We start from the raw sequence: 283,581 nt of genomic DNA on the forward strand, positions 1-283,581 counted from the left end.
GCTGAGCACTTAAGTTTTTCTTTCTAGAGAACGTGTGAGCTGAACAAGCATCTTCAGCAACACTCTTTATAAGTCTGCAGGTGAATTTTGTCTCCTCCCTGAAATGCTGCTGCTCTGCATGTAGAAATTAGGCTTCTTTATGCCTTCCACATTCCCATGACATATTGTTGTTGAAGGTGCCAAGCTTTGGATGAGTAATATTCCCCAACTGTGCATCAGTTTTATCAACACCTGGTTAGCCAACCAGCAGAATCAGTGTGTGAGGAGGATGAATAGGGCTCCTAGACACATGCCTAATTGCTAAGACTTAGTTTTCATCCTCAAGTCTGCTGCGTCTGGCTTGGTGCATGGTGGCAAACTGGGGACAAGGCTGCCTTGGTTCAGCTCACTTTTAATGAGCCACTCACTGAGTCCCCAGATTGGAGAAAGGATTTGGGGATAACAAGATGCAAGTAGATGCTTGATAGAAGCACAAATGGCTGTTGGAGGAATAAACAGATTTAATCAAGCTGTGTTTGCTCAGCAAGGTGTGCCATGACTGATCCCTCCCTCCTGGGCATGGAGTGCAGCTCATGGCAAACTCCAGGAGACCTTCTCCATCAGCACCATCTTCATGGCACCGCTCTCCTTGCAAAGGGGAGTGCAGTACAGCTGGGTGGCCTCCATCCTGCGCCACAATTCCCTGGGCCCCAAATCCCTTCCCTGAGCAGGGACCAGACAAGACCTTCAGAGAGTCCTGTGCAATGATTATGTTTCAGAAACATATGTTTTTAAAGGTAGTAGATGTTAGAGAATGCCGTTTGCCAATTCTCTTTGGTTTAACCACTGCTCTGGGAGCTTTTCCCTTATTTACTACCTTCGAAAGCAGGAGCGTGATATCAGCCTTCATGGAGATGCAGTCTACTGATCCCCCTTTTTCATACTTCCCTCGCACTACACGACTTTCTCCCCTTCCCAACCCCATGGCATCACCATGGGCACTTGGATCTGGGCAGTGAGGGCAGGGCTGGATCCTTCTCTTCCCACTTTCACCCTCTTGCACACGCAGCTCTGTGTATCTTTTCCTTACCATTTGTTTTTCCTAGATATACACAAGTTTATCCACAACCATTTCTACAGTTAGAGATGTTAATTTGGCATCATACATGGAAAGTTTTAGACATCTGATCAGAATCAGCACAAGCTTCTGGGAGTTGCTTGCCAGCTGAAGGAAAAAGAAAGGGCCGATATTAAAAAGAAGCCTTTCCTTAATAAACATATGTACTGCAAATATAAACACTTAAAAATGCTATTAACTGTATCAGAAAGTTCTGATGAATCAATAAAGTGTGGAGGTGAAAGAGTCAAGCAGAGGCAATGAAATACAAACTTCGTGTTTTCTCCTTTGAGTGCCCTGACAGATCCAGGCTTTAAAAAGCTGCCTCTCAATCTGCATGTCTGATTTTCTACGTCCAACTTACTGTGTTTGCTTTGGGCCTGATCCAAAGTCCTTTAAAGTCATTGTCATGGACTGGGGTGGTGCTTCCCCCCCAGCATTTGTTGCTGCAGACGCTGCACGAGCTGCAGGTTGCTGAGCCATCGCTGTAGAAGATGCCTCCAGGAGGGTTCAAGCACCCAGTGTTGCTCTATGAAGTGCCACCAGCTGTTCAACAATTCCTGTCATACAGGAGTCCAGAACAGAGGAGATGAAAGCCTCCGAGCTGACCCTTCCTGCACACCTTCATTAGGTTTATCCTAGACCAGGCACCTAAAAAGTGGGGCCATAAGGGGAGTTGCACATCTGATCCCACTCCAACCTTGCTCCCACTGATTTTAGAAGCAGTGGAAGCAGAAACCCTGGATTCAGGTGGTTCACTCTCCTCCTAAAGAGAGCTTGGTGACCCTGTGAGCTCTTTGGTTTTTTCTTCCCTCATTTTTTTTCCTAAGGCACTCAGGGTTTGGCATGTCTGGAACTGCAGGTGCAAAGCTTTGAGGAAGGCTTGCCAGCAAAAGACCATGATCTTTGCAGAGGGGATTTGAGTGTCTTACCCATCAGCAGGAGGACTTTCCGGATCACAGCAGCTGAACGTGCAAAAAGCACAGTGCTCTCCAAATCACAAGCAAATGCTCCAGGGACAGCCAGAGCTTGATGCTCTCCTGCATCGGCTGCTGCAATCCTGGAGCGAAGCCCACCCGTCCCTGGCTCCCACCCACTCGTACCCCCCCAGCGCCTGAGCCCTCCCTCCAGGGCATGTGTCAAAAAGCCACCTTCATTTTCCTGACATGCTTTTCCTGCTCCCAGGGCTGAATTAACACTAAATGAGACCCAGATTCCTCTGTAATTAAGGGCCTCTGTTCCACATCAGCCTGTTACTGAAGATCCTCCTCTATCACAAGGGAACTTGCCTGTTGCTTCTCCTTCTCCTCCTCCAACCCCAACGCCCCCAGCTCCCTCCTGCTCTTTACATCTCCTTGTCCTGTTCCCCTGGGATCCAGCTTCATCTCCTCCCCTCCACTGTCAACAAGGGATGTGAGCACGGAGGGCTGATGGGTTTCTCCCACCGCTTCCCCTGTTCTTTGAACTGAGGACAGAGCACATGTTTTTCATGAATGAGAAAGTAATTTGAAGCCATGTAAATAAAAATAGCAACAACAACCAAATCTAACAGAACAACCCAGAAAAAGATGCTTGGGAATGGTCAGAAATGCTTGTTTTCTCTTTTCCCATGCAAGTTTTCTTTCTTTCCAGCCTTTCCATCTTCCACACTTTCCAGCTACCAAAGCTTGAGAAATCTCTAGAAAGGGTTGGCCCATGGTGGCCCAAAAAGAAGTGAAAAACCTCTCCAGAAAGCTTCTTTGCAAGACCATGCTTCTATATGCCTGCATTTTTGCAGTTTGTGGTAGGACTAGGGTTTGTCTCCTCTGCTTTAGCTCCAGCATACGTGTTCCTGGCTCCCATGGAGGCATCACTGGACAGCCCATGCCAAACAGTGTGCCAGAAACTTGACCTTCTCATGAACTTCAGGGCTATTTTCTAGTCTGCACCCAGCTCCTTGCAGGCAGGACTGTCTGGCCAGTGGATTCTGGCCCTTTTGCATGGAAAATGAGATGTGTCGGCCTGCACGGTCAGGTGGCTTGCCAGCTGTGTCCCTAACAGCACTTCACAGCCTCCTCGTGCTCCTCCCTTCCTTGTTCAATGAGTTTGCCTTTGCTCATATTCTCTTCGCACATGGGTCTGCAATGAGGGGACCTCTGAGATCGTCCTTGGTGGCCTTGGGCCAGCTGGCTGACCCCCAGCTTTCCCACTGCAGCAACCAGCATGCTCCTCGACACAACAGAACTTAATGTACGACTTTTTTTTTTTCTTCTTCTTCCTCTTTCCAGAACTGCTCAACACTTTACTTACATCTTTCCCCATTTCCCCAATTTTCAGTGCAGGGTACACAGTGATCCTTACCCTTCCCTCGCAGCAGCTGGTTCTTGCTTAGCTGGCTAAGGTCCAATTTGTACTGAAGCTAAACCCAGCAATGCCTCTGACTCAAATCAATATTATCTACCCCAGCCTAAGGCAGTTTATGCTGATATTAATAACAACGCATCAAGTTCCAGCACTAAGGATTTGCATTAAGCTCACCGCTCAGGACTGTAATTGAATTTCTTAGCAACTTCTGCTTCGTTCCCTGGGTCGCCAACATTTGCAGAGGCTCCCAAACCTCATCTGGCAAACCCCACCATGCAGTCCCTTCTTCCCTCGGTACCTGTAAGGTCAGGGACAACCTCGGTACTCCCAGACCACTTCCCTGTTTTTTCTGCACTTACTGCATCAAAGGGAGATCTCTGGTTAAGTGGTTCTTCCAGTTACCCTATTAATGAGCCTTTTAATTAGTATCCTTTTTTGCTAAGTAATTGCTACAGCGTGAGGTCCACTTGGGAGATGCAAATGAACTGGAAGCAGGATGTTGCAAGGTAGTGGAGGAGCTGAACGCTGCTATTAATGCCTTCTGACAGGCTGCGTCAGGAGGAGCAGTACCGGCCCTGGACAGGCACGTACCTGCCGGGGATCGTGCCGTTTCCCTTTGCCACCACGCACCTGCCGAGCAGCCCGTCTGCCTGCGATGCCGATGGCTCGCAGGCAGCTGCCTGGTGCTTGCCTTGCCAGTGGCCACTGGCTGGTGCTGAATTCACTTCACTGACCTGGAAAGACATTGCACATGAGTGGAGTCGTTTGAGTTGCAAAAAAGGATGCATTTTACCTGCGTGAACCATTGCTTTAGGCAGAGGCCAGGTTAAGCCACAGAAATGAGAAATATCTGCAGAGCGGATGCTTTTCTCAGCAGAATTAGGTTGAAGATTCGTACTCACGCAGCTCTTTCAGGCTCCACTTTAACTTCCCCTTACCTCAGGACAGCATGAATATGGATATTACAGATGTCACTGGTCTTCAGCGCACACTTGTGGAGGAAAATTTGGGCAAGCAAGTGAGCAGGCATGCCCCAGGCAGCATGCTAAATCCCAGTCCTCACCAGGATCTCATCTCATTTACTGACAGTCTGCTTCTTTGCAGGTCTAACCATACCAGCCTTATAACAGCCACACTGCTCACGTGCTGAGCTGCCTCTTGCCCTTGAGCCAAGCAACTTCTGCTTGCAAGGAGCTGCTCAGCACCGCCAGCTTAGGGCTCGGTAGGTCCAAAGTATGATTCCTCCCATCACAGTAGTTGTTCTGCCAAACTAGGAAAGCAGCAGCCTGTCGCTTCTGGGAAATGGCTGAACAAAACTCGGCCAAAGCTGCTTTTTGCCTGAGGGAGGAGGATATGCCCAAAGGGGCTGCTCCTTTGTGGAGGCTCAGTGGAGGTTTTGCACAGTGGCCACATCCTTCAACGTCCACAAAACAAAATGCACCTCCACCAAAAGGTACAGCAAGAAAAGCCTGACGGACTTAATTCTGCCCAGGCTGGCTCCCTTCCCAGGTTTGTCTGGGTATTTCATGTGCACCACTGGATCATTGCAATTTTGCTATTGCTTCTGAGGGCCCAGCCCTGCTCCCATGTGTGTGCTCCTGGGCTGGCGAAAGGCCATGTCCGAGGTCCAGCATGGAGGTGCAGCTATCCCTGCCTCAGGGAGGCCGGGGTCTGGGACAGGAGGGGTTCCCAGGCAGCAGCTGGGCTCACCAGGGCTGAGCACCCTGGCAGGCCCCAGACTGCCACAGCAGCCTGCTAAAATTTGCAAGGAAAAGCAGAAAGAAGGGTCTGAAACCCCACTGGGGAGCTAGGGCTGGCAGCGCAGCTGCAGGTAAAGATCTATTTGGGCAATTTCCAGCTTAGCGGAATTCTGCTGATGCACAATAAATGGGGACCTTTGTAGCAGCACTGTTCAAAGCTCTCAGCTTTAAGGGCACGTTTCCCCAGCACCATGACCGATATTTCCTTTGCCAATACAGCGGGTTCCCCACGAATCCCCATCTTGCCCCTCTCCCGGAAGGGGCATCCACGCAGCCATCAGCTCCGCTGCTGTTGCTGCCTTTTATCCTCTGCATCCCTGAGCAGAGCTCACAAGTGATGCTTTGTACTGGAGCTAGAAAAAAATAAAAGAAATGTGCTCTAACACACGAAAGAAAAAAACCTCATCTCACCCCTTGTGTTTTTCCTGGAAATGTCACTGCCCTTAATGCATCAAATAATTAGAATCACTTCTCCCCTTTTGTTTGCCTTGGCCCTGGCAGCTCACGTTGAACAGGCCAACATAAACCTGCGTGCACTGCAGGAATTTTGGGCACAGCCTATTCTGCAGCGCTGGGCTCAGAGGGAGAATGACTCCAAAAAGCCATCGCCCTTGCTCTGCTTTGTGGGTCCAAGCAGCTACAGGCACAGTCGGTTGCTGCTCTGCAGAGGAGCCAGGAGCCCGCTGGCCAGTGTCCTCCTCCATCAGAAGACTTGATTGCAGATGGATTATTCACTCCCAGGGACCCACCTCTAAAAAAACCCTTGACTCTGGCATCAGGGAGGAGAAAATTGGGAAAGGAGTTTATATGCATGGGAGATTTCAGCTGGGAACAGTCAGGGCTGAGGAACACGTGCTCAGCTCGGAGCTGGCAGAGATATGTGGGAGAGCGGTGGGATGTACCCAGCAACCAGCCTGCAGCAAAGAGCAGCTCCTGTTCCCCTTCGCCTTGCACAGATGCTGCTGCTTTGTTTATTTTGACTGTCTTCTCCCCCACGCGCAGGTCAGAACAGAGTTTGGGATACGTGGGGTCAGGCACCTCCTCAGGGTGGCACTTGGGGGAGAAGGGCCCACGGGAGGACCCTGATGCTGAATGCCAGGGAGGAGAAGGAGCAGCTGATGCCCATTTTGGTGCAGAATTGTGTCCACCGCAAGTGGAAGGTCTGAGCGCGATGCTCATGGTTCAGGTGGGTAGATATCTCCCTGAATTCCTGATGGGACGTTGAACAAGTTGCTTTGACGTTGTAACTGGGAGTGTGGAGGAAGGTCCCTTCTCCTCTGGGCACCGTGGAGGTGACGTGATGAGGTGGCAGAACAGGTCCCTCACAAGTGCTGGAAAACCGCCTGTCCTGGGTGAGGTGGGTGTTGCACCACAAATCCACATGCAGAGGAGTTGTTCAGCACTCCCTTGGAGCCGATATGTCACCCATACTGATCTGGACAGACAGACGGACAGCAGAGCCAGCATTAGACCCAGGGAGGAGCAGGCAAAGGCAGCAGCACGGACCCCACACACTTGGCTCCTGCCTGCCGTTGCCTGCCTGCTCCCAACACTGGCTCTGATGGCAGGTTAAATATATGTCAATAGATTGTTAAATAAATACACTGAGGATTAGCTGTGCTGTAGGTATAGGCCCCTTTCAGATTTGCTAAGTTTCAACAAGTATGTTTTCAATAATTGGCTAATATTTTAAAGAAATGAATAAAACCTATGCCACTAAATCTAGTCCTCCTCTTATTAGAAGACATTTATTTCATGCTCAAAAGCATATGTCTTTAATATGTGAAGTAAAACAAAGTAATATATAAGGGATCTCTTCTTAAACTTGAATACGTGTAGTCATAATCACAATTATTAGCTACCATCAAACATACACTAATGAAACAAAGAAACACTATCGTTAGTAACTTTACAACTGGATGTGCTTAAGAAATAAAGACAAATAAGGGAATTTCCCTGTTAACAATTTGAGATTTCACAAGACAGAAGGATCAAATATGTTGAGATGCTTCTGCATCTTTGAGGAGATTTATAGACAAAGCAAACTGACAGATTTCTTAGGGAATTGTACAAATGGTTTTGGAAGCTAGTCTTGCTCCTGATTCCTGGTGATTATATTCTCTTGAAAAACTAAAATTGGACAACTACCTTGCTGCTGCTGTCATCGCAGAGGTACACTGATCTGTTGTTGCAGAATTCCATTCACTTGCTCATTTATTTGTACAGAGGTACCAACACTGCCTTTTCTCCAGTGGAGAAATAATTGTCCAAATTCTTGGTGAGAAGAGCCACGTGGTTTTCAAAAGATTTTTGTCTAAGAACGCAATCAGCTGAGGTCAGTCCTGCTCTCAGAGACCAGAGCAGAGCTCTTAAATATTACTCAGGGAGTTATTTTTGTATAAGAGGAAAGAAACTGGCCCTAGCTGTGTATACCTTCCTAATGATCTTCACAGCACTGTCCATCTTAGCTCTTCCTCCTCACTGCACCACCCTGAAACACATACAGAAAATAAAAGCTGAAAATAGGCCATCCTTTTCTTACAGGGAGTATAATTAAGCCTTGGAACAGATTCCCCAGGGATGTAATGCATCTCCAATTGCTTGGAGAATTTAAATCAAGGCTGGGGTGGAGATGCTGCCTTGCTCAGAGAAAGCTGCATGCTACGGGTGAATCCCCTGGGACCCACCGTCGGGCTTTGGGGTCTCCAGATCGGCTCTCACTGGGATTTTGGCAGCTCTTTGGACACCACCAGACTCAATTGCTCTCAGTTCAGCTTCCAATGTGACGACTTTTGTTAGAGGGCCAAATCAGTGAGACTCCGCGGATGCCGGTTACCAAACCCACTTGCTGTTTTGCCTGGCGTGGTTAACAGCATCTGTGTGGGACTGGGAATAAACTGGAGGCAGCCCAGGCTGCTCCGTGGGTCTCTCGCACCGCAGCTGGGTCCTCTGTGCTGTGCCTGCTCATTTTGGCCTGGAGCTCTGCTTGCAGCAGAGCGGGGCCAATTGCACCAGCGTTTTCTCTTCAATCGAGCAACACCAAGCTGCCTGGGATTTGGCCCAAATAGAAAGATAGCCCTGGCCCAACTGCAGAAATGAGTTTAGAAAACAGCTGTGCCCCCCAAATCAGGTATAAACCTCCATGCTGAGAAAATTTATTGAGATGAAGGACAAAAGCAGCCCCCTGGGGAAGCTACCCGCTGCCCTGGCTGCCGCAGGCTTCTCTCCAGCACCCCCATCGGCACAGGGGCTGCAGCGGGTGCCGCTCCGGCTCTCACGGCTGCGGATTTTTTTAAGACTTTGATGTCAGCATATGCATTTCAAATCCCCACCTTATAACAGAGAGAGAAAATACCCGATGATATTCTCTGCTTCCAATTTCAAGGACATCAGCCCTCAGACTTTCTGAGCCGAATGTGCTGCCCACGGATGCCGTACAGCTCCACAGGTTTCAATATTGCTGTCACCAGCTGAGACTCTGTCTACATCAATTCTGCTTTCTTATTTTGTTTCTAAGCTGGTGCTTGAGCTCTTTGGCTCACAGACAGATTTTCCCTTCCAAGATTTCAGTGTTGGAAGACTGTTTCCCTAATTCCCAATAGTTTAAGATTATCTCTAGCCAACTATTAATCAAAATCAGAATCTAGCACTGCTTGCTTGTGCTGTTGCACTTGAGCACATAAAAAAATCTTTTTCCTCTGAAGAAACACAGTTGCTATTTTTTTAATTTGACTCTGGTTCCTTTAGCACCAGCTCCTCAGACTCAGAACAGCCACATTTCTCATTCAATACTCAACATCATACCAGGATGCCACATGGACCAAGGGATGCTTTAAAAACACCGGTAAAACAAGCAAACACCAACTCAGGAAAGGCTTAAAACAAGCTAGAAAACAACAAAGAAACTCTCTTATTTTCCTTTTCCACAGTATGCTCCTTCAAGTGCGGAAGAATGAACTGCCTTATAAAAATGTGACATATTGATAGGCAATTAGCTCGTGCGGTGACATGGGTTATAGAGCAGAAGATGGATTTTTACAGTGCCTTCCATATGCCATGTCTCCAAAAGCCTTCGCAGAGAAGTGCGGTAGATGCCACTGACTTTTTAGCATCAGTAGCTGGAATGGCCCCTTCTGCTTCAACAGCGAGTCATGCAAAGCCTCCTGTTTCAAGCCCAGTTGCAAAGAGGAGTCCCACAGGTCCCGGGGCACAAGTCACAGGAATCTCCTTACAGGAGAGTCTGGCTCCTCCACCGACCTGGTAGCAAATTCCAGCTTAGCCACACACAGGGTTTGTGCCTGGGGTAGGGATTTTTCCTGTTTCCCATCTCCTGTTTTGTAGTTAAATCAATTCTTAATGCCAGCATGCCCTCATGGCAGAGTAGCACCCAGGGACTTGGCACTTGGGTAGTTGCCCTAAATAATTTGTTTGAGTGCATGAAATGCTAAGAGGTGCTCTCTGAACACTGCACATTTGAGAAACGTTTAAAATGGAACCGAAATTGCTAAAGGAAACAAGCATCCTTCCTCCCACACCAGCATCTCATTGGGACCGCTTGGCACTGAGCACAGTGGAACTGGCCGGTGACTCCACTTCAGATTCCCATCAATCCCCAATCCTCGGTCAGGAATTCCTGCTCTGGGTGACCCTGGATGAGGTCCAGCTGGATCCAACTTTTTCAGATCCACTGCAGACCCTGTGACAGGGGATTTTTTTTTTCCAATCACACTGTCTTCTGGTGGGGCTTACATCAGCTCAAGCTGGCTCTCTATTTTAGCATCTCTCCAGGCTAAAAAGAAATCACATTTCCACAGCAACAAAAACCAGGGAAGCCGGTGCTGCTTTGTCATATCTAATTTCAGGCAGCTCTTTTCCTTAAGCTGGTCATGAACAAGCGAGGATAATGTAACGCGTAACTTGTTTCGAAAATTATTCTCCCATGCTGAGTCCTGATCTACTGCTGTCTGAGGCACTTTGCTCAATAGATTACAGCACGATGCCAGCTCCGGCTGGCAGACTACACAGGAGTTGCAGCCACAAAACTGGATGTGATTTGCATTTGTCCTACTCACTCCGAGAGCTGTCGCAGGGGATGGATACTGCTCTCTAGCTGGCACTCGATATCTGCTGAGGAATCCCATGTTATCACTGCTGTCATCTTCCAAGCTGCATGTTATACAGAGAAGGAAAGCTGCCAGGTTGCTCTGCAAGCCAGTAGGTATTCTTGGAGACAAAAACCTGAGCCTGGTCCCAAAGCCATTGTTTAAGCTTTACTTGGTTTTTATTTCCTTGAGAATTGGACGCTCCTCTCCCTCTGTCAGTTCACAAAGCTGCAGCCTGGATTGGGCCAGCTGCGTCCTCTGTTTCAAACCGAGGACCAGATCCAGAGCTCAACAAAGCCAGAGGACTGGTGCCTGTGTCACCAGCGTCTTCTGGATCAGGCCTGGAGCAGAAGACGCTGTGTTCAGGCTCGGCAGCTCCTGTCCTCTGCTTGCTCGTGCCTGTGGAGCTCATAACAGGAGAGCCGGTGCCCAGAGCCCATGGGCAGCCCCAGCGCCAGCCCTCAGCTCAGCCTTGCTTTGAAGGCAAGGTGTGCTTGGGCCTTCTGCTGGGGAAGTTTTACCAAGGTTTTATAAGAAACCCTGCTGAGAATGGAAAGTTCACATAAAATCGTCATATAATAACCACGAGGGGCTCAATTTATAAATGCACTGTCTGCTGCAATAGTTCTGCCTCCTCTATTTACCAGCCAGCAATTATCCTCACTTGAGCTACTTTGTATTTAGCTGCTCCCCAACTGAAATGAACAGGAATGGCATTTGCTTGCTGAAGTATAAAATGGAAATCTCGTCTTTGCTGAGGAAGCACCAGACAAGCACCAGCTCTGGCTGCATCCTCCGCTTCTGAGCAGCGATGTAAGCTGGGCACGGGCTCGGAGACGGGGCGAGTTTGTAGGGCACGTGGTTATCTTTTGGTCACACCAGAGACACAAAAATCCTGCTTACAAACCTAGGTTTCCTAAAGCTGAGGGGCAATTTTGAGCGGAAAAGAAGTCTGTAAAACTCTCCTGCCATCGTGCTTCATTGTGCAGATCTGGGTATGTAAACTGTGATTTTTCGTGATGGGGGACACAGACAGATCACTCCAAATCTAACATCAGGCCGGCCGCTTGCAGGCCATTGTACACAACCTGGAATGGCAACATAAGAGCCTTCAAGAAAGATGGGTACATCATATTTTATCTCCACAGTGGTTTGTTCACCAGAACCTGCCGCAATTTGGGAAGTAGAGAAGCAGCAGCTTAATAAGGCAGTAGTTGGAGAAAAAAAATGTTATCAGTAAATCAGTAAAATGTTATCAGTAATCAGTAAAACTCTGATTAAAACCAATAGTACCCCAAGGTCCCCTTCAAATGCTGAAGCCAGTCTAAGACACAGTGCTCTTAAAGATTATTATATCAAAGCTAAAATAAAAAAAAGATGGTTTTGTGGCAAATGGAAAACACGGCTCAGCAGAGAGACAGGGAAGCTGTGGATTTTAACTGCGATGGAGCGGGGCCACGCACTTGCCGTGCACCGCAAGGCTACGGCCCTGGGCGGGTTTGGAAGATCAGCTGCTTGATACATGGGGCCAAGCAATGACGCAGGATTGGGAACAGTTCATATATGGATCAGCAGCTGGAGGCGTCAGGGGCCAGGAGCCCACTCTAGGTCCCTTGTGATCCACCAGCCCACCTTAAACCTCTCTTGAATTATCCCATGCCGCAGAGTGCACCACCCTGTGCAAATCTGTATACGTATGTATATGGATGTATGTTTGGCCAGGATATACAAATGCTGCAATAGTCTTTGGAGATAACTGCGTGTGATCTGTGCTGATAGACTGCTGGAAAAGGATCTCAATTAAAAAAAATAAAATGTTCCCCTGTCTGCCCCTATTACCATCCCCTTTCCCACCATCTGTTCCCGGGGGGTACGTTCATATCCCCCCGCTCCCTTCAGCCAGCAGCCACAGCAGTCGGGTTTGAGACGGGCACTGACTGCGATGCTCCACTGCAAGCCCTGTCCAGTTCCCCAGCTGTAACTCCTCTGCTCTGTTCTGCTGGGCTAAACAAGCTGAGCTGCTTTAGCAAGGGAAGGTCTTCATCTGCAGGTGATTCCTCTCTTCTTCTCCTTTATTAAGGGAAACTGGAAGATTCCTTGTGGACCCACAGTGCTACACATGCAGTCAGAGAGAGCTGCCGGACCAAAATTAGATGCGAGTTAGACAAGCGAGATAAGGAGTGGTAGAAAAGAACCATTCGCTCATTTGCAGCCAAACAGCCCAGGCACGGAGCAATTAAACAGCTTGACAAAGGTCATGCAAAGAACATGTGGCAGAGCTGAGAATGAAATCCAGATCTAAGCCTTTAACCACAAGGCTGCTCTCTTGCGTGTGCTGCTACAGCACAAATCGTAATTGCTCCTGAGCTTTGTCTTGTTTCCAAATAAAAGTATAAAAGCTGATGGGCGACCTTCATGCCCCAGTCCTGGAGAGGACACGTGTGTGCCCTTGCAACAGCAAACAGCAGGGCTGCAGCCTTCACGCTGGTCTCCCTCTTCCAGGGTGACTGTTTGGGGCTCTCCAGGCTGGAGGGCTGAGCTCCAGCAGGGAAGAGCCAGACGTCTGTCCGATGGGAGCTGCTGGGGGAGGCGGGGGCTGGAGGGGCACGGGGGACGGCGACCATCACGGCACTTGCTGTGGCTGCAGCAGAGCGGGAGGTGCAGCCCAAGGTGCCAGGGAGGCTCTGAACCCTTCTCCGAGGACGTGCTCCACCTTCACATCTCACCTACGTCAGAATTACCTCATGTTCATAACTCCAGCAATTTCCAGCTGGTGCAGCCAAGCCTTTAGCTGCTAAATTAAAGTTTCTACCTCTCCCTGGAGAGTTATTTTCCCTCCATTCTTTGTATTAATAAATTAATAATAAAGTATTGTGCTGGAGAGACACAGTGGGTTCGGCTCCAAGCGTGGCAGAGCGAAACAAGTATAAACATCAGCTTGTTTATAAGCATGTCTGTCTGCAGGGTTTGGGTACCAGAATTCAAATCCTCCACTCAGCACTTGCCAGAGGAACTGAGAGGTGTGATGGATGTTTTTACAGGAAAGAAGCCTCCTTCTTGCTGCCCACACCATGGCATAGCTTATCCAGCCAGGCAGCCAAGCCCTGCTCCGTGGTGGGGTCGGATCCCTGGCACCCTCTCCCTGTGAGTGCTGACGAGCGCTCCCTTCATCTCTTAAAGCAGGGATTTCTTCAGTGCAGACCCACAAAATACTTAAAGCCTGATGCACCCAGGGCAGCAAGGCTCTTGGGTTCCTCACCACTCCACAGTGAGGTTTGCTTTGTGACGGAGCCCTGCTTTGTCCCTCTGCAGTACGTCGTAAGTCATGTCTCCAAAAGTAAACACAGTCCATCCCCCCACGATAGGCAAAGCTGGTAAGAAGCACGGGAAGGCTTGAGGGCAGTGGCCAGCTATTTTCCTAAGGGAAAAAACTCCACAAAAAACTTTTTGGAAACCAAGATCTCATCCCTTCTTCTGTACGGGAGGGGACATGAAGAGGTACTTCTTAGAGATGTGGTTTTTTAGTCACCAATGATCAAATTCTGACTTAAACAATCGTATTCACTGCTAGCTCAACATCTAGTCCCTCATCTCATTTATAGCCCTGGAGGGAGCAGCAGGCAGCTGAAATGTGATTGTGGTAGGAAATTTCAGATGCAGCCACTGACCAGCGGGTCAGGGCTTTGATCAGGCACTGATTGTGGCACCTGACGAGTACAAATGAGTTGGAGATTAAGAGAATGACTGAACATATGGAGCCTGGCCTGTAAACTGGAGCCAGCCCCCAAGTGGGATTTTTGCAGCTGGTTCCCATGCCTGTTTTCCGTGTTCCCACACGCAGTTGGTGCTGCATGAGGGTCCTGCTTCCCACCTGGAGGGATGGGGACCACCTGCCCCAAACACACCAAGTGCTGAGGTGTGTGTGCTTAGGCACAGGATTATATATCAGGTAGGGAGAAGGCAAAATAAGGGAGAGCAAGTGGACTCTGCGTCAAGGCTCATGCTTTCCGTGCTTTCATGGCACTCTACGACGAGGCATTGCTGCTGGTTTCCTAGCACTAACCTAGAAAAACCAGCTGGGGCTCAAGGCAAGGAGAAACCTCTGCCTCACTCCAATAACCCCGGCCTCAACAGGCAGCTTTGTGCCAAGGGCTGCTTCTGCGATGGAGCGAGGTGGGCTCGGGGTGGTTAATAAATCCCTGTAGTCACTGCGTCGGTGAGTTAAACACACCGACACACAATAAACAGGGCTGGCCCACGAACACTGCAGATCCATGCAGATGTTATCATCCTACATGTGGGCAAATGTCCATTAGGACAGAACATAAATAAATCGTCCTGCTCTAACCATATCTCTGGTTTCTGTTGTGATCCAAGCTCCGATGCCAAGGGACATCACACAGTTGTAAATACAAATGGAAAACTGCGCAGTCTGCAATCTGTTGGTTCATTACAGTGTATATATCGTTTTATCCATTAACCTGGGACCTGGTTTTGTAATCACCACACAAATCTCGAACTGGATGTTGATTTATGATGGTGCCTTTCCGTGCTTTACAAGAACTACAAGCTGACTACATAAAGGGATTTTTTTTTGGCATTGTAACATGCAGCCATCTTTGGGCTGCAGTGTAGCGGGGGTTTAATGATGTACAGCAAAATGGCTGAACGCTGAAACATGGCAGTTGGGAAGGGAAGAGAAATGCAAAGGAACAGACACTTCTTGAACCTGTAAAGCTGTGACACAGTAGCAGCTACAGAGTTGATATGCCCCGAAATGTCACTGTATGATGAATTATACATATGATGTTAGAGAGGAAAAGTTGCCATGAGTTGGTTGGAAATAAAACACAATTCTGCGTTCATTTACACCGCCGTGGGAATTCGTGTCTGCAGAAGGCGCATCCCTGATGCAGAAATTAGCCAGGAAAGCGGCGGCTGACACCTCTGCTCTCCCTCGCAGCACAGAAGTGCCTTGGTGGGAGCAGCCCTTTTTATTTCCCATCAAGAGAACTGCAGCAGAGCATCTGCCTGCCCGGTCCAGGGCAATCGGGACAAATCCTACGGCATGTTATCCTGTCCTGCTGGCAGAGGTCAGGGCTCCGCACGGGGCTGCTGTGCAAGCCCTGCTCTAGCAGGGCAGCCACTGCTGGGGGAGAAAGGTTGTAGGACAAGAGAGAAAGATTTACAGAAAACACCTTGGAATAGCCAAGCTTAGGAAAAAAGCAGCAGGAGGTTGAAGTTTCACATTATTAACAGCTGAGCTCACAGCTGATCCCAGTTCTGGGTGATTGAGCAAAGCAGGAGAGGGCTTTATTAGGAGCCCACAGGTAACCTCTTCCCTTCTGCCTCCCTGGGGTGGTACAGGGGTAGGCAGGGCTGAGCTGGAGGATGGACGCACGCACCAGGGAACAGCTTCTTCTGGGTCCTGCTCCTGCGAGGCTGCTGGAAGACATCAGTCTTTTCTCGTGCATGCTGTCCTTGGGAAGTACCTTCAAGATGCTGGTCCTCAGCAAGAGCTGAAGGTGGGAAATGCTCTCTGGGAACTCCCGTGCAAAGTGCTCCCCTCTGCCCGGTGGGGTCTGGGGGACCCAGGGACCAGCCCCTGGTATGGGGGATGCTGGAGGCAGTTGGGTAGCTGTGCCTGGGGAGGGCTCCTCACCTAGGAAGGAAGGCAAAAGGAGTATTTTTTCTAGTGATTCCATGTATTCCTTGTGCATTGATCTAAAAAAAGCCTGTATGCTTTTGATGTGGCCCAGGTTAAATATTGTGGGTAATAACAGGCTAAAATTCCTGAGGGGTCCTGTAGAACCAGCTGCTTGAATATCATAGCTTGAATCAGACCAAGGCTGCTAGTGGGTTATCTAGAAATTATAGACATACCCCTGCATACAGCTACAGAGAGAGGGATGTTAATGGGGGGGGAAAGTGCTATTTCTGTGTGTACACTTAATATGAAAAAAGAACATTCATTTCTGTACATTTATGTGGAAGCGATGTATTTGTATTATAGCAGCACCCCAGCAATAGACTGGTATGTTATTTTGCACAGAATGTAAAATATAAAGGTAAAAGGCACTCCTTTGTCCTCTGGCCTTGTAACCCAAAGGGCTGAGGGTGCTCCCCAGGCCACACTGGCTTTTGGAGAGGTGCATTTCTGACCTTGCTCAGAGAGCACAGGCTGCCATTAGCTGGAAAACTAACTTCTGCTGAGGTGGGATTTAATTAGAGGACAAGAACTATTCCTGTGAATGAGTAAAAGCTCTACAAATACAGTAATGAACTTTCCAATGACTGGGTTTTTTTTGCTTTGCTTAATACTGATAGGAAAGAAAGCAAAAAATCTTGGTTTGTGATATTTATTGCTCACAGCTTAGTTTGATTCACTTGAACCTGAATTTCAAAGCCACATTAAAGTCAAGGGGTGTGAATCCACTTAAATTGAAACCAAATGACAGCTGGCTGGGATCCCTGGGAAGGGAAACCATGGAGCTATGCATGCTTCCCACTGAAGCTGATGGGAAAATGATTATACCTTTGTCAATGGGAAAAATCCCATTAGCTGCTGGTGGCAAAATCAGGTTTCTAGTCAGCATATACATACAGTGCTTGTAAGCTTGTGTGTAAGTGAGGAGCTAAAATAATGAAAACTCATGTGTAGCCTCAGCCTGAAAGTTGGTACAGGTTGCTTAGGTCCAGCTTGAGGAGCAGTGGGTGATACTCATGAGGGGAGGAGACAGTTTTCAGCCTAAACAATTAAAAAATAATTTGTGACATAACTATGGAATAGCATTGCAGGGACTGGAGGCACCATGCCTTCTTCCTCTTTAATTAAAGATAATCCAAAATTACTGTTTCTAATTATTTGCAGAGAAGAGTTTAGCAGCTGTAACATGATGCAGTGATTGGAGTTGAAAAGCCTCCTGAAGCCCCAGGAAAATGTGAACTGGCATCCCCTTGCACTGTCACTAAAAGCAAATATCTTTTTGGGCAATTAAGATGTGTAGCTCTGAATTAATGAGAAGGAGGATTGGGGTGCCCTCAACACTGGGATGGTGTTCTGTAGCTCTGCTGGTGCTGAGATGCACTTGGAGGATTGCTTTGCTTTCTTCTCAAGTGTCTCTTGTGTTCCCAATCAATGGTGAATTAGTTCCAGCTATTGGCAATAATTGCCAGCTTCTCCTTGAAGATGAGCTGAGTTTTGTAGACTGCAAAGCTGGTAGTTGCAGGTTTCTCTCCAAATGCTCGTTAGGTGTCTTCATGTGCTTCCATTTATGTGCAGGTGAGAAACTTGCTAGTTTGTGCTGCTTGTAAATGCACCTTGAGGTGCACTGATGCAGTGTTCACACTGTGGGTGCACCAATGCAGGAATGTTTGTGCTTGACATATGAGAATTTTCTTCTCTTCACCCAAATCAAAGCCAAAGCTCATCTCTTCTACTTTGTGGTTCTTGCCCCTTTGCAGACTGCAAGTCAAAGCTGGCTTTGAGGAAAAAAGATGGTATAGTGGGTTTCTGACCTCTGGGAATTCTTCCCAATCCCCGAGACAGCGCAGGGAGGTGGCTGGGTGCCTGCTAGAGAACCAGGGAGCTGGGGGTGGTGGGATCAGCACTGCTCTGCATGAAGGATGTCAGTAAAAATACAAGTGAAAGGAAATAGGGTGACATTACTTGCAGTCTGTCTGACATAGTTTGCCAAACAGGCCCTTGAAAATGGTGCTAAAAGCTTGGGGAAATTAATTCAGAAGTTAAGAGGGGAAATGTGAAGCTAGTGGAAAGTATGCAGTTTAAAAGCACTTTCTGCAGTACTGCTAAATAGGTGGAAATTGAGCTCTTGTATCAGGTACAGCTGCTGCTTGTCAGGAGGCCCTGTGGGTGTGTGGCTGCTGTGCAATTGCCTGGGCTTGCAGCAGGGTTTTCCTGTGCTTATGGAAGTCAAAACCCCTGGGGCTCTGCTGGACCCATTGCCCTGGTCAAGTCCCAACAGCGAGAGCCTGCCCTGCTGGGGTCTGGCCCCCTCCATCCAGCTCACCGAAGCTGGAGGTCTGGCAGTTATTTGGCTTTTTTGTGTGCGGGGCCGGGCTTTGTGCCCAGAGCAGGGTGGCCTGTTGTGTGCACATAGCACATGGAAGAAATGCTAAAGAAGTGGGGGTGATGCTTGAAACGGGGGTTGTCACTGGTGCGGGACAGCAGGGCTCCCCTGGGCTGCGGAGAGGAAGCTTTTTGCCCTGCCTAGGAGCAGGGAGGGAAGGTGAAAGGAAGGGCTGCTTTTGATCCAAAATCCTATTCAGGGTACAGTCTTGCCCTTTAAGCTGCTGTCTTTCTCTACTTCTAATCCCCTATAAAATGGGAATTGCAGATTTTCCCTTTTTTCACTGGGCTAATTTTTTTTTTTCCAAACAAGGACTTTGGGATCAGGTCTTGACTTGCGAAGTGCATCTGGAGTCACACCATGCAGCTCATGTCAGGCACAGCTCCCCTTGCCCAGCTAGGCTCATCTGCTCCCCTGTGACATTCCCTTCCCTCTTGGCTTTATAGGTTGCTTATAGCCTCATGGCTCTTGAGCTCATACTTTCCTATTAAGCAGCTTCACTGTCAATCTTCATTAACCATTACCAGTCTTGCATAGCTTCTTACTCTGATTTCATGCTGAAATAATTCTTTAATTTTTCCAGAATTGTATGAGCTTTCTATAACTTGTTTGGCATCTCCATACCACAATTTAAGAAAGGGGAGGGGGGAGACACAAAGGATGGTTTAGAGAAACTCAACTTTCATCTCAATGCAGCAAGCTGTCTCCTAAGTGCACATTTGCTGCACAGGAGACCAGACTGATGCATTAATTTTGGAGCCAAGATGTGGGGATGCTTATTGTGCCGCTGAATTCAGCGGAGCAGAGAAGGCTTGAGGTTCCCCCAAATCATCTGCTGCTGAGGACAAACCATGTGCCATTACCATGCTGTAAGGCAGGAGGCACATATACCTCCTGATTTAAAAAAAAAGGGAAGAAGTACAAGCAGGGTTTTGAAAACCCATTTATAGTTCCCATCATAGCTTGCGTAAGTGTCACCTTGTAGTGTCTAGCCAAGAGAGACAACGGTGTCTGTAGCTGAAAGCAAAAAAAGCCACTGGGGCAGCTCCTCAGTTCACGTTGGTGGTTACCAGCCCCATGTGTTTGACATCTCTGAAGCTGCCAAGAACACGGACCTGGACCTCTGTTCTCCCAGTGTCAGCTCTTTCCACCATGTGTGGGGGGGCTTTGGGGTGTGCGTCCTCTCTCCCTAGCAAGAGAAACAAGTGAAAGTGGCAACAACAGTCACTCTTTAGACCCTGCCAGCTAAATGGAAGAACTAATCAATCTGTCTTGCTCTGCTTGTTTAATATTCCTCTTCTGCAGAGAAGTGAGACAGTTACTTATACTTTCCAATATGTTGGGACAGTCTTTTGGCCTCAAAATGCTCCAGAATAATGAAAAAGTCTGTTTACAGTAGCAAAAGCTCAGTCTGTTACCTCCTGGGATTAATTTATTACACTGGGATTTCTGAGAAGACTGTTTTCTGTCTCAAAAATAGGAGTGTCTTGGCAGCCCCTTACTAATGCCAGGTATTAAGTTTTTGCGAAGGTACCATGTGATTTTTTTTTTTTCTTAAAGATTTGTGGGACCTTTTTTGAGGAAGAAGGGGAAACACCTCAGTTCTCCTGTGGTGGCAAGAATGGCAGAGCTGCTCTTGGACTGCAGATGCACCTGAAGGAGCTGACCCCCTTGCGAGAGCCCTGCGGCCAGGGCTGGAAGCATTTGCAGAAGGGTCAGGCTGTGACAGAGCTGCCCAAATCCTCCTTGCCCAAGGGCCACTGGTGTCACCAGCCTAATGGTGAAGGTCTTGACCCAGTTGCATGCAGCAAATATCGGCAAATGCAGCCCCAGCCCTGGGCCTGAAGCCAGCATAGCCACAGCCATCTCCTTGCTTGGCTTGATGGCTGGCCAAACTTTCTGGGAGCCAGGTTTGGCCCAGCAGCTCCTGGGCCACTCTCCTTGGTTTGAATCACCATTTCACTTTACAGCTTTGGAAGTTGCTTGGTTTTCAGACTGCCCCTCAGAGCTGGGAACATGATATTTTGCAGGGCTGGTTGCTCCTGCAAAATGTTTTGCTCCTTGCAGTCCTGGGCATCTGGGTGTGCAGCAGTGCAGCTGCCACTACCATTGCCAGGGAAGCTGATTTAGGAGCAGCAGGACCCTGCAAGGTGTGCTTGTGCTGTGGGGGGTGTTGGAAACACCCCAGGAGGTGGTGGAGCTGTTCTGGGTTGAGGTGGTTGGATACTGTGCAATACCAGGGGTACCAGGGATAGGTTTTGCACAATGCTGTCTTGTGTTTTGGTGGATAAGCGAAGAGGACAGCACCGCGAGCACCAGACACATTGTGTTATCTGGGACTGGCTAAATCTGTCCTGTTTGGAAGCTGCTGTGTTTATTACAGTTATTGTTTTGCTTTGCTGTTATTTTGCTTTAGAGGAATACTAGGGGAGGTTCTGGCACTTGGTACATGTACATGCTCAGTGTAGCACTGAACCATGATCTTTGCTGCCCTGATCTGTGGGATATATTTATTTCTTCTGCAAACTGGTGTCTGGAACAGTGCCGTAAGGGAGGGCTGTTCTCTGCTGGCGGTGGCGAGGGAGCGCTACCCCCTGCTCATCCCATGCTCACTCGCTGCTGTGGTACAGCGCAAGCGTGGCCAGTGGGGACTTTTCCTACTGTAGGTCTGTTCCCACCACAGAATATTGCAGGTTGTTTGTTTGCCCATGTGAAAAATGAGCAAACCCAACCAACTGCTGAACTGAAAGGAATACAAAAGAAATGTGTGTTTTATTCTCTTCCTGCATTCCTCTGCCTGGATGCAGACTCTGGCCTTTCCCATCCTTGGCTCCCCGGCTTCTTCCCTCCCTGCTTGCTGGTGCCTCCCCACGTGTGCAATTTTGCTAGTGGATTTACATTCTTTGAGTCAAAATTGGACTTGGAGATCCTGCTGCAGCTTTGATTCACAAAACTCCAGGCTCATGTCACTGGAGGCAGTTAAGCAAACAAAAGCACAGAAGAAATGAAACAGCCAGCTGTGTAGTGTAGTAGAAGCGCTGGGAGTTTGCTATTCCCGGTCACGACTGGGATTTCACTTCTGTATCGTGATGCCAGTTGTGGTACATTAGTCCCTGGGCTACCTAAAGGGGTTATGGGTTTCTTCATTGCAGCCTATAGATCCTAGAGGAAGACAGCTGATTTTCCATTACTGAGAAACCCTCTGGATCCCAGAGGGTCCCTGAACTTAATTATTCCTAAGGCTGACCAGCTCATAAATTTCACATTTCATTAAATTGGTTGCTCTTGTTTAAAAACAACATCCCAGCTGTTGCCTGTGTCCATCTCGAGTCTAACAAGGGGAAAAAGCAAGGTTTGTCCAACAGTCTCGAGGACTGTAGCTTTTTCCAGATGCTATCTTCTCATGTGTTGTGAAGGACTGGTAGCCTCATTATGTCTTCTTGCTGCAAGATGTGTTTGGCAAGAAGAAATCCCTTTTTCTCTTCTTGCGTCAGAAGAAAGCCATGGTATGTATGAGAAATGCAAATAGCTTGGCTAATTTTGGAAGTCAGCAGCTAAGATTACGGCCTGTATCCCACAGAGTGGGACTGAGCTTTGGCCCGGGTTCTTCGTGCCGTGTGTATCGTCAGCTGTAGCTGCACTGTTGTCAAACCTCTGGACAGAATAAGTGATGAACATAGTAAAGCCAGAAGTAATTCAGCTCTTAGGAGGCGGCTGATATACTGTACTGTTCTTTTTCTTGCAAGAGATTTATTTTCAGTTAACCTTACTAAATATCCTGAAAATGTTCATGTTTAACCCTTCCTTGGATATAAAAAAGAAATACTTGTTCACACACGTGTGCACATCCATGCATGCTACCTGTTCACTAGAAGCAATGTAACTTGAATTTCCAAATTTGCATGCAGGATTTGAGCAGGCTCAGGAGAAAAATATTTGTGATAGCACTTTCTTCTTCTTTCCACCTTTCCCTGAAGTGTAGCAGTAGTCTTGTCTCTCACCTCCAAATACCAAGATTTTCTATGCTAGCTCCAGTTGATGCAGGTAAATACACTGAGCTGGACAGAGGAGATTGCAGCATAATGAGGCAAAACCATGACATGGTGGCAAGAAAGTTTTATGTATTTCAAGATCTGTGGCAGTAACAGTTGGCATGGGTTTTTTTCACCACTGGAACAGATGTGTTTATGAACTGGTGAATCCTCCAAAGTAAATGCTGGGAATATTCCCTCTAAGGCCCCCAGAAGCTGTTGCAGTCACCATGGCAGCTGGACCTCGGAAAGAGGGGGGGAGCAGTGGAGCAATGTCTCTTGCTCTCTGGAAGAAACAAATGGTGAATGCCCCAGAGGGACACTGTGTCTAGAAAGGGCCATTTGACAGCCTCTGAGCGGTGTTTTGGCAGGGATGCTCACAGAATTATCAAAAGCCATAGAACACTGGAGTTTTGCAGCTTCTCCTTTTTCTAACAAAGCTCATAGATTCTCCTCTTCATATTACTGTGCTTTAAAAGAGATGGGAGTGATGGCTATGGAGAGCAGCTCTTTTCCTCATCCCCAGGGCTATTGATGCCAACGCAGCATTTGGGAAACAAGGGAGCTCCTGTTTAAACTAATGATATTAATTCCATGTCATAACATAGCCAGCAAGGGGATGAATAACGCTGTACAGTTAATTGCCATTCGGCTTAAGCACAATGTTGAAAACTTGCTGTTTATATTGTGTGACCTTTACTGTGCAGGAGAAATGATAGTGATGCTTGGTCCTGGGGCAGGGTGTTGAAAGCTGGAGCCTTGCAAGGGAAGGGGAGAGGTCCTTGCTGGGAGGAGAGCCACAAGGAGAGGGTTGCAATGGTTCAAGTGCTCTTGTTTGCACACCCTGCTTCCAACTGGCCTGCCTGTTGGTGATAAATCAATGAGAGAAAAGGAGAGGCTCTTCTGGGCTGCTGCTGTGCTGCGTGGATGTGGAGTGCTTCCACCTCCGTGTAGCTCTCCTGGAGTCAATGTTTGCAGGGTGCCCGGGTTCATCACTCGGCGAGCTGTCCTCTTCTCTTTAGCAGTTTCTCTTAATGCCAGTGCTCTCATTGCACACCACTCTTCCAGAGTTGCTGGGATAAATTCTGCAAATAATCTGCCCCGGGGTTTTGTGCAAATGGCCCAAACTTCACCCCAAACTCGCTCTTGATTCTTGCAATGCTGCTGCTGTCATGGAAAATGCTGATTCTGCTCTGTTGTATGCATAATTCTTGGCAGAGTTCAGTTTTGTGCACGAACAGTCATCTTTGTCTTGCTTTGGGCAGATCTGCATGTGAATTAACTTCAGTTACACTGAATTGACATTTTTAGCAGCAAATGTTGATCTCAATCCTGCTATTAAGTGATACTTGTGCTGCCACATGCTAAACATCTGTAGTGAACTGATGCTCAGTGTCCCTGAAGGCCACACTGTATATTGCAAGATATGATTCCTCTGTGTTCGTGGGACTTCGATAAATGAAAAGCCAGAGCAGGAGGATAAGGAAGACATAGATACAGCTTATCGGACTTCACATATCAGATGCTGCAGCACTCAGAAGTTGCAGCTGGCAGTAAATAAAACGGCCACCAGCCAGATTTTTGGCATGTCCCATGGGGATAATGTTGCATGGGAGAGAATCAACCACAGGAAGCAAAGGCAGCAAAGTGAGTCACTGTTGGGGCTGGGGGTTGCTCTTGGGCTTTCAGCTGGTACCCTTGGGGGGCTGGCATCTCCTGTAACTGCCTGAGAGAATTTGGACTGTAGCAAGGAGAATACAGAGCAGCAACTGGGCTTCTCTGGTTTTACTTACACCATGAGGATTTGTGTGTGGGATAATGATTTTACAGTGGGCTCTAGACTGATATTTTTGTAAATGTGTTTCCAACCTGAGGAATTTGCTCAATCCATGCTTAAACTACAGGCTTGAGGAATACAGATATTCAGAAGTATTTAGTTATTCATTTGGGGATGCAAAAATGCAGGTGCTGAGGAGGTCAGCATATAGCTTTATTGGGAAATGGTTGAACCAGCACATCTGTGATGTTCCTAGCATTAGGACACAGTTCAGCTACTATACAATATGCCAAAACCCTTAAACTTTATATGATGTGATTGAACAGCTTTCAGTACCACAGTACATGTGCACCCATGACCAATGTTCCTATACTTCAGAATTAGTGCTGAACTAAACCACAGCTCTTTGTATCTGAAAAGAGCCACTTCTGATTTTTTTTTTCTTCATCCTGCCTTGGAGTAGATCAAGTGAAAAGTCACAGGTGAAAGATTTACAGGATATTTTTCAGAGTTGTCTGAGAATGATTTTGATATGCTTGCTTCTTTTGCAGTTGGCAAGCTCTGCTTCTCTGGGACTAAACCTTGTGGAAACTTATCATTTATCTTCCACAGCTGGGAAGGAGGAGGCCAGGTTTAAATCTGTGCTCCAAATTGGGTAGACAGTACTACATCTCAAAATATCTAACATTCAGTGTTTTTCTCAAAAAAAAGTTTTGCGGCCAGTGCTGGGACTGCTGTTGAACTTCAGTGACTGATTCACTAAAGAGTCAGTAGAGGAGCTGGGAAATACGTTAGGTTTCTTCCCCATGCCAGTGACTCAGTCAAAAGGCTCTTTCCTTTGGCTCTCGTGGTGAGCTACCACTTCAGGCAGGAGCTATGCACATCGTGCTGCTGGAAGTCCTCAGCCTGGTCCCTGCTGATGTCTCTTGGTATCTGTAAGGCTAGACTGCTTCCTGCTGTGTTAAGACAAATCAGCAGAGGCTGTGGGAGAAAACTGGTGGGTTGGTGTCCCTGCTGCTGCTGCGGAGGCATTTTATTAGGAGCATGCAACTTGCTTTAGCAGGACAGGTGCTGTTCCCGCAGGCTGCTCTGTGCTTTCTTTCCTTGTCTTCTGCAAACCCGATTTCTTCCACCTGCACATCTGCTTTCCACATTTGCTGCCTCCTGCTCCAGCAAGGGTCTGACAGAGCTGCTGGGTGAGATCCCAGCTCCCCTCCACCCTCCATGGGGGCCCACCCAGCTGAAATCCTCCAGAGCTGATGGTGGGAAATGGACTGCATTGCTGCTGCTAACAGCCTGAAATGTGCAGGGAAGGATGGCGAAGCCAGTGTGCGGGAGCGCAGTTCTGGCTTTCCATGAATGACTGTCCTTATTCAGATCCCAGGCCCTGGCACCTGGCCCTTTTTGCATGAAAAAACTCAATGAAGTAAAAGAAGTTCATAGGGCAAAAGGATTGCTTTGGCTGTAAGTAGTTCTGCTGATGTACTTGGGTGTAACTAAGCAGAGGTCAGGCCCAGGGTCTTTAAGAGGAGATTTGATTTTTTTGACCTTTTGAGACTTTTAGTGTTGGACTAAGTCTTTGCTTTGTAATCACTTTTTTCACTGGGTGCCTCTGGTGTATCGGATTGTAGATGGTCTTGGAGAGTTCAGAGGGAAAGAAGCAGCTTGCAAATTCACTATGGAGCTATTCTGTGAACCTTGCAATTTCCAGTGGCATATAAAAAAATCAGCTTAGAAAAGCAGCAAGTGTTTTGGGTGCTTAGCCAAACAGCAAACATCCTGCAAGTCACCTATTGCTAATCAGAAGCAGGCAAAACTGTTGCGATGAAAAGTGAAGTTATTTGGAAGTTGGAGTGCCCTTCCAATTGAATACAACTTAGAAAATGGTTTGGTTTAATAATTTTTCTTCAGGAATTGACTACCTCTTTTTTTCTAATTATAAAAAGCCTGTTTACATGTAACAGGCATTTGGAGTAAAAGCTATTTTACTTCAGTGATGCAGCATGGATGTAATGAATGCAAGGATGGGTGTAGCCCTAAGGGCTCCCCTTAGTTATTGGCGTTGGAAGCATTGACAGGGAGAAAGAAATGTGATATCTGAGACCCTGCATCTTGAGGATCCCAGCTTGTGATACCTGCTTGCTAAAAGTTGGCATGACCTGCAGTAACTGTGTGCGGCCATTTATTCTAAGGGACTGGACTTGTGCAAGGCTGCCCCAAAAATCAGTGGGGCACAGGATGGTCTTAAGGACAGGTTAGCATTCATATATGTGGGCTTTCCAACATGGTGAAGCCTAAACTAGTATTAGTTTCCTCCCAATAACTTCAAATGCCAAAGGAAATAACCTTCTGCTGAGTCTCTGTTCCTTTTTGAGGGAAAATGCAATCCCAGAGGTGTAAGAAATGCAAAAAAAAAAAAAAAATTAAAGGGATGAACACTTTCATGACATAATGTCAGTGATGTGACTTGCCAGTCCAAACTTGGCTGGCGTATTGATGCAGTAAGCTGTCTCCAGTGGGTAAGCAAATGGTGTCACCCTCTTCCCAGATCCCGAACAACCTCCTCAATGTGTAGGCAGCAGCCGCTGATCCTCATGGAACAAATGTCCCCTTCCAACATGAGAGACAACACAAGGTTCTTTGATTCCTCCTAATTGCATTTCAGTGTTTGTGGCCCAATTGTACAGTTTCTGCAGAAGTTCAGCAATTTTGGTTGCTGGCTGCCTCTCCTTGCTGACCTACAAATACCAGTTTTCAGGGAAAGATTTATGGGCAGTGTGAAATTACCATCTTATAAAAGCACAAATCACAGCTATAAATAGGGGTCTGGAATACGCACAGAAACCCCAAGGGAAGAGGGACTCTTGCTTTGTCTGTGCAGGACAGCCCTGCTAACCCAGGTTGAGGAGGAGCCCGGTGCTTTGACTCTTGTAAACTGGCAGAGCGCCAGCCAGCCTTCCCCTAATCCATAGCCTCGCAAGGATGGAAATAACATCTGGCCAGACTGACAGTAGTCAGGCTTTATAGTAACTGAGAGCTCTGAAAACTGAACCTTCTCAAGCCTTGTATGCATTTATCTTCCTTTCCAGAACATTAGTAGGCAGAGTTTGTTTTCAGTGAGTTATTTAGCAGAAAGAGGGATTAGACCTTGGGCTAGCATTGATTAACCCCTGCATGTTGAGTTGTTTAACAGCATAATGGATTAGTCATGTTTGCTGGTGACCTTTGTCAATTGAATCCTTCATCTGAAGACTCTTCTGTCTTTTTAAATACACAGAGCCTTAAAAGTGGAATCTATGCAAAAATGTCCCTGAAGTGAATAGCTGGTTTAGCAGAGCACAGGACTGGGGCAAATAGTCCCAGAATTTCTGATCTTAGGTTTGATGTTGCATGAGTTAAGTTATGGGAGCACCACCCATTGCTGGCTACTTAGCACTGCCCATAGAATGGCTCATGAGCGTTCGAAGTCCTCCATGAGAGCTGTGTGTGAGCTGGAAATAAATTGTTGTCTGAATGGAAAAGCGTTTCTGGAAAAGGACTGAATTTTCTGTGGGTCTTGGGGAAGACTGTAGAATGAGAGTCCAGTTAGCAATAAGATTTAATGTCACCCTGGAAATTAAATCACAGGCATGTTTTGTGATTATGTAGTTGACTTTCATTTGAAGGAAGGCATGGGGGCAGAGATGCTGCAAGCATAAATGTGTGAAGCCTCATTGCCTTTGATGGAGCTATGTCAATTTAAATCAGCTGAGCATCTGATCTGGATAACATACACATTTCTGCTGTTGAAGCCAGGGACCAAGGGGGAGAAAAGCTGCTCAGTGCGGCCAAATGTGACACCAAGAAAAGCATCTCTAACTGCAAGAAGGCACTGATGGCAATTTAAGGGCTGCCAGAAGGGTATAAAGAGTCCTTACATAAATCGGCCTTGGACCCAGCAGAATATGTCTGAGATGAGGGTGTCTCCTCAGATCTTCCATTCTCTCAGCAGCGCCACGAGGAAGCTGTTATACTTTGCAAGCAAAATACCTTCCTGCTGCAGCCAGGAGTTCTTTCTGGGCTCATTTTGCTGCAGTACAAGTCAGGTCAAGAAGTTTGTTTGGCTTGCTAAAAAAGATACTCTAGTTCAAACAAAACTTAATTCATTGAAGCCCCATGGCCTCTGTGAAACATGAACCCCTCTGGCCTCATGATTTATGAATACAAAACCATGGGGAAGTCTTGCCAGAGGAAAACAAGCTGTATGATAGGTAAATAAAAGGCACTGGGGCAGGAAAGGGCTAAAGGCACCCATAAATGTGAAAGCCACACAGCTGGGAGGTGTAATGAGCTGTCAAGTGCTCTGCCCTCTCAGAGGGGCTTTGCTTCTGTGGAGAGGGAGCTGCTGAGGACAGTTTGGAGTTGGTGCTCTTGCTTTAGCAGAGGATTTGGGACAGGTCTGCTGTAGCCCTGTGCTTTTGGTTTGTCTGTATGAATCTGAATAGACTTGAGAAGAAATCTATAGCAGTGTTGTGAGGCTGTTTTGTGGTGTTCAGAGGTGGAAGGGACTGAACCAGGTGAGGAGCCATCAGGGCTGGGTCCTAGGGAAGGGACAGGACCCAGCTGAGCCTTCCAGCCTCTTCCCCAGTCCTCCTGTCTGAGATGCATTGCCAAATTCCTACTGTGGTGATCACCAGCAGCAAAAAAGCCTAACACATCTGTTCCTAATCAGGACCCCATGAATCTCTATGCCAACTTAACCTCCCCCAAATGTTAATTACGCAGATATCTAATTCTTAATGTTTAGGAGTTGTCTGTATGCATTAGATGTTTGGGGGTTTCTCTGTATACATCTGCAGAACCCCTAACAAGCACAGTGCTGCTTCTCAGGGCTGATAAAACTGCAAGGAGTGACGAAGCTGTGGCTGTGATTGCGCTCTGAAGTGGGGTACGGTGATGCAGCAAACCCTCTTAACCCAAGATGACAATTATAATCTACAGGGCAAGTATAAGTGCTACTAGACATCTCCCCACCCTCTGGGGAGGGGGCTGCAAGCAAAAAAAAGCAAGCCGATGGTATAGTACATATAGCTAGGTAGCTTATATTTTCTGAAAGGTATGGTTTAGTTGCAATTCAAAGATAGGAAGCACAGCAGACTGTAGTCTGTCTGCTACCTGTTCTGTGACACAGTTGCTTTTTAATGCCTCTGGAAAGAATAATTAGGGCTGTTTCTTTTCTGGATCAGATCCCCGAAGGGATGTGAAATGCTGGTGGAGTGTTTTGTGCTGCTGATATTTAAGATATAATGTGTAGCCAAAACTCCTTGGACTTCCTCAAAGGTGCCTGAGAAATGTAAAACTAACTAAAAAAAAAAGTAAACAGGAGGCTTTAGGATGCTGCTCTGGTCTGGAACTGAACTGGGGAAAAAAATGAGGTCTGTAATTAAAAAATAATTAAGCAAGACACCATGTAGGAGGTGACCAACCAATCTGCAGTTTCAGATAGCTGTAAAACCTGGTAACAATTTCGGAAGACTGTAGATGCCACAGAAAGACACCAGCACTAAAGGTATCGTCCCCCAAGCAGTAGTTGAGCATCTATTGTAGAAAATACAGTGGATATGTGGGTGCTGCGTGCTGGAAACCCAGCTGAAAGAAGAGGCTGGAGCATGAACCAGGGCTAGCAGGCAGTGGGGTGACCTAGGGTGGTATATTGGTGCTTGATCTGGATGTATGAGCACTGTGTCTCTAGTTAAAAATGTTAATGATCTGGCCAAGGTCTGTACCTTTGGCTGTGCTGTCTGGCTCCCCCCAGAGCTCCCCAAACTGGAAAACTCATCAGTGGGGAGAGAGGGGAGTAAGTTACTGTGGGGCCTTCTGGAAAGGTGCTGAGGTATCTGAGAAGGTGACTTACTGGAAACACTGAACAGACAGAAGTAAAAATTAGTCATGTTAGAGACCACTTGGTAGCTGGATTGGATTCCTTGAGTGATTCATCCACAAAAATGACCACTTTGCCTGACATTTTATTTCCCCTCTCTATTTAGAAAGTAGCTTAGACTTACTAAGACTGTTACCCGTTGTCTGAATTGCTTTTTGATAGCTGGGTGGTGCGCATAGCATCCTTGTATTCTCATAATTTCTAAACCACTACTTCAACAAGGGGGGAAAAAAGACAACAAAATGAAGGGGTTTGTCACTCCAGAAGCTCTTGGTGGAATGAACCTGTAATCTTGTGAAATCAAAGGGGAATCTATGGAATGTGCCATTTTTGGTATAGTTAACGCAACAAAATTATAAATGGAAATAGCTGCCTGGAAATTGTGTTACATGGTTAATTGACAGCTATTAAAGAAGGGAAAATGTGGATGAAAATTGCTTGGTAAAAGAAAATCTCTAGGCTTTAAGTTGCTCTATTTCTGTTTTCTGAGGAAGGACTAGAAGATGAAAGGACCATCAGCTGATGCAACCAAAATGTACTGGGATGCTTTAATCAGTTACTAGGCCTGGGTTGAATAATTCAAAAATGATGCTAATTTTGGGTGTGCTTGGACATATGTAGAACATGCAAATTTTTCTATTGTTATTGCTCATAGGGATGAAAACTCACTTGTGATTTTTTTTTTGCCAGCTTGTGTGTGTGGAAAACCTAGCAAATGACATTCCTTGTCCTAAAGAGTGCATGTGTTCAACAGGCAAAACAGGCAGGCGGCCTGCTGGGATGTCCCCTGCCAGCAAAGGCAGGAGAAGGCTGTAACCCACTTGCTCAATGGTGGGAGCAGGAGCCACAGGGCTTGTCTTGGTGCTGTGACTATGCTTTCTTGTGAAAGTCACCCAAATTTTTTCAGGATTACTGAGCTGCAGAAACCATCAGTGGAAAAGATCTCTCTGGTCATCCAACCCACTGTCATGCCAGGGCAGGATTGTTCCCAACAGTGTATAGGTCTGTCCAGACTGATTATATGACTCGGGCAATGGGATTTTTTCACCACTTCCTTTGGGAAGTCTAACAGATCTTCAATGGCTGAGGAGATATTAATGTAAGGATTTTTTCCTTCACCTATTAGTCTGAATTTTGTGCTGCTTAATTTCCATCCAGTAATCCCATGCATGCCCTAAACTCTACCTGTTTGGTGTTGTACCCTCGCATATGCACAGGTAGCACATGCTTGGGTTGCATGGGCTGTGTTTGAGAGTAGAGAGTGCTGAAACTGTTGTAATACCCCCCAGAAATGCACAGACGTCTTTAGAGATGGCTCTTTCTGAGAAAGCTCTGCAGGGAAGAAGTTGGGTTGCCATGCTTCCAAAAGCTATTCTATATCCTATAGATAAAGATTTACAACTTCTGCTGGTTTCTTATTCAATCTGATATCCTGGGGTTTCCAGCAATTTATAGTTTGGATTCAGGGCTTTCCTGGGTAGGATTCTAGCACATCTCTCACTAGGGAAGAGCTCTGATCAAAGAAGCTAGGTGTAGCTAAATGTGGTAGGGGAAAATCAATTGGTGGCTTTTCCTTGGTGCAACACCAAATCTTGCTTATGTTTAGAAGCTACTGAGGGTGGCCTTTACTAATATCAAATAACTGTGCATGGAATATTTGGCAAAAATGGCATGGTGATTGCTTGAAGAGGTAGATAATGAGGGCAGGTTGCTGGGGATGAACACATTGGTGTCTGGGCTGGTCTTTATTTCAGGAAATGTAAGGCAGCAGGGAGGAGAGCAACAGTTCTTGAAACTGGGCTCTACTAGTGAAACTGCTCATCTGCGTTCTTGGAATAACAGTGAGAGGAGAAAAATCCTACAACCAATTGCTGAAAAAAATGTATTGTGGTCCTGGCAGATGGAATGTTAAGTAAACTTGTGATCACCATTAACATCCAAAAAGTGGAGGTGCACGAGAAGTTGTCATCTGTTCGTTTGACTCCTGCCCATCCTCATTCATCCCCAGGGAAAATATTAAAAGCCTTCCTTGTGGATAGGCTTGAAAATGAACACTGCAATGGTCTAGAAGAAAATATTCCTAACAGGCACCCAAGCTCAACCCCTGAAGCCAGGTGTTGCTGGGTGATTTTGGACCTGTACATGAGCTTTGTGGTTTGGGCTCACCTTTAATCTTCAGACATGATTATGATGGACAGGCTGGAGCTAGAAAATGAACTCTGTGGTCTGTATTCAATGAAACCTTCATTTGGGGTCAGTGAGAGTTTAGTCCAAGGCACTTGGGAACCTCTTCATTTTTTGACCCTTGTGAAGATGATAGGGTAAGTCACAGGTCCTTGTTAATGTGCAGCCTGGTGGTTTAACATAACACTTTCTGTAGCACCAAGGATTATCTCCCTGAAGTCTAGACAGATTATATAGGGTTTAGCCTGGGCCATTGACCGCAGATGATAGGGCATGAGGAAATAAAACACAGGGATGTGAAGAGGGAATGGCAACTCCTACCAGTCTTCCAGGCTGGCACTGGGCATGCAGAGGAACCAGATTAAAGGGGAAGAAGGTGAACTGAGTTCATCCTTCTCAATAGACACCATGGTGCATTTTGTCCTTTTGCATTTAATAGATCAGCATGGTTTAAACACATACAAGGCTTGGAGTCATTAACATGAAACTGAAGAGAAGGCAACAACACTGGAAAAAGAGGAGGAGTGGAAAGTGTTCTCTTTATAATGCTATTTCCTCTACTAAACAAACCTCTTTGACTATGAAACATTTAAACATACAAAAAAACAAGCCCCACCTTGTGTTGGCTGCTTTTTCCACTGATGGGGCTTGTCCTGGTGCCACCTCATGGCAAAAATCAGATTTGAATTTCCACCAGAGCAGCTGGGATCTGGGAGAGTTGGCTGTCCGGCTCCCAGCCTCACAGCACTGTAGCTGTTTTGTAAAGAAACTGGCCTGCAAAGCCAAAACAGGTGCCTCACCACAGGAGTGGTGTTATTTTTATTTCTGTTTTGCGATTTGTCTTTCGGGGAGAAAAAAAAATTTAACTCCGTCTGGAGAGGTACATTTTTCACATTTGGGAGGTACCTGTTGAATCTATTCATGTCCCCAGCCAGCCTGGAGCTGAACTAGAACATAACAGTACTTGCTCTAGGTCTTTGGTATCACCTGACAGCTATTGCAGGTATTGCAATATCGGTGTTGATGTGCTACCATGTTCTATAAATCAGTGTGTTCTATAAATGCAGATTTGTGATGGCCTTTGTTCAAAAAAATGTTTTTGGAAAGGTTTTGGGGCATTGGGGAAGTTAACAGCGTGGGAATGGACATGAAGGGTCCTGGATAGTACAGCAAGCACTACTCGGATTAAAGACTGTACAGAGCACTGAGGATAAATGGATAGCTTTATTTTTCAAGTCTCAAATGAAAATGTCTCGGTGGCACTAAATTCTCAATTTTTTTTTCTTAGGCTGAATTTGAGAGCAACCATTTCCATGGCAACAGGTGTGAGATCATAAAGTCAGGATTGTGACTTCAGCACAAGACAAATCATAAAATTTGAGTTGGGGTGGGGATGCAACTGTGTTTCTATCTTTGCAAAGAATAAAGGCAGGTTATAAAATTGCAGAGGAAAGTTGTCTTTTTTAGATACGTGTGCTCTTCATAAATAGTATTTGAAGTCATTCCTGAGAGCAGTTGCCTTTCCTGATTATCTATGCAATAGCTCAGGCAATTCCAAAAGTCTCTTTCAATCCATTCTCATCAGATGGTCATAAGGTGTAACTGCTTATCAGTCATACCTAGGGCTATTCTTTCTGATTATCCCAATGCTTACTTTCAAACTACAGAATAATGCCCTTTTGGTTTTTTTTGGCTGAATGCCCACGTCTGGTTTCATAGCATATAAATGATTTAAATTTTTTTTACCTGTATCCTAAGCTTTTTTTGGAAAGCTCAGAAGTGTGTCCTCCATCCTATAAACAACAGCTAGCTGGGCTCAGATGCATTTAGTCATGAAAATACTTCTATAAACTGCTGTTCCTTAAAGATATTTGGCCATCTGCCACTGCTGCAATGTATTCCTTTGGCTATTCAGATGTTACGCCGACTGGCTGCTGGAGGGATTTGGAGTTGGCGTCAACCAACCCACCTCATGTAAACCTACTTGGAGCTTGTGCCACCAGATCATCTGGCCCGCTCCGACTCGGAGGCTGGCTCTTTAAACTTGGCATGCGGATGCTGGAATTTTCCAGGTTGCCATTACAAGCTTATTTCTGTATTTCTCTGTTATTGTCAAGGAGGGGCAAACAGGTCTGTGCAAGCTTCTAAATCACCTGGAAAGCGACTGGAAACTCAGACTTGCTGCTCAGCAAAAGCTCCCTGGGCCAGGTTCTCAACTGGTGTAAAGCAAAGTTGCTTTGCATCTGATGTGGGTCCAGGTTTGGGTAATCTGGCTTGCTTCTGGAGCTGAGAGCCCTTGGAAAATGGGTGGTGTGTAAGGGAGCATGTTGCTCTGAGCTACTTTTATTTCCTTGTCTGCAGTGCTTTTGATGCTTTAGGTATCCCCCTTCCTATAGCTGTATGCCCCTGGAAGGGCAGGGAAGGTCAACACTTTGCTTACAGTGTTCAGGTGTTAGTGGGATTTTCACTTGCAGCTGGAGAAGACAGAACAGGGTCTCATTCCAAAACAACGAGTTGTTTGTGTGATCAGAAATGCCAATCTGGGATGAGAAGACCCAGGATCCTGGTATTTGTGTGATGGGGGCCGAAATCAGACACCACCTCTGTCGGCAAGGCTGGCGGTGCCTCTCAAGGGTGATAGACATCCATAGAAATACTGTGGATCAAGTTATTACCTTCTTATCATAATAAAAGGGTTACTGGGAAGGGGAGGGTATTAGCAACCCATGGGGTCTGCTGGTGCTTTTAGCTGTCCTAGTCCCATATCCATAAGCCTGAGACGCTTTGCTGTCCGTACAAATGGAGGGGAGAGAAAGCATCTCTCATGTGGTGTTTGTGAGCTGTGGAATAGCTTCTCTGCTCCCTACCAGGGCAGCTGTGAGCCTGTGGGAAGGACTCTTGCTGTGAGCAGTGGGATATTTTAAAGCGGGAGGGAGGTGCAGTGGTGATGGATGCTGTCATTGCTGGGCTGCATCCAGTGGGTGTTCTGCAGTGGTGCTTGCAGGGTTGCACAGGTGTTACTTGTACTGAAAGAGCTTGCCTCCAGGCTCCTCCTGCATATGGAGCATCACTTAATTTGTCTCACCAGCTGGGAAGGGGCTTTCATCTGAGAGATTTGCCTGGGAGTGCCACTGGCACCGTACCCACCCTACATGTGGCTGCAGCCAGCACGTGCATGCTGCGTGCCTCCTCCCAGCTCCCGGCTCAGGGGCTTGCAGCCAATCTGCCTTTTGCCTCTCTGGTGAAAGGCTCTTTCAGCAGAGAATCTCTTCTTGCGTGTGGCTCATGCTCCAGCCTTTCCAGTTTCCCAGGGAGACTGGTAGGAGGGGAGAAGGCATCTCAACAGGTTCAGAGGTAAAGAGGGGGATTTCCTACAGCTCTTCTCTACTGAACCATTAGATACCTTCTCTATTAAGCTACAAGCTGAGCGGACTGGGAGCACTCCTTTCCTCCTGCTTCCTTCTGCAGATCTGGTGGGATTTGGCCTCCTGTGCTTGTAGATTTTGATGTATTAGTTTGATATCAATTACCTGACCAAGAAACTTTCATTCCAGCAGCTCAAAAATTCATGCTGAGTGAATAGCTAAAGCTCAACATAAGCCTCTGTTGTGCTGTGATCCTCCATCAGACAGCCCAAAGAAGAAGCAGGATGAGTGACCCCTAACTTGTCCATTGCCCCTCTTATATATGATAAACAAAATGGCCAGTGACTGCCCAGGTTCTCCTGGTGCTGAATGACCGAACCCACAGACAAAGACTGGAGTCCAGGGTAGGCAGCGTGGCAGTTCAGGTGATGGCAATGGTTATTTTCCCTGTGGATGATGAAGGCCTTAAGGATGCTGCTGTGCAAGGACTGGGGAGGGCTGGGATGCTTTGGTGTGGTCCAGGGTATGAGTCTACAGGCAAAATCACTGCTCCGTGAAAATCAGTGCAACTAAAGTCATGGGAGCTGGGACTGTCACCTGGATGCGTGCTAGCAATGATGTTCAGTTCTTTAATGGTACTGACAAAGCAAGTATTGATACCAGCAAGTGTCTTCAAAGCACTTTAGTTAAGGGAGAGGGCTGCATTGGGTGGTTCTTCCTTCTCTGGTCTCTAGATGACCACATCTGAGGGGTCTGCAGCATTGTGTGCCACCTAGTCCTACAGCGTGAGCTCTGTCCTCCTCTCCTGGGACCAGAGGGAGGACATTGCTGGAGGAAAGGATGTGATGTAGGGAAGTTCCATCAGTTCTTGTTTGGGTTTTTTTAGTACCATACTAATATTGCTGCTATACAGTGCCAAACAAGTAAAATAACTTGAAGCTGATGTTTACGGGTGTGATACATCAGCCACCACTGGTGTGCAAAGGTGGCCAATGCTCAGTGGTGTGGTGAGAGGAAGGGCCCCAGGAGCCCAGCAGTGCTGGGGCTGGCCCCCAGGACAGGCTGGCCCTGCAGCTGGAGGGCCAGCACCGCTTTCATCCCTTTCTGCCCTCCTTGCTTGGTGCCAGAGCAGGGCTTTGCCACCCCAGCGCCCAGCTAGCCTGGCAGGGGATGCCGCCTTCCCTTTCCACTCTATCTTGCTTACACGTTTTGCAGCCGCAGCCTCACTTTTTTTTTTTGCTAAATCCTTGCATTTTTCTATGCTTCCACAAGCCCCGGGCCCTATCTCCCTCGGGAGCCGGGAAGAGCAGTGGGCTGGGAGGGGAAGGGAGAGAAAACTCCAGTTTGTGCTAATTCCTGGAGGGGGGGACGGGGGGGGGGGGGGGGGCGGGGGGGGCAAAAAAGAGGGGGGGCGGGAAACAACAACAAAAAAACCCCAACAAAACCCCAACCCGAGCTTGTTCTGGGGGCCGGGGCAGCCCGGCTGCTGCAGCCCCGCAGCGTTCAAACTTGCCGCGGGGCCGGGCCGGGAGCGGGGCGGGCGGCGGGGGGACGGGGCCGGCCCGGGGGGCCGCACCGCCCGGCCCTGATTTGCTGCGCGGCTCCGAGATTGACAAACTCTTGCCTTGGGTTTAAAAGAAGGAAAAAAAAGGGGGGTGGGGGGAAAAGAAAGAAAAGTTTTTTCGCTGCAGGAGCAGGCAGGGGCCGGGAGTGAGCGCGGCGGAGCCCCCGACAGCCCTCCGCCCGCCCCATGGCTTTATAAAGCGGCTGCTCCCTGGGGGGGGCTGGCGGGGGGGTCTGAGCAACTTTTCTTCGCTTGTATATATATATTTTTTTCCCCAACTCCTTCCCCTCGAGTTGTCCCGAGCTGGTGCCTCATTTTTTGTGGACCATGGATACGCACACGCGGTGGAAAAGGCGCAGTTGGATACGGAGCTGGTTGGTACCCGCTGCCCTGGTGCTGCTGGGTGCCCTGTCCCTCGGCCGGGCAGGTAAGGGACCCCCCGAGCCCCCCCCTCCCTGCCCGGGACAGCGGGAGGGAGGCGGGCGGCAGCGGCGTGCGGGGCCGGGGGCAGCCGTGCGGTGGGGAGGGCTGCGGGGCTTTTGTGCGGGGCAAAACACGGGTCTCTCCTCGACTCAAAGCATTCCAGAAAAAAAAAAAAAATCAACCCACCCAACCTCCTTTAGCTGCCCGAGTCTCCGAATGCCATTTGTCAGGAGGCCCGTAAAAGGGGGAAAAAACTTAAAACAATACTTTATTCGCCTTTTCGAGCAGAGCTGCCTGTTGCTGGACTCGTTTTTCTGGAGCAAAAGTCAGGATATGTTTCTGGCGGCTGTAGTTCTTTATATATCTGCGTGTATATATGTGGGAATATATATTTAGTCAACTGGAAACCTCTCGTCTTGCGTAGTTCCTCCTCCTTGAGGAGAAGAAACTTTTTGTCCAGAAGTAATCTGCTTCCCCCCGCACATCAAAGCGGCAGATCCGCACACAAAAGCTTTGCGGCCGCTCCTGCTCGGGACCCCAAGGCTCTCGCTGCCCTCTCTGCCTCGCCACCCCCAATTTGCAGGGCTTCTCCCTAAAATTGTGGCTGTTGAGAGTGGCGAGAGGAAGCTGTGTGAAGGACCAGATGTGCAACAGCACTAGACAAGCAGCCAGAAAACCCCTGGAATGTCATTTTTTTTTTTTTACAATCATGCAGGAGTGGGACTAAGCACTTTATTTCACAAAGTGGATGCTTTGGGCTTGCTGAGTGTGTTTCAAGAGCTCTGCTTTCCAAATGTCTGCCTTCCCCGGGTGGGCTGTGAAATGCCAGAGCAGGGCAGATGGGGACTTGTGGGTCTGCTGGAAAAGTTTTCTGTGTGTTTTCAGAGCACTTTCTGAGTTTGTAGCGGACACTTGGAGGCATCGGTGCTCCGAGGTCCTCTTATATTGTATCTCAAGGGAGAGGCTAAGCAGTAGTTTGTTGGCAAAGCTGATTTTGAAATCTGAAAAGTTAATGTAGATGGAGTTCTGCAGGGTAACTTGAGAAACAGCGAGGAGTGCCCTGAAGAGCTGAGCTGTCTGGGATTCAGCTTTCATGCTTGGTTTTTGTGTGCTCTGGGTATTTTTTCCTGGGAAGCCCAGGCAGCGGTTTTTGCAGGGTTGTTTGTGTGTTACCAGGACAAATGTGTGTGGGATTCTGTATATAGCAGCATGATTGTAAATGATTGTAGTTTCTAGGTTCTTAAAATGACCTTAAGGAAGAAAAGGTGGGCGTACGAGGAATGCTCTCATTAATGGTTTGCCTGCAAAGTCTGAGCAAGATGGAAAATAAGTTATGAGTCAATAAAATGCCTCTAGAACATCACTGCAGGAGAAGTTAACAGCAGTCGGAGCTGGGACAAGGGTTTGTGTTGTACTGCGAAAGCATGGGACTGTTGGAGCAGCTCTCTGACTGGAGGCATACTGGAGCAATGCGAGCTCATTCGAGCTCCCTGTTTGCAGCCAGCTCCTCCGGCTCCTCTGTTACTTTGTATTAGTTGAAAACTGAATTATTACCAGTCTCAACTCTTCCAAAGGAAAGATGACAGTTTCCCTTTTTCTTTTGTCTATGCTAATGTTTTAACGGTTTCGGAGCATCCTTAGGTGCTTTGCCTGTCGGTGTATACCCTTCAGACAGCTTCAGCAGAAGACCTCGCTCCTTTTTAAAGTTACCTGGTAACTTTTCTGAAACTTTTGGGTCCAGCTGTGGGCTGCAGCTGGAGGAAGCGGAGGGCTGGCTGGAGCTAATGCTGCTGTGGGTGGCTGGAGAGGTTTTGTAGGGCCCGTGTGCTGCTCAGGGTAATGACTCTTGTGGTGAAAGGCTTTGAGTTGTCCTAATGAGCCTCCTAATAGGACATCAAATGATTTGGATGAGGGAGGAGTTGGGTTGGGACTGCTGATGGCATTGACTAATGCTCTTTATAGCTCTTTTTTAATCTTTCCAAGTTCTCTTTGGTTTTATTTCAGCCTGGGTTGTTTCAGTTTCATTTTAGTTGGCTTCTCTGCATGGAGAGAGGTGAATCTTCTTTGTAATCTTCGGAAGCAGATCCATCAGGTGGCTCCAAAGAAAGGGGGAAGGCACCTTGCAGAGAGGGTTTCCAGAAAAAGAAAGAAATAGCAATGTCAAAGGCGACATGAACTGAACTGCCACTGAACGCTGCCCTTCCAGCTCAGATTTTCCCATATTTTAACAGATGATGTCACCCAAAAATCTAAGCCACAGACAAAGTTGGAATCTGTCTCTGCTTTTACAAATCCCTATAAAATTGAATCAGGTTTCTGGGTGAAAATTTTTGGAAGCAGCAGTTTCCTTTAGTGGCAAAGAAAAGTGCAATAAGAATACATGGCATGCCCTTTAAAAGAAATAAAAATGCTGGAAATTATGAAGTATACTGTTACCATCTGTTGCTTCTCTCCTTGGCTCTTCCCCAGTCATCTAGAATGAGCTAAAAAAAAAATAACCTTTATTCAGCCAGTTAGAAGTGTTTTGTTTTAATATTTTGCCAATCAAAAGTGTTGATATTGTTTTACAAGAAATATGACTGTATAAGTCTGGAATTGATGGCAGATCTGATTTCCAGTGCAAAACCTGGATTATGCTGTCAATGTATTGCCAGATTGGAACAGGATTTTGTAGCTTAAAAGCACCCAGCTGTCAGACATCCCCTGTCCAGGGGACGCAGTAGAGGCATTCAGCTGAGGTAATGGATTATTCTTCCATGTAAGCTGAGGTCAAGATGAAAACTCTTTGCTGCCCATTCCCTTCGAGGTGGTTTGCGAAGGCTGCTCCTGCGCTCACCTCTCCGCGGTGCCGTAGCCGTGCTGGGTGCGGGACCTGGTTTCAGACTCGCGGTCGAGGAGCCAGTTCTGCTGGCTCCCACCAAAGCTAACGGGAATTTTGGCTTTTCAGTCCAAAGCATTGCAGTGTTGCCTGGGCAATAATTTTTGGGGGATTGGAGAAATCCCATTTCATCTCTGGTCTTTAGGGGTAGCTCTAAGGCAAAACGTGCTGAAGAGTTGCTAATTGTCAGTGTACAAAGAGGGACAACAGTGTGGACTTGCCTGCTGGCATTGCTAGCTCAGATCGCTAACGCTGGATCCTCACGTATGAAACCTCTTTTTAACAAGCAAGGGCAATCCAATAAACAAACTCTCTTGGCGTTACTCCTACTGCTTGCAGATGTAAAGTCTGCCCTAGAACAAATAGGGAAGGACTGTAAAGGGGATGTGCATCTTTATTTTAAATGGGTGCTGTCCCTGCTCCTTACATTTTGTTGTTAGAGATGGACTTTCCAGGTTCATTCCTTTTTGAAATGTAGAGCAAATCTAGCTAGTAGCTTTCTGGCTTGTGATAACTTGCAGTCACACCGTAGTGTTGTAGGGGTCATACTGATGTCTACCAGGAGCCTTTGGGGTGTGACTCAGGACAGTGGCTCCTGCTCTGATCTCCCACCTCTGTGCTGTGGGAGGGTGATGCGGGTGTGGAGGTGGGAGCCATATTTAACTGGGCATACCCTGGTGGTGGTTCCCAAGAGAAGTTAATTTGGGTGCTGTTTCTCTGTATGTGTGGTACCAGCAGCTGCGCTGTATGTGATGTTCAGCATTAACAGCTTTAATTCTGAAGTAGATTTTCTCAGAGCTCCAACATTAAAATCTTTGCTACTGTCCCAGAGGCCCAGACCCTTAATGCCATGTAGATGTCCTATCACCCTTGGTAGGATGTGCCCAGTTGCTTTTCTTTAATGCTGAAGATGCGGGCTGGTCCTGGTGCTGTCTGTCCATCTCTGCTTTGGTGACTCGAAGTTTCCCTGTCTGTCCTGCAGCCTGGTTTCAGGGCATAGGCTTAGAGTATGCATTCTCACAACTGCTTTGAATTACAGATAGAATCTTTAAGATGAGACAAAGTGTGGCAACAGATGCTGAGAAGCAGAAGGTGCTGCTGTGGCATATGCCACTAATGCAGAGGTATTTGTGTGAAGTACCAGTTATAGATGCGTTTAGGTAATCTGAGTTTTGTCTGGACTTCAGAAATAAATCTGTGGGAGTACTTTCCAGGAAACTGTTCTTCAGTCTGAGGTTTTTTTTCTTCTGTAGAGGTAAGGCAAATAGGCAATTAATTCTTTTAACAATTACTTTTTCTACTTTCTGTCTTATGCCCTGATTCTTTGACCTGTGCTCTCCCTCTCCCTGTGCTATTGGGATGCTGGGGCTGCATGGTGGTGCTGCCCTTCCTGAAGCAGGTGGGGAGGATGGATGCCAATCACTGTGTAAACATGAAAGCCTCATGCTTGGAAAAACTGTGTGGTGTGAAAGCTTCCACACAAGCAGATTGAGGATTAGGGGCTTTGTGGCCCAGCAAACCTTCAAGGGGTAATGAAGGGAAGGAGGGTCAGGCCAGCTGGCCCCTGCAGAGACCATGTATGTAAAAAGTGCTCAAATGAAGTATCACCATGGTGATTCACGGTTTTGCTATTTATGTGTTTGTGTGGTTGCCTGTGGATACATCTGGAGAATGGTGGGACCTGGGAAGAGTGTGGAGCTGAGCCCCTGGGGTTGTTGGATGGCAGCAGGCACTGCAGGTGCAGAGATGGGTCTAGGACCTTGTCCAAGCAATTGATGCAGGCAGGGGCTGCTTGCCCTTAAAGGACTTCCAAAGGGTCAAGTTAGGAGCCTCTCTGTTCTGCTGGTTGGTACTGGCATTAGACAGTAAGGACTGGTCTGTGTACGCCATGGTTCGGAGTGGAGGTGCCCAGGTCTGGAGTGATTTGGGAACAGCGATTCCATTTGGAGCTCATGTTCTGCTGTTGTGTGAATTGTCTTTGAAGTGTAGGAGCCCCTAAGACGGGGGAAATCCCTGCTGCGTTACAAGTACAAATTTGGCACTTCATCACGTATGTATGCACTTGCCCACGTATGCTCTCGCCTGGTTTGTTTAGCAGGAGTCTTATCCTCAGGATGCAGCTATTCTATGAAATTAATTATTTTGCAGAGAAAGGTTTAAAACAGTATTTGGGTTCTGTTGAAAACATGATTATAACTTTCAATACCTAGATTTTGGTAAATGGAAACTGCTGTTTAAAAATGAGAAGAATTGTCTGGGAAATAAACTGGGAATGAACCACAAAATGCACCTCTTCTTGGGCTTTTTTCATGTGGAGGAAAACTTCTTCCACTCTGTTCTGTGCTTTTATCCAGTGTAGACTTCTATTCATCACATATTTAGGAAAGTCCTGACTCTGCTGCAGGTCTCTGATACTGCTGCTGTTGAGGATATTTTGGGAATGCTGAGGCCTTCAACAGTCATCTGCTGGAATTGGGTCAAATTTAAGATCCGCAGGATTTGTCCCACAGTAAAAGTCAGTGTCACCACGGAGGCATGTGCACACAGGAGTTATGCTGCTTCTGGAGTTCAGCTTGATCATCTCCACTGGTTTCCCTGCACTATCTGTGTAGGTCTTTGACTTTTAGCTTCTTTTTAGAATGGAGTGCAACCATCTGTCTTGGATATATGGCAAGTCTGTCTGATATAAGCAGTAGGAGCTGGTACTGGCATGGTGCTGGGAGACCTTGTCCCCATGAAGGAGGTTCCCCCTTGGATCAGCTGATGCGGTGGGGAGCCCCAAGGGAGGGCTGATGCAACCAAAGGCACTGCTCCTGTGCTTCCTTCCAAGTTCTTCTGATGAGATGTGGAGTCTCCTCTGTGCCTGGTTATGTTCTTCTGGATTCAGGACTGCTTAGTGCCTTTTTTTGGCTCTTATTTTTATTTGGGTTTCTCTCTGGTTACGACCCTTTGGAGTGTAGCTATTGTACAGAGCTATTGGGAATAGCAGTCTGAAGGTGTTGGTAGATTTTTATTCCCTGCTCATGGCATATGGTGGCTTTCTGGGGAAGTTTTAGGAGATCTTTTGGAGAGGAAACCCCTCCAGGTGGACACTGTCTTGTGCTCTCTGGAGAAGGCAGAGTGCCTCACATGTGTATTGGCAACAGTTTCGTTGCTGGAGTTTGGCTCTCCCCCTTTGGCTGAGCATCAGCAAAGCATAGCAGTGTCCTGAGCTAGCAGTGTCGTCGTTTGGCTGTGGGTGCAAATCTTTGACCAAGGCAAGCAGAATGCAATCTTCAGACCCTTAAGATTTTTTCCTGCTTCCTGGTGTTGCCTGTTCCCTACTTACATCTTCAGATGTTGTTAATCTAGGCAGTGCATTCCCTCTTCTTTGCCCTCCTGGCTTGCTTGAGAGCTTCCTGGGACTGTCTTCTCCACTTGCAGCCTTGCTGTATATCAAAGATTTTATTTTTACTAGCTAGATTTGAGCTTATGTGATAGGTACTGAGTTTGCAAGCTGGCAGTTTTTCTTAAAAATAAAAGAAGCCTTTATGTGAAACAAAGAAAAACCCAGTATGGGAAGAAAGAGCAAAACCAGAAAAAAGTTGAGACATGAAAGAATGGAAAAATTTTGTTAAAATCTAATGTTATGTGGAAAAAACTTGGGTTGGCAACATGGTATAATTAGCCACTGGGTTGCTGTTGGCAAGTTTCAATGCTCTTGAAATGAAGCCTAGCACTGAGCGAACCATCCAAATGATGCCGTGGTTTCTCTGTGGATGTGTCTGGAAAATCTTTAGAACTAAAATAAATAAATGAAGGAGCTACACAAAAGGTATTTTTGAGGTTGGTTGCTCAGAGTCTGGCTCTTTTTCTCTCCAGAAGCCAACAGGATTCTTAGCATCATCTGGAAGCTTTCACAATGTTGAGATGTCATTTTTTGAGATTAGGAAAATGGTATTAATGTATTTACAGTGCTGGAGTTTTCTCTCAAGATTGTGTAATCTGGAGAGAAAAAGGATAGTTTGGGGATTGAATGAGTAGAATGAGCTACCTCAGTGCTCATTCCTAACCTCTGCTGCAGACTTTCTCCCAGCTCTTAGGCAAGTCCCTGGGTTTCCCATGCCCTGAGGCCTGATCCTGTCTCCCTGTATGGAACCTGGCATTCAGGTGTTGCTTTAACACAAATTTAATGCTGATATGCCAACAAGATGTGTTTTTAAGCACTGAAGTGCTCTAAGAGTCTCTTTTCATCTCTCTGCCTCAGGTTATGTTAGTGGTTGTGGTCTAGGAGTTTTCTACTTCAAAAATACTTTTCCTCTTTGGGATGGTGTTTTCCTGTCTAGCAACACTAGTGCCTCACACTGCAAATCCAGAAGGTTATTTGGATTTTGTCTTTAGATTTGGACAGATTTCTTGCAGATTATGTGATGGGGTACTATACAGATGACCGTGCTGTTATACTGATTACTGTCAGAACACTTTAAAGCATTAGATCTGTAAATGAAATCCAAAGCAGGCAGAGGATCTCTTAGGCAGCCACACATGTGCTTCAGTTTACTGGGGAAGAAAAAACAAACCCTTTGGAGGGTGGAAGGATGCAGATGGAAGCAGGGTGCTGGATCCTGAAGCTGGATATCCCCATGGGGTTTTACATGCTAAGCCTGTGCTGCGGGTGGATACAGGAGGTAAGCTGGTGTCAGTCTCTTTTAGCTGGCTTTGGGGTGGTGCATTCAGCTGCTTTGCTAATGTAAGAAAGTAATTCCAGTGTATTTTGTTGCTGAGTGCTCTGCCACAGGCTGTGGGCTAAATGCGTTCTTCCCTATGGGTTTGGTTTGATTTCTTGAAGTCTCCCATGCCTGATGCTATAGTATTCCTCATGGTGCTCAGCCCTGCTGCTCTAGATTCACTGGAGAAAGATTTGAAGGCCAAACCTTAGTCCTGCTGTGCCTCAGGGACAGCTTTCCATTGGTCTGAATGGTGTCTGGATGTTACCTGAAGGAGCTGGGCACCCTCTTTTCCTAATGAGGGATGGGGGTGCATGTGCAGCTTGCTGAAGACCTGAATGATCTGCCTAGTTTAAACGCAGCTAAATCTTACTGTTAGCTTGGGATGACCCTGTATGCCATCCCTGCCTGGATCGAGCTGTGCATCTGCAGCCAGGGAGATGCTAATTCTTTCAGAGTAAATAAAGCAATAAGTTTTTTCCTGGCTCAGGAAAACAGTTCAAAACAAACAGCTTTTGAACAAACTGTTTAAAGGCCTTTTCTCTCCTTGCCTTTCTGCACTTCACTGCTATAACTTGCAATGGAGAGGGGAGTTTGCAGCTCTGCTGGAAATGCTGTAAGAAGTTGATGGGGGGAAACTCCTAGAGAGAAGAGAGGTCACTAAGGGCTCTGCTGGAGTCCCTGCTCGAAGGGACTGTCGGGCAGTTTTAGTGGCCAGATTTAGTTTCATTTGCATGTCAGATGGAGTTTCTATTTTTTGAGTGTGGATATATACAGGAAAGAGCTGTGCTTTGGCTGAGCTCACGTATCCTCATGGAGAGCCTTGCTGGCCTCTTTTCCTCTGCTGTTCTTCCCTCCACCCCCTTTTTTGTTTCCAAGACAATACTTAAGTAAGAATTCATTGCAGCTGAATTCCTGGAGATGACACTGCCAGTTTCCCAGGATCTCTTGTACTCCTGCAGCATTTTACACAGTGATTTTTTTGGTGCAGCTCGTTCAGCTGCACCCCTCAAATATGAATTAAGCAGTGGGTTTGTGTGGTCTTTGAGAGGGGGCTCATCCTAGATGTGCTGGAATGAGGTACCTACTCTGTGTGCTCTTGTCTGCTGCAGGGTAGAGATTTGGTCTGAGGGCTGCAGTTCACCAGCTGAATAATGAATGCATTGTTTGTATGCCCTTATTTCCAGCTTGCACCATTAAAAGTGAATAGAAAGGTCAAGGAGATGAGTCACTGTGAATGCAAGTGTCATTCTGCTCAGAAGAAATGGAAAAAAAGGAGCTTCCAAGTGAGGTGTTTCAGCTGGTGCCAAACAGCTCTGTTCCACTGTACTTTCAGGGAGTTACAAGAGCAAATCTCGGCTGAGATCTGCTGAAGTGTTCAAGCACCGAAAAGTTAGCAAGGGGCTGGAGCTGGGGTTTGCCAGTTGTAGTTGCCAGGGGCTCCAGAGGCAGCTGCTGGTGCAGGCTGTGTACAGAAAACCAGGGTGATGCTCTGGAAGCATCAGGCTCATTCCTGCTGGTTTTTTGCAAAACAAACAGCTGGAGCTTGTAGGGTTAGGAGCTCTTGTTCTCAGCTTCCTTATATACCCAGCAGTACCCAGAAAAGGCCTTTTCCAAATCAATGTGGAGACTCCTAACACTCAGTCAGGCCACTTTCCTCCAACACTTAGAGCAAGAGAAGTAGTGTTGTGAAGGTGCTGTGCTGGGACAGTATTATCTCTTGACATGCTGGTGAGAAAACGTGTGCCCCTAGAGCACTGGGCATCAGCAGGGTCCCAGCTTGGTTCCTGGACCATCCTGGGAGAAGGAGTTGCAGTGTCAGAGCAGGGTGGTGGGATTTGTGAGTCTGCAGGGTGCCTGGGGGGAAGCGTGGGCCCAACCCTGCCCTGGCCCTAGTAAATGCCCAGTTGTAAATTAAGCTTTTTTAATTTCCTGCCCAAAAGCTTCATTCGACAAGCCCCGGGCAGCTGGTTAACCATGCTGGCAGAGCGCTGGAAGTAGAAATGTGGCTCGTGGGTTGCACGTGTGGAAGGGGGAGCGGTGAGCTGTGGATGGGTTAATGCCAAGTGGGTGGGATAGGATGGGGAGCTGGCCAGAATTCTCCTTTAATTGATACTGCTGGGGCAATTTCAATAAAACAGCAGTGGTGGCCAGGAGGCCAGAAAACAGAAGCCAGTTCAGAAGTTGTTAATGCTCTTTTTAATGGGGTAGAGTTTCTTTAAGTCATGAGCTCCTGTACCTATGGGTTTCCTTTTTCACATGGCTGAAACACCCTCCTTTGGGGTTATCAGCATTTTGGCTAATTGCTTTTCACTGTCCTGGAAAGGAAACATCCACAGTGCATTTGAGATGATGGTGTGCTGTGGCAGACACCCTTGCATATTGTCTAGTGCTGCTTTGGTATTTTGGCAGAATATGAATCCTGAGAGACAGCACACAAATATTTACATTTTTGATTTCTAGCCATTGGATTCTTCTATTCTGAAGTCATTCCTCCAGTGTAAAATAGATATTCCTCCAAAAAATAACTAAAGGTTTAGGATCTTGATTTATCCTCCTTTATTGAAATACATCTTCAGTAGTAAATTAAGCCAACTATTTTTCTTGCCCACCTAATGCAAGATCACTTCCATAAATAACTTTCAAATAACTTTGCCAGTATAGCTCTGACCCAAGGTGGCTGAAAAGTCAATACACATTCCATTTGACATCAAATGACTGGGAACTGGGACTCATTTGCTAATGATGCAGTAGCGTGATGCTGACTGAGGGCTGTAGTAAGGCAGGAGTTGATGGCTTGTAGCTAATGTGCATGGGAGGACTGTGCCTGCTTTGTGCGGTGAAGCATTGGGTCTATAGCCCTTGTGTTGGCACTCCATGGAAGTTAGATTTCTGGCGAGAGATGAGGTGGGTGGTAGGTGTGTTTGGCTGCTGGCAGGCAGGACACTGCTTCTGGCAGCTTAAGATGTGTGGGACCAGCAAAGCTGCTCTGTGCTTGCTGGCGTGTGTGACTCCACGGGAGCCACCACGCAGGAGAAGCCTGCAGCAGGGCAGGAGCCATGCTGGACATGCCCCTTGGAGGGTTTTCCCTAGAAAGATAAGAGTCTGTCCATCCCCCAAGTACAGCATCTGTTCCCTGACCATGGGCTGCTCAGTGTCTCATCTTGGAAAGCTGTCGATTCCTTGAAGGATAAGGACTGCTTGCCTGGAGCCCTGTGGCTGCAGATGCTTTTCTCGATGAGGCCGATGTTTTTCTCTTGATCCCCTTGGGTATTCTGCTTTTTGTAACAGGGAGGGCAGGATCACTAAGAATCCTCTCATCCTTTCTGTGCTCCAAAAGCGATGCGAGGGTGGGAGGAGAAAACGACTTTCATCCTCGTCACTGCCTTTGGTGCACGCTGGCGAGTACTCACGTAGGAAAACTGCTAGGAATGTTCTCTCGCAAGGGTTTGCAGGGATTGGGAGAGGCATATTATCACGTCTTGTACACTTTGGGAGAAAGTCCCTTGCTCTGCCTCTCTCAAATGTTTAAATTAAAACAATCTGTCTTTCTGCAACTGCTGGATGCTTTCCCTGCTGACCTTGGGAGCTGCGACTGGGAGGAGGAGCAAACAGACCCCAGTGCTTATAATTGGCTCTGGCTTTTTTTTTTAATCTTCAGTCCTGATTCCCTGCAGGATGCAAAACAGAAAAACAATAAGGGCCATATCTGCTCTGGAAACATCAATTTTCCCAGTGCTCTGTAATTAAAGAGCTATATCAGGAAGCAGTGAAGCCTTTATGTGCTGGAGGCTATTGTCTTACAAGACTATAGAAAAGGCAGGAAGCATGCTTAACCCTTCTGCCAGAGCCAGCACAGAGGGTTAAATCCTCTGCAGTGTCTTACCATCTTTTTCTTTTCCAACCACAGACGCATTCCCACAGCAGGGTCTGACTGAGATGCTCCCTGTGAGCAGAGCTGAGAACTAAGCTCTGGGCAGGCTCAGCCCTTTACCCCTTAAATGGGAAAGCACAGCTGAGAAGCTTTGCAGCCTTTGGCAGGCAGCAATGCCCAAGGATGCTGGATGCGGTGCTTTGTACTCACCCTCCGAATGCAGCCATGGTCCCTGCTTAGGGAATTCCTGTGCACCAAGGGGAAAGTCATCCCTGTTCATGGGCCAGGATTTTTGGTCCGACCCTTCAGCACTTACACACTGAGTTTTGTCTTGGTCCAGGGCCCTGTGGTTGGGCAGAGACAGGATTTTTTCCTTCTTGGCTGCAAGTCTGGCTCTTGCAGCACTGCACTGTTGCAGCAGTCTGTCTGTGTGCAGCTGCGGGCAGCTGCAGGGCTGGGACCTGACTCCTGTTGACCTTTGGAATTTAGGTAGTGATGTAGCATAGCATCATCAGGCCTAAATCACAAAACCACCCTTCATCTCTTCTCTACCACTGCTTTTGACTTGCTGCTTTCACTGCCTGCAGGCCTGCGCTTTTTTGGCAGTTTATGGAGCATTTACAGTGCTGGTTGGGATTCAGCCTGGGAAAATGCAATGTGATTCCTTGTGGCAATGGGGAATAGGCTTGGATAACACCAAGCTGGTTAAGATTTTTCCTATGAAATATGAACCAGAACCAAAACTGGAGCTTGTTTTGGGTGTGGAAATGTCTATAAAGAACTTTGGGTTTCTCATTTGAAGGTACTTAAAAATTCACACCAATAAACTTAGAGATGCTCTGAAACTTTCAGAGTCAGAACATCAGTTAAAGATGTTCTGCACATTTAGAGTGACTGAGTAACCCAGTGTGCTTCCCTCCCTGCAGCTCCCTTCTCCAAAGCCTTGGCCAGACAAGCCGGGGCCCTCCTTGCCCTGGGGACGCTCATCCCAAATAACGAACAGCCGCGCTGCTAAAATGAGCATGATTCCTGCAAGCCTGGAAATAACCGAGTCTCTGCTGCTTGAGCAGAGCTAGCCAATTTGTGGCCTGGGACTAAGCTTTTTATGGATGAAGCTGAAACATCTGCTTTTGGGGGAGTGATATCTGCTGCATCTTTGCTTTAGCTCATGTGGCCTCTAAGGAACCTGGGTGGGATTTGGAACCCCATATACTTGCCCCTGTAACATATATTCCCTATCCCCCCTGACTTGTGGGATCAAGTTGATTATTCTTCTGATGGTGGCAAAATGCCCAGGCTCAGAATATCTTATAGGAAATGTAAGTCAATGGAAAGGCTGAAAATAAATGTGGGAGACGAGGGGGAGCTTCTATAGAACTGAAATGGATTCTCTTATGTTGAGGAATGAAAGCTGTAAACGTGCCCCAAGAAATGTATTTGAGGGGGGAACAGATCTGTTTCAACACTTTTATTTCCATTTTAGCAAGCAATGAATGCTAGCAGAGGGGGTGTTAATGCAGGCAGGTATGTCATGCCTGTGTAATGTCAGTCAACACAGGATTAAATAAGGCATGTGGAAAATACTTCTAGGAAGTAAAGTCTAGTGAGAAATAATCATCAGAGGTCTTGGGAGGTGAAATAACCTGCTCTAGACAAGCCACAGTCCTCATCTATGCCCCTGGAGATCTGCCAAGCGATGGATCAGCAGTTTGGAAGGAAGTGGCATACTTGGCTTGGGTGAGGCTTACGGCTCGGAGCATCCTGCAGTGCTGAGCAGCGCTGCGTTACTGCACTGGGAAGTGTCTTGTCGTGTATAAAGCCTCCCAGAGTGAGCGGAGGAAGGGATGGATGTGGGGCAGGAGCTGCTCTGTAAGGCAAGATGTCAGTCCCTCTCGTGCACACTGTGGCTCTAGCCTTGGTGGAAGTCTTCATATAGGCTGGTTGGTCCTGGTTAAACTCCTGTTTTTATGCCACCAACCTTAGCAATGCTTAAACTGGGTTTATAGCTGCTTTGAATTGACACGGTGGTGAATTTGACCAATAATGGCCTGGTTTTAATATGAAATCACTTTATCATAGAATTGGTTAGGTTGGAAAAGACCTTTAAGATCATTGTGTCCAACTGTTAATCTAGCACTGCTGACCACCATTAAACCATGACCTTAAGCAGCACATCTCCCTGTCTTTTAAATACCTCCAGGGATGGGAACTCAACCACTTCCCTGGGCAGCCTGTTCCAGTGCCTGACAACCTTTTTGGTGAAGATATTTTTCCTAACATCCAATCTAAACCTCCCCTGGTGCAACTTGAGGCCGTTTCCTTTTGTCCTGTCACTTGCTACTTGGCAGAAGAGACTGACCCCCACCTTGCTACAACCTCCTTTCAGGTAGTTGTAGAGAGCGATGAGGGCTCCCCTCAGCCTCCTCTTCTCCAGGCTGCACAACCCCAGTTCCCTCAGCTGCTCCTCATAAGGCTTGTGCTCCAGACCTGTGCATGTAGTGATGGACTTGCAGCTGGAACTTCTCTGCATGCATGTCCTGATGGTTTTTGACAGGAATGGGCAGGAGGAGCCAGGATGACACTGGAGAAGGGCAGAGTCCTTTCCAAAGTCCCATGGGTTTGAGTCTTGTATGCAGCTGATGTTATATTTTCTAGGATGTTTGCCTTAATGTCAAAGGGAATGTCTCCTCCCTTTTCTGTGCTCTGGAAAAGATATCTCAGCATGTTAATGAAGGGAAGAGGAACATACTGTAAGTGACCTTTTTGCACTTTTGTAAGGACAAAATTTGTTTTCCTGTAGCTATGAAAGGTCTGTCTTCCCTTTGAGTAATAAATGAGGGCATATAAAATGTACCCAGATTACTTTTAAGCTATTGTGTATTCCCTAGTACAAAGCACTTCATATAGTGCTTATTTTAGTGATGGAGAGAATATCAAGCATGCTCTGTGTATAAATCGGTCTTCTCAAAACATACTGATAACTCCTGGCATTTGCCTTGTCTCCAGTTTCCCCAATATTTTCTTACCTCATTTGGCTGCTTCCACTACTCAACATGCCTTTGCTCATCTGTATGATGAGTGGTGCTGGGCTGCTGTACTCGTCTGCATGGATTGATGCCTTGATGTGTCATTTACCTTCTCTCTCTATATGTAAAAAATACCACACATTACTTATACACATTCACGAGTGGATGCACAAATGATTGGAAGTGTCAGCATGCACTTTTCCAGATGGTGGAAGCATGTTCCTTACTTCGTTTATTTCAAATGTCAAACTCAATGAAATTAATTACTACCAGACTTGAACTGAAGTGATGGAGTGATTTTTGTCTTGGTTTCACCAGTGCAGGGTGAAGCTGCACGCTCCATAGCAGGAACAGCCTTCAGGAGCTGAAATGCAATCGCTAAACTATGACTTCAACAATGTGAAATCTGTATTTGCAGCAGGATGACCAGTCTTTATTTGGTTTCATGGGGAAAGCTGGGTTTGGTCTTGATAGGGAGGGATGCCTCCTGGGGGAAGGATGGCTTGGTAAGTGAAAGACTGACTTTGTCCTGGGTTTCTTCTCTGCTGTGCGTGGCACAAATGCAGCAGCTTACCTGGGAATTGCCTTGCTGTTGCCCTGCTTCTGACTGCAGTGCTGGTACCCTGGTGCTTGCTCCGGCATCTCCCATTGCATTCCAGTAAGCTCTAGATCTACCCCAATCTTTTGCCCTTCTATTTATTTGCAAGAGAATGCTGTTGAGTTTTTGTGCTATGTCTTGATAAGTTCTCAGGCTCTTTGGGGATAGGAATTGAAGTACTCAAGTTGGGCAGGGTTGTAGAGAAGTTGCTCTGGTCAGATGTTGGCAAAGCTCCAGGGCTGGATGCTGGATTTGGGTGCCCAAGTTAAGGTGATGAAGGACTGATTTTCAGCTTAACAGCTCTCTGAATGGAAGCTCTGAGCGTTTTTAGAAACAGAGGTTGGTGAGTCTCAAGACAGCCCCACTGAAATCAAAGCAGTAAGAAAAAAATGTAGTTCTTGGTAGCTGTTGTGCTTTATTCCCGCTGTTTGCATCGTGGCTGTCCTGGTTCTGGGAACTGTGCAGAGCTCCAGGGAGTTGCTGGGTATTTCATGCAGCCCCTGGGTCAGAGGCAGAGCTGAGAGGCTTCATCCAGAGCCTTAGAAACAATAACTGTGCATGCATTTTAAAGTGTTTGGTTTCCACCCTGCGTTTTGCTTCATATAAAAAGAGCATGTTCTTGTAAGGGCTTTTCTAGATAATTCCTCCTAATAATCCTTTGTTTCTCAAACACCTTCTTTTCAGAAGACACCTTGCAGCAATTCTGTTAAGCGGATCACCAGTTTGCCATTGACCTTAGGGAAATAGCTGTTATCAGAGGATTTCTAACTATGCCTAATTTAGGATTCCCCCATTTCTAACCTCATGGTCCCTGTGCCTCTCGGGCTGTTATCTGGGCCTGATACTCTCTTCCTTAGTGGCCACTTCTTCCAGTGTCTCTCCCTTGCTCTCTTTGTGAGCCCTCCCTTGCCTACCATACCCAGAAAAATAAACAGCCTGCTCTCCTTTTGCCCTCTATTGTTTCTCTTTTGTGCCAAGTACAGTAATGCCTCTGAGCTACCCCAGGGCTCCTGCGTTCCCATGCTTCCCCATCCCTCTCACAAAGGACCTCTTTTCTCCCTGCCTTCTGGGTGTCGGGGCTCTGCAAATACATGCCAGTGACCCTTTGCTCTGTATGAAAATAGCCCCTGCCTTTTTGTAGCTGTCACTTATTTTTGGTCCTTTAATTAGACTTGATCCTGCTTGTATTTTTTCCTTTGACCCTTCTTTTTACTGCAGCTGAGTAAGTTTTTGAAAAGTTCAGCTCCCTTTCTACCTGTGCATACCCAGCTGTGCTGGCTCACTCAAGTCTCTTCCCTTTGGATTAAATTGGAAGGAAATTTAATTGCAAGACTCCAAACTTTCCCAAGTATTTCCTACTTGTGTGTTGTAAGGCTCCCCTGGGATGGGACCGCACACTTGTAGTTCAGATTATCCTTCCATCTGCTTTTGCCTAAAGCTGGCAAGCTATTTGCGTGACTCCCTCAAATACTTGCCTCTGTGGGTATTTTAATACTGCTGTCATCATTGAATTTGAAATATTCTTACTCAGTGGCATCTTCATTCATCCTGGCTGGCTGCTTTTCAAGGATCATATCCAAACTAAGGACTTTATCTTCTCATGTGCTGACTGTCATATGCTGAGACTGTGGTTTCTCTACGTGTAGGAGAAGGATCTTTCCCTGCAGTGAATTGCCTGCTTCTGTTAGGATTTCAGTGCAGTGATGCTGATTTACACCGCATGAAGGTCTGCTCTGTGGTATCCTGGTTATGTACAGCTAAGCTGTTTTCCCACCTCATCAATATCTCATTAATCAAAATCCTTCTTGTGCTGATCAAAGCCCTGGCCTTCGCACAGGCACAGACTTCTCTGGGAAAACATTTCCAGCTTTGTTTTCAGTGACCACCCTGGAGCACAGGCTGGAGCAGCATCCATCAGCCACCTCACCACCTTTACTGTCCCCAGCCATTACTGCCACTCGTCCTGTCAGCCAGCTGCTTTAGAACATCCCTGCAGATCCAGCTTCATCCCCTGCCAAAGCTACTGACTCTTCCTCCTCTGCCTTCAACTCTTCAGACAGCCATGCTGCTGCCCTGAGTTGGTGCCCATGATGGATGCTGCCAGATGATACGGATGCGATGTAGACTGGCAATATTTCCAAACGCATCTCTGGGTGTCAGCTGTCCTTCCAGAGCACCCTTGTACATCCCTTTGCCTTGTGGAGGGTTTTTTCATTCTGGTGCTTTTGCCTGGGTGGTGTTTTTTCTTGTTTCTGAATGCAAAGGTGTGCTTGGCAGAGGAGATCAGTGTTATACGCTGTTCTAACCACAGTGCTTTCTAAAGTAAAAACAGAAAACCAACTTTGAGATGCTGTACAACTCTTCCAGGAGAAAGAACCAGAAAGTGAATTTGCCCCAGACAGCTCTCTGCTGCCGTGCAGATCCAAGGGCCTGAAAGGGGATCTCTTTCCCCTGCCCTTTGCAGGAATGTGAGGAGGAACAAGGGAGATGAGAGCAGTTTAACTGTGGGGACAGAAGTGCTGGTTCTGCTCACAGCTCTGCTGGAATGGGACAAACTCATCCCGGGGACAGAGGATGGAGCTGGGAAGGAAGGGTGAGCAGTGCAATGGTGAGAAGTGGTTTCCAGTGTGCTTTGCTCTGAAAAGCAGGTGTGGTTATTGACAAACCTTGATTGATGAAATGGAAAGAAGCAAACAAATAAAAATTCCCCACCCCGGTCTGCATGTGTGGGAGTTGCTGGGGTGGCTGGGGCTGCCCAGCTGGGCTGTGAGCGGGTGGAGGTGGCCAACAGCTGCTTTTTGTAGATGGTGCATGTGAGCAGATTCCTGCCCTGTCAGCTTGTCTGCTCGAAACAGCCTGGGGTCTTGTTAAAATCTGTTAAAGGGCAATAGGGCATGGTAGTTTTCATCCTCACAGGATGACTGATGCATTATGCAGGGTCTACTGAATGGCTTGGGAGTTGAGGCCGGTTCTCATGCATGTGCTTGAGGGGAAGGTTATGATGCATGTGGGACTGAATAGCAGTGGCAGGAAAAAATTCCAGTTTAAGGCTTATAAAGTATGTGCTTAGTTAACATTTATTGTCTAACATAAGTGATTAAGGGTGGAGTTTATTGGTTGGTCAAGTCAGTATGGTCTAACATTCAGAGCTGCAGATGAACTGTCTCTTCATTTCTCACTGACTCCTGTGACCTTGCTCAAGGCCACTTGTTTATTATCCTGCTTATGATAAAGGAAGAAAATAAGAAATGTTGTGAGCCTTTAAAACAAATAAAGGAGATAATGTCAAGGTAAATGTCTTATGCTACAGTGAACAGTTTAAAAAGTGGTTAATATGTCAGGGTATTGATTTCTATGCTGCTTTATACTCATCTGTATTTTACCTGCTGCATTTTTGCACCCTTTGGAAGGGTGAGAATCACGTGGGCTCTGCTTGTACTGTAGTTGAGATATTGGTATTGATGTGTACTCTGCCCATCTGCAGTTACTCTAGCTATGCTGGATTGATCATTTGAAGCCAATGGCTTTTGGGGGCTGCATAGCTTAGTGCAGGAGCTGAACGTCTCACCCTTGGAGCTTGGGGCGCCGACTTTGCTGCTGGAGGTGCTGTGTTAGATCTTGCTTGGGTGTCTCTGCTGTGATTGCATTCCTCAACATCATGTAAATGAATGCTTGTTGTGCTGTGTTCTCTTATACAAATTTATTTTTTGATTACCCATCTCTTAAGGACAGACTCTGCCAGCCTTATCACCTTGCCCTATTAAGTAAATTGCCGCTGAACATATTGGGATTGTTTGAAAACAAAGTGATATACTATTCCTCAGTGGGAATAGGGCCTGGAAGAGTTATGTGAGGAGCATATGGCTGTGCTAGGCTGCTGCAGAAAACCTCAGCTCTGCTAAACTGTTTTATTTACAAAGCTGCAATTTAGTTGTTTCCCTTTAGAGAATCCAATTGTCTGATGGAAAACTGGTTCTTCAGTGTTAGCAAAAATCAAACCAACCCAAGAAAGCCCAGCCCTTAGTGGCCAGTATATCAAGGTGTTGCTCTTCTGCATTTTACTGCCTTGAAATGGAGTATATCTGCGTAGTTGTCTGACTTGTGTCCTGGAAACTCAGAGCAACTTGAGCAGTATTTGTTCCTTGATAAAATTCTGAATTCCTTTCCAAATTTGGCACCATTTCAGGTTGGGGGACATCAGGAGAGTGGCCCTGCAGTGAAATTAATCTTTCGGCATCTCTTTAATCTATTTTCTGATTTTGGTCTGAATGTGAGGAAGAGTCTGTATTTGGGATTAAAACTGCGTTTCACTACTGCTGGCAGTGAGTCAGTTTTCTTCATCTTTGATCTTTTCCTAAAGCAGCACCAAGACTTTGTTTCGTATTTGCTGTTGTATCTGACCCCTGGTAGAGCTCTGAAATAGCTCAGATCTGGATGAATCATCATTCTTTACATCCAGAGTCCCTATGGGTCTTCCTTCTTTATTGTTTATACTGCTAATTCCCCCAAATCCATGCTCTTGGGTTTATGCACTAATGAACTACAATCTGAGGAACAAGTTCACTGGCAACCTGGGAGGGGGAAACCTGCATTAAGGGGGACAATATCTTGCTGGGCTTCTCTCTTGCCCACTGACCATGTCTGAAAAGGCAGAAAAAAAAAATGATGCGAACTGCTGCTTAATGTGCAAAGGGTGGGCCAAGATGCTCTGCAGAAGTATGAAAGACAGACGTTAATCCCACTGGTTCCCTTTGCCAAGAGCGTGCACGTGCCACCCTTTATGTTGCCCTGTTTGGTGTTTTATTTATTTTTCCTGCCTGGGAATGAGAATTTGCCCAGCTGCCTGTCAGGAGCAGGCAGTGGGGGTCTGAAGGGCTCAGTGTCCTGCTGCTGCCAGGGGCTGGCTGTCTTTGCCCGCGGCGGTGCTCGCCCTGCGGCAGTGCCAAGCACCTCATCTGTCTGCCAAGATCCTCTTTCTATGTCACCTAAACTAGTTGCTTGCAGTTAAGAAGCCAGAAGTATCATTTCTTGAAAGCACTTGGAGTATATACGTATAAGGATACAAAAAGCATCACTATAGCCTCTAAATATTACAGGCCTGACTGATCAAAGTTGTGATTGTGCATTTTAAACCTCCAAGTATGATGAAGAGGTCATGCCATGAACCAGTTCCAGGCAAGTGAAAACAAGCTTGAGACTGGAGCTGACCTCTCCCAGATGCTGAGGCAAAGCAAAGCTGGTTTTGTTTTTTGTTTTGTGGTGTTTTTTTTTTTTCTTACAGCCTGAGAAAAGATGTCCCGGAGATAGAAAGCCCTTTTCTCACCTACAGAAAGAATTGCAGCATGGGTCACCATGCTACCCGAATACTGCATAAGGAAATCTTCAGTTGCTTCCATTCATTAGCTGGAAAGTAATCAGAGGAAAATATATTTTCATATATTTTTATTGGTGCTTCGGGACTGGTTCATAGGAAGGCTACCTAATATTTATTATCTACCTTTTTACTAGGACGGAGCACTAATTGCTTTCTTGCTTGAGTTAAATGGGCTTGCAGCAAGTCAAGTTCTTGCAAATGCAAATACAGAGGGTCACCTTTCTATCAGGGTCTCCAAGAACATCTTGCACAGACTTGCGTTTGACTGAGCAAGTGATAACAAGGCACTGGGTCTCAGCGCTGCCTCCTTATTGTGAAGGTAGCAGCTTCCAAAGACAGTGTCTGCTGGCTTTGAGGTCTTTCCTCTCTTCATATTTGTCCTGGGGCTGGAAAGATCAATAGGAGGGCTGAGAAATTTTTCTTACTGTTCTAGCTTAGCTTTATAGCTCTGGATAGCTTAATTTCTATTCTTAGCCATGCTCTGATGGATTGTCTTGCTTTAACTTGAATCCCGGCTCAAAAGGCCTCAGGAGCACAATAAAACTGAGAAAAGAGAAGGAAAAAGATATTCAGCAAGTGATTATGTACTTCAGCCATCCATTGCTAGATATTGGCTGGTGGCATGATGTGGTGTTGGGTGGGAGTGAGATGGGCAGTCAAACCTCTGAGCTACATGTGCAAAACGAGGGTCGTGCCCAGGAGCAAGCATGGCTGCTGGTCCCTCCCTGCATGCTGTAAGCAAGTCTCTGATGGGAATATTGCGTCTTTTCATTTCCTTTCTTCGAGAATTTGGCAAAGTTGGAAGGGATTTAGGAAACAGCAGCTGGAGCAGGGGTAGGGCCTGGAGGCTGGACATGCAGGGACTCATTGAAACAAGTCAGTAGGGGAAAGTCCTTTCCAGAGGCTCAGGAGCATGAAGGGATTTAGGTGCTGAACTTCACTATTTGCCTAGATTGTTGAATTTGAGAGCTGAGTGCCTGAGCCAGGCCATAGGGAAAAGGCCATGTAGAGAAGCCCTGAAAGACCTGGTTTGGGGACCTTTACGGCTATTGCATGAAGCACAGCTGGAAAAACGTCCCGAAGGAAGAGTGCACTGGCAGGAGTGGGCTGTAGACCAGCAGATCCATTGCTCTTGCAGCTTGTGCTCTGCTGTCACCGGCTCTCCTGCCTCTGTTATGCTCCCTGGTGAAGCAATGTCCCTGCAGGCACCTGAGGAGCTGGAGGTGGTGTCACCATTTTGGTTCCTTTCCAGCTGTGGAAAGAGGCAATTTTAATGGTAAGATTGATAAGAGGAGCCTGCATGTTGCAGGGAGCCCCAGGGATCTCCAGTGATGCGATCTGGAAGCAGGCACAAAAGTGTCTCCAAATAATTCTCTTGGTTGTTTGTTACTGCAAGCCAGGAGTGGTTTTTCATATCTCCCACTTCATCAGCACGCTTGCAAACCTTACCTTAAAACTGGGTTGTGCACATTTTTATTCTCAGTAAAGACCACCGTAAGTACCTTGGCACACATTTATCTTGATCTTTCTATGCTAAGTGGATTACTTTTAGCCACATTTTTTGTATGCTACAGTAGGACTTCAGAATTGAGCTCCACTTTGCTGGGTAGCCTGCATGCATTCAGGGAAAGGCTAGTCCCAAGAGCTAATATGGAAAGAGATGCATAAAAGTGACTAGTCCAGCGTCATGGCACAGTGCTGGCGTTAGGGCTGAGAAAGAACCAGGCACGAGTGGGTATTTCTGCTGGGAGACCTCTTACCCTTTGCCCATCAATCTTCCATTTCCCCAGCCTGCGGTCAGCCAGAGGCAGAAGCCATCTCTCCTCCATCCCCTTGTCTCTGCTGGGAGATGGTACCTTTCCTGATGGTCCCCTCTCCTGGTTGTTCCAGGAGGGCAGCGACAGCTCTGGTGCTGCCCATCACTCAGGTAGCAGTTCTTGTCAGTGCTGCTGGGAGAACTTGCAGTGCTTTTTATTTTTTTATAACTGTCATTGGCCTCTAATTAGATGGTTGATGCCAAAGTAATAATAATAAAAGGCTCTTTATTTAAAACAAACCCTTGTGAATAATTATGTAAATATTTGTCTGGGCTAGTGTTAGTTTGAGTCCTGGGAAAGCTTTTTGGAAGGGTATCTTGGATATTTCTTGTTAGCTTTTATAGTAGCATATTTTGATTTAGATGCTATCTTTGGGTTTGAATTCTCCTTCATGTGTAATGGAAGACCTGAAATGACATTTCAGCTATTAATTGCAGCAGATATTTCCAAGAACAGTCAATGTACAAATCACACTGTAACAGGCTTAATAGAAAATATTTGAAGGGGGGGATGATCATGCAGCTGTGACCCAAACTTTCTAAAATCAGTTCTTGTCCCTGTATGACTTGGTTGCTGCTGCAAGACACCATAGTGGCAGCTGTGGGTTTTGAGCAGATGAAGCCATGATCTTATAGGAATATTGGTACATGATGAGCAAAAATTCATCATCTTCTTTAAATCAGCTCCTGAAACAGTAGTGAGAGATGGTTTCTGATGGTGGCTCTGCTGTCTCTGGGAGGGTTTGTCTCCCACCACAGGTGGGATGGTGCAGGGAGGAGGGGGCTGGTGCTGGGTCATTAGCTCCTGTTTGGCTCCTGATAGCTATTTGTAATGGAGATAGTGCTCTGAGTGTAGGGGGGGTTAATGGGTTGGCTTTCTCCCCTAATAACCAAGGGTCAGAGATCACAAAGGTCGGTCAAGGCTGAACAGGAGTTTCTTGATATTACGCTAATGCCACTTGATGGGCTCAGTTAATGGTAATAAACCCCCTTCCACCACTTGGTGCTGCCTGACTGGGGGCGGTGGGTGGGTGGGAATCCTGTGCTTTTAATGCAAAACCTCAAATGTGCCATTTCTTAATTTGGGCAGTAGGGAAATGCTTGTACTTATGTTTTATTTATAATGGGACTGGAAATCGGAAAGGAATGGAAGCTGGATTGTTGTATTTGGATGAGCCTTCTCTTCCGCATGTTTGGACATCAACAGATTATATATTATTCTAGCTGGTCCATAAAAAAAACTCAATTGGCCTAAAGTAAAATAATGTTCATTCCCTGGTGATGTTAACAAAGAAATCCATTTAAACACCTAATTGGGAATAAGATCTACCAAATAAATATGGATTAGAACTGAGAAAATCATTAGGAACTGGTAACTTAAGTGGTGAATTTCTCCCTGCTTGCAGACTTCCCTTGAGGGCATCACAGCTCTTTGGTTGGTTTGTGGTGTTTGCTGAGAACTGGTGAAACTCATGGCTGTGGGTGGTTAATTCAGGCCTATGTCTTCCTCCTGCTGTTCTTGCCTTGAAAGCAGCATCTGTGTTGTGCAGATGTGGGCTACATAAACTCACAAAGGAAGAAATGCTCCTGAGAAAACTTTGGAAAAGAAGCTTCAGAAACACTTTTCATGAAGTCAAGTAGATATTAATTTGAAATTTGCCTTCTGGCTACATTTTTGATGAGGAAAATCAGATATAGATATAAAGTAAATGCTAAAAGTTCATTTGATTTTAAACATCTGAGAGAATTGGTTTTACATTTCTTTCCCTGTGTCAAATATTCAAGTATACAGTAGTACTGGAAATAATTCAGTGTTGGGCTTTTTCAAAATCATCCAATTAAATATTTAAAAATAAAGATTACTTATGCTTGATCCCATTAACTTTATGGACAACTAAAAACCCCACAGTGCATGAAAATGAGCCTTTGGCTCCTAAATGACTACTCTGGAAGCATCCCAGCTGGGCTACCTGTATGGGTGTGGGGTAGTGCCCTGCATTGAACTCCTCTGTGGCTTTGGTGCCTTTTAAGTGGCTGATGTGATGTGCCAACCATGTGATGCTGATTGCCAGCCTGACTCTAGCTGCAATGTTTACCAGGGTGGAAATGATTGTAATTATGCAGGTGCTTGTGTTAATGTGTTTAATTAAGCTCATGGTTGGGCAACCCACTTGCAGCACCACAACAGAAATTAAAGGTCTGGGCATGGCTATAGGAAGCCTGTATTATTCCAGAATGGCTAATGTTCCTCCAAAGCTTGTCCGTTTTGGCTGCTCTTTCCAGACTGTATCGGTCTAGTTGATAGAAGATGCTGTCTGTCCCTCTGTACCTCTTGTCCCCTGTGTCCTTGCACCATAGCAGCTCCAGCCATGGTTCCTGGGCAGCCTGCTCTAATGGTTCAGCATCTCCTATTTTCCCTAAGTACTGCTGCACTTGTGAGGATGGTCCTGTTTCCCTTAGCACAGACTTCCATTAGAAAGTGGTCTGATGAGCTCTTCTCCCTGCCCCCCCCCCCTCCCCAACCATGAAATGTCAGAAGAGATGTGGCATTGGGCATCCTATATGGAAGCAGGCTGCTTTATGTGCATCCTGGTGTGTTCAACTGTGCTTCCAGCCCCTAGCATGGGGGGAGGAGGAGGAGAAGCCCTGACCATGGCTCGTTCTGTTCCTAAACTGTCCTGATGTGCATGTAGGCTGCTTGGGTGCTTGTAAGCATCCAGTGTAGATGGGCTGTGGGGCTTCCTGGGTGTAGGGCATGACCGTGTGTCTGCGTATGATGGCTCCAGCCTGCCTGATGCAATCCCTGTCCCATGGCTGTGAGTGCTCAGTGACAACCCTGGGATGCAATGAGATGGTCACCCATGTAAAATCACCCAGAGGACTGCAAAGTATTGCTTTTGCAGGAAAACCACCGTTCAGCTGTTTGAATTTTGTTTCCCTTCCTGGAAGGCTTTTGTTTGGGAGGTTTTGAGAGATGTCCTGTGAAGGCGGTCACTGCCTTGATCCATGTGTCCCTGGTTTCATCAAAGGGTGATGCCCTTCTTGTTCTTGATTCAGTGCCAAGTAGCTTTGGATATGAAAAGGAGGAAGAAAGGTGCTCTCCGCGATGTGCTGCAGCATCCAGGAGCAGCAGGCAGGAGCAGATGGTGGCCCTGGCAGCACACTGCAGCTGGCTGCGGCAGTGGCTGAGGGAGGATGCTCACGCTTGCTCTGACAAAGATACTGCTATGTCAGGTCGTCATGTATTCTTTCCCCCTGTCTGGGAGATGAACATGCCAGCTTCTTTTTTCCTTGCAGGAGTAACTATTTTTCACCCCATTAAAACTGGTTGCAAAAGTTCTGTTGACTTCAATGTACTGCAAGATCAGGCCCTAATTAAATCTTGCAAAGAGCATTAAGTGGTTGATCATTACAAAGTACTTCAAAAATGCAAATGCTGTCTAAGTGCCAAATTGTCTGGAAACACATGGCAATCCTTAGAGCAAAGACGAAAGGTTGAACTTTCCTTTTTCCCCCTCAAATGCACCTGCTTGAGAGCTGCAGGAGCCCCCAGGTTGGCTGCAGCTGGCTTAGGTGCGAGTCCCATGGCAGTGCAGTGAAACTGGGAAAGGCAGCAGATACCCTGTAAGGCCCAGCCAGAAAATAATGATCACTCACAGAAGCAGTAAATATTTTGCTTAAGCTGTCATTAGCTTGAATGAAAGCTGGAGTTTGGATTGCATTGGCTGTGCAAGATGGTCGCAGTGGAGTGTGACTGGGAGGTCCCCAAGTGATGCTGACGGGTCCGCAGTCCCTGTAGCACTGATCCACGCATGTGGTCCTGGGCTCGAGCTGTGAGCTCTGCCTCGTGTCGGGATGCTCAGTGTGAAAGAGATGCTGCCTGTGGACATCAAGTCCTCCCTGCCACCAAGCTGGACCGTGTGGTCAGATGTCTGCAGGGATGCTAGCTGGGTCCTCACCACCTCCTGAAGAAAAGCATGAGGTGCCATAGGCAGAGAGGGGACAGTTCTCACATCAGAGGTTCCCCCCTCAACCTGGAAAACCTCAGTGTTATACCTGCAGAGCTGCTTTTCAAAAGCCTGTGCCAAGGTTTTGCTCAGAAGAATGATAGATTCCTTGGATGAGACTTCCATGTCTTCCTGTCCATGTGCTGCCTCAGGGCTGAGGCAATCCAGGGCCTTGCAAGGATTTTAAACTGGGGTTTTTGAGTAAAGGAACCAGAGACTTGGGGCAGGAGGGAAGGAGAGGAGAGTGCTTCTTCATTTGCATATAACTTGCATCCCTTTATGGGCTGGCTTTCAGAAATGGGTCCTAAAGCTGAGCTCTCTTTAGGAGCTCTCAGTGTGCATTCAGATGATGGACACATGCTCAGTCACAGTTTTCTTTTGCAGATCTGCTGAGCGTGCGAGTTTGTAGTTTTAATAACTCTAAAAGTTTTAGGCTCCATTCACCCTTGGCTTTTCTTTAAAGGGTAAGACTCCTGCCAGTAATCAAACTTCTGCTGGAAAACTTTCCAAAATGTCACAGGGACCCAGAAATACTTGATCCAACTGGTGGGGGACTGGAAAGCTTCCCCCTGGATCCTGGCTGGCCGGGATCGGAGCAGCGCGGGGCCGTGGGCAGGGTGGTATGCGAGGCATCTCCGCTGCAGCCTAGGCGTGTGAGCGATGGTGACTGCAAAGCTGGTGATTCACCTAATTCTTTTGACCCTGCTGTCAGATGGGCCTGTAAAATCTCCTTGGACACTGAACAGTCGTGCTGGGCGCTGACGTGGGCTGGGGGTTTGGCAGGGCTTGACTTGGGCTGTACCTTAAAAGGCTTTGTGCTTTTCTCTTGAGTGGATGGGATGGTTTGCTTCATGGGGAGGGGGGTGGAAGGAAGAAGTCATGCCGTGGTTCCCTTCTTGGGGGCAGGTGGTGAAACCCGGTGCAAATCCCATTGGCAGTCTCGCCCATCTGTGCAGGCATCAGTGAGCAGGGAAAGGGATGGTGTGCGTTGGCTTTGCACCCTCAGACCTGCCACTCTGGGGACCCCATCACCACCCCTTTCCTGTGCTCTGGATTTTAGTCATAACCTTTCCCAAGGATTTGTGGGAATGGGGGTCAGTGGCTCCTTGAAAGGGGCAGAAGCCCCTCCTTTGGGCTCCCCTCTGCATGCTCTTGGTATGCAGCAGCGGACCGTCCCTAACTTCCCAGTGATGGATGGGCCACTTGGCTGCTCTCTGCCTCCTACGCCAGCGCAGGGCAGGAATCGCCCCAACCAGAGCTGCTCCGATACCAGAGGAAAGCTCTCATTCTCCCTGACCCTTTAGCACCCTTTTTTCCTCTGCTGAGCAATCCCTGTGCTCATGGAGCCAGCCCTGTACTGTTTTTTTCCCTACCAGGGGAGAATCTGAAATCCTCATTTCATTAAAATGAATGGGATATTCGCTGCTCTTGAATGGGGCTGGGATTTCTCCCAAAGTCCTAGATGTTTGCCTGTTTTCTGTGCATTGTGTCTTTAAGTTTTACATGGCATTTGCAGCAGAGATTTTTTTGTGTGGTTTAATTATATTCTGTGGAGGAATGGCCTGCTCTTAGCTGCTAACACCACTGCTTTGTCAGAAACCCAAATGATTGATTATTTAAAAAAAAAAATTTACGCTCAAAGGAACAAAGATTATTTGATTCTTTGAATTTAATGTAGTCTTGCAGAGCTGCTCCAGTATCAGTTCTGGGTTTCTTTCTTTCCCTTTTGGGATTATGCATATGATCTTTCGAATCTGACTCTGCATAATGGTTTCCTTTGTTCACAGTTGAGACTATTTGGGCCTTTAAAAAAAAAAAAAACCATAAGGGGATGACATGAGTCACTGGTGAAATATTCGGCTATCTAGAGCAATGTGAATCGACACAGCTCTGTTGCAGCTATTGGAAGGAGCTGATGTGCACCAGATGAGTACCTGACCACTTTTATAGCTGGCCTCTTTTTGCTGTATTGTGCCCCTTCCTGGGGAACAAACTTTTATATCTTCAATCCTGCAGTTCAGATTCCTCGATTCGCCTCCTTAAAATGCCTTTCCTCTTTGTCCAAATATATCATTTTGTTTTATTGGGATGCTGAAGAATTAAAGGGGCTGTATGAAGTCCATCCAAAGGATGCTTGAGCAATGGTAACTGGAGTGTTATATTCTTATTTTGTCTTAGCAGCTGCCATCCTGTTTTAGTTATCCAAGGGCTGCAGTGGTGAAAAGTGTTTAGATAAGGAGTAGAAATTGTTGAAATCCCACAGGCGTGACCTGGAGACTCCAGGCTCTATAGAAATACATCCGTAAGTGAAGCAGCTTCCAGTTCTCATCTGCATTTGGCTGTCTCTTGTGGACCTCGGCACAGAGGTGTTTACCCCTTGGTGTTTAATTTCTAGTATAAGCCAAGATGTCCATGTCAGCCTCCGGGCAGCTGCCTGGAGAGTGAGAAGCCCCAAGCCCAGTGGTTGGGCCTCCTTCCCCCTGCACGCTCTGCTCTGCCTTGCTGCTGCTCTGCGTTCGGTCCTCCAAAGGAAGTAATTGAGTGTTTATTTAGCACTAAGAATAAACTATCTTGGAAAAGTATTTAAAGAAGCAAAAGCTGGTAAAGATGGAAGGGAAAGAGTCTGTGTTTGCTGTTTGGAGTGGTGTTTTCCCTAGCTGGCTTCCAGGCCTGGCAGCAAAGCACCCAGCATGTTGCCCTGATGGGAGCCCTGTGGGTGCTGAGGCTCAGCTCCCTCCTGGAGGGACCCCGACCTTGGCTGGGTTTCCCAGGTCAGGGTTAAAGCAGGGCTGCTGCTGGGTCACCGCTGGCTCGCTCTGTCCCCGGCCACTGCCGTGTCGCTGTGCGAGTGTGCCCTGCTCTGAGCTCTCACGGCTCATGAGCTTTTTGGGCTTCTGTTGGAAAACATCTCTTCCCTTAAAAATGCATGGTAGCCTCTCCTTTGTCTATTCCCGGGAATGGGTTTTTGCAGTGCATTTGGGCAGCCCTGCAGAATCCTCCTTTCCTGTTTGAGAAGGTAACATGGTGAGGCAGGGCTGTGCTCTGCCTAATGTTGTTTGTGCAGGATACATTGATATTAATTGGGGAAAATATGGTAATAACTTCGTACTTGTCACCTGAGTACCTGAAAGTGCTTTACAAAATTATCTCTCTTGTAACCTCAACACAGATGCTGGTGATTTTCTGGCTTGAAAATGATAAAAATGAGAGATGGAGATGTGAAGGAGTAGGTTCTCTGGTAGCATAAGACAACCTTGTTTCATTAAAACTGGGAGTTGGATCCACCTTTTCTACTGAGCTACCTGGCTTGGCCAAGGCTGTGCGGGTGAGACCGCAGCCTGGCTGGGTATGGGAGTCAGCTCCAGCCAGCCTGGATGCCGTCAGCAATCTGTGTGCAAGAAAAACAGGGCAATTTAAGCCAGTTAGCTAATTGTGGGCAGGTTAATTGCTGTGTATCTCTTTCCTTTTCCTGTTAAAACTGTTCTTTCTAGCTTTCTGTGGGACTCAAAGTACTTTTCAAGGAGATGCTACTCTTGAAGTAATCCTTATTCACTTTATTTACTGTCATTACTTGCTGTGGGATGAGATAGCAAGTTGTTTTATATTGCTTGTTCATATAGGAAGGCTTTGCTTCCCAGTAAACCTGCTTCACTGGTGATGTGATGCTTGGATACAGATACCCAGACTGGTGGGTTATGTATTAAATGACGAGAAGGTTGCAGAGGGCACCTGGAATGAGCTGGAAACATAAATGTTGATTTGTTCTTCACCTTATGGCCTTAGATCTTTGGCAATAATTGCACATAAACTATAGTATGACTAAGTGCTGTGTCATGAAGTCCTGAAGGTCTTTGCATGCCCTTTAGCTGTTATGAAACTGAATACAGAAGAATTGGTTCTCAACTGTTACAGGATGGTGACCTCTTCTCCAGACACCCAAATGTCTCAATTGTTACATTAATATAAGGACAGGTCAGCCTTGCACAATAAATGTGTCTCAGGATGCTGACGGAATTTTTTCCCCTTTGAAGGGTATTATAAGGCAAAAAGTTGGAAAAGGGGGATTTTCTTGACTCTAAGTTATAGGAATGTGTTAAGTGAAGATGCTGAAGGCATGCTTGATCTTGTCAGATAAGACTGAATAAGCTGCAGATGTACCTTAAGATGGCAGTGACAGTGGAAGGGGAAGGCTTTGACCTCTTAAGCTCAATTTTGGATACAGCTGTTACACAGCTGCTGTGTGGCAGTGCTGCTGCTTTCATGTCTTATGGACAGCACTAGTGATGTGTGTGCAGTTTTGGTTGATGAAACTGCTCTGCTGAAACCTTTTCAGCTTCTGGTCCGAGATCTTCAGGGGCCTCCTGACCGTTTTGGTGAGATGAGCAAAAGGTAGTTGGAAAGCAAACCTGTCTTCAGCAATGCACCAAATACATAGCGTCCTTTTCAGCTCTGCTAGAAAATGCAGAGAGCTGCGAAGAGGAAGAGGTAGACATAGGTGCCACTCCTTTGGAGTATGCAAGCCGCTGCAGGTACAGCTCTCATTGCAATGAGGATGCTGGCCTGATTGGGGAGATAGTTTTCTTATTGACCAGTGGATGTGTGGTCCTTCCAGGCCCTCAGAGGACGGAACAGGCTGGGCATGCTGTGGGAGCTCATCTGCTGCTCTCATTACTGCAAATGTTCTCAAAGGGTTGGCTTTAATCTTGGGGGATGTCAAGTCAGAGCCTCTCACTAGCAATCAAATGAATGTAACAGAGCCATTAAGAACTGGGGTAGGTTTTCCAGATGTGCTCTCCTACTACAGAAATGGCGTTTCTGCTCCTTCCAGTCCCATGCTGCATAACCAGCTCTGGGGCACCGTGGGCTGGTGGGTGGCTTGGAGAGCCTGCATCACCTTTGAAACCTCGTGATGCCTGCGCTAAGTGTGCACTGTTACGTTTGCTGTTGAGATGCAGTGTCACGGTGTTGCCTGCTTGCTGGGATTTGTAGGAGTCTTGTGATACCTAGTGGGGTTTTCTTCCTTACTTTTTCTGAAAGTTTCTGCTCCTGGAGCCATGTGATTGCTTCACTTAAAAAAAAAAATCTTCCCAAATGATAGCTGGAAAAGCTTGAAGATCACACTGAAAAACTGGGAGGCAACTTTCAGAACAGATTTATAAAATTTCTTGTGCGTGATTGGATATTAATAATAGATTTATAAAACGAACTGTATGTAGTTGGGAAAATTAAATATATTTAAACTTTAATTTCCTGGAATCCAGACCATAGTCTTTTTGAATGCCTGGCTTTGCCTTTTGACCAGTGCATGTTGGTGCTGCTCGGTTCCCCCGATGGGCTGTGCGGGGCGGCTGGTGAGAGCAGCCGTCTCTGAATGCCGCGGCGTAAAGCAGGGCGGCCACGGAGAACGGCTGTCACTAGTACTGCAGGGCTACAACAGCTTCAGCCTTCAACTCAGTGGCAAGTTTGAATATTGCGGATTTCCTTGGGGATAAGGGTTTAATTAAAGACCTTGAAAAATGATGGGAGAGAGTTGTTTTGAGGTTTGTTACGTGTAGTTTGGTAATTTTTCAGACACTGGAAATGAAGATACCTACAAGTAATGTATAAGTGACTTATGTATCCTGATGCTTAGTAAAGTGCTTTGGGGCTCATTCAAGAGCTTTGCTTCAGGTGTTAAAAATGATTATTATAGGCATAAATATGGTTTATATTAATGACTTCTAGCTAATGCTGTATATGCTGGGATTTTCAGCACAGTCTTACAGAAGCTGCGGATCTATCTTGCACTGAATTTCAATAGCACCATTTCCATTATGTTCTTGGGTTGGTTTTCTTTTGTAAGGGGAAAATAATGTTGTCTTTTCCTGCTGATCCATCCTGCTTTTAAGAACATTTAGCTGGAGAACAGTGAAGGGGGTGATGAAATGAGAGGAGCAGGGAGCTGGTGGCTGTGCCCTCTGGGCTGACACCTGTTAGCCCTTGCAGGAGCGAAGCAAGGATGGCATAGCTTCCCCTGGTGAAAGCAAAACAAAATGCCTTGGTCAGGGAAGATAGAATTAGGAGGGTCTGGGCTTGATATCAAGCTTGGAGAAACCAAACTGTTCAACCTTTGCATAATGGTCGTGTGGTAGATGGTGTATGGAAAAAGTCTTTAACTGGCCTTCACTGCAGTCCCTAAATAAGGGCTGGTTGTTCCTTTTCTGCTCTGTAAGTGTAATGGCATTTAACAAACATCCTTGTCTATTATTGCATGTGTCCTGAAGGATCAGCAGGGCTTAAGATCTCTTCCTCTCTTAAAATCTGATTTACAGAACAGTCCAGAAAAGGAAAGGTGAGGATGAAGAACCCAGTCACGTTGGGAAGGGGTTTGCCCACATGCAGGGGTGTTCGGTGTGTGCTAATATTTACCTTCGGATGTTAATGATGCTCTGGTTTCCTTTTGAGTTGCTTGGGGATATTTCTGCTCCTGCATCCCACAGCGGAGTCCGAGCAGGTGGTTTGGCTGTGGTCGAGGGTGGCAGAGCATGGCTACACTGACCCTATTTTGGCTGGAGCCTGTGCCCAGCCCAAAACCAGGGAGCTTATTTCAATGAATGCTGCTTGATTTGCTTTAATGTTGATGTGTAAGAATGAAAAAGTGGCTGTTGGCTGCTGCTGAATGGGGGTAGAGTTATAAGCTTAATACTAGCTGCCTCTGCTCCAAGTTTTAACAGGTAATTAAATAACTAAGAATCAGATTAATGCAGAAAGATTTGGTTTTGTGGTTAAAGCTTTGGTCAGACATGGAGGAATGAGGGATTTAATTCCTCCTTTTGCCACTCTTGGCTCATCAGCGAGTCGTTCATCTCCTCTGTTAAAATGGGAAGTAATGCTCCTTTTTGGTCTTGTTCAAGGGCTTTACATGGTGCTGGGTGCAGGCTTCTGGGGCAGCCTCTGGTCTGATTTTGGTCTAATTTTGGCTATTTGGGGTGTATTGCCACCCTCCTCTGGTGCAGCAGGGACTGAGCTGCTGGTCTCTTTGGGGAGCCCTGTGCATCTCAAGTGAAAGAATGATCCTGTGTGTAATGCTGCATAGTAATGTTATTCATAAAATAGCAAGTGTTTAAAAAAAAAAAGCTCTTGTAAAGCAACAGCTAACTGTCCTCGGATGAAGGCCAAGCCCAGTGCAAACTTGTAAGAAATGCCCTGTAGGGCCTGGTTTTGGTCAGTCCAGTCTGTCCTTCTGTGCACGATGCCGTCATAGCTCCTAACAGGAGATTGCTGAGTTCAGACTTGGCTGAAAAAATCAAGGGGACATAAAGCGATTAGCTGGGCAGGAATAAGAGGTGCTCCTGTGTGTGAAGCTCATCTTTCCGGAAAAAGCTGGAGACTTTCGTGCTGCTTAAGTCCTACTCAAACCGATGCTCTTAGTGATGAAGTGCAACACGAGCAGTCTTAGGGCTTTGGCTGGCTCCTCAGCCCTCCTTTGATTTCCAGGAGTGAGCAGAGGTGAGACACTTGTGCACATCTGTGAACAGAGGTTATTTCCTCTCCTGCTGGTTACCTGTGTGGCTTGCAGTTTGTTTGCGCAGTACCCCGACTGTTGTTTTACTTTAATATCTTGCTTTGACCTAATCCATTATAGTTATGGGGTGGTATAGAGGATCTTCCTTCTAAATGAAGATGAATTGCATGTTGTATTCAGAGGCTCACAGCAGCATGGGGAGGCAGGCAGATGCTTGAATCATCCTTTATAAATGAGAGAAGTGCTGCACCAGGGCACTGGTGATGGGTGGGGGTTGCTCAGAGGGCTCTGAGCAGAGGCTGGAGCGCTGAGCCTGCTGACGACTGGTCGCTTCTGGAGGAGGTCCAGCTCTGGTTGCATGCCCTTCACCTTGCTATAACCCCCGGGGGAGCTTTTGGCAAGCAGTTGCCATACGGCTTGCAAGTGGTGTCATTCTGTTAACGTATAGAGCTGGCAAAATCTTCTGTTTTCATGTTGCACTTCCTTCCTCTCAATATGCTGCACAACTTTACCTATAAGATCATGACAACGAGCAGCATTTAATTTGTCCAGCACTGTATGCTTCTCTCCTATGGGATGACTGTGACTGGCTCTGGTGTGCGCTGGGGCTCCCTTGCTGAAGGAGATGATGGCCACACTGTTTTTTATCACAACAGCAGCCAAGCTTTTGGACAATGGATTCTTCTGCAGGTGCTTCTGTTCCTGCAAACACCTTGGCCCTGCCGTGGCCGCTCTCCGTGGGATGGTTTATGTGCAACGCTGTGAGCGAGGCTCAAATCCCCCGGCACCCGGCGTGGGGACCCGGCTGATGTCAGGAGTCTGGAATTCACATCCCCTCCCCCTTGCCTTTGCCTTTTTCCCCTCTCCTCCCTAAATAAATGTTGGAGGCAGCTTAGGAGCTGGCTGATTTGAATCTCTTGGAGCGCAGGGAGGTAACTGGAAGCAGAGCTGGAGTTTTATTGTAATTTTAGTTGTTTAAACACAGTTTGGGCTGTGTGTATGCAGATATTTGTGTGAAACAAAACATGGTTAAAGGCAGTGGGAAGATCTAAGCGGCAAGGACAGCTTAGACAAATGTCTGTCATCCATATACTGTCTAACAAGAGTAAGAGAGATGAGGAAACATTACAGCTGCATGCTGCTTGGCCCAGACTCTCTCAGCTGGTTTATTATCTGCAGTGTTGACTTGGATTTGCCATATGTTTGTAATCTCTCATTGAGGGCCCAACTTCTTAGGATTGTGGAAACTTTTAAAAACTGTCTAACAATGTACATGAATTTTCCATGCAAATATTAGGCTGCTCTTCTTGGTAACCAAAACTTTTTATATTGTAAAAGATCTCTTCATGTTATTTCTTTCTATTGCTGGGTTGTTTGTGTTCAGTGCTGATGTGCATGCTGTAGCTCTTCCCCAGGCATGCAGCCAGTTGCATACAGCATATCCCATGGAAATCCTCTCCCTCTCTTTCCTCTCTGGTCTTTCTAGTAACATGCTTGATCCCAATATGAGGCCAACTTTTTTTTCCCCTTGCAAAATTTTTCCTATATTATTTTCCTGCCCTTCAGGAGATCTGTCCTTTTTTTGCAGTAGCAGCGATGCCATGCACCTTCCTGAATGCAGTTGGGCTGTTTGTGGTCATTCTGCAAACTGGTAATAAGCTTTGCACCCTTGGCCACGCAGTGTGGTGAGATGTCTTGAGATCCTGATGCAAGCTGGGGCAGCCAGCCCAGGGGGGTTTGTCTTGGGTATCATTGCAAATATCAGGTTATCTAATGTGTGGCTGTCCTTGAGGATCTGAATAATATCCCTCTTTGGGGAAAATAATGGATCAAGTGGCAACAGAATACAGCTGTGATATATTGCCCAGGCAAGGTTAAATGGAGCTGTCATGCAGACTTTTGCTTTCAGCACTGCTAGGGGTTTGAGTTGGGTGGTTCAGCTTTCTGGCAGCACTTTGCTCCAAGTATCAAGTCAAAATTCAAACTTTCTTTTAAGCATTTAAAGTTGGAACTGGTTATTCCACTTTTGGAGACGCAATCTCTCCTGACATGCGCAAGACCAGGTTAGGAAGTTAATGAGACGTATCACTTGCATTACTTAATCGATGTTCTAAAGACCTGAACATCTGGAGGTGAACCAGACTTTGCTGGTGTGGGGAGCCCTGGGTGTGAGACAAGTGCTCTCCATTGACCAGTTTAACATCTGCAGCAGTGAGACCCTCAGTCAGGATATGAGCCTAATAGGATGTGGTTGAGGAGGGCTTTTGAGGAAAGAAGGCTTTTGCTTCATGGCATGAGTCAGAATGCCCATGCAGATTTTTCCTCTTCTGTGAAGTGTATGTGTGGTGTTGGCCATGCCAATGCTCCTATGTACTGGTGGTTGTGCAGAAATCCCGGTGTGTCACGGGGCGGGGGGGGGGGAATACCTGGCAAAGAAGGGGAGTTATTTGGTGGATTTGCCTGGGCTTGGGCTGAGTTACAGAGGGGGCACTTGGCTGCCTGCAGTGGAGTCGTACTGTACCTCTGCCCCATGCCACCTGCCTTCACGCGGGGCAGGGTTAGATGCTGTGCACGAGCCTGCAGGCAGCAGGAACAACCTGTGAGCACCAAAGCACTGTGCTGGGATCCTGCTCTGCCATAATTTGTTTGTACCCTGAGGCATGGCTGTGGGTTTACCTGTTATCCCAGCTAGCGTGAATTTACATGTGGTGGTTTTGCATGGTGTGTTTAATCCTTTGGGGAAGCTTGCTCAGGTATTTGCTTCAAAACAATTTTTTGGATCAACCAACTTAAGAAAAAAGAGTGAAATGTTTGCATCAGCATGATGGCAACTTCTTGATTTAAAACCTTTCTCTCAGATCATGAATTTCCTGTCTAATGCTTAATCTTCAGGATGTGCTTGAATGATGGAGATTGGGTGAAGACATCCAGAAAATATAACTACTATAGCTAATAAAATAGTATATTCTCCCTTCTGCCCTCGTGCAGATAGCTGATCAGCCATTCCTCTCTGCATTGAATTAGTGTCTCTGGCCAGCAGTACAGTGTCCTAGCTTTGAAGCTGGTATTAACATTGTATTTGCAGATGTATTAAACGTTTCACCTGTTTTTAAAATTGCGATGAATGATTTGTGTGAGGCAGGCTAATAATGACTTGAATCTGAGCAAGTGCCAGTCTTTTTGCCTGCTAATTCTTGGTTTTTTTCTTTTCTTTTTACAGCTGAACCTGCAGACCTCTTGAAGGTATTAGATTTTCATAATTTACCTGATGGTATAACAAAAACAACAGGGTTTTGCACAAGCAGAAGGTCTTCGAAAGAAGCAGATGTTGCTTATAGAGTAACAAAAGATGCTCAGCTTAGTGCACCAACAAAGCAGCTGTATCCTGGTGAGTCCGCAGCTTTTTATTTGTCATATGGAAATATCCGATCCTTTTCTTAAATTCTGCAGGCATGTATGGGGGACTGTGCAATTCTTCATTTTCCAAGTGTGCTTGTATGCTCCCTTGGCAGGGAGCAATTCTGCTGTTTCAGGGCGCTGCAAACTTTCAGCCATCAAATAACATTGCAGTAAGTTGTTCTTTTAACATTGCATTTGCACATGGTGGCGGGTTTTGCTGCAGAAGATGTGGCCAATGCCTACATCTGTTCCCTCCTATGTTAGAAAGTTTCTACTGTCTCATTATCACACAGTGACATCCAGCTGGGGAGAGAGATTTGGAAGATGCAAAGGAACACAGACTGTGTTTTGTTCTGGGTTTGTGGAGTGCCAAGCACAGTAGGGTCTTATGCTGTGGCTGTGGTGTCTCTTGTAACACAAATAATCACCATATAAAAATAATACTGCCCCACAAGAACAGATGTCCCAAGAAAAGTTGTTTGAAGAAATCGGAGGTTCGTTAAAGCCACTAAGATGCAGGAGTTCACAAAGCCATTGAAGAGCATGGGCTACTGACCATTTCATTTGTCACTGAGGATGTACTGGAGGTTTTTAATTTTTCAGGCCAAGGGACAATCACTACTGTAGAGTAAAATGTGCTTGTAAAAAGACTGAACACGTTGTGGACCCAAACTACTCGCTGCGTGAGAGCTTCAGTCTTGAACACGTAGTCACCATCAGAAGTCTTCCTTCCGAAGCTGCACAGGAGCACTGCTGTATCCCTGTTTTATATGGGGGAGTGCAGGGATCCTGGGAGTAGGCATGGTCGGACTTTCTAGGTTTGGTGAGAAAAGTGCCTTTGCTGTGGAAGGTTTAGCAATGAGGCAGAAAAACGCTGCCTGTAACTTGTGTGTGAAGCAGAAGGCGCAAACACTCTCCTTTGGCATTTGTGAGAGAATTAATGATGCAAAATGCATTAGCTAAATCGGAGGTAATGTGGCATGCCACTACCAATGCTTTTTAATTAACACGCTGTATCTATTGGACCCAGCCTGTCAATGGCCTAAACAAGGACTCTGAGGCTGGACTGCTGCTGTGCTTGCATCCTCCAGTCCTGTATTTCCTTCATTGCATGTGTTATCGCTAAGGTTATTTTCAGACTTCATTATTATCCTGCTGTCACAATAAGCAGGCGAATTATATTTAATCTGTGGTGAGCAGGAGCATACCCTGTGTCTTGCATATGAACTGACAGCTTGACATGAAGATGAGAGCAGTTGTGCCTGGGCTGCAGGCTGGTAGCCCTCCATCGCATGGTCAACCCTTAGCGAAGGAGCTTCTCAGTTTTGCCTAAAGCCTTCTTTCAGCATCTGCAGAAGTGCAGAACAGACCCTACATTTGCCTTTATTGCTGCCCAGGGCAGGATGGTTCTTTCTGACTATAGATAATATTACGTGCCCAACTGCACCCCTCTGCCAGGCTGTGCCTTCATATCCCGGAGGATTTTGCCTGTGGATTATGGGGAATATTCATCCTAGGGATGGGCTGCAAGGGCCCTGCAGTGGCTTCTGAGTCATCAGTCTGTCCCAAGGCAAGATCAACTCAACCTAACCAATGTGTGTTTAACCACTTTCACGCACTCTTCCCACGTATCTGAAATGACTCGAAGTTTTGGCCCAGCTGGTATCTTCAAGCTCAGAACTGCTTGAATGAAATGGTCCCAGTTTGGAATATACAACTGTAGTGGATTTGAGAGCTTCCCAGTAGATGCTGTAGCCACTGTGAAATCTTGCCTGGTTGCCTTTGTGTTATGGAAACCAGCAAACAGTGGTGACCCCAAGAAATAAAAACAAGGATGGAGTATTCTGGCTAATTAATGTAGCAAGGAGACTGGATGACACCACTTATGACAAAGGTTAACACAACAAGGCAGCATGCAGAACCAAATTGTGGTCACAGGAGAGTGTAGTAAGCTATTATCTTGCTTTTGTCCCACCTTACTACTTGCATGTCCTCATTGAGTTCTTGGTTTGCATCTACTGTCTTCCTTGGGTGAGAAGATCTGGAAGGTATTTCCTTAGTGTCATCAAGCAACTTTTCAATCATTTCATCATCTGAATGACCATGGGGTGACTTGAAGCAGCTCCATCCCTCTCCAGAGACTTCCAAAGTCAGAGTCTCCTCTGCTGCTTGCTGAGGAAATAGGAAGGGAAGAGCAAAGTGAAGAAGCCCTGGTGTTCTCCATCAGATTGACAAATGTTTTTTCTAGCACATCTCCATAACTAGATGTGACTTCAGCTCACACCACCAAATGAATGAGAGAGGAGATAAAGATAACAAAGTAATTGCAGTGTGATGTACCAGGAGAAATGTGGTTTTTGTGATTTCACATTAACTGGCGGGTGGGTTGTAACATAACTTTCCCTCTCTGCTATAGAGCACCCTAGGCAAATGTACACTGCACATAATATTTTATGTTAATTAGAAGTCAGTGCTTTTCTAAGATGGTAATTTTATGGGCTTTGCATTCTGCTTCCATAGCCAGCAAAGCAAGAGAGATAAAAAAAACTTGTCTGTTTTTTCAAGCCCACAAGAGTGAGAAAATTTGAGATGCTCTTTGTCCTTGCTCCCTAAATAAGTTCTACTTCCCAGCAAAACCGTGCTCTTCCAGCAGAGGCAAGAAAGGCGAAGTTTTCAGTGGCAGCCAGCAAAATGTCATTTGCATTCTAGCAAACTCTGTATTCTCCACACTGCTTGTGGGTGTCCGCATATATATATTTAAGGGCTCAAAAAAATCTCTGTTATAGCTTGAACAGTCATCTCTGAGGAAAACAAGTCATTCCAAAATTGAGAGTCTTCTCAGATGAAGAAAAAAGCCAGAAGTTGGTGACACTGTTGAAGAGCTGTTTTCCTTTGAAAAGTGGCTCTGGAAATGACACCATCTCACACAACAGATCTGCTTTGTGTTTGTGTCAGGAACTGGATCAGCTCATTGTTTCTGCTGATTTTTTGCTATCAAGCAGCAAAGCTTTCCTGTCCTTCCCAGACTAAAGCCAGGGCTCTTTGTTTTAGGCTGTTTGCATACACCTGCAGGATCTGGGTTAGGCAGAGGTCCCAACTGTCTCTATTTTGAAGACCATGAGTTGCAGAAGAGCCTCTAATCCCTGGTGATGGTGCTCAGGAAAGAAGAAACTCAGCCTGACTCCACTGGTTTGCATATTGGGGCATACCACAGATGCAATCTGCTCAAGTGAAGCTAATGGTATCGGCGTGTGGGGAGCTGTGTGAGGTGGAGGGATTTTTTGCCCACCCTGGACCTCCTCGGCTCTTTCCATGGCTCCATCTGCAGAATTGGGGGTCTTAACCCTTCCTTGCAGGAGGCTGCATGTAGTGAATTTGAAAGGACTTGGCCATAGGGTAAAAGAGCAATGCTGAACCGAATTCGGCATCGGCACAGTGCCATTAAGTGAAGAGATGGATGTGCAACATCTCTCAGCATGAGCTCCTTTGAAGAAGTGAACAAATATAAGGGCTTAATCCCAAACCTGTTGTTGGAGGGGTGTCTCCATTGTCTTTAAGGGGATCTGGGTCAATTTCTGTGTGCTTCGTGTATTTATTATGATGTATTTATTAGTATTGCTGTCTGTGTGGATGCATTTTCATACATCATTTAATAGCCTGGGTCATTTCTAGCTATGACAGTGAAGGCATTGTTGTTTTGCCAGGACAGCAGAGCAGTAACAGAGTAATGTCAGCTATAATTCATCCATTATGGTTATTTGGGTTGAGAAACTCGCATCACCATGGAGACATTTTAATAATAATGAAAAAAATTAAAAGCAGCTTTTTAATGAGTTGGCAGCTTGTCCAAGTTGAAAGGTACTGTATTGTGGATTCATAATGAAATTTTGGACATGAACTATTTTACATAAAAGGCCCAAAACTGCAGCCTGTAATTAGAACCAGGAAGGCGTATGGTCTTGATTCAGTGCTACAGGAGGATTTGTATACAGCAGGAGGGAGATAAAGCTCAGTGCATCCTATGGGAGGCACAATAATCGGATGCCTGCCTTTGCCAAATATCTGGGTCTGTGTCCTAGGGGGAAATCAGGCCATAATCATGGCATTTAATTACTGACTGTGAGTCCTCTGTTCAGAATACTGCTTTATGCTTCTTTCCAAATGTTATTTAACTAAGGTGAGGGATGTTAACTTGGTGCAAACACAATGTGTCTCTAGGTACCCTCAGATGTCCCACTTGGTCTGCTCTGTTTGCACAAGCTGTTTGTAGCAGTGCTCCTTTTTGATGCAGCCCAGCCTGCGGGTGCCTCCTCCACTGCCTGGTGGTGCGGCTCTGTGCTAGGCAGCTAGATGCGTTTTAACCACTTGTTAATAAAAGTTAAAGCAACTCCCAGGCAGAAGAGGAGAGGGTGAGCTTGTGGCCTCTTTGCGTTTGAACTTGCTAGCTTTGTGGTTGGAAGAATTCCCCACTCCCATGTTCCTGGTCCCCTCCCTGGGTCAAAATCCCTTATGCAGCCCTAGGATACCATCTAAGAAAAGCCTAAAGGGGCAAAGGAAGTCTATTTGAAGCTTATGGGCACTGAGCTTGACATTTTTTGTGGTTTTATATGGCTACGGATCTGCAGTTTAAAAATGATCCATTGTGTTGTTCCCTTCCCGGCATGCCGCTGGCTGCCACACACGTAGATGGTCCCAGCACACGTAGCCTGCAGTGCCCGTGGCGGGGCTGTCCCATTTTGCTCTGCCCTGCTGTGGTTTAAGATTTCCCAGGCAGATACCCAACGGTACAATGCAATCCTTGTTTTTCAAAGCCTGGACCTTAAAGGAAAGATATGCTGCAAGTCTCATGCTGTTGAAATGCAGCATCTGAGGAGGTTATGCCCTGTAGGTACCCTCTGTTTCAATAGGCCCCATCTCCAATAATAATTTGATCAAGAAAGCTCCTTTACTAATGCTGCTGGTGTTTTTAAGATGTCCTGTTTGGGCTGTGCATCCAGGCTTTTCAGTTTGGGCTCATCTTTCCAGTCTGAATGGCAGGGAAAACCCAAACGGAGGAGTTGTATCTTGCACAGGGTGCAACTTGGTGCCCATGCTGCCTTAAAAGTTGAAATATATTCATTTGGTGTTGCAGGGGATTGACCCTTCCCCTGTGCAGAGCATTGCCTCTGTACTTGACTGTACCTGCTTCATACTTTCATGGCTTTAATCTTCCAAACCATGCAAAAATAGAGACAAGAATCACCTGAGATCAGACAGGGCTGCTTTCCTAAGTGGAGAAAACGCTAGGAAATTTTTGAGATGCTTTTTAATATGCAGGCAAACTAGCATCTCCTACTGATTGCCAGATTTATTTCTGTTTTCAGATTTTTTTTGTCTGCACCAACCCTGAAAGCCAAAGCCACAGAATGCTCTGTTCTCATCTGGAATAGACAAAACCTGATGCAACTTCCCTATTCCCTTAAATAAACCCTTTCAATACTGTATGTGTCTGACTGGCATGGGATGCTTAATTTCCTCTGTCCCCCTGACATATTAAGTTAATTGGGGGATGTCATGATATATGAAACAACAAAGTTTTTTGCCTTGTCTCCTAAAATGCTCTAGGCACACTAAGGAAGGGTTAGGTGCAAATAATACAGATTTAAACCAACAGCTTTTTTTAAAACCTCTGTTTCCTTGGCACTATATGGTCTCATCCCAAAACAGTAGACCCCTTGCCATCCTTTGCTTGCAAGTTCAAATGTGGGGTGGCTTTTGGCTCTGTGACAAATTGCAATAAGGGCTGGAAAAAGGCTTTCTGATTATAAATGAATTATCCTCAGAGATGCTCAGTTCTGCGCTTGAGTCTTAAATGTGCCATTAGAGTAGGTAGCCCTTGGTGGGGACTCTGCTCTATGCTGGCTTTGCTGGTGCAGGCTACTTTGGGTTGCAGCCCATCGCAACCCTGTATCGCAATAGGCTTTGGGGGAAAGCCAGATCTTCACCTGGCAACTAAGATGTTGCCCAATGTAAATTTTCAGGGTTGATGTGTGCACATCTGGAGAGATAAACCAGTGGTCTCCCCATGGGTTATTAGACACCAGGACTGTTTCTGTAGGGATTAATTTTCAAGCAAACCTGACTAACCTCTTTGCTTTTCTACTCCAGCTTCCCCATTCCCAGAGGACTTCTCCATTCTAACCACTGTAAAAGCGAAGAAAGGAGGTCAGTCCTTCTTGATCTCAATTTACAATGAGCAAGGGATCCAGCAAATTGGTGTGGAGATGGGTAGATCTCCTGTATTCCTGTATGAAGACCATACAGGAAAGCCAGGCCCAGAAGACTATCCTCTCTTTAGAGGCATTAACCTAGCAGATGGCAAGTAAGTGAAATTTTGTGCGCAAAGGAAAAAACGGTGCATTGTTTATATCAATACCAGCATGTTGAATGTTGTGTAAAATAGGAGTCATGTATATATAAATGTATATACACACCTTTGACTACTGCCAAGTGTCCCAGTCTTGAACTTTGCCCTTTGGTGAATAAATACTGCATACATAAAAAGCTTGAATCGCATACCGGTCAGTGCAAATTGTCTGACACTTATGGGGATAGGAACACTGTTGACTTCTGCTGTAAAGGGCCTTAAGAAATTGGTTTGTCTTGAAAAATCCACACTGAGTCTTTTGCAGGACATAAGGAGGGCGGGAAAGGGGGATAGCCAGGGAGTTATTGGTGCATTTTTTTCCTCTGCCTCTTGTTGAAGCCAGAACTGGCACACTCCTACCTGTTTTAGAGGGATGAGAAGCGAATGGCACCATCTGTCAATACAGTTTTTCTATTCAAATGAAATCTTTAGGGTCTGCCCAAGGATGATTTTCATGTGTTTGCAGATGATGCGTGAAGGTTTGCAGAACATCAATTTATGAAAGCTTCATTGTTATACAATCATTAGCTTGTTCTTGAAAGCCCAAGGCTCTGTTTAACACATTTATGGACTGTGTTCTTCTAGGTGGCACAGAGTAGCTATCAGTGTGCAGAAGAAAAATGTCACCTTGATTTTGGACTGTAAAAAGAAGATAACCAAGTTCTTGGACCGAAGTGACCATCCCATCATTGATGTCAATGGCATCATTGTATTTGGAACAAGGATATTGGATGAGGAAGTCTTTGAGGTAAGTCATATGACAATGAAGAGCTCTAGAGATGTTCCACAGGGATGATGAGCTGGGTTCTGGCTGATGAGGTATTTACAGCTCCTTTTTGGAACTTGTATTGGATTTCTGCATAATAGAACACTGTCATATGTAATATAATTTTTAAGTTTTTGTTTTGACTAGGTAAAACTTTCTGTAGTAACGATGAGAACAGTGGGCCAGATGACCTGTTGGAGTGAGCTCCTCTGGTTTCATGCCCTTGCTGGGTTCTAGACCAGCCCCTGCACTGGGATTTTGTAGGTCTGAAGCTCTTATGCTCTTGGCTTGTTTAGCATGGGAAGGGCTCACAGGGCTTTCATTCATCCCTGTGTTATGATTTAGATCAAGTTGCAGGGGCAGTAAATGAAGGCTGAGGAAAGCAGCTCCCTTGCAAGTCACAGTTCACTCCAGGGCTATAGGAATTTGCTCTTTTCCCATGCATTGGCCATTGATTCTTGGTTTCTTGCACCACGACATAAGGGGACTCTCCTCGACAGCTTGTTTGGCAGCCCTGTCACCTCCCATGCAGCAACTGCTTTTAAAAAGCAAAGCAAAATCGTGATGGGTGGAATGTTCCCATGAGCTGCTTTGATTTAAGCAAAGGGATAGAGGATTATTTATAGACAAGGTACATATGGTGGAAGTTCTTCCCATAGTTCAGCAGCTAGTTTAATATATGCATTTCACTAGCAATCTCAACTTCTGTGGTCTGCTGCACTTCTGAGGCTTTCATGTGTATGAGAATCTTGTCCCTGATCTTCTTGCAAGCTAGAATTGCTTCCCTGAAATCAGTGCCAGTGCAACGGAGTGTAAACTAAGACCTATTGATCTCTACCTCCTCACTTTTATTGCATTTATGTGGAGAAAGAGCTGTATCTCCTGGGCCTCCCCAACCCAGCAAAGGGATGGGGAACATCTCCTGTTGGTGGATAATTAGAGCTGTACCGAAGCCAGCTCTTGTCTGCATTTTGCTGTCACTTGGAAGGAAAGTTCCAGTCTGTTTAACATTACCAACATCTGGGAGCTGATCTGCTGTAAACAGCAAGAATGCATGGACTGAACACTGCTGCCAAAATCCCAGTTACAGAGTTAAAGCTGAATCTCTAAATTGTATTAAATTAATAGACATTCCCTGGGAAGTTTAACAATTAAAACGGAAAGTAAAAGCTGGGTTTAATGGGCACTGGAGTGTCTTTTGCAAGTGTTGGACATTCTGCCAAAAACTTCAGCAGTCGCACTGGATGCCGTATTTTAAGTGGAGTTGTTATATAAAGTGGTGAGCTTTTCTGGGGAGCCACTGGACCCAGGGATCTAGTAGATCCACTTAAAGAACCTGGTATCACATCCCAACTGGATAAGAAACCTGTGCTTTAGACTACTTCATTTTGCAAAGTAACAGAGTTTCCATAACTGCCCCTGAAGCTTGAGATGTTCCCAGGTGATTTTTAGTGCTCACCTGGATTTAGGACTGCTGATTGCTCTGCCAGGCAAGGGAATGCATATGGATGGCAATGCTGTCCCAGCTCCACTGTTAGCCCTTCCCATGGGGCTGGCCCCAGCTCCCTTGCTGACAAGGACTTATCTAGGGGTACAAGCTCAGAGAGCTTGTGAAACCTCCTCAGTCCTGGGAGGTGGAGTAAAACGGAGCAAGTGTTCCCCTCGGCTGGAGCCTGTTGCCTGTTCTGGGTACAAGATGCAACTACAAGATCAGTGCAGGCACTTACTGAGAACTGGACAATTAGCAAGTATTTTTTTTCCTTTGTTTTATATGTACTGATATTATACAGCATGTCTATAAAAAGCTCTCTAGTTCTGGTATTTGTCCTTTCTTTTGTCATCCTCATCAAAGAGGGTTTTCGGCCTATCCACACACACTAATCAAGATACCAGCAGCTTTAAATGGAAAGTAATTAATAAGTTTGAAGGCAGTGGGCTATAATGTAATTTCCTTCATATCTCAGCAACTTAATTTCCTTTGGTTCCTCCTTTCTTATTTCTGCAGGCTAAGCAGAAACTGTACAGGGAAACATGTGGCTCAGAAGAGTGGGAAATGGGTGTAAACTGTTAAAGTGATGTATTCCTGGAAAGCTGGTAATTTCTGGACTGAATGCAGAATGATGGGATGAAGCTGCTGCTGTCCTGTAGGCAACTGCTCTGCAAACCTCAGCTAATAAGATGGTCCCCGGTGTTTTCTACACCCCTGGAGTTGCCTGGCTCTTACATGTTTGTTGCTTTTGCTGGAAATTAAAATAATCCAGTTAGTTGGGAGTGGGATGGAAAGCAGCACTGGGGAGGGCTTAGATGGGCTGTGTCTCAGCATGAATCAGCAAGGGCTGTAAGTAGTGGGAATTCATATCCTCCTTGTCAGGACTGAAATAATAAAAATAAAACCCCAAACACCTTTTGTTTTGAAAGTTGTAATTATTTAAGCTCTAGGTCTAGCTGGGGTTGCAAGCAGAGCAGCTCTGCTGTGTTTGTCGATTGAGTGCCCAGATGGGGACTTCCTCGCTCGTACTCTGCTGCAGAAAAACCCTGGCAGGAAAGGTTAGAGGAGTTTCAAAATATTTCTCTAGCACAACATTCTTCCAGTGGAAAAACTACTTCCTCTCATTAAAATTCAATTAGTTTGGAGGCTGTGTGGATCTCTGTATGGCTGGGGGAATGCTGGGTAGGTTTGGAAGGGGGCCAAGCCTGGAGCCTAGGTTATACAAGTTAAGTTTTGTGCTGAGCTGTTGTTCAAAACAGGAGTTTACAAATGTCAGGACAGGCTCTCGCGCTGGGGTTGGGAAGTGGCGGCTGGCTTCATGCTGTGCCTGAGAGGATGCTGTTGTGAGACAGTAAAGGGCTTTTTGCAGTCAGAGAAGGAAAGAGAAAAGAAATAGCCCATGGTGCAGGATAAACGCTTTTCCTCTGCTTGCAGGCTGTAGTAAGCAGCGTTCCTGTGGCTACAGCAGCACTGGAAGGAAGTCAGAAGACGTGTGAATGTATCTCATTTTTAGAGGGATTAACTTTCTTTTGATGTGCTTTTTTTTTTTTAAACATACATTAGAAACTAGGTCCTAGCACAGTCTAATGATTAGGCATGGGAATAGAGAGAGAATGACATCTGGGAAAGTCCCTTTCCCAGAAAGCAAAGCGTCTTCTGCCTGAAACCTAGGGAGACTTTCCAAAATGTCCTGGAGATGCGATGGCCCTGCTCCTGCCTCCACTTCACAGTGATGCGCTGCAGGAGCTGCCTGTTCAGTGCCCGCAGTCTCTGGCAGGAGTTGCCTTTTTGTGCAGGATCCCATCAGTTCTTGTGTGGATAACAAGAAACTGGAAGTGTGAGCCCATCTCTGCTGGCAGCAGTGTGTCAATCCCAAGGCTGACCCCTCAGCCTTTGTGCTGATCTCTGGTAGCCTGTGCCTGGTGTAAGAGCTGAGAATAAGTTCAGTGCTTGTCAGGCCAATGCTTTGCCTCCTTTGAGGGTTTACTTGGCTGTTATACACATGCTTCTTTTGCATATTGTACCCATCAACCATGGCTGTGGGCTTTCATCTGAGATTTGTCCTTGGAAGATGCTCATGCCAAGGAATTTTTGCTCCATGCACAACTTATTGCTGGGTTCAGGGGACAGTATCTATCTCCCTGGGGCTTGCTCCTTCCATCAGGGCAAGTGATCCGGCTTGAACACGGTCTCTCTCCCACCCCCAAGCAAAGCCTGGCGAGGCTTTGATTTGTTTAGCTAAAACAGCATGCAGCTCACTTAATCCATTTGACCACTGTTTCCCAGGACCATGTGGATGGCACCTCCCCGTGGGCTGGCTTTTCCAACCTGCCATTTGCTGTGGTGGTCTGGTGGAAAAGCAGCTCAGCGAGCTCTGGGCTGAAGAAATCATTCCGGTTTAGCAGATGTGGACTGAAACAAAGTTCAGGTCCTGGCTCAGTAAGGTCACTGGTGCTGTGTTTCAGTCCGAGAAGTGGCTGTATTACAGCAGTGAACAGAGAAATCCCATAACCCACAGCTGGAGGACCTTTATGACTGGAAAGTGCTGCACAATGTCTGTGGCAGGTAAATGTTACTGTCTCTGGGCTGGATTAGGTGAGCTTAGCCCCTTTTCAATGGTGTTTGGAAGCATCTCATGTAGTCCCATAGAAGTTTGGTTTCTGCAATAGTGTGTGGCCCAGCTCTGTTTTACTGCTTAGCGTTACTCTGTAGACCAGCACATACAGCAATGGGCTGATGAACAAAATGAAACTTGTCCGGACCTTGCCAAAGTTCTAGATATGTGACGTATTCCATATTTCTGCTGCAAATCCCATTTTGTGTTCTGAGCTGTCAGGAAGAGATGGTTGTGTGAGGGTGCTGTGCTGATAAAAGTACTGTATGGCACCTGGCTGGCAGAGCTAGCGTTGGCATTGTTAAAACTGTGGTGTGGACATTGCTTAAAAAAAAAAAAAGTAGGTTTTGATAAAACTGCTCAGGGTACCCTAGTAACAAATGAGTACATTTGATGTAAACTATTTTTGGTTCATCTGTTTAAAATTTTGCAGGATTGTCCTACAAGGTAACTGGTGTTTTGACCCTCTGTAAATAACGTTGGTTTGCAGCAGTGTCTGGTATTGGTGTATATGAAATTAGTTTTCCCAGAAGTGGAAAAGCTTAGTGCATGTGTAAATTGCTTTTTAAAGTTTGATTTCTACTGTTGGCCCCTCTGGAGACAAGAGGGGCTTATTTTGTACAGCTGGGTCCCATAACTGTCTCATTGGTGTAGTTGGTGCTGTAAACCCAAGTGGGTTTCCTCTGATCCTGCCCAACCAAGTTGCAAAGTGAGAGGGTCTTAGACACCTGTGGACACCGTTCTGCCAAGGCAGTGAAACCGTGAGGGGCTGACAAACTATTTGCTATTAGCTTATGCAATAGCTTGTCCTGGGATGAGATACAGCACGCTGCTGGGCTTTGGATGATGCTGAAAGGATGGTGCTTTATATTGTCTTTCCTCCTTTGTTTTTGAAGACCACTAGTGAAATCAAGACATCAGAAATGGAGGGAAAGCAATTTGTGCTGGGGTGAGCCAGAAAGCCCGGGCAAGGTGCCAGAGGTGCTCTTAGGGCTGCTGAATGTTTCAAGGCGCAACAAGACAAAGCAGAATAGATGCTTCAATGCTCTTAGCTGAGACATTGGGGCTGTTCAGGTGCTGTGTTGCTCTTGGGTTGAAATGCCAACTCTCTTTTCATCTTCTAGCTTGTTTACACTTAAACAATTATCACTGTTGTTGATAATCCCAGATTTCATTTCACTATTGTCAGGGTTTTCTCCCTCCCTTCCCAGGCTCTTGGCTGTAGCATTTCCAGCTCTGGAAAGTGCTCTTATTTTTAAAGTTTCTGTACGTTATTTTTTTCAGACGCCTCTGAGGTTATAAGATTGGATCAATAGCTTTTGCTTTAGCAAAAGGTCTACAAATGAAAATAGGATTCTTATACATGTAGGCGTATCTTATGGTATTTTTTGGTGTTTGAGGATGGAGAGATTTAGGCTTCCCCTTTTGCAGACAGATCTGTTAATATATTAAATGGCCTCTATCTACGATTGCAGGAGGATAGCTATGCTGCTAGCCCAGTGGGCTTTGGGGAAAGCCAGACTGGTGGTAACTGCAATATTTGTAGATTTTCTCAGCTTATGGGTGCAAATGTACTGTGGGAGCCTCAGCTCTGAATCCGTGTCTGGTTCACATCTAGAGCCCAGCTTGCCTCGGCATGGCTGTCGTTGCTGTTCCCGTTTGCAGGAGGCTCCTGTGCAAATGTAAACAGAGCAATGGCAAGGCACAGAGCACATGGGAATGCTTATTTATATGCTTACGGGAAAACAACAAGGTCCCCAATATCCTCAAACCAGAAGCATCTTAATGGTTCCACTGAGCTCAATGAGGCTTCTCACGAGTGTGGCGTTGAAGCCATCGTGTTCTGCAAGATCTGGGCTTAGTCCAGAGGGTCAGGAAGGAGCTGGGCAGAGCTCATATCTATTAAGTTTTTGTTAACCTTCAAAAGGCATTTTTAATTAATTAGGATTTTTTACTAACATGAATTTCTCTGTCAAGATGCACCACAGATACATGCTCCTGTGTATTTTTCCCTACCTCGGTAGACTGCTGAAAGAAGCTAATTTACAGTTCTGGCTGCCTGCTTTCCTGGCCCTGCCAAATCTGATTTCACCTCTTTTGCTGTAGAGCCTTTCAGGGAGTGCAAAGAGTCGATGTTTTACACCACCAGCATATACCATGGTGTGAGATGATGGAAAATAAAACATTCTGAGCCAGCATTAGGGTTCTTTATTAAAGATGTCTGTAGCTTTCCCCAGTCTCCTAATAATTCTCCATTTAGTTGCTGGTTTTCTCGTCATTTCTTCTGCTTTTGTTTTTTCAAAGGGATCCTCTTTAGTGAAATGGTGCACTTAAGACATATGGATTAAATCACAGAACTAGGCTCTTCCAGAAGAGCTATGCTGCCTAGAAAATGTCTACAATTATTGAAGATTATGCTTCTGGATGGGTTTGCAATTAACAGTGAGATTTTTGCGCCAGTCTCCAAGCAATGCAGTCAGTCTAATCAAACCTCAAATGTGATATTTGGCTCCAGTTGGCAAGGTCTCGCACACTGCATCGTCTTACACAGGTGCCCAGGGATGTCATCTGGTTTTACCAGTGTGTCTGTACCGAGGGAGGGGCAGGACCGGATCCAGAATAAAATTGCAAAACAGCGTGTAAAAGTTAATCTGTGCTTCAGGTTGGTTTCATTTGAATCCTAAACTGACACCATTTCATCTGACCTCTATCTGTCAGGTGCCAGCATGGAAAGTGAGGACTTGGATGGAAACAGCAGATTAATTGTTTGCATACGCTTTGCTCAAACTCTTGTTTTTCATTTAGATTTGCTGGGTAATTTGCAGTTTAGCCATCTGGACTGCAGTCAAGCTTGGTGACTGGGTCAGGGTTGCCTGTAATGATGTAGCCTTATTAGTCATGATTACAAAATACACATTTAATGTTTCTAACTTTTTTGACTTTGGGGTTTTTTTTTTGGTCAGTGGTAAATTGTTTCTTAAACTATAAAAAAAAACCCCTGTATATTGGCACGTGTAGATAATTACCGCAGTTTGTTGGTATAGAATGCCTTCAGGCCTCTGGTAGTATACAATGCATGGGGAGACATGCTTTATTATTCAAAGAGAATGTAAAAGTGCTTTTATTGATGCGTAACAGTTATGCAGTGCATCGTTTATCTTTTAATAAGGCCAAGTCAAGCATCAGCCTAGTTAGCTGCGTGGTCTTATTGCTGCTTGCAGTTTGTCCAGAGTCAAGCCCTGGTCTTACAGGAGGACCAGCATGGGTTTTGCCTCCAGCTGGGTGCTGTCGAGTGTCACCTTCAAGGCAATGGGTGTCTCTTGCTGGGTGGGGGCTGCTTCTAACTTTTAGTGACAAGTTGTGTCAAATGGGGGTCTGACTGCTGGGAGTCTGGATTTCAATTTTGGATGCCTCCATTAGTTAACATGAATAACCCTCCTGTGGATCCTTGCACTCAGGAAGATACGGCATGTGCTGTAATTTAAAAATAAGGTAGAGCGATGGCCCTTAAGCCATACTGATCTTACTGGAGGTAGCGATGAGGGGGAGCTGCAGTTATTCAAAGCACTTTATATTCCCTGTGTCTGCAGAGGAGATAAAAGGAGGACTCTGCATGGAAGGAGACAGGGAGAAAGCAGAATCCCAGGAAGCCTGGCAGTGTGTAACAGGCTTGGCTGCCTGGCCTTGGTGCTGGTGTGTACTGTTAGTCTAGAAAGGGGATTTAGTCCTTTTGGTGTCATCCTGAGTAAAGGGCTTTTTAATCGATGCTTCACTGTGCAATCCCATTTGTACAGTACCTGTGGGCAAGTGTGCAACTTAGCCTGTTTAATATAGAATTCTCTTAGGTATAGGCTGAATATTTTGAGCACTGGCGGTGTCGGATGGCACTGAGGAACCTGGTGGTAAGATGTAGCTTGCAGGGAGCCCTGGTCACGAGCCTGAGTGCAGCAATGGGATGGTGGTGTCTGTAAATAGGAAAAGGCACCCAACCTTGAGCAATTGCTTGTTGAGGGGACCCTCCTCGTGACCTTGTTAGCAAAGCATGGTGAATGCTAGGATATGGGGCACTTAGCACTCATGAAAATCCAGGGCTGACACCTTCTGTAAGTGGCTGGTGAAGGACATGGGACCTCACCCCGGTCTGAGGAACCGCTGGCTTCCCTGTCAGCTCCTGAACAGTGGTCACAATAATAGCGATGTGCCATGACTCCAGAGGCTACTGAAGTGGGAAATAAACAAGTTGTTTATTATTATGGTTCAAATAGGCAGTTTTTGGAGCCTGATGGTTGCTTTACTAGGGACTCCTGCAGGCTAGTTGGTTTGGATGAGCTCTTGCCATTTTGGAGGGTATGGGCAAGGATGCTGAGTGGGAAGTGGGGAGAACTGTCAGTGGGAGGGATGCTAAGCAATACCACGCAGCGCTCTCCATCACTGCTGTCATCTTGGGCTGTGACATGGAGAGGGTAAGGCAGGCTGTTGCCCAACTTTCTCTGGCCTGGGGTACCTCCTGCAGAGTGGGGTGACCAGCTGAAACTGCTAATGAGGAAAACTGGTCTCTGGAAGGCAAAGCTCATCCTTCACAACAATTTAATCCACTACAGGGATTGTGAGGTTTGGGGAGCAGAATTCTGTGTGGTTGTTCCTGACATTCACCTGGCAGAGTTTTGTATTTAAATGCTGGCAGGCAGCAACCCAGGCAGGCTTGTTATATGTGATGGATGCTGTTAGGTGTAGTGTCATTACTCTTTCAGCTGACGGCTTCGTTTGTAGTTTGCTTCCCCCCTTGGATAGCAAGAGGGAGGAGGAGGGGGCTTGATTTCTTCCATGGAAACTCTGAGATGCAGAAGGCTGATTGCTGAGCCCAGACAGGGTGATGTAATGCTGGAAACCTGCTCCTCTCCGGTGACATCATGCCAAGGTTTACAGTGGCATTGTGGACATGAATGTCTGCTGGGGGCAGGCAGCAGGACAGGGCTTCAGGAGCAGAAAAGGCACTGCAAAGGGACCCGGAGTGTGTTAAAAGGCACTGAAGAGGAGAGCAAATGGATGTGTTTGGGAAAGATGATTTTCTTCAGCTTGAGCATTGGGGAAAAGCCAAATACTCATGCTATTGGGGAGAAGTTTCCAGCTGAACTTTGTTGGCAGCATCACTATGCAATATGTAAAAGTGATTATTGAGAGCAGAGAGTGATAGTGTGCCACTAGCCCAAATCAGTGCATGTTTCCCCTTGCCTGCTAATGTGGGAACCTTGTTCTGTGCAGAAGGTGCCACACCAATTACTCTTATTTGTCTAAAAATGAATTTCTGGAGCAGAAGCCTGTGGACAGGAAAACATCCTCTGTCTTCTATGTACAAAAATCTTGATTGAGTTGCATTGTTGCAGCAAACTGTTATAGGGAGTACAGACTTGTCTGAGCCAAACTTGTGGGACAGCCACTGTGTTGAGGAAGAGGATGGTGAGCATTGAGCTCTGCAACAGGCTAGTCAGGCAGGGAGGTGGGCTTGTGTCCTTGTTGACCTGGCAGGGCTCAGGCTCTTTCTTTGAAATTTAGGGCTTTATTGCTATTGTTCTGCCTTTGCAGGACACTACTTGAAAGTCTTCATTTCTCTAAGCTAGGGTTTTATGCACATGGCCTCTCATTGAAGCGAGGACAGAGTAAACCCAGCATAGAAAAGACCATCCTAACTAGAAGCCTCTTAGTTGACTTTGTGTTCAACCCATTCCCTTGTCATTTAGCTATGAACAAATGAAACACATGTTCCTTATACATGGTGAGGCCTTTTTTATTTTTTTTAGGCAGTCTGGGCTGCTTGCCAAAGCCCAAAGGAAAATCCTAGCCCACTCCAGACATCCCCAGTGTGCAGGTGTACTACTTACTTTGACAGAGCTGAGCAGGATCGAATGTATATGTTCACAATAAATACGTCACCCTGGGGATGGGAGCTGGAAGAGGGTATTCCTAATGAGTTGTGCAGAATATTGGATGGGATTTGTGTATTTGTGTGTATGTGTTTTCTATTCCCTCCAAGAACACGGAAAAAAGTCTCTAACCGTGGGCTCATTGTTCTGCACACGTAGCCACATACTGGCTGTGGTTCAGGAGGTCAAGTCTGCTTGAACAAACAGTGCTTTGGCCACTGAAGCGAAATGTGTGGGGAGATGAGAGAATTTGTGGCGAATATTACTTTTGTGCACTGTTCTCTGCTCTGGAATGTCTGCAAACATAGCAAGGTTTTCCTGAGGCTTTGATGCCTTGCATAAGTAAATTTATCTGCAAATTATGTTTACCCTCTTCCAGTTTGTTGCTCAGAATACTGAAATCTGAGCCGTGATGCTCAGCTAGCGCTGGCTGCGCTGGTCACGCTGCGTCCGTTCCTGTTCCTTAATGGGTTTTGTTCAGATAACCACATTTCTGGGCTGAGCTTCACATCTGCTCTTCAGGCCATCGGGTGTACAAACCCAGCTCTTTTTTGGGATGAAAAGCTTGGGTAGTGCCCAACTAGCTTTGTTACGGGAGCTACGCAGGATTTTGTGTTTAAACGCAAGGCTTTCTGAATGCTGAGTTTGAGAAGGGAGATGCTGCACAGAGGTTCTCTTGCAGGAATAAATAACCAAATCATCTTTCATGGAGAATTAGCAGTGTTAAAACATAACTGCAGAAATATTTTGGAGCACGGAGGTGAGAGGTGTGTGAACATGGACAAAGTAGACAGTCCAGTTTCCTGGAGAGAGAGGGAGAAGGGTGTATGGACAAGAGGCGTTATGCCTATGTGTGCACACTAGCTCAGCTATCCATTTTTAGCTCTTTCCTGAGCAGCACTGGCCAAATTTGAGGCAATGGTGGGAAATAGCAATAGGAACCTGCATGAAAGTTCCCTTCTCGGGTGGTCCCAGCAGATGTGTCCTGCTCAGTGCTCCATGGTTTGGTGATTGTCGCTGGCCAAATGCAGGAAAATTCTTTCCCAACCAAAATTTGGTGTTAAGTTAAATTCTGAGTGTGTCAGCAAATATCCCCATGCCTAAGCATGTAATCCCACTTATATCCTGAGATAACTTTAGCAGCCAGGTCTATTTTTCCCCTATTCCCTTTAATCCATAAAACCTGGATTCTGTATTTACCTCCTGGGGCAGAAAACATTCCAAGTCCTGATTAAAAGCCTCTGTGTATACAAACCCCTTGATCCCGAGCCACCTCGGTGTGGAGGGCTGAGGATAAAACCTCAGGGTGGATCTTGGGCTTGTGGCAGTCAGGGGATGGAAAGCTCATCTGTGGGGCTGAGAAAATGGCAGCTCAGCTTCCAGATTAATTCAGCTATGAGGAAAAAAAAAAGCAGTAAAAGCATGGGTTGTGCAGCTTTTAGGTACCTTAGTACTCAGCAGAGCTCCAGCTGTTGTGGGATGGGCGCAGAAAGCCCTGATGTGCTGCTAGAAGCAAAGAACCACCCTTTGGTGGTGGAAATGAGCCCAGATTGGGGAGGCTGAGGCTTTCCAAAATGAGCCATGGGCTTTGGAGCTGTCTGAGGGCTTGCCTGGGGTTTTGTAGTGGAGTTTGGGAAGTGTTTAGGGAGTGAGGAGGGGAGAGGATGGGAAATCCACAGAGCAGCAGCATGGGGCTGCCCCTGGTTGCTCCTCCTGCCCTTGTAGCAGCAGTGTGAATTGTCTGATGGAGCTCCGAAATGCCGTCTGCTGTGTTTGACCATTGTGGAGGGTCATGGCTAGATGTTTAATGGAGACCTTGGGTTGGATTTCTTTTCCTGCCACCACCTCCTTTTCTGTACCGAGACTGGCTGCCCCTCAAGTCTCTCTTGAGACTGTTCACCACCTTCCCTAGACCTTCTCTTTCCCTTTGTGTCCCCCATCTCCATCGTAGCCAGGGGTGGGAACGAAGCCTAAAGCTTTCTGGGTCATCGGGACCAATACCTCCTAGGCAGACACCGCGACCCTGTTTACACAGGGCTGAGTAAAAACTGAGCAACTGCCTCCACTTTGGCTCAGTGCAGCTCCAACAGTGAGTTTTCAAATGTGTAACTTAAGCCAAGAGCTTCACTTTACTACATATTTTCCACTGTGAGAGAGTCTCCCTTACAATACACTGGCGTATCCAGCTTCGTGTGGGCGGCGCAGCCAGCAGAAGCTGATCTCGTTCCTAATTTTCCATAGATGAAAGGGAAATAAATCAATGTGAAACCGGAGCCAGGAAATGGTATCGTTCGGCGTGGAGGGGGAAGACACAAAAGAGCAATGCCGCGATGTGCTGTGCTGCAGCTTGTAATGAGGGAGAATATGTTTTTAAACTATCCCTTATGGTTCACACATATGTCATTGAAAAATAACTTCTATAGGAAAAAGCCAGCCCTTTAGCTCGGTTATTAGTGGATTATTTGATTTGGATGGAGAGAGGAAACTTGGAACAGTGCGATCAGCCCTTGGTAAGGCGGTGACATCAGGAGATGAAGTTGGATGAGGGAAATGCAGCACTAAATGAAATGGTAAAGAAAACAGGGAACTTGAGTATGTGGTCAGGTCTGCACGACCACAAGAAGAAATGGGAAGGCTGGGCAGCCTTTGGCAGCCTTGCAGGCTCTAATTTGAGTTTACGTGGAGTTTTCAGAGACTGTATGCTCCCCTCCAGGCCGCGTCTCCTCTCCAAGGAAAATGCTGCAATTTCCTCATTTCGTATGATAAACGTAGCCTGGATAAAAGGGCACTGCCCGGAGCTGCCCCTCGGACTGCGGGTGGGGATACCGGCCAGGCCGTGGGGCTGCTCCGGCCACGCGCGTCAGGCCCTGCTGCAATGGGGATGACCTTTGGGTGGTGACAACTGGGACCTGGAGAGTGGTGGCACTGGTGGGGCAGAGCTGGGCTGCCCTGTGCTACCTGGTGCTCAAAGAGCAGTGGAGGACAAGGGGAAATGGGGACTTGGGTTCCTTCCAGGGATTCCTAATGAATGCGATGAGGAAAATGGAGAAAATAACTTTTTTGAGCCTGTTCTATGGAGCGCGGGATATTGAGCATATGCTTCAGAAAGGCAGTGTTATTTGGAATACACTGGATGCAAAATGAGGTTGTTATTTTAAAATTGCTCATTGTTTCATCTTCTCTCCCTCTCAGCTTTATTAACTGCTAGTTAAAGGGCTGGCAGATCATGATAGACAATGACATCCATTCATTTTGTCCTATTCATTTCTCAGAGGCCTGGGCTGGGCTTTCATGCTTTTTTTTTTTTTTTAATTTCCATGCTGGACAGTGGAAGGTCAGGCTGACAGTATCCTCCCTTTATGTAAATGCATCCCACAGTGTGCAGGCTATCAGTTAATGTAGCTTTCCAGCAGGCCTGAATGTGAGTTTTGTGGGATGCTGCCTGTGGGGCTGTTGTCCCAGCAGTGCTGACCTGCGCTGGTCCCCTCACCCTGGTCTCGGGGCACCACCGAAGCAATCAGCACCCTGACGGAGGGCTGTGGTGTGGGTGCAAGCTGCTGCCTGCTCCTCCCCTGCACCGCAGGAGCAACTGGCAGGGTGTGCATGCAGAGGAGGGGAAAATCTTCCCTTTTTTGTTGCCTTTTTTTTTTTCCCCTGCCCACTGCAACTGCTGATGTGAAGCCAGACTTTGTCTGGTTCTGGTACCTTCCCAGATTGTCCCAGCAGTCAGCATCGCTGGGGGGTGGGGTCTGAGCCCTGCTGTGACACTGGGTACTTGCGATGGCTGTCAGGGAGAGTGCTACCTTGTCACGCTGTCCTGTTGTTTTATCTTTACATGAAAATTTCTTTCCTTGACTGTCAAGAGAAGGCTACAGTTGCAAAAGCCTATTGCCAGGTGCCTCCTGAGTTGCCCTGCTTAAGCATATCCATGGAAGCAAACTTTTTTAAGCAAGTATTAACAATTTTTTTTTAATAGTCTAATTTGCTGCTTGTAAGGGTTCAGAAGCATAATCTGACTTGATGCTTCAATTAGGGAACAAAACCACACCGTGTGAATAGACCTGAGCCAAATCAGCTCCCATTGGAAAACAATCGGAAGGAACTGCTTGAAAAACTTCTGGTGCGGAGTTATTCACGCTCATTATTTTGCCAACACTTTGGAATAGCCAATAACTTAAAGAAAAGGGAAAAAGAAAACCCTGTTTAAATTCTGGGTAGACACCTGATAGATAACTTTTGGTTTTTTGAATAATCTGTTGCTATGAAGCTGGTCTTGGTAGTATTAATATTGTAAACAGATGGTGGGTGCATCTATTAAAGAATACCTGTGAACTCGGCGGTACAATTTTTGAGCAGTTTTTAAAGTGTTCCTTTCAAAGCTATCCTATAGATTTACACTATTCCTGGCTAAGCATTTGTAATCTGGAGGGGGAAAAAAACCCAACAGCCGTGTAGTGACCGTGCTGTAAAGGTTGTATTTGGGCTAGATGTAAGGACAGTGACAACAGAGCACATGGTGATTGTGGGGCTTCTGTTTTTAGGGATCAACGCTGTAATTTGTGTGGAGTATGACATAAATGCCGATTTTAAGTTACCAAATGAAGAGTTTGAAGGCAGAAATCACAGGGTGACAAGCTGCTTGTGTGGTCATGTAGGGGGAAAAAAAAAAAAAAACTCTAAGGGTTTGATCCTAGTGTGTTTGCTGGAGAGCCAGGAACGATTACAAGTCTGTTGTGTCAATGCAAAGGCTCATCCGAGGTTGCCTGGGTGGCAATGCCAGCCTGAACGTGGCTGGCATCTGATGACAGGTAGCAGCAAACCCTTGGGCTCGGCCGTGTCCCGTGATGTTCCTCTGAGAGCTGCCAGAGTTGCTGGCAAGCTGAGACCTGGAGATGCTTGGTTTTCTCCTCCATTCTTTTTGGGTCTGGAAAATTGAGGAGAAGAGGGTGTTTTCTATGTATAGGCAGAAATGCAAGAACAACTGCTTATTTTGCGGTGCTTCAGCTCATCTTTTTCCAGTTGCTGTGGAATTGGGAATGTCAGAGATACCTTGAGATTAGTCAGGTCTAGATTCCTTCTAATTTGTGTCTCGTGGCTGCTTCAATTTCTCTTGTGGTAGGAACATTAGAGAGATGTGTTCGTGTTGTGTATGCCTATATCTGATCAGATGTGAACTCGCTGTAAAGCCTCCCCTCAGACAATGAACTTATACGATGCCTTTCTCTTACCTAGCTGTCTGTTTTCATGACATTTATAGGGGTTTAATTATCTTGAGCCTTTTTCCTCTGTCAAAAGTGATTGAAATCAGCTATCAGGTTCAAGAGTTATTGAGATAGATGGACACACCTGTGGCTGCACAAGGAGATCACACATGGCTTGCTTTCTGGGGAAACCAGCCAAAAAAAATGCATTACTGTCCTAATGAATTCATTAGAGGAGAATGCTTCCTCATGTGTTAGTTTAAACCTTCAAATTGAATAACTCAGTGTGGTTTCTGGTATATGCAAGAGATGAATATTTAGTTGCTAGCAGTTGTAATTACAGAGGTGGCCAGAAGGCTGGGTTGTTTCTTTGGTGAAGGTGTTTCCCTCTAGCATGCCTGCTATGCATGTAACAGCTCTACTCCAAATGTTTCTTCTAGGTAGGATCCTTGCAGGGAGAGACACAGTTCTGCTCTAGCTCCTTGCACTGGCAAAAACGCAAGAACTGGTTCGGCCTAGCTGAATGGAGGCAACATCTAAGATCCCACACAAGGAGCATGCACAGATCAGGTCTGCTAAGGACCTCCACCAGGTCTGACCTTAACATCTCGCATTCCCTAGGAGATGGTGCAAATGTGCCAAGTCCTTCTGCCAAGCTGGCCCTGCATGCAGAGTCTAAACCTGCTTTTCTCTCATTCCAGCTCTTCTCAGAATTGAGTTTTCTATTTTTCAGTTAAAACTGGAGAGGGGAAAAGAGAGTCAGACTATTTACCGTGTTCATGGGAGTTTCGGAGCAGCCAAAGAAAACTGAATCACTTTGGAAGGGTGCTCTGCAGTCAGGTTTTCTACCTTTTTTTTTCCACTCTTCCCCTGAAATAGAAGGAACACCTTTGCCCAGCCAGCAACTCAAAAATAAGCCAGCAAAGGAGTTATTTCTTCCAGTCAAGCCTGGTTAGTAGGATGGTCTAGATAATTCACATTGTAAGGTTTCTATTCCACAGTTATGAGAACCTTTGGGGCCTTTGGCGACTCAGTCCCAGCGAGCCAAGGGACTCCAGCTCCTGTCCCATTTTCTGGTTTTGGGGAAGGTGGTACTGCAGGAGATCTGTAAATGGTTTCTCAAGAGAAGTCTCAGCTGAGGATGGTCCCTGGCTGCCCAGGAGAGCCACAGTAGGCTGCCTGTTGTAGATGGATGCAGTTCTTCATCCTCCAGTCCTAAGGTGCCCCTGGAGCTGGTGTTCAGCAGCCGAGGGTGTGGGCTTCTTGCACTGCTGGGGATGAAATCAGAGCACTGGTGGGTACCATGAGCAAGTCTTGTGGCTTGGCTTTGCATCTGCTGCAGGTGATGGAAATCCCAAAGATTTAGGGCTTGGCTTGGGTGACTGGTGAGATAGGGTAAATGGCATGTGCTCGGCTGGCTTCAAGCTGGTGCAGGTCAGCCCTTCAGAGGAGGGATTCAAGGCTGGTGGAGAGCACTGGTGTGTCCTCCAAAGGGCTGGGTAGAAGGGGAGCCTGCCCTTGACTGCAGGTTCCTTCATGGTAAGATCAGTGCCTCTGGCATGGGCTCCTGAGGCTGTGCTGGCCAGGTCAGTGTCCATCCCTGTGGACGTGGCATGTGGTCGGTGCTCCAGTGGGAAACGTGCTCTCCTCTGGAGGCGATGCCCAGGTGCTCTGTAAACAGCCAGTGATAGCTGTGTTTGTGTCCCCCCAGCCTTTTGCAGGAAGAGGCTGGGGTTAAGGATTAAGCCCTGGCTTGAGGAAAGCTGCTAGGGATATGTCAGGCTTTAGCAGGGTGCGTGCCCCGTGCCAGAAGTGGAAACTAAGTCATTTGGAAGTCGGAGTCTTTCAAAAGTACCCAAATCTGGATGCTTTCCTCCTCTATCAGTGGAGGAGCTTGTTTAAGTTAGCAGTGCTTAACATCTGCATCTATAGATGTCACACTTAAAAACACAGATGCTTAGATATGCAGTATGGATGTGCAAAACCTGTATGTAAGCACTGTGGCTGCAAAGTGGAGCTCAGAGAAGTGTGCAAATGGCATGCAAAGGGACTGTGGAGGGAAGCGTCCTTGTCACTCGTGCGCCACGTGAGGTGGAAATACTCTGGAAAAGTATCATGTTCCTGGGTAATAATTAAAGACTGTATGCTAATATGTCTGTAAATCTATCTGAGATAGATTTAGGGTATGGAACCTTAAATCTGGTATTTAAAATTTTGGAACCCTTGCAGCTTTAACTTTTTAAAGTTGTCTATGTGTGTGTACAGGCAGGTTGTTTTTAGAAGAAAAAATTGTAAAATCAGCTTCAGCCATGTAGTCTCACATTGACATCTATAAAGTTTATCAGCAAGCATGGGACACGCATGTATGGGCACCTGCATGCATGTATGCATATGTGTAATATATGAAACATCTATTATGGGTAACCTAACATGCAGCTGCTACTTTAGAGAGAAAATATTTACTTCGATGTGATGAAATTTGAACTAGAAGTCATGCAGTTTAATAAAAATGTGTGGTTTAGATTCCTTGTTCTTAGCATATGTTTCTAATCTGCTGGGGGGGTCCAGACCATCTGCCTCGAACTCACAATTTAAAAAAAAGTTTAAAAATGCTCATTTTGCAAATAAAAAGAGTGACTTTACAATAGGAAAATGAAATTTGAGAGTCATGTCCTCTCTTTATTGGGGTGGAGAGAGGTGGGACTGTCAGGGGTTTCTTCTTTTTTTTCTTTGCCTTTAAAAACCTGAACTGTGTGCTATTATTTTTTCCCCTCTTTGCAAAATAGCTGCAGAAACCTCTCATATTATTTTTGCCTGTGTTACCACAGTGCTTGGCCAGGCTGTAGAGAAGGAGTGAATATAAAGCAGCCTTTTGTCACACCAGTCTACGCAGCCCCTCTCCCTGTCCGTCCGTCCAGGCTGGGGCCACAGAGTAGGCGAAGCCTTTCAGTCGCATCCCACTTTCCGTGTCCATAACTGGTTGTTTCACACCCAAAAATCCTAGTAGATAGATTGTGGTTTGTTTAACAGACATAAATATATTTAAAAATGGCCAGCAGAGCTGAGTGTCTGAGCATGACAGTTGTTGATTTAAGGATATGTCTCTTTGGGTGTTTTTAGCAGGTCTTTGTATTTGCTTTATTTTTTAAGGCATCTTGGCTGCCTTTTCCTTTCCTGCAGTCCTTACTGCTTGGCTGCTGCTTTGCCCTGGGCATACCTTCCCGTCCCATCAAGAGTTGCCATGTTTGTGCTTGCTCAAAAGAGGAGGAATGCAGACACATCAACAGCGGAGCGCTGGCCCTGTGGATGGCAGCAGTTTTAAGAGGGACCTGGGTTAGCAGGGGAGCAGGGAGCTTGAAGTGGAAGGGAAAAATCAAAGCTTGCAAATATTCTGTTCCAAAGTCCTGTGGTGTGTGACGGCGATGCCACCGTTTGCAGTGGCTGATGTAAGGCTGTCTGCACGGAGCTGTAAGGCGTGAGGATAAACAGAAGCCGAGGAGTCATTTCTCCTCTGGGTGGGTCTTGCTCCCTTGTGCAATTAGCTGTAACAGTTATTACAAGTACTTGTCCGCTTTGTAGTGCAGTCTGTGGAGCACGCAGCCGATGTCTGGTGGTTTGCAGCACCAGACATGAGTCAAGGGAAAGCTGGACGCGTCCCCTGGTACGTGCGTGGGACGGACGCTGCCTCCTGCTCTGCACTGCCTGACCTGGGATGCTCCTGCGGGAGCCTCTCGGCCGGCATTGTAAGGACAGGAGATTCAAACCACAGTCCAGCTTCTGCTGTATTGGCCATGTCTATCTTCAGATTTTTTTTTTCTGTTTTTTTCCTAGCTTAAATTTTCCCATTTGCTGGAGAAAATCCCTCTTGCTACCAGCAGCCATGCCTGTTGTGCAGCCTGGCTCTGCAGGTCCTGCCCCATCAGTGCCACGGCTGGAGGAGGGCTGCGCAGGGTGGACCTGCCGAGGGATGCTGCGCTGTCCTGCAGTGGCTTTTCCAGCTCTGAAACAAAAACCCTGGAGAAACGCATTGCTAGATAGCCTTGCTTGTAAATACTTTGTAGATTTGATGCTTTCTGTGCCTCTGCCAATGCCACCTGTTTTCCAAGCTGCCTCTTTCTTAAGGATTGTTTTTCTCTCCGCTCTGTGTCCCCTAAGTTCCTGGATCTTAATTAAATGACAGGTTGCTAATTTGCCTTATCTGGCTTTTTCCACCCATTTGGTAAATTTTTGAACAAAAACTGTTCTCCAAGGTCTAGGCATCGGCTTTTAGCTAGGAAAGGCGTGTCGCCCACTGGAAGCAATGCTCATTTATGGCTTATGATGGGAGCCACAGGGTAACAAACTGCGATGTGCACGTAATGCTTTATCTGAGCACTGCGGCCCCCCTCAGTCAGTTGGGGTCAAGGTTGAATAAGGTGAAGTACAATTGCCTCAAAGCATAAAGCAGCCCCAGAGCTTTTTGGGATCTTTAAACTGGTGATTAGACCTCTCTTCTGAAAGGCTGGAGGTTGCAATTAGGCGAAGTGCCTGGGGATGAATCAGTGCTGGCAGTGAAGGGATGGGGAGCTGGTACAGGGAGGATGGGACCGTATGGTCCGGGTGGCGAGTCTGGAGCTCGGCTTGGGCTCTTGCCCCATCATTAACTGTCCGTTTGAGCTTGGTTAGGCTTTTTCATCTTGTCCCTTTTCTCTTCAGGGCATTGCCAGTCCCTACATGAGAAGCTCTCAGGGTGGGACATGATGGTTAAGTGGACTAGGGTAGCAGAGGGCTGAGGAAGGGGCGACTGTAGAGCTGTTCCATGGGACTGGAGAGACCAAAGGGGCTCTGGGCTGTCAGGATTTGGTGAGGATTCCAGGGAAAGCAGCAGAAAAGTTAGCAATCATTAATGGATTTGACAAACTCAGTCATTTGGAAAGGAAAAAAAAAAAAAAAATCTTTTGCCCATTGCGAATAGGAAGCTGGAATGGTGGATGGGTCCGTCTGTTGCCTGTAAAGTGCTGTTGTGTAAATAATATATACTGCTGATGCATACTGTGTATATTGTCTTTGGGAATTAGCTCTGCATTGTCCCAACAAAAATGACTTTGGCATAAGCTCTGGCTTTGCCTTTACTTAGCCATTGTGCAGAGGGTGCTCGGCGTTGGGCCGGCGGTTGCGGCCGCTAGTGGGGGAGTGTTTACATTAGGGTAGGGCGTTATTTACATTGCGTGGTTATCGGGGCTGGGAGGGGGGAGTAGCTGCCTGGAAATGAACCTTGTATTAGTGTCTCCTGCTCTGCTAACGACTCGAGTCCTTGACTGGTATTCGGGTATTGGCAGAGCGACAGCTTCTTCAGGAGAGATTTCTAGAATTAGCAAAGCCATCTGGCTTTTGTTCTCTTAAAAAATTGCTTGTCCTTCCCTTCCAGTAAGGAGTCCTTGCTAAACTACTCATAATTTGTGTTGCGATATTATACCGACAGACCTACGGTGTGCTGTGGTGTCTGCAAGCATATATGAAATACAGCCCCTTGCTCCAAAAAGCTTTTTTTCTAAGAAACAGCCATGAGCGGCTGACCCGAGGATCCAGCAGTTATGGGTGGAGGAAGCACAATGTGGCATTGCCCGATTGCGTTTCCATCCGTCAGAGCAGGGCTGGGTGTTGAGGACAGCTCGGAGCGGAGGGTAGCAGGCTTCAGGGAGGCATAGAGGAGGGGACCGCACTTCCCTGCTCTGCTCCTTCAAAGCCAGTGGCCAGGGCTAACAGTGGGTTAATGGATCCTTGCGTGGTAGGAAATTGAGTTCTTCCCTGGGATTATAAAATATAAAGGTTGACAATTACTGGGGAGGTTAATCACCTTTGAGCCAAAGGGCTTATTTTCTTGTTGCTGTGGAGGCATGTCTGTTGTCCAGATAATTACTGTAGTTTGTGTTCTGTGAGTTTAGTATCAGAAATGCTGATGGCTTAGCTCTGGGGTGGGGATGCAGGACTAGGCTGACGTGTCCTGAGAACGGAGTTTCTTAGGGTACTTCCTCTCCAGGACGGAGATGCAGTGGGAAAGAGAAACTATTATCAGCCCTTGAGAGGTTTTTCCTTGAAGCCATATTTGGTTCTAGTGAAAATTCTATCCCTTTTCTGCTAATTAAACCTGTTTTTTCAAAAGAGGGCTCAGAAGAGGCTCCTATCTGAGTGCCAAAAGCAGAGGCAGCCGTTCTTGTGGTAATTGGAGCCCGAGAGGGGAAATAGCAGAGGTCTCACAGCAAAGCTGCCCCGTCCGTTCCTGCAGCCCCTCTGCGCAGGATGGGGAAGCAAACATCCGAGTTGGATTTATCCAAACCACCAAGTATTTGTAGCTGACTCATGACTGCGTGTGAGTCAAGCTTTTTTTTTTTTGAGCCAGACCTTCAACTATTGCCTTCCCATTTTGTAGTGCAAAATTTTTGCAAGTCCAAAGGATGCCCTTTAGGTACCAGTTGCTCCATCTGGTGAGCTTGCTCCTGTCTGTGGCTGGCCCGTGAGAGGGGTCCAGGACATGGGTACAGTGGCTGGTGGGGGTGGGTAACGAGGCTTTGTCTGACCCCATTGCTGCAGTTTGGTTTCTTTTCTGGAGCAGCTGTGTTTAAACAAGGGAGGCTGGGATGATGCCAGAACAACAGAGGATGCACTGATGCTCTGAGCGGTTATCATACCTCTGACTTGGGGTCTTGCTACGCTGGCAGAGCCGGGGGCATGGTGAGCTCTGGGTCACCCCTTGCTTCCCTCCTTCGCTGACTTCTCTGATACTGCTCTTACTCCAACCTGGGCAGACAAGGAGCTGCTCAGAGCCCTGGAGCAGGGCAGCTGCTGTGTCCTTAGCAGAGAGCCTCTGTCCATGGGCAAGTGCTGATGACAGGTTTTATCAAGCGGAACATCTGAGGGCAGGCAGGCTGTCCCCGAAACAGGGATTAGTTTTTTTTTTGGAAGCTCTCTGGTGGCAGGGGCCTTTAAGCTTTCACTTCATCATAGAGCTGCATTGAACCTCTGCCACTCTTAAGCCACCCAACTGGGTTTGCATTTATGGAACCAGTGAGTTTGCCATAATAAAATTCAGCAACATCCTAATTGCTTCCAATAATTTTTAAGATTTTTTTTTCTGTGTTATAATTGTACATCCTGGGCCTATGGTTATCCAATTTAAATGCAGGAGTTTTAAAACGGCACATCAAGCAGTATTTATTCTTATGGATGTTAAGAGTCACCAAGACTTCTGGGGTAATGCACTAAAACAACAGTCCAGTTAATTATTGGTGTGTTGCAGTGAGAGCCTCGAAGAATCCCAGTATTTATGGAGTGGCTGCCAATGCCAGATGAAGTCACTCCGATCATCCTCGCCAGCTGTTTGTTTTGTTGAACCACAGCGATTTCTCCAAGTTACTGAAGTTGATGTCATTGGAAGTGATGTGACATTTTTGCACACATATAGAATAAGTGTTAAAAAATGCTCCAGAAGAGCTTTTCCAGTCTTGTCTGGGAGTTGGTTGGGGAGTTGAATTAAACTGGCTTGATGGAACTTAATCCATAAAGCAAATGAGTCATCAGGCATAACTGGCTTTACCATAAATGTCAGACAGATTCGTCCTGGTCCTGATAGTTAGCACTTACATCTGTTTGGTGGAGCAAATAAAAGCCTCGCAATTCACAATCATTTTCATAAATGTGCTGTTCTGCCTCTTCCTCTACACGGGAAGCTCTAGGAATAAAGGTCAAAATGTGATTTATTCCCCTTTTTAAAAACTAGCTCTTCTGATGGATGAAATATCCATTATTTTCAGGCAAAAATTAACCTTTTTTTTTTCCCTCCACTTCGAATTTTTTGTCAAACCAGGAAAGCACACCTGTGCCTTGCCTTTGCATGCTAAGAAGTACCCCAGATACTGGAGCCCTTTCTTGAGCCCTGTATGCCCAGACGTGCCTGATTTGTTCACATGCCCAAAGAAGACTTTACCCACTGTCTGCATGGCTGGCTGGGGCTGGAGGGCACTGTGCTGGTGACTTCGAAGTAATACCTGTGTGTTACTGACTTGCTCCTTGACTTAGATACCTCTTTACCTGAAAATAAGTCTTAAAAACCTAAATGACTTGGCTGGTAAAGTCTTTAAACCACTCTTAGTGTAATTTTCTCTCTCTTAGAAAGGCTTCATGGAAAATCCATAGCTGTTGCATGTGTGGAGGGAAATTAATGGTATCTTCGTTATCGCTGCTCTTGCTGAAAAAAGCAGATGCTGACATAGGAAGGAGAGAGGCTTGGGTGTTTTGTGTAACCATAACAGTGAAACAAATAGACGCTTGAGCAAGGAAAGGGAGCGGAGCTGGCTGCTGCCTTTGTCAGCCCATGCCGGGGCTGGGGGCAGCTATCTCTTGGTGAAATTTATTAGCGGCAACACACTTGAGAGGACACAAAAGGCTCACGAACCTCCCAGCACGGCTTGCTCTATTTAAAGTCGGCTTTTTAAATCAAAGAAATGGGGCTCTTGACAGCAGAGCTTTGTGCATCTTTTGTGAAGTTCAGATAGTGGGGCTTTTTATTACAGGCTAAATTAGCCCATTTTATTGTTTTGCACTGAGGGATGAGGTCAGTTGACTGGGAATCTTGCTAACAAGGTTTTACTCCTGTCTGCTTTTTACAAGTGTTAACACGGGGTATCCACCAGTGCTGTGCACTTGCCGTTAACGAAACAAAGATGAATGGTCTAGCAACCCTGTGAGCTCTCCTCCTTCCCCCACCACTGAGCTGCTCAACCCATGTCAGTGTACTTGAGCTCAGATGCTCCCTGGGGCTCTCATTCCTTCAAAAATTGGGTGCGTTGCTTTTCCTTCTGATTTTGCATGCTTGCGTGCTGCTGCTGGAACAACAAGAAAAGGATGAACTTTGCTGGGCAGTGTGATTGATTGGGTTTGAAAAGGAAATGGGAAAATAGTAGGCATGTTGAATGATGCTCACGAAGCGTGGTGAGCTCTGAAGGAGCTGTCTGATGTGGCTCACGCTTTTTCCTGGCACCCTTTGCATACCAAATTTGTTTAGTTACGTGCTGATTTTTCTCAGGTTCTTGACCTAGAACTAGCAGGAAGCTTCCCTTGTTCGTCTTCCCCCGCTCACTCAGCAGCAACTGTTGGGCCAACGCTGTCCTTGGTGTGTTGAGTGAGCCTGGGGTTTCTGCCATGGCCCCAAGTCTTCAGCCTATGGCTCCTGGGACTTGCAGGGGATGTCTCTCCAGGTACTCACAGGTACGGCCAATGCCTTGAGCCCTCAGACCCAGAGGATGCTCAGCTCCTGTTGTGCTGCAGGGAAGCAGGGTGGGATTGAGCCAGGATTTCTCCCCATCTATAGCTCAGGAGCTGCCATCAGCTGAGACTAAAACCAAACTTGGCTTTAGCAAATTCTCTTCTGCTTAACCTTTTGCACTGTGTTTAGCCAACATGCCTTTCTCTGCTTTATCTATTCCTCAAGGAAACACAGTTTTAGTCCTGCTCACTTACAGGATGCAGACTATCAGCTCTCCTTGAGGTGTAAATCCAACCTTATCAGGAAGAAAAAGCTTTCAGCCTTCCTTCTTTGCCTCTCGGAGACAAGCACCCAGTCTCCTTTTGTGGCTGTTTTATTTCAGCTTATCCCAGCAGTGCCAGACACTCCCTGTAACCCTATGGAAACTGGGGGGCTTTGACCACTGAAGTTAGAGAAGGGCATAAATGGCTTAACTCGGGTGTCAATGAGGGGCAGGGGTGGTTGAGGTCCTGTGTGCAGAAATAGCAACTGGAAAGACACCAACTTCAAGCAAATTGCCTTGGCCAGGCTGGGCATCCTCCACTGGAGGGAGCTCCAAAGGGGCAGCCTGTTTTGTTGCTCTGAACTGCCTTTGAGGACAGGGATGACAACATATGGTGTGAGTAACCCCATAACAGCCCCCAGCTCCTTCAAGTATCTGCTCAGGGCTGGGCGCTGTCCTCTAGGTCACACCACGGCCAAGTCCCCATGCAGGTCACGCTGTCATGTGGTGGCCAGAGCTGACTGAAAATGGGAAAGTTCTAAGAGACAAAAACTTTGGCATTTTCTGTTTTCTCAATACTGCATCCCCGTTGTTCATGGTTATGTTAAAAAAGAAAAAGCCAGAACAGTAATGACAGAACTGATCTACAGATTTATAAAAAAAAAAAAGGGGGAAAGGGAAGGAAAGACTATTTTTCTTAAAATAGAAACTTGAAAACCACTTTGCAGATGTTTCTGTTAATTTTGTAAAGGTTATTCACAGGAAACAATGACTAATAAGCTTAAACCAACACTCAATTTTAGGGTAATTTGTGTAGCATCTGAGAGGTGCCCATATGTTACGGTGAGCTGCTGCAGAGATGGATGTGATAACCTGGAAATCGAGGATGGAAACCCCAGGCAGCCATAAGCTGCCCCTGCCCCTCGGAGCTGGGCAGGATGCGGCCAGGTCCATGTGGTCCTTGCAGCCTTTTTTCCTGGTGGAAAAAATCCTGCCAAAAATGTAAAGAGCAATTTTTTTTAGAAGTCTGGTATGTGTTCATGGGGGGCTGAGCTCCCCATGGACCCAGCGGCACCCGTGGCTGGACCGTGTGCGGCTTGCGTGCGCGAAGGCAGATTTGGCCCATAAGTTCAAAAATATCCTTTGGTTTTCCACGGAGCTGTTTGCTGGCCTGGCCAGGCTCCCTTCAGAGCTTCTGGTTCCTATTATCTGCCCAAGTCATCCTCCCACTTTTGCTGTAATGCTCCTTTTTCCCTGATGCCTTAGCCATGTTTTTCTATTATTAAAAAAGATTTCCTCCCCCCCCCCCCAATTAAAGTATCAGCTCTAATAATCCAAATAGTAAAATCTTGTCTTATGTAACTGTCTACTGAATAAGCTGGGCTTTGGCATTATGGTTAAGCAGTGTGGTGGTTCTTTAGGAAACTTGAGTGATTTCTGCTCTGGCCTTTGGGCTGTGGCCATGCTGCGCTTGGTGCACGAGTGCTCTGTTAAGCAGCCTCGGTGCCTGATGAGCTGGCTCTGCACCTGGTTTTCAATAAGCCACTGCAAACCCCCTCCCTCTTTTCTCTTTTTCTGATTATCAGATACATTTCTAATCTCTTTCTATGTCTGCCGCACTGTTGTGGGTGGAAAATCGAGGTGAGGCAAGATGTAGAAACTGGGGAGACAATGTCTTTTATGAGATCAGCTGATGGGGTCGGAGAAACAGAGAAGTTTTGAGGCTAATAAACAGCTTTTTGGACTGGGCAGAGCAATTCTAGAGCCCTGCAGAGCTGCGTGGGACTGGGCAGGAAAGGGGTTTTTTTTATTGTCCACAGGACACTGCTGCTTTGGGGTGTGTAAAGCCCTCTTCTCTTATTTTTACTGTACCCGGGGCTGTCAGCGCTGTTGTATTGTAGGGGTGGGGGTGATCTCTCTGCAGATGCAGTTATCTTTTGGGAAGGTGGAGTTGGGACCGGGCATGAAGTGCGGTGGCTTCACACCTTGTGGAGCAGCCTGAGATAAGCAGCTGCTTGACCTGGCCCTGGCCACGGAGGGTTTTTTGCCTGGCTCGTCTCAGGCGACATGCCCGTGTCAGGGAGGTGGCTCTGCCAAGTGGTTTGCTTTTCACTTCTTGGTGGTGTTTATCCCCTTGACTGCAGTCTCAGGCTGGTGGCCCCATGTGCACCATCCGTCCCCATGACGCTCTGTCCTTCCTTCCCCGCAGGGTGACATCCAGCAGCTCCTGATTGTGGCGGACCCCCGAGCAGCCCACGATTACTGCGAACACTACAGCCCCGACTGCGACACCGCCATCCCCGACTCCCCCCAGTCCCAGGACCCCAACCAGGATGAATACGTAAGTCTCTTGCAGGGTTTGGGGATGCTTTTGGGGCAGCAGCATCCAGCTCCGTACCACGGTTGCAAACTCGCTTGGCTTCTTCCTCCTGTTCAGCTTCCCTGCGATTCATCTGTAAGGACCAAGACAGAGCTTGTTTTTAGGATTTCCAGGTTCTGGTTTTGGCTCTTGCCCGCAGGAGTTTCCCTTCCTTTCTGTACTCCTGCTGTTTCCAGAGACTGAAATGAATATTTGCTTGGAGCTCAAAAACTTACAGGAGAGATGACCTGAGCAGAGTGTGAAATGCTGACCTTCCCTGGCAGGTCAAATCCTGTCCAAAACAGGCAGCTGCTTCTAAATTTCAAATTTTACTGTTGAACTTGCAAAAAGATTAAGTGGTTCTTTTTCAGTATTCTTTGAAACAACAGGTGTTAAAGGAGGGGGAAACATTTTTTTTGCCCCTGTATTTGACATTTGAATTTCATTTTGGCAGAAATGTTCCTAGCTTATCTGTATAAATTGCTGTGCTCAGTATTTTTTCTACAGAGTTAGCCTCAGATCTTTTCTTTAAAAAAAAGAAAAGACTGATACAGGACACCTTTTTCTTTCTGCTGCTCAATTAGAAATGTCTGGGTGTGGCTGATTTCCAGAAGAGCACCACCTGAATTTTACACCTTTTTAAGAGGTTTCAGGCTTAGCTCACAGCAATTAAAGTGTCTGGCATCCTCAGCAGCTTCTCAGCATCTTGGCTGCTCTCTTGGTCTGATTTGCCAGTCCCTGCACTCTCTTGCTTTCAGCTGGTCTCAGGTCTGCGGGCTCCTGCTGAATCCCCATGAAGCTGTAACCCTGTCAGCCTGCTCCAGCTTAGCTTTAGGACTGAATTAAAAACCCCAGCCTAGCAGAGCTTTGGGGAGCAGAGCGATGCTCGCAGGCAAGGCTGCCCAGCCCCGGCGAAGTGCCGTAACTGCTCCGCCAGCACTTCTGGAGAAACAATAAATAAGTAAAATAAAATAGACTTTGGTATGGTCAAAATACGTGGTAGTAGGAAAATTAAACTCTTCTTTCGGAGCCAGCAGTTCAACAAGGGCTGGCTTGTCTTAGGGCTGTGTTGCTCCGTGTAAGAATAACTCTTCCACGCGCCGGCATCTGCTGCCAGTGAGAGCGATGGATTGGTGAAGAAATGTGCCATGCCCGGCTGTAACCAAATGTTTTGTTTGTATTTCATTTTGAAGAATGACTGACGCCTTGTGGAAAACACTGAAAATATCTTGTTTTCAAAGCCCTTCTGCCTGCGGGCTGCGGGTGGATGGGAAGTCACACGGATGCTATTAGTGCAGTTGGATGAGGGAAAATAGCATCCCCGCTTCTCAGAGCGGCTGTGCGATTCAAGTGTTTTCTTCCCCTCTCTGAATATGTCAGATGTGTGACCTTGGGGAGGTCTCAACAATCTGAGGTTAGAAAAAAAAAATAATGGTTTTTCTTTTCTTATTGTGTTGTTATGGGTGGCTGAATTGCTGTAGGGTAGGTCCATCCTCTCTGTTAAGGGAGAACCTGCCACAGGACTAAGAGGTGATTGTGAACCCCCTCAAATCACAGCCACTGCCAAAGCAGCCCAAAGCCAGGCTCTTAGTGAATGTTTCATGATGAACAAGAGGAAGGGAAAGATTTCACTGCATCACGGCATGGCCCCGTTGACACGAAATAATGTCTAAAAGAGCTGGCAGGAATGTGCTTGGGTGCTGCCAGCTTATTTTCTGCTTCTCATCTTCTCTTTGCAGTACACCGATGGGGAGGGAGAAGGTGATACCTACTACTATGAGTACCCCTACTACGAAGATGTTGATGAAGCTGTAAAGCCAGAAGCACCCACCACCAAACCCAGCACTCCTGAAGTGGCTGCTGGAGAGAGACCTGAAACCAAGCAGGTACCGACACGGGGTCTCGGCAAAGATGTGTTTGATAAATGGCCCTTTTATAGGGGGGAAGGTGGAGGATAATGCAGAATTTTCTTTGTTTTTCTGATTGTGGCGTTTTATTTCTGCAATAGGACTATCCTGCCCCCACGCCATCACCTGATAGAGGGGACCCCGGCAAGAGGACGGAAGGGGATGCTGTGGTGGATGACCCCCTTGTGGATGAGTACAACTATGAAACCACTAACGAGGAGTACTTCACGCCTCTCCCCTATGAAGATGTCAACTACAACGAAGAAGTAGACCCCCAGGGTGGACTCACTGAAAACGCTGTGGAAGCTGAACTCCCCACGAGTACCGTCATCACCTACAATGAGACTGATGTAATTTTAATGAATTTTTTTCCTTTTGCTTTTTGTTTTCTAAATTCTGGTACTTCATAGCTCTAAGAGCAAAGGAGATGTGATCATCCATATGGTAAATCTGTAAGTGGTTTGGGCAGCTGTTGGAAGAGGAAGTTTGTTGTAAAATATTTTCACTCCAGATATTTTAGGGTGTGGAACACAGATATTTAGAATTTGGTTAAGGATTACTCCCCTGGAAAAATCTGTTCATATTGATATCTGCATTTCCCTGTGTGAAGTGCTTGTGTGACAAAAAAAAAAATGAAAGTTGGTGTTAAGATCTAAGTAAAAGCATTTTATTTTAAAGCTATTAATATAAATCCTTAAAATATTGATTTGATGGAGAACATCAATATTTTTCATTTTGTCATCCCCACTGAATAGCATCTTTAATTTAAAAAAAACCCCCAAACATTTCAACACTGGGACAAACCCTTGCTTTCCAACTACTGCATTCACCCAGAGAGAGCCCCTCCGTGTTGTGCACAGATCTGCTCAAAGATGAGATCAGTCCAGATCCCAGAGCTGATGTTTCTGTTGGAGCGATTACATTTTTAGTTACCCATGCTTTAATATGCTTCAACTGAAATACATTGCACTTGAGACTCTTTAATCCTTAAGACTTGCCTAGTTCTTGCCTTTTTATATTGGTGCTTAAATAGGGGAACGTTGGTCTCTTCCTTAGATGAGACTGGGATCAATTGTTGTGTAGCTCACTATGCAAGGAAATAACTGCGCTAGACAAGGCAAATTCTTCGTTATCCCGGAGCAGCAAGGGGAGTCAATAGTGGGATAACGTTTTCTGGGAGGTAGGATGGGACGTGGCAGAGTTTTTTGTTGTTCCTCCTCAAATGGAAAAGAATTACTTAGCTATGGGACTGTCAAAATTCAAGGCTTTCTGGGAGGTGCTGGAGGGGTGGCAAAAGAGACAGTGAAAGTTGGCCAACATATTTGGAGTTGGACCTGGAAGCTTGAATGAAATGGTGTCGGGGAAAGTGTCCAAGCAAAGAGCTGAGCAGCTGGAGCGAGGCGGGAGGGGAGCCAGCTGCCCCGAGGGCTGGTGGCGTGGCGGGGATCGAGTCCAGCCAACCGGGGATAAAAAATGTGGTGGAGGAGGAGGTTGAGCAGCCCAAAATGATACACGGAGAGAAACAGAAAAGGTTCCAGCGTATCGAGGAAGCGAGCGCCAACCTGAGGGAACCCATCGATGGGAAACTTTTCTGTTTCCTGACAAAGAGCCAGAAATCTTTGGCCAAGCTTGAACTTTCTAATAGAGAGGAATTAAAGATTGGATAGCATGACCTTAAAAAAAAATTGGAAGCGGAAATAAGAGGCTCAAGGGCAACTTTAGTTGTTAGGAAAAGGAAATAGAAGAGAAGGAAAGTTCAGGTAGGGAAACACATGGTGAAGCTCTCCTATGTGAAAGCTCAGCAAAGCATCTTGTGGGGAGAAGGAGCAAACTGTCCGCCTCCAGCGGCTCCAAAAGAGACAGCGTGTAGGTGGGGAGGGCTGTAGGGTGCTCCTGGGGTGGGAGGCTGTGAATCTTTTAGCTGATGAGCAGAGAAAAGGACACAACTTGTCTGGCTGAAGGAGATTCCCGCGCACTGAGGCGAAGGCTGATGCAGTGTGACATAGGGAAGACTCCCCAAAGTGCCAGCCTGAGGGACAAATACCCAAGAGGATATGGATTTGAGGTTTACACCTCGGAGTGGGAACCAAGGGCCCTGCCTGCAGCCATGAACTCCTGGGGAAACCGAATCCTTTAATCCAGCAGCAGACCAAGCTGCTTTATGAGCAATATGGAAGTGAGGATCAGGAACTTGTGTGTGTAATTGCCTGCCTAATACCTGTTACTAGAAACAGGGTTTCAGCAGGAGATAGACTGCTAAAGTGGTTGAGGCAGTTTATTTGCTCTTTAAAAAAAAAAAAACCCTCAAGTTTTTTTGGCTAGTTTAGGGGAAAAAAAAGTAGTGCTTGTGGTCATGAGTAAGTATGGTGCAATTTCAAGCAGTCCCAGGTTTCTGCCAGCAGCTGGGGAAGGCAGCCAGAGCCCCCGCACTGTCGCACAGGGATGCGAGCGTGCGGTGGGGACGAGGTGGGCTGGGACACCGGTGTCCCCTGAGCTGCTGGTGGAGCTGGCCCCGGCACTGCTTGCTGTAGGTCAGGGCATCCAATGGGATAACGTTGGTCTGGTGCAGAATGGTCATTTTTAGCATCCCTTCACAGACCTGTTGCAAGAGCGGGATATCTCCATCACTGTTGAGGTTCACCTGTCTATATTTTGGAAAGACTCTAATTTCTACAATGGGAATTAAAAGGGGATTTAGTTTTACGCAAGTCAAACTTTGTGGAGCCTGTGTGAGAGGTTTTGGAGGCAGATGTAGTCACTGAACTCTCCTGGGCTTGGGTTTCGTTATGGCTAATAACTTGGTGATAAATGCCAGTGAAGCAATTCCGAGATTTAGTAGGCAGCAATACTCCAGTGAACGAGAGGAGCTGGGGACAGATATATTTTGTTCATTGCCTGCTATTCATCAGGCAGTTTGCTTTACTTGTCCCGATGCATATACCAGGGCTTCATATCTGCATTGCTTCTCAGAAGGGAAGACTAAAAGGTGATTTAAATAGAGCTGTTATCAGCAAAGGAAAGTCGCAGTATTTTGCACACTAATTTTTTGGACCTCTTTTCTTTGTGGACTGTTTTCTGATTCAGGTTGTCTAACAACATTGTTAAGGAGATTATTTTTAGGCTTTTGTTTTGGTTTTTCTCCAAAACACCTGCAAATCTCACATGGAGAACTTTCCTCCTTCTCTGCCCAGTTATTCAAAATATCATATCTTTCCGTGCAAATTGACTTGGGGACCTTAATCAAAATATCAAACCAGACATTTTTGACATTCATTTCAAGAAATGCAATTTGAAAAAAGCTTGCTATGTTAGCCGCAAAAGCTTTATAGCAAGATAAACAGGTTTTAAGGTTTCAAAGTGCAAACCTAGATAAAAGATTTCAAACAGGATAAAAGACGTGTGTGATAGCACTAGATCCGTTTGAACGGTACAAAGGAAAAATAATGCTAACTTTTCCAAGTTTTCTAATTGAGTAATCACAAACTATAATTTCTGCAAAGACCAGTTGGTATTTGCAGAGGCAAAAGAAGGTGGGGTGGCAGAGCAACAATTCTCTTGGCACTTGGCTTATTCTGACTTTAAAACCTCTTGAATGTAGATACAGATGCTCATGTTTGTGGGTTCTGAGCAGTTTTGGCACAGAAACAAGGTCTGGAAGCGGTGGTGGCATTTGAGTGATTTTTGAATTCGTAGTAGTGAGGAGATAATTTCTCTGGGAAGCACTGAAAATAATTCCATTTACAGACCGTTTTGGTCATTACCTGGATGGGAAAGAAACAACAAAAAAAAATATCAGCAGCACATGTTGTTCTTTACAGTGCTGCTCAGAGTAAAGGATGCCAAGAGGCAGTTGGCTGCCAGGCTGCAGAAAGCACAGGGGTATGGAGAGCAGCAAGGAAATTCTGATACTTGTCTAGATGTCCTTGCTTCTGGTCTATACCATCTGTTTCTGTAAGGGTTCAGGGATTAATGCATCAGATCTGTAAAAACGTCTGCTTCTGCTCTTTGGACAAGCACAACTGCAACTTGGATCCCAGACTAAACAAACAGGAGGTTTTCGTAGAAGTGAACTTGGATTTTTCCACATTTCCTCCTGTAATCGGATATTCATAATGACACATTGCGTTTTCGATGTGCATTTTAAATATGGGACTGGACGTGTGACTTTTTATGCTTAATAAACCAGTGTCTCCAATATTAAGGCTGAGAGATGAAGCAGAGATTGGAGTTTGAAACTTCTGTTCCCTCTTTCTTTAGGCCTTTAGAGTTTGCAGGATCCTCCTGATGTGAGCTGTTGCTTTGTGCTGTGTTTTATTTTCCTCACTCAAACTTTTACACTCAATGTTACTTCAGGGATTGACAGAGGAATCCTGGGGAAAGCCAGGGTGTATGCTTTGACATAAAGATTCTCCATCCTTGTTGCCTGCTGTTGGAGAAGACCCTTGGGAGGTCATTTGGAGACCTTAAAACTCCAGAATTTAACTTTTTTGTGCTTTTTATTTGCAACTATTATTATAAAGCATCCTCACTTTGCAAAAACTGCAGTCTTCCCCTTATACTTCCATCATGTGCAGCCTAGAGAGATTTGCAGCCTGACATGTTGCTGCTCTTTTGCTTCCAGGCTCCTCAAGGCGGAGACGACCTGGATAAAGATTTCACCGAGGAAACAATAAAAGAATATGATGGGAATTATTATGATAACTATTACGACCGAACAGTCTCTCCCGATATTGGCCCTGGCATGCCTGCTAACCAGGACACCATCTACGAAGGGGTAAGAGTTAATTTTCCATTGAGGGTAAGACTAGTTCAAAATGCTTGTCCTTCCCGTAATTTATAGCATAGAGATTAGCAACTCAAAAACCAGTGAGAACATCTCGCTTGGATTCATCCACCTGCAATGCATGTGTTTTGCACAAGGCGAGGAGGAGGTGCCCTGTTTCTTTTCTACACGAACATCAGCAGTCCTTTGGTTGCAGAAGTTGTCCCAGGATCTCCGGTTCCTGCTGGGAGCGGTGATGCTGATGCAGGCAATGTCCTCTTTGACTGTTGGCCTTGTGTTTCCCTTGTGTGCTACAGATCGGTGGCCCACGGGGCGAGAAAGGACAAAAGGGGGAGCCTGCGATTATTGAGCCGGTAAGGACCCTCTGGTTTTTTTGGTGGTTTGATTTGCTTTTTTCCTCCAAGGAAAAGGTACAAGAGGTATGCTTGGTATGGCTTGGTGCTCTTAGTGGTGCAGCTGGGAGGAAAATTTCCTGTGGAAGAATTACTTGGTTCATTTAAAAACTTTTAATATAAAATACTGTAATTATTTTTTTAAAAAACTTCAAGAAGTGACCTAAGTTATGAAGGAAGTGCAAAATTTCCCATGAAATCTCTCGTTTACCAAAATAAAACCCTAGGCCTTTCAGAACTGAAGCATTAGGCAGAGGGCATGTCTCGCCTCTCCGGAGGTTCTGAAGTGCCCCCGACTCGGCAGCGAACCCGCTCCCCCGAGTGCCCGCAGCCGGTGGCCAGGTCATATCCTGACCTGAACTTGCAGCTTGGGCCCGGCTTTAATTGTGCAACTAATGGGGTCATCTCTCTGGAAATAAAAGGGTTCTCCCTGCACACAGCTGCAGGAGAGAGGAGAGGTTTGCTCCTGCGCCTGCTCCAGGGTCCCACCAACTTTCCACTTTCAGAGCCAACCCTGTGTCAACCTGGGAGTGGAACCCAGCACTTTCTTTATGATTCTGCCCTGGCCTGTTTCTGAGGTTGTTTTTCTTTCTAAAGAACGGTTATAAACTGCCTGTGCCCTTTGCAGTCTGCACAAAGTGTGGGTGCCCAACTGAGCACGCCCTTAGGTGAGGTGAGGATGGAGCAGCTCCCCGCTGCCCTCGTGGTGGGGATGGCTGGTGTTTACTCAGAGGTGCCCCTTGAGCCAGAGCAAGAGGCTGCTGGATGACGGCCGTGTGTCTGTCCCTCATTGCGTGTCAGGATGCCGAGGTACCCCCCTGTCTGCTCCTCTCTGGGCTGGAAACAGGGCTTTGGGTCCTTGCAACCACCTCCCCTGAGCCTTGTCCCGAAGGGCCGATCGCATGCTCACTGCACACCAGCAACTCAATTAACCTAATTTTCCTTGGCAGAGGGCCAGTGCGGTGCCCAGCATCGGGGCGGCACTTCCCATCACTCAGAGGCCATTCTTTTTCTTTTAATTATTCCTCCCTTTTCTCCTTTGCCTGATGCTTTTGCAGATAGCGGGGCGGGAGGGGGCAGGGAGAAGCTGGGGTGCAGCAGTGGGGCTTGAAAAGCTTGCATGAGTGTGTTATAAAAGCATTTCCAACCTTTCCTTCCTTCTCTTCCTTTCTGTGTCTTGCTCTCACTCTGCAAACAAAAGGAAGAATGAGTGATTTTCTTATCAGAGATGTGGGAAGGGTGGGGGGCAGCCAAACCCCGTGAAGACGATGGCAGAAACCCAGCCTGCCCTGTCCAGAACCAATCTGAAATGCTACAAAGCGAACAAAATAGTTAAGTTTAATCATCCAGAAAGAATTTGGCCGCCTTTGCTATTTCAAAACACTGGAGCATGTATAGCTTTTGCCAGAAAGTAAACAAGACCAAATGCCGCCTTTTCCCTTTCTGTGCGGTTCCTCTTCAGCAGAGAGAAATTCAGATTTGCTCTGCTCTTCACTCTTTTTTTTTTTTTTTATGGGAGCTGCAGCAGAAGGGGAATAAAAACCAAATGCAGAAGTCGGATTCTGCTGGATGTTCTCTTTTCGGTCAAACCTCCTGTCCTTCAATCCTTGCTCTGTGCTGACGCTCGCTGGAGGCAGCGGGGCAGCACAGGCGCAGGGTGAGGAGGGATGCAGCCAGGGATGGCTGGGACCCCCTGCATCCCAGCGCTGGAGGTACCAGGCTGCCTTCGCCACCTCAAAGCCCTCTGTTCTTTGTGGGGGACCCTGGTGCTCACACCTGCCTTCGGGGAGGGTTTGATGAGCATTTGCATGGCACCTTTGTGTGCTGCAGCCAGCTTTTGGGCTGTTTCTGTGATATTAGCTTCACTTGTGGGTAGCACCTGGGTGTTGATTGAGTGGAAGCAACACCCTGTTTTTCTCTGGGACAGTCCCAAATCCATGGTGTGCTTGCTACCCCCAAGGCGATAGCCCTTGGTGCCATCCCCCCACTGGTCCTGGTCCCAAAACCCTCCCATGTTTCCATTGCTCCTGTTGATGAACAGTCATATAAACAGTGGAGGCTTCTTGCTGAGGAGACTCTCCAGATGTCCCTAAAGCTAGAGCTCAACATAAACCAACAGATAAATATGGGAAGATGCCAAGGATGTTTGCATTGCAAATTGGCTAATTAGCCCAGACTTCCCCCCTGCGGAGGAGCATCCCGAGCCTCTGCAGCCGGCCATGGGAAGCAGAGCCTCAGTGCTGTGCATGCTCAGACCATGGTAATGCTGGCACCTAGCAGCCCAAAAATGTCTTGGGGAGACCTATGTGGGCTAGGGTGCTCTGCACCAGCCCAGAGACAATTATTAATTTCTGTTTTGGAGCCTGCCACACCAAAATGTGCCATTGTTGGTCTCAAGAGGGATGGATGTTGGGGTGTCCGTATGGGGAAAGGTTTGCTGGGACCTCTGGGGCTTCCTGTGCAATGTCTTCATCGCGTGTCTGAACAGGAGCCAGTGCTTGGTGAGTGTCCTGGGGGACACCTCCATCAGTGTAGCTCGCCTCTTCTTGGTAGCCTCCAACAGCAAAGAGCTCATCCTTAGTGCAGGTTGGAGGAATGTCATGTAGGGTTCACCCCTAATTCCCACCCAGGAGAGAGCGTTCCCACCCATGGCAGACAGTGAAACTGATGTCAAAACGGGCATGGGGCGAAGTCCATGACCTAAATTCTTTACTGGTGAAGAATGACTGCACAAGTGCTTCTATGATGACAGCAGCAGAAAATTTCCCCTAACACATCCAAATGAAGCGGAAGCCAGATTTTAAATGAGGTGGTAATGAGTAGTATGGACACTGGGAAAGGCAGAAAATAGTGCTGGCCATGCATTAGTGGTGCAGAAACATGCATCCCGCTAATGGAAGCAGGAACGGTTTGTGGCAGCATGTTTTACCCTATTTTTTTGCTCCTCTGGGCTTAGCAACTGTGGCTTTGGGGGCAGGAATGCTGGGATTTTCCTCTAGACATTTCAGATTCGTTCAGCTCAGCCCTGTCTGCTGCAGTGGCTGCCATGGGGTCAGCCGAGGCTTTTGGCACCAGAGCCTGAGCACAGCAGACCGGCCAAGGGTGACCTGAGACCGGTCCCTGCACTTGCTTTCTCTGAGTTTCTCCTATACGAGCCGACTGCTTATCTGCAGATTTTTACAGGCTGATTTCATCCTATAGGAGAAATGTCCTTGTTTGCTACAGATGAGCTGGCAAGCGCTGGGACTCCTTTGGCTTGACCTGGGTGCTGCTGGGTGCATGGGCACTGGTCCAGAAATAAAAGGGCAGTGCTTTGCTGTGGGGCTCTTCCCCACAAATCGTCCTGATGCCTTCTAGAAACTATTTGCTAGGTTTATTAGGAGGTTTCTTTCCTGCCTCTTACATACCCATGAGGGGAAAAAAAAATAAAAGCTCAATTCTACTGAGTACATGATAGACCTGATTTAAAGTTATGACAAAATATTTAGATTAAAAGGAATGGAATAACATTATTCTACCATTTTGCCCACACAGTGATTTCCTAGGTACACAGAGTAAATCACGGCATGCAGTCTGCTGAGAAAGTAATTTAAAAAAAAAAAAGAAAAAACCACTTGCAATTTGATTATTAACTTTTTTTTGAGCTGCTTGGATCTAGAAACAGCTTCTTCCTGAAGAGGAGCTCTTCTCTTGCTCTGGCACCATCGAGGCTGGACGTGCCCCAGGGTTTGCCCTTTGCCTGGCCGTGAGCTAAGGGAGAAGGGTTGTGGTTAGGAAGGTGACCCCATGCTGGGGCGAGGGTGGCCTTGGTGCTGGGGGAAGGGGCTTTTGCTGTGCCCTTCGTGATTCAAATAGGTGGCACTTGACTTGGCAATGGGCGGTGCCTTTTGTGCTTCTGGCAATGGGGACACAGGAGATACCATCCAGAAAGTGGAAACCTTCAGCTCTGGGATGCCTAGACCTAGCAGCAAGGCCTGAAATATTTAAGAACAGAATAAAGCATCGGGTTTTCCAGCCCTGTAGTCAAAGTGACTTTGAGGATGTACCTTGCTAATCACTTTTTTTTTCCTCTTGCTTAGGGTATGCTGGTGGAAGGCCCGCCCGGTCCTGAAGGCCCAGCAGTAAGTGGCACTCTGTCTACACCTTGCACCGAAGGATGCGCGCGGCTCCAGGGTGCTGGATGCACGTGCAGGGCTCGGTGCACAGCTGTTCCTGGGCTCTATTGCTTCCATATGCCATGCATGTGTACAGAGCGCTTCAGGGTCGATTTTCTGGTGCAAAAATAAACAGAAAGCTCTAATTCTTTCCCTGCTTGTTGTACAAATAATAATAATGTATTTTTCCTTAGCAGCTTATTTTTTTTCCTGCGTTTTCTATGCTAGGGCCTCCCAGGACCTCCAGGACCAACTGGACCTGTGGGCTTAATGGGTGACCCCGGGGAGAGAGTGAGTACTCATGTTTTTCTCCTCTTTGGCTGAAGCCTTGGCTCATTTTGTGTGGGCAAAATGGGACTGTGGCATATCACTGGAGCCCTACAATACTGTTTCTCCTGTGAATAGCGGTCTTCTTTGAGTCAGCCCCAAAAGGAGCTTATGGTAGGGTACAGAGCAGACCTTTGCATCCAGGGGTAAAGGGCTGGGGAACAGCCACGCTAATCAAATGCATTAAGCAGTTTTCTCTAGGTTAAAACCAAGAGTAAGGCTGACAAACCCTCTGCTCTCTGTTTGCACCCTTTGGCACGTGCCTGCTCATGCTGATGTAGGAACTGGGCTGTGGCACTGGGAAAACAGGATAAGCAAACACACAAAATAGCTGTTAGTACTGTAAAATGAAGTTTAATGGTGATTCTGCATCCTCGTTCCAGCTGGCATTGCAAGTCCTGGTAGAGGGTTTGGTTTTGTTTGGGTCCAGGATGGTCCCAGGCCATGCCAGCACCCCTGCTGCAGGTCCTTCCTTACGCTTGCTTTGCGTCCCAGGCTGCTCCGGGTGGGAAGGTGGCTCTTGTGCAGCAGCTCGCCTTTTCTGTAGGTAGATTATTGGTCTGTACCAGCAAGCGCTAGAGACTGATTTGTGTGCTTTAGCAATGCAGTAACTTAGGTTTTGCATGTTTGGTTTTGATGTTACTGTAAATCAGTTTTGTCCCTAGCAGCTCCTGCTTTGTAAACTGCTTGCTGCCTGTAGAAGCCTCCGGCATTGGGGTGTCTCATTGAAGGCAGCTGCTCCCAAGCACTTTTGTGGATTGTGACCCTAAATCCCGTACTTTAGCACTGCACTTTGTTCAGAGTTGTATATTTATTTGTTATTGCTGTGGCCTCACCTGGGATCAGAAACGACCTGGCTTTTAGGAGCTGCTGAACTGGAGCCTCGGGTTAGTAAGCAGTGCATAAGCTTCATTCAAGCAGCAATCCATGTGCTTGACAACGCCAAAAATTAAAACCTGCTCTCCTCGCTGCCCGAGCTGAGTCTCTGAAATGACCCTCGTATCAATACGCTCCTCGTGCTTTTGTTCACCCACACTTCAAGCCTATTCCCCCTCCCCGGTAGAGGCAGCCAGGCAAGCGGGTATCCGTGTGCAGCTGCCTGGGCAGCCGGGGACCAGGCTGTATGCCGCTCCCAGCCCTGCACCCAGGGGGAATTTTGGCCTGATATCTAGTGGAAGATTTACCATTGCACAGATGGCCTCTGGCTTTGCACAGAGGCTGAGGAGGGATCAGCCTCAGCTGCCAGAGCAGCTCGGGTTGGGTCTGAAACTAGAGAGGTGCACGCAGCGCCCTTGAGCAATACTGGTTTGGGTGGCGGAGCACCAAAACGGGGGCTGTGTTGGCAGGAGAAGAGCGGCTCCTGTCTCGATGCAGCCCAGCGGAGTGGCGTGCGAGGCTGCAGGCCGGTGCAGCAGTGGCACAGGGCGATGTGGGTGCCAGCAGCAATCGTTTTGCATGAGTAAATTCATTGATTTCAGCAGGTTTGCATGAGCAAAACAAATGGGGCTTGGAGCTTGACGCCATCTTGGTGCCTTGGTGCATCTTGATGTTGAGTGCAGTCAAATACGCTTTTAAAATAGCTTTCAGCGTACTGCTGTTTCATCTGGGGAATGGGGCTCCTAGCAGTCCTAGTGCCAGCCTATATCTGTGGCTTGCTGTGGCCCGAGGCATTTTGACAGTCCTGTTAAAAAGGGCAAAGACGTGCCTACAGGTGGGTTTCTGAAGGCAGGCTTGGTTGGAGGTCTGTTTTTCCAGAGTTTCTCCTGGAAAGCGCCGGAGGGAGGAGAGCAGCAGCAACACAGATCACAGGAGATGTGCCCGAACACACAACATCCCGCTGCTATTGGTGCTGTCACCCAGCAAATGCAAAACACCTTTCCAAGGAAGGGAGTGCTTATCAGCAAACGCTTCCCTAATCTGATCACTGAGGTTCTGAGCACGTTTTTCTGGCAGATAAGGCAGCCCGCTACCCATGGCAGGCTCACGTGCACCACAGCATCCTCCACCGATCCAACAGTTGGTTTCCAGATGGGGAACCGCATCCCGTTTGCCTCCTGGGTGCCTGGGAAGGATAAGGTGGGGTGACCCAGGCTCTCTGTGTGTAGGGATTCCTACTCTTCTAGCAGATTTTGGTTGAATTCTGCCTGGACAAGGTGAGAAAAGCCCCATGACCAGGTTCAAATGCAAAGGTCTGGATAGGTAAAGGGGTGTTGTGCTGTTCTGATGTGTGTCTTAGCATGGCTAATTGCTGTGACTGCTGTTAAGGATTTGTGTTGTAGCCTTGCTTATCTCTCTCTCTTTTTTTTTAAACTTTTTTGTCTTAATTGAGTAACGTAAGACCTAGAAAGAATAGGAGGGAGAATTCACTCTATTGCAGAGGGTTAGAACAAGATCTCTGCACTACCAAGCCTCGTTTTAGCCTTGTTTTTAATGCAGGAGCGATGCCAGAGGTTTGCCATGGCTTCTTCTGTGGTGGCCATCAGGTGTGCGTCAAACCCCCTGGTTTTCATTTCTTCTTGCTCCTGGCCTGGCTGCAGGCATGGAAATGCCAGCAGAGGCACCTCGGGAGGTGACCAAGCGTAGTTGTACACAAGGATGCAAGAAGGGATGTATCAAAATATGAAACCACCAATTAGACAGAAAGGCTGACTATTTTTCCCTGAAGTCCTTCCTGGCCTGGCTCTTTGCATGGGTTAAGTGAAGACTGAGGCACTGTGCCTTAACTTGTAGAGTATCATTCCTCTCCCACCCATTGAGGTGGTTCTCCACCCCACCTGCTCATCAGCAAGAAGCAAGAGATGGGACACTGCCCCTCTGCAGGTTGATGCTTTTCCAAATTACCATCCCATCGGTGTGGATTTGGGACCCCTGGGGCCTGGCTGCCTTCCCTGGGGGCATGAACAGGAGGGGTCGTGTTCCCAGCTTTCCTGCCTGCTGGAGGACAAAGCAACCAGCTGGCTCCAAACCCTTCATTATTCACTTCCCGGCCCGATGACACACACAGTGCAAAATATAGCCACTGAGAGAAATAAAATCATTGCTGGCCTGCACTGGGAACTCTCTGCTATGGTTTTAAGGTGTGCTTGAGGTGATTACTCAGGTGTTGGGGCATTCTTGTGGCAATGACCTTAACCTGGGCCCTGGGTTTTTGTTTGGTTTCTGTGGGTTTTTTTTGTTTTGTTTTAATTAAGGCACTTTGTTGTCTTGTTGGTCTCTAGGGGCTTGGCTGGAGTCCGCTGGCTGCTGTGCTCCCGCATCCCCCCTGGAGCGTTGCTGTAAAGACCCCCACCTCATTTGCGCTCCTGGTGTATTTATTGTTTTTTTGATGAAACAGTAATAACGTTTCTTGTGGTTGTGACATGATTGAGAACGAGAGGCCCTGACTGCTCCATTGATCGGGTGCCTGCAAGCTCAGAAAGTCAATACGCAGCTGTGGGCTCAGCCCATGGCCAGGAGCCAGGGCCACTGCCCAGAGAGTTTGGCTTAACCCTTGAGATGCTGCGGTCCTGGTTCCTCCTGCACTACTCCAGCAGAAGGACCAAGGGAGGGCTCTGCGTCCTTGGGTGTTAGACTTCATAGAGGACAGGCAAGCTGGGTAAGGTCCCAGCAGTTTTTTTTGCATCTTGTAGTGGTCTAGGATTAGTCAAAAGAACTGTGCGGCTTCATCAGGCTCTTGGTGGGTCTTCATCCTGCATGTGTCCTACAGGTTGCCCAGCTTTCTCTTCTTCTCCCCTTGATGTGCTGCTTCTGGTCCAAAGAATTCGGTTGCCTGATGGGATGGATGCTGACCCTGGTGACGAGGGAGTTTGTATTTCTGCCATTTGTCCAGGCAGATGCAGACATTTGCTGGCCAGGCTCCTCTGCAGCAGCCATGGAAAGCCGATCAGCAGCAGACACATTGTCCCTCGTGATGCTGCTCCACATCCTGAAATGAAAGGCAGAATTTGCATTCTAGCACAGACGGCACATCCCGCTTTTCTGAGTGTCCAGAACAGAATGTAATACAACATATTGTGCATAGAGAAGTGATGAACTTGCAGAGCTGGGAACTGCAACTGTATTAAAATACTCCTTTTCAATTAGAGCAGCTCCTCTTTTAATTTGTTTATTATTAACCCTGTATATAGCTCATGAATTTACATGACACTTATATATGTACAGTGAGGAACATTTTCTATGCCTGCATCTGATAAAGACTTATTTGCAATCAGGCAGGTGCACTGAATTAATATACCAACAATATTCAGCTATGTTAATATTGGCCAACACTCATTTAGCTCTGTTTTATTCATCATGTCACTTTGTTCATTTATCCCAGTTATTTTACAACACGAAGAAGAGCTTGTGTCACCGGCAAAGCTGCAGAGCAGCCTGTTTGTGGGAGGTTTCGGAGGACTCATCTGGGGGGAGGGCGGTTTAGGATGACTTAGGCAGGTTTCTTTGAGTAGTGGGAAGCAGAAAATATGGCACTTAGGAGAGACCAGAGAGCTATTTCATGGGTACTCCGGACTGGAATGAAGGAAGTGGGAAAATGTGCTCCTTTGAACGAGATGAACCGCAGCATTAGAGCAAACTGCAGCTCCGTCACTGACCCCGCTGTGTGTTTGGATATCTGGGGTGTCTGGGTGCTCTGGGGGAAGGCTGCTCGCAAAGCAAGAGCTATATCTTCCGAGACCGTGCAGTCGTTGCGTCCCAAAGGACTTATTCCCCCTGAAGACAGTTTTGCGTCTCAGAAGCATGATAGGTCCCTAAAATCCTTATTGGGGTTCTGAAAGGCTTGACATTTTCAGGGTGCCCTTTTTTCCATCAGAGGGCAAGCGCTGCCTTAACTAAAGACCCCAAATACTGTGAGAAAGATCTCCTGTTGCGTAATTTCCAACCAGGGCTGAAAATGGCAGAAAAATAATCCTAGAGAGAGACTTGAGGCAAATTTTGAGGCTCAGTACTGTGGGCTGCTGGGCACCACTCTGTCACTGTCTGCTGCTGGAGGAGCCCAAGCGCTAACGCACCGAGGTTTCAGTTTAAACGTTCCCTTGGAAATATTGCACTAGTGTTTGCACTCAGCATGGCATTTTAGAGCACTGCATCAAATAAAAGTTGAAGTCCCCATCCCTGGCTGCTATATATCAGCAAATCTCTATTTACATAATGAGAGTGACACATATTTACACCAACTGAGAGTCTGGCATGCTGCACTTAAAGGCATTCATGAATTTAAATTTATGAAGTGCTTTATGGTTTGATTTTTCTCCATACTATTCTCCATGCTCCTCCACCCCACAAGGAAAAGACCTCACACACCCAACCTGAAACAAAAAGCGGTGTTTATGTATAAAGACATTGCATCAACATTTGTCAGGCAGAGCGCATACAGAGAGATAAACAAGCTCATTCTTGATCCATCATATACAGGACTGGAGTTAAAAGAGAAGAGAGGGAAGAAAGTTTATTACATAAAATGAGCCTGGTCTAAATTATTTATTGTGCTTCTGGCCCAACAGATGGGACTGCCCTCTGTACCTCATCAGCGGAGTCAGGGACTCCGGTGTTGGCCAGACTGAGTAAACAGCATGAATGTAACATCATGAGCTTGTCTTGAAAAATGGATAGGCTGGTGTGTGATGCAGTCTCCCTTCGGTGCTGAGGGAGCTGCTGGCTTTTTTTTTTTTTTTTTTTTTTTTCTGATAAATCACTGGCTGCAGTGCTGTCTGCTGCAGCGCTGGGAGCAGCGTTGTTATTCCGGGCCGCTTGCGGTGCAGACCTTGGCTCCTCGTCCGCAGCGCTGCTCTGCCCTGTAATTGTGGTGCAGGTCCAGCCACAGCCCGGCCAGTGTGATGGGCAGGGTGGAGCAGCGGCAGCTTTTCACCCCCGCCCTGATGCTGGGCTCTAATTTAGGGCTTGAAGCTTTGACTTAAGTGTTTTGGGTTCCTTTTAAGAGGGAGTCAACAAGGGAAATGTTTAGTTGAACATGGCATAGAGGGAATGGAAGAAGAGGGAACAGAGAGATGTGAGGGATGCAAAGAGATGCACCAAGATCTTGCTGGAAGACAGTAGGGCAAGAATAACACTTCAAGTGTTTTGGTTTGGCAATTTAGTTGTTTTAAATGTTCTGATTTTTAGGGACGTTGTTACCTATTTCCCTTTCCTTCCTTCCTTTCCCAACGTTATCCACCCTCCTTTGCCTTGTGGGGTGAGTGTGCGACTTTCTGGGGCAAGGTCTGGCTCTTCTGTGTCCCTGTAGCGTGTCCATATATGTCTGTGATTTGTGGCAGCGTTTTATTTTTACTTTTGTTTGGTGTCTGCATGGGCTGGAGAGCTTCAGGCAGGTTGAAGAGAGAGCTAACATAGGTGTGTGTTGCTTGCTCTTCCAAGAGCTTTGGTTCTCCACAGATAGATTTATTATTGGTGTTTACTAAATAGGGGAGTGTCCAAGTCCTCAAGCTTGAGCTGTGGGCCAGGCAGTCCTGTCTGTCTTGCCATGAAATGAGCACCAGGGCTCCTCTTGGCCTCGCTGGGATGTGATCAAGTCCCTCTAGCCTTCCTTCAGCTCCTTAAGCTGGTGTGAAAATTGCAATTAGGCATGCACATCGAGTAGCTGGATGTCATCCTCATTTGCATGTAGGATTGCTGGATGGATGTGCAAATTTGGGTTAACTTAAACTTTTTGCTAAGTACACAGTTGGGAATACAAATAATCTATGGGGCTGTCTTAGGAAAATTGGCCGTATTTGATTATTTATAGCTTCATCGATAGATCTTTTACTGCGTACTTGTTTCTTTAGTACAAGTTAAAGATTCTCAACTGGTGCTAATCAGCACGGTTCCATTGAGATCCTCAGAGTTTTGCTGATTTACAGCCGCTGACAGGGTCACTCCCTCGTAGATGGAAGTAGCCTCATATGACTAAAAGAAAAGACAGAAGAGAAAAATAGAATGACCCAGATGACTGAACATGTATGGAAATGTATTTATCTTCCCACATTTCTACCTCGCTGACCTGAGCTATGAAGTTTCTTATACTTTTTTAATAGGTTTTAACATACCCAACTAAACATTGATTCTATTGGAGCATTGCAGAGACTTTTATCGCTCGCTTGAAAATTGCATATGGCAGTCCCTGGAAATATGGGGGCTGGGATGTAAGAAGAGGGAATTACTAAGAAAAGTCATGTGCGCTTACAGATGCGCTTCCACAAAATTTGCCATAGCACTGGGATGCCTACGTGCTCAATGCCTGTCTGTCAAGATAAGGAGCCTTTTGTGTCGTGAGATGTACCTTTACAGCCATGGCTACTGATGTATGGACATGACTAAAATGATGCTATAGAAGTTTATTTTTATTTTTTCTTCTTGTAGGGACCACCTGGTCGCCCAGGTCTTCCAGGAGCAGACGGTTTACCGGGACCACCAGGGACGATGCTTATGCTGCCTGTAAGTACAAGTGTAACTACAAAAAACATTTAAATGAGTCGAGCTTCTTGGCTTTGCTACCGTTTAGTGCCTGTTCTTGCAGAAGTCTCCCATTTCTTTTACACCAAGGACACATTTTCCTTAGTATAAAAGTTGGATCCTGATGGTTCCCCTTGTAAAGCTACTTTTTGCAAAGCACTGTAACTTCTTCACTAGTTAAAAGCACGGGGCAGGTAGGTTAAAATTTCCAGAAGTGATGAATAAGCTTAAGTATATCTGACTGGGTATGGTGATGGAGAGTGAAAGTCATGAAGAAGCGACTGAAGACACCTCCAAGGGACAAATTTCCAGGCAGAACCCTCCCTCCTACAGTGAGGAACCTCTAACAGCTCTTTAAAGCAGGTGCCAAAATTGTAAGCACCTGAATGAACTGGTTTCTTTTGATGACCAGTGGTTAATTTGCATTGTTTTTTTTCCTCATACATGAAGCTAGCAAGTACCGAGTTAGCCTTCTTGGTCCTGCGATGCTAAAGGAGTGGTTGTATTTTGTGTCTGCTTTGATGTGAGAAAACCCTAAGGAAACCAGCTGCCGAAAATGAGTGGTTAGGTACCAAAGGGAAAGAGTCTTTAGCGAAAAACCGCAGCACTCTTGTACAGGCTCCAAATGGTAGGGTGATACTTGTGTAGGTTCCTGGCAGGGTGCCTAGGACAGCCTGGGCCAAGTGCTCAACATGGAGCTTAGCTGGCCATTACAATACATTTGTTGGCCCCTACAGTAACCAACCGTAAGCCTATAAATTGCATCTCTTTGAATATGCTTGCCAGGTTCGTGTGGTCATATACCTAGTGCCAACCAAGTGAAATGCAGAGGTGAAATGGAGGTGAAAGAGCCATCCAAGTAGGTTCTGCAGCCTGGAGAGTTCTTCTTGCAAAACCCCAACCACACATGTAATTAAGGCAGGAGAAGGGTGTGTGTCCTGGAGAGTGTGCTTGTAGCTGTTGGGGGTGGAAGAGGCAGAAGAAAACATTAAACTCCTTCCCTTTCAAGTTTGGGGAAATAAAACATTAATACTTGGAGTTTTTTTAAAATCCTTTGTGTGCTGAAGGATCCTGGCTTGAACAATAAGCCAAACTCTGTTCTTTGAAGCACACTGGCACAGTTGAGAAATATAGCCTTTGTCCTGGGGCAAACAGGCAGCTACAGCCAAATAACCTGATGCAACCCCATCTCTGGGGGTCTCCTGGCCAACAGCATCCGCATGGGGAATATCAGCCCTGTGAGAACTTTGCATTTAGTTTTGAACGGTGGTGTGTGAGGTCCTTACAGTTCAGAGCCTACAATCCCTCTCATTGTGCGTTACTTTGAGCCGGCACAATTCGCTGTGCGGGTACGGACATGGGAAACAGTCAGTTTGTGCCTGTGAGTTGGGTGACCTGAGAGCACGATGGTTAATAGGATGGTCTGGAAGGACAGCGATGGGGTTGGGTCAGTCATGCTGAACAGAGTTGTTTAAGAGTCAAGCTAGCATGAGGGTGGAGGGACAAGCAACCCTGTGACCTGCTTTCTACATCTTGTTCCCATCAGTTCCGCTTTAGTGGAGGAGGAGATGCTGGCTCTAAAGGACCTCTCGTTTCAGCCCAGGAGGCCCAAGCCCAAGCCATCCTGCAGCAGGCGAGGGTAAGTGAAGGGTGGCGGGGATGTCTCTTGCAGCAGATGCTTGAGGAAGCAGAGGAAGACCAGAATAAATGTGTTGGAGCAGATGTCTTCATCCTTGCACCATCCATGGTGCTGGCGGTGGCAACAGCTTCTCATCTGAGATGGAATTGCTTGTGTGGGTTGCGGTGATGACACCTGGATGACTTGGCCTTTTACTAATGGCCAGCAATAGGCCAGGACCTAGAAACATGGTTTTAAATTGTCTACAGACCTTGGACCAGGCCTTCTGCTGGTGCTAGTAGGCATAGACCTGTTGGCTTCAGCAGCGTTTGCTGTTTATGCTGATAGTTTTGAGAGTCTATAGGAACAGTTCTGGTATGTGCTGTAGAGGTTTTCTTTCTTTCTTTTGGGTTTTTTTTTGCTTGTTTTTTCCAGTAAATCATAATAATTAAATGTATGTCACAGATGTAAGCTGTTCCCAGCTCCATGAATCTCAACAGGCAGACTGCAATTTTCTTTTTTTTCTTGGATGACCTTATTGATTGATGGTCAAATAATCCCTGGCGGTGTTTATTATGTAGGCTCACTGGTGAAACAAGGTCGGCCGTGCACATTCCCAGTACAACTGTTCCCTGCCTAGATGAGTACCTTAGTGTATAAGGCTTCATACTCATCTGTTTAAAAAAACCCTTAATTTCTAGCCAGTACAGCTTTGAAATTTTTATTCCATGAGTGCTTGTGTGAAGCTACATTTGATCATTGATATTTTAAAAGCAGAGGTGCAAGAGGCACAATTGCAGCAGAAGGGAACATGTAGGGACCCCACGAGTGCCCTCCTGCTGCGTTTGCCTTGATCTTGCCCAGGAGGGACCAAATTCTGGCTGTAAGCAGACCCTTGCAGTAAAGGAGAAAATATAAGATAATTCAGGGAGGCAGTTCGCAAAGGGACACAGCTTTGGGAGCGTTGCTCCTCTCCCTGTCAAATGCAGTCATCCAAGGACAGAGCTTAGGTGTGCTCCTCAGGTCCGAAGCCCACATCTGTCTGCAGCTGGGATGCGTGGCTCGGATGTAGCCAGTCTGTTATTCAGAGCTGTTGGCAGTCGCTTTAGCACAGACTTTGGGCTGGTCTGCTGAAATAGGCTAAAAAGCAATTTATTTCATCCTTGAATGAAATACAGTCCATTGGGGTTTCCACCCAGCTGCGTGGCACATGCCCCTGTTAGGTTTATAATGAGGGTTTTGGCTTGGCTGGGGCTATTCTGGTTTCCATCCAACTCCCCTTTTACAAAGGAGTTTGATTTTATACATATTCAGGTGGAGTACAGGGCCCTGATGCCACCAGCCACTGCATTTTCCTGTCCATTAACCTTGCTCTGAGAACAATATTGGTGGATTATGTTTCTGGTGTTACCTTGTCAGTCTTAATTTTAAGGCTGCCTACAGTTTTTCCATCAGCATTTTATTTTGCTGGGAAATAGGGGTTTTGAGCAGATGAACATTTCATGAGAAGCGTCTGCTTTCTCAGACTCTCTCTGGTTTTGTTCTTTTTTTTCTGCCTCTTGAAAATTGTGACTGTTATGAAAAAACAACGAACCACCCTTCCCTCACTCAAAGTCCCTTCTCTCTGTTTTTTTAATTTTCAGTTTTTGGGAAAAAATTTGAAAAACAAGCAAATCCTGGGTGACTTTTGGGCTGTGGATGTAAAGTTAAATATTTCCATAAAGGAAAAAATCCTTTTCTTGGTTAACTTTAATGTATTGTCAGACAATTTCAGCTGAAAACCCTGACACCAAAGCACAAAGGGAAATAAATGACTTTTTTTTTGGTGGGGAAGTTACAGGAATATGGCAGGAATGGAAAAGGAGTCCTGCAGGGGGGAGGATATCTTCTTTCCTTTTCTGCAGTTTGTTTTTCTCGTTATCATGGTTGTTAATTGCATTGTTAGGTTGATTTATTCCCTTAAAATTTGGCTTTCATTAGACACCGAACATTGTCCCAGCCGGCAGTGTTTCAGAGCATCTCCCTTTTAATGGGGTGTTGTAAAAAGATGCCACATAATCTAGCATTTGTGCAATATTTATGCCATTGCAAGTGCAGCCACGGGTAGATTTTAATTACTGGAGTACACAGATAATTACAACTCTCTTAAAGTGTTGAACTGTCACAAGGGAACAAATTGTCCGAATGATGTTTTAAAGTGTGGACCAGCCCCATCACCCACCATGGAAATTACTGACTTGATGCATCGTTACATGACTCCTTAATTATTGCGCTAAAAGCCCCCTGTTGCAAACAGAATTGTTGTTCAGTTTGCAGGATATTAAATAGTAACCAAAAAAAAGGAAAAAATTCCTCCAATATTGAACTCCTAGGATCACAAAGAAAAAAAATCCACCTAAACTGAACTGAGATCATAAATATGTGAACAACCCCCTATAGCAAAGTTTTGATGTTTCCCTTCAATAATTTATTGCCAAAAGCGTCCATTTTATTGTTGTCTGTATGTGATGATGGAAAAGGGGATCTGACCTGCAGAGGCTGATTCTCACCTGGTTTAGATGCAGGTAACTCCTCGCCCCTCCATCTGCCCTGGGGCTGGGCCGGGGTGTGCCTATACGCATCTATACAGGGGTTCTGTACTTCATGTGTATGGTGCGGGGTGGGTGTATGGGGGGAGGATGCCTACAGGCGGACGAGGTGTAGGTCCGTGTGTCCACATGCAGACCCACGCACCACCCGTGGGCTTTGCCCGTTTCTGGATGCAGAAGGGAGTTGGTGGGGCAGCAGGTTGGATGCTCTTGGGTAAATTCACTGAGGGTACAGACGTTGCTCTGAGGATTTGTGGTTCTTGGGGCGTGGAGAGAACGTGTGGCTGGTGGCGTGATGGTGGCTTTGTCCCATTGCAGCAATGAAGCAGAGACACCAACTGAGCAATGTCTGTCTTTCTGTTGCAGCTGGCGCTGAGAGGACCAGCGGGTCCAATGGGTCTGACGGGGCGGCCGGGCCCCATGGTAAGTGAACGGGCAAGCAAGGATGGAGCAGACCTAGCTGGTGCTGGCTCCGTGGATGCTCTGGGTTACCTGCATGAATGGCTCTTTCTTAACATTGTGTGAATCTTCCTGCTGGCTCTGTTATGGCAAAATGTAATAAATCATGTTCTCTGTCCAAAGGGACCCCCGGGCAGTGGAGGACTAAAGGGAGAAGCTGGAGAAATGGGACCTCAGGTGAGTATGGGCAAACCGGGCAACTGGGAGGGATCTGGGGGAAGTGAAGGCATGGAGAAGCCAGTCCTGCTTTAGAGGCTGTTGTGAAGGAGCGATTCACTAACTCAATGCCAGCTGAAAGTAGGAAGGTGTGGAAACATCCATTTTGCATATAAATGTCCCTTCGAATATCCAAATGCAGACTCAAGGCATAATTTAAGCCAACAGTCTAAAATTCTGCAGGTGCGGTAGTCCTTTCCTGCAAAGACATCCGCGGAGGAGTCCTGTAAATATGAGATAAGTTGGAGTGTGGGGAGTTTGCTAACACCCAGGAAAATGTTCTTCCAATGCCAACATCCTGCGTTAAGGAAAAGTTCCCGTTTTCTAATGGTGGGGGAAGTGATTTGTCTCCACCAAGGGGAGCTGCTCGCAGGGCAAAGGCTTCCTTGTGAATGAACGCGTGCGATTCCTGTCCAGAGATGCTCAGTCCTGAGCCTTGCCCTTGTATTTTGAACCACGGGCTCTGCTTGAGGGGTTCACGTCCCATTTTGTAGCCCTGGTGACCCTCACGGCCCCAGCAGCGCCTCATCTGCGATGCCAGCAGACACTGGGTCCATCTGTTGTGCCTTTGGGTGATGGCTTTTCTTCCTCTCTCCTTGATGTCTTGCAGGGTCCACGAGGCATCCAGGGTCCTCCCGGTCCGGCAGGAAAACCAGGCCGCAGGGTGAGTGTCCTGGGAGCTGTGCTGATGACCGCATTAACTCCAATTTCTGCTAGAAATCCTTTCTACTGCCAAACAATTTCTGAGCACCGAGAGCGTTGCACAAGAGCCAGGCTGGCAGCCAGCCGGTGGCTTGTCCAGGGCCCCTCCGTCCATCTGGGCAGATGCAAATGAGGATGAGAGTTAAAAGCTGGGTGGTGTGGGGAGAACTGCAAGTCCAGGCTTCCCGCTCTTTTGTCGTTCTGCGGTGCTGAGGTTGTAGCTGCATCAACGCTCCGGGCTGGTTTGGACAGTCCCCAAGTCTCAGTAGTATGCAAGGAGGATCCAGTGCCCGGAGGGTTTCTGGAGCTGGTATAAATCCTGCTCACTCCCCAATCCTGATTTTTATTTTACTCCATTCTCTGGCTCATCGTGATTTGGCTTGCTAGAAGAAGAAACAAGAAAGTCTTTTGTGTGACCCACTTCTGACTCTCTTAAAAAAAAAAAAAAAAAAAAATCTCATTTCAATTTGTGGATGCCATCATTAGCATATCTTAAAATGTGCTGGAAGATAATTATTTCAAATTAAAATCAATGACCATGTCCCAGCATCCCATGTAGCGAAGCAGCTTCGCTGCCGTTTGTCTCACACCCCTCATTAGCGCCAGGCTGAGCCCGGGATGCTGCTTCAAAAGCAGACCAGCATTTTTTCCCTCGCCAAGGGAAGCTGCTCCCCAGCTGGCGAGCTTTGACTTAAATAAAACTTCACTCGGCCACAGACCAAAAAGCAGATGTCCCTGCGGTCCTGCCTTACCCTTTGTATATGACTTTGTTTTTCTCTGTTGCAGGGACGAGCTGGCAGCGACGGTGCCCGGGGAATGCCAGGCCAGACAGGACCAAAGGTAGTGCCACGTATTTATGTGCTTTTGGAATCTGTCTGCTTTTTAGCAAGCACGAACTGAGGGACCCTTGGCAGAAGGAGCCCACCTTGCTTGGAGGAGGTTGTTGAAATGGCCCAGCTACTCCTGTGAAGTCATGGGCTCCACGTTTGAGAGAAAGCAGCGGAACACACACCTAGAAGGCAGAATAGCGATCTTTCTCTTCTTTTCCCTTTTAAAAATTTTTTTTATGCAACTGTTTTAAATTGCTGGATCCTCTTAAGAATGAAATATGCTCCCTTGGCTGTGGTTGTAGAACAAATACTTTGGAATCCCAATTATGAAAAACAAACATGAATGAACAGTTGGAAACTTCCTAAAATATAACTACCAAAAAAAATTACCTATTAACTGGGTGAGGAAATGTAGAAGGCATGGTGAGGAATTTTAATGCCCTGTATTTTTATTTGAGACAAAATCCCTTCATTCAGCTGTGATCTGCTGGTATTATCAAGCAAGAAAGAAGCTGTTCCACTGAAATTGAATGCAGAGAAAGTTTGCTCAGGGAATCATGTATTAGAAGGTGTAAGTACTTTATTATGTAGATACTTAAAGCTGGAATAGATGGGGAGTTTTGATACAGAGACAGGAGACTGCAAATCATTTATCCAGTAAAGTGCTTTAATGAGCGTCGACTGCCCTCAAAGGAGTGGATGCCAGGGAAGAAGGAGAAACAGAATAACGAGCAGTGCTGAGAAGGAGAAGATTTGCTGTGAGCAGAGACAGAGCGATGCTCTAGGACCTGCCAGAAGGAAAGAGCTGTTTTACCCCGGGTGCACCTCGATCTGTCCTCCGATCTGCTCAGGTGTAATCGACTTTCCTTTCCTTGCTGATAGGTAAAGGATTTGTGGAAGGGAGGAGGTGGTACTGCTGGTACAAAGGGGCTTCACCTCTTTGCAGAGAAAAAGGGACTTTTCTATCTACTGGATGGTGCTCACTGCCTTCTGCCCTGGGTGTTAGGAGCTGGTGTCACCCACGATTTGCAAACGCCCCTGTGTCTTCTCTCTTTTCTAAAGAGTTGAGGCTTTTGGGAAAAGGCTGTCTCTGTGCATTCCTGTCCCCATTTTCCCCCAGAACACAGGAGACTGGAACAGGGCACAAGGTTGGAGAGAAACCCTGTTGCAGCTTGCCGTGGTTCACTATGAGCTCTCTCTACATACCGACCCAGAGGAGCTGCATGGGCACGGGTGAAAGCCCTGGGAAGGCAGGCTCCTGCTGCCCGCCTGCTCTAGGACTAATGGGGTTTGCTTTTTCGTCCTCACACTTGAATTTCTCAATGTTGCCTGTTTTCTTTGGGAGCATCCATGGGCCTGGGCAGGGGACACGAGGAGCCCACTTAAGGGATGTTCAGATGGTCATTTGCAGGCAGATGCTGGAAAGCGCTGCCTGTGCTCTGCCAGCGCGAGGTTGCATGACTTTCTCAACACGGTGCCAAGCACAAATTAACACACCCGGCCTTTTAGCAGAGCTCATTATTTTGTGCTTGGCATTGTGCTCCCCAGAAGGATGCCCAGAGCTGCATTTACAGCAGTAGGCAGTGGCAGGAGCTACCGGAGATGTGCAAGAAGAGAGGTATGCTGGGAGCTATCCTTGCCTTGGTTTGCCTTCCCAGTATCAGTAGTTTGGGGCTATATATCCCCTATACATCCCTGGTTTCACAGCTGGCTTTGTGCCTGCTCAGGCTGGGGTCAGGCAGAGCAGTCTGCTCTTTGCAGGGTAGCGTGGAGATGCCCCTTTTGCAATACCCTTAAGCATCCATGTGAAGTCACCAAATTTACCAGCCGATGACATTCCTTTTTAGGTCAAAACAGATCTGTCTTCTGACCTTGACTTCATTAAGACAGTTTCCAGAATTAATTTGTATATATGTTTCCTTGGAGTGTCCAGGAGGGTTGAAAGGATGTATGGGATGATTGCAGTGAAGCTCAGGGTGGTGTTTGGGGACCCATTGGCAGGTGTGGGAATACTGGTGTCCAGTTTGCTCACCAGTGGATTGTCATTTGTAATTCCATGGGATTACAAATAAATAAATGGACTAGAAGAACCTGTCCAGAAGGTGCTTTAGGTCATGAAGTCATCATCCAGAGAAGCTCTGAAATCCACATGGAAAAACACTTAAAACTGTAGGTGCTGGGGGAAGAGAGAGGAGGTAAAATGACTTTTAGCTTTTTTCTTTTTTTTTTAATCTATAACTTTGAAATCATCATTGGTCTGATGGGAGGTGAAGGCTGAATGTCTGAGGGAGAAAATCAATCACTCCTTGACACAGAAAGGAAACAAATTGGAAAGATATTCAACAGCAGGTGGAAATGTGTACTAAACTGGTTTTTCTTTTAGGGTGACCGAGGGTTTGATGGCTTGGCTGGCTTGCCTGGTGAGAAGGGAAATAGAGTAAGTTATCTTCTACTTGCCTTCTGGCCATGGTCTGTAATGAAACCTTGGCAGGAGGAGGTGGCTGGGAGGAGGGCAACTGTCGCTGGGGATGAGCCACAATGGTGCAATTAGGAGAGGATGAGGGTGTCCCATGAGAGCATGTGGGATGTCACAACGTCCCTCCCAGGCACAGCATTCGCATCCCAGGAAGCTGCAAGGTCCTGCTGGGACTGCTTGAAATTGGAAAGGGGAGAAAAAAATTACCTTAATAAAATGCAGACTAAAAAACCAAAGCAAGAAGCAAAACCTGCTTTTAGACAGCGCAGTTGTGGATGGAAGTTGCCAAAAATTATAATGGGATTCTTCTCTTTGCTTTGCAATTAAACAATGGGAAAAAAAATGCAAGAAGCCGGTTATTTTGGCAGGCTGTTCGTGCCTCCCCTCCCTAGAGAGTGCAGCCATTGCTTTATACAGCAAGGGAATGTTTGAACAGCGGAGATTGCATCGTGATTACAAGCTACACAGGAAAGGGAAGGCCATGCCTGAGAGAGATGCTTAATCAGCCAGAAATGGAATAGCATGCCTTGGGTAAAGCAGTAACTGTGTGCAGAGCCCGAGTCCCTCTCCTGAAGGAGTTACGGTGCCTGCTTGGTTCCTAGACCCTGCTGAAGCGTCACCAGTAAATCCCGTGAGCTCTAGCCCCTGGAGGACATTAGGCTGTCAGTGCTGGAGCCCACGCGTGGCCCTGAGCGGGTAGGGGAGGGCTGCTGCTTCAGAGAGCACAGGGAGATGGGAACCATGCATGTGGTGCAGACAGAGAAGTCAAGCCTCTTGCTTGGTTTTGCAACGTTACCCAATGTTTTCTCGTCCCAGAGTGTCTCTACCTTCTCTGAAGCTTTTCTGTTGTTTCTTTATAGGGTGAGCCAGGCCCCCATGGACCCCCAGGGGCACCCGGAGAGGATGGGGAGAGGGTAAGTCTATCTCTGGATTCAGCAGTCTTTTGAATTCATAACTAACTCCTGTAAACAAGAAGCAGATGCAATATCAGCCAGAGACGTGGCAAGAGCAGCCAGCACCGGCATGTCGAATGCTGCCGGTCAGCAGCGGCAGCACCCCGTCCTCATGTCCTGGGGGTGCTGCGGGTGGCCATGGTGAGAGGGAAGCAGAGCAGGGGGATGGGAATAAAAGCGAAAAGAAGAATTTGTTTTTAAACACCTGGTCAGCAAACTCAGTTTTTATTAAAAGGAAAAAATAACACAAGAAAAATGTTCATCCTCTGGGTGTGCAAACTATCACTTCTGATTTTCTAAGATCCAGCAAATTGCAGCAAGACTTGGGAAAAGAAATTCCAGACAGATGTAGGAATCGGAGATTAAATTGTTCACTTCTTCCACACTGTTTAGTCAATAGTCAAAGGCCTTTAGCAAAGCTCAAACTAAGTGATTACTGGTTTAGAAGGGCTGGTTTAAGAGGAGAGATTGAAAATGCTGAATCTGTGGCTGTGAGGAGCATGTGGTTTTATCGGAGGAGCAAGTATGGATTTCCCAGGCTCTAATCCCCTTCTGCGATGTTTTCTTTCCACCTATGGCTATTTGTTTCCTCTGTAAAGCACAGATAATAACACCTTCCTCACTGTGAGGTTGTGAGGATTAATTAGTTGCAGCTGTAAAGTGCTTTGAAGTTGAAAAGACCAAACCTGTGTCTTGCGGGAGAAGAACGAGTGTCTGGAGAACTTTAATCCTAAAGAGAAAAACCATTCGAGGTGTGCGAGGAGAGAAGCTCAGAGTGCGTAACTGGGAAGAGCATGAATTTTATCAGCAGGAGGGTTTACAAGGGCTGGCTGCTGGGATTGATTTCCTAAGAGGGAGCCTCAGGTTTTGAGTGATTTAAAAGCAACTCAGAGGAAGCACCATCTAATACTCCTGGGGGATCGGTGGGGCATCAGCAGGAGGTAGGAGTGGAGGGGTGAGCCATTACCCCTTTGCTGCCTCTGGTTTATCTGAGAAGCCTGTGGGCTAATTTGGCTAAATCACATTCCCAGGGCGGTGCTCCCATGCTGGCTTCCTATTCAGTTTAGTACTAAATCTTGCAGTTATTGACTTGCTATGCCCTGATTTGTTTTTACAATATCTTGTCTATTAGCAAAATCCATCTTTATAAACATCGATGTGAATTATGAAGTATCCTTACAGCATGTCTGACTGTGCTGGTTTTGGTTGGGGTAGAGCGAGTTTTCTTCATGGTAGCTAGTATGGGGTTATGGTTTGGATTTGTGCTAGAAACAGTGTTGATAACACAGGGATGTTTCAGTTATTGCTGAGCAGTGCTGACACAGAGTCCAGGCCTTTTCTGCCTCTCACCCCGCCACCAGCGAGCAGGCTGGGGGGCACATGGAGCTGGGAGGGGACACGGCCGGGACAGCTGCCCCCAGCTGCCCAAAGGGACATCCCACACTGTATGGCGTCATGCTCAGCAATAAAACTGGGGGGAAGGTTGGCTGGGGGGCCGCTGCTCAGGGACTGGCCGGGCATCAGTCGGTTGGTGGTGAGCAATTGTTTTCACTTGCATCATTTGTCTTTCTCGGGGTTTATTTCTCTCTCTTTGTTGTTTTCCTTTTCATTACATCATCATCGTCATTATTATTATAATATTTCAATTATTAAACTGTTCTTATCTCAACCCATGAGTTTTCTCACTTTTACCCTACCAATTCTCTTCTCCCATCCTGCTGGGGGGAAGTGAGGGAGCGGCTCTGTGGTGCTTCGTTGCCGGCTGGGGTTAAACCTCAGTAAATTCTGCACACGCAGTATTAGTCTCCAGGCTTACGAGGTCTTCCTTATGCATGGCTACCCTTTTATTACTCCAGGGAAGCTGGTTTTCTGTGTGATTATTATTTAACAAGAATGAAACACCTGTGATGTGACTGAAATATAACTGGTTTGTTCTGTCTCTTTTGCTGCTTCTCTCTGCGGCTTTGCTGCTGAGCAGGGAGACGATGGAGAAGTTGGACCCAGAGGTCTGCCTGGAGAACCCGTGAGTATCTCCTCCTTTGGCTTGATGTACAGCAGCACTGCTTTGGTCAAGGTCTTGATATGATAACTGTGTTTTTAGAGGTCCGGTGGGGCAGCTCTTCTGGTGCTAAGCAAGACCCCTGAGGTCCTCCAGGGACTGAGCTTCCCTTGCTTTGAAGATCCATGTGAATGGTTTAGAGAGTTATCTTTGCTGTAACAACTCTATTTTCCTTTTTTTTACTAAGATGGCTACCAAAAAGAGAAGATGCTTTCTGTTTGTTTTTTTTTTGTTTGTTTGTTTGACAGGTTTTCTGTGTTTTGTTTTTTTGTTTGGCTTTTTTTTATTTTTAAATGAGCAAATTTCTCATTGACTTTCTTTGCTCACTGGCTAGTCTTTGAAAAAAATGTAATTGTAAATTTAGCTTAGCTTAGATTGGTCTCATACCTTTCCCACATGTGTCCTTCCTGATGTGTTATTTAGGATTCAGGTAAGTAGGCTGGGGTAGAAATTATGCATGGTAAACATATGTGAAATACAGTTTTCGTGAGTGTTCATAGCAAACTCCAGCGAGGAATGGTTTTGTCTGCTGTTGCATGGTAATGGCAGCAATTAGCTGTGCAGCTCCCTTGCCTGCACGCTTGGTTTTGTGCAGTGCGAGTAATCCCTTTTCAATCTCAGGATGAAATCCTGGCAGGGTTGAGCTCAAGGGGACTTTTAGCCCTGTCTTCAGCGGGGTCAATATTCTTTTCACAGTGCACAAAACTTAATAAATCGGCAGGGTTTGTCAGTTTGGGCCTCCACAGGCTGCTAACACTGGAGCAGCTCAACCAGGGCTAGCGAAGGAGGGAGTTCCCAGTATCAATAAGGTTAAAAGGAGATGCTAGCGTTGTTGGACAAAAATCTCTTGACTAACCCAAAGAAATGCTTTCGGGGAGTATCCCACTGAAAAGAAGCAGTTGGATTGTCAGTTTGAGACTGACAGCATTTTTTCCCCCCGGTACTGAGTATTTTTTACTTCACTGGCAATGGTGAACTCTGTTTCTGGCTGTAGATTTTTGTGTGCCGTACAGTTGCTGGCTGCTTATTTCATCCCCAATGCATTTCCTTTGCTATGAAAAGAACATTAACTATCTGTCATTTGCCATCGGCTTTGCTTTCAAAATGTCTTATTTTGTTGTTCTAAGGCCCAGTGTGGTGGCCCGAGAGTAATTGATGAGACCTGTTGGACACCCTTCATGTGAGAAAGGGAAGGGTTGGCATTTACAGACTCACTGGAAGTAAATTATAGATGAGATGTCTGATTAACTTCTGGGGAAGATTAATCAACTCAGCTATCTCCTTAGCACATGTCTAAGCAATAACTTATAGTTATTAACTTCTTAAAAGTGTTTATGTGCTCAGGTAACACTGTAACAAAAGAGGAATGTAAACGATGATAATGCATGCAGGGATGTTTATTTTTATTTCAGCAACACAAATAAATATATCTGCCATGGCCAGAGTAAACGTTTAAATTGCATTACAGGAAACTTTTTGTCATAAATATATACACCCTAAATCTGCATGTTTGCTTCTTTCTCTGCCCTGAGCCAAAAGAGAGTCTTACCAAATTTAATGGTAATCGAAACTAGTGGTGGGGATTCCAAAATTTCTTCGTCTTCATCCTGCTCCATTTCCTTCCATTTCCCATTGCCAGTTGATACCAGCAGAGTTTCTGCTCTGTTGGGGCTCAGTGTGCAAAGCTTTAGCCCGTGAAGGTCTCCGGCGGCTGGGACAGACCGCCCAGTTGATGCATCCAGTTTGTGCTGCAAACTGCATTTTTTTGCAGGATCAAAATCCTCGTACCCTCCAAGATCATTCACTTCCTTAATGTCTCCTATTTTATCCTGTAACATTTCATTTTAATTCCTCTGTCCTCTCTGCATCATAAAAGGGGACATACAATATTTGGGCAGACAGATAAAACTGCCTGCCGATCAAGAACCATTTTCCTCTGTGAGAGTGAACGAGCCCCATCCTTGTAAATACCCAGAGTCCCCTGTGGTCCCTAATTTAAGAAAGTGCCTGCATTTAACAGGTGAGCTTTCAGATCTGCAGCTGAATGCCCACAAAACCCATCCCTTTCCTTTCACTACAAACCCACCTGAAGGCTCAAGGTAGAGGAGGTGCCAGGGTGTGATTTGCAAAGCTTCCCATTGAATGAATACAATTCTCCTGGCATGGCTCTGCCTATCAACGTGGTGCTCCAGTCCTACCAGTTTCCCTGAATATGATGCAAGGTTAAATCTGGTGAGAAAGCTAGAAATGGAAAGAAAACACCATGATACCAGGAGTCCTGACTGATTAAGGTTTAAGAACCAAAAGTCTTTGAAAATGTACATTTATGCTGCAGGCTGAAAACGTTTTCCAGCCTTGCTGAGTTGTATAGATTGTCAATGATAAAAATTAACTCTGGAGCGATTCTGAAATGCTAACCCTAATGATCTGTTAGCAGCATCAGGTCATTCTTCATAATACTCCCCAGCTAGAATGACTTGGCTGCAAAGTGTTTTGCATCAGTGTGCATTACAGGGTAATCCAGGAATATGATTAAATTAATTAAAAAAAAGTTGGTTTAAGTGGGCCTTCTTCCAATCCAAAGAATAAATGCCTGTGCCTATATTATTTATCTTTATAACTCAAGGATGTGTGCACACAGGATTGCTCTTACTGGTTTGTAAACCAAGAAAGCTGCTGTTACTGCCAAACCAGCAAGGTCATTGCCGCGCCAGCCCCGACGCATCCCTGGGCAGAGCGATGCTCAGCCATGCACGAGCTCACCCCGATCCATGCTCGTGGCAGCGTGGGGGAGGACTGGAAACACTAACCCCGTTTGTTTCCCCCAACAGGGACCCCGAGGACTGCTGGGACCGAAGGGGCCGCCGGGACCCCCAGGGCCACCGGTGAGTTCCCAGGGCTGCTGCCCTCAGGCAGTCAGCTGAGCTTTCTGGGCAAAATACCCTGTCCCCATTAGTCATTCAAGCAGATAATACAGCTGTATAATTTTATACATCTGTGCAATGAAAAGAAGTGGTATTAAAAAAAAGTTATGGCTCAAAGTCCATATTCTCCCCCATTTTCAGTGGTGTCACGTCCATTTACGGCAGCTCAAGATTTGGCCCACCTGAGTAAATATTAATGCCTTGCTCAGGCTGAAAGGGAAGAATGAGAGTTATTAACACAGTGGCTTTGCTATTAACTTTTGCCTGAGGGCTGGTGAGACTTTAAAGCAGTTTGTTCATATTTCGGGTGAAAGCCAAGGAAAGAATGTGCCATTTTTTATTCGGGAGACAGTCACCTTATCTGTCGTGTGCTGCTGGAAGTGCTGATGCAGGGGCTCTCTCTGTAAATCACTGCAGCTTGCTGAAGTCCCAGAACTTAAAAACCGAAACCCAGGCTGCTGCTAGAGCTAAAGGGGTCAGCATTTAATGGTGAGCGTTGTGAAACCCTTAGCCCCTCCTGGGACACGAAGACATCTTCACTCTGAGCTCCTAGTCCTGCTGAAATTTAATGAGGCTTCGGGATCTGCTCCAAAGCTGTCTCATATTGCACGAGCGTGCCATTACACCCAGATAAGTTGCCCCACCAGAGCAAAACGATGGCAGGGGAACCCCGACCAGGGCATCTCCAGTTGACCATGTACCATGTTACCCCCTTAATGAAGATGCTCAGGGAGTGTTTGATCCCGGTTGCCTTTTGTTTTGGCAGGAGACAGCACGGCCCCGTTGCCTTTGCCCGCTGCCGTGTTGAAGGATGCATTTGCATCCCGAGCGAGGTTTTTTGTCCGGTTGTTCATTTTCATTCGCTACTCCATGCCTGCTCGCCGTCAGAGGTGATCGGCTGTGGTACTTAGCCAGGATTTGCTCAACCTAATGCCGATTCTGCCTTGCAGGCAGGTTAAACCAGTGGGGAAAACACTGAAATGACTTTTAAAAGTGTAAACTGGACTCATGGAATTGACCGCTCTACCAAACACCTTTAGAAAATTGTTCCCTTTCCATGTGGTCTAAAGGGCCTCCCGATGTTTTTGTTATTTTTGTGGCAGTTTCTCTGCTTCTGTGGTGCAAAATGACAAGGTATTTTCTTAGTGCTGTTTTTTAAATCCTTTCTCAGGGTGTGGCTGGTATGGATGGACAAACAGGTCCCAAGGGGAATGTGGTAAGTTTTTACTGCAAATTTCACGGGCGGTTCAGATATTATATAGAGAGAAATGTAAAATGTACTCTATTAAATTAGATTTGCTAATTGCTTTTTAGCCTGGTCTAGATTCCTATCAGAGCCTGTGAAAACCACAGAGGGTATCTTCCTACAGCAAATGGCTGTTAATTTATTATAATTTCTGATGGAATTACACATTATTTCCCTATGAAAGATCAAACATTTTCATTGAGATGTATGTTGTTCTAATGAATATCAAAATATGGTAATTTAACTGAGGGGGAAAAAAAAAATCTTTATGTGCCTCGTACTTTGTACTAATCGGATGAAATGGACTCCCTGCAGAAGAGCCAATGCAAAGCCGGGTTGTGTTAAAGCCCTGCTCAGCTCATTTGGGCCGCATGTCCATGCAAAGAAGTGAGTGTGCCCTGAAATAACTTCACCCCTCCCTATCCCGCTGCGGAGGGAAGCTGTTTCCCTTTCCCAGGAGCTCTCGGTTACTGGCGGTGGGTTAGAGAGGGTGTCGAGATGCTGCGAGAGGGTGCGGGGCTGTGCCGGGGACAGGAGCTGCGGTGCCCAAGGAAGCACCGGCTCCGCTCTTGCCTCTCCTGCCTTCAGCTCTGCCTTTGTCTCCTCGCAGGGTCCTCAAGGTGAGCCGGGTCCCCCAGGACAGCAGGGTAACCCAGGTGCTCAGGTAAGAGGAAAACGCCTTTTCCATGGGTAGGAAAAAGAATGATAATTTCAAACAAGCTTCACTCCCCCACCAGAGATGAGACAAACAATAAGGGGATTTGCTGGGAATTGGCTTGACGATAAGTCCTGGCCTAAAATCTTCCTGAAAATGCCCCCAGTTTCAGATTCCCCTGGTTCTCACCTGGCTTTTGCTGCCATGATGCAAAGCCAAACCCAGGTCCAAGCAGTCTCTTTGGCCATGCCACATCTTGTGGCTCATGCCTGATTTTTAGCATCCCATGGTCCAGTTGCTCCGGAGCCAGATGGGTAATACAGATGTCCAAGCCTTGCTGTCAGCCTTCTCCACGGCTCTCAGTAAGTCTTGCCCCTCGGAGCATCTCCGTTTCCATCCTGGGGATGAGTCTGGCTGCACACAGCAGAGCAGTGCAGCTCTCCTGAGGAGGCATGCCGTGCAAAAATGAAATTTTATCGTCTCTCGCAAGACATTTTGAGAATGAATGGAACTGGGGAAATCCCCAGCCATCACAGGCACCAGAATGATCCTCAGCTGACGCACTGCCAAAATGCATTTGGAACGAATAACTTGCTCCTTAATGACCCTATTTTTTTTTTCTTTTCACAGGGTCTTCCAGGTCCACAAGGCGCGATCGGTCCCCCAGGAGAGAAAGTACGTTTAAATACTGCAGCTCTGACTTAAGACAACTGTTGCCATTAATATGCATTTGCTACTTCAGCTGCTCCTTTGCCCCATATGCAACATCTGTTTGCAGCCGTGTCTATGAAAGTCTAATGTGTCTCATTCCAAACAGAAGAGAGACAAGAAAGCACGGTTTACCTCTAATTCATAATATTTGTGTTCATTTCCTATCTTAAGAGAAACATTTTGAAGGCAGCCTGTGGTAAAACACTAGGAGAGGAGAGGATTGAAAATTGTCTTTTTCTGTGGGCTAAATGCCTGGAAGTCTGGGCAGGATGGTAATTGGGAAGAGCCCGTGGATTTGGCTCGCTCGGCTGAGATCCCCTCCCTCTGCCTGCTCCCTGCCTGCCTGCGCCGGCTCTCCCTGATTTTCCACTGCCGTTAACGTGGGGTAGGTGCTGGCCGCGGTTGCTCCCAGGCAGCCCTGGGACCGTCAGGATTTAAACAAGGGGAACAGTTTTGCCTACAGAGCATCATTTCTCCTGGCGTTTGCTCGCCTCCCGTTGAGTAGGGACACAGGAGAATCCCCCGCTTGTGTTGGCAGCCTGGGGCAGACTCAAATTATTGATAATTCTCCTGAGAAGGAGCATATTAGCAGTTCTGCCAGATAAAGGGCGCTTGGATTTCAGTGCCGAGTCACACACTCACAACAGCAGTGGCAGAAATCAGGGGGTTGCTTAATTAAAAAGGTAATCATTGAACGGTGTTAAAGGAGCAAGCACAGTCAATTGAGGCAGCTCCGTGCTTCCTTTGCCAGTTAATCACCTTGCCATTTGTCACTAACGAATGGGCATTTCTCAGTCCAGTGAGCCCCATAGTCTGATATCCTCAAACTTGTGCTTATACACACATGCAGCATCGCGCCCTTTCGGTAGGACAGCAGCTTGATGCCTCGTGCCCCAGCATCTCCCGTTGAGCTCTCATCTATATCGTGTTTGTGTGAGCTGCTGGCGCTAACGCTGCAGCATCCCAGGATGCTGGAACAACTCTGCCCACAGAAATAAGCAGACTCCTGCAAGTCACGACAGCTTTTCCAACAGCCTCACCTGTCTGTGGCCTTTCACAGCTAGGAAAAGCAAGAAATGTGAAAAGCCCCGTCCTCCAACGCTCTGAAGACTCTGAGCATTGCAGCTGTTGTGTTTTTGTTTGTTTTTAGGGGCCGCTGGGCAAACCCGGTCTTCCTGGCATGCCTGGTGCAGACGGTCCTCCGGTAAGTCGTCCTCTCCTGGGTGTCTGCTTGGCGCCAGGGCTGCGGGGCCTGATCCTGCACCCATCCACCCTGGGGTGCACCATGGGCTTGGGAAGTGTGTGAGCCTGCAAGGTCAGGCTCGCCATGCCCACGTTTCGGCTGGATTGAAGGGTTTGAGTTTGAGAAGCCTTATCCCTGCTCCAAGCTTTGCTCGCCCTCGCAGTGCAGCACTAGGTACTTCTCACCATCTTCTTGGGCTTCTTTTTCCCCTCCTTCTGTTTCTCCTCTCTGTTTTACATAGGTTGGCAGCTCACCAAGGTAGGGACGGTCTCCTGTGTGTGTGGTTATGCGTACCGCAGCACTAGCACGGTGTGGTCCTCATCTTGCTCGGGGCCGCTGGGCACTGCTGCAGAACGGTGATAAGAACAGGTTGAAATTGCATGTCAGTGTTGTAGTCTTGCAGCTGCCTCCTAATCCTACTTTAAACATCATTTGCTTCTTGCTCTGGAAATTGTTCTTAAAAATCTCTGGCCTTTAAACCTGAACTCATTTTTACACACCTTAGAAGCACCTGGTTTTAAGAGTGACAAATGTAAAATAGTTTCATTGCACTAATGTAAATGCAGAGCGTGGAAAAAAAAAAAATTACATTTCCCACCCTGGGATTATCATTCCTACAGAGGGCATTTCGAACATTCGTACAATTGTTAGCTGAGTCAACAGAACAGCTAAAGCAAAGCCCAGAACATCTCTAAGGCTGTAGCTTTCGATGTGAAATTCCTACAGCCACCTCCAGGGAAGTTCAGCTGGAGAAGACGCCAGGTCTATTTTTATGCAGACTGAAGGCTGCTAAGACGGGCAAGCTGAGCACGTGTGGGTGTGCGTGGACACAGGTCCTTTGCCACAGGTAGCCCTGTAGTTTGCAGACGGTTTGTAGGTTTGTAAGCATATGAGTTGCTCTTTCCAAGGACAAAAACCGGCCAATGTTCTCTTTCTAGAAATTGGTCTTGGAAGATATCTGAAAATCCCTGAGGGCCTGAAGCATCTCGCTGCGAAAGCCAACCAAGTTACTCATCAATTTTTGATCTTAGTAGCAGTAATGGAGACGGGCATTTTAAAAATGGTGATGATTTAGTGCAGAGTGGACAAAGGCTTTTGAAATCTTGCGTGACTTCCATTTTGCCTCCCCTGGGGTGCAGAGAGACATCAGGAGCTGAAGGCAGGCACAGTTATATGACCACATTTGTGCACTGATGCTCTTGGTGCCATTTAAACTCACAGAACAAATTCAGATTGCATTTTCCTCCTACATTTTGTTGATGTAAAAATGACAGCTGTCATTTTGTTTCTTTATTAAACTAGCTTGTTTTATGAAATCTGGCTTGGCTGACATTCCTGTTCTGAAAATACTCTTATGATTTTCCTTGTTATATTGGTAGAAAGTAATTTGTATATTTAGAGAAGAGTTCGTAAGTAAAGAAACCATTGAGTGCAGAAGGTTTTAGTGGCTTTAGAGCAGCTGGATGTGCTTTCATCATTTGTATAAAATAAAAGGTCCCTGTGTGTGCAGCAAGTGCCCTTCTTGGGGGCTTATTGCTTATGTACACACGTTGCCAACCAAGGAGTTGTCTTCCATCCCAGCTCCATTTTAGTTCTGACAGTGGGGAAATCAATGCTAAAAACTACTTTTGTGGATTTCCCCCATTTCTCACTAATCCTCCAAGCTATATCTGAGGCAATTCACACTTTTGTTTTCTACTGACTGCAACCCCAGCAAAAGGCTTCTAAAGTCTATGAATGAGAATGTGTTGGAAACTCTTGGATGTTGAGTTATTCAGCATCAAATCCCATGAGGAATGCCTGGCCAGCATCCAGCCAGCCGCCGTCTAGTGGGGTTGCAGGTTAGCTGAGCATTTGTCATGAGATCTTGTAATGGACTCTAGGAATTAGGAAATTAATGAGGGGGTCTGACCAGTCTGGGCATCTTGTGACCTTCACAAGTTTGCTAACGCACGGAGTTAATTTTATCTGTTTTCCTATCTGCAAAATTTATATGCTGCTTGCTGCTGAACTCGCTGAGGTGTTCTAATATGTGAAGAATATTGTAAAATGGTTGTGCTTCTCTGTTGAAAAATGGCGAAGGGTAAAAGTATAAGTAACCAGGTAGAATACCACCAAGGACCCAAATGCTGCTCTCTTCCTTTTGGGGAAAGCTTAGTCTTGCAAGTAGGCTTCAGGGGGGCTACTTGTATCAACAAGAGCTTCCTGGAGAGCAACTGTGCTCCGAAAAATAAATCATAGCTGCCTGAGCGAGCTTGTTGGCTTCTGAAGCGTTAGATGTACACTAAACCTATTTCCCCTCTTCTCTTTGTCTCTTTTATGAATAGGGTCATCCTGGCAAGGAAGGTCCTCCTGGAGAGAAGGGGAGTCAGGTAGGTGTCAACAAGACCCTCGTCACCACTAAGGGGAAGGTTGCGGTAGCTGGGTGGAGACGGATCTCCGTGGGGCTCCAAGGATGGCTGGGCAGCCAGGGACTGTGGGTCAGTGGAGGTGGCAAGAAGCAAACCCTGTTTAAATTTGAAAGCTGAGCCCAGCTTTCATCTGTTTGGGAGTCTCTTCTGGTGCTTGGGCTGGTCTTTTCTCAACTTCTTTCAGCTTTCCTGGCAAGCAGCACTCTGTAGCCCGGCAGACATGAAAACCAAAACTGTGAAGGGAAGCCTTCTCTTAATTGGATACAAATAAATATCCTTTGTGGTACAGGGAATGCAGAAAATAACTTTCTATATTCCTAGTCTTCCTCTTTCTTCCTCTCCCCCTCAAAGTCCCTCTTTAACAATATATTTAAGAATATTGCTGGAGGCTGGAGTCCTTGAATTACGCAGTTGTCCGCCTGTCTGGGAGATTTACCATCTGCATTCCCGCTGTGTCCCATTCAGTTGAAAAACATTACATTTGTCAAAAGTCTTTGATTAGAGCGCGGTCTGGTTTGATGGACGTCCGCTTGAGCCTTCCTTGTGTGCTGCACGGAGCACAACCCACGGCCGCAGCCGTTTGTCTGGCTGGTGTCACGCGAGGCTGAAAATTCAAACATTGGCCTCTGCAGAATGTGAGAAGCCAATAAGCGGTCGTGCGGGCACGCTCCCTATGCTGGGAGACGCTTAGCAAATGTCAGGGATGTGATCTCGGAGCGGCGCTGGTGCTGCAGTTCTCCTCCAGCCAATGCTCTTGCGAGGTCCAGGAGGCTGGTGGACCCATCGGCTCCATCTGGCTGCCAGGCTGGAAAAAATGGTCTGTCTCAGGCTGGGAGAAGCGGAAGGGTGTTTGTTTAGTTAGGGAATTGAGTAAAATGAAAACCAACTGCGTTCGATAAAGAATGTGATTTATTTGCAGGCAGCAAGGGTGGGAAGGAGAGTTTTTGCAGGGTGCATATCAGGCACCATGTCTAGCACAGCTTGTGGTGTCCCTGGGGATTTGCAGCTTTCGGTGCCAGAAAGGAGCTTTGTGAGCATCTCCACTCCCACACAGCTGAGGCCGAAGGCCATCACCCTGAGGCTTGTGCCTCAAGCAATAATTCCTCTCTGTGATCATCATCATCATCACAAGCTCTGCTGCGTTACTGCAAAACCAGGATGGTTTGGAAGGGGGGAGACAGCAGAACATGTTCTTCCTTTCTCAGAGAACTTGTTTTCTTTAATCCAACACACAAGTCGTCAACCTTTTGTATAAATCCCCTTCCTAACAAGTTGTCGCTATCCTGACTCTTCTAATCCTCCTTTCCTATCATACCGATCTTTGAGTTGGCTCAGCGCAGTGCACCTGCTCGAGGTGATGTTCCTGTAGTGCGCTCTGCTATTTTGAGCTATTTTCAGGTGGCCGCTGCCACGTCCACCTGATCTGAAGCAGCCAGATGGCTGGAATATTTGTTTTCCACACACTCCTCTATCGCTGCACCTTTGTGTTGATTTTTGATGTGTTTTTCTTGTTGGCCTTTTTTCACCTCAGGGTCCACCAGGTCCTCAGGGCCCCATCGGTTATCCGGGACCACGCGGAGTCAAGGTAAGGAGGATGCAGAAACAGTGTCCATGGCATTGCTTGTTCAACTCCAGTTCTGCAGCTTGTGCTGGAGGTGGACACTGCCAGTGGGCACGGATGCCCTACCAGGGCACTTGGGGCCACCTCAGTGACGAACTGTATTTACCGCTCGAGCGAGCCTTGGTCCAGTGTCTTCTCTCAGGCCGTGAGGATTACAAGTCCCCTGCTCTCCAGTAACCCCTCTTAGCATCGTTCAGTGCTTTGGAGAGATTTCTCTTTTAATTCTTTGTGAGCATGGCTCAGTCCCATTCCAATTGTTTCCAGTTTACAACCAAAGTAAATCTTAGCCAGAATGTGAAAACTTTAACAAGGCTTGTTAATAAAACAAAATAGCCTATTACTACAACAAAGCAAGCTTTTCATGCTCCTGATCCAAAACCTTGTTAGACAAAGCTTGTGCGTCTCAGCAATGTGCTTTTTCAAAAACTAGACTGAATTCCAGCTCTTCCCTCGCTCCTGCTGCCTGCAGTGCTTGTATGCTGATAAGAAGGCGGTGGGTATTTTTTTCCCCATTCAGCTCTAGCTATTATGCCCATCAAGATGTATTAGTTCAGGTGCAGATGCATCCTGCATCCCAAAGGTCCGATGAATCTGCAGGGATCTGTGCTAGCAGATACAAACACAGCTTGGGGACCACCTATAGGTGATGTTAAGCCCTCTTAAACCCCCTTGTATATTTTTTCAATAGCAGAAACCCATTTGCTGTTCTGCCTTCAAAATTTAAGCAGGACGTATTCAGCCAAAGCAAGCTTTCATCTCATTTCTTGCAAGGTTGCAGATTGAGACGTAGTGGTCCATTAGGGAATGGTTTGCTGTTGTGTTTACCGCTAAAGTGGAACTGTTCCACATTAGAATGATCTAGAGAAAGTGTGTCATGCACCAAACCCATAGTGCGTACAGACAAGGTTTTGCTTCCTACAAGCAGTGTTGTATTAACTGCACAAGCCTCCAGTTTGGAAAAAAAATGTGTCTCAATGGGTTCACAGCTATAAATAACTTTCAGATCTTGCCTCGCTTACCAGAACCCTGTCCTGCTGCACAAATTTTGACATACTTCTAATTATACTTTTTCTTGACATGCTAAAGGGAAGAAAAAATTTAAAATACCCCAAGCAAACTATTATTCCTCAAAAAAGAAAGCTTCCGACTTTTATTGTAAGAGTTGCATTGCACAGTACAGCTGGTGTAGATACCTGCGGGTGATGCTTTATCCCAAGAGGCAGGATAGATGGGAAGCGTGGGTGTCCAACAGGTTTGGGCTGGTGGCATAGCAGGGGGCGGATCCTGACCTCACTCAGCACCTCCACACTGAATACTATGCCTTGGTGAAGCTTTGGAGGGCTTCTGCACCGTGTCACAAATGCCCACACCAGTCCTGTTACTTTTTTTTCCCTCCTTTTGGTGCCTAAAGGTACTTTAAAAAAAATAGTGCATGCACAGAGGTGGTAAAAAAGAGCCAAGCTTAACCTTTGGGCATGTTAGACATGGTGCTGCTACCTGCTGCAGAGCAGCGTGGAAATCTCTGGCTACGTACTCAGAGATTTTAAAATGGCTTCACCTCCCAAGTGTCCATGCACAGCTTGAGCACTGTTTTTTCTGTGAATACTCAAGTGAACTCAGCATGCTGGCAAGGCATTTGTGGAAATGTTTTTTTGGAAAACATACACAGAAAAACTTTTCACGGTGCGTTTTATCCCTGGAAGGATAACTCCTGGGCAGGGAATGGGCAGAGACCACCAACCCTACCTGCCAAATCAAGCCAGCAGGGGTTTGTGACTGTCAGGTACTCACTGGTGATGCAAAAGCCAGACGTCAGCGGCTGATATTTGATTAGCAATATGTTTAGGAACATCACAGTTTGCAGAGATACCATTGTCAACATCAGAGGAAGCAAAAATTGCTGTGATTAATGATTCTTCACTCTTAAGCTTACCTATACCCTTGTAACTTCTTGTTTTATCTTCTGCAAGGGAGCAGATGGTGTTCGTGGACTGAAAGGCACCAAAGGTGAAAAGGTGAGTTAACACTGCACATTTGGATTGATTTTTTATACAGCCTCTGAGCATTTTTGCAGACTGGTCCTGTAAGATGCTCCTGGTGACATTTTCTCCTGCACAAGGGGTTTCTCTTAGACAAGTGGGGACTGAGCACCCACAGGACTGGTAACCTCTTTGTTTTCGGAGCGGGTGCAGGCTGGGTACCTGCTGTGAGATTCTGCCATGCCTTGGCTTAGACCTGGCAGTAATCGAGCTGCTGTGGTGTGCTCAAGTTTTGAGCTGTTTGCTGGGGCAGCTGTTACTGATAGCTCAGGGTCCAGTGTCGGGATGATCTCCTCCTGGCAAAATTTGCAGCTTGAGTCACTGAATGGAGCTGAAGGGTTTGTGGTGTGTTACAGCTGGATAGCGGCGTATGGGATATGCTGCCCAGCCCGGTCATCAGAGCAGCTTGTGAAATCCCAGTCAGTAAGAAAGTCAACACAGACTGTCTCTGCATGTCTCAAAGATGCAGTTGGTTTCTCCCAGATGAAGAGCCGGAGATGGAGAAAAATCTTGCCCGGTCCCATAAAGAGATCCATTTTCCTTTGTTCCTGTCCCTAGCAATTTGGCAGCAAAGCCCGCAGTTTTAGCTAGGGAATCCTGGCAGGGACCTTCCAAACTTTAAAAGTCTTTCTGGGAGCTGTGTCTTCATTGCCTATGAGAGATTTGCTGTAGGATGAAATACATTATTGATTTGAGCTCTGCAATTAAACCTTCTTGGCTGAAAGAAATATTGCCACTGTCCTAGAGGTTGCCTCGAAACATAGTGTAAAACATCCTTCATGAACGTAAAACCAGTTGTGCTTCAGAAATAATTGGTTCCCAGTACTGGCAAGGTGTTGTTATCCACATCAAGCAAGATTTGTGATCTTGACTTGCAGCCAGGACGGGGTGTAGGGAATACTTGCTGTGATCCCTCAGGGACCTCGGCGGTCGCAGCCTGGCTGGGTTTCCATGCTTGCACACCAAAGACTTACAGAAGCCAGAGTGATGGGCGGTCAGGGACCTAATCTTGTCCTCCCTAGGTAGGGGCCATACAGTGAGGCTAGAGAAGCCTTTTCTCTTCTTTTCCATCTATACACCTTCTCTGTTTTTTTCCTCTCTCTGTTATTTAGGGTGAAGATGGCTTCCCTGGCTTCAAAGGTGATATGGGCATCAAAGGAGACCGGGTAAGAGCCTATGACCGATGTGATCTTGTAGTGCTTTGCCTTTCAAGCCCGTATGTTATCATGCAAATGTGGCTTGGGGAGAGAGACTTTTGTCAGAGTCCTTCTGGCATGTCTGATCTCGAGGCAGGAATGCAGGAATTTGATGTTCACCTCAAGCACAGCAGTTGTAAATCCCTAAATTTGCTAGTCCCACCTTGAAGGTAAAATAAAACTGAGTAATAATCGAGGGCCCTGTCTTGCTGCTTTGACTGCTAGGAATACTGTGTGATCCAGCTGTGTCATATTTATTTCCAGTATCTCTTTTCCCCCGTAATATTACATCTAGGGTCTGGTAGGCATCTTTATTTGCTGAGTTTGATGTGCTTCCATACCATCAACATGAAGTCTAAAGTTACTGGGAACATGCTCTAATGGAAACCAAAGTAATGCTGCGGAAACCGCCAGGGGTGGAGTGTTATATTAGACTCACATCTTTGGCGGCAGGGCATGGTGCCTGGTCACAAAAGCTTTTAAAAATCAGGGGAACACACAGACCACCCGAAACCCCAAGTCACACTCAGATGCAGGCAGCGGCTGCAGCCCATGGCTTTGCAGTGCATCTGTCCGTCCTTCGCATCCAGCCCTTGGGGACAGGGGGCTGTCTGTGTCCCCTCTGAGTGATGCGTCACTGGGGCTTAATGTCCCCCTGAGCTCTGAAGCCCTCCCAGGGATCAAGAGAGCTTTGCAGTCGTTCATCCCTGTGTTTAAAGGAAAAATGAATGCCTTGTGTGAAGGCTTGTAAAAGTAGAAATCAAATCCTCCATTTCTCCTGGCGTTTAACTGTGTAACTGAACGGTTAAAGCAATTGGGCACTTCCCCAGACCCCACTTCTTGCCAAGGAAGAAGGACCAAAGGTATCTCAGGGAGGTGACTCCTGTCCTCGCCAATGCAGATAGACATAAGCTCCTTCAAACAAAGCTCGCGACTCCAGTTCCCACCAGCGAGCTCTTTGCGTTTTATGATGAGCAATGAAAGGACAAGGGGTACTCGAGAGCCTTGCGGATAAATCTGCGTCCAGCCAGGTTCTGGTGCGTGAGAAGGCGGCTGCCTGTGTTTGCAGCGTGGAAGCATCTCCTGTTACCCTGCGTGACAAAATGACAACTGTTGTTTTGTGTGCCAGAGCCTGCAGTCTCACAACAATTCACGTTAATAGCTCGGTCCTCTTGGCTCTCAGATTTCCTGATGATTTTTGGCACAAAAGCTCCAGCCCAGTCTTTCTTCTCCAGTTGCCTGGTTCAACCCTCAATTAAACACTTCCCAGGCTTGCCTGCACATCAAACTGCGATTTGGGAAGCGGGAAGTGGGTAAAAGGCAGCTTTGCAATCAGAGCTAACGAAGGCTGTTTCGGTGGAGAGGCTGTGTGTAGATGGGATAATTGGGCCACGGAAAAAGGCGGCTGTTGTGGGATATAATGGCCAGGCTGTGTGAATGAAAGCTTGGTGCTCTAATAACGCTGTGCAATTTACTCAATGACAGTCTCGTCTGAGCTTCTCGGTGAAGACCAGCTTTCTCCAAGAGTTGCATTAGCGGCTCTGTGGAGTATCTGATTGCAGCCGTGAGGGTATTGCTGTCAGCAAACCCGGGGTCTGGGACCTGCCTGCCCCATCAACGCTTCTCTTGTGATTAACAGGGGGAAATTGGACCTCCTGGTCCCCGAGGTGAGGATGGTCCTGAAGGTCCCAAAGGTCGCTCTGGCCCCAATGGAGATCCTGGTCCTCTTGGTCCTGCTGGAGAGAAGGTGAGTCTCAAGGATGGAATTGCCCAGGGATGTTTTATAGGAAAACCCACTTTGGGTGTCTCGGGTGGGTGGCCGAGGCAGTGCCTGAGTAGGGGGGGGTTCAGTTTTAGGGCAGAGGGATGAAGAGGAGCTACGGGAGCTTGGTGTGAAGGCTGGCCTGAGTTGTTAACACAAAGGCCAGAGGAGACCCGGGGGAGCTGGTTTTATTGCAGTGGTGTGACTTGAGTGCATTGAGACATTGGTCTCTTTGGGGTTATCTGCTTGGGTACAATGTCTTGAAAAAAAGACCAGAGGGAAAAAAATGGAGAAATTGAAAGTATCATGGAGTCCAGTCTAATTTCTAGGTGCATCCAGTGGAAAAAAAAAATAGCAAAAAATAACCATTCCCCACTAGGTCCCCAATCCATTTACAGTGGTCACTCTGGATCAAACCCACTGGGCTTCCCCCAGGGAGGGCCGAGGATGATCGCGGTGCCCCGACAGCTTTATTCCACCCATGTCACATCTGCTTTGCTCTTGATTTCTCTGTACTTGGCATCTCCCCTTTCTGCTGGTGCAAATATGAAGCTGCTCACAAGGTCTCTTGCCCATGCTAACACACTTCTATTTGTGTTTCAGGGAAAACTCGGTGTACCAGGACTGCCCGGCTACCCGGGCAGGCAGGGCCCAAAGGTAACTCGGCTGGGTCCAGTCCTTGAGAGGTGCGGGGTGTGCTGGGGAGCCCGCAGCTGCTGGCCGAGCTCCGATGGTGATGCCGTGCAGAGGGCTCGGTCCCCTGCTACCGGGACGAGGTGGAACAGCAGCGTTTCCCACCGTGCGGTCCCTCCTTCCCACCCGTGCAGGACAAATTTATAGATGGGTTACAACAGCTCCCAGCCCTTAGCTGGTGGAAATCAGTGACTGGTTCTGCATCGCTTCAGTCTCCTGCAAAGCGGTGGGAAGAGAGGCAGTGGGACGGGGCTGCAGCGTGCGAGGGCGTGCAGGGCTGTTTTGGTGCTGGATATAAACAGGCTCCATGTGAGCTCTTATGCTAGTAATAGGCATAATGGTCCTTCTCCTCGTATTATGTTTTATATCTTCAAAGCTCTGCACAAGTGTTAACTAATTAATTAAGGAGAATAGCTAATGAATCAGGGTCTCCCTGAAATTAAAATAAAACTGCCATTTGCAGATTTGCAAATGTCCTTTGCATCTTATCTACACGCCCACCTTCATTTTGGCTATTTTCAACTGTTCTTTTTAAATTAAAACTGCAAATTCCACTACATAGACTAAGGCTGCAGCCCACTTTTTACACGCCCTGGAGGCTTTGGGAACTTACGTTTTTGTTAACTTTTTTTTTAAGAATTGTATTTTATTATTCATGTTTATTGCTTAAAAAAAAACCAAACAGGCTTGTTTAACACTGGAGACATAATTATCTGCAAGAGATTGTTTCCTGGTTGTGGTGTTGATGGTTTATTTTTTAATTTGCATTTTATATCTGAGGTAGGGGGTTTTTTTGCATTTCTTTGAGAAATTCATATTTTAAAAGCAGCAGCAGCTATTCTCTAGGCACTTACATCAGAAAGGAACAAGCCAGGAGTTAAATTTTCATGTGCAACATAGTGACTTAGGAGCTAAAAACCAAAAGCCTGCCTGTTCCCCAGGCTCCCGGTACAACCATGGGCTTGGGCCTTTGCAGTGACTCCTAATGAGGCGTGGACTTTCTTTTTTTTTCTCTCGTTATTTTTGGATGAATTTAGTTTCTGAGGTCATTTCGGGTCTGTCTTTGGTTTTGTTTTTATTAAAGGAAGGTTAAAAAAAAAAGCATTAGGAGCAGTAGATGTCAGTAGGTGCTGGCTGGGGGTTATTCCAGGCCAGCGGGTACCTGGCGTGGATGGACAGAGCTGCTCCTTTCAGTGTCTTGAACCGCTCGCTCTCTCTTTGCTCTTTCCCCCAAGGGCTCAATCGGCTTCCCAGGATTTCCAGGAGCCAACGGAGAGAAGGGCACACGGGTAAGAGCCGCTTTGTCTAGCTGCTTTGCTGATTTTGTTTCTCTCCAAAGAAAGGGCCTTGGGCAGGAGCTGGGGAATGCTCCGTTGCAGGCAGCTGCTGGGCTGGTGCTCTGGTTGCTTTTGCACGAAGGGGTTGCCCAAAAAGGGTCACCCCACCGCTCGCATCCCAGGATGAGGCCCCCAGCACAGGGAGCGTGGGACCGGCGAGAGCCTGGAGCGGGCCAGAGGCTCCCGACGCCGGCTGTGGGGAGAGGAGGATGCCAGTAATAGCACAGGCAGCTCTGCAGACAGCAGCTTTCCAATTAAACACTGGAAATTTTTCCCTCAAGATATTTTAAGAGATTTCTCTGAACCTGAATCCTTCCCGCGCTGTCAGACTTTGCTCAGGGCATAAAGAGCTTTTTAATTAACAGTAATTATTAGAGATGGGTGAATCTGTTCAGAAGCAGCAAGAACCATGTTTAGCCTAACTTGAGATTCAAAACGCATAGCTGAAAACACTCTTACGAGTTCCTCCTTTTAATAAGCGGAGCTATTCTAAATTCATAAACACCCTTAAAACACGGGGGCTCCATCCTCCAGACGTGTCTCTACCTCTCACCCCCCCTCCGCAGACTTTGTTCCTGAGTGGGGATTGTCTAAATACACCAGTGACTTTTTTATTTTGTGGGAGACATGTTTGAATTAGGGGATTCAGAGAACAAACATAAAGTCATTTTCTGCACCAGCTCTGGTCACAGGGAAAAAAAGGAGGGAGTGAGGAGAGCAAGTGGAATTAGTTTCCTTTTTACTCTCATTTAAATACAAATGACTTCTAACAGATGTGTTTGATAGGAGCCCAGAAAATATAAATCACTTTGCATTGCATTAATATCATGCCACTGAAATTTGGTTTATATCCACCCCCCCCCCCTTTTTTTTTCCACTGAGTAATTTTCATTTTATTCTGAACTACAAATGCGGTGTCCTCTCCCCTCCCTCCGCTCCGGGCGGGAGGAGGGAGGCTGTGAATAAGGCAGCTGCCACGACAGCCTTGAATTCACCGTAGCCCTATAATTACCACCCGTCTTATCGAATATACAGCAATAAAATCTTTGGGCTGAATTTTTGGGTGGTGTAAAACAGGGCAGCGAGGCGGAGATGTGCTGCTTTGCATCCCTGAGCATCCTCATCCCTCTTGCTCCATCTGCTAATTTTATTCTGGTGGGATGGAGAGCCAGACCACTGGGATGGGAAACCTTGGAGGGAGTGGAGCAGTTACCAGGAGCTGGTCATGTGTAAGACTGGAAAAAACCCCTGAGGGTTAGGCTGGTTGAATTTTGGCAATGTCCAGCCTGAAAAGGATTGAGGGTGCAGGTGGGCTGGGAAGGGGCCCAGCTTCAGCACCAAGCAATGATGACAAGAAAAGGCAAAATCAGCCGTTTACTCACTTTTATTCTAAATGAGCCTTGTGCTCCTAGGGGGAGGCAGCAAGGACACTTAATTACACCCCCTGGCATGCTACACACATCTTCAGTTTAGGAATTGAAAAGGATATTTTGCATTTCAAGTCCAGGCTGGAAGGAGATGGGGCAGCTCCTGTTGTCCTGGCTCATGAGCTGAGAGGAGCCTGGTGGCCACTGTCCTGCTCCTGGGCCAGGTCAGGCTGCAGTGGGGCTGGCACCGCCATGCTGGGAGCCCCAAAACCTCTGGTGTAAAGGAAGGAGACAGGAATTTGGGGAGAAATTAGGGGGGTTTTGTGCATGGGGAGTAGGGACAGGGACGGGCACCCCAACCCCTAAAGGGGAACACACCTCTGTCAAATAGAAATGTTGGTTTATTTTATGGTAATTTTATTTTTTTTTCTCTCCAATGTATGATTGGACCATTTCTGCCATTTTACACCCAATCCAGCAGCTTGCACTTGTTTTATCAGTGTATTTGTATGCGAGGGAGAGAGGGGGGAGAGAGAGAGAGAAGATTTTCACAGACAAATCTCTCCTTTAGTAAAAGGAGCCCAGCTTGAAAATTTCTTAAGAATAGCAGAAATACTGATTTTCAGTAACTGTTTTGGTATCCTTTTTTTTTTTTTTTTTTGCTCCCAAGTATCCTATTTGAAATAAGTGAAAAACAATTGTATACAGAACGATAGACTGAGCTGGGATCACACTGCACAAACCAAATGGTGACCATCAACTTAATTTAAGCCTTGTTGAGCTAGACTTGATAAATCCCACTCTGTTTCTCCTGAGACAACTAAATTTGCTATTTTATGAGCGTGTCCACATATAGTCAAGAGTTTCTAAGATTTGCCTCTCCAGTGCATTGTGGAGTAACCCAATTTGCAGCTGAAACAACCAAAAATCATTTGTTTGTCTTTTCTTTTTACAAGGTATTACTATTACGCTATTCAACGCAGTTGTTTTATGTGTCCAAAATAATATGAATCACACGTTTATCTTACGATCGTCGTCATCATCTAGGAATGGAAATAAGCTTTCCAGCTCGTTATTTCAGCAACACGAGTAGTCTTCGCAAGTCCTTAAATAATAAAAACAAGGTGAAAACCAGAGGCAGAAGAGCAGTACCAGCAGATCCTGCCAGCGCGGGCAGCTGAATTTTGGTGCTGGCAGAGCCTGCAATGCTAATCCTCCCCAAACCTGAAACTGCAGCTTCTGGCTGTTCAGCTGCGCGAAAGGGCTGGCAAAGTTAAAAATGGGGGGAAAAAAAAAAGGATGTTGGTGTTCCTATAAGTGTGACTTGTTAAATATCACGATAGTTTTGGCGAGCGGCTGCTCGTTGCGGTGCCCGTTCTCGCCCAGCTGCCCGCGGATGGAGGCGAGCTTGGGTGAGCTTGCCTGAATGTTTTCAAAACCTGATCATAAAATCAATAGTTAGACGTGAATAAGTGGGATTATTTTTAGAGCTAATAGGCCTCTGCCATTAGCACAGGGTAATAGATCTTCCTGCTCGCCCGGTCTGACAGAGCCTGGGGGGTGCATGGAGGTACCGAAATCCAGACCATTTATTTGGGTGCCTAGAAAATAATCTGAATTTAGATGCCTTTCCCTCGGTATGCCTGTTTGAAAAATATAGGTCTGTGTACATTTACAGTGCTATATAAATTCTTCGCAACAGTACACAGTGCTGTATGCATGATTAATGATAGCAATAAGCAGAGGAAAATTTTGCTTAAAAATAGAATTGAAGAAGGAGAGGAGTATGTGGGGCTACCTGCAGGGAGGCGGCACATACTCCTCTCCACCTGCTCTGAATTTAGCCTCCTGTAGCTAAAGGAAAATCAGGGGGAGTACTTTAAAATTATTTTTGTAATTAATTAAAAAAAGTTATGCCAGCAGGGTTTATTAAATGGAGCCGCAGAACAAGGAGGATTCAGCAGGACTAATTTTAGTAGCTTGAAGGAAGCCGATTGTAAAGTTTTCCAGCTCCTGTTTTATGTTTGCCTGGTTAATGAGTGCCAAGTGCGAGAAGGCAGGATTGTGAGATGATGGATTTGGGGCAGAAAATGGCAAGTGATATTTTAAGCATTCTGCGTTCCTTGCATAGAAAGCAAGTCTTTCTCTTCCTTCCTTTAACAGGTGATTGGTAAAAATAGTGGACTGCAGGTCCAAAGGAAGAAAGTGAAACCTATGGGTATTTTTTTGGTAACTTGACACTAGCCAAAATAGTGTTTCCAGGGAGCAAGCTCTAGGCCATTAGTTTTCTCCTAGGTGCGGAGTAATGGAGCTTAATGTAATGCCAGATTTAGGACCCAGCCGTCTCTGTCTTTTTTCTGTCAGAATTAATCACAGTCCCCCATTAGAGGAAGCTGAGTGCATCTGTCAGATCTCATAAGCCTGCTGCTTTGTCGCTGCTGCAAAACAATGTCTTAAATTACTTGTTTAGCACAAAGTTCACAGAGATGAAGAAAGATTTGTAAATATGTGGGGCAGCTTAATTGGCTTGTCTGGCGTAAAATAACTGCTCAGAGCAGGAACCCTGCTCTGCTGCTGATATTCCTTAAATATTTAACAGTACAGGTCTTGTAACACGTGTGTGCATCGGTGTGAGCCAGCCTGCCCTGCTCCCGGCCGGTGCGAGGACCAGCCCTTCCCCACGACGGGAGCTGGGTGAAGGGACGAGCAGAGATCAGTGGGAAAAGGGATTGTAGGTTTTGGGGTGGCAGAGTTGAAGAGCTTTTTTGCTGGCTCTGGTGTGTTGGCTTTTTAAGGGACTGCATGGTCCGAGTGGGTGGCCTCATCTTTGAAAGTCTTTGTGGTGTTTTAAAGGACTTCGGATACTTCTTCTTAAGAGATTCCTTCTCAGATGGTAGATGTCATCTGGGCATTGGGATTACTGTCCAGACCTGCCTAAGCATTATAAATTAAAATAAATACAAGACTCGGACAAAAGTAAAGATGCTGTTGTCCTTTTCATTGCAAATGAGAACCAGAGAGGTTTTGGGGGCAGTTTGTGTGTAATAGGCTCTGCGGGTTCATCTGCTGTGAGCTCAGCCTGAGATGCTGGCTGCTAACTCCTCTTCATTTCTTTTTCATTCCAGGGGACACCTGGCAAACCAGGTCCAAGGGGGCAGCGCGGTCCAACGGTAATGATCCATTTCTTCGTTCTTGTGCATTTTGAAAGCTTGTTAAGACCAGGAGAAGGTGTGATCTGATTTCTGTCCTCACTGGGTAGGATCTGGCCTTCAGCAGTTAAAGCTAAGCAGAAGGGACACAGTGATTTGGGGCTGGGGCTCACCAGTGAACATGGTTTAAGGTCATAACAAGATCAGATCTCCAGTGCCAGTCATGAAGGCTCCTGTCATCCCGTTGCTGCTGGTGGGACGGCTGGTTGACTCAGTGCAGCTCAGGCTCTTGGGTGCTTTGCGTGATCACGATGCAGTGTTGTGGGTAGCAAGAAGGGCTAAAATGTCATATTTTATGTCTTTTTAAGGGTCCACGTGGGGAAAGAGGCCCTAGGGGAAGCACTGGGAAACCTGGCCCAAAGGTAAGGTTTCGGGGAGCCTATTGGAATTGCCCTAAAAAGTATTGGTATAAGAGACTGCCTGGTTCATTGCCCTCCGTTTCCCTTCTCTCCTGATATTCATTGCCTGGCTAAATGGCTCATAACCCACTTGTAAAGTATATGCATAGATCCTAAAAATGTGTTGGCCCACACTTCAGTAGGACATCAAGTGCATGCATGGATTAAGAGTCGTTGCAACCTGAAGAGGAAGGAGCACCCCCACGTCGGGGACCAGCACAACCCTACGATCCACTGACGTTTCCACTAAGCCCTATTTTTTGGTGTTTAAGTAGCATTTGAACCACCGCAGAAGCCTTAGGCTGTGCCATGGACAAAGGGGCACGTGTTGCTGCTGGGCTCCAGAACCTCACACCTTGCCGAGCCACTTAGCATGCACACCGAGCGCCTGCGATTGGTCACTGGGCAAAATAAGTATTTTTCTGCCAGCCAATCTGGAGGCACACTCAGCTCCAGAACCTGCTGCAGAGACCAATTCAGGGGCCATCAATCGCCAGGCATGATGGAAGCAAAGCTTTTGTAGTGAGACGTTGTCACTGCTGCACTGCCGGCTTTAAAAATAAATGTCTCGGATTTGTGTTGGCATGAATTTTTGATAAATACCTCATCTTTGTGGTGGCATTTATCTCTCAGAGGGAGGCCGTTATCTGGTGGAAATATCCTGAGCTCAGTGATGTTATCTTTCCTGTGTTTTTATTAAGCAATGTGGGGGGAATGAGCAGCTGCTCGTTTGTCACTGGATGCTGCTTCTGATACAGAATTATTCATAGAGGGGGGCTGGGGGAGCCGGTGGGGTGTGGTGTCACCGTGGGCTTGGTGCTATTTGAAGTCTTTGTGCACAGCGGCTGCAATAGTGATATATGTATTTTTAATGCTGTGTTGTTTTGTTTATTTGTAAAAGGGCAACTCTGGTGGTGATGGCCCCCCTGGTCCTCCTGGCGAAAGGGTAAGGCGAGCCGGTGGGGCTAAAGCAGGACTCATTCGTGTTCGTTTAACAAGGCAGATGAGGCGGGTTTGTAGGGCTGCGATGGTGCTGAGGATTTTTTGCAGCAAGTGTCCTACCGAGTACCTTGTTAAGCAGAGAGGGGTGGGCAGCTCGCTGGAGGCAGGATGCAGCTTGGCATACCTGGGGCAGCAAAAATCTGTTTAGAAATCCAAGGTGAAACGTGCTTGTGTGGAGAGAGGTCTCGCAAGTCAGCTGCAGCCCATAGGTCCTTTCCGAGCTCCCCAAGGAAGGCTCGAATGGGACCTTGGGTGTCCTGTGTAAGCATCGCTCCAGGGGAAAAGGGAAAAGTCACCCATGGGTTTTGTGCAGAGAACTAGAGCCCTGGATTTCTGGAGGAGGTGGTCCTCTAGGACCTCAGGCTGCTTTCTCCGGATTATACCACGCTAGGTGGAAAATACTGAAACAATGGGACTTCCATGATTTTAGTCTCAATTTCTGCTTTTTTTTTCCTGGGTTTTGTTTTGTTTGTAAATTTTCTACAAAACTGCCCAGGGAGGAAATATATGAAATTGGTACTTGCTTTGAATCTGCTGGTTGTGACCGCAGGGGCAAGGGGGGAGCTGCTGCTGGGGCCGCTCCGGGGAAGCAATGCTCTGAAGAGCATCAGCTGCCTGCGGCAGCGGTCCCAAGGCCACCAGCTCTCTTCTTTTTTCATTCCTACATGAGCTGGTAGCTCCCACGTGCTTTCAGTTGAGCTGGGATGGGAAAAGACCTATTTTTCGTAGCACTCGGAGGGAAAGGCACAGAGAGGTTGATAGCCCTCTTCATGTTTGCAGTGCTTTTTGCAGCTGGACAGGCCACTTGGTTAGACGTGCCTAGTGGGTCTTATCTCTCCGTGCATTTTTTTCAAGGGATGGCCCTGTGCTGCTGCATCTCGCACTTTGGGGCATTTCTTTAGGGTAGAAATAGCTGGCTTTCCGTATCTTTGTGCTCATCTGCTGTTCACACAGAGCTAGTATTTCATAATAAAGCATTATAGGTTCCTTAACCATGTTTTCTGGCTTGTTTTGCATCCCAGGGACCACCAGGGCCTCAAGGACCGACTGGATTTCCTGGACCAAAAGGCCCCCCTGTAAGTAACGCTCATTCTAGAACTTGCAAAGAAATACATAGTCTTTCCCATCCAGCTGTGATTGCCTGTGCCAGCTCAGTCTTAGCTGCTTCTCTGACAAGCGGAGACATACCCAATAAAAGGCATTTCTGAGAAATCATGATAATAACCCGACGGTTTAAGATTTTAAATAGCCAAGTAAATTGCAGCTGATTATAAATGTTCATTTCCTAATGACTCAATATCGCTAGGATCTTTCATGGTTGCTCTGTTCTTTATTTTCCCTCTGTATGCTGGGAGGACAGCACAACAGAGTAACACTTCTGTCTCTGCAATTATTATATACTGGTGGGGACCTCAGAAAGCTTTTTGGAGTGATTTCCTTCCCTGTGGTGAACAGCTCGCTCCTGCTCTGGACCTGTAAGATAAATCTTTCCTTTGGGAGATGCATGGGAAAGGGCCGTATCTTTTAGGGTTCTGAGCACCCCCATTTCACTGTAAAATGGATGGGAACAAATGCAAGGAGGCAAGCAGGGTTGATTCAGCCCTTATCACAGTTTTACTACTGAGCACTTGGTCATGTTTCTTCTCACTCTGGTTTTCTGCCATAGGGTCCTCCTGGGAAGGATGGATTGCCTGGTCACCCCGGACAGAGAGGAGAAACCGTAAGTAGCCAAAAATCTTGGGCAGATCATTAGTCCTGAGTCTTGTCTTGCTGGTTGGTTTTTCTAAACCCTTCTGTGCAGCTGGGGAGATGTGGCCACACATTTGTTTTCCCTGAGGTCTGTGTCTCTCCAGCTGCATGGGATGGTCTACGGGAAGCAGCCCTCTTCTGAGCAGGACAGGTCGGTCTAATGATTTCTGTGAAGGCTGTGCACCAACTCCTCTCTCTATGTCCCTTTAGTAGGTTGTGGAGGTCATGTGCATCATGTGTGGAGAAAATGTGAGCAGAGATGTAGTGATGCTGGTGACCAGCATCAGAGGCAGTTGGGTTTCTGCCGTGACGGGTGCTGCAAGAGGCAGCTCCTCGCGAGGTGGGAGGATGTTGGCTGGGGTCGAGTCTGGGTCAGCACCAGCACAAGCCAACACTTGGTGTGACTCTTGCTTTCACGAGGTGGAGAAGAAGCTGGGGGGTGATTTCCCAGCAGCCCCTGCAGCCAGGCTCTGTACCCCAAGGACTCGCCGAAGCTCTTGTCCCTTTGCCCTCCCAAGGGGGAAGTCTGTGCCCTTGCTCTTTGGAGTGTTACGGGTAAAGTCTGTGCTTTCATTCCCACTCTGTCCTTTGGAGATGTGCAGGCTTTACATCTCTCTGAGACATAACTGTAGGGCTGTGATAGCAGAGAATTTTCATGGAAGACGGGTTCCATCCTTTGTGAGCTCAGCTTTCTGCACCCAACTGCATTAGGTCAGGGGCAGTTTTATTTTCTCTGGAACCTGCAATGGGGAGAAATAAATGATTTTCACTTCTTGATGCACCATGCGGCCAGTGCCAAGAACTGTTGCATAGAGTTACAGAGAGAGTAAGAGTTACAGCCCAGTTTTGGCAGTGCCTGTTTTGAGAGGAAGGCAATTCCTGGCCAAGACAAGTGGTGTAATGGTTTTGCTCTAGTTTTTCTGTCCGCACCGGTTACTGCAGCACGCTTGTGTATCAGCCACTTGCCTTAGCACCTGAGTGAGAAGAGCATCTCTGCTGACGCTGCCTTTTAGCCAAAGCTACGCACAAGGTCCTCGTGAAGTTTTGCTTAAGCCCCCTCCAGCAATAATCCCTTGCTGCAACCCAGGGAGCGGCTCCTGGCTGTTTAGGTACCTCACTGTATCGTACGCATACTGCTTTGTCCATTTTAAAAGGTTTTGTTGCACAGATGTAATCATTGTTTCTCACCAAAGGAGAACGATGAGGCATGTGGAAGGTATGATACCCTGGCTGTCGTGCGTCTCCGGTGGTCTATTTTCTGCACCTTTTTTGCTTGAAGGATACCCTAAGCAAAAATGACTCTTCTGCCATGTATTCCTCTGCATGCAGTAATTGGTATTCTTCTGTTTGGCATTTTTGGGGATGTTTATTCTTTTTCCTTGGCTGTTTCCTTATTTGCTGTTGTTGGTTTGTCTCTCTCCCCAACACTGCATGCTGCATGTTAGCAGATAGACTCTTTGTCCTGTGTTTATTTTACAAGAAAAAAGAAAAACAAACTCCTCTACTCAGCTTTGCATTTTTCTCCACTGCCTTTCCTAGCAAATGAGCATTAAAAAGGCTTTGCATATTATGCATTTTTCCTCTCAACTTATCACACAACAATTTAATTAACTTGCCTGGCATTTGCTAAGCGAGGCAATGCAAATACTGCTCAGTGCAACACCAGATATTTATTTACACTCCATAAGTGTAATACACTTTAAGGAAATGGTTGTGGTACTTTTGAACACACAATCCTCAGGTCAGGATTAACTTAAAGGTGAAGAGAAGAGTTTTCATCTGCCAGAGCCTGACTGTGACATTTAGTCTTCCTGCATTGAGTTATCTATAATATCCACGACACCTACATTCAAATTAGAAGAAGCAGTAAAAACTTTACTTGCATCTGCTGTTATCAACTTGGAATAAAGCATCAAACTCCAAGTCTGCATGAGTATGAATGGAGAATGGGCTTTCAAATATTTGGGGTCTGAAAGTATTCCCTGATAGCTTGCTTCACTCATTGCAGCAGTAGCTTGCTTATCACAGGGAAATGCTTCCAGAAAACCAAAGATCTCTAAATCTATGCCATCAACAAGCTTGCAAAGATCACTTCTCCTTGCATCCTCTTGGGGTACAGCCAGACGTGTGCAGAACCAGGTAGCAGAAGTCCCTTTTTTGCCCCCCTTTCCTTACACAGTGACAAAAAGCGAGGAGAGAAACGTAAAAATGAATTAAATATTATTTCCACATCAGTAGCCTGGTCAGTGCACTCTGTACCTTCATGCAAGAAAACCTAGGCTTGAAATCTGAGTGTCAGATAGTTCCCTTTATTTTACTTTTTGTTTAGTAGCAAATAGGCACGCTGAAGGAAGCTGAAATACTTGGCCATGTTAGATTTACAAAGATTGGATCTAAAAAAAACAAGAAAAATTCTAAAAGCTCTATGCCCAAGGCTCAGGCAGGATGAAAGGAAACCCCTTTCTTCAGATTAATATGAAACGTCCTGTATGGAACTGGCTGAAATATTTTTCTGCAATAAGCATTTTAAGTTTTTACATTCATTTCACAAAGATGTTTTGTCATTTCTCCATCAATGACAGGATATTGTCTGTGATCCGCAGATAGCTATAGAATAGCATTGAGTAGTTTTTTTAGCATGACACATTACCGTTGGCTTGGGATTTATCTGATCATCTTTTGTGGCCATGAGAAAATAGCCCGTGTACCCTAAATGACATTTCTCAAGCTTGTCAGCATGCTATAGTAAGAATGACAATTAATGTGCTTTTTAAAGAGTGGCTTAGGAGAGCTAAACAATTGCAGTGGTGATAGTTCGTTATTGTCACTCTTCAAATGTCATTATAATTAGCTGTCATGGAGACTTCGCTACTCATCAGCATTTGGAGAGAAACACATTTGTGATTTCTTTCAACAGATGTTGATGAAGGAAATAAAGCTTCGCTCAGCCCCCAAGGCTGGTGGGCTGGGGGCTGCAAGCGGGGCTGGAGATTGGTGCTGCCAGTGCTGAAGTGGAAGATGGTTACCCAGCCATCGAGCTCCTGGGAGCTTAGCCCAAATCAGAGCTAAGCCTAAGCCAGTACCAGAATGGGGAGCAGGAGAAGGGAAATGGTTATTAAGTATTAGTCAGCATGAAGAAACTCGCACATTCTGACTTTTCAATAGCCATTTCCTCTATAGGTTTTGTGAGCATGGCAAATTTTTTTATACGTATGTGGCTAGTCCTTCAGCTGAACCACAGGAGCTCCATCAAAACAGCAGAGCTGAGCTTTGAGAATCCCTTTTTCTTCCTCTGTTTCATCCCTGTATAAATGTACAAATACACATTTTTCACTTTCTGTTTGATTTCTTGTTTCTTTTCTCTTTGGGTGCCCACCCGATCCTGGTCAGTAGTTTCACCAGAGGAGGAGCAGTCGGGTGGCAGTCTGGGATCCTCGCTGGAGTACTTCTTGGCAGAAGTGTCATCTCTTTCTCTTTTCCCTTTCTCCAACAGGGTTTCCAAGGCAAGACCGGCCCTCCAGGACCCCCTGGTGTCGTAGGCCCTCAGGTAAGAAATGACCGCTCGTGCTTGGACCATCCCTCTGCAGCTCATCTTCACCAGTTCAGCACAAAGGGCTCTTCCAGCTCTGATGGTTTAGCTGGAGCTGCTGGGACTGCAGGTTATACAGCACAGAGACTCCTCTTCCAGGGGAGGCAAAGTCATGTCGAAGCAAGCTTGAAGGCTTTGAAATTCCTGGCCAGGGTATGAAATACCCCCATGGGTCCCAGCCCACCCTGTTGAGGTGTTGGGATGGTATTTAGACAACATGGCTGAAGGCTGCTGTAAATAAGGTGGCTCCCGTGACCCTAACAAAACTACCTTGGTGTAAAATGGGTGTAGGATGAGAGACCGACCAGCTAGACATGACCTGACTAAAAGACCTCAAGCAGCTAGAGAGTTAAAGGCGGTCTCAAGGGGCTGTACAGCTGCTGGGGTGTTCAGGGCAGCGTATGCGTGACGCAAGAGTGCTCTTACGTGTCGTTGTGAAGAAATGCATCCCTCTCTAATATAAAGTGTGGCTAGATTCTATCAGAGTTGGGCTAGTTTTGTTTTAGTCACAACAAACTCTGTGCAATCTGGAAACAGTAACTGCACAACCAGAATTTGTTCCCCTTAAGCACGGGCGTGCAAGGCTCGTGCATCGGTTTTGTAGGCAGAGTCCTAGACCGAGTGGGACTGGCTTTGGGTTGAGTCTTCTTTCCTGAACTGCTGGGGAGGTTGCTCTTTAATTACAAAGTAATTAATTTGTCCTTTTTAATGATAGTGTAAAGTCCCTGATTTGTAAATTCCCTGATTAGGGGCAATTCCCTGACTGTCTGTCTTCTCAAGTGCAAATTAGGTTCTATAGCAATTTTATTTGGCTCTGCTGTGCGTAGTTAGCGTGGTTGCTGGGCAATCGCAATGTTATCGTTCTGCTTACGCTAAGTGGCACCCTGCAGCGTGACGTGAATTACAACCACTGTCCCAGCGGACACCAGCGTGCAGGGACATTACAGTATTGTGCATATGGCTTTTGTCCTCCTCCAAAATGGGCCACTTGGGAACCTTCTGTGCTGGGCCTTATGTTACACTCATCAGTATTAGTGCCCACGTACAGCACAGAGGCAGTCAGTAATTGCCATGTAGTACAAGTCTTATCCATTATTTATGCCCCATATAAGGAAGAATCAGCATGATTGTAGAGTACTTAGGAAGTTTTCAATTAAAAAAAAACCCTAAGCATAATAATTGTAGTAATAATATCTCACTTATGTGAATGCTTTCATTCCAGAGGTTCCCAGTGCCTCTAGTCTGTCAAGTGCAATGTTGCCCACTTCTAAAGCAAGGTCCCTTTAGATGCCAAAGGAGGCGTCTCTCCAGGGATTCCTGGTGGCACTGCAGGGGACAGCTAAGGGAAGGGAGCATCTTCTATCCCATTGCAACCTAAAGGAATAAACTGATAGCCTGCACCTCTTCCTTCATATCTGCCGATACCCAGCACCTTCTCCCCGATCTCTGTTTCTTCAGGGTCCGACTGGTGAGACTGGGCCAATGGGTGAGCGGGGACATCCAGGCCCTCCAGGTCCCCCGGGTGAACAAGGTCTTCCTGGCCTCACTGGAAAAGAAGGGACCAAGGTAGGGACCCAGCAGCCTACTGAATTCACCCTCCTTGCAAGCCTGGATGCCTACCTCTCTCCCAGAAACGGAGAGGGGTGATTCAGAAAAGACATGATGCTTCACAGTGTCTCATCACAACTTGAGCCCAGAGGGAGGAGCTGGGTCTCTATGGAGTCTGCAGATCCTCAGCTATTTATCGCTGTCGTTGCAGGGGGACCCTGGTCCCGCTGGCCTCCCAGGGAAGGACGGACCCCCGGGCTTGCGAGGCTTCCCTGGAGAGAGAGGGCTCCCTGGCCCCATTGTGAGTAGAGGCTGCCCAGTCCTTCCAGTGGGGAGGATGCCCAGGTGGTGCGGCACTCACCTCCCAAAATGACTTTGTTTTCTTCCCTCCAGGGTGCTCCAGGGTTGAAAGGCAACGAAGGTCCCCCAGGCCCCCCAGGTCCAGCAGTGAGTATCCTTGCCCTTACAGGCACCACCTAATGCATTTACGAGCTTGGCAAGCCAAAACGGAGGGTTAGTCACAGCTCAGTGCTTTATCCGTTATTTCCTTTGCACTAACGACTTGCTGGATATTGCTTTATTTTACAAGACACACATGTAATAGCTCAGTCATTCTGTGGTGTCAGCTGTGAACATACGTGACAAGCTGAGGGAACTGGAATGATTCAGGACATCGAGAATTTTGCTTCTAAGCCACCTGCTTTCCCTCTGAAAGTTGTCCCTGCTTGAGATTTGTGCTCAGTGCAGCCCTCCTGGAAGAAAATATTCATCATCCAGCCCTCCTGGCTGTATTGGCCATGAAGTGGCTCATGTTCTTGTTCCAAGCTGATAATGTGCCCTGCTGAGCAACCTGCACCATCCAGAGGAGAACCCAGCCCTTCCAGGGATTTTAATTAAAAAAAGATCTGCAGGACCCCTTGGGCTGATGGTACCAAGTTATCACATGGCAGTCACCCCATCAAATGTGCTCACTTGTGATGCATTTGCAGCATCCTACTGCTGGGTTTCTTTCTGTTTGTATATAGATAAAGCTTGATACTCCAGTACGCTTCCTTCTTCTCCAAACAGGGCTCTCCTGGTGAGCGCGGTCCCGCGGGATCAGCCGGCCCGATAGGCTTGCCAGGGCGACCTGGCCCCCAGGGACCTCCGGGACCCGCAGGTGAAAAGGGAGCCCCAGTAAGTACCAGTATAAAGATTAACAGCTGTGGGTCAAATAGAAACGTATGTAGTAGGAAGCTGAGCATGGAGACATTCCCTGGGGTAGGTGTATAAAAGATTAAAAAAAAAAAAAAAATCAATTAGGAAGGAATTTTCTCATCTTGTGTGCATCGCAGCACTGAATGTTAACTGCTCAACTGCCCTGTTTGGGACACCAGTGCTAGCAAAAATGGATGCGATCCCAGAGACTGAAATGTCTTCAGGCAATAAGAAGGGATGAGGGATGATGAACAGGTAAAACGACAGCCTGTGTGACCTCCTAGTGACAGACAGCCAAAGGACAGGCCTCTGGGCAGAGAAACGAGCCAACCCCATCACTGCTTACAAGGATGCAACAGCAATTTCCACTGAGCCTAAATAAATCCTTGTTATCACCCTGCCTCGGCCAAGGGCGGCACGGGAAGGTGCCGCGGAGGTGTCGGCTCCGCTTCCTGGGATGCTGTGTGCTGCCGCAGCATCAGTATTCCCAGGCATCCCGCTGGCGCCCGTGGAAAGATCTGCTCTCAGCAGGAGCCCGAGCGGAGCGCGGCTGAGTCCCGCCATATGGTCCCTCTCCCGAGCGCTCGCCAGCCAGCCCGCGCAAACTCTCACGTCTTTCGCTCCCCAGGCACACGTGTGAAATGTCACGTGCGGGCAGGAGGGAGTGGGCTGGGATGACTATTTCTGAAGAGCACGGTACCGTGACGGTCCCGAGGAGGAAGGCTGTGCCTCTAATTCACTCCCCAATGGTTTTGCAGGGACTTTTGGGTTGCCTGCCTCAAACTTAAGCTCAGCTTCAGACCCAGCAAAATGAGCAAATGCCTGGTCTCTGTGATTTCAGACTAGATGAGGGCACTTACGGTGATTGATTGTTGTTATCAAAAGTCTTTATCAGCCTCTGTGTTCCACATTTGCTGGCTTATTAGAAATTCCAGCAGCTAGTCCAGAGGCAAGAATTTCCTGGCGATTCAGCTTTATGAACATCTGTCCTGCCAAGTACCTAGATGATGTATCAGTGGATAGATGAATAGGCAATTTATGTGGCATCTAATTATTCAGAAGAGAGCACCCAGGATTCAGACGCTATTAAATTATGTACGAGAAAACTGAAAAAATATCCACTGTTCAGTTCCCATAAACAAATTTGACTGAAGGCTCCAGGTCTGAGGAATATGAGTAGATGTGTAAGCAGGAGGCCAGCAGAGATTGCTTTATTCACTTCAGGTGTTTTCCTTTGTCCAGAAGCTCAGGAGGGAGCTCAGGGCCTCCTGAGAAACCCCTATTAGTTGAGGACCAGCCAGCAAGGGAGTAGGCCCTGAGTGCTGGGACAGCCAGGATGAGAATCAGTAAAAACTGGCTTGTGGGAATAAAATTATTTGAGGTCTTGTTTGTCATCCAGAGAGAGACGGCGGAGTTCGGCTTAAATCTGATTATATTGCTATAGCAGTGAAATTGCAGCCGTGATTTGCGTATTCACAGTGTAGATTTCTTTGTTCTTTCTTTATCTCTCGAGATAGAAATTTTGTCTTGTTTCAGACAGCGAGCACAGAGAGCCTGATGAAATATCACCTGGGAAACAGTTTTGCTATCCATGCCCATACAGTCAGGGGTCATTAGCAGCTGAATAAAACACTAATGGGATGTGATGGGTTGGTTGGAGGGTGGAGGGAGAGCTCTGTATGACCTGCCTGCTACTTCTGCTTCCAGGGCGAGAAGGGTCCTCAAGGACCAGCTGGCCGGGATGGCATCCAGGGCCCAGTGGGACTCCCAGGTCCAGCAGGTCCTGTCGGCCCCCCCGGAGAGGATGGAGACAAGGTGGGAGCAGCTCCATGCTGTGTAGGGTCACTCTGGGAGGGAACTGGGTAATGTGCCCCATTGCCACCACGCTGACCCGCTGCTTCCACCGCATTGGGTTGGATGTACTTGCCGGTCATAACACAAGGATATTTTATGGTGCTGGCAATCCCGCGAGATCAGCAGCATCCGATTTGAGGAGCAGCAGGCAGACTGTGCTGTGTGTGCTCTGCCAGCCAAACCGCTTGCTGAAATCCAGTTAGACTGCCCCGAAGCCCCTGTAGCAGGTGGCCTGCCCACGGGTGCCTGGCCTTTCCACATTAATTACCTTCCCCACTCTCTTATTAAGCCCCTCTGGACCAGAGGATTTTTAGAAAATGTTAGCTGGGACGGATCATTCAGTGCTGCTAACGAGGTCTGCAAAATGATGCTTCTTGCATCACATGGCAGCTAAGGAAAGTTTTAGGATGTAAAAGGGTTTGGTTACACCTGGAGTGGCCAAATCTCTGGCCTTTTTCAGAACATTCTGGGCTGTTTCTGTGGGAATTGGCATCTTTGGGATGAGGATGCAGTCACAGAGAGATATTGCTTGAATGTTGAGATGTGGAAGTGGTCACCCAGTGGACTAACTGTGCCCCTTTGTACCTGGCAGGGCGAGATCGGGGAGCCTGGCCAGAAGGGCAGCAAGGGTGACAAAGGGGAGCAGGTGAGTGGGGTGGACATCGTTGGAGCCGCTTCCCTGAAGGAGCGTGGTTATGTTGTGTGACGTGCTGGAAACAGAAAGCAGTACAATTTAATGTCTTTCTGTCATTGCTTCATCTTCTTCTTTGCTTCATCAAATACCCACACGATGTAAAAGAGAGTGAGTGCCTGAAGTGTGAGCCTCCAGCTCCCAGGAACAAGCTGAGATGTTTCCATGTCACCCATGTACTGTGTAAATATCTGTGAAACATTAGCAGCCCTTGCTGTTAAAGTTGGGTGTTCGGCTGTAGTTCCTCTTCTAGTTGCTTGTAGCACGCTGAAGCACCCTTTATGTCCTTCTCAGAGCCTGAGGAAGACAAATTATACACAAGTATCTAGAGAGAACTGAGTAGTGTGATACTGCTTTCCTGGAGCAAAAATACATTTAGACATGTCTGCTGTGCCATTGGCACCAGGACTGAGGAATGCTGGTGTGTCTGGGGAATCTTGACCCTGTCTTCCCTCTCTGTTTTGGGAATTAATGCATGTTTAATGGAGGCTGTATTGAAGGGCATCGCCTTTTCCCAGGTGAGTTTTTTACTCTGTGCTCTTAATGCTGACATTGAGCTTCTGTTTCGTGACAGGGTCCACCAGGTCCTACTGGCCCACAGGGTCCAATCGGTCAGCCTGGCCCAGCTGTGAGTATTGTCCCCTGTTGGCAGAAATCCCTTTTCTTGCCATAAAATCTCCTGGGATGCACTGCAAGGACTGGTAGTTTCTGCCTGGCGCTGCTGATGCCCAACACGTTGCTGCTGGCTGCAGCAGGAGGTGGTGGGGATGGAGCTTTGCATCGGCCTTGTGTCTTTGCCAAGCTATGTTTAGACTCTTTCCTCGTAGGGTGCCGATGGAGAGCCAGGTCCCAGGGGACAGCAAGGCCTCTTTGGTCAGAAAGGTGATGAAGGACCCCGAGGTTTCCCTGGTCCCCCTGGCCCAGTGGGCTTGCAGGTAATTTGTAGCATCGAGGGAGGGCTTAAGGTAGTGAGAGCTGGGTTTCCAGCTGAGATGTTTACAGCTAAAACTCATCCCCTCCACAGGGCTTGCCTGGACCGCCCGGTGAGAAGGGAGAGACAGGTGACGTTGGGCAAATGGTAAGATGCTTTCATACTACTTTTTTTATCACTGACAGATATTGCTCCAAGAAACATGTCTCAAACTTGTCTCCCCTTTCTCTCAGGGCCCGCCAGGCCCACCTGGACCCAGAGGTCCATCTGGACCACCAGGAGCAGATGGTCCACAGGGTCCTCCTGGGGGAATAGGAAATCCTGGTGCCGTGGGAGAGAAGGTAAAGCATCCAGGCAAACCTGACTGAAGCCCACAGGAGTTTGCTATGACACTCGTGCAGGGGCTTTGCTATGTCAGCAGAAAACTCAACATCCTGCAGAAATATAATTGTGATCACTCTCTTTTCCCCTGTGCAGGGTGAACCTGGTGAATCTGGTGAGCCTGGTCTTCCCGGCGAGGTTGGCCTCCCGGTAAGTACGCTACAGGGTGGCTCTTGCTCTGATGGAGAAGAGCTTTTCTTCAGTGGTGGCCCCTGAGGAGCTGGTTGAAGGGGTGTCAGAGAGGCATGGATGTGGATGGGGCTGCAGGGACTGAACCAGCCATGTCCTTGGTTTGGGTATCGGGTGACACATCGCCATGTTACTGGGTATTTATAGTACAACGTTTAGTCACCGAATATGGGCTACCCACGACTGAACAACACGAACACCATTTAATCTTTGTGGGAAGGGACTGCTAAATCATGTCCTCATGTTTTGGAGATACAAACAGAGCTTCTTTCTCAGAATTGATTAAATGATAACTAGAGATCGGGAAGTTGTTTTCCTGGATAACAGGAGCACCCTTTTTCCTTTACAGGGTCCTAAAGGTGAAAGAGGTGAAAAGGGTGAAGCAGGTCCCTCTGGTGCTGCTGGTCCACCTGGCCCCAAAGGTCCACCAGGCGATGACGGTCCCAAAGGCAGCCCTGTAAGTACCCCCTTCTGTCCAAGCCTTCCTTGTCTTGCCCAGCAGAGATTTCTGCATGAAAATATGTTTTCTAGAGATTTTTGTGGAAATTTGAAATAGTTTACTAGCCAGAGAATTGCTCCTCTAATGATATGTGATACTAGTCCCCTTCTTCAGGGTGCTAATGAGGAAAAGACCCAGCTGTACCATATCCTCCAGCGAAGCTTGAATTATTAGTTCTTTTTGCAGGCTATCAGAAAACTCACCCCTATGGAGAGGGCCTGCAGTAGGTTTACTTTGCGCTTGAGCTTATGTGTTGCCAAGGTCCTCTGCACCAGAGTGAAGCTTCCAAAATAGTGCAGAGGAGATTTATGTGAATTTGGGAGTTGTACCTCTAGGGTCAGATCCCTGCTGATGCTAATTGCTGTAGCTCTATTGAAGCCAGTAGTGCTATACTGATTTATACCAGATGACAATGGTACAGTATTTATCTTGCCGGCTTCTTTGATGCTTGCTGGCTGAAGAAATTTATTATGCGATAAGCAAAGATGGCCTGAAACAGCAGAGGAGGCAGGGGAGTTAGTCATCTCTCTTAACAGATGGGTTTTTGGGATATCGCATTATTGGTTGAAGGCTATTGTCTGAACGCTGGTCTCGGAATCATTTGAAGTGTACAATAGACATTGTACAGAGAAGAATGGTGAAGTGTTTTAGTCATTAAATGCTTTGAGAGGATCTTCATGTGAAGAATGTTACACATCATGTAGGAAGCAAAAGCAAAATCATCTAATCTGCACATGCCCCAAAGCTGTGAGGATTTTGCTGTCACTTGTCCAATATGTTTATGAAAAACTAGATGAAAGTCCCAGCATTGACACTGGAGCTTTGTGTAGTCTGGATGCAGAGCTGAACTGGTGGCTGTGACAGGACGAAATTATAAAGATGCAGAGATGGGATGTGATCTGGGATTGTGTTTGAGGGTAGGGAATTGGGGTTTTGCTCCGTGGGGTGACTCCCAATGTTGTTGCAGGGGTTACAGGTCCTAGTGCTCTGCAATTCTCTAGATGCAATATCTTTGACTTGGGGGTATCCTCCTTCTCTCTTTACAGGGTCCAGTTGGTTTCCCTGGTGACCCTGGTCCTCCTGGAGAACCTGGTCCAGCTGTAAGTGTTTGTCTCACAGAAGGGTAATTAAGTTCCTTCTCTTGGTTTAGTGAAATATGACTGTGCGCTGTTCATTCACCAGCAACTCATCTGGTATTTACTCTTCCTTTACTTGGGAAAGAGTAGGAAGTTCTACCACAAGACTGTTTGTCTGACCATGGTCTTACCTTACCCAAAGGTCATACCTTTGGGGCAGCAGCTATACGAATGCTGCTATCCACAGTATTTGGCACAGGACGTTTGCTGCTGCCAGTGTTCCCAACGGGAGATGGGAAGGGATGGTGCCCGGTGACATGAAGAACAGCTGAACTGCACCTGCTGCTGCTAACATTCAGCCCAACTCTATTCATACCCTAAATATGCCTACTTCTTTCTTTCTTTTTCCTTTTTAGGGTCAAGATGGTCCCCCTGGTGACAAAGGTGATGATGGTGAACCTGGACAGACTGTGAGTAACTGGATAGATGAGCTCTGTTCCCATCAGTCCCCACGGTTTCTGTGTGCGGGTCCAAGGACTTTTAACACAGAAGGACATACAGCACCTAATTCCCACCAGCTTGTGCTGCTCTGGTCCCCTGATGCCTGTCCCTCCTGTCTGTGTCAGCCTGGCTGCTGTCATCCATCCAGGCTGCCCAGAAATACATCCTGAAAGCAAAAATTAACTCATGGAAAAACGAAATCTAGTCTTTCATTTTAATTTTGCCATGCCTTATGGCATTTCATGGTGGGAAGGGATAAAACAGGATACCACCTGCACCCCCGAGGAGGTGTCGGGAGTTGTACTGGCCGCCCACACCTCGGCTTAGCACAACCTTTAGATCTTGACTCGAGTTTTACATGTTTGCTCCTCCCTCCCATGTCTCGTGGTGCAGTTATGGCTTGTTCTCCTCCCCTTTCCATCTAGGGTTCCCCTGGTCCCACGGGAGAGCCAGGCCCCTCTGGACCCCCAGGGAAAAGGGTAAGCTGATTGTTTAAAAGTATTTTTCCAAATGTATTTGTATTGACTTTTTGAAACTGATATTATTACTAGGTCTACAGTAAATGCAAGGCAGCAGGTGTAAAATAAATAATTTTTTTTTTTTAAATTGATGCGCCATCCACAGCCATTAGAAATTGATGGGAAGTTGTCAACCAAATCCTTGCTGGCTCTGCCAGCAAGGCAGGAAGAGCAGGAGCACCTCATAGTTGTATTTTCTTTTGGAAAAATAAGAAAATACAAGTATGAGGTGCTCCTGCTCTTCCTGCCTTGCTGGCAGAGCCTGGGGATTCATTTAGCAGGAAGCTAATTTAAAAAGCTTTTCAGAGATATTTGTCTCCATTTTGTCATCTTCCCTGGGGCTGTAGCATCATTTTGCTAATTCCAATAGACGATTTCAGATCAGTGCGATCTAATTGTGCTATGCATCTATTTTGTGCTTTCTCTAGGGCCCTCCTGGTCCAGCCGGTCCCGAAGGAAGGCAAGGAGAGAAAGGAGCCAAGGTAAGAGCTGAAGGAGGATTCGCTTCTACCATGTCCTTTGTATGTCAAAAGGATCACCCTCAGACAACATGGGTGTTTGAAAGACAGCGATTTGATTTTGCTATGTGTTAAAACAAATTAGCCTGAATTTGGAGCCATTGGCCTCGAATCTAAGCTTATGTTTCATCTTTTGACAAACTCTGTGGAGATAATTAGAGCTTGGTAAGGTCATGGGAATGTTTTTCTTGTTTTGAAATGACAAAGTGCCATATTTGGCAATTTAATATGTTGTAAATAATACAGCACGCACAGCCCTATGTCTTGTCCCAGGGCACACATAGCATTATTGGATGGTGATTATTTCAGTAGGGGTGGTGGGGAAATGTAGAGTGGGATTGCAAATTATAGATCCGATTGTTGCAGCAGCCACAGGAACACTGACGGTGGAGGATGTCCTCTGCTAGCTCATCGCCCAGGACCAAACCAAGGAAAAGCTTCCTGCTCAGAGAGCTCGCAGCCAAAGGGCCGTTCCTGCTGGAAGTCAGCAGAAATAGGCAAAGGCTGAAAAGTGAAGGAGTTTGGAGACTTGTTCTCAGCATGTAAAGGATAGGGAGCAGTAGGAAAATCAACAAACAGAAGGGTTTACATGCTTTGCATAGAATTGCAATTCACTCTGTCATCCTGGCAGCAGCCACAGTGTATTTGAGAAGGTCGTTTGATGCCCCAATGCAAATTAAACCATGCCGCCTCTTGCATCTAGGGTGAAGCTGGTTTGGAAGGACCTCCTGGGAAGACTGGCCCAATTGGTCCCCAAGGTGCTCCAGGGAAGCCTGGCCCTGATGGCCTTCGAGGAATTCCTGGTCCAGTCGTGAGTATTCCCAAACTGAGCAAAGTCTGAGAAAGCTTCTGGGCAGGGCTGGTCCTGCTGCTTCACTGTAACCCATCTGCCTTGGAAGATGCCTTTCTCCCAGCGTAATGTTCTGCCTGTGCTTGAATGCCTGACAGCAGCTAAAACATCTTTAGTGGAAATAATATAATGATGAATATCATCTCCCAGCGTGTTTTATTTGAGTCTTGATTCTGCTCACCCACTCTCTGGGGTAACATTTCCATGAGCTGCGAAGTCCCTTTTCCAGTCAAGATGTGAGCATAAAAGGAACATAAATCCTTTTGCCTTTACCCACCTTCGAGAAGCCAGGGCAAATGTTCCCTGGCATGGGGACCACATGAGGATGGGTGAATAATCTGAATAATCCCAGCTGGGAGCATGGCTGTTGTGAATGATGGATTTGAGGGAATTGTACTGTTTTACAGGGTGAACAAGGTCTCCCAGGATCCCCTGGCCCAGATGGTCCTCCAGGCCCAATGGTATGTCAAGACCACCAAATTCCATGAGTTTTTTAAATAGGTGAATGCATTTTACATGAATTAATTCTCTTTTTTGTTTCCCCCCGCTGTCTCCCAAAGGGCCCACCGGGTTTGCCTGGTCTTAAAGGAGACTCTGGTCCTAAAGGGGAGAAGGTGAGAATGGCACCCGTGGTCTCGTTGCATGACCTGATGTCCATGTCTGGGTGTGGGGAAAAACAATGTCATCGTAGAGGGGGTCCTGCAGCTGGCATGACAAGACCGAGGAGTGCCACCAGCCCCATATGCATGCTCTCATGCACTGGAAGCATTGGACGTATCTTTAAAAGAGAGATGGAGTTGTGAGTGTGGCCCAAGGGATGAAGCAGGTTGTGCTGTGGGTGAGCATGTGTCGCTGCCCAGCTGGATCCAAGACTGGGTTTCCCATCCCCGTATCACCAGCACTGATGGCAACAAGGCGGCATGGAGGACCTGAATCTCTGCATTCCCGTATGAAGGTCCTTGCAGTCCATGGCAGCTCTAGTTGTTGGGGCTACCTGAACGCAGGCGCTTTGGCAGAGGGAGGTGCAGGCACCTGGCTTGCTTTCGGTCAGGATTCTGTCTTGTAAAAATGTATGTAATATATGTTAGCACTCGAAATGAGGAGGTGCTCCAGTGCGGCAGTTCTGCTTCTACATTTCTAGCATTTTCTGTTGCAAAAAGCTAGTGCTTTGCTCTGCTCTGCTGCTTCCAGGTGTCAGGGATAGCTACAAACTCCTATCACCTTAGATATTTGGGTTTGTATCTAGAAATGTCTTTGGTGGGTAGCTTTGGTGTTTGGTTACCTCCAGTGAGAGATCATAATTAACATCTGCTGTTTTCCCCTAGGGTCATCCAGGTTTAATTGGTCTTATTGGACCGCCAGGAGAGCAGGGAGAAAAGGGTGACAGAGGTCTTCCAGGCCCCCAGGGCTCAGCAGGACCCAAAGGAGAGCAGGTAGATATTCCATAAGACCTTCATGGAATGTGCTTTTGAGCTGTGGGGTTTGCTGCCCTTGAGCAGGTACAGCATGTCAGAGATGGTCGACCTTGGCAGGAGACTCTTGCTAATATTTGAGGAATGTTTTCTATTTTCTGTATTAATGTGGTGTATTCTACATACGAAATGTAGAGATGCTCCAAAATGACCCATTTTAGTGGAAAGCAGATTCTCAAGGGTCATATGAAGAGTTGAATAGACTCAGAGGGATGGTAACATTAAATATGCATCTAGAGGACTAATTTTTAAAACTGTGCACTGATACGAGATTCCCTGGTCATGCTCTTGTCTGGATCGTGCACAGGCTTAAAAACCAGTTAAATCTCCAGATTTGAATGGAGTCCTCCAAAACCGGTGATCATCTGTGAACAGATATTAGTTGTGTAGTTATAGGCCAGCATTGCTGCATGCAAATCAATGTTGTTCTGCTTTTATTTTTCAGGGTATCACAGGTCCTTCTGGACCAATCGGACCTCCAGGGCCACCAGGATTACCGGTATGTGACAAATAATTATCTTTGAATTCCTCGGGAGCTACACAGTCCTTCTGGAGTCACCTTGGTGCTCCCACATATACCCAGCGCAGTCCTTCTGGCCTGACCTTGTATGAGGATGCTGACGGGAATGGGTTTGCCCAGCTGAGCCCATTAAAAACACTTGAATGAGTTAGGGGAGTACTGGGGATGATGCATGAGCTGAGAGATGGGCGCAGGGGGCACAGCATGATCGAGGCAGGGAAATTAGCCCGCCCTGTTTCTCTCCCCCTTTCTTTTGGATTATCTACAATCACATGGTGATTTTTTGGTACTTTTTGCTACTTGCATTTTTTTTTTTCACTGGATGCCCAAAGGCTGCAGCCTGCACCCTTGGGCAACCAGCATTTGCCGTTGCCGGCTGCCCTTAGCACAGAGCCAGGATCAGCCCCAGGTTACAGTAATCACACAGCAGCTTTTCCAGTCCCCATCCAGGCAGGAGTGTGGAGCACTGACACAGATTGATCTGACACAAATGCTTTTTGTATGTTGACAAATAAAAGCAACACTGAGCTCAAGTGGATGTGAAAAGTGGAAACAGAAAGGAAGTGAACTAAAGAAAAGACCTTGGTATAACACTACTCTGTCTCTCTAAGGAGAGACTGATGACTTCTCTGCTAGGAAACGAACTGACTCCTTTCTATATTTTTCTCTATACAGGGTCCACCTGGTCCCAAAGGTGCTAAAGGATCATCAGTGAGTATAGACATTGTTAAACGAAGGGGCTGAGGAGCTCTTATTAAGTGCACAACCTGCTGTGACTCCCCCATATCAGTGGCATTAAGGCAATTAGCCAAAGATGACTGTAGCAAATGCAGCCTTTTCAGGCTGTCTAAGCCCAGAAATTATAATTGGGGAAGGTTTCTGTTGCACACACTGTACTTCATTGAGCATCAGTGCAGCAAAGATCATAAAGAGGAATCCAGTGCATAGTCCTTAGGAGAAAATCTACTGCTGTAAAGCAGAGGGTATTAAAAATAGACTGTGAAGCGGGAGGTGGCAAGCTGAAAAGCGAAGAACTCTGTGAGAAATGTGACACTGAAGCAAGCTTCATGTTACAGATCTCCTATACAGGCAGCTAAAAATTCCTCTTGGGCGACTTCCTAATGTCTTCTTCCCATGCAGAATTCAATGTTTTATTAATTTTAAGATTTTATTTGATTTATAAAACTGTTGAATTGATTTGGAGAGTTAACATTTTCATGCGTTGGAAGATCCTTCCTTTTCTGCAGGAAGCCTAAGCAAAATTTGACTGTTTAACTCCAAGCATTTGACTGATCTTTTGTTTTTACCTAAGCATTGAAAATAACCAAATAAACATTTTCTTGGGGGGGTGCAAGGAGACTCCTCTTGTGTGTCTGAAGGGACAGGAGGAAAGTTTTTGCAGCAAGAGACTATTAAAATAATGTTTGGGATGTGATATAAGTGACAAGTGCTTTTTCCTGAGTGACTGATATGGTTTTCCTTTGTTTTTCCACCCAGGGTCCAACAGGTCCAAAGGGTGAATCAGGTCTTCCTGGGCCCCCAGGGCCTCCTGTAAGTAGAACCCATTACATGAAGTGTGAAATGAGGTTCAGATTTAATGGGTGTTGTAATGTTAGGAAGTAGAAGATTTCTGGACAAAGATCCAGCCCATCAGGAGTCATAGCAATGGATTGGCATCTCTTAGAGATGCTGGGGGAGAAAGCAGGATGCAAAGGGAGAGGTTACAAATAGGAAGATGACAAGAGAAGATGGACCCAATGTTCACGCCTGGTGGCCAGGGTTTTTATCAGTACGGTCATGGGTGTTTTACACGTCTAGTGTGTATCTTGTGATGCTGCTGCTCAGCACTGGTGGCTGCTTTGGCCATCTCTTCTCTCTCTTCCCCTCTGCCAGTGCAATGAGAAGTTGCATCTTCTTTCCTCACAAATCAGGGTCCTCCTGGAGAAGTCATCCAGCCACTGCCCATCCAGTCTTCCAAGAGGACCAGGCGAAACATTGACGCCAGCCAGCTGGTGGATGATGGAAATGCTGATAACTACATGGACTATGCAGATGGCATGGAGGAAATCTTCGGCTCGCTGAATTCCTTGAAACTGGAAATTGAGCAAATGAAGCATCCATTGGGCACTCAACATAACCCAGCACGTACCTGCAAGGATCTGCAGCTCTGTCACCCCGATTTCCCAGATGGTGTGTCCCGGGACAGAGAGGGTGCGGGGAAAACACTGTGGGTTTCCCAGCTCCATGCAGTGAATACAAGCGAGTGCAGGAAGAGAAGTAATTTGTGGAGTCCCTGGCCCTGGTGCCTGATGAGGAACGTGGCTGATAAAGAAGGAAACGTAGAGAGGAGTTGGACTAGATGATCGTTGTAGATCCTTTCTAACTGAAATATTCTATTCTAAGAATTGGGATATATGATGGAAAAATAGCCCTGTGAGGTGCCACAGTATTATCTGGAATCAGAACATACCCAGTTTTAAAAAAAAATATGCAGAAATAGTAGCCTATAACAGACATGAAACAGCCCTGGTAAGATAGTTGCTGAAGTGCCCATCGTCCTTCCTTCACAGTGCTGATTCTTTCCTCCCTTCTCTTCCCTCTCGTGCATCCAGGTGAATACTGGGTTGATCCTAACCAAGGATGTTCCAGGGACTCTTTCAAAGTTTACTGTAATTTCACAGCTGGTGGAGAGACTTGCATCTTCCCTGATAAGAAATCTGAAGGAGTAAGTCCACACAACTTTTTCCCCCCCCCCCCCTCTATATCATGGTGATAAGAGATTGTTTCCTAATGTGAATATTCATAGACAATCAATTTCAGGAGAATTGAACAACAGCAAGTAAGGATTAAAGATCCAGAACACTTCTTTGTTACACAACGTTGGCTTCTAAAATAATAAGGAATATGTTTACAAAGAGAATTTCTTTGAGTAAGTCAGATTTAAACTGTGATTTGGGACAAGTCTTTAATGATTTCCCAGGCATACTAAATGCTAAAACCTTAATTTTTTTACTTTGCTTTACAAAGGCAGAAGCGTGTGTTGGCACAGGAGCTGCGGCTCCCCATGAGCTTCATTTAACTCGCTCCTTGTCTTCCCTCCTGCAGCCGGGCGGCCGCTCCGCTGTCTGCGTACATAAGCACCGCTGATTCCTCTGCCCTTACTGTGTCCTCAGGCAGAGCAGATAAATGTTTATCTCCTGTCATTTTTTCATTGTGTTTCTTGTGGTTATTTGGTTTCCTAAATGATTGCAACTAGCCTCAGCGCTCTTCCTGGCACCGATGCACAAGGCTGATTAAGTTATTTGTGTAATGAAATGACGTGCTTAGGTCAACCATACTTGTCATTTTTGTCCCAGATCCATGCACTCTGTTTTCTGGAGCTGCTCTCCCTGATGCCTGGGGACCAGCTCTTGCACTGGCCAAGCAGAAACTCTCGCAAAGGGGCCTGGGGGAGCTCTCAGTGTCACAGTTGTGCTCCAGCTGGGTTAGGGTGCAGAAAAAGCTGTTCCACTCCAGTGGAAGCCATTTGCCTGCTGAATTTCATACACCAGAAATGTGTGCCAGCACAGGACAAATAACACACAACATAAATATTCCTTGAGTTTTTGTTAGGGCTGTTTAAATAGGAGATGGATTTTTTTCTCCTTTGCATTAAGTTGCCATGGTTCTCCTCAAAATGTTGACAGCTAAAAAAGCAGAGTCTGCCCATGATCTTGGAGCTGCTCAGACTCCTGCCACGCTGAGTCTGCCAGTGGCTCTTTGGCCCCGTCTTGTCCACTGTGGAGCTGCTCTTCCGACCGCAGGCTGCGATGCTCCTCAAATGCGAATTGTGCTACACTTTTGCAATACTGTCATAAATAAGAAAAAGCTTCAGCCTACACTTTTTCCATGTAGAGGGATGAAAACAGCTACCGGACCAGCATTAAGTATTGGCTGAGTGGTTTTATTTTAAGACACAGCAGACTTGAAGCCATATCCCCTTTCAGTCCATCTTTAACCCAGCAGAAACATACTGACTCGCTTTATGGGTCGCATACTGGAAAGGAAAGGACAATCCCAAGACACCTGCATATAGGTTGGCCATTTTTGGAGAGATTTATGGCAGAAGTGAGGGAGCTTGTGGGAGGGTAAGGGAGCAGACGGCAGCCACGCTCCTTCCTTGTGCTCTGACTCAAAAAAAAAAAAAAAAAGAAGTGGTTCAGCTGCTTAGATGGGGCTGCCACAAAGGATGCTCTGGCAGCTCATTTCTTGTCAAGGTCACCCCCTGCGTCACTCCAGGTAATTGGAGCTCCATCATGTGTGATGGTCCAGCACCGACTGCAGAGGATGCGCTGCCTGTGCTGCACAAACACAGGAGGCATGCAGAGGCTTTTCCTTAATCACACTCTTTGCCTTTCCCAGCCCCACAGCATCTGGATTTGACATTAGACTGACAGCAGCCTACTCCGTTATCAGCATTGCTTTTCCACCCCAGCCCTCCCATGAAGATCAATGGATCTTTTACGAATGATATTTCCTTTTTTCCTCTCTATCTTTCCTTTTATCTCTCCTGCCGACAGACTGCACTGCTGGTTTTGCATCCAAAGGATCTCGGGGGCAGAGATCATTAGCCCTTAGCAAAGGAGCCCGGTGCCAAAGCAGCGCTGGGCAGCACCACGCCATCCCGTTCTGCTTGCGAGGCTTAGCACCTTAGGGCTTTGCCAACTGGTCTTGTTACTGGTGTATAAAGATTAAAAAAACATTTTAAAGGAAGCTGGACAGTTTCAATAAGACATGCAGACTCTGCTTGTGGAACTGAATGTAACTTTTTTTATTTCTTTTTTTTCTTCTTTCTCTCTTTTCTCCTTGCCGTCCACAAACTAGGCTAGAATTACTTCTTGGCCAAAGGAAAACCCAGGCTCCTGGTTCAGTGAATTCAAGCGCGGTAAACTGGTAAGATGCATCTTGGTGCTTTCTGTTTTCTTTAACCCATGTCATATTTTACAGAGTAAAATGGCTCGTTGGCCCAAAGAACAGCCTTCCACATGGTATAGTCAATACAAGCGGGGGTCTTTGGTAAGTGGCTAACCTTGGCCCTCTAGTCTGAATCAGAGCGCGTCATTTGCTTTGGTATGGCCAGACCTGTTGCACTCTGCATGCTGGACTAATAACCATCACAAGTCGTAGTAGAAACATTTAAGGTGGAATACTGAAAAAGAAACAAAACCCCATGGGGACACTTTTTTCCCCAACCTGCTTAACTGGAAACCTAGGAGCAGCTGGTGAGCTTTCCCCTGCATTGGAAGGAGACGCGCTGATGTGCTGGGGGACCCTGCAGAGCTGGAGCTGTTGCGGGTCTGTCTCCACCGAGCTCTGCAGGAGGGCTGCATCCCACCGGGAGGGCCGTTGCTGTCTCCTCGGCAGTTCCCATTATGGCAAGGGCAAACTGGGTGTCCCAGTGCTGCTGTCCCCCAGCAGTGTGGCCTTATCCTGAGAGCTGAGAGACCCCTAAGGTGATGCTTCAGCCTGGAGCTGGGCTCGGTGCTGTCGTAGCCTGTGCTCACTGGTACCCATGCTGAGGTGGTGAACCTGCACATCTCTGGGGCAGGTTTTCCCCAAAGGATGGATTTCGTCTCCCACACTGGAGATGAGCAACATCGGGGGCTGCCATGTAACCCCTGGAGCTTGGGAGACATGAGTTCATCGGTTTAAAGGAAGATTTCAAGCCATGTGCTCTTCCCAGTCCTGGTGGACAGGAATTTGACTTGGTCGTGATTAAGGATTTTTTTCAAGGGAGAAGAACTGTCATAAGGTCAAACAATGTTTGATGTCAGCAAGCAAGACAGCAACATAAAATACCAGAGCTTTCTGTGTTTTATATCCTGTAACAGGACATTCATGTTGTGGATAGATCGCTCCTACAGAGCCCGAGCCCTGGTCAGGGATGTCAGAGCAGCAACAGATTAGTGTAAGCCAGGTCTTCTTAAGCAACAGAAATCTCCCTCGTGTGTATCAGTTCTTGTAGGATTAGTGGGATGCAGATAACAAGCTCAGTCAAATCAGGAGAATTAGGGAAGAAGGAGATATTCAGTGGATAAAACCGACCTGGCCCTGAAAGCAGGAGATGCTCTGACGTACCGCGCTGAGCTGCCTTGTGCAGTCATCCTCTCCCCAGGGCAGAGATTTCTTGCAGTACCCCAAACTTCCACCTTAAAAGGCAAACAACAGAAAATCACCGCGTTGTTTTCCTAAGCCACGTTTCGTTGCCACTAAACACGTTTGCTCTGATTCTGCCCACAAGAAGGATATCGCTTCTGCAGCTTTTCTGCATCATCGAATAAGGCTGCAAAGCCAAGGCTTCAGCCTTGCAGCTCCTTGGAGGGCAGCTACTCCATAGCTTAATTACAGAGCATTTCATCAGTTAATATTACGAGTACCTCCATTTCTCCATCTTCTCTGCTCCCCCCCGCCCCGGTCTGTTTATCAGCTATTTTAGAGGCTGAATTGCCAACCTATAGCTTAGGGCCTATTTTTTTAAATAAGAATTTTAGTGCTACTTGGAGCCCTTTGTTCCAGCTTTCTGTGTTGCCATTTTCTTGCTTTTTTACCTGTCCTGCATTTTCTGTTTGGAAAAAAGCCACCAGCACGTAGAAGACCTGCCTAAGCAAACCACAAAACTGTTAAACACACAGGCCATAAAAGTAAAGTTTGATTTTTCAAAAATTTTTTTTTAAAGTACCTCTCATTTTGTCCCAGTCAGTATTTAGAACTATGAGACTGGTAAATTGGGGAGACATTTGCCGGGATCCAAGATCATTTGACATGTGTGTGGATGGGCAGGATGGATGAGTTTGAGCTCCCCTCTGGGTGCAGCGTTGCTCCTGTTTCTCCCTGGAGAAGCTCCCTGGTGTCCTTCCACGCAGCCCGAGCACCGTCTCTTGGGGGGCTGTGCCCGTGGGGGTCCCCAAAGCCGAGGGGAAGACTTCCACGGGGCTGCTCAGTGCTGCTGAGAGCGCAGGCTGCTGGCGCGAGGGGCTCCATATGAATCTCGGTACTTGCACGAGGTGTGCAGCCGTGACAAAGCTTGCCTTTCTTCTGGGGATATCTAAAGTAAGAGGGATGCAGTAAATATGAAATATAAAGAAACTGTCTTGTTCTGATGCTTCTGCACCATCATTAATCAATGACACACAGTACTTGGAGCTGGTTCCTTACTATTTCTCATGATGCAGCCAAACTGCATTTAGAGGGATAAAAGGGTTGCAGATGTTTTCTTCTGCACTCTGCCTTCCTTCTGTGTGTTACACACAATTCCCAGTAGCTCTAACAAGGCCTGCCACCCATCCTGGCCTGTTATCCTTCATAGCCATATGGCACCTGCCACAGGGAAATACTATCACAGCAAAAACAGGAAAGGATTGATTTTTGCAAAACCGTGTTCCCATGAGCAAGCCTTATGCACACAACCAGTTCCCAGTGTCTCCAGGTGCAAAGCTGGGACAGGTCTTCATGTCAATCTGCAGAGACAGAACAGCAACCAACGCTCCATAACAGTCAGGCCCCCAAACCAAGCACTGATTGGAAATAAGAACAAATAAGAGAATGGGGTCCTGCAGATCAGTTGTGTCATTGGGTGTCTGCCAAGTCGTCGGCATTTTGTGTCCCCTCCCTTCCACGTCCTGGTGGTTTTTCTGGTAGCTTTCCTGGCATGCGTGGCTCTCTCATGGTCAGTCATATTTAACTCTCAGGAGGACAGTGCAACAGTATCCTGACAACCGGTTGGTATATTTATTTTTTTATCTTTTTATTCATGATTTTATTGTCTGGTTATGAATCTCTTCTACTATTTGCAGCTTGCACCGATGTTTTATGGTACCTTGAAGAACACTACACTGTTTGTGTGCCTGTATTTTTCTCCTGGTTATTTCTAAAGAAACCCACTGTCCATAGAAGACTAACAAACAGCAGCTCTGGTAGCTTGGCCGTGGCTGGAGAAGCCACCTGAAGTACAGTTAGTTTATACATGCAAACTAGCTGTTCCTCTGCACTTTTGCTTCCTCGGTGGGGTATGTGAGAAGCTCCCAGAAAGTCCTGAATCCCTGAGGTGCTGGAAGTGGGTTTCAATGAATTGTGTTTTGCAGAAATATACTTCTAGATGCTGTTCTCCTCCAAGGGCGAAAAGGAGCCTGACGTGCAGAATGGAGTAAAATTCCTGTGCCAGTGCAGCTCTGTGTTTCATGACATGCCCTAAGGGCAGAAAATGCATTTTCCCTTTAGCTGAGCGTAGCCTTACCAACAAGGGCAACACGGAGTCCTTATCAGCAGGAACAGGGTTGCTGCAGGTTAAGTGCAAAGATTGCTTAAAAGCCAGGGTGTTGGTGCCCAGGAAAAATGAATGGGAAATACCCCAGTGTGTGCAGAACAAAATACCCACAGCAGTCAGAAAATCATGTCAAATAGGGCAGAAAAATAAAGCCCCAAACCCTTACAGAAATCTGCTTTCTTTCCTCTTCAAAAGCTGGAGAAGTATGCTCAGCATTGGCTTAAACTTGAGACATATATCCCGAAATTTACTTAGCACATTTTTGCAATGAGGGCTGAAATCCCCTTTCTTTCTCCTCCTACCTGTATTAGCCTTAGGTTTTTTTAGCTTGTAACCAGTAAGAGAAATAAACTGCCCTTGGTAGCTGTGCCCCGGCTGCAGGAGGACCAGAGCAGCCCTGTGCCTGTAGCCTGGCAGGAGCAGGGTCCGCACCCCAGTGGGGTGGTGAGACTGAGCCCCATGTGCATGGTAATAAAGATGGGTGAGACTGGTGGTCCTCAGACCCCCCCCCAAACATGTTGCATTGCCCCTCACTGCCTAGTGTTTCCCCTTCTCCGCTTCTTATAGCTCTCCTACGTGGATTCGGATGGGAACCCCATTGGAGTGGTGCAGATGACTTTCCTCCGGCTCCTGAGTGCTTCAGCCCACCAGAACATCACTTACAACTGCTACCAGTCTGTAGCCTGGCACGATGCCACCACCGACAGCTACGACAAGGCCATCCGCTTCCTGGGCTCCAATGACGAGGAGATGTCCTACGACAACAACCCCTACATCCGAGCCTCCCTCGACGGCTGCGCGGTACGTGGGCAGAGCTGGTCTCGGCCAGTCCCTGCAGAAGGGGTCAGTGGTGGAGGTGTCTGTCCCCCTCCCCTGGTTGTCCAGCACCATCTGCCTCAGAGCAAATCGCCTCCGAATTTCCTTGCCTGTTGATGTAGTTGCCTTGAGGATTGTCTTCAGCATGGGAGACATCGATCTTGCTCTTCCCTATGCTGGGAATACACGATTCCACTCAAGGTCAGGGGAAGCTGCAGCACCTCTAGAAACCAGATTAATTTGCTTTATTGCTGGCTGTGTATAAAGGAAGGGACCTGCCTAAAACCACCAGTTGCTTTTAAATGTCCCCCTTGCCTTTGCTCTTATTCTGTTTGCTCACACGGGGAGAAGCAAGTGTCAATACCTGGTTGCATATGAGTTTTGTGGGTTTTGATAGTAATTGTTTTACCTGCTTTCAGGAAATCTTGGAGGCAAAGTAGTAATGGTTTGCCATTGGGTTGGTTGGGTTTTTTCTGTGGCACACTGCTGCATGCAGCCCCAGGAGGGCTCTGGGCTGTGGGGGCACGGGGGTGCATCGCCCCCAGGCTGGGTGCATCGCCCCCAGGCTGGCTGCAGCACCCAGCTCCAGCCCGGCATCCCCTGAGCTGCCAGAGGAGCCCCAGCACGGCCCTTTGGTTTGCTCTGTGCTTGCAAGCCCCTGCTCCTCACAGGAGCTGCCTGTGAGCTTAGAAAAGGACAAAACAAGGCAAGGCCTGACTGTATAGCAAAATAAGACGATGCTATGGGACGCAGGAGACGGAAGTTTGCATCCCTGATCCCATTTCAAATGCAACTTTTAGCTCTAGCTCTGTTCCCCGTGACTTTTTTGCCCAGAGTGCAGAACCAGGTGTTACGCTGCAGCCCTCCTCTCCCCGCGCAGCCCACGCTGCTCTGCCTTCGCTTTGGCCACGAGCAACAGCCAGAGTTTCCAAAGGGGCCCAGCATCCTCCCTTTGCTTCTGCCTCCTTCTGCCGGATGCCTGATTTGGGATTGAGCTCTGAAAAAATCTACCCTCAGGAGCTAAAAATTTGGCAAAGCAGGTGCTGCTTGCATTTATTTTGAGACCCAGCTTGCTGGTGCAAAAGCATGCATAATTCTCACCCTCTGCAACTGCAGTGCTTGAAGCCCACGGGACAGAAAGATTGAGATGTTTGACAGAAAAAGCCCTCCACATAATTTGAGATGAAAGTGGCTCTGTTCTGGTGCACACATGTTTTTTACTGTAGGAGCAATGAGGAAAATCAGATTAGAATCACTTCTTTTAACACTCTCGCCGAGAGGGAAAGGGCATCCATCCCGCTTCTGGAAACACTCAGAAGCCGCGTGGGGAAGTTTATCCTCAAGTACTTCATATCTCCTGCTAACGCAATGTGTCCTCAGTAAAAAGTGCCTTTCCCTCCCTTTCCTTTCTTAAGTCTCAGGGATGCCGCAAGACTATGCGTTGCACATTTTAAGGCAGATGTGCCTGCTGAGAACCCTTTTGGCTTAAGTGATTTGGCTCAGGTACCCTGTATTCCTCTGCCTGCTGAGGGATGTTTGCATGGAAAGAGGACCGTAGCTCCTTCGAGTTTATTTGCTTGGTTGCTTCTCGCAGGCAGCTGTTAGCGCAGCCGCTCTTGGTGTTGCAAAGAAATGACTGTGTCAAGAATGAAAGCAGCGGGAGCACCGGGAGAGGCTGAACAAGCCCCGGTGCGATGGTGGGGCTCAGAGATGTCGTCTCCTGGCTCAGAGCTTTGGGCATCGCTTCCAAACTGGTGTGCCCCAGTCCTTCCTCTTTGCTAGAGACGTTCCTGCAGGCCGTAAACAGGAGGTAAAACATGCTAAGGGAGCTTATTGCAGCCTTGCAGAAAGAGGCTCTGTATCTCCTGTGTTCCTGTACCGTCTCCGGTACCCCGGTAGGTCATCCTCTCTGAACCACAGGCAGGATATTTAAGGTTGAGCCCTATATGTGAAAAATTAAGTTGGGCTGCCCGACACGGCGTTGCCGCAGAGGTCCTGGGAGGACCCGCGCTCCGGCCGTGATGGAGGCTGCTGCAGCCGGCGCCGGCAGATCTCCAGGGCTAATGTTCAGGCTGTTATTTGAAGGTGTTTATCCTGATCTTACAGCCCTTTCTCGGTAGCTGTGATATAGCCTATTCTTCTGAGACGCACAAATCAGAGGGTAAGGTAGAGCCAAAAGCTGCTCCATAAATTCACTTGTTTGTGCAGCTTTGTATGCCCTCGGGTGCACTTCTGCTCCTCTAATAATTATTTATATTTCGGAAATAACCGTATGGCTACCAGGCATGATAAAAAGACAACATCACCTTGTGAATTCCATCAAACTTTAAATGTGATCTTTTCGGTAGTGCTCAGATAATAGTCAAACTAATATATTCAAATTAAATCGCTCGCATTTGCTCAACAACCCGTGCGTGTCCTCAGGGAGGCAAAACAACTATACCAGAGCCACAACAATTTTACCAAGCTCCTGTTGCAGCTCTGAGATGTGCTGACAGCAGAGTTGGTGTCCTTGGATCTGCATGGCAGCAGTGTCTTCTGCTCCAAAGCCTGGGCTCAGGACAGTCATCTCCCCGAGGTTTGCTCAGTGGTCACCATCCCCCTTGAGAGCATGTCTGCTAAATCTTCAGGGCAAATGTGTGTTTGGGTGCTGGGTGCCTCTAATTCAGCTCAAAAAATGCCTGGGCAAGTCACCATATTCCCAGCTGACCGGTGAATGCTCATTCATGATAACTGGCTGTTGTTGGCTTGGAGGCATCATCAGAGCTCCTCTCTCTCCCTCTTCTCCCCATCAGGCAAAGAAGGGCTATCAGAAGACTATCCTGGAAATCAGCACACCCAAAGTAGAGCAAGTACCTATAGTCGACATCATGTTCAATGACTTCGGAGAAGCGTCACAGAAATTTGGATTCGAGGTGGGACCAGCTTGCTTCATGGGCTAAGAGCCACCTGAAAACTAGTCTCCAAATGAGCAACCTCGTAACCTCATTGCGCCATTTAATTAATTAAAAAAAAAAAAAAGAATTCCTTGTCACATGCACGTTCTGAAACTGGACAGCGATGGGTTATTTTTTCCGTTTCGTTTTGTTCCTCATTTTGCCCGAGTTCCTCTGTGCCACCGCACCCACATGTACCGAACCGCCGACCGAGAGAACCGTTCCCACAACAGACACAGAATCGCATGACCGACCGCCGCACGCGTGGCCTGGAGACCTGTCCCTGCGCCGCTGCCACCGGTGCTCCCGCCGCTGCTGCTCCACAGCCACTGAGCAGACCCTACCGCCGTCAAAGATGACTTCTTCTTCTTGCAAGCTTGTCTATAGATTATTGTTTATTTGTTTCTAAGGAAAAATGGAAAAAACTTGAAACTCCTGTGTTCAGCTTGACGTTGAAGTCCTGGCAGTCCTGGCTCCAATCCAAACCCTGCCGAAGCCCATCGGAGACATTTCATTGACTTCCACAAGATTTGGATTGGCTCTAGCAAGCAGACGTCATGGCAATTTCCAGAATTTTTAGTATCTCCATTGAATCGCTTAATTCTACATTTTACAAAATTTAACCCCATGAATTTGATAGCTAAAAGTCACACTGGGCATCTCTTTCCCATGTATTAAAGGTGCTTATATTTTTGTATGTTTGTAAGTAAATATTTGTATTGTATATTATTTTAAATGTTTAAATGTTTCTGGCTTCAAAACATGCATGTGACCCTGTCTGTATTAAAACCACCACCCCTCCCACCACCATCCCAGCCAAGCATCCACCTCAGAATGAAGACGGCAGCTCACGTCCCCACCGCCCCTGCCTCTTCCCAACTCCAAGCCTGGATCTGGAGGCGCCTGGAGCTACGCCCAGGCACGGGTCTTTGCAGGATGAGGGCCCAGTGAGTTGGCAAACCAGCCCCCTGAGCCACAGATGCCTTTTGCAATGATTTGCTTCAAAAAAAAAAAAGGAAATTAAAGCCACTTTTTAACAAGATTTCTACAAAACCCTGGTCTAAAAGCAGGATCTCCTTTGAGTCTCTGCCTTTTTATATGCTTGCTTACCTTAACATACATGGTTTAAATTAATTCTTCTTTTCTTCCTTCAGCATTCTTTTAAAATAATAATAAAAAAAAGCTATTCCCAGCGGCAGATTGCAGTGGCAGGGGAAATCCATTTGTCCTCTCAGAATAGAAAGTATATTAAAAAAAAAAAAAGGAAAAAAAAAAAAAGGTGCTTTTTATTTTTACATGTCTCTGGTGCTATCTATTTGAATAACTTTAATACAACACTGGTGATACCCTGCCATTGGCCAATCTCCCACCAGCCTTTGCTTTTTAGCCACTTTCAACACAGGCTGCAGGCTTTTGCTACAGTCTTTGATTATAAATGCATGCCACCTTCATATTTGTTATGTAGAAGACCCACTCCTTTCCTTAATTGTATTGCGGTAGCTTATGCGGTCCATGTAGAAAAAGTATTAAATGTGCTTATGCATTTTTTTCTTCCCGCCCCCCCCCAAGAATATTCATGCATTTTATACGGTGGTAACCATACCAGATTGTACTCAGTCGCTGAATGTTTGTGGTGCTAATTTATGTATTTGTTGGATGTCCTGACGTGATGCTGAAGCCGTGTGGGTGCCTGCCCGCCGAGCACTCCCAGGAGTCTGCAATTTTCCTGGTCTTCCCATGGTGGCTCTGCCAGGATGGCTTTTTTTTTTCCCATGCAGCGTTTTCAGCTCGCAACCTGCTGACACCATCTTCTTTTTCCGTTTGTTTGTTTGTTTTCTCCCTGGCTGTTTTCCTTGTTTAGATCTCTTGGCTGGAAAATAGATGTTGCAGGGTGTTTTTTTTATTATTATTTGGCCTGGAGTATTACAGCAAGGCTTGAGCCAAGGGGGGGTCTTTCACCATAAAGGAAAAGACATCACATTTACTGTGAAGAAAAGCCTATATATGATGTCTTTCCCCCCTCCTTCCCAAGCAGAAAGCAGCAGCATCCGAGGAAGGGAGGCAAAGCCATGCTGGAGGGAGCGGCGATGCTGTGCGGTGCTTTTCGGTCTGGGAGAAGCCGTATCCATCCGTCTCCCCCCTTCTGTTGTGTTCTCTCTCATTTTTTTTTTTCCCAGTTGGGGGGGGGGGAAAAGGTGCTACCCTAAAAACTGCAGACTCTGGCAGCAAAGCAGTGAAAAGGAGTATATAATAATATATAGGAGAATGCAGCTTCTCCGTCACCTTGGCAAGAGCCTTGTCCAGGAACAGTGGGAAGGTCAGAAAAGGTTGCACATTCCTCTCTGCAACAGATAAGCCATATATCGATGTATGTACGCATGTGTGCGTCTGTCTAGGTCATGTGATTCTGTTATAAATTTTCATCAAGGGAGCTTTTTTCTTTTATTTTTCTTTTTATTTCTTTGCTTTAAGAAAAAAAAAAATTCCTCTGTTGAATTCCAGTGTTGTAATTGTACTGAGCTCCAAACTGTTCCGATTTCCCCAGACCACTTAGCTACGGTATATTGCAATAAAATTACTACTTGTATTTGCAGACATTCTTTTTGTGTAATTTTATTTTCCTCCTCCCTTAATATATATGACTTGAACAAATGTTGATAAGAAAAATAAAACCTATGGAAAAAAATTTTAGTACATAAGGCCCTTTTTAAAATATAGTGTCAAATGACATATTGTACATTTCTTCAAAGTCCAATAAACGTGTCATAAAATTTAAGTGTAATGCCCATAAAAGCTATTTTTAAATATTTTAAACCTGTGTAATAAAGGAATAAATGTAATAGATTTTTTTCAATAAATCAAGTTTACTGTTTCCACCTAAACCAACATGATGTGAATGTCTTCTTGAAGTTGATTGCAGCGTGATTTCCCCACGATCCCTCTGCTCAGTGGAACCTGAAGAGTTCATCAGGGGAGCAGTGAAAGCGCTTAAAGGTAATATACATTGTAAAATGATAACCCAAACCCATCATAGAGAGACCTTCCAGGCCTGGAATCTTTTTTTTTCCTCAGTGAGAAACTCGGTTCGACCCAAGAGCGCAAAAATCCAACTCGGGGGATTTCAGCGGCGGGGACTTGGATGAGAAGATCAGGTGGCCGCCAGCTCTCCGCTTTCTCCATCTCAGCAGCAGCGGCACCCGAGGAGCCCTTGCTTGGCACTGCAGCCTTTGCTTTGGCAGATCTTCTCACCCCAAGATGAATTCAGGAGAAAAAAAAAAAAAAAAAAAACGAAAAAAAAACCCAAACAAAACATTTCTTCAGCTTCTTGGTGGGCTCCTCAACCCCCAAACTCATGTTTCAGCCCCAGGGCACTGCTGCGTGGACGTGCTGGGGAAAGCAACGTGGGAGACGCTTTGCTCATCCTCTTCTCCTTATCTCCTGTGGGTTTCACTCCAAGGATGTGCAAAAAGACAACAGCTCCTGTGGAAACCACTGTAAGGAATTGCACGCATCTGTCTGCCAACGCCAGCCACTGCTGCTGGATTTGCATCGCTCTGGTTCTCAGGGGCTTCTTGCAAAGAACATTTGGTTGGTGCTGCTGGTTTGGAGGTTCGGGAGACGCTTGCACCTTAAAAATGTGTCCTTACTTGCAACGCAGCAGGTACGTACAGTACAAACGCACGTGTGCCGGCACAAACCCACCTCTACGTACAGAGCTTTGCAATGACCAAGCCAAGTTGTGTGTCCCACCAGCCTCTCCCCTTCGTTCTTTGGCTGCAATTAGTGGTAGATCTCAGATTGAGAGAGATGTTCAGGTAAGGAGCCAAAGTGTTTTAGTCTAAGTATGGAATTATAGGGATAGTTTGGGGAAATCTTGGGGTATTCTGGCCAAATCTTCATCCAAATGGACCCCAGAATTGCAGAGTTACCACAGCTGGGGGAAGAAACTAGGGGGAAAAGAGCTTTAATTACTTGGGCCTGGCTAGAAAGATTTAACTTAGATCCTGATGATGCTTCAAGGTGACACTAACCTTGTCCGTGCTGACTTGCCAGTTGTGGTTTGCACTGGATCACTGCAGCAAACACTTCTAGCAAATGCCTCAGGGTCTCACTGCCGAGAGGAGCTTTGATCTGCCATTAGGAAAAAGCAGAGATCTGAGCAAGGATCTGACTTTTTCTGGAGCTGCCAGCCACAGAAGCCAGGGCACATTTTTTACCTCTTTTTATATAACAGAAAGTCTATGATTTGGTGCTAGAGCTACAATGCAGTAACTGTCTGCCAGGTGAAATACGGAAGGTAATTTTTGGAGGATCCACAACAGAAAACAGAAAGCAGCAGATTAACGGAACAAGAGCGTGAGCACCCAAGACAGCTCAGTTTTGCTCTGAGGACGGGGTGACGATGGGACTGCTGAACCCAAACTTGTGCACACCCCGGGGGCTTTGCCCAGGCACGGCCCCAGCACAGCGGCTGCCTCCCCTGCCACGGGGATGGTGCATGAGGGAAGGGTCAGCGCCTCAAACCTCGGGATGCAGCAAGGAGAGCAAGAGGACCCAGCCCAGCACCCACACCAGCCCTGGTATAGCTCGGGGAGTGCGAGTTAACCAAGTGCAGCTGAGCCCAATTGCGTTTCCAACAGCTTTTAAAAGCAGCTGAGCCAGCCTGGGTAGGGGAAGCTGTAAGGCTACCAGTGTCTGCTTTGCTCTGCCTGTGATTTTTTTTTTTTTTTTTTTTAACAGACAGGGGCTTAACTAGGCTGGGATTAAGGCATTTCTGTGTATTAAGAAAGAAAGTGAAGCCTGAAGAGTTTTTCCCATCCAGTTACATGAGCTGACCCAGGCGTGAGGATGTGTACATTTGCTTCCTGGCTGTTTCCTAAGGTAAAGCATGAATTGCTGCATGACTTGCTTTCTGCTGGTAAAACATGATTTTTTCCTTCTTGGTTTATTTTTTAGCCTTGTTCTGGAGGAAGGGCCCAGATCCTTATGCTAGCTGTGTGTCTGTTGGCTCCCTGTCTTGTTTCTTGGAGCCCCTTGGCTCGCTTCAGCTGGTGGAGCCGTGGCTGTCCCTGAAACAGCACGTTCCCACGTGGTTCGTAAGAGTAGGCAGCGGGGCACAGAAAAGAGCCTTTGGTGTAAGCTCAGCCGTGTATTAGCCACCTGAGACTCCACTGAGGCCACGTGGAAGGCAGCCTCACGCACCCGTCGCTCGCACGGGCTGAAGCGCTGGTGCAGGAGGCTCCTGGCCAGGGCTGTGCGGGAGCAGCCGGTGCGCGGGGGCAGGCTGGGACGGAGCCACGGGCTTGCCATCTGCCAGCCCCGCTGCCCGCGCCGCAGCACCCGGCCGGCGTGGTGCAAAGTGGCTTTTCCAAAATGCAGCTCCCTCTAGTCATGCTTTGACCCTGGGGCTGCACCACCGGTGACCAGCACGTTCCTGCTCCTCTGGGGCGCTGGTGGGGAAGGGGGGCCGGGGTCAGCAGCCCCGGCCGGGGGGTGCAGGTCTGCCGTGTACCGCTCCCGGTCCAATCTGCGCCGTGCGGGGACGCACCGCCATCACACCATTTGCTCTCTGCAAGACACGACAGCTTTGGTTGGGATGCACCCTGCTCTATTATTATCTTTCAAAGAGATGCTCCTCCTGGCTCCTTAAATACCATGTTTACATGAGACTGGTAAAAATAAAAAGGGCTAAAAAAGAGGTGTTGGCTGTGATTAAATTTAGAGACCAGATCCTGGGTATTTCTTCCCTACGGTCTAGGTGAGTTTGGGCAAACAACCTAAAAGAAAAACTGTGAATGGGTGCTTTATACAAAGTATTGGGCTTCCTTAGTGCAACTAAAGCTCTCCTGGAAAGAGAGAAACAGCAAGACAAAGTGGGAGGCTATAACAAGAGGGGAGAGGAATGTGCCTTAGCATGAAGAGAATATGCAAAGCGTTGGGTAGAGTGAGGCGTTCATGGCATACAAGGCAAGCTAGAGCTGTTTTCATTGTTCAGCCGCTTTTTGTCCAGCATCTTCTCCCCAGCTGGGCCTGGTTTGACTTGGGTTTTTTATTAATGTCTCAATCAAAAGACTAGAACTGATCTGATCCACAGGTCTAGGAAAAAAAACAATCTCTCCATGACTTTCTGTGAGAAAGAGCATGTGAGCCAGAGATGTCTCCTGGTAGTTCACTGCTACCTGTAAATTAAGCTGCAGAGTCTCCAGCAAAAGCTAATACGGTGCAAGTCAAATGTATCCTCTCTCTCATAACACCTTGCTTGGGGACTGTGCCACTGCAAATTCACTGCTCTGGCTTTCCTGCCAGCTAGGCACTCCACCAGACGGACAATTTCCAGCTTTTTTTTATATTTAACATGGGTGATCTGAGCAGGACGGACCACTGCCGCAGCAGCAAGTCCCATCAGGCTGACTCTTGTGTCACTTGGCACTGCAAGCCTGGTGTCCCTCTGCCAAGAGCATCGCGTCCCATTTTGGGTGAAGGCTGCAGCCTGCGGCAGCAGCGATGCCCGGGACCTTCGCTCACAGTGTGGCTGGAAACACTCAGCGACGTCTCAGCTTGCAGCAGTAACAGGAATTATCAGTGCAAGGTCTCTCAGCTGTGCTCAGTCTCCGTAATGCTCAACAACCCTGGCTCCTGCCAGCACTGTAAAACCTGACCTCTTCTTTCCAGAGAAACCTTGTGTTTCACCCAGCCGGGGCAGACCGTGCACAGGCTCTGCCCAGCGCTGCAGCAGGTGGTGGGGCAGGATCGGGCCCTGCAGCTGCTTGGTGCTGCTGAGGGCTGGATGTGAGCTTGTCCAACGCAACCACCTCTTCTGCTCTCCTCTTTTGCTCTGCTCTCCCCTCTGCTCTGCCATGTCGTGTGGTGCGACAGCAGCAGGTGGGAAGCAATGGTTTATCATATTTACCCGTAAATCATTGTGTCACTGCAGTGGGGACTTCTGGTTTTTCTTTCTTTCTGTTTTCTTTCCATGTATTTTGCTTGCTTTCAGGCAAGAGCAACCTTTGAAGGCAACCTGGGCTGATGTTCCCAGCATCTGTCCGTCACTTTAATCAGTGCTGCTCTCCTGCCATTACACAATGGCAGAAAACCGCAGAGCTTTAATGCTTTTCAAGGCACCCGGCTTAATCCAAGCTCTGATTTCAACCAGGAGGCATCACTGACACTAGAGAGTACAGAAGTACAGCTTCATGACTTGAGCAATGACAGGAAAACACAAAGTTTGAATACCAGCCCTGGCATTCGGTGCTTACAGCCAAGTCCCGGGATGGGCGGTAGGTCCGTAGTGCTTCCCCCGGGCTGGGCTCCATCTCTCCTCCAGAGCAGCAGGAGCAGCAACCGACTGGGGATTGTCACTGCCAAATCACCAGCACCGAGCTCTGGTCCACCAGGATTATGCCGCAAAAGTCCATGGAGCAATCCTTTGGATCATTACAGCCTTGGAAATAATTTACTCTTAACTCATCCCTCGGTGCTTCCAGCTGGGGGGGGAATGGTGGTCCCTTCTTGCATTCAGTACCAGCATCTTTGGGCACATAATCAACCTGCTGGATTTGGGGCTCTCACTGGCTTTTCCTCAAGTCACGGCACTGAAAGCTGGTTCTGCTTTTGATCGGCAAAGCAGGGGAGTGTCAATGTGCTGTAGTTTTATTTATGGCACCTATTGCCATTTCATTTATTCCTTGTAACTTCTCTGGCTGCAGATTTCTTTCATCCTGGGGCATCATGGCAGCAAAGTGATTTTCTCCAGAGGCACAAACTCAATAGTTCAGACAGGCCCTGCGTGTTTCTACCTTCATAGCAAACAAAACTTAGCAATTTATGCTTGTATTTAATGGTTTTCTCAAATAGCCCAGAGCAAAAATAAACACCCCAAAGAAATGAAATACATGAAAACCCTAAAGAAGAAGCTGTTTTTCTCCTTCAGAGAGAAGCCAACACGCTTGTTTTTTAAGAGATGCATAACTAAGAGAGCTCTGAAGCGCTAAAATTACATCTTGTAAGGCGCAGGCTGTCACGCTCAGAGGCGCCCCTGGAATCACTGCTCGACACAGCTGAACGCAGAGAGCAAACGTGCCATCTTCGGGCCCTGCGTTGGGACTTAATGTTCTCGTTCTACCTAATTATTAATATGTTAATTTGACAACAAGATGTTCTTCTTTGCAGAAAATTTTCTGTGCTGCGCTTGGCTTTTTTTTATCTGCTCCTTAGCTCGGCAAATTTTTCTTTTTCTCCATTTCCTTGGCTGAGGTAGGGCAGAGCCATGGGCTGCAGCCGGGGGACCCTTCCCTGAGCACCCTGGGGTGTGCAAGAGAGTAACCATGTCGGGTGAGCATCGTGTTGGTGCTGAGTGCCAGCCTGACTGTGGGGACATCCCCTAGCATGGCCAAGCCATGATCCCAGCCCTGCAAAAGGTGGATTCTGGGCTGCAGCGCTGCCCTGCAGCCCCAGGGATGGAGGCTGCTGCGGTTGTGCCATTGCCTGGGGACCCAGAGAGAAAAGATGCACAGGCTGTGCCTTTTTAAGTGCAAAAATTTCACCTGGGTGGCTGAGCAGGGACCACAGTCTGCTAGTGGGGTCCCTCCTCCGTGGGTGTATCTTGTCCACATACTCAAGTGTGGTGAAGAGTTTGGTCTCTTTGGGATTACAATGATAATTCCCATCCGAATGTCTGCTGGGGGCTCCCAGAACAAAGCCTGGGTTGGAAAAGTGCCTCGCTTCAGCCCCCATCTCCCCAAGAGCTGAAACATCTCTTCTGCAGGTCAGACCCCAGCCCCAAGCTGCTCCTCGCTGCTGCTGGCACGACATTGAATTTCAGGAGAAAGCAGAAGCCACCAGAAAAAAGCTGTCCCTCTTTAAGGTTTTCCTTTCAAGCAGGCTGATTAGAGACCCTGTTGAAACGGAAATCAAAAAGCTGCCAGACTTGAAACGTTAATTAAGATACACAACAGGGAGAGAGGGGGAGAAGGAAGGAGGGGAGCGTGTATTCATGAATTATCTGCTCTGAGAGGAAGCGTTTGTGTATTCGAAACGCATATATCATTTTGGTGGCGAATGAAAGAAATTGAATCAAACTACACTGGAAGTTTGTACACCACCGTGGATTTAATTTTCAAACTTGCATTGGGCAAAGATTAACCTTGCTGAAGGGCATTAGCGGAGCAGGCAGAATGTGTAAAAAATTAATCCCCGCTATAAGTTTCTTCAGGAGGAAACACTAAGCAATATTAAATATTTATTGTATATAAATACCTTCTTTCCCCTCCCTGCTTTCTTTCCTGCTTTGCATTTCTGTTGCTGCTTCTGCCCAAGCCTGCCTGCCCTGCAAAGCAGCATGCCTGGTTCGTGCTGTGGCCTGGACCTCAAGTGCCTTTGCTGCACAATACAGCTGCTAATCCATCTGTTACCACTGAAGAATACAAGCGGTTTTTGTAGGAACCACTGTCTCTGAGCACAGCCTGACGCAGCGGGACCTGTCCGTTGTTCCGGCGTACCCCGCTCCGGGTGCTGCAGTGCCTGCGGAGCCTCGCGGCCGGTGTCCACTGATGTCTGAGGAGCAAGAATAATGCACGATTTAGCCCATAGCCTCAGCACTCAGGGAAGAAAGGATCGGTGCTGAAACACGTCTTTGGAAAAACCGTTCAGCCCCAAATAGCCTCTTTCATCTCTTATCCTTAAGGGTTTTGTACTCCGAGTTAACCGCTTTCCTACCAGCAATTCTGCTGTTGCGTTTATTCCATGCAGGAGAGCCCGCTCGGCTCCGTAGGCCGGGAGAGATTTCACCAGGCAGCCCACCTCGATGGCAGGGGTCATCTCAGCCTGAAATGCCTCTGCTGATGTTCCCCATCACCTGCCCGTGAAGGAGGCCTGGCAGGAACCCCTGCGTGTGATGTATGGCACCCATGAGCCTGAGCCGCTCGAGCCCCTGGAGCATTGATGCTGCTGCCTCCTGCCCTCTCCATCTTCAGTTGCTGCAAGTGGACACTGGTCTGCCTAGAAAAGAAAAGTGGGACTCAAATATAGATCCTGAAATAGGTCAAAAAAGAGACTAGAAATCCTCCCCGACGTTTCTTTCCACTCGCCACATGCAAACTCCCCAGGGATTAATTAGTGTTTTCCAAGGGCCTGGAAAACACAAAGCACTACGCGTGTATTTTTAGTAAGTCTGAGGGGGATGTAGAACACTTCTCCATACTTTGCTCCCTATCTTTTTCCTGTAATTTCCCCATTTCATGTCTGGCAAAACACAGACGTTGCTATTGCTGAGCGTTGTATAATCTAATTAAACAAATGTTTCCAAAAGGCTTTGAGACCCCTGGTTCAAAGCCAGCTATTTGCTATTAAATATTGTTAATAAGGTCAGCGATGCTCCAAGCCCAAAATATTTGTGTTAAATGCTGTAGATGAAGTAACGGGGAACCCCCGCACACCAGCTCCTGCAGCACCGCCCGTTACAGCCAGTGCTTGCACGCTGCTGGGAAAAGGCTGCCGCTGCTGCACCAGCGTGGCCATGGGGCATCTCCCGTCTCCTCTCCTGCCCGCATGCTGCGGACTGCAAGGTTTTCTTTTTCTCCTGCTGGAGGAGAAAGGTATGAGGAATAATTCATTTGCCACCTTGATTTTTTTACTCCCTCCCCTCTAAAGATTGATACTGTTGTACTTAAAGGAGAGAAAATCAAGTTGTGCTGATCTATGACCAGACACTATTTATTCTCATAGAGTCTCATCTGCAATTTGTTCGGCTTCTTTGGAATTAAAATCCCTTTGTAATCTCCCCAGCTAGCTGAAAATACGCCATTATTTCCCTCCTCTTCCTTCTCAGATGTCTTTTCCTTCTGATCAAGGCACAATGTTACCGATGCTGTGATTCTGCTTTACATTCAGAAGGTTGTGGAAGTTTTGGACTGTAAATAATGCTCCTGTGCAGCTCGGGCAGAATTATTTTGAGGTTTTTTTTTTTCCTTTTCTTCTTTCTTTTCCTTCTCTCTTTCTATCTTCCCTTCTTCAGATCTTGGAATGGGTGATAAATTAATCATTTCTTCCCCCGTAGCAACCGCCAACGTACAATATGGAGCTGATTACTTCACACCTGCGATTTAGACTTAGAGGTGACCCTGTAAATGGCAAAAAAAAGAGCCTATCTCATGGATCCTGTGCTGCCTGGGAGGAACAAACCAGCCCAGCACAGAAACATGGCTCAGCACATTAGTCCTAGAAAGCAGCTTACAGTCCTGGTGTCCCTCCTTTTTTCCCCAGCACCCAGAGTGGGGACAGCCTGGCCAGCTGAGTCCATGCCCGAGTGCATTTCTGGAGCAGATGCAGGCTGGTTTCCACTTTTTGCAGGGATTAAGGTGGTTTGCATGGATATTTTCTACTTGGCAGGATGATGGGACTTGGGCTGGCATGCACACGTCTGCCGGATCCTGCCCCAGCTGCCCAGAGCTGATAAGATGTGATCGGCAAGGCTGGTTCTCGGCAAGGCTGGTTCACGGCAAGGCTTTTTTTTTTTTTTTTCTGATTAGAAATAGAAAGCAGCCAAGGGCGGGCGGAGATGAGCCATCCCGCCTGGTAGCACAGGGTCCTCGTGGCTAGAAACCACCCATGGCAGACCAAGCCACCTCTTACACCCTCTGTACTCTGCATAACCACCGCCTGTTATCCAGGCTGCCAGTCAACACAGACAGGAGCATCTTCAGGCCAGCAGTTACACCTGCCCGGCTTCACTTCACTGAAGTAAGTGGGCTCAGTGTCCTGGACCCGAACTCCGGATTAGCCCAAACCCATTCTGGGGGCCGCAGTATGTGACCCAACGGGACGCTGCACGTTGCAAGGGCAGAGCTGCAGGGTCTGGTTTGTGCCAGTGCTTTTTAACTCAGGAGGAGAGCCCAGCTGGCTCCAGCTGAGTGAGGCGGTCGGGACCCCCTCAATCTGCCCGCAAGAGGCTGCCCAGCCCAGGCTGTGCTCCAGAGCTGCTGGTGCGGGGCTGTGGAGGAGACCCATCCTCCTCTCCCTGCGCTGGAGCCTTCTTTCTGCTGCCCAGAGGAAGGGCTGGAAAGGACTCACGGACCCCATTGGAATGCATTTTCCTATTGTTCAGTGGATCCCTCCCTTTAATTTCCAGTACAAATAACAATTTGTGACTAAAAGAAAATCCACCTGAAATGTCTGTCCCGTGGAGTCATTATCCACTTGAAGAGGCTTTTCTGGGGCTGATCCAACCCCCTTCTCATGGCTGCGTTTCTATTTATTTTTTAAAAACAAAAGATTTCATGTTGTTTTGTTTCTAATTTTCTCAAGAGCTAATCGGATTGGCAAGCAGAGAAAGGAGCTTTCAAGAGAAGCAGCTGCTGAATACCAGATAGCAAATAAAGCTGGGCGTGTAATCCAAGCTTTACCCACAGCCTTATTAAGATCTAGATGTTTTATTGCAGGCATATATCCGGCTGGATTTCATATTAAGTTTTGTGATTTCTCTCTTTCCCCCTCCCCTTCCCAACATTTTTTTTTTCTTCATATAATTTGCTGCCTTTTGCTGGAGGAAAGAGTCTCGTTTAACTGGCACACGTGTTGCACTGAGCAACATCCTCAATTTAAATGGAAATTCTATCAATAACAAATGCACTATCTCTCCTCGCCCGGGAAAGGGCTTGGAAATATCATTCAGAGGTAAAAAAAAAAACAAACAACCAACACAGCTCAAACCCATCGGTACAAGAACAGCCACAGTCTTCTTGCAGAGGCCAATTGCAGATAATAAACTGCCATTTGTTTGCAGCCAAGATAGTGTAAATTATCTGAAGGAAATATGAGTTCAGTAATCAAGCCTGAAAAATAAAATGAAGGTGGGGGGAAGTGGGAAACTCATTATATAGTTACTATTATTGTTTATTGCAGCAGCCCTGAAAGACTTTGGCTGAAAATAGGGGCCAGTGCCTGAACAAGGAAACAGAGGCAGAAGCTCCGGGAGCAAGGAAGGGTCTGCGGTAGATGTGGGTAACAACCTTGCCCTTCTCGCAGCAGCCGGGGAGAGGATGGTTTAAATGACTCGGTCAAGGGCACAAGGAGTTTGAGGTGGATAAAGGGACTAAAGGCATGGTTGAGTCCCAGCCTGTCTCCTTCTCCAAGCCTGCAGCTTTTTCTACTTCTTTTCTTTTCTCACAATTCATCCATTATATCTCAAGCCTGACTGTACACTTCTTGAGTCAGAGATTTTTCTGTATCATGTAACGCTATGGATGCCCTGTAATGCGTCCCCGATGTGGTAGAAGCCTAAACATAACTAATAATGAAAAATGAAATAGGGTTGAAATACATTTATCCCTTTTCTTGTGGGAAAGAGGGAGAAAACCTAAGACAAAACATTGAATTTTTCTTTCATCATTCAAAATTCTAGAAATCTTCAGAAATGTCTCTTTTCTGGATGAGAAACTTTTCAAAATGAGAAACTTTGCCAGATGTCCATATTGTTAAAAAGCCATTTTTTTCTAAAAGAGACGCTTCGAGGAAAATTTTTCAGCCAGCTATAAAAATAAATCATTGAGTATTGCTTCCTTTGACTGATGAGATTTATAGGTGTTGTATAGGTGATTCATAGAGAGGGTCGCGTAAAGATGCTTTCTCAGCTGCACTCAGTAAAGCCAGTCGTAGCCTCCTCCCCAGCTGGTGCAGAGCTCTGGTTCTCTGTTGACACCAGCAGCGCCGTGTCCCATTGCACAGGCGAGGTTCGGATCCATGGGCTTTGCTCCCATACGCGGGATGCAGAGTTGCATTTTTATCAGGCTCATTTGGGGATGATGGGGGGCACAGGAGAAGGCACCCAGGTGTCCCCAGCCCCACGGTTCCTCGTCCCAACAGAGCTGTCACTGCTCCCCTTGCTTTTCAGAGCCAGGCATCCAGAACCCGAGCATGTGGAGGTGAATCACCTCCCAGGTCTCTATTCATCAAGCAGGAGGATGTTCAGGAGGTCCAGCTGTGACAGAGATTGTGTGGGATGCCACAGGCGATAAACACCTCTTTCCATTTATATTGGTTTTATTTGTTAATTTATTTACTGCTGTCCAGACCACTGGGTCCCGGTGGTCCCCAACCCTCTTCGGCTGTGACAGTGGAGACCCCAAGCTGCATCTCCCGTCTGCGATGGGCTCTGCTCCGTATGCGTCTGCTTGCAGGGCAGGTTTCTCTTGCAATGTGGTGCACGGAGGTGAGGATGCTCCAGCTCCCCCAAAGATGGGGAAAAGTTCCTGGCCCCTGTCTAGATTTGGGGTTTAGCTGATTTTTGTAAATCTGTCAAGATTCATTTATCGCTGTGATGGGTCCCTTGCCCATATGTTTAAATACCAAAGAAATGCAGCCTTGCAAATATCTGCTCACCCAGGATGAATAATTTTGGTTGACAGGCAATCAAGAAAAGATTAGTATTTTCGTTGCCATCAACAACTCTAAGATACTTGGTGAGAAGTTTCCATGCCCCTTCTTTCTGCAAAGCTGCACAGCGTCTCACGATGTGCTGATGATGCTTTTAGTGCAGTTTTCTTTTTCCCTTTCAACTCGGTCCCAAAGTGCAAAGCTGTTTGCAAACCCCCAGCGCTTTCGTCAAAAATAACACAAGCAGGGCCTTCCACCTTGTGTCATAAATCACAGCAGGAAAAATGAAATTATAGGAGCTTACAAGACCCACCAGACCAGGGCCAGTGCTGAATTCATCAATCCTGAGGCATGTCTGGAGCTTAGGTTTCAGCTTAGCCCTTTACAACTGGTGTTGCATGCAGGAGACATTTCTGAGCCTGTGGCAATGATAGTAATGAGGAGAAATAATATGTAATCATCTGTACTGTCTGCCTGGACTGACTCTGTTTCAGGAAAGGCTGGAGGAGCCACCTGTGAGAAATAAAAGGCTTTAAGGAGGGAAGGAATCAATTTTATCCAAAGCTATTTTTCTCTGAGACTGAGGAAGAGATCTGCTCTGCCTTAGTGCACATCCTCAGTTAGTAATTGGAGTCTTCTGTATGAAATACTGCATGAGGAAACTCCAGTTTCATTCACTAAATAGAGTTTTGGAGAGAGGGAGGGCACGGCGCTTCCTGAGGAGCACGAGAGCAGCGAAAGCTCTTCAACACCTTTAGTTCCTGTGTAGCATCTGCTGATATTTTATTTTAGGCACCTATAAAGCATCTATTATCCCTGCTGAGTTCCTTACCCAGTCATGGTTGCTAATGGAAAAATAAAATCCACCCAACAATAAATAAATGCCAGCGACAAAATAAATATGAAAGGAGATTATCCTGAGAAAGGAGCTGATCATTGAGCTGCAGAGGGCTGGAGCACCGTGCAGACAGGATCCCAGCGATTTGGGGGGCCTTCAGCCACCAAAAGTGTTTTTCAGAGTAACCTATTTCTTATGCTAAATCTAATGACTATATCGTCTGGAAGAACCACATCCCCCCAGGGCAACGCTTTCCACTGAACCAAAAAAGTGCTGTGATTTTCCAGGGTGGAGGAACGAGGAAAGGTTAGCATATGATTAAAAACTTCATTAATATGCTAACGATCAAGAAACTTCTGCTAAAAATCATTTCTAACTGATTACTTCTTCCCCCGCACCTTTCCCCCTGTGTGCATGTACCCTGGCACGGTGCTAAATGACTTTTTCATCATCTCCCCATGCTTTCTGGGACAATTTCCTTCTGGTTGAAGCTCCGGGGCCGGATCCAGTGCTGCAGACGAGGGCTGGGAGCAGCCCATCTTCCAGCCACCTGGAAGAGTCTCCCTCCAAGGACCGGGCAAAGACCCACCCTGGTTCCTCTCCTGGGCATCCCAACTCGGGGGGCAGCCAGCGAGGGGATGGGTGGCTCGCAAGGGCTGCTCCCGCTCGGCGCTTCACCCATGCTTTGCTGGCGTGGAGATGGGCAGATTGCAACGCCGCGGAGTTGTTTTTCCCTCTCACCGTCTGCCACGAGGAGCCTCCCCACTGTGACTCACAGCCGGGTCCATCTGTCCCCGCCGGTGAGCTTCCGCCCTGTGTCGACGCCGGCAGGACCAGCAGCGCTCGCTTCCCTCCAAGAAAACAAAATTAAATATTCCTTTGGAGAGGGACGATCGGCACGGGGCTGATATTTCAGAGCTTAACTATGGCATGTAGTTCTCACCGTCTTTTGCTCAAAGGTGTTATCTCATTACTGAACTCGGATGCTGCTGACTCATTTATTCTGTTGCTTTTAGGCTGGCTATATATATTTCAGCACTAAGGCATGCTTTGTATTTCAGGAGGGGTGGGGGAAAGGGAAAAGAAGCAGGAGGAGAGAGCATTACGGTGCTCAGCTTCATGCACAGCTTGAGGTTTGCCATAATGGCTTGCAAATGAAATGATGTCCCATAAATATCAATGTTTTAAAGGTTTCTCACATGCCGTAACTTGTCATCGCTCCAGGGAACCGGGGCACTTGCAGAAGTGTGTGTTCCCAGGGAATGGGTCTCCTGCCCATCACAACAGAGGGGAAGAGAAATTAGGGGCTCTTTGCCCTCCTCTTCCTTTAACATTCCCCATGTCTCCTCCACATCATCACACCTCCATCTGAGTCAGCCTTCCTCCCTGTTCATCTTCATCAGCTCCCCAGTGCTTTTCAGTTCTTCGCTGGAAACATTTCTTAGCTACCATGCCTTGCACACTAAATTATTCTTTCCCTCTGCTATTATTTACCAGTGTGACACTCCCAGATACGTTCACCTATACAGTGGGGGTATGGAAGCATTGTAGAATTGATTAAAAAGGGAATGCGTCCTTTTTGGCGTTGGCATCAGGTACTGGAATTTGTAGTCTCCTCAAACAGGTGGGACCAGTTGCTTTCAGAAGCTGCTCCCTTTCCCTGCTGAAGTGAGCACACCTGAAACGAGTTGCTTTACCTTCAGGCAGCTGAAGAAAGAAGAATTGAATCACACTTTTAGACTGGAATTTTAAAAGGGACTTAGGTGCCCAAATCCCTCTGTAGAATTACTCCCTCCAGCATCATTCTCCAGCTCCCCATCTCCTGGTGAGTCTCGGGGCTGGGGTCAGCATCTGCAGCCACAGAGACCTCACTCTGGGAAGCTGAAACAGCCAAAATAAAGACTTGGTTTTGATGGCTTTCATGCAGATAACCAGGAAAACAAGCCTAAAGTCATGATCAGGAATCTGCAGATACATCCCCCTATGGCTGTGGCCCATAGGGTGTCCTTGCTAAGTGTTGATGGTAACGTGATTTTTAAAAGTAAATAAACATGCACAAAAGCGTATGTTATGGGTCTGCTACCTGACCTACCACCCGGTGGTGATCACTAACAGAGTTATTGACCTGATAGTTTGCTGCTATAAGAATTTTGAAAATGCCAGGTGGGCGTTCATAAATTGTACAGTCCCACACATTTTTCTTTCTGGAGTCAGACCACCGCTGTGGCTGTGTAAATCACCGTGTACAGAGCCTTTATTGGATGCTATAAATCTCAAAGGTCTCACCTGTTTTTTTTTTTCTTTTGTCTTTAATAATTAAAGTCCAAACTGAGAAAGACTAAAATCCTTTGCAAACTCCATGTTTTTGGGGGATATTTCTGGAGGGTTTCGAGTGCTCAGAGTACGGGAGCCCAAGATTAATGGACTAGAGGGTGGGGAGAGACTGGCCAAACCTCCTGTGTGTGAATGAATTTATTCCTCTTTGAAGCTGAACTTTTCATTTACAAAAATAGCTCATCTTGATTTTAAAATCGAGACGACTTCACCACAAACACTGGAGCATTGCTGCTGTTGTTATTCATCTTCTCTCTCAAAAATGTAGTCTTTATTCCTAGTCAGGAATAAAAAAAAAAAAAAAGATTGCTTACGAGGAGACCCAGAAGTCTTGCTGTCAGGAAATTCACATCATGTACTACATAAAACAAAAGAAACTCGGGGTTTTTTTCTTTCTTTCATGGGGCCTCTTTCCAAATTAGAATGAATGAGATGATCATAGGGGTATAAGAAAAGGATATTGAAAGAACAATCCAAATTGTTTTAGAAATGGATCTCAGGGGGGAACATAGTTATAAAAATTAAGCCAATTAGACTGAATATGGGTTGTTTTTCCCCTTCATGAAGAAGCACACAGAGGTAGATCATTAGGGCCGGTACAGATGTAAGGATTAGTATTCCTGGCTGTGAAGCCCACAGTTTTAATTAGTCACTGGGTCTTTCTGCAGGGCCCGGTCATAGACAAGGGCGTGGTGACCTTTTCTTTTCTTTCTCACCAAGTTCATTACAGCCCTGCTTATTGCCACCAAGCATTATAGCTTTGTGCTTGCAGCTGCTTTACAGGCAAAATGAAAGCCGTAACTGTGGGTCACCCCAAAGGCACATCGAGCACGTCACCCAGAATGAAGCACTCCTTGGTGTCTGCCTTCACGTGTGCATTTCTTTCTGTGCATCTACAGCTCCTTGGAGCAGGGGAGTGAGAAACAGGGCAGTGAACGGTGGACAGACTCCAGAGAAGCAAAGGGACGGAGGGATTGTTGCCTGCCGGGATGTATGGGTCTTCTTTTCAAAGGTGTCTGCTCAACTTTGCATGAAAGCCACGGGGACGCAAGCTTTTAATATGTGCAGATGCTTGTGAAAGTGTCCCCCTGCCTGCCTGACTTCCCTCGTGCTCCGCCGACAGGCAAACTTGGATTTCTCCTTTCCATTTTCTACCTTTCTACCCTTTCTGCTATCTTCAGCTCCTTTCAAGAAAACTACCGTGAGACTTCTTAAGGAAATCTTAAGAAAGCAAAGGCATCTTTAAAGTGCTGATAATTTCAACACCTTGTCTTGCACTGCATGAGCAGACTCCCCATGAGCTCTTTGAAATACCAACAGTAGTTATAAAAAGTTAAATCTTTCTGGATGTGCTACAGTCCGTGCCTGGTGGCTGAGCTATATCTGCCATCACAGCATCATCCCCGACACCGCCTATATGATAAAACCTGAACACACAGGAGGGAATATACATTTAATGTGCCCAGGGCACTGCTAGAGCTCTGGGGGGATGGAAGTGGGACAGGGATTTTGGTCTCGGTAAAGGGGAGAAGATCAAGATGCTTTTCTGAAGGTTTATTTTAAAAGGATTGGCATGGCTGACAGCAGAGTGTAAGATCTCGTAAAGCTCTTGGTGTCTGATAAAACACAGAGGAGAAACTGAGTCCCAAACTTAAGACCATTACTCCTCTTGACACAAGCAAACTCCCAGCCAAGTTTCATACAGGGAGAAAACAAACTTTTGTTCTTCTTAAATGATTTAGTTTGGCAACTGAGTGCAGCTGAGGGCCTGGAGGTTCCCAGCTCAGGATTGCTCTGCTCCTAACTTGGGAACGAAGCTCATTATGCACAGGGAGATCAGCTTTGTGCAGATGGCCCAGCCAGCCCCAGCATTGCACCCGCCGTTGTCACCTCCAACTCTGTTTCCCAGGATCCGAGGGGACAGGAGGAGCACGCAGACAGTGCTCCTCTTCTGCACAAACTTCCCGAAGGTGTTTGCAGGGAGAAAGCTTTCCTATCGCTAGGAGAAATTTGTTTCAGGAGTTGCATATAGATTTGTGTGTGTGTGTGTAGAATAACCTGGCTGTTTAGCAAACCATTAATCTCTTGGGTTTATTGATGCACAAAGATTATTTGCAGGTCTTTGAAATGAAAGTATCTGTCTCATCCCCTTTGTAACTGTGTCAGTGTCTGTACCAGGCTGGAGTAAATCAGCCAGGCTGCCTTTGGGAAGTCTCTGCTATTACACCAGGGTAAAACTCACGTAAACAAGATCAGAATCAAGTCCAATCCTGGCAGTAAATGAACTGCAGCAGCAAAAGCAAGTTTAATGGATGTGTACTGCAGTTTAATGGATATGTACAGCTCTTGTTTTATTGCTGGGTTTTAGGAGAATGGCAACCATTTAATTGACTTTGATAGAAGAGGGTCTCCTTAGCGCTCTAGTCTAGGGCAAAACCGATCATGAATATAATTAAGGCATTTACTCCCAACATATATTTGTTCTTTCTTACTGTAACTCCTGCCCTGCAAACTGTGCTGGCTGCAGAAGGACGTTGGCGTTGGCCTGCTCCCCACTTTGCCATTGAAAAGAGGGGACCACTTCACCCCCCGCTCTGCTTGTTCCAGCCACAACGACCCAAGGATGCTATGGCCAAAATGTTGTGGGCTTCACGCTTTTGTCTTGAGCACAATCTGTGTTGGTGATAGTCCAAACGCTTGTGAGAAGCACTGAGGGACGGGGGGAGAAGACTTGCCGACGGTTCCTCGTGTCTCTGCAGTGCGCGCCCCGGGTCGCTCTCCCTCCCATCAGTGCTGCAGCGAGCCCTCGGCGTGCACACCCACAGAGCACCGTCTGCCTTCCCAGGCCCTGAGCACGGGACTGAACTGCGAGACGTACTTTTAGTAACAAATGTGTCCCCCCTCTCTGTTCCCCTAGACAACATGCTTTGGATGCTTTCCTTTCACGTTTCCTTTAAGGGGAGTTGGAGGTACAGGGGTGTGAAATGACTGCGTAGGCGGCTGCCGATGGCTACTGAAAGCAAACCAAAGGCTCCATCTCCTCCTGCAAATCCCCAGGCTGCCAGCCCCAGCCTGAGGAGGCTGGATCCGCATTGCTGAATTTGTTTGCCCAGCAGCGTGCGGGAGCGGGAATGATGAGCATCCCACCAGGCCCATCATTCAGGCGTGGGTAGATCTGCCCATGGAGGGTCTAACGAGCGCTGTCCTGAGCGTTTGCCAGGTTTCACCATGCTGCAGCCTCAGAAACCCCACCGCATTTCTGCCTGCCTGAGAGGAACATGCCCAAAACGCCTGGTGCTTCTCAATAGGGAGAGGGGAGGGTGACCCGTGGGTTCTGCTGATCGGAGAGAAGTGGCTCCTCTCCATCCTAGACATTTCATGGAATTTTCCCATGAGCAGATGACACCACTGTGGTGGCAGCCACCCTTTTCCAGATGGCTCCCATCATATAAAGTGGGCACCTTCCTCTTCTCTCTGAGCAGAGAAACTGCTCTGTTGTGGCTGGTTAAAAACACCCTGCCTTTCATTTCCGAGTGAGGCCATCCCTTTGGATTCCTTTCATAACAGCAACAAAAAAAAAAAAAACCAAACCCAAAAACATAAATGTAGGAAAATTATCACTCAATTAATTCCAGTCCTGTCACCATAACAGTCTCTTTGACCTTATTCATAGTTACTTGATCTTCAGCTCTTTAATAATTCAGATGACCTTTTTGGCTGGAAAGATGCTGCTGTTTCTCACTAGCATCCAAGAGTCAACTTGTGCATCAAGTCACAGCAGTAGACCCAACCTCATTTATCATTCCATTTAAGGTGGCAGCAGAGCCATTATTCAAATGACTGGCCACACATGTAATCAATCTTTAATGAAACAATAATTGCACCTTCCACTCTGCAAGACCCCTACCTTTCTTAAAGGTAGCTTGTATATTAATTATTGAAAACAGTTGTGTTTTACCAGCCATAAGTTATGTTTCATCAGTTGCCAACTTTTAAGAGAATTTTAATTGGGAAATTTATGACCCTCTGTTTCACTATGGGATGGGTAAACAGGAACTTCTGTTCCTCTTTCTCTCACCTTGGCATTTCTTGTGATTCCTGTAGGTTTTTGCATCTTTCCAGAAACAGAGAAGCAGGGGATAATTGGGCTGCTGGGCAATAAAGAGGTAAGATATGTACGTGCCACCCCAAGGTGACATTGGTGGATGTCCCTGTGCAAAGTGCCCTGGTCTATAAGCGGTGATGCTTATGGCAAAGCAAATGAAAAGCCCCAGAAAATGTTTCCAGGGTGGGAGACCTCAGGGCTGCCTGTGTCTTGTTTCCTTTTGAAAAGTATTCAGACTTGCATTATTTACTGAGATTTGAGAGGGTTAATTCTGAGACAGATGGTAGTAAACCAGGCTGTCCCCAGGTGAGGCTCCTGATTGCTTTTGCCCCATAAAAAGCCAGCAGCTACTGAGTTCTTCCTCTTTGCAAACTGAGGACTGAGAAGCAACTTGCTTTGTGTACGCTTGTCCTTTGAAATCAAGTAGAGGTAAGCCAGAAGGTTTAGTGCTGGCAGCATTTGGGAACTGAAAAATCTTATTAAGAGTCAGGGTTTTTTAATTAGAACAATAGATATTTTTTAATGAACGTGGAAAATTTCTGGGAGTTTATACACCCCAGAATACTTTCTGTCTGAAGAAGATTTATGAGAAAAAACTCAATGGGCTGTGATGCTGTTTGGTTTAGGGGTAAACTGCTTGGTGATGGAGCAATGTTTTTAAAAGGAAAAGTGGTGAATATGCGATAAGTGCTATTGTTGGCCCTGGTTGGGCCCCTGTGGATTACAGAAATAGCAGCAGGGCACTGGTCCTGCTGTAGCAACAGAGAAGTTAATATTAAAAAGTTCCTATTATTTGCCTCTTTATTTTCTCAGTACTGTATTATTTCACTTGAGTATTTCCTTCACCTTGTTTGCAACCTTTCAGCAGCTATTCCAATTGGATTTTGTTTTGTTTTCTCTTTCTTTCTTCCTGAAATTACTGTCAGCCTTGTTGGAAAAGGCTATTACGGTGGCCTGGTACCCTGAGGTGTTTGCACTGATGTCCCAGTGGAGGAGATGAGCTGGCTGGGAGAAGAAGATGAACAGTTCTATTTATGCAGCAAGTCTAACGATGGTGGAGCAAGGTAAATATGCTAACAAAGACCCTCTGTTTGCCTTGGCTGTGACAAGACTGTATCTTGGGGAGCAATCTCTTGTTGTTAAGTTTCTCTGCCACCCTTATTGACTCTCTCTGTGCTGCAGTAAGACAGCTCTTGCATTGTACAACAAAATGGTGATGGATAAAGCAACCCATCAAGCAGGTAAAGCTTTGCACACAGTGCTATATAAAATTTTTTTATTTTTTTCTCCCAAACTGTTTCCATGCAACTCCATTCTTTCCTGCTCTCAGCTGCCCTGGTTCAAGGTTTCCCTGTACTGAACTGTATGAGCTCTGTGTTCAATCTACAAAATAAACCAGCAATTGAGAAACAGCCTTGGCAGAGCCACCCTGGCGCAGACACAAGGGAAGGGTGGTGCGAACATCGCAGCAAGACACGGCTTTCCCTCCTCTGCGTCCCCCTGTAATTCTCATTTCACTACCAGCCACCTTCCTAACAAACCACGTATCTACAGCAAGGAGCTCCTCTCTGCCCTGCCTTTGGGTCTGGTCGGGGTGAACAAACCAGGGATTTTATTTCTTGTTCTACCTGCATGTTCCTGCATCGTAGCAGTTCACTTCTCCCATGGGACTTTGCAAGGCACTGAGCTTAGTCCCACAGAGATGTTTCTCATTTCAAGAAACCATGTACTGGAAACAGCAGGCAAGCTGCTACGTGCCGTGGGATCACTGTGAGGGCAGGGGCAGGACACCAATCTGTTCCTGCCAAGGCCGGGGCTGAGCAGGTCTCGGTGCTGCTGCTAGCTGTGATTGTCAATGAGGTGCACGAGCGAAGTCTCTTGGGGTCAGGGACAAGTGATCCGTCTACTTTCTACCAGCTTATTGTAGTCTCCCAGTGTAAACCCCTCATGTACAAGGGTATTTTACTGGGCTTAGTGGCATGAATAACACTTTTGCTTCTGTATCCTTGGGGCTGGCTGGTTGAACGCTGCCTTGGGGATGATGTGTAGGGCTGAGGTTTCTAAAGGGGATTTGGCAAGCTGAGGGCATGGACCTTGCTTGTGCTTGAAGTGGGGACGCTGTTCAGGCATCCCACGGAGAGGTCCTCGGCTGGGCCACCTGCATCCAGTGGTGGTTGCAGCATTGCCCTGGCCTCAGCTGCAGGGAACTGTCTCAGAGCAAAGCACCAAAGCCCTTCAGAGGGGAGGGGTGGGGGGAAAAAAAAGTTAAACCCTTCTGCCAGCACAGGATTAGTTAGTGCAAGGTTAAATCTAGCTAATTTAAAAGGCTGGATTGCAGGGTGATAAATGACATGGCTTCCTGTATTGTTTGATAATTAATTGTTTGAATCCTAGTGTATTAAGGGATGCAAAAACCAGAAAGATAAAAGAAGAGGAATGCCCTTTTCCTTCTGTGCACACTGAACTCCATTTGTTGGGAAAGGATTTATAGTTTTCATCATAACTTAATTCTAAAACATATCACTTAATTAAAGGGATTTATTAAAATCCTCTGGCAGTGCCTTTTTACGATTAGCCCAGGACTCAGCCCCTGAATGTCATGGAGAAAATTCATCAATTGATTTGTTTAACTGCACAGGTCTCGCCCCCTCCCTACTCTGGGTGGAAGAAAGAAATCTATAGTCAAAAAGCTTAAAAATCTCAAAGATAGATTGGTTTGCTGATTTCATCCCTTTTTTTTTTTCTTCCCCTCCCCCTATCCCTGGGACTGGTTTTACAAGCCTTTGTTAATGAGCCGATTAATATTGATGATAGAGCACTAGGCTGTCAGTTTGTCTGCCAGAGATGAGTAGCAAGTCTGACTCCTGCATTTGATGAGCTGTGCACTGCTAGCAGTGACAGGGACACCAGTTGCCCAGCCTCCGAGGAGGACATCTGAGATGGTTTCATGCTGGGATGCAAATGGTACCTGCCCTTCCTTCAGCAGGGCCTTGGACTCCGAGTATTGTATGAGCCTGAACTAGCCCTGACCCTGCAAAGGCTTTCTGACATTGTTCAGTGAGATCCCCCAAAATTGGTAAGCTCCTGGGATTGTATGGGGGAGAGGTTCTGCTTCCTAATTGAAGAAAAAGGCTTGAAAATACTTCTAGGCTTCTTGAAAGGTTCGAGATACCAGAGGCAAATGAGAAGACAACAAAACAGGTTGTGAATGAGCATCGTGCCTATTCAGCCTTTCTCCAGCATCCAGGCTGGTCTGGGAAAGAGGAGACTGGTTTGGGCCCCGATGGCGACTTGCGAATGGGAGCACATCCAGCTGCAGGAGTCAGCTCCCTTGCACCAGCCATGGTCACTTGTCTCCCAAAGAGTTGTTATTCTCCTGTCTGAGCTTCTGATAAGGTGTATTGAGAACCGCTCTTCTCTAAACCCATAAATCCTCCCGTAACCCAAATGGAGAGCTTGGGAGTCTTATTAAAAAACCTCATGAATTGAGTTCAAACCACCTCTGATGACATTGTGCCTGTAGCCTTTTTTAAGTCTTCCACTGTGAAATCAGGAATTTCAGTGCCATGTTTGGCATTGCTCCCCGAGCTAATGGCTCATGCTGAATACAAATCAGTGCTTAAGGGCTCCATCTCTGGATCCTCGTGTCAGGCTTAAATGCAGTAAATCTCTGGATGTAGCTGTCCATTAGCCTTGTTTATTAGATCTGGAAGGACTAAGGGAGAAAGAAAAGAAGAAAAAGCCTACAGAGGGAAGGCTTTTTCAGTTCTTTTCCCATGCTGTATGGGGATGTAGACTGAAGATGAAATGCCACTTTGGGAGACACCTTTGCAGTCTTGCTGTGCTAATGTTTTAATTGGCCACTGCATGTTTCTAGTGGGAGAGTCCAACACCAGTGGCCAATCCTTTTCTTTTTGCCTTTACCCTCTCGGATGCAGGCAGCAGCTATTCAAGTCAGCCCTAGATGGGTGTAAATACTCTGTGGTTTGGGTAGAATACATGAAGGCTGTGAAAGCGTTTGGGAAGACGTTTCTTATCACTTTAATGGGTTTTGTGACCCTAAATGTTGGTGACCCTCTCCTGCTTGGAGGCAACAACGTACTTTTTCTGCCTCTTGCCCAGATTCGTGATGCACGTGCAGGCACCTGCTGCACTGTGGTGCTTGGGACCAATGTGTGCTCGGAGCCATGTGAACCTGATTAGACCCACCCAACAGAAAGGACTCCTGATGTGAAAAGATGAGCATAGAAAGCCCCTTCCTCCATGCCTCCTCCCACATCCCCTGGTTTCAGACCATGAGCCCTTTCTCTCAGGGGGACTGAATTTCCCTGTGCTGCTCTGGGCAGCTCCCATGAAATCCCACCTAACCAAGGTGTGCTGGGGAGGACATCCACAGCTCGCAGGGCTTTGCTTTTGGAGCCCAAGCAAACCACTTGCTGCAGCGTTTTTCTCAAAAATGGCTAATTTCCCTTGTCCTCTCAGAGGTGTTTTTTCCAAAGCTTTCAACTCTCCCATCTTTTCTGTTGGGGGGGTGAAGGTTGCTGGTGCAGCCGTTCACTTGCATTACAAAATGTGAGGAAGACCACGTCCTCAGGCTTATGAAGTGCTGTCAGAAGACTGACTTAAAATACAGTGCCCCAAGTCCCTCTTGGTTTGTATTTAATTAAGGCCTTTCATTCATCTTTTATTTCTGCATTCCATCATCTTTGGTAGTTTATGAAGAAAGAGGAAAGTAAGGCTTCCTTCTGACAAAGATGCCGATAAGTGTTTTCTGAAGGCAACCGGTTCCTCTGCCATCTATACCTCTGTTGAGGATTTCTTTAACCCATACTTTTTTTAATGGCACAGGTATTTTTTTTAATTTGCTGTTCACTAGAGGGAGTCCTGCCAAGTTTACAAGAAAGAGAGGATGATTCCTTCACCCCCCCAATGCCAGTTACATGCTGAAGTCTCCCTGCTGCTCCTGACACTGGTGCCCAGTGCTTTTGGGGGATAGAGAACTGGATTGTGTTACTTCTTGGACAAAACTGAAAACTAGCGAGGAAGAGACAACAGCAGAGTCTGTCTACTGACTTACTAGCGACTGCTCTGAGTCATGAGCTCCCGTCTCCCTTCAGCAACTGTCCCTGTGCTAGATCTGGAGTCTTTCAAGTCTGGATATAAAAGTAATGGTGTGCACAAACCTCGTCTCAGTTTCTATAAAAATTCATTCTGAAAAGGGATTTATATTTATCTTCCCATCTTTATTCTAGTTACCAAAACACCCTCTCTCAACACAGATAATTAAAAATGCACACACATCTTGAGAGTAGAGCTATTCTGAAAGCAGCTCAGGTGCAGCCAAGCATGCCCACTTCTATATTTTACCCTTTGAACTTCATAGGAGTCAAAGAGAATCATTTTCAGACAGTGATGAATAGCTTGTACTCCCGTTTGTTTGCTTAGTGTCTTCCTTTAAGAAAATGTGAACACTTTTGCTGGCTGTGAAAGTGTGGGGGAGCTGCTGCAGTCCTCCCGAGGTGTGAAGAGCGAGCTCGCTCCCGTCTCGATGCGCTGCGATATTGCAGCGGGGGGACCGCATCCGTCCCCAGCTGCCAGAGCACGCCCAGCCCGTGGCTGCAGCACCCAGTGCTCTCCCAGCCCTGTGTAGGTATGCAGTTTTGTCAAAACACTTCATCCCTGCTTGGCTAGATCCCCCTTGCTTTATAAAAACCCCATCCACTTCACTCCTGATCTGCTATCCTACTCGTCTTGCTGGCCCTGCCTGCCCCAGAATGAAGGCTGGCACTCCTATCACTTGCTGGGGAAAATTCAAGGATGTTTATCACTGTCAGCAGGGAGGCGGAGGGGTTTTCATAACAACTCGCTACATGTGTTCTTGCACGTGATCCAGTTTTTACATAGGCTTAAATCTGGATCGATGATCTGCCCTGTCCTCTGAAAAGCTGTATTGCAGTGATGACATTTCAGAGCCGCTTTCAGTATATCACCATGAACAGACTTGCCAGAGCACCTCCCCAGCTCCCATCCTTTTTAACAATACATTATTTAAGAAAATTAAATCTGAAGTGCATATGTGACCATCCTTCTCATTCACAGGGTCACGCACCAGGGGCTTTGCTGGAATAAATAAAAGCCTCTACTTATGGCTTGTTGGTACGCTTGCCTTCATTCAAACCTTTTCTGACAGCGCTTATCAATTATTTGGGTCTACATTAGGAAGGAAAGGCTCTGTGCCATGATGCCAGTCGTTGCTGGTGAACAGCCCGAAGGCTGACAGCCAAAATCCTGGGTCCCCTTGATGGTGCCTGCTTTGCTGCTGGTGACAAACAGGAATTTTCTCCTCTCCTTTGCTACGTGTGTGTGAGCAGCAGAACGGGTTTCTCACCGAGCCCCATCCAGAGCTTCTCCTCCTACATAGCCATCACAGCTGCGCCTCATTGTTAATGGCAGAATAATGGGAGCGAGCGTAAGATGGGAGGAGAGCTCTCTCCCATCGGCACTGGGAACAGAAGATGCTCTTCCCTCTCCCTATTTAGCCTCCTGCTGATTTTGGGCGGCTCTGCCCCAGCTCCCATTGTGTGCACCAGAAATGCAGCTGGGAAGAAAGAACAGGGGGAGGAGATCGGGGAGGCTCTCAAATACTTGTGCAGTAATAACTTATTTATTTAAAAATTTGAAAGGTATGTTAGCTCTGTGGTGTGCCTGAATACGCAAGGGGTGATGAGAGCTAGAGAGAGGAAAAAACCGTGCATCTTCTGGTTTTGTTTTAACTCTTTCCCCTCTTCTTTTAGAAACACAGTTCAAATGGTGAAATGTGAATGTTTTGGACCCAGTGTGTGGGTCCACGTAAGGGTCTAGTAAATAAGTCTGGAAATACAAACTTCTGGTTCTGCAACATTGCTTCAAAGCGAAACCCAGATTGAGAGGGCATGAACTAAAATCCCCGCTCAGCCCAGCCGAGCTGTGCCTGCTGGCTCTGCCCCCAGAGCCCCTGCTGCGACTCCCCGGGTTGGTAACTCGGATGACGGTCTCAAGAGGGAATCAATGAAAAAGGACCATTACTGTTATCTGTTATCTGCTGTATGGATTTGGTGGCAAGCCTGCAAGACTAAACTTCCTCTCTGTCTCTGCATATTGTCCTCCAGGGCTGGGTTGGGAAAAGCAGAGCGCTTTTATCGCTGCTTGCCTGAATGTACCTGTTCAGAAGATGAATAAAGGCCACTTTTCTCCAATGCTGTCAGCCGGGCTCCTTTTACCAGCAAGTTTTACCCATTTTGTTCTGACACTTAATAAGAGCTTTAGAAGGCAGAAACCGTGTACTGCATTTTCTGAAATAGGCCCCTGCTCAGTAAAGCACTGGTATTAAGGAAGCACTTAAACTAAGGCAGATGTTTACATGAATTTTGGAGCAGAAGCTGCAAAATGCTTGGATAATACACAGCCAAGCTTCGCTCCACAATAGAGCACTGAAATCCTCCACTTTGGAGATGTGGTTACATTTCATTCTGTAATTCAGTTTTCAAATACACAGAGTGCCTGCAATGATGTTATAAAATGTTCACCTCGCTGTTAATCTGCACTACAATCTAACCGTCTGAAAGGCATCTTTTTGGGGATGAAGCAGTGTATTTCGTTCATATTGCTTTTTTTCTTTTCCATTCATTGCTTTTTTTCTTGTTCTTGGAACACCCTTTGACTTATCTGCCGGTATTGATCAGAGCCAGGTCTTGGAGCGCATGCTGTGAGTGGAGCCAGGGCGAGCCAGGGCAGCCGGGGGGCTCGGCACGGTGTGCAGCCTCAGCACAAATCCAGAACATAGCCGCATACTAGCGACTATAAATAAAATTAACTCTATCCCAGCTTTGGTCTCCAGCAATGCTGGAAATATTCTCCTTGAGGGGATGGCGCGAGAAATGCTGGGGAAAAAAAGGCAGCAGAAGCATTTGCTTTCCCTCGGCGCAGGCTCGCCAGTGCCCGGTGCCTTGCCAAGGCACGCCTGGCTGCTCCTCCTGCTTGCGGGAGCACCCACGGGAGTTGTTTAATCCTACGAAAGGCATGAGCCCCATCGTATCGTGTTGCAGGGATGAAGGAGGTGGTGTGTGGAAAGGATCCTTTGTCGAAGGAAGCTGCGCAGGCTCAGCTGCAAGGTGAGCCTGTGCACCGGGGCCGGAGCGGCTGGTGCTGCCCACGCCGGCGCAGAGCAGGGCTGGCTGGATTTAATTGCGCTAAGACTCTGATTGATTTCTCTTTTTTTTTTTTTTGAAGCTCATTACCCAGCAAGTCATTTTAATTAACACCATCTAATATGGGTTGAGATGTATTTTGCAAATGTCAGCACTCTTTCCCCCCCCCCCCCCATAGACCAAATGTGGAAAGTTACAAGAGGACAGCGCTAAATGATTGCAGTTGATTTAGCAGTGGTAAAGCAAGTCGTTAGCAAAGTGCTTTATGAAGCCATAAATGTCCTTTCCAAGTCCTTTATGGCATTCTTGGGGAAAATCTGTTTGTCACAAAGGATTATGCATTGCACTGCTCTTCACCTGATGAGCAAATGGGTCAGAGTAAACACAGTGCTCATGTCTCGCCTTCGTGGGGCCGCTCCTCTCACGAGCAATGGAGAGGCAGACCCCAGTGCAGCCCTGTGGCCCCCAAATTCTGCTCGGCCCCTGGGTGCCAGTGTAGGGAATGTCTCTCCAAGACCACCAGGGACGCCTCAAGTGCGAGGTGGTGCCAAGGTAGGAGCAGTAACTAACAGGAGCAAGGCCAGCTCTTACTGGATCAGTTGGGAATTGAATAAAGCACATGATAAAGTCACTGGCAAAGCTCTTAATGACTTCAGTTGTGTCTGGTCAAGCCCCAGTAACAACCTGAGCCAGCCTAAGTTTTGCTTACAATTAAATTCTCCTCTGTTAAGCTATACAGGTACAGCTCTCCACTCAAGTTTCAAGTGGATGGGAGCCGTATACTGCTTGTCACGTGTTGGCTCAGTTCTCGGAGTGTAAACATCAGGAAAAAATATTTCCAGTCTGAAATTCTGATTAACCTCTCGAAACCCACAGCAAGTGTCCCCCATCATGGAGGAATGATGGAAAAAGGGTTGCAGAGAGAGATCTGGCAACTACCAGCTCTGAGTGTGCGTGTACAGGAATAGGTGAGCAGCTCTGTAGAATACTCTTTCTCCCCTCATATCTCTGACAACATTGTGCCTTCCTTTCTTCTGGTGTTCAGAGGGGGAAATGAAAAGTATAAAACTGGAGCATCTCTAGTAGAATGCTGATACACTTAAAAATGGGGCAGATGCTCCTGTAGCACTGCTGTAGTATAACTTCAGATAAAAACATGTCAAGAGCAAAGAGCTTGATGGAAGCAGTGACCATGGACTGGGTTATTCCTTGGGGTTTTATTTAGTTCAGTTTTGGAGGCAATGTACTAAGTGATTTGCTGTTTCCAAATCGCTCTCGGGGCCACCAGATCTAGTCTGATAAATAGCAGTCAAGTTTAGTGTATAAAGTCCACATTCATAAACTAGTGGTTTTGTGTAAAGAATCCTCCTCCTCTGCATTACAGTGGTTCAACAGACTGTGCCAAACAATTGAAGAATTTGGTACAACATATATCATGTTTAACAACGTGAGCGGAGCTATATTTTCCAATACATTTCTCTTGGATACCCAGTGTGCTAGGCCTAAACGTGAAATACAGCAGGTGCTGCATTCAGCGTTGTTGCCACTCGTCACCCACAGGTGCAAAATGATCCTGTAATATTTAATACCTATTCAGCAGACAAGATTTAATGCAGACTTAAAGCACAAGGCTTGGGGTTTTTTTTCCCCTCCCTTACATTTGTACAACTTCACTGGCTTCAGTTCAAGCTTCATTAGGAACAGACTATTATGCACAACAGCTGAGGACGTATGGCTCATAATGAACACTGGGGTTTGCAGGCTTCCTCCTACTCCGTACCAGCGAGCCAAGCCCATAAAGCTGATACTATATCATCATTTTTTATTCATTGCATGTAAATATTCTTTCCATAGAAAGCGGCATATAAATGCACCCCTGTGCCACCGCAGGTTAAACTGGGCTGGTGGTGAGTGTTGGTGCCAGCTGGGGAGCACGCCCAGAGCCTCAAGCTTGCAAAGAGAAAGGCACCAAGTCATCTCTCATTCTCACTTCTAAAAAGTAGTTTCACTGACAAAACACGCACCCTGTTCATATCATACATCCCTTTGCACGCTTCTTGCCCGGTTCTGCAGTCCCAGGGAGGTGTTCGGGTCGTTCCAGCTGTGCTTTGACCAGATGTTTTTATGGAACAAACCACCAGAGTCCTTTCCCAGCTGCCTCCAATTCATTTAGACCTCATCAATTTATGACCAAAGATTTCCTGACCATAAACCACATTTCAGTTTGGAAGTAGACAAGTACTAATGTTAGCGATTAGGATGAAATCCCAGAAATGTGTCTGCTTTACCTCCCAGAGTGCCTCAGCCCAAAGGGTGCGTTCCCAAGGGCTACAATTGCGTTTATCTCCTCCAAGCAGGACAGCATCCTCCCTCCCACCGGTCTCGTCTCTTACCCTCCAAACCACACAGCAGCGAGGTGGGTGTTTGGTGCCCTCGCCGGCAGTCCTGTTGGGACACACAGACATAGGCAGCCATCACTTACAGCGTGCGCTTTTATCTCCCAGCTACATCGTCGGTGCCTTCGGTGACTACCTCGGCAGCCTGCTGAGGCTCACCAGCGTGAATCCCACGCTGGAGATGTACCTGACCTACATAGAAGAGTCTTAGCTTTAACCTTCATTTGCTTCTGTACGTGTGCATGTTCACACCTACAGATTTCTTCTGCGGGTAACTGGAGAGCCGTATTGCCCCAGCGTTTCTCTAGTACATTGGATAAGAACTTGCGATTTACGCTTCTTCCCATTCTTTAGCATTTTGCCCGCATTTCTGTTTACCCAGCAGGTGTGCTCATTTTAGGATGAGAGAAGGAGAAAAAAAGTGTGTCAAGCAAACAAAAAGAAACTAAAAATCATACAGTCCCTATTTAGGAGAGAGGTGCTAATTTCCTTTGGGGAAAAATACTCCATGAGAGAGATAAATGGATCTTTTCTCTGTTTTACTCCATAGCAATTGCTTCTGCACAGCCAGCAGAAGTAGGCTTGATCAATTAATATTTTAGGCTTTCAGTTGGCTTGAGTTTATAGCTCATCTTAGCACTGGGAGCACCCAGCACAGAAAGCTTTCCTTGCTGGCCTCTGTAATGCAAAACTGATTCCTTTGCAATAAACCACACTGAGTCCCTGCAGCTGAAGTCTCTGCAGAACTTGTTTTTACAGTGGCTGGTACGGGAGGCAGCTTTCACGGCTGATGTGGTAGATAGGAAGATACTAAATTATCCAGAAATGAAAGCTCCTTTCTGGTCGGAGGTAGCTGAAGATTACAGTGTCACAGGGGAATGATGCCCCAGTGCTAATTTAACCAGGACTGCCGATTCCTGACATGTCATTGTCAAGAACATCTTAATTTAGCAACAGCAAGCTGTGCTTTACTATCACTGAGTCCTCTTCACCCACTGGAAATGTGTGAGCTCTTGGCCAGACTGGGGTGGGAGGGGAGAGACCCCGTGGGGCAGCCGGTGAGGAAGAGCTGCCAGCCCTGGGACGCTGGGGACGGCAGGGTGGAGGGAGCAGCAGCAGAGGGGCTCGTGCACCAAGCGGCACCTCGAGAATTCAGGCAAATGTGTGCGGGTGCCTGTCCTCCTCCACGGGGTCTGATTCAGCTCCGTCCTCCCAGTGCGGCATCGGCATATGGCTGTTCCAGAGAGCCCTGACAAAGGAGACTGGGGAGGTGTCTACGAGGACAGACAATGAGAAAACGGGAAAATCCGAGGAACTTTCTCCCAACGTTGGCACTTTGAGAGTTGTGGGTGAGACTTGCAAATGAGATTGATTCGTCTTTCTAAGGGGAGTCAGATGCATTTAATTTATTCTTAAGCATTTCTGTAGCACTTACATAAAGCTGTGCTGATGTGCATGATGCATCCCTTCGCCCTTAGACTCCAGGAAGGTCAGTTCAGCAAGTTCTTCAGCACAGGGTGCTGCAAGCCCACGGCATTTGCAGTCCCTCTGCATCTCTGGGGGCTGCACCTGCCTCCCTCAGCTGCAGCACCCCTGTGCCAGAGCAAACAGTGCCTTGATTCTGGGACTGGCTGCTCTTGGAAACGGGACAGCAGGAGAGAGCTCTGACATGATGCTTCCCCGGCTTTGCTGGCTCTCATTTCCCTCCCACAGTCGTGGCTTGTGGGAAGCCGGGTGTGATGCAGCAAAAGGGCATGGGCAGAAACATGGCTTCTGGCAAAAATATTTGCATCAATCAGATCCATTGTCTGATGTTTCAGATATGACATCGAGACACGGGGTAGGACCCAGATCAGCCCCAGCCTTCCCAACACCTGGAAACAGCTCAGTGCTAACGTGCAGCACCCCAAGGTGCATGGGAGGCCCCGAGAGGCAGACGCTAATGGCTGGGTGAGAGCAGGGAGCAGCCCAGAGACCCTGGGGAGGGAAGGGGTTAAACCGCCTTCCATTGCCTCTGCAGCCTTGTCATAGGCAAGCCTGAGTCAGGTGTGATGAGTAACTTTAATGACTATTAATTAAGTACCAAGTTATTACCAAGGAGGCTATATAAGTCTGAGTGGCTGAAAGCAGAAGGTTTTAGGTTTTTCTGCACTTCTAGGTTAGTGCAAGCATTGTGGTCCTTCCCTTTACAGGCTAAGGTTATTGCTGAAATATTTTCATTCTTTGTTTGGCATTTAGATGTGACTGATATTTCTCTGAGGTCTCGGTATTCAGGCTTCAACTTCTGTATTTGTCTACACCGTCTCATTTTCTAGGGGTCGAGGTGAGGTAGATATCCAGTGGCTGGATGTGTGCCCTCCTGGGCACCTTCGCTGAAGGTGTTGAGAGCTGCAGGGGGGAGCCTGAGCAGGGAGCACAAATCCTGCTTCTGCCTGCACAGCCCTCGATTTTCACTGCTTTTACTTCCATGCATGCTTTCAGCAGAACAGCATAACTGCAGCTCAGATCTAGCAAAAAGCTGGGGCAGTTTCAGGTGTCCCTGCGAGGGCTTGTGGCAGGCTTGTTGTCCCCGTGATCTCAGGGACTTGTTGACAAGATTACTATTCTTTTTTTCTTTTGGAAAGAACAGTTTTCCCTCGTGCAAAATCACAATCTTGACTCATTCTGCAATACTTCCTCCTGTTTCTTCCATCTGCTTCTGCTCAGATAGTTGGAGTTGGCAGTACTGCCTCCCTTTCGCTTCCCCCCTTGGCTGGCGTGCTTGCCTCCATGCTGCAGCAAAGCGCTGAGCATCCTCCTGCGCCGAGCATCCTCCTGCGCTGCGCTGCCTGTCCAAAGAAGGTACCCGCTGTCTTTGGGGAGTTTTCTCACATTCACGCATGTGCACAATCCTGCACGGCTTCAGACTTCGGCCAGTGGATTTGGGATTTGGTTCGAGTTTTATTACTTGGGTGATGACGTCCTGCCAGCCTCGTCTTCCTCCCTGATTTCAGCTGGAGTCCTACCGTGCTCCTGTCCTTGGCAGAGGTGACGGTGAGGGCTCAGCTGCTGTCTTCACTGGGGTGGCCAGGCTGTTAAAATGAGCTGAGTCCTTAGGGGTTTGCAGGGATGGGTGCTGACGCTAAGGGGTGACCATCGGTGGGTCACGAGGGCAGCAGAGGCAGTTTGGGCCAGGGTCTGGTCCTGTGCACTTCCAGGCATCATTCCCTGCTGGGAAGCAGCTGGGAGTGAAATTCAGATTATGGCAATGGTGAAACTGCGCCCTGACCAGGGAGTAACTTCTGGGCACCGCTGGTTGCCAGAAATACCGAGCACCATTGTGCTGCTGCTCAGAAATACTCGGAGTCAGGCACAGGGAAAACTTGTGACTGTATGAAAAAAATCCAATCTAGGAAATCCCTCTTGGTTTCCTTTCTCTTTCCTTCCTTTCTTTGTTCTGAGCCATGAGCTGATGCACAGATCATGTTTTTCCACCTTTGCTCTGACACTCTAAAGGCTAACAACAAAAGCTTTTTTTAAAGTAAAATGTGTGATTCCCGGGTAACTACCTAGCCTTGAAGCTGTGGGTTTAAGAAAAACGCTGAATATCTTATAGCTTGTGATTAAAACACTGACAATGATCAAAGCAGCTCTGGGGAAATTATTTAACCTTGAAGAAAGGAAGGTTCAGGATAGGCATTAAGGAAAATTCCAGTTATAAGGATGGGCACATGCTGAGAGGGATTGCTGGGGAGGGAGGGATGGCCAGAGCCAGGTCAGGCATCGTCTGCCCAGGGCAGGTAATGGAGCTCCCTGCTCCCTTGTCACCTTGTGTTATAAGGTCTGGGACTGTCTTTTGCTTTGTGTATGCGAGACGAGGGGTCAGAGTGGGTTTCCTGAGAAACAATTAAAATAAAGAGCTGGGTATTCTCCAAAAAAGCTCAAGTTGAGATACATGGTTGAAAAATTCAGCTCAGCCATGGGAGCCCCAAGGCTGAGTTTTGGGGTATGACAGCCCCGTTGCCTGCTGTCCATCCCAGAGAAACCTGGGAGCTGCTCACAGGAGGGGATGGTGGCAGTCACGGTCCTGCCTCCAACAGCAATGTCCCCAGGAGCTGGTTCTCCTCACGTTTGCCATCAGAGCCCGGGACCTGACCGTCTCTCTCCAGCTGATGAGCAAAGCCAGTGGGAACTCACTAAACTGAGCTAAAATCTTCCCTAATGAAGCCTGAAGTCTCTGCATTGGTGGCTGTGTTGCCCTTTTCATGCATTCAGCCTCAGACCCTGTTGTTTTTTGCTGTAAAAACCCAAGAAAAAGCAAAAGAGGGGCCAGTCCCAAAGGCCTGAGCTTGATTTAATACTAATTGCTGCAAACATCCAAACTGTGGCTGGGGCTGGCTTTAATTAAAATGACAAAATAGGGGAGCCATGGGGATGAATTACTAAAGGAAAATGTTATATTTCCCTACAGCTAGTTTAATTAAAAAAGGCAATGCATCAGACGTGAAGGGCCTCCTCCCCTGTGCCAGAGTGGGAAGGGCAGGGCTGGCACGGGCGCTGACGATGGCATCTCAGCAGGACCTTGTCACCCAAACAGTTTCCTCTGTCATTAAACCCATGTTGCTGGCTCCAGAAACCCCTCCAGTGTATCTACTTGGCTGGCTTTGCTGCAGTTTTTCTCCTCATTGCCCTTTGCTATTTGTATAAATTAACATACCCCCAAGCTCAAACATCTAAGATGCTGCGTTTGGTTGCAAAAGGAGAAACAAATGCAGCGAGTGGTGCCTCTCTCCGTGCCTCGCCCTTCCAGGGCCGAGCACCTGCGCTGCTGACAGGCATGCTTTGGGCTGCAGGAGGGATGGGTGGCAGAGTCCCGCCCTTCCAGCAGTTGTGGGCATGACACGGGCTGCCAAGGTTGGTGGCAATGGCCTTGCCGTCCTTTGCACGTGCATGATATTTAAGATCTGAAGGATAGAGGCAAGTCTAATTTTGGAAAGGAGGTGGTAGGGGTCCCCGGGGTCTGGCTTTGCTGAGGGTTGAGGTGACGTGGAGGGTTGCTTGCTTTTCCTCCTGCCCTCAGGCAGTCAGCAGCGCTGGCAGATGCTCCCGTGGGGAGAACAGGATTGCTTGTGACCTACATTCGGTCCCTCCGCATCCCCGTGCAAGCACTTACCTATCACTGCCAACTGCTGGGAAGTAACAAGGCATCCACAGGCAGCTGGCTGGGGAGAAACCATGTTAGGAAAAGAAGAGGAAGAAATGAAAAGGAGCTGCTTGGACTATTTCAGAGTGCCCGTGGTGACTGGAGTCCTGCGGAGGGGATGTCAGCCCCACTCCTGCACAGAGCCCTCTGATGTCCCAGTAGGAAGGGCTTTTCATGGCTGGTGTATGGGAAGCACCGATCTCCTGGCCACCACCAGCGACTGGCAGTCACCACCGCCCTGGAGGCAGCCCACTTCACTGGCAGCCCTCGCAGGCATCACCGGCTCTCATCCCTGCAGCCCCTGGCAGGGCGGTTTGGTGCAGATGCTGGGGATGCCACCGGAGCCTCCTGCCCTGCACTTCCCCGCTGGAGTACCAACATGTGCCTGAACCAGCAGAAAAAAGTACTTAGCAAACACATAGGAGGATTTAAAAGCAGTTTTCTTCATCCTGTTAGATATTTACTTACCTTCTGTATCACCTAGAAGCTGAACGGCTGCCCTCTCTATGTGAGAAGGTGCATTTTCCAGCCCCAAAGTCTTTGGGGTCTAGTAGAGCCTTTGTTTTCCCTACTTGATAGCAGAGCCTTATCGCTTCTTTCCAAGGCTATTTTTGGATTCCTTTTTAGAGTAGAAGAGCGACTCTGGATAAATAATTCTTGACCTGCAGTTTGACACGTGCATTCAACTGAACTCCAGTGCATGATCTCTCTAGCTCTCCAGAGACGCCTGCTCTCCTTCTCCTATTAAAAATAACACTCTCATATCTAGCATTTGCTTCTTACCCATCTCTGAACTCCCAGGATCATCTGGGCATGCATTAAACAAGACCAAGTACAGCCCATCTCCTGATCTCCCTGGGTTTGGCAACCAGAGCACGTGCCCACCAACCCTGCTCGTGTACAGTTTCTCACTAAGCCCTAACACACTTTGATGTTTATTGATTGCTAATTTCCATCCACGGTGGTAGCCAAAGAGCTTTGTCCAGTGCTTGGGTTAAAGAAAACTTTGGCATAAATCCATCAGTGTGTCAGATGGCACGGGGCTTCTCATGTCTTTTGTACCAAGCTAAAGAATTAAATCATCTTCTGAGTCAATACATGCGTGTCTGTGCAGATAACCATGCCTGCAGATAACTGTGCAACCATGGTTACAGTCTTTTAGGTGCTAGGATATTTGGGGCAGACTGTAATTTTGGCTCTGTGGCTGTACTTCAAAAGATGAAGGGGAATCTGCTAGAAAAGTCTCTGTTCCTCTTGGTCTTTGGAAGACGGAAATTGTTGGGCTTTTATGGTGGTTATGGCATAAGGACGTGCAACGGCACATTTGTGCTTCAGCATAATATGTGCTTTTATTTATTACCCTTAAAAAAGAAAAAAATACCCGAGAGAGGACTTTTACTGTTGGCCATGGGCTACGGTGAAGAATTACCACCGAGCGACCCACTCGGGTCCAGATGGACCATTCCCTGCTCCTCAGCTGGGCATGGTTCAGCTGCAATTAAAATCCATCGGTGAACGACACAAAGACCTGTGGGGCCCGTTTTGCACGGAGGGTAAAGCAAACTGCTCGTGGAGCTGGTGGGAGCTGTGAAGCCCGTGCCACCAGTTGATTTACCACTGAAACAGCGATGCTGAGCCGGGTCAATAAAGAAGCCAGACTCCAAAATGGAATTAAATAATTATTCTCACTTTCTTTGACTTCAGGAGGATCCTATTAGAGAAAAGAGCCTGGATTACCGGCTGGCTGACATTTTCCTCTGAGCCTGTCTCCAGATTGGATTTAGCTCTTTTATCTCCTAATCCCCAGAGCTTTTTAATGTAGAAAGTAATGGCATCCAAAGGCAAATTTAATTTTGACAAGTAATCTGACTTCCTTTCCTTTTCTGGAGTTGGGCTTTAATCCTGTTTGCTGTCTGAAGCTGCATTATGTGGCTGTGTTTAAAATCCTTACCGCTCTAAAATCTTTCAAAGAGGGGGAAAAAAAAGGTGAAACTGCAAGCCTGGAAGCGAGGAATAGTTTCTTATCAAACATTTCAAAACGTTTTATTGTTGCTAGTTTTATTAAACCCTGCACTACACTTCAACTTGGCTCTGTTCTTCCTTTCTTTTGCTCCATTGCAAGCGTTAGAATCACTGAAGGAGTGGAAATTTCAGGTCTTCTCCAGCTCTTCTGTTTGTGTCGTCAGGTTGGGTCTGGACCGTGTGTGCAGGGGAGCCGTGACCCCCTTGGGGTGATGTCCCTCTGCCACCAACATGCTCCGGGGTGGAGGATGCCACCTACCACGTGTTCGGCATTAGGCATCAGCCACTGCAAAAAACCCTAAAACCAAATCACAGGGAAAGGGTAGAGTAATGGCGCTTCAAAGCCACTAATCTCAGCAGAGAAAATAGAAATTTATGTTGTTATTACATTTCTCCAACTCCAGGTTCCAGAGAACCACATCCAGATGAGGATCAATTGAACTGATTGTTGGCTATTTCCGACACAGCGACATCTCACCCTGTGCTGTTGCCCTGATTCATACCAGCTCAGAGCTTACTGTTTCCCTGAAAATATCAATTGCAAATAGGGTCTTCTCCTCCTGAGAAAATCTGTACTTATTGACTGGGGACTGTTTTCACAAAAAGCTATAAAATGCAGAATGTCCCTGTCACTCTGCAGCAACTCAGCTGATGGTTCATTATTCCAGCACGTAAATACCTGACTCCTGCAGAAGCAAAATGTGCAGCTTGAGGCATTGATGGCATCTCACTATTAAATAAAAAAAATGTATATTATTTGTCTCATTCTAGCTTGGTTAAAAAAACACCTCAGCAAAAGAAGGGATTATGTATAAATACATATATTTGCAAATGTCAGCCTCAAAATAGGAAGAAAAACTTGCAGCAGCGCCGTGGGCCTGGTGGAGATGGAAATGGATTGGTTTCACACAGCGAGGCGCCGCTGGCCAGAGGGAAGCTAAGTGAAACAAATGGGGGCTTTGCTGCGGGAGCGTTGGTGATGAAGCCAATTACGGTGAGTCGAGTCGCGTCCCACGTGCCACCGTGCTCCATTAGGCTTCAGACCAGGGCCGCGCGCTCTCTGTAAAAAACTAGTGTACAATCAGCATCAGTTAATCAAGGGGCAACATGGTGAAATCACTTTCTTTTGCAGTTCCTGTGTTTTCTTTCCCCCTCCTTCCTAAGCCATCAATCCATCTCGCTCGGGATCTGTCATGGGGAAGGGATGATGATTTAGAGTATTAGCACTGCTGCAGGGATGCAGTAGCAGGCTTGCTTGGCTAGGAGCTAGGGAAAAACATTTGGGCAGGGTTTTTATTTTCAGCTACTTTTGCTTGCCTGGCTCTGAGCTCTCTGAAATAAGCAGTGCTTTTCCAACCCCTTTTTTGACTATGGACAATCACACCTTGGCCATGCTTCCACCTGAATCCCACTTAATCACCAAAACGTGCTGCATAACCCTGGCATGGACATAAACTGGAGGGTCGGCTTGTATGTAGTTGGCTGGAAGAGCGTGTTAAAGGACACGCTGCTTTGAAGCCCTCCCTGATGCAGCTATAACCACCTGAAACCCGATGGCCAGCCGACATCTCCATCACGGACCAGTAAGCTTGAGTCCACCACTGCTCTATTGCTCCGTCTCTTTGGTCCCCACAAAGAGGGGGGGGTTGCAGATCCTGTACCCACAATGCAGAGATGCTCTGCCCTGCCCTGGCGTAGGGAACGCAGGGGGAATCACAGCCAGCTGAGCCGAAATCGGAAACAAGGCAACTAACTCCCCAGGCACCCCGATGTATCAGCCTCCACCTTGGCTAATCAAGGACCAGCTCTGCTATTAGAGCAGGGCAAATTGAATTCGCTTGGGCTGCTGTTGCGGCGGATGTTTCCTAGCAGCCGCCTGGTGCATGCGGTTCTGAACATTTGTGTTAATAATGATGGTGAGCACTGGAAATATGTCTCTTCAGGAAATAAAGATCAGATCAGCCCAAGCACCATGTAAGCTTCATTTCTTTCACAAGGCAGATTACTTGGGCATGAAATATTGTCACTCTTTACCCCGTGGATGACTGATTCCAGACTTGGCCTAGTGCAAGCCAGTGTAAGTAAACACATCTCCTCCGTAGCTCTGGTAAATTATCTAAGCGATCTAGCGCTGAGAATAAGGAGAGAAGGGAAAATACCATCCCAGCGTTGCTGGATGTGCCTAACATATTTTTCTTCCTGTGTTTAGCGGGGTATTTTAGATCAGGACGGCAAAGGGTGCGTCCATCAATGCACAGATGACGTACGGCTCTGTAGTGGGTGTGACATTACCAGCTTGCTCACATGCGGTGCATTGGGATGATTCACTGCAGCTCCCCAGTCCCTTTTATCACCAGTCAGCCCAACCCACAGCTTTTAAAAACCATTTCTCCAAAGCTTTTCGAGGGTATTTCAGTTCAGCAAACCCAGATCTGGAACCAAACTCTCTCCCTGCCGTGGCACCCGCAGCCCAGAGGGAAGCGTGGATGTTGGGTGCTGCCGGAGGGATGCAGACGATGGTAATCTGCATAATTACAAAAAATCCATTCCTTTCTTTTTGTTGACAGCATTTAAAACTTGAAATACTTCAAGCTAATTTTAGAAATAACCCATTTGTTTTTTGTAATAGATAAGGATCATTATGAACTATTTGTTTTTTCTCTCACCTGCTTTGTCACCTGATGTCAAAACACAAAGCTCCCAAAACACCATTGCCAACAGTAACCCAAGCCAAACTGCAGGCAGGAACACCACAATGAATTTGGTAAAGATGACTTAAGAAAATTATAACTACAGTAATGATCCTGCCTTATACCATCATGGTTTGTATTTTCAGGAAAGGAGCTTTGAGAGGAGAGGACTGAAGCTACGTTATGATTTCAACACGTCTGCAGCAAATAAAGATTTCTACTGGACAGGTAAGTGTCAAGCTTGTAGAGAGGAAACACAGTGTAAATCAAGTCTCCTTGATAAAATGGGTAGGAAATATAAACGTTTTACATGTGTCATGAGCAGCCTCTTAGTGGAAAACAGAGCATAAGAACCGCAAACTCACTCCCCGTATAGCAAGTGTTTAACATCGGGGGGGTGTGTGTTAGCGGTGGGTGCTGTCTCAGGGCAGGACAGGTAGTTTCCCTCTCAGATGTTGTATTCTGGTCTGGTTGCAATATCTTACACCTCCCTGGCTGTCAAACAACCTGTCTGCTTCGGTGTGACCCCCCAGCTGGTGCCCATAAGCAGCCAACCCCCATGCCTGGGATGGAAAGAGGTTTAGCTAGCCAAGCAGGGACGAAACAGCAAACCCAGCTGGTCTGTCTGCAATGCGGGACTGTGTTACGGGCTATGGAACGGAGAGGACGTCGGCTCTTGGGACAGATGGGGAGGAAAGGGAAACAGCCAGAAAAAAAACACAATTCCAGCCAAGCAATATGTCCGGTTACCCAGCTCCCCCCCACTCTTTCCCTTTAATATTAAAGTAATAACAGTACATTATGTGGAGCTGAGAAACCCCGCTCAGGACTGGGCTTTTATCATGTGCATACTGAAGGGTGATTGACAAACCAAGAAACATCGCTGTGTATTTGGGAGTCAGTGACAGACGGCGGAGTCTGATCCCTGCATCCCAGCACTGCAGGGAAAGCTTAAAGGAGAAGACAAGCAACCTGTCTCTCTCTACCTTTTTCTTTTTTTTTTTAGTAACTAAAAATATTTACATTCATATTAGCCTTCTGTAAATGCCTCTAAAGGCATGCTGAAGTTGGGCTTTACAAATTTCTGCAGAATCTCTTGGGAGCGGCAAGAGCCTCTGAAGAAGCAATGTTTGGATGGGAAACTTATGTCCTCCAAGCTGGCAAGTTGCAACACTGACACAGATTTTCTTGTAGCTGCAAAGCTCTCTGTATAAAGGGCATAAAGTCCCTTCTGCCTTCCCCTCCTTCTCCCCTCCGTTATTTAACAACTGGCTATGATTTACATGGTTCATTAATGCAATGGTAACACTGACACGCACATTTCCAAATAAGCCAGAAGGTTTATATTTGACCTGGGCCCTCTGTTCACTGCAGATGCCCCAGAGGATTTGAAGAACAGTGATTTGAAGTGATTGCATTGGATAAGGACGTTACACTGTGCAAATACAATTGGATGCGAGCATTTAATTTTTAAAAAACACGGCTATTGGAGTGCCTTTGAGCCAGTGAAAAGAACAGTTTAGCTCCCTTCGTGGTCTTGGCTCTTTCTTCTCCCCGAGGACAGAAAAGGGAAGCGGGACCAGTTTCAAACTGGAGAGGTTTCATCAGGTGGCTTGGCTGGGATTGCTCCAAAATGGCCCCTTCCCCTTGTGGTCCCACTCTGGGGGGCTGATCCCAGGCAGGGTCACAGCAGAGGTCTGGGGTGTCCCAGGCAGCACAAACAAGCCCTCGGGCTCCCAGCCAGCTTTCCAACAGCGAGCAGATCAGGCCCAGGGACAAACGATAAAGGTGATTATTTGTCCCCCTCGGGTTGGATTTTTATTGCTCCATTTTGGTTATTGTTGAGTGAGGGGAAGAAAAGGAGAGGGTTTAAAATGATGATTGCACAATAAATGGCAGCATCTCTGCTAATGTGCCGAGTGCCTACAAAGAGCTGCTAGTCAAACACCCGTAAAGGTTTGCTTTGATGGGGTATATAACCTTCCCCCTTCCTGCTTATGGCTTAACTCCATCAGCGCCTTGCCCTTTTCCAGGCAGGTACTGAAAACCCAGGGAGCTGAAGCACCGAAAGCACAAGCGCCCGGGCAGCAGGAGGGGACGGAGGGCTCCCCGGGGACCGGCGCAATTCCCAGAGGTCCCTTCCTGCCGTGGAGAGCATCAGGCTCAGAGATGGGGAAATAGCGACAGAAAGCCTGTAAAAACAACTGGAACAAGAGACAAGATTGCTGAACACACGAGGGAACAAAGCAGCGAGACCGTTTGAAAATTCTCATGTGCCCAAGATTCCCCAGGGTACCCCCTTGGATGGCTCTGAGAAGATGTTGCTCTCTGCCAAGTTTATTAGAGAGGCTCCCAAAAGCAACAGGAGAGGGACAGATCCTTTAGTAATGTAAATAGCTCTGGTTCCACCTATTCAGATTTTTTCTTTGCCTTTTCCACCCCAGAGGAGAGCTGGACTCCAACAATTTTAACCCCACAAAAGCCAGCACATGTTTCTGCACGTCCTCTCACTAATTAATCCTTCCTACACCCTCTAAGGTCCTCCATGATCTGCACAGCTCTTCCCATCTGAGCGTCTCCCAACTATTTACATACAAAAATAATTATTACAGTTTCTCTTTCTGGCTCCCCAGGCTACAGGAAACATCGCTGGCTGGGTTGGCAGGTGGGAGAGTTTCCTGGGGAAACAAGGCGAAGCAGCTGCCTTGCCTCTGTGCCAGCTCCACCCCCAGGAACTCTGGCACCCTCTGATTTGAGAGGAGCAGAGAGATTTTCAGGATATTTCCCTGGGTTTGCAAAAAACAGGGGTTGGATCAAGAAAGACCCAACTTAAAGGGTCCAGGTTTGCTCCCCTGCCCAAACCCTGGCTGCCCATGAGCACCCATAGGTGCTGCCTGATTATGTACAAAGGGACCCGTGGTCGGAGCCCGGAATGGCAAAAGGCTTCTCTACAAGGAACCAAGATGGAAAGAGTGGAGACAGCTGTCCCTGCTTCCCTGTGCAGCCCTCCGAGCATTGGCTGTCAGCAGCCCTGGGAGGACACCAACAGGAGGAGAAAGGCAGATCCTGGTGGGTCTCCGTGGGGAGCAAGCTCGGGAAGCGCAGGGATTATCCGTAACAGCTTTTGGCTCCGTCTGAAAGGAAGCAATGAAGGCATTGCAAAGTGTTAGAGCAAAGTGAAGACACTGAAGCGCTTCTCAAACCACCCCTGTGGACCTATTAATTGCAATATTGGATCTTCCGTCTTTTCCAGCAGGTTCCTAGCAATCGGCACGCAGCCAGCTTGGCTGTGGTTTTGTTTATTTTCCAGCTAATGTATCAGCAGGCTCAATTCCAGCTAACAAATCTGGGAATGTCAGAAAAATGATGTCCGGTTCCCCTGGATAATTTGTGACATACACCTGGTAGACAGTTATTAGTAGCACAATTAATCCAGCGCTATGGCAGAGGAACAGGAACGCCTCGCAGAAATGGACGCAAATCCTGGAAAGCCCATCGTCAGAAAAGCAATAAAAGCACATTTGCCCCGTTGATTATCACTGGCCACTGGCTAGAGAGGAAAATTGCACTTGGAAGCAAGGCAACACACACAAAAACTCAGCTGCAAATGTTCCCTGCAGTACCTCTCCCCGCAGGACTGTAAGTGGCATCTGAGTGGTGCTCATCTGGCATCGCGCTGCAAATGAGTTCAAAATGTGACTGCCCAAACTGAACCATCAGCACTTGTTACCAACCCCATTAAGCTTTAAAAGGCACTTGAGCCTTGCTCCTTGCTCATCCATGCTGGGCTTGGCTTATTTAACACATGGGCTCTGGCACGCATGGTCCAGCCAGACCACGAACTGCCAGGAACCTGAACGCATCCCCAGGAACGTGCATCCCCAGCCCTGCCCGTCTGCGAGGCAGCACAAACCTGCCCCAGGCTCTGGAGGGTAAGGCAGGTTTCTCTTGTGGGAGGAAGAACAAAAAATCAGGAAAAAGAAAAGGGCAGGAGCAGGCCAAGAACAAAGAGAAAATGGATTAAATAATTCATAGTTTTCACCTTTTCCAATAGCTTGAATGGGATTTCACCAGGTGCCACCTTTCTGTGGTCCCTGTGAGTGCTGGGTTCTGCAGGTCAGTTCTCGCCATGCACAAACTCTTCGCTTTCATCTTCTCACCTCTCTCTTATTTTTAAATATGCAAATACATCAGAGGAGCATTTCAAACTCCTGACTACAAATAGATCTGAAGGGCCTTGGAGCTCTTGAGAGATTCCTGCCTTACTCTAAAAAAAAAAACAAAAACCACGAACACATGGATGCTGTGCATTCCCTCTGCTGCACCTCCACAGTGGATCCAGCGTCAGGTCCAGTCCTGGCTCCCAGCAGCTCCTGCCTGTATCCTCCCAGCCCCAGCATCGTCTGCCCAGCGCTGGCAGCTGCCTGCAGGGGGGATGTTCCCGGGGCGCGGGGCAGCGCATGCAGCGGGCTCCCCCTTTCTGTCCTGCACCGGGATGGATTTGGCTCTGTCTTGGGCAGGAGTTTGGGAGAGGAAAGCGCTGGGCTGAGGAGCTGAGCGAGCAGAGAGAACGCGGGGCTTTAACTTGAAAACACTGAGCGTGAGTCATAATTCTCAAGAAAAGGAACAAAAAACCATATGTGCCAGCTGGGAAGCACGGTGGTTTTGAAAATCTCTGATTGGCTCTGATTGAACTGCAGCGGGTCTGCTGGAAAAACCTGAATGAAGGCGCTGAGGCCCTGATTTGGCTGAGCACACCCGGCTTTGTGTTCCTGGGGATTCAGCGCCATAGCAGGACGAATCCAAGGCAGCAGAGCTGGCTGGAGGAAACTCTCCAAAAACACAAGCAAGTCCTGTTATTCCTGATATTGCATTTTTCTCTGCATTTAACACCTTGACCAACTTCTGTTAGTTTACCCCATTGCTATTATTTGCTCTGCTTTAGATGCTGGAAAATTAAGGCCCACAGGGAATTTGGGCTGTGGCCCAGGCAAAGGGAGGGGAGCCCCGGCCCCGTGCAGCCTCGTGGGTCTTGCTTACCCTTGCACACCCCTCCTCTCCCCCAACTGAAATCCCTATTTGTTGCACTCTGTTTACCGCTAGGAACTTTAAAAATGCTAAATGCTCAGAAGGAGATTCTGGTCTGGATTTGATCCCCAGGCTGACCTGTGGTGTACAGTTTAATAAGGCTGTTTTATGTATGCTGTACCCTAAATCTAAAGGTCAGGGGTTTGGTGGCCATAAATATTCAGTCCGCACAGATTGGGTCTTTTAAACCTCCTTTTAAATATTTATGATCGTGCTTCCATGGCTGCAGGAGAATGTTGTAATAGTATTAAGAGAAAAAAAATCCTTCTGTATCTAAAAGCTCAGTATGAGCCATTTTCATATATTATGCATCACTAAGTGCTGTTTATGGCCGTTCTTGGCAGAGCCTGTACTGTATCACGGCAGAGTTCATGAATTCAGGGCTGTGCGGAGCCTGGGGTGCTGGCTGCGCCATGCATCAGCCCAGGCATCGCCTCCGCTGTGGCGGGCACAGCTGACGGGGTGGTGGAGGTCCTGGCAGCCCGGCATTGGGGCAGCGGGGGTCCCTGCAAGGCGAGTGCGGTGGTGCTGCCAGCTCTCGTCCTCCCGCAGACCCCCTCCCCTTGCTGGCCCGTGGCACACAAGCCTGTTCCCCAAACACTTTGGTCCAAGCTCTGGAGATCCATGGAGGGAAGACCCCACCGTGGTCTCTTAAAGAAGGACCAAGCTCTTGTTTGTGCCAGCTGAATGGTGGGCATGGGTGTGCAGTTATTCTACTATTTACGCTCTCATGATATTTTGCTGAGAAGTGCAGAGCACCATCAACATTAGCTGCAGAAAAGCGTCTTTCCCAGTGCCATTTGTTTCAGTCACAGCTGTGCCCCGCTGCCTCCTAAAAGAGCTCAGCTGAGCCTGTGGAAATCATCTGAAAATGAGAGCGGGTGGGTTGGATGCAATCAGCAGGATGGAGCCAGAGCTGTGGTCAAACATCACCTCCTTGATGTTGGGACTGCCCCGATGCGACGCTATCGCTGCTGGAACAGGAAACTGGTCTCTGCGGATCAAACTGGGGGACCACAGGGTGAGCTAACAGGGAGGACAGCAAAGCCAAAGTCACTTGTAGACTTTAATCAGCTTCTAATTAAAACTGAGATGGGCTTTTGTTGCTATGCAGAGCAGCACAATTCAGCCTGACTGATACTCTTCCCAGGTGCTGCTGGAGAATGGCCTTATTACCCTTATCTCTTTAATTTTCAGAAGTGCTTACGGTTTAGGGGAAAGTGCTATGTCAGCATGGTTTCCCAGGACTCATGAACCTGTATCGTGAACTTAATCTCCCACATGGAGTCATTTTGTGCAGTGTGAGGGGACGTGAACTGGGTTTTCCCATACTGCATTGAAATTGGTCCCCGAGCTCTAAAGAAATAGGAGAATGATGGACAAGCGAATGGATGTACAGCATATACCGGTATGCATACAGAGCGGGATGTCACAGGCTTCATTTCCTTAGGAAATCAGGTTTAAAATTAAGGCTAATCAGAGTTAAAAAACACTGCAGTTACCCTAGACCAAATGATACTATAATGTACTCAGTATATTACATTCTCAATAGCAAAGCAGCATCTGCTACATAAAATGAAATGTGTGTGTCACCATATGTAGGCAGCATAATGTGGACTCAAATTAAATAAAAACATTTCAGGGTATATGGTCCAATATGCAATCTGGGCCCTGGGAAATGCTGAGATTTACTCTAAAGTTCTTAGCAGTTGGCTAAAACGCTGAACCCAAAACAGTGCAAACTTGTTTTTTTAGCAACATAAGCTGTTGTCTGCACTTCCCTCCCTACGAGCCAATATTACTTCTGGAAATTCAGGAATGTATTGTTTTTCTTTTTTTTTTTTTTTATTTTATCCTCTTTTTTTTTGTGGGGGGCTTTCTGCATCTTTCCAGTTACAAAATGCTTGAGAGGGCAGAACCCCGAACAGCAGCAAATACTGCTTTCCATCTAATAGCTGCCCTCCAGAAATACCACGGAAACTCTTGGAGAACACACCAAAGCCCCATAAACCAGTCAGATAGCCTGTTATCCCTGTACCACAAGTAAAAAGAAAGACCTAAACTCTGCAAAATTACTTGACTCTCACCTTTTCCAGCTATTTTTTGCCCAGTCTCTCCCAGGCAAGGGGCTTCTTAAGCAAGGATGCACAATTTAGTGCTGTTTTAAAAGAGATCAGGCTGCTAAACTGTACAAGGCAATCTTCCCTGGGTGGCTCGGGCTCGTTGAGTCTCTGATGTTAGTTGTTATCCTCCTTGACCCCATTTGTTGACACGAAAATGTGGTATAAAGTGTGGATTCCCTCCAGGTGTCAGAAACACCAGGAATATGCTGGAGGTTTTGCCTGGCTTGGGTAGCAAAGGAGTTTGTTATCATGAAGCATTGATCCTTGTGCGAGTTCAAGGCTGCTGGGAAGCTTGCAAGCCCTTTAAAATCTGCTAATGTGGATTTTGTTTTCTTTCGAAGTGAATATATCAAGCGCAAAAACCACTTTAAAGTGGGAAGGCGATGTTTGCACAGGAGCTGTGACTGGCTGCTTCAGAAAATTCTGCCCTCCTGCACCAGGTTTGCCTGGCATGGAGTTTTATCTCTCTTGCTCAGGTCCTTGAAGTATTTGGATAATGAAGAGGCCAGGAAAGGCACTGTTCTACCTTTTAAAAGCAGCAAAACAAAATTTCCAACTGTGAGGCTTGGACTGAAGTGTTTGATGAGGGAAAAAATATGACTGTACCAGAAAGCAAAGGAAAACACAATGCTGCTAATAGAACTAGCTGTGCAACCATCTGGAAATGTTGGATATACCTGTAAAGACTCTGGGAAGTCACTAGGACACAAAGGCAAAATACCTGCATGCTGCTTGCACCGGGAAAAGGGAACTCAAGACAAATTATAGGGTGAAGATTGTAACAAATCTGTTCCTGCCTGGGGCACTGCGGTTGACAGCAGACTTTGCCTTGGGGTCGTCTGAGACTTCGTGCGGCAACGGGGAAAGGACTCGGCATCTCGTGGAAACCAGAGGCGCGGAGCTGGCTGCGGTGCCAAGGCTGGATGTCACTGATGCTGCTGTCTCCCATATCCATCCACCGCCCTGTCCTGTTCCCCGCTGCCAGCTGCGTGCTCATTCAGTGCAGCAAACAAAGAGACAAGCTGCAAACGTTATAAAAAAATCAACCTGGATGGGGTTTGGTTTTTCTCTTGCCATTAGGGCTGTCTTTTCTGGTTCCCTTCCTACTACTTGCCTCCTGCACGTTCCCATTTCTTCAGTTGCTGTATTATTTCTTCTCTCCGATGAAAAAGGCTGGTTCTCACCATTCCTCGCGCACACTGCTGGTTTCTGACCTGTTCTCACTTGGTCTCCCTGAAGCATTAGTGGATGAATTGAAGTCTGGCGGTGTCGGCTCCTCAGCCCACTTCTGAGCAGAAAGGTGAAGAGCTGCAAAGAATGAGAGATGTTTTCTTGAAAAAAAAAAGCATGCCATGTTTTCAGATGCATGCATGCATCTTGATTTTCATTCCTGTCTCCGCTGTCCTTTGGGTGGATTTTGCGTTCCTAGTGCTGGGACAGCAGGTGAAAATGCATGGGAAGTGGCCTTGTCTGACTCCAAACCAACTGCCCAAGAGAGGTCGTCAGAGAAGGAGGTAAATCCCTGAAATTTGCCTGAAATCAGCTGAAATTGGCCCTAGGTTGTTTACAGCACTTCAGGGTATGGGCAGATACTGCGGCAGCTTTTCCAGTGTCCATGTAGACGTTCGTTCTGCAGCCAAGATGTGAGCGGACTGTGGCCGCGGTGCCTACAGGAAGGCATTTGCCGAAGCATCATGTCCCTCCTGGCCAGAGGCTGCTGCTGACACCCACAGCTCTGCTCCCCACCACCCGCTGATGATGGTGTGACCCAGTCCCCTGAGCCTTAGCTCTGCCTGTGCTCAGCACCGAGGAAAAAGCATAACCTTCTGCAGCTCGCGTTTGCAGCTGGAGTAGGGAGAGCCCTATTCCTGCTTCATGGTCCTTCCTACCGAATCTGCGTGGGACCTGGGGGTGTTTGTCACCTTTCTGACTTGGCTAATCCATACTTTTTCCATGCCATCCTCATGATCAGTGCACTCTGCATGACCATAGAGGCTCTCCTGCGCGTGGTGAAGGTGAGGAGGGGATGGCCCAGGAGGGGCTGAGCCAACAGAGGCTCTGGCAGGAAGATGCCATGGGCTGGAAACCAGCCCCGAGAGCGGGGAAACGCAGCCCAGCGCAGGCGGCTCTGCAAGCAGGCACCAGCTTGGCCCTGGTGCTGTCCTCGTGTTGAGAGCCGGGAACAGCGAAGTGGCCGCTGCTTGCTGGTGTTCCTCAACGTTTCATACCTTGGGACCAAATGTAAAACCCACCAACGTGAATGGGGAGGCATTAAGGGCCAGTTATTGAAGATGTGTTCAGCTGGGGCAGCCAAAGAGCAAAGCAAAGAGCAGGTTCGGGCCATTTGGAAGACCCAGATGAAGCCCCCTTGCGTGCATTGGCCAAACGCACTGCATCAGTTTGGTGTCTCTGTTGTGAGTGGACAAAGGTAGCTGCAAACAAGATATTTCTGGGCATAAACAGTACGTGGGCACACGTAGGATCATTTTTCAAGATAGGAAAAAAAATAAACAGCCTGTAAATACTTGTCACCCTGGGGCAACTGAACCATATATCCCGGCAATGTATGTGGGTTTTACTGTTCCATGACAATTTGCTTTGCTATTCATGAAAAAATATGTTGGTGCTGTTACCTTAGCAACTGCCGCATCACGTTCTGGTGATGCTCTGCCCGAGGTACATGGAGCCCTGCCTTAAAGCAGCACGTACGGCTTTGTGGTGCCTTTCCCGCTGGAAAGGGAGCAGAACCAAGCCCGCACCCTCACCAGGGATGCTACAGAAGTTGGTAATGAAACAGGAGGAGGTGTGTTAATTTGGATTTACTGTTTGGACCGCGGCACTGTCTGATCATGGCCCAGAGCCACTTTGGACTACAAGCTGTGTAAACTTGCAAGAAAAGGGAGAGATTTTCCAAAACTATTTCCACTTTGTAAGGGAAGGAAAAGGACATTAAGTGACACGGGCAGGCTGGATGTAGAGCTTTGTTCAGGTGTCTCCACCCCTACTGTCCATATCAGCATCTTCTACTAGAGTGGGCCAATTTTCCAAAGAAACACCAGGTTTTGCCTTTTAGGTTGATGCCAGTAAAAACCACCAATGGAGAAATTCACCCCCAGTACCTGTAGCTGGGATCCCGAAGCAATTCCCAAGAGAAGATAAAAGGAAAAACTATTGCACAGGCAGCCATGGTGGCATCCCAGCTGCCAGAAGAAAAACGTCCTGTGTTCATCATTGAGTCTGTCTGCACGAAATGGGCTATTCAGGAGAATCACACAGGTATGATTTCCTCTGAGGATAGATTGCCTGCTCCTCGAGTATCAGATGCTACTAACGCATCGCCGCGTGCTGAATGAGTGCTCCCAGAGGGGTCCTTGCAGCAAGTCCTCCTGTCACACACTCTGAAGCCCCATAACAGTGATGCTCGCGCCTGGTATCTCCCCCCCTGACATTTTTCTGACAAAGGGATCAATAGTTTGGGTCTATTTGGAAAATCAGTTTTACACTGGGCAGCCCCTGAAGGACCGCCATCCAAACGTCAGCCAAGCCAGCGGCCCCGGGCGAGGACAAGATCCATCTGCCTCACTGATTGTACAAGAGTGAGAACAGGGGAGGAGACGGGAAAGTTTTACAAATGTATATCCCTAAATGGGTCCATGAAGTAGTCTCCTTGGGATTCGTGTTCGGAGGAGTCGTTGCCCAGTGTAGTTCAATTGTGTCCTGGTTTCGGCTGGGATAGAGTTAATTGTCTTCCTAGTAGCTGGTATAGGGCTGTGTTTTGGATTTAGGATGAGAATAATGTCGATAACACACTGATGTTTTAGCTGTTGCTCAGCAGTGCTTACACCAGTGAAGGACTTTCCAGCTTCCCCTGCTCTGCCCGGTGCCCAAGGAGCTGGGAGGGGGCACAGCCAGGACAGCTGACCCCAACTGGCCCAAGGGCTATTCTGTACCATATGGCATCATGCCCAGTAGAGAAACTGGGGGAGCTGGCCGGGAGGTGGGGACCGCTGCTCGGGGATGGGCTGGGCATCAGTCAGCAGGTGATAAGCGGTTGCATCGTGCATCACTTGCTTTGTATATTATTATTATTACTATTACTATTACTACTACTACTACTACTACTACTACTACTACTACTACTTTATTTTATTTCAATTATTAAACTGTTCTTATCTCAACCCACGAGTTTTCTCACTTTTACTCTTCCGATTCTCTCCCCCATCCCACCGGGGGGGAGTGAGCAAGCGGCTGGGTGGTGCTTAGCTGCTGGCTGGGGTTAAACCATGACAAATTGCAATGCTCAGTCTGGGTATTTACCACCAGGTAGCACAGCCCTTGCTGCCCAGAGAATGGAGGGCTTTTTGCAGAGGATGAGCTGTGCTGGGGAAAGGGCAGCTTGTGCTGCTGGGTGGCTCGTCCAAGTCCAGCCATCAGCAGAAGCGAGTGAAAATGGCCATGTCTCCCTTGGAGCTGCTGCAAAACCTGTCCCATGAATTTGGTTGCCTGTTTCACCCCAGTGAGGATTTTGACTGTGCAAATTATTTGTGGTTTCTCCTGGAGGTGCAGATTGCTCTCCATCCCTCCTTGGTGTCACAAGCAAGGGGATGAGGCTAAATACAAGGGCTGAAGGACTGTTGGTGTCATCATATCCAGCCTGGGGCTGCTGAAATTTTCCTACTTCTTTGTCCAAATGATTGCAAGTGGAAGATCCCTCCTGCTCCGTTGAGTTCACATTCTTTTGTCCTCTGGTTGTATCAGTGCTGCCAGAGCTGACTTTAACTGCCCAGCTCTTCTCGACAGCCACCCTGGCTCCTGTGAATCCGCTGAAGACACCAGGCTGGCAGCCCTGGGAGGGTCCCTCCTCGGTGTGGGGCATCCCTTGGCATCCCAGCAAAGAGAAATTGGGCAGTACCGGTCTGATCATACACTGCCTGGGGGGACCAGGCAGGGAACCCGCTTCCCAGGAAGGAATTCACTTTCTCATGGTTTTCTGCAGGAGAGGGCCATGCAGGGAGCAGCAAACAGCAGGGCTGGGCTTAAGGAGCATTTCAACACCCGTGTCTTCAGTAAAGGTTCACCCTGGTATGGCTGCCACCAAAATTTCAGGGAAAGGGGCACAAAAAAGACAGGAAGGTGTCTTCACTGAATTTATACAAAAGGCAAGACAACTGAGGGAGAAAATATGTCTTTTGAAAAAAATTGCATCTGAAATGTGCCTTTCCATAGGTAACAAAGCATTGTGAAGCTATTTTCACCATGCCTGGAACAGCCTTCATCTCGGCAGGGAGGAAGAGAGCAGGACCCCAGCGAGCAAGAGGCACTTGGCTCCGCGAGAGGTTTTCAAAGAGGCAGCAGGCGAGAGGAGATTGCAGAGCCAGGAAAGCTCCCAGCGAGGGAGACCATCACCCTGCTCTTTGAGGAGAAAATAGAGAGGTTTGCTCTTTAAATCTAGATCCTAGAAAAGGGCAGAGAGAACTAGGCTGTGTGAATTAAGGGCCACCATCTGGCCCTGTGCAGGGAAAGCAGTGGATGGGGATCTGCAAGGTCCTCTGTGACAGGACCAAATCAGCCGAAACCCAGCCCAGGGGGAGGCAGGGTCAGGCAGGAGCTCGCTGGCTGCCTGGGGAGCGTCAGCATCCTCAGCGGAGACCCAAAGAGGGACCCCCATGCCCGTCCCCCCAATGCACGGCAGCTCCCAGCTGCCCGTGTCGTGGCTCTGCAGATGCCTCCTGTTCCCAGCCCAGAGGAAGGGGCTGCCTGCCATCCCCTGCCATCCCCTGCTGTCCCCTGCTGTCCCCTGCCGTCCCCTGCCCACGTGGTGCTCTTGCACCGAAGGCAAGCCTGCATCCTGGCAGCAGGCTGCTCTGGAGGGCAGCGTGGTTTAGAGAGCAGAGTGTTGGCCTCAATCGCATCTTATAAATCAAGAAGAGCAACCAGAAGTGTTTTGATCTCCTCTCCTGCATCCCACAGCAGTTTCATTGAAGGCATCTTGCCTGTAATTTCTGGAGGAGCCAGGATGCATCCTTCAGAAAGGCTCTTGGCTCTGATATAATTATGTCAAGCAATGGAGAAGGCACTGTGCCTTCAGCTGAGTTATTTCACAGTCTGATTATCTTCCCCTGAGGGGAAAAAACAGGTCCTATTTCTACTCCAAACTCTGGACTCTTGCTTTGACTTTTTTTATCAGATAAAAGAGCCTTCATGTACAAAAACCTTCCCCCGGGCAGCCTCCTCTCAGCCTTCCCTTTTGCTGGTTAAAGAGCCGGAGCCTCTTTAGTCGCGCTCCACGGGCAGGTTCTCCAGACCTTGAACCCCTTCCAAATTTCTGGAGGTAGTTTTCAAAGTCTGGGTAAGACATTATGGGAATCAAAAGATCCGGGTTGTGTTCCCCGGCTCCTCTGCTGTGTCACACTGGGCAAATTTTTCCTTTTATTTCTCTTGCTTTCTGTGATTTACGTCCTGGGAATGGAGCTCTGTGGGACAGGGCTCTTTCCCAGAGGAAGGCCCGTACAGGTCCTCACAGTCTGGAGCCTGGAGCTCAAGTTCAATAACAAGGTTCTTGATATTAATTAAGAAAGACTTCAAAAGAGGAATAAATTAAAACAAATTGCAGAGCTGATGCTTTTGTCATTTACCCAGGTGCAAGCCATGACTATTACCATGAAGGTCAATGAAGCTAGCTGTATATAAAAGCAAAGGAGGGGGAGAAAAGAGATTCTCCTCTGGGGACATGCTGTTGCTGACTTGGAAAAGGCACCCTTTCAGAGCCTTATCTGGTACCACTGTGGAAAACAAGGCGGGGTTCTTCTGTTCTGTGGCCTAAGACGCCCAAACTGAAGTCACCCTCTGTGGTCCCAGCAACTTAAGGTGAAGCTGATCTCATCACTGAAAATTGTTGTGTGAAAGAAACTCTCATTGCTAGTCTTCTGCACCTCTCAAAGCTATTTTAAGCCCTGTGAGCTCCAGCTGCACCTGGACCCTCCCGTGGAGCATCCTGAGCTGCATCGCTGATGCGCTGCCTTGTGGCACGGGGTTGATAGGAAGCTGCTCAGGTGGTTTCTGAAGGCGCTTTAAACAGTGCACCCAGCAGAGAAATACAGCCAGGTGGAACTCGCTAGTCCCCCTTCCTTCCCCTGATTTTTGGTGAGAACCGATTCACAGGCAGGGCATCCCACTGCCATCGCTGCCAGGGGGAAGCTGATGCCTGTGGAAAAAAAAAAAACAAAACCAACCTTCTAAGGCACCAGGGGAGGTTGTGTTCAAACCCTGTTGTACCAGGGTTTTGATGCTTTTGGCCTTACTGCACTGCTCTTGATATAGTCAAGGGGAGCTTAATGCTTTTTAAAGGTCCTCAGCTTTTATGGACTCTAAAGTATTGACCTTACAGGGAGGTGCTGAGGGAAGTATATTAAAGATAGATCTATGTGGGATAGTCGGACATGCCAGCTTTCCCACAGCTGCTCTCTGGACTGCCTTTTTCTAAGCTCTCTTTAAACTAATGCGTTAATTACCTTCCTAGAGGAGAGCTGCCAGAAGCTGCAAGGTGCTGCTGAGACCCGCTCTTAGGAGGTCTGGGGCAACCTTCCCTTGGGCACTTGCTGATGGCAACACACAGAAGTCTTTTCTCCAGTTTGTTCTCAGCTGTTTGTCCCCCCTGAGCCTCAGCCTGGGCTCACCATGCTGCAGATTTCCCAGTTTCTGCTGAACGCTGTGCTCTGTGACCCCGGGACTTGGAAAAGGCCCTGTGTCAGCTCATCGCTACAGAGAGCCCATCCCCTGCTCCAGCAGTAACCAGAGGACTCCAGAAGAAGAAACCCTTTGCAGTGAGCAACCAAGGGGGAAAATCCTCTTGTGGGGCCTCTGCTACTTGCAGGCCTGTGGCAAGTGGTTTCTAGTAAAACATTCAACAGTCATTAAGAGAAGATCTGCATTACATTTGTCACCTCTGGAAAAAGGGGGATGATGCCATTCACCTGCATTGCCAGGTACTAAGAGACTTAATAGTATTTATGAGATCCTGGGAAAACTGTGATTGGGAAAGCATTCAAGGAGTGTGTGTAAGAGAGAAAGGAGGGGTAAAGGTTCCCCCGCACCGTGGGGAGGGGAAGGGCAGGGCAGGGCGCATCCAGAGCAGTGTGGGGTGGGTGCTGCCTGCAGCCTCCCCAGCCAAGCCCCTGGTGCAGCACTGGGACCCTGGCAGGGTGCTGGGAGAGGGTGCAGGGGAGGATGCCCTGCAGAGCAAGAGGGTTGTCACCTTGCTCCTACTCCTTAAATTAATTTGGATCTGAGCCTTACAGTGGACGCTGCTCAGAAGGCTCGCTTTGGGAAGGCATCTTTGTTTGGGGGTCGCTACTTCGGGGGGATGTGACCCCTCCGCTCCCCCCCAGGCACCCCCGGGGAGCAGGGGGCAGCTGAGCAGCTCCTTGCCCTCCCGGCTGTCGGGGAGGGGGTGCCCCATCCCCAGTCCCCAGCTCCGCTCCCCCTGCACCGCTGCTCCCGAGGCCGCTTTTCCCCTCTCCCTTTTGCCGTCCTTAGTTAAATTTCCCCCGCCTCAGTTGATGTCACATCCTGTTCCACAGCCATCCCCTGCTAGTAGCCAGCCCTACCAATTCCTTTCTTTCCTTTTTTTTTTTTTTTTTTTTTTTTATCCCTGTCCTCTCCCCATCACCCCCCCTTTTCAAGGCAAACTTTTGGCAATAGCAGAGATAATCATTTCGTGCTCCGTTGAATTTCTCCTCGCAAATGTCTTTCGATCAAGGGAGCCATTAAAAAAAAAAAAGAAATTGCCAGAGAGCCAGCACCGAGAGCAGAGGAGAGAAACGGGGATCCCAATAAATATGCAAAGTGAAGGCTCTGCTAAGCAGATTTCTTGCATTGCTTCCTGGGGGTGCTGAGAGCCACCCGGAGAATCATTCTGGGTTTTTTTTAATTGCATTTTGTTGTCTTTTTTTTCTTTTTTTTTTTTTTTAATTAAAATAATAATAACAATAAAGGACTGAGGAGGCAGCGAGGCGCTCGGTGATCGGCACAGGGAGGCTCGCCCGGAGGTGATCTGTATGCAAGGTGCCTAGAACTGGGTGCGAGACATGCAACCGGCAAGCAAGCTCCTGACCCTCTGCTTCCTCATCCTGATGGGCACAGAACTCACTCAAGTAGGTTTCTCTCTTGCTTTTCCCACCTCCCCCCTTCTCTCCCTTTCTCCCCAACGCCATTTTCTATTAAACCTCGAGAGCACAAAAGAAAACTGGAGTAGGAAGGTGCAGCTTCGTGCCCCCCCCTCCCCGGGCACCCCCTTTGCTCAGCCCGCGGTGCAGGGGGACCCTCCGGGCTGGAGGGGGAGGTCGGGGGGGCTCGGGAGACCGGACCCCAGAGGCGGGGAGAGAAGGGGACTGCCCTGGCCTGGGTCCCCCCCACCCCGGGGGTCCCCACCTGCCTGCCCCACCGGCGGGGAAAGTTGCGGTGCGGGGCTGGGGGCGGCGGGACCCCCACCGCCGGGCTGGGGCTCTGTGAAGTTGGGGGCTGCCTGTCCCAGTCCCCGCGGGGACGCGAGGTGGGTGCGTGGTGGCCATCCCTCCACGCCAGCTCCCCGCGTGGGGGTAGCTTTGCTGATTTTAGGTGACATTTAAATGTCCCTTGATGTTTCCATCTGTGACAGGCTTGTGGGAGAGAGGAGCATCTTATTTATCTCCCTCTTCCCCCTTCGCCTTTTTTTTTTTTACTGTATTTTAATGCTTGCCTTTACTGTCCCGGCCCCTGGACTGAGTGAGTAGTGGGGCCGGGGGGGGCCAAGGAGGCACACAAAAGCCATCTCTTGCAAGTGGAAATAAAACTCCATTTGACTTCTTTAAGATAACTGGGGAGAGGCAGGCAGGGAGGTTGTCTTTTGTTTTTTTCCCCAGTCACTGAGGAAAGGAAGAAAAGTAATTGCAAGAGGATGCTCTAGATTGTGGGGTTAATTGTGATGCTGCCTGGAAGCAAAAAAGAAAGAAAAAGAAGCTATAAATAGGAGGGGAATGGAGGCTTCTTAGTGTAGGAGCAATTAGCAGCTGGGCTCTCATCCTGGATGCTTTATGTAGATTACTTTTTCCCTTTCTCCTGCTGACAATGCTCTCGCCTGTCACTGCACTATTGCTGAAGTTTCAGTAGCTGAAGCCTTTTGGCTTTGCACCCTCAGAGTATTTCTGCTGCCCCCAGGAAGAAATGGCTGAAGTAAGAGCTGCCTTAATTGCATGGAGCCCTTGAGAGAAGGGATGAGAAGGTAGTAATTTGGGGGGAAGCGAAGAGATCCAAGAGCTGTGTGGATGAGGAGGGGTGGGAAGGAACCAGAGCTGCAAGTGAGCGCCCAGGAGAAGCCCATTGTGTGCGAGAGGATGCACGGGGAGCGCGCATGCGCCGCGCTGGACAAAGCAGCCAGCGACCACCAGCGTTGCTCGGGGATCAGCAAAAAGGGGCTCCTCGCTACGCACCTGGCCCGGCCGAGGGCATGGCCAGCCCAGGGCCGTGGCAGCAGCATGGCGAAGCAGCGCGGTGGGGCTGCCCCTTGCCCCGCCGACCTCCCCGCCTTGCCCAGCCCCGGGGGGTGAGCTATGGCCTGGGGACCTGGGTGGTACCCCGCTCCCCAGGGACTGTCACCGTCCCTCATCAGCCTTGTCAGCCCCCATCGCTCTGCATTGGTGGGTTTTTTCAAGGACACCGAGTTATCACCTCTTGTGCCAAGGATGCCGCTGTGCTTGGCTACTTTTTCCTTTTCTTGTTTTCTTTTTTTGTGAATGCAGCACTCCCAACTTTTTGCTCAACTTTAAATCGGGGTGGGGATGAGGATCAAACCTGCTCTGAACGGTGGGGCTGAGGGTGCTGGCTGACTTTGGCGGAGTTACCTCCCGGCACCTCCCTGCCCGCTGGCGGGAGGTTGGAAGCCCCTGCTGAAGCCCTGCCTTTGCTGAGCTGCCTTCGGCTGGGGCTGGTTTCTGGTTTGCAGTGTCTACCTGGGCTTTGCTGCCTGCAGGTAGCTGAGTCCCGCCAGGCCCCGCGTGCCAGCCATGCAGAGCTCTCCTGCCAGCGTGCCTGCTGGCTCGCTTGGCACTGCAGAGCCCTTTCAGAGTTTTAGCATCTCATTTCTGTAGCACAGCTGCCAGATGCAATCCCCAAATATGCCTTTCAGCCCAGGCACCGCCCAGCTCAGTGTCTTCCACGTTTAATTCAGTGCCGGATTCACATCTCTATCACATGTGTGGAGTCTCTCCCATCCCCTAGAGATCCCGTGCCGGGGGAGAAGGGATTGAGGTTCAGGGGAGAGAGGCTGCCGATTTAGGCAGCTTTCCTTGACAATGCAGAAGCTACTGCTGTCCCCTCCTCTCCCTCCCTGCAGTGACACTGGCAGGCCAGCGCACAAGAAAGGAAGAAATGGGGAGAGGGACGGCTGTTAAATGGGGCTGGAGGGGGTGAGTACATGGCTGTCCATCCAGCTGGGTGCTGGGAAAGCCCTTCTCGTGGAGAGGAGGAAGTTGTCTTCAAGGTATTGGTGCTGCAGCATCCTCTGACGGTCGCCCCGGGGGGGAGGAAGGATGCCTGTGCCCGGCCTGGAGCACACGGGTGATGCACACGCTGCAGGCTGCACGCCCAGGTTTGGTAGGGGCTTTGAGACCTGCCTAAGGTGGCTGGCAGTGTTACCTGCGTGAAACAAGGGGAGAGCTGTCCCTACATGCCCCCCAACATCCCAGTTCCTTGCAGAAGTCCCTGCCTGCCCCTCGATCCCCCATGTGTCCCCAGGATGGGTGGCAGGAGCTCCGGCCCCAGAGCAAGACCTGCATGAAGCTCTGGGATTTCTTCTCAATGCCAAAGGTCTCCTAGTCTGTTTTGTGCCTTGCCTTGGCTCTCCACAGGTCAGTGATCAAAGCCTGAAGTGACAAATATTTTGGCTGAGTTGAATGGGATGGCTTCAGGGTGCAGGGGCTGGATATGGGTGCTGGGTGAGGGGGGCAGAGCTGCTGCTCGGGGCACCCTGGGGTGCAGCACCCTCGCTCTGGCTGTGCGTGCAGCTCTGGGCAGAGGCCTTCCCAGACAAAGCGTGGGGCTTTCTCTCCTTGTCTTCTTCTCGGTGAGACCCAGGGCGGCTGTCCTGGTGGCCACAGAGGAGCAGAGCCAGCTTACACTCTCTAAGGATCTGTTCATCACGTGCAGAAAGATAGTGCTGCCAAAAGGGCAGAGGATTTGGGCTGCTGTAGTAAAGCCCTGAGTATCAGCAGAGGGGATTCGGGATGCCATCTGCTTTGTCTGTCTGTCTGACCCATCCCTTTGTCATGCCTCGTGCTTGCTGGCAAGCTGCTGGGATATTACCATTGAAAAGCTCTTTGCATTCCTCAAAGTTTCGCAGGCGCAGAGCGGGGCAGCCGGCGCTCTGACATCCACTTACCCGGTAATCAGTGAAACCACACAGGAAGAAATACCTTCCTGGAGCAGGCAGTTATTAAACATTTAGGGCTTCTGCAAGAAAAAAAACAAACAAACAACAAAACAATTTTGCCATTGATTTTCCTAAAAGCACATCAGGTCCCTCCTGGGGCCATTTGCAGAGGAGGGGGGAGCTGCCAGGTTTGCACGCTGCCCTCCCCAAAGCTGCCCGTGCCCCTCTGCCCGGCAGCACCCAGCCCGGCCATGCTGGCTCCCCTCCACCCATGGGGGACTTCCCAGTGCCCAGTTTGGTGGCCGGGCTCTTCCCTCCCCTGTCAGGGAGCCACAGGGAAGCTAGTAGGATTAAGCTGCAAATCTGCAGCCTGTAACAGGAGGCAGCTGCCTCATCTCATAAACCAATTTGTGTCTCATTTCACTAACTTCAGTTTTAACCAATAAAAAAGAAAGGTAATTTTCAGCCCTGGGTCATATTTATTACTCAAGTTATCGGTCCTTGTAATCAGTATTAGCATCACTGCGTAAAGTAATACAAAACTAATTACTATCTGAGTGAATTAGATAGATGAAGGCTGTAGACTGCATTGACAGTGGAAGAAGCTAATTCTCGAGTTATGAGCGATAAGTGTTGGCTTTGCTCTACTGTGATGAGCCTCTGAACAAAAGGGAAGAAGGCAGGGACAAGGGCACCCAAAGAGTGTCCCTCTGGGTTTTGTTGCCTGTGGGTGCCTTGGCCGGGCTCTTTGGGAGACCCGGGCGGGCAGGGGGATACCTGAGAGGTTGAGTCAGTCAAGAATTCCCCCAAAAAGGGGAAGATGCACTTGGGGAAACTGAGGCACAGAGCCTGAAACATGTCTTAGCACCAGCAAATCCCACTTGTGGGGGAAGAGCACCTCAAAATCCTGATTTTCCTACTTTTGTAGACTGTAACCATTGCTTGATGCTGCTGTCCCAGAGCTGAGCCCAGAAGCCCTGGTCCCAGCCTTCGGGCCAGCTTTGTCCTGGGTTTTGGCCCATGGAAGCTTTTTCCCCATTCAGGACCCAGGTCGTGGCTCCCAGCCTCCCTCCCCATCCCAGCTGGGAGGCAGCATTCAAAACCAGCCAAAATGCAAAAGATCTCCTGGAAAGATAATAGCAGGGCAATAGCAAGAGTCAGCCCTCGGTCCAGGAGCGCACAGCAGCGGCAACCCTGGAGCAATGCCGTGTTTTCTAGCAAGCAACGTGCAGAACAAGTTTCCAGTGTAAAGGCACCTTCTGACTGGAGGCGTGCGCCCGACCCAGGGAATATGCCCAAAAAAATCATCATCCCTAACCAAAACATCCGAGTAACAGGAACCCACCGACGCGCCCGCAAAACCTGCGCTGACTTTAATGGGCTCCGATCTAGCCCAGAGGCTCTGATGTGTATTGGCACTCGCTGTTAGAGCATGAATTTAATGTCAAGAGCAGCTTTAGCTAAACACAGATTTAGCGAAGTGAAGACCTGCAAAGGGGGTTAGTCTGTTCCAGTGTAACATAAGGAATATGTTCTTTCTGCTGCAGTGTTTCTACTCGCCGTGCGGATAACAAAAGGAAAGGTCGCAGCGTTTTGTGTGCGGAAGGAGTAGTCCCAGTGTCCGTAGCTGGGGGTAACTTTCCGGAGCACGTTGGGCTGCCTGATCCCAAAACGGGGCCGCTCCTGGAGCCAAGCTCAGCACCGGGCACAGGCAGTTTCACACAAAATCCCACCAGGAGCTGGCAGTGATTTGCAGCATCATGGTCAAACAGTGAAAACAGTCCAAAGCACTTTGGGGTCCTTAATTGCCATTTTCTTTCCTTCCTTTGCTTTCCCCGTCTGTCCATCCATACCCTCCCTGTGACAGGAGGGGAAGAGTTTGCTCTGCGTTGGTACAGTGCCGAGGTGACAGGCTCCAGCTCCAGGACTGAGGCTTGTGTGAGTGATGGTAGCACAGACAGGGACAAAAAACAGGCAAAAAAGCAAGGACATTTGGAAGTCAGACCCAAAAATCAGGGAACCCTGGTACCATTTATTGCTGTGGCAGTCGTGACCTGCTGAGGGACAGATGCTCCACGGCAAATGCAACAGAAGACTGTCCCACGCTCCAAAGGTGATGAGGGTACAAAGCGTATGTTCCTTAATGAGGATGAACTTGCCTGTGCTGCCTCCCAGGGTAGGTGGGGAGCCTCTTCGGCCTGGCACTGTGCACAGCCCTCCCGCTGCCCACAGGCTGGTGCCGGGGGATTTTGGATACCTTCTGCCACAAGCTCAGGCAATGGGGAGTGCAAGGGAAGTGGGTGAACGTTTACTGAGTTGAGAGAGGGATGAGAAACATCATCATTTGCTCAAGAGCAGCATCCAAGGCTCTGTCCCCTGTAACCCTGTGGTGCCAGGCAGAAAGCAGAGGGGCACAGTGAGCACCCAGCGTGGTGCTGGGGTGGGCTTGGAGCCCCGGCCTGAGCCTGCTGCGCAGGTAGGGCTGGGCTGTACCCGCAGCTCCTCACCCTCAGACTTGAGCCCCGCTGCAGGGACCCCCACGCAGAGCTGCTTGGCATCCCCGTGGCCTTCGGCTGCCAGGCGTGCTGCGCAGTGCCAGGGAGCGCAGCACCTGGCGCTGGTGCTCGGGGTGCTCTCCCATCTGTGTGATGGAGGTGGTCCTTTCCACCCTGCAGCTCGCCTGCCTCCGTGCAGTCCACGCTCCTTTGCAGGTGCAGCAGCACCTGGCAGTGGGGCAGCGACAGGGACTCTGGCAGCCCGGCATCAGCCAGGGCTCCAGGAGGGATGCACAGAGTCAGTGGAGGCAGGGAGTCCTCCAAGAGGCCAGTTCGGAGCCCCTCCATCAGCTACAGGAGGGAGCTTTGGAGATCAGTCACTTAGTCCAAGTATCTAAAGAGGATCCCTGAAGTTATACAGCAAGGTCCCTTTCCTGCAGCTCCTGGCCAGAGGGCACAGCACATCTCGCGGGTCTCCAGTGCAGAGAGGAGGAGTCGGAAAGAGCTGGAGAATGGGCTGTCCCGCACACCACAGAGCAATCCCCGGGCAGGCCTCAGTGCCCTGCCGGATTACTGAGCCCTGTGCTCCCCGGACAGGAGCTGCCAGCCCTGGGAAGGTGCCTGGGGCTCTGCCCTCCATTGAGCAACCAGCTCAGCTGGACACATCCTCCTCGCAGGAGATGTAAGGTGTTAGCCGAGATGCCTTCTCCATTTACTGAGCCAGCTTGGAGCACCGGCAACGTTTCAGGCTGTTAAAATACAGGTGTATGTATTTTAAAGCAGATCCCGTCCTCTCACCATGCATTAAACAGGAATTCTCTGACTGTGGTCTACGGACACCAACTCCACGTAAGCTTGGGAGCCACAGAAACTTCAGCACCTCTTCTCTGAGCCAGCCAGGAGAGGGAGACAATGACCGCCGTGTCCTGCACACACACACGCACACACACACACAGAGGTGTTGGCCTGTTTGCAAACGCTGACCCTTGTAGGGCTCCTCCAGGGACACAGGTCCCATTTTGCATTATCACTTCCCAGCATTTTCCACTAAGTAGCTATTTTGGAAGACCCTGTTCTTTGCTTTTATCTATCGTTCCTCCTCTTTCCTTGCGCAGAATACGTGCATGCAAATAGCATCTTTTGTTCTCTAGCAGTTCTGACAAGAAAAACTCAGTGACAACATGGAGGTTTTTTCCAAGGCAATGCCCTGTGAAAAGAAAAACCCAAAGTGATCAGGAGAAAGGTGAACTCAACCAGTTCGGCAAAACCAGTACTGAACAGCTTTCTGCAGACGTTACAATGGAAAGTTGCTCTTTTAAGGACAGATCCCGCTTTGCTCTGGAAAGGCCCGGCAGTGAATGCTATCAGGTCAAGAAGAGTCAACTGAGTCTCCTCCTTCTTGATTTCACTAGCGTTTCTTGGGATTTGCTCTAGCATGAGTAAAGGCAACGTCCAGTCTCTCACATCAAGTTCACATCCTTGCTGTTTTTTTGCTGTCTGTGTTTCATTTTGTTGCCATGCTGGGCTTCTAAAAGCAGGGAAGTCGTTAGGGTGGGGAAGAGGTTTCCATGCTTGCACATCACCTGCTTCAGGCACTGAGGTGGCAGAGGTCATTTTCGTGCTCGATGCCCACGACCCAGCACAGCACGCGGTGATGGGCAGCATCTCATTGCACAGCAGCAACCACCGCCTCTTCCCCCTGAATAACCCTTCGCCCCTAAAAAAAGGAAACAGCGGCATTTCTGGGAGCCTCTTTTTTGTCAGGTCTCTCCTTTGGACCAGCTGACGTGGGCTCAGCTTGCGCAGCCGTGCCACGGGCAGATGGACAGTGTTGAGGAAGGGCTGCGGCTCTCTGCCAGCACGGGCTGTACCTATGGGCTCAGGGCCATCCTGCTCCCGGTGCGGGTCGTTAAGGCATTAAGTCACTGGACTTTCTGAAAAGGTATGGAAGAGCAGCCGATCTCTTGAGGTCCCTACCTTAACTCCCTTAACAGCAAAGAAGACTCCCCAAAAAACGCTGCTTTTGGCTATTTCATAAACACTGGAAGCAAGAGAAGGAAAGAAAATCACCTGGATTTCTCTCTCCCCCGTTATTACACGCACAGCCCCTCCTGCAGCTGACATGAAGGGTTTTGCTCCAGGGAAGCTGAGCAGCTCTGCTGAGCGCCGCTGCCGGAGCACGGCCGCCGCTGCCTGCACGGACCCTCCGTGCCAGCCGCTGGGATGAGGTCCCGGTAATGGGCCCCCTCCTTAGCGGGGACTTGTGCTGCTGCTCCTCTCTCTGTGCTTCACCATCCCCATCTGCAGAAGCTTTAATCATTGCAAGGCACTTGAAGGGCATACGAATGAAATCACCTGCGTGCACTGGTAGGAAATGAGTCTTTCTTTAGTCCAGGTGGAATCCAGAGCAAGGCAAAGGAGTGCTGGTTACCCTGCTGAACACCATTTTAAATAGTAAAGTATCCATAGGTCTGATTCCCTTTTATGTGTTTGGAGTAGACAACCATGAGGGATAAACTTTACTTACAAACTCAGTTTCAGAATGAACATTAGGATGATTTAAGTGTAGCACTCAAGTGTTTTATATGGTGTGAAATCAGATAAGCAATCAGGGTCTCGGCTGCTACAGTGCTGAGCACAGCATAAGCACCTGTCAGAGCAGAACAGGCTGAACTGGAACAGAATGGGGAGCTGGGATTTATTCTAAAAGATGGAAGCCATCCGAGGTTTTTGCCTAATGAACCTGTTCCTACAACCACAGCCTGAAACACATCCTTGGTGCTGACCTCCTCAGGCGCGACGCTGCACGATCTGACGGCAGTTTTGCCATGGGAGGGATGCCTGGGCTGGGGGAAGCCGATTTGACGGGGTGGGAGTAGCTTAGCTACTTTGGGAGCCCTAAGCGGGATAGTGATTCAGAGGGCAGGAATGTTTTCTTATTGATTTCAGCAGCAGGTTGACCTGTCAGCCGGCTGACTTAGCCAGATCAGAGCTCGTCTGGCCCTAGCAGGGGGAAAGGGCAGGGGTGACACGGGCTGAGGGTGCTGGGAGGCGAGGGAAGGGAATGGCATTTCGGCTGCTGCAGCCTGTGGCATGCACCAGCTGCTGCCTCCCAGCTGCCAGCGTCCGATTCTGCTGCCCTGTTGTCAGAGGGACAGGATCCGACCTGGCGTCAGCGCTTGTACTCTAACTCATCTCTTTTTCTCCACCTGGTGGTCTTGCTAAATGTGCTTTCGTTTCAGTGCTTTACAGAAGCTCCCCAGCGCTCTCTGCAGAAACAGCTCCACTTGGCTGTCGCTGCTCCCCACTCGCTTTGCCCAGACCAGCGGTGCTGGGGTGCGCTGGGATGATCCCACGCCAAGGGCCAGGTCCCCAGCTAGGGGCAAGGTCCTGTTAAGGTGGGACAGGCCAGCTCAGCAGCGATTGCATGTCAGGGCACAGCTCCCTGCTTCCCCAGTTGGGACTTGCTCTGCACACCAGCCTGGATGCTGTAGGGCAAGGAATTACTGGTGGGTCAAGGCCTCGGGGCACCCCTCAGCACCCTCGCAGCTGTAGCCCAGCCACCTCCTGGGAAGGGGGCCATGAGACCCCCACCGCACACAGCTCTGGAAGGTTTGGGACTGGGCTGATCAGACTCCAGTGGGAATGCGGTGTCTCCTGGGGGCCGGCCAGGCTGGGGGTGGTGGGGCCATGGGACATTGCGGGGTCTCCTAGAGCAGGGCCGTGGCAGCTGCTCCAACACTCTGAGGCCGGTGCTATACCAGTGGAGCGAGGGGTGTCACTTCTATCCTCTGGAGCGGGCCAGGGGATTAATTTCATAATTTGCTTTGCACGGGGTGTTTAAAGGTTCACTTAGGGAAGGATGTGCAAGGAACTGCAGATGTCTGTTGGTTGGAGACTTTGGTTCTGAAGTCACCAGGACAGTTCTGCAAACGCTTTCAGGAAACCTGAGTTGTGAACAAGCTCCATCTCGCTGCAGACTATGTGCCAGGCCCGTACAGAGGCAGTATGCTGTTTGCAGTGTAACAGCCCATGGGGTTCCTCGGCAGGGTTAGCCCCATAGCCACGCCCGCCACAGAAAGCCAAGAGTTTTCTTCGAACCCTGGGGTGGGATGTTCTGGTAGTGTCTGGCACCATCCCATCTCTCCTGTCCATGCAGCCCTGCGTGCTGGGAACGGGGCAAGAGCAGCATTGGGGCGGGAATGGGGCAACCAACTTGAGGGCAGGCAGAGTTGCCGAGGCATTTTGATTTAGCTCAAGCGTATTGGGTCCTTCGTGCTGACGGAGGGCTGAGGCTGCAGAGCATGGTGAGGGAGCAAGCAGGGATGTGGGGGATCCTCTGATGGCCCACAGCCTGCGTCCCCCACCTCGTGCGGGAGTGGTGCAGCTCTTGCGTGCACCACAGCCGGGAACGCTGCTCCCGACTGCCCTCGCTGGCAGCAGCTCCCCTTCGTCCCCTGGAGAAGCTGCATCTCCGGCACGGTGCTTCTCCGCCGCGTCCCGGCCCCGCACCGCACCGCGCCCGGTCCCGCACCGCGCCCGGCGGCGCCGCCGGCAGCCGGCAGGGGGCGCCGCAGTGCCGCGCCGCAGCGGGGCCGCGCCGCAGCGGGGGAGCCGCCCCCGCGCCCCCCGGCCCGGCCCTGCCCGCAGCCGCGGCCCCCGCCCCCCGCCCCGCGCCCACGCTCCTCTCCTCCCTCCCCAAATCTTTTCTGCCTCCTCCCCAGTTCTTTTCCGCTCTCCCCAAATCTTTCCCTCCCCACCACCAAATTTTTCCATCTCCCCAAATCTTTTTCCCTTTCGCCAATTTTTCCCCCTTCCCAAATCTTTTCCCCTCTCCCCAAATCTTTCTCTCCCTTCCCCAAGCCCTTCCGCCTCTCCCCAAGTCCTTTTCTCTTCTCCCCAAATCTTTCCCCCTCGCCCCAATTCTTTCCCCCCTCTCCAAATCCTTCCTCCTCTCCTTCCCTCCGCTCCCCCTTCCCCAAATCTCCCCCCCCCAAAAAAATCCCTCCCCCAGATCTCTCCTCCCCTCCGCTCCCCCCTCCCCTCCCCTCCCCAAATCCCTTCTCCCCTCCCTCTCCCTCTCTCCCCCCTGCCTCCCACCCTCCCTCCGCAGTCGCTCCGGCTGGCTGGGCGCTCCGCGGCGCTCGCTCCCCCCCGGCCCCTCCCTCCCTCCCCCCTCCCTCCCGCCCGCCCCGGTCCCGTCCCCGTCCCGCCTCCTGCAGCCGCTCGCTCCGCTCCGCTCGCTCCGGTTGGGGCGCGCCCGGCGGCGGCGGGCGCAGGGAAGCAGCCCCGCTCCGGCTCCGGCACCGGCTCCGGCACAGGCACCGGCAGCACCATCGCCAGCGCCGGGCAGGGCCGCGGCGGGGCGGCGGCGGACGATGGGCCGGCGGCGAGCGGCGGCGGCGGTCGGGCGGCTGGCGCAGCCCGTCCCCAGCGGCATGGAGCCCGGCGCCGGTGCAGAATGAAGGGTGCCTGCCGCCCCCCCCCGCAGACATGTCTGTGCCTTTACTCAAGATTGGAGTCGTCCTCAGCACCATGGCCATGATCACCAACTGGATGTCGCAGACGCTGCCCTCCCTCGTGGGGCTCAACACCACCAAACTCACGGCGGCCACGGGCGGCACCTTGGACCGCAGCACGGGAGTAAGTGCGGGGGGCGGCGGGCAGGGGACGGGGCCGAAGGGGGCACCGGGCTGCCCGGAGCATCCCCGCCTCCCTCCTCGCCTGGGTGTCCCCCTCCTTGCCTGGTCGCCCCCCATCCCCGGGACCTCTCCGGCTGTCTGGGTCCCTCCTTGCCCGCCGCCCCCCCGCCGCCGGCAGGCCCCGCAGGAGCCCCCCCGGCTGCAGAGAGCAGCGCCCCGGGGAGAGGCAGGGCCTCGGGGTGATGGGGCGGGGGGCATCGCTTGCGAAGTGTCCCCCCGGGGCCGGGCAGGAGCGGGGTCGGGGCGGTGCGGGGCTGGCAGGGGACGGGGTCTGGGGTGGCGGTGCCGGGAGAGCTTCCTCTCTCCCTCTCCTCTCCTCTCCTCCTCTCGGTTTGGCCATCCCTAGCCCCGGGCTGGGGGCGACCTGGGTGCCCCCCGCCCCTGTGCCTTCAGCCAAAGGGTTGCAAAGTTTCCCTCGTCGCCGCTTTGCTGGCGCTGGGCGAAGCAGCTTGGGGCAGCAGCTCCGAGTCCTGCAAGATCCATTCTCTTCCCTGCCTTTAATCAGGAGTCGTTAATGGGATGGAAAATGCAGCGGAGAAGTTGCGGTGTATTTTGGTCGTGCCGTATGTTTCCCGTCCCTGTTTTGCTGGAGGGCTGGTACGGTGCCTGGTCTTGCCACTTTGGAAATGGCTGAGAAAAACAGTCCTTCTGTCTGTCTTTCCTTAGCGGGGAAAAATGGGCACCTTTCGCCTCCAGGCTGCATGCTTGTGCCTTATAGAAGAGGTACCGTATTACAGCTCTGCTGCTCAGGACGAGTGTTTCATGTAGTGGTTCTGCCGATTGTGAATGAAGCTGGGATTTTTTTTTTTTTTTCCATGTTATCAGGGATTATGAGACCCATTTATTATTTTTTTTCTGGTTGTTTTAGCTAAAGAATCCAGTAGTTTGTCTGCCTAGCCATCTCTCTCAGTGCATGTCTGTCAACATGGGTATTTGCAAGGTTATTTGTAATGTATTGAAATACTAGAAAGAACATTTCCCTTCTGGTTGGCAAAACGGTGGTACCTTCAAAGTGATCGGAGACTGAATTGTGATTAAATAATGTATTTTGCAAAGTACTGTGAGATCAAAGGAAAATTAAGATCAGAGAGGTTCGGAGAGCACAAGGGGCAGGAGGGGAGCTGGGGAACTCGCTGTGTTTGGGGCTGGGCTCCCTTTCTGCGGTGTGTCCTGGAAGCTCAGACGGAGGCACTGATCCTGTCCTCCGGACTGCATCCCGTCTTTGCTGGCACGCTTCGCAGGGCACAGCACCGGGCTTTCACTGCCCGGGACCCGCAGAACATTTGCAGGGAAATGGTTGTCTGGTGAACCTCCCCATCCTCAGGAGAGTCTGGCAGAGGAGGGGGAAACGTAACCCCCAGTGTCCGTTTACTCAGGAGAGCTGATTTTCCTGCTGCCGGATCCGGGAGAGCTCTGCAGAGGCACCTTGATCACTGCTCAGCCCTCAGCCAGGACACCGTGTCCTCACTGGAAGCTCGGGCACATCCTTGTCATGGTGTCAAGGAGAAGTCAAGTGCTTTGTAACGACAGCGGGTTCCCTGCCCCGGGGCGCTCGGTGCCTTACAGCTCGCTACAACCCTCGCTGCTTCGTGGCTTTCCTCGTGTCCGTGCTTTCCCACTTGCGTTGCCTTCTTGCTTCAGCTCTTGCTCTCCTTTTCAGACCCTTATTTATTTGTCCCCAATACATATTTTTGCATTACAAGTGAATTTTGCCAGCTGGGCCCTCGGAGGAGCCTCCCTCCGCTTCCAGCACGGCTCCAGTATCTGCCACATCCATCCTGCTTCCTCCACTCAGCCCCCTTCACCTCCCACACCCCTGCCAGGCCTCCCCCCGTTTACTTAACCCATCTTTCCCTGTGTTAATTAGGTGTTGCCTACCAACCCAGAGGAAAGCTGGCAGGTCTACAGCTCTGCCCAAGATAGCGAGGGACGTTGTATATGCACAGTGGTGGCACCTCAACAGACGATGTGCTCGCGCGATGCCAGGACAAAGCAGCTGAGACAACTATTAGAAAAGGTAATGGTTGACCCCGTCTGGGAAAGGTGGTTTGGTTTGGCATGACATTGGGGGTAAAAACCTGAGTGAGCTGGGCTGAGCCTTGGTTTCCAGGGAAGACGGACCCCTTGGGCCAGCCCTCCCATGCCGTAGCTGTCCCCAGGCGTGTGGAGGGGAATCATCAGCTGCGGTCAGGAGTTTAAATCTGTTAAGTGTTCTTGAGGCACAGAGGAGAAGGGACCGTGGCCTAAGGTCAGGTTAAAGAGAGATCAAAGCAACGATATTGAACCACATTGCTAAATAAAAAAAAAAAAAGATGTAATTTACGCATTTTTTTCATTACGTTAACACAAGCGGTTTCAAAGGATGAGCCTCAACAAGATGAGGGAAGATAGAATTAAAAACCCAAAGGCCATGCATTCCTAGCCAAGCCGATATTAAAAAGGTTGAATAAAACAGTACAAACTGTCGACATCAAATAGCACAGAAATGACAGTTAGTGGTTTTCTTTCTAATGTTGACATCCACTTGATTAGTTTTTAATAGTCTGCTGTCCAAAGACATCAAAGAATCTCATTAGGGAAACATTCCTGATAACAAGAAATTTTCCAGATAATAGATTTCATTGAAGAAATGCTGTTTCATGTGAAATGGTGCTCTTCTCTTTAAAATATAAGTGGACTCCTGTGCTGGATATGTAATTATCCTTCATGCCCTAATGCTATGTTGACATGTGTTGTGCATGACAAAATAATTTTTATCCCTCTGCTTTTGGGAAGTTGATATATTAGTCACTCATAACAATATTAAACCTGCACTTAGGTGATTTTCCTATATGATAAGGACAATAAAGTGAGGTGGGAAACATTTAGCCCTAAAACACTTCTTTGGTATGTCAGAGGCTTCTAAAAATAATCCCACGCAAGCTTTTATTTCTCTAAGCAATAACGGCAACCGGTCCAACAGCACGTTTGTCTAAGAGGCAGCAGGCGTTATATCAGCAGCTGACAGAGGCGTCCAAGAGCCATCGTGTTCCCAGAACTGCTCATATGCATTAAACAAGCAGGATTTGACCCAATGCCCTCTGCTAATGGACAGGCGAGTTGGGCGTACGAGACCTGGGATAACATCAGCTCCCGCGCAGAGGGTGTAAGTGCTCAGTGATTTTTCCCTTATGCAGCTCTCTGGCTGCCAGTGAATAAAGTGAGGGAGGAGCGGTATTTCAAGACATGTTCTGGGGATATGTTACCTGCCTGCTAATCTGTCTGCATCTCACTCCTACGCTAACCTATATGAAAACCCCAAAATAAGGTATAGGCTCTTAGTGCCAGACATCTGATCTTGACGAAGGCTGAAAGGATAATCCCTATAGGAAACGCAACTGCGGAGAAGAGCTTCCAGCTTCCCAGGAAGGATTTCAAACCTGAAAACTCCTTCCCTCATCTGACATTTTAACTATAGCTTTGTGATGGGGAAACTGGCATCCCCTGATTTCTCTCTGCCAGCAGATGAAGAAGCATAATGTGTCAAAGAGGTAATTGCGTTTGGATTTTCAAAGGAGGAGACCTGGCAGTCACCTGTGGAAATAATAAGGCATTGCTTTTACGGGCAAGAAGTAAGCTGCGTTTGTGTGTGTGTACGTGTGTGTACACAAACCGATTGTAGCATCTTCAGTGAAGATCCCCGCGCAGAGGCTTCAGCAGCTGAATGTACTTTGACGTTCAAAGCTGCCGTGACCCCATCTACCCTCAACACATGGGCACAGGCATATGCATAGAAACTGCAGTTCGTGCTGCTTGCAAGTGAATCCTGAGCACCCCATCAGGTTAAAGAGCAGGCGTTAAGTGAGGTAAGGGGAGCCAGGGCTGCTCGCCACCGCACAAACTGTTCAGCCCGTGTTTTGACACCGAGGTGTCTGAGCTCATCTTTGGCTGGAGTACACGGAGTCCTTCCAGCCTTATATGTGTCAGGTGCTGAGGCCAGATCTTGGACTGCATCCAGACCAAGACATCACCTAAATCCTGTTCATAAACAGATTATGTTTTATCTTCAAACAGATTTTTTTTTTTTTTTTTTTTTGGCCCTGTTATCTGGGAGGACTTCCTTCTCTGATGGTTAAACCACTTTTGGTTTCCTGCCAATTCTTATTCTTTGCCAGCACTGATTTCCAGATTAAACAGTTCTTCTTGTTCCTTTGATATTCACTCAGAAGTGTATATAAGGAGGACAATGACATCTCTTCTCAACCTTCACTTTGCCTTCTACAGACCTTATAAGATCAACTTTTCATGTCCTGGGCCATCAGTTGAGCCCATCTCTCTGCTAATTCTTCCTATAGACCACGAAAATCTCCCTCAAGCTGCCTCATGCTGTTGCTCCACCAGTTTGGCTACCCAAAGCTAAAGATTCATCCCACTTCAACCCCCAAAGATGGACTTAGAAGAGCTCTTTTGAGCTGGCATGAAAGGCTCATCCCCAGGGAAGCCTGAGCAGCGTTTAAACCATTGCTTTGACCATATAAATCTCTCTAGGGTCCTCAAGCCAATATTGACTCTCAGTTACTCTGGTTTAATTCTGAAACAACTCAGTGCCACGCAATGGCAAGAACAGCACCACAAGTTTAATTTGTATCAATTTTCTGTTTCAAATGCTAAAATTAACTCTTTTTCCCCAAGACAATCGCAGGTATTTCTCTCCCACTAGCTTGATGGAAAATGAGGTTTCGTGTTGAGAGTGCGTGCTCCACCAGTGAAGGCAAAACGCGTTTAAGCCGGTGTTTGAGGATAGCCGTTAATGGGTGAAGCTGAGGGAATTTGAGAAACGGTATTCTTCGGTCTCAGTTCATTAGAGCACTCATGTACATGCTTAAGTTTAAGCTATGAACAGTCTCATTGAAATCTAATCACGTGCCAAAGTACTTCGCTGGATCAAGGGCTTAATATGCTAATGAAGGAAAACAAGTAGGTCTTCAGCGGAGGAAGCATGCATCACTGTCAGGGATCAGCAATGATGGAGGCTGACTTTTTACACATCTGGCCAGAATCTTGCTGGGGTGAAAACAATATGGGCAACAAATAGCAAGAATCTGGACTTGTAAAACACATCCCCGAAATAGCACAGCAGCTAATTTTAGGCGTCTCAGTTTAGAGATGTGTGAGGAGGCTATTTTCCTCTGCAGTCAGGGGAGAGGCAGGCTCCTCCAGAGGTGATTCAGAGCAGAAGCCTGAGCGAGATGCTCTGATTCATTTCCTAGCAGAGTCCCTCTCTCCCTCCCTGCCATCCCAGAGGCCATGTAAGGAGCCCCCGTAGCCTCGCTCGGCCCCTGCAGGGGCCCATACGAGCCTATCATTACAGAAATGCTCTTCTCTGATTGCTTGCACCTCGGCCTTTAATTGGGGGTAGGCATTAGTGGAATAATTAGATCAATTATTTTGTACGATTCCTATTCCAACCCATTGGAATAATTCTGCTATGTAGATACAGCTCGACTCAAAGGAGGATAGACTGGATTACGAGGATAAAAATATCTGCAGACCAGTGATGCTTGTCTAAGACTTCCCTTCTCCAGCCTCAGGGTAGAGAGAGGTCTTCAAACTCCTCCACATCCAGCCCAGGTAAATTAGCACCCAGCCGTGTCTGCTGAGAGCTCACATACCCCGGGGAGGCACAGCTAAATGGGAGCCACATGGGCTTGGGCTGAGCTCAGGTTTGGGCTTTTCCTCTTCAAACCAAGAGGATCTTGTTCTGCTCTTCCCTGCTCCTCACACCTCCCTGAGGAGGTCCTTGGTGGTAGTCAGGATGGGTGCTGGTTCACCTCTGGGTGATGTGTTGGGACTCAGAGACTGAAAATAGCTTCACCTTTGCTGAAGAAGACCATTAGACCCCCGGAGCAGTTGTACTGGTTGTACAAAATGTTTCCTCACTGTTGGCCTTTGAAGTATAGGTTGTCCATACATTTTTAATAGTTCCCTGTAATAGTTTTCTTGTCATCGTGCATGAGCAATGGGCATTTTGATCCCTTCAGAGATGCAGACGCCAAAGTTGGCATTTGACCTATGCTGGTTTCAGCAAGTAGTCTCCAAGACCTGGCTGCGTGTGGGTGTCCCGCCGTCCCCTCGCGCTGTCACTTGAGGTAAGTCGCAGCAGCCCAGTGTGATTTGCTGGAGGCAATATTGCACTTGCGCCGTTCTTCCCCCGTCTCAGCCTGTCTGTGCTTGGCTTTGGCGAGGATGGAGACGGGAGCAGATGTGGCAGCATGGGCTCTGGGAAGTGTCTCGGAGCAGATCTGCAGAGACGGTGCTGGCTCGCATTTGGGTTTTGCTCAGACACCCACAGATGAAGAGACTTGAACCAAGATGCCTTTAGTTAGGGCCATGATGCAGCAGCATGCTTGGATGCCTGATTCATTTTAAACACAGACGTCATCCCTACCAATGCCGACAGTCGCGTTTCGGTGGGTAACACGGCAGTGGCAGGAGCACCAGTCGTGGGCTGAGCCCTGTAACGTACAAACTTGTGGCACAGACACAACCGTCCCTGATGCAAAGACTTTAAATCACACCCATTGCTTAATGCTTAGGTGCCTGCCTAAGTCCGAGCTTCATTTACCCTCTCCTAGCCTGAAAAATGAGAGAAGGGAATATCTTAATCAATCAGATGGCAGCCAACCTTCAAAATCAGGTCAGCCTAGCTATCATTTCCCTCCCCTCCTAACACCTTCAGCTCTTTTTCTCACGATGAGCCCAGCCAACCTTCTTGCATCATTCCTTCGGCAGGGCCAGATGGGCGCTGCGCGGGGAGCCGCGGGGATGCGGCATCGGTCGGCTAGAAAAGATGCCGACGTGGCACAACCGCCTGAGTGGGCAGGCACCTGTGGGGCCAGCCAGAGCGGGAGCTGCTGCGGTACTTCCCAGCTTCAAGATGCCCTCACCTGCAGCTGGATTTGTTGTGGCAGATGCTGTATAAACAGTAGGGCTGTTTGGATAATGAAGTTTTTACTAGCTGGGAGTAAAGTTTGCACTTAGGCAATCAGTAAGTGTCACTTGCGTACATGAAGAAATGATAATGTGCACCTCAGCAGAAGCGTTTCTCGTAGTCGGATGTGCTTCTGCTCAGCTAAGAGCCTCTCCTCACGCGACGACGGGTGCCATCCCAGCCTCTTGAAGAGGCCATCGTGAGTGATGCATTTTAGCCTTCATTACAGCCCTTATTTGCACGTGTGATTGTTAAGTTATTCTCTGCAGCGCAGCAGAATAAATGTTTATGAAACCAATTTGCTCTGTTTTAGAGCATGGGGGTCACAATACCATGAGATGCTGTTGATTAACTAGTAAATAATGCATAGGCTGATTACCCTTTAGCTTTGTGGACTGTGTAGGAAAAGGTCAGTGTTTAGCCTTGGGATGCAAGCGGGGCTGCCTTGCTGCTGGGGAAGCGACACCTTCTTAAATGAACCCCTTCTCGTTTGACAGGTGCAAAACATGTCCCAGTCGATAGAGGTGTTGGACAGGCGGACTCAAAGAGACTTACAGTACGTTGAGAAGATGGAAAACCAGATGAGGGGACTGGAATCAAAATTTAAACAAGTGGAAGAAAGCCACAAGCAGCACCTGGCAAGGCAGTTTAAGGTATGTCTGCTTTCCAAACTGCTAACGAAGCTGTGGCCAGGGATTTAGCGGGATGTGCTTGGGACTGTGGCCCCGGTCCCCATCAGCTCACGTAGCCGTTGGTCCGGTCGTACACGGCGCTGGCGGCCGCCCACCCGTGCAGCTCCCTCCTGTCCAAAGCATGGCCAGATCCAGATTGTGGCATTGCATCCTCAGCCACAATACATTTTTCTATAGGGTAAAAGCATAAATCTCCGTGTTCCTGTACCCACGAACCACCTGGGTGCAGCTGAGGTCAGGACGAGGGGGGTTCCCCTCCACGGCCAGGCAGCCCTTCCCCACGCTGTACCCGGGACCCAGTTTTCTTGGGAAGAGCTAGGAGCTGGGGCTCCTTTACCACTTCTGCAGCATGTGGCAGACCGCAATGGGCTGGCACCAAACCTTCCCTCCATGGGGCGATTGCAGCAACAGGGCAATCAATCAAACAAATCCCCCCCCAAAAAAACCCCAAAAGTACAACTGTTGCAGCTGGCAAACTGCACACCTCAAGGATGTACAAACGTCCCATTTTGGAGCAGTGGTGCTGGCAGCAGAGCCAGCACCTCCTCATGGATTATGTGTGTTTTGTCCTGGTGTCGTACAAATGGGAAGGTATTAGCCTTTAAATGAAGCTGTCATGGTGAGCAATGGGTGAACTTTCAAGAACTTGATTGAGAACAAATGAAATTGCCAAAAAGAGGCTATCAGCAATATTTGGCATGTTAAATTTTAGTAATGTTGTGGATTAGTAGATATAACAAACAAATTGAGAAGATTTCTAGTGGAATTGGGGGACATTTCTGATCAGCCACCCAGCTGATTCCCATCCTCATTTCCAGGCAGCTGCCCAGCTGGCTGGTGTTTTAAAGCAGAATTTTTTTAGTTGATATGTTAAATACCGAAATGCCAAGATTAAATCATAAAAAGCTGGGAAGAAGGTTCTTAAAACTTTTCACCAACTCCACCTCCTCCACTCCCTATCTCCGGTTACCGCAGGACCCTAAATTTAGCTCCGCAGTCTGGATGTAAGGACCATCTTTCTAATTTAAGCATGAGTTTCTTTTTTTTTTTTTTTTTTTCTTCTTTTTTTTTTTTCCCCCCTCTCCATTCTGATGAGTTTAATCCTCCCCATTGCCTGCCAGGGAGCTTGCACCAGGAAGTGCAAGTAAATAAGCAAATAAATACATTCCCCACATGCAAACCGCAGGAGGGAAAGCCTCTTGACTTAAATAGGAGGGGATGGGAAGGAAAGAAATGAGGCTGAGAACCAATTTCTGATCCCGTTCACCCCCGAGCTGCTTCAGCAGACAGCCAGATGTCACAGCCCCGAGCGCTGTGCACTTGGCCGCTGTGCAGTGGTTGAAGCAGCAGCAGGTATACTGGGTACACTAACATGCTTCATTAACGGGTAGGTGCATGCATATTTATGTCTACTCATTAGCTGCTGGAGCAAAGCATCTTTAACAAAATGCTGCATACCATGCCTTTAAAGAAGGCCTTCATTTAATTAAAAAAAAAAAAAAGTCTTCGTTTCTGCAAAATAAATTTGATAATGACTTTGATTTTTATGTTCTTTATAGCATGCCTAAAAACAGTAAGGAATTTTTGTCTAATTTGCTGCCAAAGCACCATTTTAAATAACAGCCACAGCATTTTGTTTCTGCTAATGCCAGCATTAAAATGTGAGTGGTTTGGAGCTCTTGTGTTTTTTTTTTTCTCTTTAGTTCCGTAAGAGTATTTGTCTATGAATGGCTATCTATATAAGGCAGGTTAGCGAGCTAGATCCTCAACAGTATTTCATTTTCTTGCTTACAGGGCTAACTTAAAAGCAAGTTTTTTCAATGCTGCAGTGACTGAAGAAGCAGTTCACTCCCATGTAACCATGAAAAGAGGGCCACAGAGCATTTTGCACCATGCATTTATTTTTTTGATTATTTTCCAAATTAGCACCATATCTCACTAAGGAACCTTGAACCACACAACCGAGATCTTCCTTTGCATGCAATTGTAGATGCATTTCATGAATAGTTTGAAACCCTTGTCAATGCATATATATATTATTTTATTTTATTTTTTGGAAAGAAAAAAAAAAAAGAACTCTTTGTGTATGTGATCTGAAGCATGTAACCCTAAGATGTTGCATTCTAAAAATGACAAATAAAGGCCTTTCCCAAATATTTTGGTGTTCTGCAGCCTGTTTAATATGTTCTTTCCAATACATCATTTGGACCAAAATAATAATTAAAATAATTTTAATGATAATAATTGTGGGATATGAACATTGCACTCACGTAGGAAGCAACCAGGTCAAGGCAGAGTGTTGCAGATTTTTGCACGCATAGCACTGAACCAAGCTTATTTTAACCTTGCAGGCAATAAAAGCGAAAATGGAGGAACTTAGGCCTTTGATACCAGTGTTGGAAGAGTACAAAGCCGATGCAAAATTGGTATTGCAGTTTAAAGAGGAGGTCCAGAATCTGACGTCAGTTCTAAACGAACTCCAGGAAGAGATTGGCGCCTATGACTACGAAGAGCTTCAGAACAGAGTGTCAAATCTTGAAGAAAGGCTTCGTGCATGCATGCAAAAATTAGGTAGGCTCAGAACAACATGGTGGCACTGGCTAAACACCATCGATGTTAAACCACGCATCCCGTCTGGAGGCAGAGATGCTAGACTGGACATCTCCTTGTGCCTGGCCTGGCTGTAGGAGATGAGCTCGCACAGCCAGGCTTGATCCTGTAAATACTTATGCTATAAGTAACATTAATCTTGGGAGTAGTCCTGCTGAGGATTACTTGCATGAGCAATGTTGCTCATGGCATAAGTGCTTCAGGATCAGGCCCTTACCTAGGCATGTGACTTTTTGCAGCGTTTGCATAAGTGGACGGTGAAATGCGGTAAATGCGCGGCCTATTGCAGATAACGCTTATGCAAAGCAAACACATGCACCCATTTTGCTTATGCATCAATGTCCAATCTTTTTGCTAACTGGACCTGGCACATCAGCAAAGGTCTCTGCGCACCGCTTTAAGTAGCGCGTGTGTGTATGTGTGTGCAGGCTGTGACTCGGTTGCCCTTTTTCCTTTCCTTTTGCATCTTGCAAATCCCTGTTGAGAAGAGCATGATGTAGCCGGTGCGGGTTCGCGGTGTGGTCCGGACGATGCCATGTGCAAATCCTACCCGTCTCTTCCCATTCCCTGAGGGAGCAGGGAGCCCCTTCCATCAGGCCAAGTAACCAGCAATGCTAAAACGCAAGAGATTCATCTGTAATCTCATTCAAGGAGTAATAATTGACTGAAGCCTGTGGGTCTGTTATGGGGAGACACAGCTGTAGCTAAACCCAGCGGCTGACCCCAGACAGCGGGTGGAGAAGGGGGGAAGAAGGGCACTGCCTTCTGCAACTGCAAGCAATCTCCCCACCGTTTGTTGGCCTAGCTCTGACTTGATTTAATTTCTACTTACATTATTGACTTTCTTGTTAAGCAATTTAGATAATCTAAACACATTAACTGCTCTGCAGTCTATTTTGGTAGCACATATGAAATTACACTCTCAGGTTAACTTCATGGAAGATCAGATCTCTTCTGAGCACTTTATATCCTTGGCAAGGTAACGCTTTGTTTCTCTCTTGTCTCTGCTGGTGGGATTGCTTTTGCTTGTTTCTAGATGCCTCCACACTTCTGTAAGCAGCCGCCTCCCCTGTATTTCCCCCTGCATTTCCATCCTGTCCTCTGTTATCTTGTACATCCTTTATAAGCTACCTCTCACTCGAAATCTCAGAGAGGAAAGAGAATTTCCACGTCAGCCTGGATGCTCAGAGGTGTTTGAACTACGAGCGTGCAGTGAGTCCCGCACTGAGACGCCCGGGGAGCTGCCTGGGCAGCAGCTACAACCCCCCAGCCGAGTGAGAGGGCAGAGCCTGATTGCTCGTTTATTAACGAGCACTGATGTGCCCAGGTTTGGTTCGGGGGCAGAACAGGCTGAAGCGAGTCGTGCCGTCGCTTTCCGCACTCTGTCTGCGGTCCCTCTCCTCGCCCCGTGATGGCCACAGGGAAGGCAGCAGGGCTGGGGGACGGCAGGGAAGTCCAGACCTTGTCCTCAGCCACTTGAATTTCACCCTGAAAGCTTAAATGGGGACAGAAATGATCGAGGTTATAATGACTTGGTGCTTTCTGTGCTAGCAGTACCTAATACCTGGAGCTTTATCACATGGGGACTCTACAAACATCTCAGGAATGAGAGTCCTGCAGTGGGTAAGATAAGAAGGGCTGGGGAGGAGGCACAGGGGTGTCTGGTTGACCAAGGTCACAGAGCAAACCCCCCGGCAGCCCCACGCCACCAGCACAGGGCAGCTCTGCCCTGCGAACAGCTTGAATCGTTCCTCCCCTGCCAAAGGCAGAGGTGGGGGTGATGAGAGGAGATGGTGGCCGAGGAGGGATCCACTGGCTGCATCCGTAGCCTTCAGCCCATCTCTTGAAGATGAGGAGGAGCTGTGGGTGATAGGGAGAGGGAACAGCAGCAGCCCAGGGATTTGAGTCTGGGCTGTAGAAGTACTTTCCCAGGGACAGTTCTTTAAACAAAACCATCCTGGACCGCAGAGCCCCTTTCCAGCCGGCCTCGGTGGAGCTACCCAGCCCAGACTGACCACCAGAGCCAGGGAAGCTGTGACGATCCTCCCGCAGACCCGGGGCAGACTTTAAGAAGTAGCTGCCAAACCATTCAGGGCTCCAAAAAAAATAGAGTTTGCTCTTGGATCATCAACCCCTTCTGCTCTGGGCCACATCCTGGCTCATCACATCTCCCTCGTGCTCAGGTCCTCCTGCTGGGACATCCACCCAAGACAGTAGCCCAGGTAAGACTGACTGAGGCAGCTAGGATGGCGAGCTCTTGCAGGCAACTTCTTCTAAAAACTTTGGGGTTGTTTTTAGAACCTTTTTGAGGCTTTATTTGGGCTTTTTGGCTGTGCCCTTTCTTTCTCCTCTTGCTCTCTCTGTGACCGTGGGGTCAGGGCAGCTTTTCTGCCTTGGGGCATTGCAGGGTGCTTGCAGAGACAGAGGCTGTCTCGCAAGGGTTCACCCGAGAGGGCTTGCTGCTCGCCTGTGAGGGTGATTTATTTGGTCACTTAACAGCAAACAGCACAGATTGAATTTCCAATGTTGTTTATCGCTCCGGAGTGTAAACCAGTGAAAATGGTAGTTAATTGAGTTAAATTCAGATAACAACCTTACAGACACTTTGCTGCTGCACGATGAGGCCCTGTTTGCTGAGGATTGCTGTTTGCTGCAAATTATCTGTTCAGAGGGATTCGCTGATGTTTCAAGTAGCACGTTTTAGCTTAGATTTGCTCCTGCATGGGCCATGCTGCTCACCTGGTGTGCATTTGCCTGCTAGAGCTCAGGGTACAGCTTAGAGTGCTCAGGGCAGGATCAGGGAGCTGCTGCAACAGGACGAGGGAAGGGGAGGGGATGTGCCGTGTTCCCGGCTGGCTCGCCTCTCCCCATCCTCCGGGAAGTGCTGGTGCTCGGCAGTGCAGCAGCATTTTCCTTAGACAAGGTCATGTTTTGCATTTTGGGTTTCCTAAGCATTATTGATGGATCAAGAGTGAAAACACTTCCTGACCCTGGCATGTGTGTGAAGGAAAAAAAATCAATAATGGCACGTTCAATCTGTTACTCTGTTTACACTCTTAAAGATCGGTATTTATACAGGGATTTTAACGTTTCCATTAATGTTCCTAAGAGGAGCCTTGGAGGAGCAGAGAGGTTGTCACTCCTTGATTCAAGAGGGAATTTCACTCGGCTGTGCTCTGCAAGCTCATGTTTGCTTGATAGCATGAGCTTTCCCTGACTCTTGCAAAAAATCCCAGCCCACAGTCCTAGTGCAGATCTGGGGACAGAGCCCTGCCAGCCTGTCCCAGGTATTTCAGGGATGGGGGGCTCCTAGCTGGGCAACAGAGGCAAGGGCAGGACACGACCCAGCCGCCACAGCCCCATCCCTGCTTCAGAGGGCTGGGACCGGGATGTGGGGAGGATCAGACCTTGGCTTTGTGGGAAGCCCAAGCTGGGGGGTAGCAGCAGCAGCCCAAGCAGAACCACAGAGTCCAGAAGGAGACGGTGCTGGTGTCGGCACGGTGGCTGCGTTGGCGGATGAATTGCTGCTGAGCTGCTAAACATCACTTGTGGGCTGGATCTTAGGAGAAATATGGAGCGGGGGTGTTGGTATCCTGGGAGGATGGTAGCGCTCGTTGTAACTGGCTGGAGGAAAGCATGTCTTCTCCTGCTGGAAAATTCCTCGTGCGGCTAGAGGAAGGGGCTGCGTGCGTGGAGGTGGTGTTTCCTTGCTGCTCTGCTGAGCTGCAGGAGGGCAGGTCAGAGGCGGTTGGCTGGGGAGCCTGGAGGGTCACCAGGGAAGAGGCTGATTTGTGCTGTTTTCCAGGAACAGGGACGTGCAGACCTCCATGGGCCACAGATCCAGGGACCTGAATAGCACTGGGAAACTGGGGTGAAAACAGATCCTCTATGCGTGACCCGAAAGCTGCTGTTCACAGGCTTCCCCTGTGTCCTGCGCTCGTGGATGAGCACCAGATCATGCTTTCCTGTTGTACATTCATCCCTGAGTGACTTGAAATGCCCGTAGCATCCCATGCTCCTGCCATCCCAATGGGAGAGCAGGTTTGCTGCAAAAGGCTCAGCACCCATGGGTGCTGGGCTGCCCAGGGCAGGAGGGTTTTGTGCGGCAGTCAAGCAGCAGCTTTAGGGCAATCACAGCCAGGGCTTAAAAACTCTCCTGTGTGAGTCAGTAGAGTCTGATAGAGGAAGGGCTTGGATGTTGGGTGTCTGGGGCTCTCGCCCCAGCTCTGCTCCCAACCCACTGCGCCATGCTCAGCTCCTCATCCGCAGAGGAGAGCACTGCTGAGACTGGCAGGGGCTGCCGGTGGGTGCTTCGAGGCTGCGCAGGCTGCTGCTTCGTGCCGGAGCATAGGGAGATGCAAGAATCCTGGCTTGTGAGCTACTGCTCTGATTCAAGCTGCAACATGTCCGAGGAAAGCAGTAGAAGACAGAGTCCCCGCTGCCCCCAGTGCAGTAACCTGCCTGCTTTTAATGATTGCTGGCCCCATAGAAGGGGGGGAAAAAAGCTGATGGCGTTAGGAGTGTGGTGTGCATCTCGGCAGGAACAGACGGGTGAATGAGGATCAGAGAGCTGTAGTTGTCCATCCCTGGGTGGTAAGCCCGTGCAGGAACATAGCAAACTAGGAGCCTTAAAGCGTTTGGTTCCAGGATCCATTTGAAACCTTCCCCCTAGCATCTGGGTGCCTGTGACAGATTTACACCAAGCGAGAAAACACCTTGCCCTGTGTAAGAGCAGCCCTCTTTGCATTGCTGAAGAGCTGTTGTGAATGTGCCTCCAGCTAAATGTGTATGAGATGTAGCCTCTCTACTTGCAAACAACACTAGTTTACCCTTATCAGCTGCTGCTGCTTTTTTTTTTACTCTTTTTTTTTTTAATCAATGAGCTTTTATACAACCTTTCTCTCCAGGGAAATGGAAGGAGAGAGATAAAGTGACAGCAATGTAGGGCTGTGATAATGGAAGGCAGCGTTGAGCAGATCTGTGATTAGAGGAAGGCTGGTCCTCTGCAAGGGGAATTTGCAAGACATTAAGCGCTTATTATTTTAACCCGTTGCATCCCTTTGTCAATACCTTGCCCCGCTCCTGAGCGGAGAGGTTCTGCATGCATCAGACAGGCAGGAGGACAAATTCCCATACATTGTGTCTCAGTGAGGCTAAAAACGCTCTCTGCTTTTTGGTGGGCTCTCTCTTTATCTGCCTGGTGTCTAAAGGCTGTGGGAAGACTGATGGTCCCCTTGGCCATGTCATGCTGGTGCATATCAAGAATATCTTCATCTATTTTATACCCCAGGTTAAGGTGACCCCTTTGCCCACAGCTCAGAGCTGAGGTAGGTGGATGTGTCCTGTGGCTGGAATCAGGAATATAAAGGGGCAGATGAGAAGGGGCTAAGGAGAGAGGCAGCTAAGAGACATTGCAGAGTGCATGTTCTGGAAACATTCAAGGTCAGGTTGGACGGGGCTCTGAGCAACCTGATCGAGTTGAAGATGTCCCTGCTTATTGCAGGGGGGTTGGACTAGAGGACCTTTAATGGTCCCTTCCAACCCAAACAATTCTATGATTCTGTGATTCTACTTGGTAATTTTGAGCAGAAGGACCTTGTCCTGAGCTGGCAGAGCTCCACTCGTGTTTCAGCAGCACCTCCACAGGCTCCCACCTGTGGCCTCGGCCCCGGGTACCCCCTGCTGAGCAGCAGAGCCATTCGTACTGCAGTGCAGCTGCAGCTCAGCCTGCAAACCCTGCACCCGAAGCAGACGCTCCATCCCAGCACCGCCACCTTCCCCTTCCTCAGCCCACCAGAGGCTTCCACATCAAAAAGGAGAAGTCAGGAAACACCTTCTGAACGTCAGGTTGTGGCTGTCCCCCTGGTGCTGCTGACCTTAGCTTGCCTTGCTCAGGAGATGCTGCTGCAGGTCCACTGAATGTGTCTGGGGTTTAAATGAGTGCTCCCGTAGCGACAGACCATCCAACACCAGCCCCCCGTCCCTCCCGCGGCATCTTTGTCTCTTCGCCTGTCATTCCTTAGTGCACATACGCAAAAATGCTGGCGTTGCAGGAGACCAGAACGGCAGCTTTGCTGAAATTTGGGGATATCGTTGGAAATAGAAGCTCAGTGTATGGCTGCACCTTTGATGCTGAGCCGGTAGCATTGCAGGCATCTATTCATAGGGGTCCCCGGAGGGATGCTGGGTTCAGTGTCAGGGGACAGAACCATGGAAGGGAAACTGCCAGTGCAGTGAGTTGGGGGGAGAGTTGCCGCTGCTTTGCCTCTTGTTTAGGGCTTAAAAACACAGCCAGGCACTTAGCTGGGCTTGCAAATGTGCTGACAAGCCCACTGAGTTCAATGGCATGAAATCAACGGTGTGGAGCACCTCAATATGCTTCAAAACCTGGCTCATAGCACTGTGCAGGTGCGCGTCCCTGTTGTGGTGATGCTGAGTCTGGGCAGGATTCCCGGGGCAGCTCCCGAGGGGCCCTTGGGACACCCCGCCTCCTGCCTTCCATCCTGCTGCCTTTGGGTTTCTGTCCCGGAGGAGACGGGAGGAGGCTGGAGAACTCATCACTGTCTCCTAAGTGTGCAGACATGATAGGGAACAGAGAAGGTGGCTGGTCGAAGCTGGTAAATGGTCTTTGCAGGGAAGAGATTTATATTGCATCTAATTTCCCACCTTTTTTTTTTTTAATCCTTTGCATAACCTGTAACAAATGCATGTTTCCAGCAGGGCAGGAATAGACACGTCTGTCTTCTTATCTTGGCTGCACCCACTCCATTATAGCAGAAATGAGCAGAGCTATTCAGCTAATTTCTCCACCTGGCTGCCTGACCCTGGCTAACTCTTCTCATTTTCTGTTCTGTGATGTTAGCAGCACGGCTAGTTCAGGAAAGCTTGTTTTCTTGGGGGCAGTGTGATAAGGACAATTGTTATTAAGAGGCATGAAACAAACAAAAGCATCTGACAGTTGTTCTTGGCCTAATTACCTCTAATTAAATAAAAACAGAGCTGCCCATCAGCTGGGGAGAGCAGTGGGCAGAGCGGTGTGGGTGGTGGCCACCGCTGGTGCCCCTCGTCGGGGCTTCGGGGCTGGCTGGCAAAGACCCGCCGCCAATCGAGCCGTGGCGGTGCTGTGACGTGGTGCTCACCAGCCTTGCACTCTTTTCCAGCTTGTGGCAAGCTGACAGGAATAAGTGACCCAATCACAATTAAAACCTCGGGGTCCAGGTTCGGATCGTGGATGACGGACCCTCTCGCTCCCGAGGGAGAGAACAAGGTAAGACCGCGACAGCTTCATCCCTGTGTTCCCACCTCCACCGACGTGGCTGAGATCGTTGAAAACTCATCACATCCAAGCACCGAAGCCCAGGTTGTGCCCTGTGAAACCTGTGGAAGGTCGTAATTCATCTCACAGGGCTCTGCTGGCCTCCTCTGCAGTGGGAGGGGGCTGAGGATCCTGCAGGGAGCGAGGATGAGGAGGGGGCTGAGCAGCCCTGTGCAGTGGTCCCTTCCCAGGGCAGGTGAAACTCACTCCAGTGATGAGCGTGCATGGTCTCGGAAGTGTCACCATGAGGTCTGTGCCCCCCGCGGGAGGGAAAAATCAAATATTGGGTTTCTCGTCTGGGTTTGGCAGCCGGGAGGGAGCTGGGGCCAAGCAGAGGGACCCGTGGTCCTGGTCCCTGCTGCTCTTCTGCTGCCAGCGCCTCCGATAATGTCATCTGACTGCATTTGTCCTCCGTCCTTCACCTGCATTGTTGTGAGGAATTAACTGACTGCAGCCAGAGAGAGATTTGTTTTGCTTTGTTTGGTCTTTTTTTTTTCCATTCAGACCATTCAATTTTGATCCCAAGGAGGTAGGAGGCCAATAACTGGCTGAAAATCAATCGAGGCTTCCCATGACTGATGGAATGGAAAATATCTCAAGTGTTTGCTGAGGATTTGCAGGCAGCAAAACAAAACAAAAACCACAGAGCTTGGCTGCATAGTAATTCCCTCCTGCATGCAGCATCCTTCATCAAAGGATGAAGGCACCAGCAAGGGCTGTATCGGGGCTGCTCTTTTGAGAGCTCTGCCCTGTGATCGGCTTTCTGTAGCTCAGAGAGGACGAGGGATGCTCTGGAGAAGCCGCCCCTGGGGGTGGCTCCATTTGCCCATGGATGTGCAGCAATGAAGCAGCAGTGACTTGAGATGTCAGGCTCTTTCCCTCCAGCAGCCAACTGGTTCGCACTGGTTCCCCGATATGACACCTCCATATTTTACAGTTATTAAACAAAATTTCACCTATAGCCCCAATAAGATCCTAGTTACAAAGTGAGACGGGAAGACTTTACCTACATCACCTCTTGTTTTGCTCAAGAGAGGGGACAGACTTGTTCCCTTCGGGCTGTGTTTGCTGCATCCCCCGGCACTAACGTGATTTATACATCTGGGAAGGAAGAGTCAGGCCTGCTGCAGCTGAAGCTTGTTGTTGAAATGCTACAGATCTTTCCATGTCTTCAGAGAGTTTTGTCTCAAAACAGTATTTTTTAATTTTTTTTTTTACCCATGCCAGTGTATTTTCGTCATGACAGTAGACAAGCAGTTTTCTCTGGACTGTAGCTCAAGCTTCACAAGCGTGTATGTGTATATAATATATAAATCTACCATGAATTTTATTAGAAACACACAATTAAATGAACTTCATTGGCTGCCCAGCAGAGTGGGAAACTGGGATGGGGAGACATGGGCAGTTTATCATATCCATCTTACGTTGCCAAGCCCTAAGAGGAGTTTGGTGGTTCGTATGGTCATTTGTTCGTGTCACGAAATCATTGAACGCAACTGGGGAAAATTGCGAGTCCCGCAGGAGCAGCCCGGCGGTGAGGCAGCAGATGGATGCTGAGCGCCGGGATTGATGTGTATTGGCAGGAGAAGGTTGCTCAAAGCCAGCCAGTGTGATGAGACATTGTTATCCATCAATCCCTGCTTCTCCAAAGCACGAAATGCTGTTGGGTCCTGCCACCTTGCAGCCCCAGCATGATAACATGGGGTTCTGCTCTTCTGGGCTACTGAGCACAATGCATTGGCACGCATAATTTTTTAACACCGAATAATGAAATGGGAGCAGCAGAGAGACAATCAGTTTTCTGGGGTTTTTTTTTGTAATTTCCGAAGCTGGTTTAGTTGGACACAGGCATTTCATTAAGTGAGGAATGCTCTCCAGCGCCATGGCTGACAGCAGAAGCTCTCCCAGGCTGCAGGCACTTCTCTGCCATGGGCTCAGGGACACGCGTGGTTTTTCTCTGGTGTTTTGCAGCCATCCTCAAGCCCACAGCGGAGTTGCGATGATCAGAGCCACTTGCCACGCGTTCATTCCCCACCTCTGCAGTGCTTCCAGGGAGGGAACGATGGAGGGCTGAAGTTCCCTACAAAGTTTTTGCGGACCCCA

At 47.7% G+C, this 283,581-nt stretch overlaps 2 protein-coding genes and 1 long non-coding RNA gene across 6 annotated transcripts in view; all 3 read left to right on the plus strand.

Annotated features, from left to right (window-relative positions):
• Positions 1–15,673: 15,673 nt before the first annotated feature.
• On the plus strand, positions 15,674–196,557 carry COL5A1 (collagen type V alpha 1 chain). 3 transcript variants are annotated; one of them, XM_087752785.1, is made up of 67 exons: positions 15,674–15,826; positions 37,526–37,659; positions 74,659–74,826; positions 80,985–81,198; positions 81,829–81,991; positions 108,947–109,078; positions 110,836–110,982; positions 111,105–111,353; positions 115,625–115,777; positions 116,083–116,139; positions 120,258–120,299; positions 120,561–120,623; positions 128,016–128,090; positions 129,655–129,747; positions 132,681–132,737; positions 132,897–132,950; positions 133,600–133,653; positions 134,478–134,531; positions 136,905–136,958; positions 137,858–137,911; positions 139,929–139,973; positions 142,841–142,894; positions 144,105–144,149; positions 144,790–144,843; positions 145,465–145,509; positions 146,696–146,749; positions 149,116–149,160; positions 150,731–150,784; positions 152,791–152,835; positions 153,972–154,025; positions 155,695–155,802; positions 156,421–156,474; positions 157,746–157,799; positions 162,340–162,384; positions 162,732–162,785; positions 163,723–163,767; positions 164,846–164,899; positions 165,490–165,543; positions 169,066–169,119; positions 170,620–170,727; positions 170,921–171,010; positions 171,103–171,156; positions 171,778–171,885; positions 173,614–173,721; positions 174,353–174,406; positions 175,026–175,079; positions 175,279–175,386; positions 175,476–175,529; positions 175,616–175,723; positions 175,860–175,913; positions 176,302–176,409; positions 177,498–177,551; positions 177,944–177,997; positions 178,454–178,507; positions 178,975–179,028; positions 179,768–179,875; positions 180,322–180,375; positions 180,475–180,528; positions 181,240–181,347; positions 181,832–181,885; positions 182,582–182,617; positions 183,404–183,457; positions 183,838–184,096; positions 184,519–184,631; positions 186,770–186,838; positions 190,776–191,009; positions 193,820–196,557. In XM_087752785.1, exons 2-67 carry the CDS (start codon positions 37,560–37,562, stop codon positions 193,964–193,966), a joined length of 5,514 nt encoding a protein of 1,837 aa, XP_087608911.1. In that variant the 5' UTR covers positions 15,674–15,826; positions 37,526–37,559; the 3' UTR covers positions 193,967–196,557. The 3 variants fall into 3 exon arrangements, with proteins under 3 accessions (XP_087608911.1, XP_087608912.1, XP_009475270.2); XM_087752786.1 differs by lacking the exons at positions 15,674–15,826; positions 186,770–186,838 and adding an exon at positions 186,893–186,961 and having other exon boundaries at positions 37,307–37,659; XM_009476995.2 differs by lacking the exon at positions 15,674–15,826 and having other exon boundaries at positions 37,308–37,659.
• A 19,420-nt stretch (positions 196,558–215,977) lies between these two features.
• LOC148056251 (uncharacterized) lies at positions 215,978–218,581 on the plus strand. Its single transcript, XR_015703735.1, has 3 exons — positions 215,978–216,033; positions 216,531–216,668; positions 216,935–218,581. It is a non-coding gene; the product is annotated as an uncharacterized LOC148056251 (long non-coding RNA).
• Positions 218,582–251,949: 33,368 nt separating this feature from the next.
• OLFM1 (olfactomedin 1) overlaps positions 251,950–283,581 on the plus strand; it is a 34,409-nt gene continuing 2,777 nt past the window's right edge. Inside the window, exons 1-5 of one of the 2 annotated variants that reach the window (XM_009476996.2) lie at positions 251,950–252,443; positions 265,759–265,908; positions 271,359–271,514; positions 273,905–274,124; positions 281,324–281,430. In XM_009476996.2, coding sequence (XP_009475271.1) covers positions 252,378–252,443; positions 265,759–265,908; positions 271,359–271,514; positions 273,905–274,124; positions 281,324–281,430 — 699 coding nt within the window. In that variant the 5' untranslated portion in view covers positions 251,950–252,377. Of the gene's footprint in view, positions 252,444–263,497; positions 263,833–265,758; positions 265,909–271,358; positions 271,515–273,904; positions 274,125–281,323; positions 281,431–283,581 lie in introns of those variants that run through there. The other variant, XM_087753013.1, reaches the window with a different exon arrangement.

This window comes from Nipponia nippon, unplaced genomic scaffold, assembly GCF_047370975.1.
Source record: "Nipponia nippon isolate SJK-2023a ecotype South Korea unplaced genomic scaffold, ASM4737097v1 scaffold_16, whole genome shotgun sequence".
Classification (NCBI taxonomy): domain Eukaryota; kingdom Metazoa; phylum Chordata; class Aves; order Pelecaniformes; family Threskiornithidae; genus Nipponia; species Nipponia nippon.

Bases quoted from the DNA above. Each gene is read 5' to 3' on its own strand.
- COL5A1 (XM_087752785.1), top strand. From the start codon at position 37,560: ATGGATACGCACACGCGGTGGAAAAGGCGCAGTTGGATACGGAGCTGG. The intron at 142,895-144,104 runs GTGAGTTCCCAG...ATCCTTTCTCAG, and splicing joins CGGGACCCCCAGGGCCACCG to GGTGTGGCTGGTATGGATGG. The intron at 162,385-162,731 runs GTAATGATCCAT...TGTCTTTTTAAG, and splicing joins GGGGGCAGCGCGGTCCAACG to GGTCCACGTGGGGAAAGAGG.